General features: G+C 48.0%; 1 protein-coding gene across 1 annotated transcript; it reads left to right on the top strand.

The window, feature by feature from the left end:
- Window positions 1–53,147: 53,147 nt before the first annotated feature.
- On the top strand, window positions 53,148–237,806 carry LOC144773699 (uncharacterized). Its single transcript, XM_078658845.1, has 5 exons — window positions 53,148–53,221; window positions 79,356–81,753; window positions 213,898–213,971; window positions 232,665–233,334; window positions 235,670–237,806. Exons 2-5 carry the CDS (start codon window positions 80,412–80,414, stop codon window positions 237,496–237,498), a joined length of 3,915 nt encoding a protein of 1,304 aa, XP_078514971.1. The 5' UTR covers window positions 53,148–53,221; window positions 79,356–80,411; the 3' UTR covers window positions 237,499–237,806.
- Window positions 237,807–242,666: the final 4,860 nt, after the last annotated feature.

The raw sequence follows: 242,666 nt of genomic DNA, 5'->3' as shown, positions 1-242,666 counted from the left end.
AAAAAACGAGAGTCCTTAAACAGGATAACTTGTGTAACAACTTTCAATACTGTCAGTAACAAGATCTGTAAAGCTATCAAAAAACATTGGCCTGTTCTAGCTCCCCTTGAACTTGAGACTGGTATCCCTTTATTCTCCTTTAAAAGGGGTAATAACTTGAAGGATCATTTAGTAAGAGCTGCATGTTGTGAAAAAAATAAAAATACAACTATAGAGACCCATCTAAATTTACCACCAATTATAGGGCACTATAAGTGTAACAATTGTACTGCATGCCTGTTTACAAGTAATACGAAATGTTTTGAGTATGAAAACTGCAAGTATAATTTAAAATCTTTTACAAATTGCAACTCCAAAAATGTTGTGTATTGTATCAAATGCCCCTGCAACAAATTGTATATTGGTCAGACGACGCAACAAATCAGGATGAGAATTTCTCAGCATCGGAGCAGAATACGGTGTAAGGTACTGACTGCGCCCCTTGTTGAACATTATGTGGAACTTGGACACTCAGAAAATGATGTACTATGGCAAGTGGTTGATCAAGTTGTACCAAATGTGAGAGGAGGAAATCAGCAGACAATCCTGAACCGTCTTGAGTGTAAATGGATTTTTTTATGTAAAAGCATTGAAAACGGACTCAACACTCTGGACCAATGGAATAGCTCTGGCTAAAGAAACAACTAACAGTTTAATCTTTATTTATCTTTTCCAAAATGTATAATTCTGATGATGGCTGCATATGCTCACTGTGGATGTATATTAATATATTTGGTTTTGGAAAGTAAGGAGTATACTAATGTAGACAAGACACCAATTGTCCTTGCTGCTAGACTAAATGGATTCAGCGGGACAGAAGAACTGTGAAAATAATTGGCCCACTCCGCTAAATGTAGAAATAATTCATCCGTCAGTTGAACAGACTGTAACAACAGCCTTTGCGTGAATGACTCAACCAGTTTATTCACATGTATCAGAAAAATACTAGTGCGCGCGCGTGCACCCAATTGGTCCACGCATGCGCAACTCAGATATTGAGAGAGCAAGAGAGTAGTGTACGTAGGATACGAGCACGCATGCGCGGAGTTAGATCGAATTAACGCATGCGCCTTAAAAGCATCGAGGAAACTAGAGAGTAGTGCTTGAAAGAACGCCAGACCGTAGAAGCTATCTGCGGTGTCAGAGGGGACAGAACGTAGCGGTGTTTAAGTAAGTGCTAGAATCCTTAATAAGATAGAGACGTCTAGCTCCACTACTTTCTCTTAAAATATAAATGTCAGAAGATATGAATCTAACCGCCCTGCAATGTTTCTGACCAGCTCCCGTACTGCCGAAGCCCCTGAACAATCCGATGCGAGTAAATTGACTTCGCACATCTAAAAACGTTTTCCTGCCACGGAAACCACACCTGGCCCAGGAAACACACGGGCTCCGCAACGCTAAAAACGTATAGAGGTAAAAATGCCCTATGTTTGGATACTAAGTCATCACTTGAAAATATAAGTTAAAAATTGGTCTTCTGTCTTTTCTAGATAACGTTGTGAAAACGAAGACCCTAAACAATAACATTAAACTGTGCAAAGTTTGGCGCTTACTGCAAAAAATCACGTGTAAGTGTTGAATTTAAACTATTGTACCCGAGCCATTCACTATCCCCTCCACAAACTGTGAATGTAATGACCACTTTTTAATTTTAGATAAGCAGTTTTACAACAACGGCCTGATTTATTTCTCCTGCCGCCTAGGAATTAAAGTGTCCCCTTTGGAAGTAAGTTCAATAACACAGCAAAGTAAAGCGCGTAATCTAGCCAATAAAAAACAGGGTCTAGTATAACTGATTTCTATACTGTCTGGAAGTCCAAGACTTAAATAAATCCATAAAAGACACTGAAGCGCGTAAATGGGTTTGGGATTATTAATGCCAGCACGGCCCCCCCCCCCCTTCCCAACCTTCTTTTGTGTGCAGCTAGGAAATAGGTTTTTCCAAGCAAGTGAGGGCAATTCAATAGCGCCACACTTTTGGAATTACTATCTGGAGAATTTCAAAGTAATTTTTTTGGTCTTGTGTATAATACCTTAGGACTAAATTTAATTTATTATCAGTTTCAGGGAAGCTCACGTCCTGATGATGATCTAAACCAACCTAGATCGAAACGCCGTCGACAAACTCAAGGAAAACCCCCCCTTTTTTATTGTATAGAATTTGTGTGGGAATACCCTTGTGGTGACATCTTTGTATATTTTGTATATAAATGTGTATAAATGTTTTTTAATTCACTAAAGTCACTTTGAGCACTTTTTGTCACATATGTGAGCACCTGATAAGAAATTCATTATTGCTTTACAAGTCCTTTATTTATTTTTTGTTTAAATTCTAATAAAATTGACCTATATGGTATTCAACCGAGACCCTCTCCAGACTTACTTTTATGAATTAATTTCATAATCTACAATATTTTCTCAGGACCTCGTTGAGGCCACCAAAACCATTGTTATTTTTACAAATACCTTTGCGGGAGCTCACAACCCTTTTCCTTTTCGCCTGTTTTGTGGTGCCTTGGGACAGACCGGGCAATCGCGGCTCCATAGGAGGAGCCTGATGTAACGGTGAAAAGGTCTGGCCGCTGGCGGGGCACAGTGGGGCTTGAGAGTTCGTTTCCCCTGCCGCCTCGATGCCAACCACCACTGGCAAAAGAACAGCAAGATTCTCTAGTCTATCTATACTTGCTCCTATTGCCGACAACCGAGGCTGCACTGGGGCTTCTGGGGGGTGGAGAGGTGGAACCCGTTCAGAAGTTGGGGACAAGGCCTGAGCCACAACACCAAGGGAGGAGCGTCTAGCTGGTAAGTAGACCTCAGAGAGGCGACGTTCGGTCATCACGATCTCCTTCTCAATGACCGCTGCTACTCTGGTTATGAAACGGTCCATAGTTCCTATTGTGGAACTCCCAGCCGCTCCTCCCTCTCCCCCACACCTGAGCAATTTCCCGGAACGGGTAGACATAGTAGGGTATACTCCCTCTGCCACAGTCACGCAACCTACCAGGTCCACAGGCAAGATGGTAGGGACGTGGCCCAGCCTCTGTCAGTCCCTGACTGCCACAGACTGCCCGCCCTTTGCTCGGGCTTCGCTCGGCGTCCCGCTCGCGTCCCGCCGAGCGTCCGGCGTGGTGTTAAATACGGGGCTTTGCAGGCGCGGTGGGCGTGTCTCGCTGGGGGCGCGGCCGTGCACGCCTGTGCAGCGCAGGGACTCCTGGACTTCCGAGTCCCTGCTAGCGCGCTCCCTCTGCTGCCTCTGGTAATTCCTCCTCCTCCTCTTGGCCCCAGGCGGCCAGTCAGCTCCTCCTGCCCCACGCCTCTCACCGCGAAGCGGCACCCGCGAAGCGGGTGCGGCGAGCAGTAGCGGGAAGCGGCGGTACCCTCAAGGGGTAAGGGCAGGCTGGTGCAGCAACTCCGATGGGTTCGATGGCTCCCAGGTAAGATGTAGCGTTTTGGTTTAGTCTATTCAGAATACCCACACAATGTGTGTTTCTAGTGTTTTGGATCAGGGCACAACTCTGTTCTGCAACAAATGTGCCCTCCTGCATCTAAAGGCGATCCGTACCTGAGAAGCACAGCTGTACATCGTAGTCTTGAGAAGAAGTCAAGACACTTGTGTAAGTTCCTCTCCCGTTTCAGGGCACATCGCAGACTCACTCTTACTCCCTGTCTGCTCCCTTGAGAAGTCTATCTTGCAATTGAAGTCCTCCAAAAACTCCAAATCAAAGTCCAACCAGAAGCATAAAAAGCCAAGCATGATTAAACACCCTCCTGCTACTCCGTATCCAAGGAGGCGGTGCCAGGGCATCACCCTGTCTGTTGATCTTCTCGTGGAGTAGATTCCCTACTGATTCCGGTGAACCCAGATTGCATTAGTAGATCAAAGTCTTCAGAGAGGCCATGCTGCAGGTTCTGTGCACACTTCCAGCTCCGTCTGTTGCTCCTTCGGACCCCAACAACCACATGGACCTGCAGTTTGGTTTCCACACTTGACTCTGTGTGACCCTATGTGGTCTGTTCTAGGTACTATACTGACTCTGATATCCATGTCCTCTTCTGAAGTGTGACCAGCGCGATCCGTGCCCATGCCCGCATAGCAATGCCACCCACATTGGTAGAGGATCTGGTGCAGCTTCCTATGTCTGACCCCAAACAGACTTCAGCCTGATCTCGACCGATGGCATATTACACAATTTACTAAAGTGCAACCGGTCCTTTTACTGCCTGACTCTACCAGTTCCTTTACCAGCTGAGTCGTCATTGTCTTATCAGCTGTGACTCTAAACACGATGTGGGTGGCGAAGAGGATACTATTATCCCCTCTTCTTATGACAAGGACAATTTTTTACATGGATTTCCCATCAACCATCTGCATAGGAAGTGACATTATCTCCTGATTAAGCATGGGCGTATTTTGCGGATCCACGATCCGCGGATTTGCGGATTTGCGGATCGTGGATCCGCAAAACCGGCGGATTTTGCGGATTTGCGGATTTGCGGATCCGCGGATTTGGGCAGATGAATGAGTCACTGATTTTGAGCTTCAACTAGTTCCAGCGACCGTGTGTGTGTTATGCAATCGCCCCCAGGGGCGCAGGGGTCCCTTGGGTGAGCTGTTTATGGCTTGCCCTCTGCCACAAGTTCAAGACATTCAGGCTGTGGGCCCGATGTTTCAGCAGATCTTGTTGAGTGCAGCTCGGAGACGTCTTGGCCAACTAGCCTCTTGCATCTCCTGGTCGACTGTACCAGGAGGCACATGCAGGCTCTGCAATGGATTCTGAAATTCCAGTGGACCCATTAGCAAGGAAATCTGTTGTATGTTATTCAGCGTTCAGAAAAGACCGCTCACGATCAGTAATGGCTGCTTGATTAAAATTTGCCCAACGCCACGGCCCTCTCCATCTCCCAAATTTGATAATGATGATTGTAGCACTCCATTTTCAGATGGAAGCCCAGATGCATCTCAGTCTTTTCGAGTTGAGGGCCATTTGTCTGGCTTTGAAGACATTTCTGCTGTCCATCAGAGGGTGGCAGATACCGGTTCTTATGGACAACATCACCATTGGGTGGAATTGCACCAGGAGGGGCGAGTGGGGTTCCTGGGTCCTGTGCTAGGAGGCTGTACGTCTTTGTAGCTGGTTGAAGTGTCAGAGCTACTCCCTGATCGTGAACCACCTGGCAGGATCCTTCAACGCCAAAGTGGACGAGCTAAGCAGGTGGCACCTTACAGATCACAAATGGCGGCTACATCCCAAGGTGGCGCAGGGCATCTTTTAGCAGTGAGAAAATTCCTGTTAGATATTTTCCCCACCATTTAGAATGCAGAGTGTCAAAAGATTTACACGTTGGCGTACCTGTGATAGCACTCACTAGGAGATTCATTCTGTCTGAGCTGAAATATGAGACTCCTCTAAGTCTTCCTGCCCCCGCCTCTCCTTCCCCGAGCTCCCAAAAAGATCAGGAATGCCTGGATACCCTGTCATGATAGTGGCTCTGGATTGGGCAAGGCATGTATGTTACCAGGTAGTTCTTGTCGCCTCATTGACTACACGTGAAGGATCATTTAATCGGCAAAATATTTCTTTGCCCTGAAGAAGCCCATGTTTGGGCGAAACGCGTTGGTTGGTTTCGTCATCTGCGTGCTTTGCATAGCTGAAAATAAAAGATGAAAAACAGCATCTGAATATGTTGTGTCATTGAATGCTTACACTTTGTTCTGTTCTTTATATGTTGCCTCTCATTCAAACTAGCTTGTGTTATATTTGTTGTGGTCTACTAGCAGCAGGCCTCTTGAGGTGGGCAATATACTGGATCAAAATCTGTGACCAGCCCTGGGCGTGCCGTCGCCTAGGACCCAGCTGCCTGGTGCTCCTTAAATTCATGTATGGTACCAGGAACCTCTGGGCATCTGCCCTCAGACCATGCTTCCTCGTCATGAGGATTTCCTGTTGCAGCAACATGGTGTGATCCTTCACCTGAATCTGTGCAAGCTACACCTCCATGTATGTGGATTGAGCAGCACCCGTTAACTGTGTTTGGTTTGCAGCTTTATGTGGTGGGTGTCATCCTCACCTCCAGTTGCCGTCCACAAACTCCATTTATTCCAGCCGCTTGGACAAATGTGTTGCCTGGTGTGGTATCCACAAGACAGACCCCTTACAAGTAATGCTGTCAAATATTATACTGCTTTTTTTGTCCTTGGCCCAGTAAGGTCTTGTAGTGGCCATTAATACAGGCTATTTGTCAGCTCTTTCAGCCTTTCTACATTTACCGGTTTAAGGTTGACTTCTTTAGATCATACATACATGAGTGATGAAATAATGGAATACTGCCTAAAAAATATTTCCATTGTCAAACAAAATGATAGTGCATGAAAAGTTGTGTCCGGCGTGGGCCATTAAAGGAAACACAATCCATCATCCTATCCGCCAGGCAGCCCTTTAGTGCCCTGAATTTAAAGTAGTTGGAATGGAACGTTCAGCACGCCTTATCCTAAACATGTGAAATGCTGTGACTAACATTGTACCAAATTGTGTATTATTCTGTAATCCTAACACATTGTTGCACAGGTGAACTAAAATTGTTAGTTGTTTTTATACAGCAGGAAATCATTATTGTTTGTGTGCTCAAAAATGCATTTAATATCTAACAATTATTAACAATGTAACTTTATTAGCATTTTGTTTCATAACCAGACAATATGGAATAACTTGTTCAGCACAAGCGAATTGTATAAGTCATACTTACAATCGTGATAGGACTTTGGTGAGCATGATAATAAATATGGCGGGTACATAGCACAGTGAAATGCACACATGAGCAATGGTGGCTAATCCTATATAGATACACGTGGTGTCTCAGCTAGCCCCCCTCTGGGGTCACTCGTAACCCCCACACACCCTGGGTCACTGCTCCCCCTCCTTTCATCCCAGCTCGCACTCCACAGGTGTAACAACTCACGTCTAGTAAGTCAGCAAATAGGGCAACTCGCCTTATTGACTCCTTAACGTTACTCGCCTCCCCAACCTCATCGTTGGCACTTCTCATATGTGCCAACTCCAAGCACGCCTGGTATTGACCACATATACCTTTTGGGTGGCTATGATCACGCGCAGTTGTTGGAATATTGCAAGTCAAAAGCGCTGCACACCAAGACGGAGCCACGCCATATGTGCAAAGAACAGAGCCACGTCATATGCGCAGTGCAAAGGTCAAAGCCACGCCATATGCGCAAAGGACAAAGCCACGCCATATGCACAAAGGACAAAGTTACGCCGTACGCGCAAAGGACAGAGGCACACCATATGCGCAAAGGACAGAGGCACACCATATACGCAAAGGACAGAGCCACGCCATATGCGCACATATGTGCAAAGGACAGAGCCACGCCATATGCGCAAAGGACAGAGCCACACCATATGCGCAAAGAACAGAGCCACACCATATGCACAAAGGACGGAGCCACGCCATATGCGCAAAGGACAGACCCACACCATATGTGCAAAGGACAGAGCCACGCCATATGCGCAAAGGATGGAGCCACGCCATATGCGCAAAGGAAAGAGCCACACCATGTGCACAAAGGACAGAGCCACGCCATATGCAAAAAGGACAGAGCCACGCCATATGCGCAAAGGACGGAGCCACCCCATATGCGCAAAGGACAGAGCCACGCCATATGCGCAAAGGACAGAGCCACGCCATATGCGCAAAGGACAGAGCCACGCCATATACGCAGCACAAAGGACAGAGCCGCGCCATATGTGCAAAGGAAACATCCACGCCATATGTGCAAAGGAAACATCCACGCCATATGTGCAAAGGACACATCCACTCCATATGCGCAGCGCAAAGGACAGAGCCACGCCATATGTGCAAAGGACACATCCACCCCATATGTGCAAAGGACACATCCATGCCATATGCGCAGCGCAAAGGACAGAGCCACGCCATATGTGCAAAGGACACATCCATGCCATATGCACAGCGCAAAGGACAGAGCCACGTCATATGCGCAAAGGTCAGAGGCACACCATATGCGCAAAGGACAGAGCCACGACATATGCGCAGCGCAAAGGACGGAGCCACGCCATATGCACAAAGGACAGAGCCACGCCATGTGAGCAAAGGACAGAGCCACGCCATATGCACAAAGGACAGAGCCAAGCCATATGCGCAAAGGACAGAGCCACGCCATATGTGCAAAGGTCAGAGGCACGCCATATGCGCAAAGGACACATCCACGCCATATGAGCAAAGGACAGAGGCACGCCATATGTGCAGCGCAAAGGACAGAGCCTCGCCATATGTGCAAAGGTCAGAGGCACGCCATATGCGCAAAGGACAGAGCCACGACATATGCGCAGCGCAAAGGATGGAGTCATGCCATATGCGCAAAGGACAGAGCCATGCCATATGCACAAAGGACAGAGCCACGCCATAAGCACAAAGGAGAGAGCCACGCCATATGCGCAAAGGACAGAGCCACGCCATATGCGCAAAGGACAGAGGCACGCCATGTGCGCAAAGGACAGAGGCACGCCATATACGCGCAAAGGACACATCCACGCCATATGCGCAAAGGACAGAGCCACGACATATGCGCAGCGCAAAGGACGGAGCCACGCCATATGCGTAAAGGTCAGAGCCGCGCCATATGCGCAAAGGACAGAGGCATGCCATATGCGCAAAGGACAGAGCCGCGCCATATGCGCAAAGGACAGAGGCACGCCATATGCGCAAAGGACAGAGGCACGCCATATGCGCAAAGGACAGAGCCGCGCCATATGCGCAAAGGACGGAGGCACGCCATATGCGTAAAGGACAGAGGCACGCCATATGCGCAAAGGACAGAGGCACGCCATATGAGAGGTGTGGCGCCGCGGCCAGGGCGACTGACGCTGGAATCTGGGGACCACGGTTCGATCCCCGGCTCCGGCGGCAGGTTAGCCCAGCACCATGTGACTCTGGGCAATAGCTCGCTTAATCTTCCCGACGGCCCCCCAGCGCCTAGAGACCCTTACGGGTGATTGTGCGCTTTACAAATGTGGACTTTACTTTACTTTACTTATATGCGCAAAGGACAGAGGCACGCCATATGCGCAAAGGACGGAGGCACGCCATATGCGTAAAGGACAGAGGCACGCCATATGCGCAAAGGACAGAGGCACGCCATATGCGCAAAGGACAGAGGCACGCCATATGCGCAAAGGACAGAGCCGCGCCATATGCGCAAAGGACAGAGGCACGCCATATGCGCAAAGGACAGAGCCGCGCCATATGCGCAAAGGACGGAGGCACGCCATATGCGGAAAGGACAGAGCCGCGCCATATGCGCAAAGGACGGAGGCACGCCATATGCGGAAAGGACAGAGCCGCGCCATATGCGCAAAGGACAGAGGCACGCCATATGCGCAAAGGACAGAGCCGCGCCATATGCGCAAAGGACAGAGGCACACCATATGCGCAAAGCCACCATCCTCAACACCGCCTCGTGGACAGCGGGAATCCCCACGCAGACCGTATCGGAATAGCCGAGCTGGGGTGTAATATACCCGGTTATTATATTTAAAATGCAAATGCCGGTGGCGTCCGTTTGAGGAGGCAGTGTGCACCCCAGAGCTGTAGTACGCCCCCTGCTGGTCACTCATGGTTAACCCTTGGTTCTCCTGCCAGTCGCTGCTAACCTTGGGAACAACTATTTGTCGAGTCTTGTGTGAGAAGTAGTGTGACCAGGCGTCCCGGATTTGCCGGGACAGTCCCGGTTTTTCGGCAGCTGTCCCGAGGGATTTCAGGAATTTAAGCTCGTGCGGGAGTTTTTTTATGTTTTGCAAAGCAGGGGTAGTTCGCAGCTGGTTTAGCAAAGCAATTTAATTAACAGGCAGGCTGCTGGCTTTAAAGATGAGATTTTATGTCTGTTCTTTCTGCGTTTTCTGTCATTTTCTGCTAAGGAGCGCTGTCATTCTAGGCACTGTCTTGACGTAATGTTGTAGTCCTTGTTCTATTTTTGGGATATGTCCCTGTTTTCTGCTTTAAACTTCCGGTCCCCCTGGAGAGAAGGCGCCTCCATGGCGAGTGCCTGCAGCGTGTATGCAGCGCTAGGATCACTGCGGGTGGGGTCAGGCCAGGGATTCCTCCCATAAGGACCGCAGCACGAGGCTGGCCTGGTGGACATGGCACGGGGCCAGTGTAGTCTGTGCAGTGCTTTGGGGGTTCCTGTGCCCGGGGGCGGCGCACCCACTGTCAAAGAATCCGGCACAAGTTGTATTCCAGGCCCCAGAGACGCGGTGGCTGCTGCCTTATCTCGCCCCGGTGGACACCACGCACACTGTGTGCGGGGGCTGCGGGGGCAGAGGAGAGGCCCCGCCTGGGCAGTGTCCAAAGATTTTGAGGCCACGCAGGGGGCCCCCGGGCAGCCACCACAGTGCCCCAGGATGGCTCCTAGCCCGCTGGGCTCGTGTTTCTGACCCCCTGGTGTGACACGTCATTTCCGGTCAGCAGTGGGCAGGGGCCAGGTACACCCGCCGCCCCCGCCCACCTGGCACCTCTGTGCCACCGGAGCGCGCGCCACGGGTCGGGGCAGAGTCCACCGTCCGGGGCTTCAGATACAGTAAGTGGCCCCTGGTGCAGAGGGCTGAACCCGCCCGCTGTAGCTTCAGCACCCCCTGGGTCGAGGCACCCCTGGGTCCGGGGGAGGGTGCTCTGGGCAGGGCCAGGGGTGCTCCTTCCTCTGGGACTCCATAGGGGGGGAGGGGCAGCTTGTGTCTCCGGGTGGACGGGGGCCGAGGGAGGCCACGTGTAGGTTCCCTGTGTTTGAAATGGAAACACCGAAGTGCAGGTCCTCTGTCCCAGCGTCCTGCTCGTTTCTCAGAAGTGCCGGCACTCTCCACTTCAAAGTATTAGCTTTCTCCTGAGAAGTGCCTTGACTCTGCCTATCAAAATTACAAAAAAGTGCCGGTGGTCCGTACTGGACAGTACCGGCCCATTTAGAGCACTGTAGCTCCTGTCCCGGTTTTTAGAGAGGCTCGACTGATAACGGTGGGAGGTGTTTTTTTTTATGTTTTACAAAGTGGAGATAGTTATCATTTGTTTCAAGAAAGCAGTTTAATTCACAGGCAAGCTACTGGGTTTAACATTTTTATTTTAAGTGTGTTCTTACTGCCTGTTCTGTAATTCTCTGCTGAGGAGGCTCTCATGCTTCAAGTAAAATTGTAGTCCTTCTATCTTTGTTAAATGTCCCAGTTTTTGGCTTTAAAGTTCTGGTCACCCTAGCCTGGGGGGGTCTCTCGCCTCTTCAACACCCCTCCCCCCATGAAGCAGTGAGGCGCGGTTCAGGCGGAGCAGCACCCCCTCTGAACCGCGCCTAAGTGCTTTATGGGGGAGGGGGTTGAAGAGGCGAGAGACCCCCCCCCCAGGGTAGGGTGCGGCACAGAAATACACCTTAATGTACAGATCCGCCTGCGTTGCACAAGATGTCCCAGGTATCGCGTGCAGGGCCGGACTGGGAAATAAAACCGGCACTAGCTAAGTGCTAGGCCAGCCCCCCTGGGGTGAAGTTGGGGGTGTGACCGAGTTCTTTGCCGGGTCCGGTTTTCGGCCGATTTTGTTACAGGGCCGATTTTGCAGCAAACAGCCCTGTAACAAAAACGGCCCCCAGGGGCCCAAAACCGCCCCCACCCTTGCGGCGCACCGGGGGATTTCCCGGTGCCCGCAACGGCCAGTCCGGCCCTGATCGCGTGGACTTTGAAGGCAGGTCGATACCTGGGACACCGTGTGCAATGCAGGCTCTGTACATTAAGGTGTATTTCTGTGCCCCACCCTAGCCTGGGGGGTCTCTCGCCTCTTCAACCCCCCTCCCCCATGAAGCAGTTAGTAGCGGGGAGGGTTCAGAGGGGGTGCTGCTCCACCCGCGCGGACTTTGAAGGCAGGTTCTATACCTGGGACACCGTGTGCAATGCAGGATCTATACATTAAGGTGTATTTCTGTGCCCCACCCTAGCCTGGGGGGTCTCTCGCCTCTTCAACCCCCCTCCCCCATGAAGCAGTTAGGAGCGGGGAGGGGTTCAGAGGGGGTGCTGCTCCACCCACGTGGACCTTGAAGGCAGGTCGATACCTGGGACACCGTGTGCAATGCAGGTTCTGTACATTAAGGTGTATTTCTGTGCCGCACCCTAGCCTGAGGGGTCTCTCGCCTCTTCAACCCCCCCTCCCCCATGAAGCAGTTAGGAGCGGGGAGGGGTTCAGGGGGGGTGCTGCTCCTTACGCGTGGACTTTGAAGGCAGGTTCTATACCTGGGACACCGTGTGCAATGCAGGAACTGTACATTACGGTGTATTTCTGTGTCCCACCCAGTGGGGCAGTCCCAGGACTGGCAAGAACGGCGTCAGTATGAGAAACCCATGGGCGCTAACAGTGGCTTAGGAAGGGGTGACATGTGCATATTACTAGGGATAGAGTGAACACCGCCATAAGGTTACAACACGAGCATTACATGGAATAAGGAAGTACAGGGAAGCGGGGAGTGGACTGAGGCCATGGTGGAGACATGGGGCGCTGTGTGTTTGTTTTATTTATTTGATGCGTTTTTATATAGCGCTGACTTTACCCGAAGCTGTCAGAGCGCATCACAATAGGAACAGTAGCGTTACATGAGGAGAAAATTACAAGTGAGCATGTTACAAAAGCAAACGTTACGTTACATGAGACAAAAGGGACAATTGTGCATGTATCTTTTTTTATTTCAAAATATTTTATTAGAAGAGTTTTGTAAGTACAGTACAGATATGTTGAAGGCAATATTGTACGCCGGTGAGGTTACAATTGGCGTCACGCTATCGGGCTTGTCCCCGTACTCATCAGATAGACAACATTGTCGTGGGCTAGGCGTGTTAGGGCTTGGCCATGTTATACATTGCCCTCATAGGGAGGAAGAGAAGAGAGAGAGAAGAAGAGATAGACAGAGTAGCGGACAGGGTGGCAGGCGCTTCTCGCTGGGTGCCATCCTACTGGAGTTCGCCGTGTGTGAGGGAGCTACAGGAGTGCTCCGATCTATGGAATTTGCCTATGGTGGTTTGTGTGAGCTCAGATATTTGTCTAGGGTGCCTTCCTCCTGCAGTTCGCCGTGTGTGAGGGAGCTACAGGAGTGCTCCGATCTATGGAATTTGCCTATGGTGGTTTGTGTGAGCTCAGATAGTTGTCTAGGGTGAGCCACATCTCGCCCTTAGTGGTTGAGTTGGGTGAGTGTTTTGATGTTATGTTATCTGCCCCTCTTAGGAAGGTGATCCAGTTGAACCAGCTTTTGAAGGAAGCTTTCCCTGTGTTCTTCCAGTTTGCCAGGATAGTTTTAACTACTGCTGTGAGTAGGAGGTCTATTAGCTCGCTATCGTTCTTAGATTGGATCTCAGGAGTCTTGAAGGCCGCGACTGTACCTAGAAAGTCTGTATGCAGTGTGAACCCCATTCTCTATTTATGAAGTCTCTTACTTTGTTCCAGAATGTTTTAACTTTAGGGCAGTGAAAGATTAGGTGGGCTAGGTCACCTTTTAGTTTGTGGCAGTTCCAGCATAGATCGTTGTCTCGAAGCCCTATGGCCGCTAGTCTGGCCGGGGTGCAGTACGCTTTGTGGAGGAGCCAGTATTTCGTCTGTGCCAGGATTGGGGTGACTTTGTTTCTGCTTGCTGAGTTCCACAGGCACATTTTTTCCTTGTCGCTGAAACTCCTATTATGTTGTCCTTCCCAGTATTCTAGTGTTTTGGCATTTAGTTTTGATGAAACTGGGCTTAGCAATTTATATAGGTGTGACGTTTGGTGGCCAACTTTGTTTAGATTGGCCGAGTATTGCAGGATTGATGGGGCTTCTTTGTTAAGATCTGCCTTGGTGAGTGCTGCCTTTATCTTTAGAAAGCTGTAGAATTCTATGTCTGGTAGCTTGTGGAGGTGTTTTAGGGTGTCGAATGTGAGTGGAGTGCTAAGTTTTTCTAGTTGGATAGGGTTGGAGATGCCTCGTTTGTACCAGGAGATCATGTTTAATATCTTGTCTTTGTATTTTATTTTTGTGTTGTACCAAATGGATTCTCATCTTGTGTTTTTTATGCTGATCTCCATCCTTTTGTCGACTTTAAGAAGGGCGTTCTTGGTGTTTTTGAGTATGATATTGTTAGCTTCGGGGTGTGAGTAGGGCTAAGGCGTCGAGACCTCTTAGGATTGCTTTTTCTAGTGTTAGCCATGTCGGTGTGTATTCTTGTCGTGGCGAGAGCCAGTGTAGTCCTTGTTTGGCTAGGCATGCCGTCTGGAATGTTTTGAAGTTGGTCAGGTTGAGACCTCCTAGACTTTTGCTCAGCTTTAGTTTCTGTAAACTTATTCTGGGTTTCTTGTCCTTCCATAGGAATTTATTTATCATGGTATCTAGTTTTTAGGGCTCGACCTCTGCCAATGCGCTTGTGCATTGCAGATGTCGAGACATATTGGGGCTTAACGAGAGCTTAACCAAACGGGCGATTTGATGCCGTGCCCATGAAAAAAGCGCGTGCACTCATCAAAGCCACCAGCCTCCCTCCCACAAGTATCCCCCAGTGTGCGCTCTGGCATTTCTCCTCCCCTAATTATTCACTGCCCACGGCCGGCCGGCACATCAAAGGCTGCTGCTCCCCGTGCGTCTCGTCACCCTTACTCTCCCCTATTCTTCCCTTCTTGCCTCTCCCCGCCCCCTCCCCACCACAGCAATGCCGAGGGCTTGTTTCACGTGTTGGCTTTGGTTGCACATCCTATTTTACATTTGTACAGTGTTAACTTCGCTGTCTATAGATTTAGCATTGCTTTGTGTAGTTGTTTGGCTCCATACACATGGAGATTTTCCATTGTCGTGGATTTTGCTTGGCCTACGGATGTGCTTACATAAGTCTTGTATAGCTCAGTCTTGTTATCGGGCTGTGTTTATAGATTTTGTTTGGCTTAATATGCATGTGTAGTTCCTTCTGACTGTACAAGTTTTACGTATTTCTCCTTGTCCTAGGTGGATTTTGACCTCTTCCCAATGCCTGCACAAATAGTATAGCTTTAATGTGTGATTCGACTTTGTGCGTTAGAAGTGTGAGTTAAGCCTAGACGGCGATTGCAAAATCTCTTGTTATGAGAAAAAAAATCTTAAAGGGGTTAGAGCCCTGGCATTACTTACCTTTACTTAATACTAGTTGTTTCCCATGTTACTCGTGTTTCCTTTCTTCCTGTTGGTCAGTGCCTCCTCCCTCCAACTTCCTGCTTGGCTTCACGTCTTTGTTCTTGCTGTGGCGTCTGGCTCAAGTAATGTTTTCGGCATCCAGTGTCCTTCCACTGGCCTTGCACTTGTAATATCCATGGTTTATTTTACTGTCCAGCGTCCACATTCTATTTTGTTGCTTGCCTGTCCCTACCACGACCTCACGTCTGTCGCTGCATGCTTCTTCCCCTTCGTTGCTGGCCTGTCTCTCACTACCTAGATCCTGTCACTTCATGCCCCTTCCCCACCCCATTGCTAATTGCCTCCCTCAATCATAGCTTGTTTTATATAGCGCAGAGTCCACTGGAAGGACTTGGAGTGATTTAGATGAGCACCAGTTACATTGCAGAAGGACACATCATTTTTCAGGCAAGGGGCGGCTATTTGATTTGCCCAGAATTACAGGATGTGGATCTGGTTTCGAGACTCTAATCTGGTTCTCCAGTTTCAAAGTTAGCACCTCTGGCCGTAACACCAGTCTGTCCATGCTCCGCGTTCCAGCCAGCTACACTTACGCTGGTAACTTTACTGGGCATCAAGTATAGGAAAAATAACAATTTAAACTTCTTTGTACCTGCATAGCTTAAAGTAAAAAAAAAGCGATATGACACGATCTGACCACATTTTTTATTTTTTATTTTACATTAAGCTATGTAGCACAGCAGCTTGTACTGCTGTGCAAAAAAATCAGGCTCCATTTGCTGAATTCTAGACTCCCTCCTCCATTGCCCAGAGGCGCTGACAACCCTCCGCCATCGCCTGCTCTTTACACTCGCCATGACTCATGAGCACGCTGTGCCCCTAATTCGAGGGGAGGAGGCTGACACCCTGTCCCCAGCAGGCCGCCTCCTCGCTAGACTGCGCTGTTTACTGTAGCTGCTGCTTGTTTTCACTTTTTAGAAACGCTGCAAACAAACAGGACGTGTTTATCCGATATTTTACTTCCTGAGGCGTAAAGTCTTCTGCGCAGAAACGCTACTAATATTCTCACCAAACAATAGTGAGTAAAGATACTCCACTGCCCACAACAGAAGAACTGAAATGAGGGATGTGCGGCCCCTCTTATCTCTCCGCTCTCCTTACTCTCACCACTCTCACCTCCCTCTCACCTCAATCTCCCCTCTCCTCACTATCCTCACTATCCCCACTCTCCCCTCTCACCACTCTCCTCTCACCACTATCCCCTCTCAGCACTCTCCCCTCTCTTCCCCTCACTCCCCCTCCCTCTACCCTCTCCCCTCCCTCTCCCCTCTCCTCACTCTCCCCTCTTCTCACTCTCCAATCCCTCTGTCCCCTCCCTCCCTTTCCCCTCTCTCCCCACTCTCCTCTCTCCTCACTACCCTCTCTCCTCACTCCCCTCTCTCCTCTCGATCTCCCCTCTCCTCACTCAACCCTCTCCTCACTCAACCCTCTCCTCACTCTCCCCTCTCCTTACTCTCCTCTCTCCCATCTCTTATTCTCTCTCACCTCTCTTCTCCTATCTACTCTCTACCCTCTTACCTCTCTCCTCTCATTCGCTCCCCTTAGCACCACCACAGCATCACTCAGGGGCACCACAACATCACTATGCGCCACTACAGCATCACTGAACGCCACAGCATTACTCATCGCCACCACAGCATCACTCAGCAACACCCCAGCATCACTCAGCACCACTCACCATCATCACATCATCACTCAGCATCACCCCAGTATTACTCAGCACCACCACAGCACCACTCATCATCACCACATCATCACTTAGCGCTACCCCAGCATCACTCAGCAACACCACATTATCACTCAGCACCACCACATTATCACTCAGCGCCACCCCAGCATCACTCAGTGCCACTCCAGCATCACTCAGCACCACCACAGCATCACTCAGCGCAACCACAGCATCACTCAGCGCAACCACAGCATCACTCTGCGCAACCACAGCATCACTCAGCGTAACCACAGCATCACTCAGCACCACCACAGCATCACTCAGCACCACCACAGCACCACTCAGCACCACCCCAGCATCACTCAGCACCACCCCAGCATCACTCAGCACCACCCCAGCATCACTCAGCACCACCCCAGTATCACTCAGCATCACTCAGCACCACTCAGCACCACCACTCAGCACCACCACATCATCACTCAGCGCAACCACAGCATCACTCAGCGCAACCACAGCATCACTCAGCGCAACCACAGCATCACTCAGCGCAACCACAGCATCACTGGTTCAAATATGTTCTTTCAATGTTTCAAGCTGTTTTCAAGCTTTCACGCTTTATTGCACATCACAAAAAGATGTTAATATTTCACTTCTGTTCTTGGATTTTCGTCACAATAAAAAAAACACTGAATGTAATCTTCACAAAAGGTATTTACAAAAGTTTAAGCTATTGTAGCTACGTTTTTGGGACGAACCTGGTTAATAAGGCTTGGGGCTATACGAAGGGCCTCCCAAAACTGACATAGTGATTAGGAGTATGAATATTGTACAGTTGAAGCTCGTAATGCGACACTCTGATCTAGATAATGAATATTTAATTTTTATTGCTTTAAACTGTTCTTAATCAACATGATTTCTTTTGTAACATTGTCAAAAGCTGTAAATTGTATTGAACAAAGGAGAACTATGCTGCAAGTTTTTATCCATTATGACCTGAAGAACAATATTTTACCGTTAAATCTTGCATTGCTTTTATGATATTTTTATCTGAAATAAAGCTTGACTGACTAAGTGACTATAACAATATACACAAACAAGATCAATAAACACTCTGTTCAGTTAAGGTAAATACAAGGTACAAAACAAGTCGTTCTAAGAGAAAGCATTATACCTATAACATCATCAGTTGTCGTTCATACTCTCTTGGATATTTAAGAAAATAATTACTGGATGTGCTTCAATTATTTGACACGCTGCAAAAAGAATAAAACACTATTGAAAACATTATTCCATGAGAACTTGTTCCGTTATTAAAAAATGTTCTTTAACAATGTCTATACCTTGCTCAGATTGCAATCTTTATCATGGAAAAATAAAAAGTTCCAAACAAATAATAGGTGTTCAGAAAGGTCTCTGGTTTGTAGTCTAATATCCAGTCAATACGTCTTTTAATCTTGAATAGTGCTTCTTCAAGAGTAATTAAGTCTGACGTCTTGATATCCTTAAAAGATCATTTGTTGTTTAAACAAAAATTGATGTGCACAAGAATTCAAAGAAAATAACTCACCGGTGATTGTCCGAACACATTCTAGTGTTTGTTTTACTTATCTCTCTTTTTTATTTTTATAGCCAGAAGTCGAGGAGGAGTTTTTGAAGGGGTTCCGGGACGGTGCTAGGAGGAAGAGACTACTGCAGAGTTTCAGGAAGAGCGAGAGGTCACCAAGAATCCAAGGAGCGCTGCAAGAAGAATCCGGAAACGGAGGCAGCCGGGGGATTAAAGGAAGCCGGAGATCGCCGCTAAGTCAGGAGCTCAGGCAAGTACCGATGATGACGAGACCAAGCGTAGCTTAAGTGCGCGGGCGGTTTAAATACCTTTGTACCTCTCACGCAGCTTGAGGCTGACTCGTGCTTCACATGTTAACGTTGGCACGTGAAATGTTAATGCCATAATTATAACAACATGAAAGATGCAAGCGCACTCCTGGTGTCAGACGATAATGTTTACTCCATTTGAACAGTGTTCGAAATTCTTGGCGTGCTCTCAATGCGGTCTGTCCCAAGACCACGTGGGTGAATACTTAACAAGGAATTGAAGCGGGTGAGCCTCAAACTTGAGTGCACTGCAATTGCCGGAATGGCGTATTTCAAAAATCCACAAATGTAATCAAAGTTCAATCCTTTTATTAAAACTGTATCCAACTCGTTCCTCAGTTGTACTGGTCACATGGTAAACGATTGAAAAGTATAAATGCTTCTACACGGCAGCTGTGTTTAACCTCTTGCTGTCATATGCCCATACTTTTAAACAAATCTTTCAGTGAATCTTCTTATTCCCAATGCATTTCGAGCTTTTACTGTAGCTCTTCTTCAGGGGATCACTATAAATTTAAAAAAACATAGCCGTTACAATTTAGCATGGACCAACCATATATATCGCATAACAGAGCTGTTTTCAACGAGTTTTTGTCTGATTAACATTTTCCCGCTATGCGCCATGCAACAAATTTTTTTCATTGTATGACCACCTGGATGCTGCATTCATACCACAATCTCTTAAACTCGGTGCACATTGGTACCATAAACTACGATGTTCTGATTGACAGTAGTAAAATCTAACAAGGGAGGGCGGGGCATACGAGTTTAAACACTCTTGAACGATCTTTTAGAACTTTAACATGACGGGTATACATTTTGTGCATAAAGGGGCGGGTGAACTGTGGGTCAACAGACGGCATTATGGAGGTTGGGGTTTTAAGCGAGGTCTACCTATTCACGTCAATGCACATTGGTTATCATAGGGGGGAGGAGCCCTGGGTAACACCTATTAAGACTCAAGATGTTAGGTGGTCATACAATGAAAAAAATTTGTTTGAATAGCAGGAGGTTGTCATGATCGAAGGTAGGCACAAGAGAATTACGTGTGTTAACTTGATTTACAGTGGACATTAGTTCGTAATTATGTAACATCGAGGGTAATGTAGCGATCTAAATGTAGGAAAAAGCACGATGATGTCCGTTTTGTTTCATGTGTAAATTCAGTCCGGCTATGAGTGACACACAACTATCAAATGTTTTACACTTCTTGCAAGTAAATCATGCAATGACCAGTATTTGAGTGTCTCTTTGAGATTTCAGTGACTGCGACCAGACATAGCACGCAACAGTGAACATACGCCCAAAACAAGCCAGACCTGTTGTTGTCGCCAGGGCTTATTAGCAGAATCAGATCAATGAATAACAACAATGATTTTGTTAATAATTGGACTTGAAATATTCAATTCTGAAAGTATTGCACTACTCCACTGTAAGGCCAACTCTCCCTGGCTGTTAGCTACTGGTGGCGTTGTTGCTCTAGTAGGCAGGCTCAGCTCTCTCTGTCTCTCTCAGCATCAGGGCCATCGACACGGCAAAGGCTGGCTGGTCATCCACTGCTACTTGGGACCATGCACACTGTGCCCCCATGCCAGCACCCACCAAACGTGAAAGGACGGCGGGTGAGCTGTTGTTGACTGACTTCACTAGTAATCATTAATTAGAGGTGGGCAAGCCAACAAATGAGCAGGTTGAGCCAAGCCAAAGGTTGGCTCTGACTCTGTGAACCTGTGCATGAGCCGAGCCTTGAAACAGCTGACATGTAAACCATGCAATAAACATCATGTTAGAAGATGATACAGTGTCTTTAACATACAAAAAAGTTTAGTTCTTTAACATGAAGAAGCATATCTTGATTTGTACGTCAGATTATATGTTAGCACTGAGAAAAATAAATTAAAAAGTACGTTTTAAAAATGAACTGAAAAATATTCCTGCCTTAGCCCTGATGTCAATGCCATCAGCATTATATTTTTTGGGAAACATCTTTTTATTGAGCTTGCAGCAAGCAGTATTCTAACTAGTACACCACAAGTCGTCAGTAGTACAGATAAAGAAAAAACGAAGAGTATTCCTGCCGTTGATGGTCCCACTCCCCAGTCCTTCTCCACTCACTGTACACCAGGGGTGACGCATCCGGGAATGGTGACTGTGTTCACAACTGCAATGGGGGCGGCACACGGACTATCTCTGTAGACATTCCACTTGCCCCATACCCTCTCCCATTTTAGAGGTCAGGCCCTGGCTTTTATTCACCACTTTCTCGGATTCCATGCAACATCTATGTCCCTTCTCCAGTCCTTTAGAAGCGGCGCAGTCGTTTGCCCCCCCCCGCCCCCCCACAGGCGTGCGATGTTGCGTTTGGCAATTGCCATGCCCAGAGTCATCCAGGTCTGCTCCGTACGATTAAGGTCATTTGCATACCACACATTGAGAAGACTCCATTTGGAGAAGACCTGCATGTCACTGTTACATGCGCCATTAATGCACGCTACCACTGACACCCAGTGGACCTGTATCTGTGGACAATCCCAAATTATATGGAAGAACGTCCCTTCCTGGCCACACTGCCTTCAACCGCCAGGATCAATCACTCTGCCCTTTTTTACCATCGTGTTGCAAGAGAGCTAAGATAAACAGAGTATTTTAAGCTGTACCAGCCGGGACCCTGCCCTAATGGCCACCTCTCTGGGGTTTGCCACGGTCTCTGGCCAGTCTTCATCTGTGAGGCCTCCCAAGTCATAATCCCAGTGGTCGCGCAGGCAAAGTAGCGTGCACAGTGACTTATTAATGAACTTCCTGTATGCAAGGGATATTGCTTTATGGGTCATGTGGTCATCGAGTAATATATCCTCAGGGGTGACGATTCAGGGAGATCAGCCCCTCAAGAAATCACTGCTTGGAGAGCATGGTGTATCTGGAGGTACCGGAACGTCTCCGAGGGTGCCAGCTCACAGTCTCTGTGCAGATCAGAGAAAGGGACCACCCCACCCAAGGCCCAAAGGTCCCCCACTTTGGAGAGACCTATGAGATCCCATTTCTCGAAGACAGATCACATCCCCAGAGGGCTGAGAGCTGCATGTCAGTTTGCAAGAGTCTTCAGCAGTGGCCGTGCCTGTGGGGGAATAGAGACCGGAGTACTAGGCAGCAAAGGCGTCATCTATATCCTGTGTGTCTCTCAAGTGTTCCCCATCTTCTGAACAAATATCTGATACCCTCCAGTTTGGCTTTTCATGTCTGTCAAGCCATGCAATCAAATTCTCTGCTTTGTCCCCCTCTTCATAAATATGATGTTGCGTCGCTCGATGCCTGGCCTTGGCCGACTCCGATGCTAAATCTCTATATTCTTGTTGCTTGAGGCCCAATGTATGCTTGGTCTCTCCAGCCTCATCGTCTACCAGTTTGGCCTCAAGGTCTAGGATCTCTCACTTCGAGCATTTCAATGACAGCCTTCTTACCTCTTTTGTGGCCCACACTTAGGGAGAATACTTCTCTCGTGTATATGGCTTTGTAAGCCAGAGTCTACTGAGGCCTCATTTTCTACACAGTAGCGTTCCTTGGCCTTTACCAGGCCCTCTCTAAACTTCTGTATCTTAAGGTACCAAGGATTGAGTGTTATGGCCCTATGGGCGAGAAATCAAAAAGACCCTATCATATATACATTAGATGGAAACAGTTTTTTATGCAGACTAATGAGTGCTTCATAGAGGGTCCAGAAGCTATAGTATATGACTAATGCATTATAGTGCAGTGCTGCGGACACCAGCACTAACGTTTGTTAGTTTGACCCCTGATGCATAGTACATGGCAGGGCCTGTGATGTCCCTGTGCATGTGCCTGTGATGCACTGCCTGGACCTTGGGGCCATAGTTACAATGATTGCTGAAGTAATGACTTACACACTAAGTATGGTATATTTTGAATTTCTTCTTGAATACTGCCGAACTGAGTGAATCTCTTATATCACATAGATATAGGCATGCTGTTGTGTCTTTTCAGTATTTATAGTAAGACCCTTCTGATTCCTGAAGGACCCTGTAGGAAATTACATAGTCGTTTGGGTGTTTCTGGGTGTGGTTAATAAAGTTTATAATGCAGTGGGTGCAGTTAACGTGCTACAGAGCTTTGTGTGTGGTGTGGTCATTTATTTGCTACCGAGTTGAGGAGGATGCCAGAACTAGTGACGAGTCTGAGATACGTAACTCGAAAACCAGAGAGTGTTCTCCCTGAGGGTTTGCCGAGGTCCAGCAAACTGCTCATGCATGCCACGTGTGCCTCGCTTGAGGTGACAATCCACAGTTGGCGTATGTGGGATGAAAGCGCCACTCAAGCCAGTGCAGGGCTTTCGGAGAAGGCTCTACAGAAAAGCTCAGTGACATTTGGTCAATAACCTGCTGGTGAGGCTGTAAAAATACATAATGGCAACGCCAAAGGCAGCAACAACCAGGTACAGAGAAACGCTAAAGGCAGCGACAACTGGGTACAGAGAAGCCCTGAAGCCGCAACAGGCAGGTGCAAAAGCGCGCCAAAAGCAAAGGCATCCAGGCAGAGAGATCACCATTGTATTTACCTGTGAGAATGAAGAGTGAGTCATCTGACCTCGAGTTCAGCCCCGGTAACAGACCAGTGTGTTCAAAGTGGAAAGTACAATCCACGACGATCTAAGTGAATACATGGCGTCTGTGCTTACGGAGCTGTTGGCACCTGAAGCGACGACCACCACAGATGCCGGTTACGCTCAACACAACTCAAAAGGTCTTTGAGATCTTGATGTTCTCCAATGGCCGCAGAGAAGAGAAACAAGTATGGCGCTGCTGTTTTCATTTGATACCGACAAAAAGCAGAATATTGGAGCCAGATGGACTGCCTGGATTGAAACATTTGATTACTTCATCGATGCGGTAGAACAAGCAGATGACAAAAAGATCATAAAATACTTAAAGAACCTTGCAGATGACCGAGTGAAAGAAGTGACAAAGAAAATACCACAAGCTGATGAAATATCTTACCGGCAGAACAAGGAGGACTTTGAAGTCCAGTTCAATCTGATGCCGAATGCTGAATATGAAAAATACATCTTTAACCAAGCAAGACAGCAAGCTGGAGAAATGATGGATGAGTTTGCTGAAAGGCTCCAGACACTCATTAAGCATTTCACGTTCAACAAATTCAATGATAAAGAAGCCATATGTCTCAGAGTCCTTAATGGTTGCATTTCCGATTCATTTAGACTGTGTATGCTGAGAGAGACACTCATGGCATATTTACAAGACATTTTGCTGCATTAAACAGTACATATAGAAGTTCCAAAATGGCTTTTAAAGATTGTTTATGTGCATGGAGGGATAGATTGTTTATGTGCAGGAAGGAATACCTTCTTGCACATAAAAAAGCTTCCCCTCAATGGTGCAAGGGTGCCTGTGTTGGCGCTAGGCTGCTAGGTTTAGTACCAGTGCAGGGGGAAACACAGGGCTGCACCATATTGTTGTAAATATGGGGCAGCCCTGCGTTTCTGAAGTGGTGGAGTGCAGCGTTAAGCCAGGAAGGCTAACGCCGCACTCAGTCACTTGTTGTAAATATGCACCTCAGTCTGGAGAGGGTGCTTACGGCTGCGACAACAGAAGAACGTATATTTAGAAGAAGGGGACCCCTACTTGGAAACAATAAGTCTTGCTAGCTGTAGGGTAAAATTATTTTGGGTAGAGGTCTGCTAAATACAAGAACTCTTAATTTAACACAACATCACAGGCCTTTTTCTAAACAGGGTTGCTTAACAAGCCATAGACATATTCACTCAATGCACTTTATTTCATTTTCATATATATATATTTGAACAGAAGAACGTGCCAATCAACAAGCTGCAGGGATGCACGGATGACAGAAAGTTTCAGAAACCCTCTAGCTATGCCCACTAGGTCAAACCTCGGCATCAATTGATGCAAGTAGAAACTAAACATAATCGATCAGCATCAAATTCTCTGAGAGATGCTCTGTGTATAATGTAGAGCCGAGTCTTGTGGCTCAGTGGCCTAATGAGTCCACTGCAGGAGCCTGTGTTCGACCTCATGGTCACAGGTTCAAATCCTGGCAGGTCCACTCAGTTTTTCACCCATCTCAGGTCAATAAAATGAGTATCATTGAGTTGGGCAACAATAAACATCTGTTATTCAGCGTCATGATACCTATGGGTGACTGTGCGCTTTACAAATACATGTTATGTTATCAGCCGAAACCTGGCATTACAGTGGACGTGTGTGGGACTTGCCAGAATCATGTTCCATTCTTTAGTAATGCATGGGCGAGCCAGATCCAACTCTCAGTGAGATCAATGTCGTGGCAGCTTGCAGTCGGAGTGCATCCGCCAACCACCCAGTGAGATGTGACCCTTTTCCTTTGACATGGCGATATTGAAGCGTGACGCGAGTTTGTGCTTCTTGTATAATGTCCCCCCAATGGCGCTGCAGTGTACCGATGCAAGCGGCGTGACTAACAAAGTGCCCATTGTGGTACAAGTCCTCTAGTGTATGAAGGCTTGCCGCATGCCATGCTGAAAGCTCAGCCAACAGTTTCTTCTTGTTACCTCTAAGCATACCTAACAATGGAGTTGTGGGGCATAAGGTGTAATATGTTTAGTTAGGAATAAGCAGTGGCGGAAGCAACGATAGGCCACTTGTAGTAACATATAGCGTGGTCGGGATGGCCCAGGGCAGGGATGAAACAGATGGAGGAGGGAGTCCAAGCTACAGGGAGGACCATCTTCTGCCGTATCCGGGAGGTGTAGTCCCGCCATCCAATGAGCCACCCACTACAGCTTGGATGCTAAATAATAATGCTCCAGGTTAGGCGCCACTCTTCGGTGCCCCATCTCATGCCTTCAAAGACAAAAGTATACACATGGGCTGCCTCTTTGCCATTGAAAATTCAAGGATTTTTTTTAGCAAACCTGCACACAAGAAAACGAAAGTATAAGCGCTGATTCATGTTCTTTAAGGTACTTAGGTCAAGTGCGTGTTTCAGCACTGTTGCTGATATGGGACTGAACTCCATCACCTGTAACATAATGCATACGCAGAAATAGTAAATTCCTGTCATTGTTTCATGGACCAGGAAAGCTTAAGACCATTACAAACTTCTTCTTAATGAGGACATTTGTCCTGTTCCTCAACTAAATCGTTGGATTGCTTTTCATCGGCAGGAAACTGTTGAGAAAGAACTGGAAACGCTGTTGAAGCATGATATCATTGAGCGCTCTACTAGTCCGATGCCATTGGTTCCACCCATAGTGGTAGTGCCCAAAAAAGACAGTGGGGTGCCATGCGCATCTGTGTCGACATGCGCCAAGCTAACAAGCTAATTGAGAGAGAAAGTCATCCAGGTCCACACATTGCAGACATACTTACACAGCTGAATGGCTTCAAAGTCTTTTCATGCCTTGATCTGAACAAGGGGTATCATCAATGGGAACTAGTGGAAAATTGCAGGTACATTACTACCTTTTTGAAACATGTTGATTTGTTCAAATACAAGAGGCTAACTTTTGGGGGTGTCTTCAGCTGCAGAACTTTTTCAGGATGTAATTCGCCACATAATACCGCCAGTCACACATGCTATCAATTACAGTGATGATATACTGGTGTTTGGGTGACGCTAGAAAGGAAAATGACAAAGCTCTTACACAAGTATGCCGTTTACTTGCTGATGCAGGTCTCACTTTGAACGCAGACGATTGTGAGTTGCTCAAAGTCTTTGGACATATTTTCTCTGAAAGGGGAATGACACCAGATCCGGCTAAAGTACGAGATTTATTGCCCACTAATCCCCCACAGAATGTGACAATGTTGCGATATTTCCTTGGCAGGGCCAGTTACTGTTCCAGGTACATTTGTGACTTTGCCACAGTCAGTGCCCCCCTGATAGACTTAACAAAACTGAATGCTTTGTTCAAGTGGTCACATGAATGTGATCAAAGCTTTAAGAACATCAAACTTACAATCCATAATGCTACTGAGATGGCCTATTTTGATCCAAAACGACATACTGAGATTGTGGTAGATGCCATCCCAGTGGGGTTGGGTGCGATACTTGCCCTGCACAATGGACACAACAAAGCTCTGAGACAAATTGTGGCTTATGCAAGCAGGAGTCTGTCGCAGATCGAACTTGCATGTTCCCAACCTGAGAAAGAAAGCCTTGTGGTAGTGTGGGTTTGTGCACACTTTCATCTGTTTTTATACCGAACACATTTCACCCTTGTCACTGAACACAAGGCGTTGCTCGCCATTTTCGGAAATCCAAAAGCCAAGAGGCCCCCTCACATAGATAGGTGGGGGTTGCGACTGCTTGAGTATGATTACACTATTGCGCATAGGCCAGGGAAAGATCAAAATCTCACTAATTTCACAAGCGCCATTACTGTGTCAAAGTATAACCTTGAATGCAGCTGAGGCCTATGATAACTTCATAGTCAAGTCAAGTACGCCTTCCGCTTTATCTGTGGAAGAAATCCTTGCAGCTACGAACAAAGATAGAGATATGCTTATCCTCAAAAACATGACACAACACTCCTGTAGTCATATATAAGTTGATCTATTACGGATGACTTTGAATATCGAAAGTTCAAAAATGTGAGAGAAGAGCTTTCTGTTACTCAAGAAGGCATTATCTTGCGAGGTAAGAGAGTTGTCATTCCTGAGAATCTGAGACAAGTCATCGAACTCATCCATAAGGGTCACTGGGCATTGTCCTCACCTGAAAGCCTTGCACTAGTTACCTGTGAGGAAAAGAATTTGCCTTAAGGCCTTGGTCCTGGCCTTTAAAGCACTGCAGGACACTGGAGCACATTACCTCAGAAGGAGAGTCATACACTACGCCCCCGCAGAACATTGAGGTCATCTTCACTGCATCTGGCTGCTGTCCCCAAGATATGCTGCATCCGTACAGGATGTCGCTCTTTTCAAGTGCAGGTTGCACACGCCTGGAATCTCCTGCCAGTGACACTCAGACAGTTGACGGATTTACTTACCTTCCGTCATTTACCTTACGTCTCCCCCACCCTTTAAGGACAGCAGCAGGCTAGTGTTGAGGTTCTCTAGCGGCTGGACACTCTTTCTGAGTAGCTGTGCGCTTTATAAATACTTCTCATTCATTCATTCATTGTTATCACGAAGAGAGCTCTCTGAGACTTAGTGTGGTTTTCTTGCCTGGATGAAAGAGTTGAGAGAGAATTTGAGGCTTCTCATTTGTGTAACGTTTTACCTCCCAAAACAACACAACACCCACTAACCATGTCTGACCTTCCGAAGCAAGTGTGGGAGAGGCTTGCCAATGATTTCTTTGGACCTCTCAACAATAGACATCATCTCCTGGAAATCATTGATGAGTACTCATGATTTCCCCTTGTGGAAGATCTGTCCTCCAACACACATGAGAAAGTCATTGGGACATTAAATGACAGTTTTGCAACATGGGGTGTACCTTCCCTTCTGAAGTCTGACAATGGTCCACCTTTCATTAGTCGAGTTTAAAGACTTTCTCACGAACATGAGTGTTAAACATCAGGAAAGTACACCTCTCTGGCCACAGTCAAACAGAGTTGCTGAACAATTCATGGGCACCCTAATGAGAGTAGTTTAGCGAGCAGCGCTAGATGGTAGGGACTTCAGATTAGCTTTTTGCTCATCCCTTCGCGCTTAAAGATTCACACCTACACAGGTGAAAGCCCTGCCACCTTGATGTTTGGTAGAGCCACGGGCACGAAATTGCAGCAATGGACCAATTATAGGTTGACTGATGCTGACGAGGTCCGTGCCACGTATTCTTTGCACAAGTTCAGGATGAGGACCTATGCTGATAAGTGGGAATATGCTCTGGAAATGGTTTTAAAAGAAGGAGACCGAGTCCTGGTCAAACAAAAACAGAAACCCAAGACTGATGCTCCATTTGATGCTGATCCCTTGAGGGTAGTGACGAGCAAAGGACATATAGTGACTGCTCAATGTTCTGGAAAGGGTATCAGGCGAGTCTAGTCACACTTCAAGTGCCTGCCTCGATGTTCGTTGGCTCCAGATATTAGAAGTGAGAGCCCACAGAGCCCCACTAATACACCTGCCCCTGCGTCACCTGTACCCGATGCAGGCACCTCTCCTCGGCCTCATAAACATCACATGACTAGAACTGGCAGGCTGGTTCAAGCCCCTCGATAACTCATTGAGGAACTATAATGTATATATGTAATATTTGTATTTTTTTAACAAAGGAGAGATGTAGTGTCTTGGGAGCATGTGCTGTAGGTGCCTTCTGATCCCTGAAGGACCCGGTAGGAAATAACAGTCAATTGGGTGTGTCTGCTGTGGTTAATTTTAGTTTATGACACAGTGCGTGGTTAGTGGCACTCTGTAGAATAAAGACGTGCACTACAGAGCCCCATGTGTGGCATGGTCATTTACATGCTACTGGGCTGAGGGGGGACACTACACATGCCATGTCATGCTGTATGCATTATTGATATTAGCTGAGCTGTCCATGTCCTACAGATGTCTGACATATTGCCATCCTAATATTGCTCCTTAAAATTAAATACCTAAATAGTTCAAAAAATGAAAAAAGTTTACTCTTTTCGTTCAGCCTATGTGTTTTTGCATATTATATCCGGACCAAGTCTGTAATGTTTCTCCTTCGCCCCCCACACTGTACTCAGAGACCTTGTAGATGTGTGACTTCTTTATTTGCATTAGTCACAAAGCAATATCGAGCACAAGGGCGCCGAGCGTCTGAACACTAACGCTCCGGTCGCCAACTCCCGTTATCCCTCTTCGCGCCTTCACCAACTCGTCTCTGCGCCTGCGCGCGCCTCGCGCTCCCGTCTATAGCGTGACGCGTCATCGCGTTCACGCTCATAGACTAGAGCGCATACTACATATCTCCCCTTTTCAACAATGCACAAAATAACTTTATTCCAACTCTCACTGTGTGTCCATGGTCCCCATTGGTCTCTGGGGGGCACTGTGTCTAGGTGCCTATGACTAGTGTCCACTCATTTCAAAGTCTCTATATCTAGAGGGCACAGTGACCGCCCTGCCACTACGGGTGTGTCTTACCGGCATGCTCTCTTCCACTTCTCTTTCTCCTCCTGATCTCTCTCCGTCTCTCTGATCTCCACTCTGCGTTACACCGGTCGGTGCACCTTCTCCGGCTGTAAACCCTGTGTTTGGATTTTCCGCCTCACTGTCCTCTCCTATTCCATCAGGCAGGACTTCATCGCTTTGCTCTGGTCGAGGCCTGGTTTCACGGGAGTCCACTTGTGTCTCTATCTCCTCCATCTTGGGCCACACAACTATCTTGTTTACTCTGGCCATGCGGTCTTGGGATCACACCCTGCCGTCGCTGAGGAGAGCGGCCCTGCCTCGCACCTCCTTGACCTGTAACGGCAGGCTATACTTGCTTTCACCTTTCTTTTGTAGGGTAGGAAGTTTAACCCTGACCCACTCTCCTTCTTCCAGCTCTGCCTCTTTCACATTGCGACGTCTGTCATAGTGTGCAGCATAGATCTTTTGGGCCTTGTCCAAGTTGTGCTGTACCACCGCCGGGGACCATTTGCTAGTGATGGTCTTCTCCCTCCACACTACATTGTCCCGGGTGAACGGATGCCGTCCTCTCAGCACTTGAAATGGACTGTACCCCACAGCCGTGGGGGTGATCCTGTAGGCCCACAGCATACTCATCACTTCGGTCTCCCAGTCCTTTCCCTGTGTGATGGCCGCCTGTATGGAGCCCATTAGCACGCGGTTGAACCGCTCCACTTGACCATTGCATGCTGGATGATATACTGCCGTGTGTTTAGACTCAATCCCATTCCTCTTCATGAACCTGATCCATTTGTCCGAGACAAACTGCGGGCCATTGTCACTGAGGATGCTTTTGGGAATACCTTCTCTTAAGAACACCGTCGTTAGAAATTTCAGAATCGTGTCCGTATCCATGGATTCTTGAATGTCAACTTCAGGCCATTTAGAATACTTGTCTATTACCACACATAAATACTTGTTCACACCTTTGCTGTCCAGTACAGGTCCTAATATGTCGATGGCCACGTTCTCCCAGGGGCCCTGTGGCGTGTCAAACTTCCCCAAGGCGGGTCGGAGTGGTCTCAGTACTTTGTCCGCTCCTTGGCATTGGCTGCATTCTCTTACTTGCCTTTCTATGTGGACATCCATGCCTGGCCACCAATACATTTGCTTGACACGTGCTTTGGTCTTCACGATACCCAGGTGCCCCTCGTGAAGTAGAGTTAATAATCTGGGTATTATTGAATCTGGAGGCACGACCCTCTCACCTCTGTAGATGAACACTCCCGAGTCACTCAGGGACAGCTCCTCTCTCATTTCATAAAACCTCCGTACTCCATCGGTGAGCTTCCTTTTGTCAGGCCAGCCCGACGTCAGATGTCTCTTTAACTCCACCTTTTCCACATCCTGATCATAGGCTGCCGCCCATTCCTGGATACTTATCGACTTCTCATGGTCCTCCATGCTGGCCACCATCTCTTCCTTATCCAGGGCATCCACCGGCGCCGCTTCCATCGCCGCCGCCCTGCTGAGATAATCCGCGACCCTGTTCTGCGTTCCTGGTAGGTACTCCACATCATAGGTGTAATCGAGTAACTTCAGCGTCATCTTTGCTATTCTCGGGGTCGCTGTCTCATGACCCGAGGACGTCAAGACTTTGATCAAGGGTTTATGATCAGTTTGAAGCTTGAATCTTGTGCCCCAAACAAACTGCCGGAACTTGCCTAAGGCCCAGGTGACTGCCAGCATCTCTTTTTCAATGACGCTGTACCTTTGCTCCGTCGGGGACAACGCTCTTGAAGCAAAGCTGATTGTTTCAGTAGCTCCATCCTCTCTCACTTGCGCCAACACCGCTCCTAAGCCCTTATCACTGGCATCTGTAGTCACCACGGTCTTGCCCATGGGGACATACCCTTGCAGTGGAACAGCATGGCTGATGCAGTCTTTTATCGTATCAAATTCCAATTGTGCTTCTGAGTCCCACTCAAACTTTGTCTTGTCTCTGATGAGTTGCCTCATTCTATATGTCCTGGTGGCGAAGTGCCTCACAAACTTACTATAATACTCGGCCATTCCAAGGAATGACCGCACTTCCTCCTTGGTGCTGGGAGCCTTGGCATCTCTTATGGCCTTCACATTCTGTTCCTTGGGTGAAATTCCAAGCGTGCCAATCTCATGACCCAAATATGTCACTGTGTGGGTCCCAATCTTGCATTTGCTCCATTCCGCTGTAAGCCCCCTGTTTTGCAGTACTCCCAAGACTCTATGCAGCTTGCTGTCGTGATCTCCTTTAGAAGAGCCCATCACCAGGATGTCATCCTGAAAGTACTGTACCCCCGAAATGTCCTTGAACAGCCGATGCATCAGCTTCTGGAATACAGCCGCTGCGGATGCCAGGCCAAAGGGCATCCTCCGGAACTGGTAGCACCCGTAGGGTGTAATGAAGGCTGTGTACTTCCTACTCGACGGATGCAGCTCAATCTGATAGTATGCAGATGTGAGATCTATGGTGGAGAAGTGGGTTACACCTTTCGTCTTGGCGAGCATCTCCTCGATCCTGGGCAGGGGAAATCTCTCTACTATGAGATTTTTGTTGAGCTCGCGGAGGTCAACGCAGAGACGAACCTGTCCATTGGGTTTCTTGACCACCACCAAGGGGGATAGCCACTCCGCACTGTCCACCGGTTCTATGATGCCTTGCTCTTCCAGCCTCCGAAGTTCTTGTTGTACCGCTCCGCTAGTGGATATGGGTATGTTCCTGACTTTGTGCACCACTGGTACTGCCCCCTCCTTGAGGACCATTCTGTGGACGAACTTGTCCAGCTTTCCGACTGAGCCATCAAAAACTTTGGGGTATGCTGATTTCCAGTCTTCATCTCTCGTGAGGGGCCACTCGTCCGTCAGGAGAATCTGCTCTTTTCCACCTGGGTTGAGTATGATTCCTAGATCTCCTGCGTCTCTCCACCCCAGCACTGAAGGACCTCTCTCCGCCACATACAGGGTGCAAGTGGCTGACCTCCCTCTGAATTCGAATTTGAAGTCCCGGCACCCCACCAGTGGAATGGCATTCTCGGTATACGAGATTGGTCTGATGTCCGGCGGCCATAGGTCTGGCCCCACTACTGGCACGAAGTCTTCTTCCCAAATGGATCTTTGCACGATAGTCCAAGGGGATCCTGAATCGACGGCCACATGTACTTTCACTCCCCCTATCAGCATGTCCGTGCGGGGCTTATCTCTTCGTTTTCCCGCCACTTCCAGCACCTGGTCCTCAATGCATAGCACCAAATCGCCATCTTCCAGGTCGTCCTCCTCGCTGACGTCTGCTGTGGCCGCATCGACGCACTTGACCGTGGACTTCTTCCCCTTCTTGCGGCATACCTTTTCAAAATGGCCGACCAGGCCACAAAACGAGCATCTGGCGCGGAACGCGGGACAGCGTTTATCCTGTGCCGAATGTGCCGTGCTGCCGCATCTGTAACATGCAAACTTGTTGTCTGAACCGGGGCGGACCGTCTGTTTCCCTGTCCATCTCGAATCCTTCCTCTGGTCTCCATACATCCCTCTGGGTTTGCTGGGTTGGGGCGCCTCGTCTATCTTGTTGATCATCTGTCTCGGTGCGCCCTCTCGTTTGGCTGCATCAGCGCCGCGTTTTGACATTTCAGCCTTTTTGACCATAGCAACAACTTCTTTAAGTGATGTCTCGCTCTGCGCCCAAAGTTTGTCCTGGACAGCTCTGCAGGTGGTATGCATGACTATCTGGTCTTTGATATACTCCTCTTGAAGAGCACCGTACTGGCACGTGATGGCCAGGCGCCGGAGTGCTGCCACATAATCATCGATCAATTCACCAGTCTCCTGCCTCCTCTGTTGGAAATGATACCTGTCTATGGAGACACACACTGCTGGACGGTAATGGCTGTCCAAGTCATCTAGTGCATTTTTAAAGACATCTGTTTCAGTCGCTCCCCTTTCCTTGGGCACCAGGTTCTTGAACACTCTCACCCCTTCCGGGCCCAGGTTGTGGAGTAACAGTCTCTTCTTCCTTTCCGGTGTGAATGCCCCCTCATTTTCATCTTCAAGTGCCTCAATGTAGTTTTGAAAGTATTCCTTCCAATCTTCCCATTTTAACTGTGGTTCTCCCGGTCTAGGCAGGAATGGGACAGGGGCCATCAGGGCCGACGCTTGATTCGCCATCCTGGCCTCACCTCTAGGGTCTACCACTTGGGCACCGTGTTGAATGGGTACACCGGATGCTCCTGCACTCCCTGCCGTGTCACCTTGCCCTCTGGGGCTACCTGGGGCGTTGTCCCTTATAGCCTGCGTGGGGTTGTCCGTTTGTGCCCCCTCCTCTGTCTTGGGGGTGATGCCTTTGGCTGCCAGGGTGCTAGCTGTACTCTCCGTTCCCTGTCCCAGCACTGACCTGGTTGTTGGAGCTGTATTGCAGTTTATATTTGTGCTGTTCCGCTACTGCCACGCCCTCTGCTCGTCCTAGTTGCTATTTGTCCTTCTGGTTGGTGTGGGGCTGTTGTGGAGTGCCTGCTCCTGACCACTGTGCTCCCTGGTGTTCGTGGTCCCAGCCTCGTCGCCACTGTAATGTTTCTCCTTCGCCCCCCACACTGTACTCAGAGACCTTGTAGATGTGTGACTTCTTTATTTGCATTAGTCACAAAGCAATATCGAGCACAAGGGCGCCGAGCGTCTGAACACTAACGCTCCGGTCGCCAACTCCCGTTATCCCTCTTCGCGCCTTCACCAACTCGTCTCTGCGCCTGCGCGCGCCTCGCGCTCCCGTCTATAGCGTGACGCGTCATCGCGTTCACGCTCATAGACTAGAGCGCATACTACAAAGTCGAATAAATTATGTCACATTTTCGAGTGTTGGGGGTTCGATCCCCCCTCCCCCTGTCTCTTTCAGTTACTCTCAGCCCTGAGGCTCGTGATTTCCTCTTCCGGTCAGCGGGGGCAGAGACAGCACCAGCAGTGAATGCCGTCACTTCCGGCCTCTTCCTCGGCTCCAGCAGCTGCAGGGGCGGAAGGATCCTCGGCCTGTGCGGTGACCTTCACCCTCTGACCCCGGACGTCACCCCCGGCCTCGGATTGTCATCTTCACCGTCCCAGGCCGAGGGGCAGAGGGCTCTGAGCAGGGGTCTGCGCAGGTAGAGTCTACAGACCCCCCCCCCGCTGAGGACAACCTGGACTCTGCACCCCCCCGGGCTGAGGACCCTTCACCCCCCCTTCAAGCCAATCCCCCCCCCCCCGGCTGAGGACCCTTCACCTCTCCCCCTCCCACCTCCACTATCTATCCCAGGGTGGGGTTCTGTTTTCACATATATAGCGCTTGATAGCCCTGACAAGGTGCAAAAGCACATTTTCAAAGAGTATAGCACCCTTCTCTGTGGGAGTGATATGGATGAAAAAGCAATTATGGATGGAGAGTGTTTGACACAGAACACTAACGCCTTGGATTCCAGTGTATGGATGGGTACAACGTGTGTGAATGACGTACTGCCTATGTTATAACTGTTTAGGTATTGTGCCTGGATGGCAGAGACTGACTTGTCTATGTCGGAGCAAGTATTTAACTGAGCATGAGTGTACTGGCAAAGTATGAGAAAAGGTGTGCTATACCTGCAAGTGGATGCCTACAGGTTTTGGCTTGGTCTCTGTTGGAGGTGAGCATAGGAGGTGCGCAGTCATGAAAGGATGCTATTCTTGGGGAGGGTACAACCTTTCATCATCTGCAGCATGGGTGCTCACAAACATGGACAAAAATACTGTTGTAGCTTCTGCTTTAGGGTGTTGGGCTCCGCCCTTCTCATTTTCAGATCTGTAATTTTCCCCCCATCAATTCTTACTCTCAAGTGCCTGCTGCCTCACTGTACCCCCGAGCATGATATGACAGGCAAACAATAATAGGACGGCCACTGCACATCTGTGGGAATCTCCCCCGGGGCTTGCTTTTTTTCCAGACCTTGATTTCCATTGGAGAGGTGCTGCTGGAGTAACCCCATGGTGCTGATGAAATTCAGTCTTAATGGGTGTTGGTTACAATTGGGCATCATGTCACTCGGGCAATGAGAAACATTTGTTTTTTATCAAAGTAACTGCCCACTTTAATTCTGTTGTGACGCAGCATTTACGGACATCGAAATGGTGCTATATGAGTCTTAGGAAAAGATAAGATAACTCTGGCCATTAATGCACTTGCTGGAGAGATCTGTGTGCATTTGTAGTCGCAGCTTTGACTTCTAATGTAGCCTTGGGGGTTAATGTGTCTCCTGCAAAGCACAGATTTTTAGGTCAAAGCCCACCAGACTGCACAGCACAGCTGTCTGGTTTGCCAACTTGGGGACATTCAGAAATCTTTCCTAGTGATACATTCCGCCCCTGGCTTACCATTTGCTTTGTAACTCACATTTTCTTGCTTTCTATTTGCTATCTTTATTTGTTTGTTCTTTCCTTTGCCCAACCCTTATTTAGGGTATCCTTCCCAGTGCTCTTTTTCTGTAAACATGCATTTAAATCTTGTTCTATCGCATTTGCTGTGCATTCAATGGCAAAGGTCAAATGTCAGGCTTTGTCTTCCAGGACGCTTGGTGTTTACTTTTCTTTCTCTGTTTTCAAAGTGAGTGGATTTCGGTGACAATCATGCTGGCTACAAGGGGTAATTCTAGTAATGCTGAAGTGCGGGGAAACAAATATTTCAATACCATCAATACTTGAGATGATATCGCCACACATTGTTTATGCTCTATGCACTTTTATCAGTAAAACTGTATTATTGAAGATGTGTTGTTTGTAATAACAGTGCGCTACCACATCATGCATTCTCGCCTCTACCCCATTCCACTCTACTCTGCAGCACTCCACATTAGGCCACACCATGCCACTCCGCACTGTCACTGCACTCTACATCACTACTGTTGGACTTGGGCCCTTAGGGCAGGTTCACCCCTAGACTTTTTGCTTGAAATGGTGACCTGGAGATGGTGATTTTTGGATTCTGCGCACTTTCACTGTGTCCCAGTGGAAAGTGCGTGCGCACTCTGAGTGCATGTGCTGAGCTAGGCCTGCCCGCCCATAGGAATGCATGGGGAATGTATGTGTCCCTGGTAGTTCCTGATGCGTGGGGTGTACAGGCTTGAGTCTGGTATGTGTGAACTCGTGTGAGTGAATGCTGCGCAACGGTGTATGCAGCATGTATGTGTCTAGTAGCGAAGCGCCATTTCTAGACATGGCTGTACGTGTGCTGTGAGGGTGCTGGCGTGTGATTGGCTGGAGCTGGCTGGCATGCCAGGCTCCAGGAAGTCTGGATGGGTCTGCCCGGTGGTGAGTGGGAGATTAGCATGAGTGATGTGTGGGAGGAGTGTACCTGTGTCCTGGATGGGCTGGGTTTTCCCCACACAATGCTGGCTCCGCCCCCCTGTGGTGTGTCTAATGACCCAAGCCCTGCCAGTGAATAGAGAGGGTGGTTGAGGTAAACAGAGTACTCAAGAACCAGCTGCGACTGGTTCCGCCCCCACTCTGCACCTTCAGACAAAGGAATGCACTGTATAAAAATGGGGCTGTGTCCCCACTGAAGTTGTTCTCTTCCAGGATCCTGAGGGGGCTGTTGCTGCTGCTGCTGGGCCAGAGGACCGCCACTTGGGGTGTCTCCCTGCCTGGAGACCCAGTGTGCTGGCTCTGGGCCCAGCTTTGCCCCCTTGCCTGCCCAAGGACCTCTGCTGGGCTTGTTGGCCCCTAGCGCCTGGGAGCGCTTTGGATTGCCTTTTTGGGCGCTGGAGAGCGCTTTATTGAGACCCAGCGCTTAATAGCGCTTTATTTGCCACTTTAGCGCTAGAAGCGCTTTATTTATCAGCTGAGCGCTGGGAGCGCTGTCACTGCCCCTCCGCGGCTGCCCACGCCGCTTTTGCTGATTTTGGAGTCCCCTGGCAGGTGCCCACCCTGCCCGGGACATTGCCGCTGTTTCGAATTTATAATTTACCTCGAGGGAGGCCACCCCTCGGTAAATTCATCCCCCGCCTAGAAGTGCCTGAAACGGGCCGCCGCGCTGCCCGCGACGACCCGGAAGTGCAAGGGCCCGTCGGCCAATCACAGCGCGGCCCCGGGGGAAGCGACCGGAAGTCCCGCCCCGCAGCCGCGACCTGGAAGTCAGGCAGGCCGGGGGCAGGAGAGAGGCAGGCGGAAGCTGCTGCCTGCCGGGGCTCCCGAGGACGAGGGAGAGCCCTGGAGAGAGGGAGAAGTGTGAGAAGGGAGCCCCCGAGGAGCGGGAGCTCCTGTGAAGAGCCGCCGGCCAGAGGAGACGGCGCGAGACCGGTGAGTGCCCGCCCCTCCCCTCCAGAGCGAGTCACTTGTGCCGAGAGGCCTGTGGGGCCTCAAGTGATCCCCGAGTCCACTGAGGACTCCAACGACCGGCTGAACCTTTGCTTGATGAGCCCAGAGAGGCTCGAGAGCGCGCCCTTGTGTTTAGAGCCTGCGAGGCTCAGGGGCATAGCCTGGTGTTTTGAGCCCAGAGAGGCTCTGAGGGTGCCATTCGTTTTGTGAGCCCAGGGAGGCTCAAAAGCGCCACAATTGTTTTAAGAGCCCAGCGAGGCTCAAAGGGGCATTTTGATTCCAGAGCCTGTGAGGCTCCCACGATTGGCCCATCCTCCCCTGCACAGTTGCCCAGCACTTTGTGGGCAACTGCTACGTTTAGGCCCTGACATTGGGACACAGGGACAGTCACAGGTGGTGACTTACGTGAGTTTGGCGCAGTTGTACTTTCTATGCACCTCTGAATGTATTGTTTATGCGTCATGTGCCTTTACACCTCTGAATGAATGTTGTTATGCATTGCATCATGTGTTTTCCTCTTACACCCCTACAGGTATTGTAATACATAGGTGGTTGTTTTCTCCCTAGTACAGGTGGTGCTAGTGAGGTCCTGTTACCAGTGATTACTGGTTGTGTGCTATTTTGTGCTATATTCTATGTACTAAGTGCTATTTCTGAAAGTGCTACTTCTGATTCCTGACAGTGGTCCAGGTGGCCCTGTCTTGTACATATCCCTTGTAAATTCTGCCCGTGCCTCTGGCACATTGTAAAGTGTGTGTTTTATCTAATGTGTTTTGGTGTAATACAAAGGCTATTTTTATATAACCTTGTGTGGAGTTTCCTTTGTGGTGGGCCTTTGGTTGTTGTTGCTGGGGTGCGTGCGCAAATACTTAACCTACATCGCCTCCAAGTTTAGCCTTGCTGCTCGCGCCACGTTACCTAGAGGGTGAGTAGGGGTTATCTTGGCGTGTAACTCCCTTGCCCTGACTTGGGTGTGGTGGTCTCTGGCTGACTTTGGCGAAAGCCCTGGCCAGCCGGGGATCCCATTTCCAACATTGGCGGCAAGCGGCGGGATAAGGATTTGTGTTTGCCTTGTACCTTAGTAGCGGCTGGCTGCACCACAAAACTCTGCATTTTAGATGACCACATTTTAGGGGATTGTTTTTTTTGGAAGTTTCATATTTTCTTCTCCTGAAGGCATCATTGTGCAATTGTGTCCAGTACATTTGTTCCCCTGCCCCGCGCCCAGAGTCTGGTACCTGTGTCACTTGTGGTCAGGTTGAGAAGTCAGGGGTGGTAGAAACTGCCTTACTAGTCCGAGGGGGGGGTTGTGTGTGGATGAATGGTGTTTGGCACTAGGCAAATGAGTGGAGTTCTCTGGGATAGAGAGCTTGCTGATACCTTGTGAATTGTGTACTCCTGTGTTAGCTCAGACCCCTAGGTTCCCTGTGTGATCTCTTCTCTAGAACGTCTGCCAGAATGGAGCCTGCTTTTGATGTCTGTGATCTGTTTAGATACAGTATGGGAGAGTTGGTAAGGTTCTGTGAAGAGAGAGACATAGGGGTGGATGAGTTAGACACTCAGTCCGAACTTAGGAGCAGCCTGATCCTATGGCAAAAGTGTCAGTGGGACCTTGAGCGCAGTGAGGAAAGGGCCCGGGCTTCACACCAGGAGGGTGGTGGGTCTGTGGGGAGCCCTGAAGATTCAGAAGAGGAGGAAGAAAATGATAGCACAGGGACGCCAGCAGATAGTGAGGACCCCATAGATAGGGAGTCCCTTGCTGGGTCCAGCATAGGAGGCAGCGCCTCATCCCTTTCCCTGTCCCCAGAGGAGCTGGAAGATAGGAGGAGAGAAAGGGAGCACCAGCTGGCTTTAGAAAAGCTCAGGTTGGAGCATGCCCAGGCTATGGCACAGCTGGGCATTAGAAAGCAACAGCTGGAGACCGAGAGGGTCTTAGCGCAGGAAAGGATAGAGGAGGCTGAGAGGGCCGCCACCAGAGGCAAAGTAGCTCTGGAGGGTAGACTATCCCCTGCGCGCAGTGTTGAGTGTCTGGATCCCCCAGGGAGGGTTGGGTCCAGTGGTGGCAGCTATTTAAATCACAGTGTAGAAATTCCCAGTTCCCAGAGTATGGTTCCTGTTTCCCCAGAGGAGGAGAATAGGTTGAGGTTTAGGAACCTTAGGAAACCGTCTCACCAGTCTTGGGTAGACTTTGAGGATGACTGTTGTGGAGCACTATGGGCTTGGGTAGAGGTTCACACTGACTCTGATTTTGAAGTCTTGTTTGATCTTATTGTCAAAGAGCAGGTGCTCAGTGGTTGTTCGCCAGAGTTGCGCCAACACCTGTTGCAAGTTGGATTTACTGATACAGAGTTACTGGCAAGGGAAGCCGACCGCTGGGAAAGGGCCAGAGGTTCTCTAGAGTCATTGGTGAGTGACTCCAAAAGTAGTGGGTCAGGGATCTTCCAGCCCAGCGTGGTGGAAGAGGCTCAGTGTAGCCCAGCTAGGTCCCTGGTTAGTGAGAAGGGTGTAGGGGCTGACTGCCTGGCTCAGTGGAGCAGGAGTCAGTGGGTGGCTGAGAGCCCCCAGAGGCCCGAAGCCCTGTCTCAGAACCTGGGTGGTTTCTTGAGGGAACACCAGGTTGGGGACCTAGGCTGTCCTGTTAGTCCACTTGAGGAGGATCTCCTAGTGAGTAGAGGACCTGGAGTGTCTGTAACCAGAGCTCCGGTGGTTCTAGAGTCTGGCAGTACCGCTCCGGTAGGGAGGGTACAGGAGTCCAGAGTGAGGAGTGATTGGGGGAGTTCCCCAGTGGCTGGACCAGTGGGTCAGGGACTACCCAGTTGGGCTAGGTTCCCGTGTAGTGACCATGGTGACACCACTTCTGGTCTGGGGGATCGTCACGCACTGTCAGGTGGACAGAGGGCGGGAGATCTGCGCCAGACAGACAGTCACGCAACAGATGTGACATTTGTTAGCCTCAGGGGGATTGCGAGTGAATCCCCAGAAGTCCTGGAGTGCCAGGCAATTGTTCCACCGAAGGTTCTAGACCAGAGGTTGGGAGGCCAGGTTCAGGATCAGCCTGACCTGAAGGGTAGGACGACTGTAACCAGTGTCCTGACCGGTTCTTCTTCCAGAGGAACTTCTCCAGGTGGGAGAGGGCAGACCTCTGGAAGGGGGTGCAGAGGGTGGGAGAGCCCACCTCTGACCCCGGTGCAACCTGAGTGGATAAGTCCTGGGTTGGAATGGCGTTCTAGGGGTACCCCTCGCAGAGGGAGGAGGAACCCTAGGAGAAGAGGTAGGGGGAGGAGAGCCTTCCCCGAGACTCCTGGTCCGCCTGAGGTTGTAGGCCCTCGGCTGGAGTACCAGTGGCAGTCTAGTCCTGTCTTGCAGACAGGAAGAGTGGAAAATGGCTCCTATGTGCCAGGGGTTACTACCCCCCGCTCTGCGAATTGGCATGGACCCGTGGCACCTGGGTGGCCCAGGGCCTGGTCCTGGCCGCGGACAACTTGGGAGTACCAGTGGGGTAGCCCAGTTGGTCCAGACAGTGTGTTGAGAAGGAATCCCATGGGTTCACCGTGGCGTAGAACAGGAGGGTGTCCCTGCAGTTGTGGGCCCGCGTCCGTGTTCTATCGCCCCAAGCAGGGAAGTCCATCAAGGTGGTGATTGTTCTCCCCTGCGTTTTGGCTGGAAGGGGGTTGTGTTGGACTTGGGCCCTTAGGGCAGGTTCACCCCTAGACTTTTTGCTTGAAATGGTGACCTGGAGATGGTGATTTTTGGATTCTGCGCACTTTCACTGTGTCCCAGTGGAAAGTGCGTGCGCACTCTGAGTGCATGTGCTGAGCTAGGCCTGCCCGCCCATAGGAATGCATGGGGAATGTATGTGTCCCTGGTAGTTCCTGATGCGTGGGGTGTACAGGCTTGAGTCTGGTATGTGTGAACTCGTGTGAGTGAATGCTGCGCAACGGTGTATGCAGCATGTATGTGTCTAGTAGCGAAGCGCCATTTCTAGACATGGCTGTACGTGTGCTGTGAGGGTGCTGGCGTGTGATTGGCTGGAGCTGGCTGGCATGCCAGGCTCCAGGAAGTCTGGATGGGTCTGCCCGGTGGTGAGTGGGAGATTAGCATGAGTGATGTGTGGGAGGAGTGTACCTGTGTCCTGGATGGGCTGGGTTTTCCCCACACAATGCTGGCTCCGCCCCCCTGTGGTGTGTCTAATGACCCAAGCCCTGCCAGTGAATAGAGAGGGTGGTTGAGGTAAACAGAGTACTCAAGAACCAGCTGCGACTGGTTCCGCCCCCACTCTGCACCTTCAGACAAAGGAATGCACTGTATAAAAATGGGGCTGTGTCCCCACTGAAGTTGTTCTCTTCCAGGATCCTGAGGGGGCTGTTGCTGCTGCTGCTGGGCCAGAGGACCGCCACTTGGGGTGTCTCCCTGCCTGGAGACCCAGTGTGCTGGCTCTGGGCCCAGCTTTGCCCCCTTGCCTGCCCAAGGACCTCTGCTGGGCTTGTTGGCCCCTAGCGCCTGGGAGCGCTTTGGATTGCCTTTTTGGGCGCTGGAGAGCGCTTTATTGAGACCCAGCGCTTAATAGCGCTTTATTTGCCACTTTAGCGCTAGAAGCGCTTTATTTATCAGCTGAGCGCTGGGAGCGCTGTCACTGCCCCTCCGCGGCTGCCCACGCCGCTTTTGCTGATTTTGGAGTCCCCTGGCAGGTGCCCACCCTGCCCGGGACATTGCCGCTGTTTCGAATTTATAATTTACCTCGAGGGAGGCCACCCCTCGGTAAATTCATCCCCCGCCTAGAAGTGCCTGAAACGGGCCGCCGCGCTGCCCGCGACGACCCGGAAGTGCAAGGGCCCGTCGGCCAATCACAGCGCGGCCCCGGGGGAAGCGACCGGAAGTCCCGCCCCGCAGCCGCGACCTGGAAGTCAGGCAGGCCGGGGGCAGGAGAGAGGCAGGCGGAAGCTGCTGCCTGCCGGGGCTCCCGAGGACGAGGGAGAGCCCTGGAGAGAGGGAGAAGTGTGAGAAGGGAGCCCCCGAGGAGCGGGAGCTCCTGTGAAGAGCCGCCGGCCAGAGGAGACGGCGCGAGACCGGTGAGTGCCCGCCCCTCCCCTCCAGAGCGAGTCACTTGTGCCGAGAGGCCTGTGGGGCCTCAAGTGATCCCCGAGTCCACTGAGGACTCCAACGACCGGCTGAACCTTTGCTTGATGAGCCCAGAGAGGCTCGAGAGCGCGCCCTTGTGTTTAGAGCCTGCGAGGCTCAGGGGCATAGCCTGGTGTTTTGAGCCCAGAGAGGCTCTGAGGGTGCCATTCGTTTTGTGAGCCCAGGGAGGCTCAAAAGCGCCACAATTGTTTTAAGAGCCCAGCGAGGCTCAAAGGGGCATTTTGATTCCAGAGCCTGTGAGGCTCCCACGATTGGCCCATCCTCCCCTGCACAGTTGCCCAGCACTTTGTGGGCAACTGCTACGTTTAGGCCCTGACATTGGGACACAGGGACAGTCACAGGTGGTGACTTACGTGAGTTTGGCGCAGTTGTACTTTCTATGCACCTCTGAATGTATTGTTTATGCGTCATGTGCCTTTACACCTCTGAATGAATGTTGTTATGCATTGCATCATGTGTTTTCCTCTTACACCCCTACAGGTATTGTAATACATAGGTGGTTGTTTTCTCCCTAGTACAGGTGGTGCTAGTGAGGTCCTGTTACCAGTGATTACTGGTTGTGTGCTATTTTGTGCTATATTCTATGTACTAAGTGCTATTTCTGAAAGTGCTACTTCTGATTCCTGACAGTGGTCCAGGTGGCCCTGTCTTGTACATATCCCTTGTAAATTCTGCCCGTGCCTCTGGCACATTGTAAAGTGTGTGTTTTATCTAATGTGTTTTGGTGTAATACAAAGGCTATTTTTATATAACCTTGTGTGGAGTTTCCTTTGTGGTGGGCCTTTGGTTGTTGTTGCTGGGGTGCGTGCGCAAATACTTAACCTACATCGCCTCCAAGTTTAGCCTTGCTGCTCGCGCCACGTTACCTAGAGGGTGAGTAGGGGTTATCTTGGCGTGTAACTCCCTTGCCCTGACTTGGGTGTGGTGGTCTCTGGCTGACTTTGGCGAAAGCCCTGGCCAGCCGGGGATCCCATTTCCAACAACTACACTCTACGCCTTGCTACTCTACATCAATCTACGCCAATGCACTCTACCGCACTACTTTGCACCATTGCACTCTATCCCACTGCACTCTACCCTGCACGACTCCACTCTACCGGGCACCGCTCTACTCTGAAAAGAATCTACTCTCTGCCACACCTCTGTACTCTATGCCAATGCACTCTACCACACCATACTTTGCACCACTGCACTCTATGCCGCTGCACTCTACCCTGCACAACTCCACTCTACCGGGCACCATGCCACTCTACTCTGAAAAGAATCTACTCTCTGCCACACCTCTGTACTCCATACCAATGCAATCTACGCTGCGCCACTCCACTCTGTGCCACTCTACTATTCTCTTTGCTACTTTATCCTAGGCCACTGTACTCAATGCCAAAGCACTCTACGCCAATGCACTTTACACCACTTTACTGAAAACTAATGCACTCTACACCACTGCGCTCTGTCAATCTACTCTGCACTCTACGCCACTCTGTTCTACTCTGCATCACTGTACTCTATGCCACTGCTCTCGACATCACACTACTCTATGTCAAAGCACTCTACTCCAATCTACTATACACCACTGCATTCTACGACAGTCTATTCTGCAGCATTGCACTCTGACACTGACCTCTATTCAACTCTACTCTGTGCCACTGCATCCATGCCACAGCACTCTATTCTACAGCACTGTACCACACGCTACTCCATGCCACTACTCTCTATGACAGTCTACTTTGTATCACTCCACTCATCACCACTATACTCATCTCTACTCCACTGCACTCTGCATTGTTCCATGCCATTCTACTCTGTCACTCTACTGCACTCTACGCCAATGCACTGTACGCCGCTACATTCTATGCCACTCTACTCTGCATTGCTGCACTGTACGCCAAGCAACTCTGACACTAATCTACTTTAAACACTAATCTACTTTAAACCACTGCACTCTACGGCACCCTACCCCATGCCAGTGCACTGTATGCCACTCTACTCTGAAACTATCAACTCTATGCCAATGCACCCTACACCATTTCACTCAAAGCCAATACACTGTAGGCCACTGCACTCTACATCACTGTACTCTGCCACTCTATTCTACTATACACCACTGTAATATATGCCACTCTACTCTGTAACCCTGTACTCTCCACCACTGAACTCTAAACCACTCTATGCCACTGGACTCTATACCACTGTAGTCTACTGTGCACCACTTCACTCTACACCTCTTTACTCCACACCACTCTATTCTATGTCTACTTTACTGTGCACCACTGCACTCCACACCACTCTAGGCTAGACCACTCAACTCTACTCTGCACCACCCCACTGCATCAGTGCGCCCTATGCCACTCTACTCTACACCACTCCACTCTACACATCTTCGCTCTACTCGGAAACATTCTACTATACGCCACTGCATTCTATGCTGTGCCATGCTACACTACTCTACTCTGTAGCAATCTACTCTATGCCAAAGCACTCTACACCACTGTACTCAAAACCAATGGGCTCTACGCCACAGCACTCTATGCCAATCTACACTGTACTTTACTCCACTTCACTCTAGGCCACTCTGCTCCACTCTACAACTCTCCATTTTGATGCTCGAATCCATTAAACTCTACTCCACTCTGACAGTGTACTCCACTCTGACACTCCACTCCACGCCATTCTACAACACCATTCTACGATGCTGTACCCAACTCTCTCTACTCCACTCTATTCTATGACACACTACTTTATACCACTCCACACCACTCTGATACTCTGCCACTCCACTCTAAGACACCCTACTCCACTCTAATATTTTACTCTACTACTCCCATCTATGCCACTCCACTATACGGCAATCTATTCCACTCAACCCACTCTATTCTACAACACTGTACTCAACACAACACCCTCTACACCACTCCACTCTGTTCTACACCACTCCACACCACTTTACCACTCCACAACACTCTGCGCCTTTCTACTCTATGACACTCTCTTCCCTCCAAAACACTATATGCCTCTCCACTCTACGCCACTTCATGACGCTCCACGCTCCTCAACTCTTCTCTACACCACTCCACGACTCTCTACTCCACTCCATAACACTCCACTGTACTTCACACCACTCTCCTTTACGACACTCCACTCTCCTTTACCCCACTAATTTTTAGCCATGCTGAGGAGCAACCAACAAGGTTTACAACATGGCTTAAACATATTGGCAAAGCCAAAAGTTCTTGCATAGGTGAGAACTATTAGCTTCGCCAATGCTTGTTATTTTATGTATAAAGTTCGGTGGGTTACTGCTTCTGACACAGAAAGCCTTTTATTACTTGCACATCATAAATTGCAATCCTTCTAATATAGAACAGTGAGCTATAAACCGGCATCAAGGAACTGCATGCAAACTGCAAGGCAGGGGTTTAGAACTTTAATGTTTTTTCTTCTTATCAATCTGTTGTTGTTATGTGGTTGCTAACAAGATGTTTATTTAGGTAGAAATAAAGTCTTATTAGGACAGACAACCACAAGCACTGTTACTTTTTAAATCCTGACTTTGTGTTTCTCCCGGCCATGCACTGTTAACATATAATCCCTACCTGTAAAGACGATGTGTAACTCCTACAACTTGAAAGCATCAATGTCTTATGTAACATCCTGGACATTGAGTTATACCCTTGTATGATTTATTGTCTTTGATAGTCTGTGCGTGTGATTAAATTGATTTGACATGCTACATTGGGATAAGTAGCGCTATAAAAAACAATTAAAAAAAATAGTTAATCCTATTTCAATTGCTATTTATACAGACCAATACATCCGGCATTCTTACAGTGCAAGCACATCTCTTATATACAGGGATTGAACAAAGTCAAATGCTTAAGTAATTCTGAAGAGATAAACCCCGCCTGCTACCGAGCCACCCCGAAACGCACCCACGGACCCTTCACCTGCAAAGCCTGCCGATTCACCTGCCTCCGAACCTGCACCGCACCCGCCAAGCCGAGCACCAGCAACAACCACCTCAAGTGCATCTTGCTCAACACCCGCTCCGTCCACAGACACGCCGTCGAACTCTGGAACCTCCTCGACACAACTTCACCAGACGTCGCCTTCCTCACGGAAACCTGGATGAACGCCTCCTCAGCCCCCGACATCGCCATCGCCATCCCGGATGGGTACAAGATCACCAGGAGGGACCGCGTCAACCAGACCGGAGGAGGCATCGCCATCGTACACAAGAACACCATCCGCATCACAACCAACTCTGACGACACACTCACCGCCGCCGAACACCTCCACTTCCAGATACACACCGACCCCAAGACGACCCTCAGAGGCACCCTCATCTACAGACCCCCGGGACCACGCACACAATTCAGCGAAGACATCGCAGACTTCATCAGCCCGCATGCCCTCCCCTCCACTGACTACATCCTCCTAGGGGACTTCAACTTCCACCTGGAGAACAACAATGACACCAACACCACCACCCTGCTGGACAACCTCGGACTCAAGCAACTGGTGAACACCCCCACCCACTATGCTGGCCACACCCTTGACCCCGTCTTCTCCTCCAGCAAGCACATCTCCTTCAGCCACTCCACCGGACTTCATTGGACGGACCACAGCTGCGTACACTTCAGCTTCAGAAGAACCACGACCCACCACCACACGCAACAGGTTCCTCGCAGGAGCTGGAACAAGATCACCGCCGACCAGCTCACCACCTCCCTCAGCCAGAACCCTCCCGCCAGCACAACGGACCCCAACGAAGCAGCCAGCAACCTCACACAGTGGATCACCAACTGTGCAGACAACCTCGAACCACTGAAGACCCCTCCCAGCAGACCCGGCAGTAGGAAAGCCTCCTGGTTCACCGACAAACTCAAGAACTCCAAGTAGAACTGCTGTACCCTCGAGAAAGCCTGGAGCAACAACCAGACCACAGACAACATGACTGCCCTCAAGCACGCCACCCGCAAACACCAGCAGCTGATCAGCACCACCAAGAAGACCGCATTCAAGGAACGACTGGACAACAACGCCCACAACAGCAAGGAACTCTTCAGCATCGTCAAAGAGCTCTCCAACCCCAGCGCAGGAAACAACAACATCACTCCCTCGCAAGACCTCTGCGATTCACTCGCCTCGTTCTTTCACAGCAAGATCGCCGACATACACAACAGCTTCGGCGCACAGACCACGCACCCAACCACCGAGCCAACGCCCCCCACCACCACCCTCCGCGCCTGGACCAGTGTCAGCACCGAAGACACCACCCACGTGATGAACACCATCCACTCCGGATCACCAACCGACCCCTGCCCCCACCACGTCTTCAACAAAGCCGACTCCATCATCGCACCACAATTCCGGGACATCATCAACACCTCTTTCAACACCGCCACCTTCCCGGAGAGCTGGAAGCAGGCCGAGCTCAGCGCCCTCCTGAAGAAACCAACAGCGGACCCCACCGACCTCAAGAACTACCGTCCCATCTCGCTCCTCCCTTTTCCTGCCAAGGTCATCGAGAAGACCGTCAACAGACAGCTTGCCGCCTTCCTCGAGACGAACGGATCCCTCGACCACTCGCAGTCCGGCTTCCGAGCCAACCACAGCACCGAGACCGCCCTCATCGCAGCCACAGACGACATCAGATCCCTGCTCGACAATGGGGAAACAGCGGCCCTCATCCTCCTGGACCTCTCCGCAGCGGTCGACATGGTCTGTCACCGCACCCTAGTGGAGCGCCTCAACAACATCGGAATCCAAGAGCAGGCACTGGAGTGGATCATCTCGTTCCTCACCGGAAGAACCCAGAGGGTCCGCCTCCCCCCCCGTTCAGATCCGAGGCCACCGAAGTCATCTGCGGCATACCAAAAGGATCATCACTCAGCCCCACCCTCTTCCATGTCTACATGAGCCCCCTCGCAGCCATCACACGCCAACACAACCTCAACATCATCTCCTACGCCGACGACACCCAGCTGATCCTCTCCCTCACAAACGACCCCGCCACCGCCAGAACCAGCCTACACGAAGGGATGAAAGACGTCGCCGAGTGGATGAAGAACAGCCGCCTGAAACTGAACTCAGACAAGACGGAAGTCCTCATCCTGGGATCATCGCCCTCCGCCTGGGACGACTCCTGGTGGCCCCCTGCCCTGGGCACCGCTCTCAAGCCAACGGACCACGCACGCAACCTGGGCTTCATCCTGGACTCCTCCCTCTCAATGACCAGACAAGTCAACGCCGTCTCGTCGTCGTGCTTCAACACCCTGCGTATGCTCCGAAAGATCTTCCAGTGGATCCCCACCGAAACCAGGAAGACGGTCACCCAGGCACTCGCCACCAGCCGATTGGACTATGGGAACACCCTCTACGCCGGAACCACAGCCAAACTTCAGAAAAAACTCCAACGCATCCAGAACGCCTCCGCACGACTCATCCTGGACATCCCCCGACACAGCCACATCTCCGGACACCTGAGAGACCTGCACTGGCTCCCCGTGAGCAAAAGGATCACGTTCAGACTCCTCACCCACACACACAAGGCTCTCCACGACCTGGGCCGCAGGTACCTCAACAACCGCCTGACCTTCTACACTCCCACCCGCCAGCTACGATCCACCAGCCTCGCCCTCGCCGCCGTCCCACGCATCCGCAGAGCCACCGCCGGAGGAAGATCCTTCTCCTACCTGGCAGCCAAGACATGGAACTCCCTCCCCATCCACCTCCAGCTGACGCAGGACCATCTATCCTTCAGGAAGCAACTCAAGACTTGGCTCTACGAGCAGTAGCAGACCCCCACCCCCCACCCCACCCCCGCGCCTTGAGACCCCTCCGGGTGAGTAGCGTGCTATACAAATGCTATGATTGATTGATTGATTGTGTCTTTGTTTCTCCTTGTTGCATTGGTGTCAAGGTATTAGGCTCAAGATAGCTCTCAGCCAAGATTATACTCCAACAAGAGGAGGACTACTGTCCATTTACATTCAGCCTTTGTTTTGGGCCCAGCTAGAATCCAAAATAAGAAAGCCCCTTTGCTGCCTGCTCGTTGCCTCCAAATAGAAAGCAGACATTGTGTGGGTGCTGCTACTAGTGTCCGTGTTGACAAATTACAACGGGACAAATTCAGCAAGTTTTACTGGGGCCAGACGAATCCCCGGTCTGATTCACAAATAGCTGCCGGATGGATCCCCTTGATGCTAGCACTGCTTATTCTTGAGAGAAACTTGGTTCCTATATATGGAGGCCAGCACAATTCACAAACAAGTGGCTATATAAGTGAAAAGTCCATGGATCGCTCACTACTATATAGTAACAATAAATATTATATAGTTTTCAAAACACAAACCATCTCAACTGCTTGGTTATCCTATTTAGTGCTTATTCTCAAGAGAAATCAAGTTCTTTAATCTGGAGCCTGGAACCAATCATGACCAATTGGTTACATATTATCAAGAAACATCAACCATGTCGTCTAGCATTAAAAAAACACATCTCATTTATCACTCTTATTTAGCTGAGTGGTGTTTGGCCCACATTATTTTCATATTGGCTGATAGTAGTGTTTCAATGTCTTCTCTAGGATATGGTTTTTCTTCTGACTCTATTATCTGGAATTGAATTTGGCTTGAATTATTACCATATATGGCGATGTTGACCACAGGGGCTTTTTATTAGGTCTCGGCGAGACCGCGCAAGCGCTGTCTCTTCAAGACATGTTGTTTACTGTTGGTGGGCTTGGAGGCTGCCCATTACTTACCATTGGATGTCTTCTTAGCCACTCTCAATCGCTTGTTTCCTGCTGGTGGCCACCTCCCTCTTCTTGGATGTGACCCTCCCCTAGAGCACGGCCCAGTTACGTGTGTCCTTGCACTGCTCGCACGTTTGCCAGGTACTTTTTTATTTTTGTTGAGCCACTCTACTGAATGCTTCTTTTGTAACTGGATCTGTTGTCTGCTCCCTCCTGTTGTCTGTGTTTACTTATGCCCCCTACTTCCCATTGCCGTGCCAGCACACAGCACAATAAATGAACTGGGAGGTCAGATACCTTTGTTCCGTCCCCTGACTTCTGTTGCAACTTTTATAAAGAGTGAACTCGAACCGAAGGTATCGGAGCGCTTTACATAACTATACACCTGGTTGACCATCTAGCCATGAGGCCACTGTCGCTCCCCATCTCAACTGTTTCTTTGGATCATTCCAAACGTCACTTTAATTGATTTTTTCTTAAGGTATGTTTCCCAGTCCCTGCATACCTTCAGACCCGCAGTACAATTTGACTGGCAGTACCTTTAACCATTTCAAATTAAAGCTTCCTTTGGGTTAATTCTAGAAATCATGTCACTTGAAAACACACAGTCTTATATTACTCGTCACTCACCATACACACAAAGGGAAACCTATAGTATACCCAAGGTCAAAATACAAGAAATAGAAAATAAGTCTATTTATTATTATAGTTAAAACAAAATACAGAGACAATGCAAAGTGGATAATTCATAAAAACAAACAAATGAGCTTAAAAAGTGCTTTGCAATACATAGATGAAATCGCACAGGTTATTTTGAATACTAGCTGTGGCAACACTAACTACATCTATAGACAGTTCGTTAAATGAATATAAATAAGAGAGATACATACAGTAAACTAACAATACAACCTATCCTAGAGAGTACACGCACAAGACAGTACAATTTGTCATTAGAAGACACACATCCGTGTTGGAAACAATACAAGTTGGACCCAATACTATGTGCCTTGTTTGGAATCTGTAGTTACAGCCACTACACAAATTATGTAATGAGGCATCAACTCATTTCGATGGAAGTTTCAATTAGACCATCTTTTTCAAGACCAATAATGTGACTCTTATTAAGCATAAATGTTGCCAGGAAAGAATAAAAGCACCTAGGGCCAGATGTAGGTCGCCAATTACCGGTCGGTAACGGCCGATTTCGTCCGTTACCGACCGGTAATTGGTTTTTGAGATGTAGGGGGCCCGAATTTGACTGAATCTGTAAATTTACCGATTCGGTAAATTTACAGATTTGGTAAAATACCGACTCTGTATATTTACCGATTCGGTAATTCCAGATGCAGGTGGCACTTAAAATAGTGCCACGGACCCTTAAGAATTCGTTATTTACCATGAAATACTATCTCATGGTAAATAAAGAATTCCAGTGTACATGCACATCTGTGCATGTACACCTGTGCCATGTGGCACACATACATGCCCTAAGGGCATGTATGTGTGCCACATTGCACACAAGCCAGAATCAGGGGTGCAACAGGGTGTCAAAGTGAAACCCTGTCCCCCTTGTAAATTCAGTAATTTTACCGAATCGGTATTTACCGATTCGGTAATTGACATTGATTCCTATGGGCCTCAAGGCCCATAAGAATCAATGGCAATTAACAAATCGGTAAATACCGATTTGGTAATTACCGAATCTTACCGATTCGGTAATTGATTCGGTAAATATACCTACATCCCGATTGCCAGTTCTTAAATACCGAATCGGTATGATTCGGTATTTAAGAATCGGGGATTAGCTACATCTGGCCACTAGTCTTTCAAGGGAATTTTATTCGAGGTAATAGGTTGCTGCCAATATGAAAGGTCCCTTCCACTGTATCTTCTTCCTAGGTTTGAAAGGTCAGGACGTATCTTGTCCACTAAATTGGATGGAGAAGATGATTCAATATTATCGAATTCCTTGATTTGTGGCTAGTCTTTAAACAAGTCTTTAGACATCTCACTGAATTGTTTCTTCTGTGTTCCTTAGGCTTCAGTCCTACAGACTCCCTCCAGAGACCAGCTGTGCACTCCACCTCCAGTGCCTTCGGATTAAACAAAAAAGTAAGTGTTATCTTATCCCCAAAAAACCCTCAAAGTCTATTTCTCTCCACTTCCTATGTATCGCTGTTCTTCCCAATGGTGTTTTCCAGCTTTTCTTCTACTTTTATGCACACTTGTATTACTTTCCCTTTATTTTTCCAGTCTATTTTATCCTTGCTCCTGCTTCGTTTCTTTTTCCTTTGCAATCTTGTCTCCTTGTCCCCACCTTTATCGCAAGAATAAGGCCCTTCAGTGAAAGGGAAAAAAAGGTTATCCACTCTGGAATGCTAATGGGTCAGGAGATGATTAAACTGCGAGCAGTATGACAACTCCTCAAGATACATTAATCTGACTTAGTCCTCCTTCATGAGACACATCTACACGGAAACACTTATCGTTCCTTAGACAAATGTGAATACAAAATGGTGGCACACACTGGTTATACCACGGGCTCCAGAGGGGTTGGTATCCTACTGTGAAAGTCATTGACCTTTATAATACGTGACACTTGGCGAGACGTACATGGGAGAAAGGTGGCCCTTTCAGGGCATCGGGAGGGAAAAACACTCCATATTGTTTCAATATATATACCCCCAATACTTCATGATGTGTCTTTCTCTGAACAAAACACACTCTTCCTACAGTTCCCAGATGGTGATTTCCTGCTGGGCGTTGAGTTCAACACTGCTCTGTGAAACAGCAATGACCGCTGGCCCTCTCATCAACTTTCGTCTCCCCATTGCCAAGTTTAATGGCCGCACTCGGCCTTATTGATACATGGTGTTCATACAACCCCACATCAAAACAGCACACATTCCACTTGGAAGCTCATGGCAGTCTTTCACGCATCGACTACGTACTCACATTTTCCCATCAGCTCCCTCACTCTAGAGAGACATCGCTGATCAGTCTCCGGTTTGGGTGATCTACGGCCTGCTTGCCCGCAGTATTGGCCAACAAATTGTACTTAGTCCTTGGTTCTCAATATACCCCGCATTCGTGCGGGCCTCCGATGAAACCACTGTGAACTACTTTGTCGAAAATTAGGGCTCACTGACTTCATCGCTGACTGTTTGGGAGGGATGCAAAACAGTCATACAGCCATTCATTAATCGCGAAACACAAAAAAGAAAAAGGGGTCTGCCTAGAAAGACTTGAACGGGAGATCCAGAAGCTGGTGTCCCGAGTCCTTGACACTACTCGGGGAGACTTACACCATACTTTAAACAAAGAGACTATTATTGAAACATCGCAATGGAAGCCGCTAAAGCCAACCATCGCGCAACACAATATCATCTCTACGAGGTAGGTGACAGAGCAGGGAAGCTCATGGCCTGGCTTGATGACAGGGACGAGGTGAACCGGTGGGTGCTTGAAATACGGGGTGAAGGGGGAGATTGAATTAGAAATAGGCAAGGAATAGCCAACTCCTTTGTTGCCTACCATAATTGCCTGTACTCCTTGACTTTTACTGCTATGACTGAGGACTCCTGCAAACTACTGCTGGATATCCCACTACCAACCCTTTCGCAGTCAGATAAGGCACTAGTTCAGGAGTAGTAAGCGGACAATGACTTGACCCCGGTAAAGTTGCGGGCCCCAACGGTCTGCCTATTGATCTCTACAAGCTAATGCCTATGACAGGAATGGATCAAACCAAGGTTAACTGGAGCCCTTGCATGAAGACTCCTATTGACCTCGGTTTCATCTGTTCCTGGCACAAAGCCCCAACAACACAAGTGGCGCAGCTGGGTTGTAGGAATTTTGTGGATTCTTGCGGTTTACAGAAGGTTTCATCACAGAACTGTAAGGAAAATGCATGGTTTCAGGCAAAGTTTGAGGTTTGCAGGGCATTGTGGGTAAGAAAATCTCACGTGATTAAGACAAGTCATACCCTGGAAACCCCTGGTTGTCTACATTTCAAAAGTGTCTGTGGTTGATAGGTTTCCATGGGTGGCAGCCGAGCATGGTCACACATCCCGCTGCTACCCCTATTACTGATCTCTCCAATTAGCACTTTAGGGCCTTTTGTGTCGAGGTCTCTTGGCCCACCCACACAAGTGAGGTGCCATTTTTATTGAGAGACTTGGGGGAATGCTGTTTGGTGGGACATTTGTGGCTCCCCACAGATTCCAGAAGTTTTCCTCACAGAAATGTGAGGAAAATGTGTGGTTTTTAGTCAATGCTTGAGGTTTGCAGGGCATTGTTGTTGGGAAAATGGTGCGGGATGCTTGTGAAGCACACCGCCATGGACTTCCCCAGATATTTAGTTTTCAGAAGTGTCTGGGTCTGGTGGGTTTATCCTGGTAGCGACTACCCAAGCCCAAAAGGTGCAGCCGTTCACCATTGCAAGTGGGATGATGAAGTTAGTCACACTCCTGGCCAATATGTAAAAACATCTTGCTTGCCACTGGGAAGGGATGCTTTAGTCCGTAGGGGAGCAGAAAAACTGTTGAGGTTTTAGGAGTGAGAGTAGGCCCTGATGTTAAAATTGTAAAGACCTACCCCATTATTTTATTAAAAATATATATTGCTGATATAGAGCGGGCTTTCCACTCTCTAGGTAGCAGATAGGGTTAACCTCATCTACACCCGAGCGGGGGAGGGGGGGGCTGTTGTCCCCTTCGGTTAGGGTGTGGGCATAACCATTCCAAGGTTGGCAACCCCAACCCTCTATTTGTGTTTTTTAATTTCCGTGGCAACTAGTGGGTTGTTTGCCTCCCCAAGGGGGCAAATCGAGGTGGAGGTTTACCCCATCTTCCCCTCAGGAGGGCAGAAAGACTGTATCTCCATTTATTTGGGATGGAATCATGGCCATGTCTATGGTGGGCAGCCTGCACCCCTCTTTTTTATGGTTTACATTTCTTTATTATTATTAAGTTTGCAGCACACAAATAGGACCACGTATGTTTAGCTATCAAACAGTGCTGTGGAACATACAGCTTTACAGAGCAAGTTAAAGGCGCAAACGCAGCAGTAGGCGCCTATCCAGCTGGTGTCGCATACATGAAATATCTCTAAACAAAGAAAAACAACACCCTTGGGCGCCCCCCACCCATCCAACTCCCACCCCCTCCCTGTGTTCTATGTCCACTACCTAAGGTAGATTAAACCACAAACGACCTCCCCCTCTAGACCGTCCTTTGTGAATCGGTGAGGCACAGCAGCCGGAGGTATCGGGGCATGTGTCCTCTCTGAATTCAGTGCCTAAGAGCGACAGAAAGGGTTGCCACAGCTCGTCATATTTGGATCCCTCCTCCGCCATGGTGAGTGTCAGCTTCTCCATACCAAGTACATGCCACAGACGGTACAGCCAGCCTGTAAATGTTGGGGTGTTGGGAGTGCACCAGTGTATGAGTATGTTTTGTGTCGCGGACCTGTGGTATATAAATAAATAATACCGGATCTATTTTTGAATGAATGAATGAATAACAGATAGCTCAATAAATAAGAGTCAAGATTCGAGGTAGTGGGAGTTTTTTGCAGGTTTAATACAGCATAAGGACAGGAACAGGACAACCTGCATAGGAATAGGATGACAGGGCCCAGCAGCTGCTGGGGCTGGGATGAGCGCGCTGGCTTTTAATAACAATACACGAGCATATATACATAGCGCAAACACATAGCATTACATTGCAGTAGGCGTAGCAGTGGGTGGAGCAGAAGGCGTGACGCGTAGCAGTCGCGAAAGATAAGAGTAAAAAGAGGGTGTAACTCAGACATGTGATGCAAACGTAACAGAATATGTCATGAATGGGCGGAAACCATGGAGGGGGCTACCTAAGGAGCCGGGACCTCTAACCTGGTGGTGCGCGCAAACTGGCAATGACGTGTTACGAGGAGAAGCTGGGGGCTATGAACTCTGTGCTAGGAGCAGAGACTAAAGTCTGGAGGGTCGGAGCGACATGTACCTAAACCCTATCTAGTATCTGATGTTTAGGGAACATGTTGATATAAACTAGAAGTCATGAGGGGAAAAGCTAATTGACTCTAAGACTGGACCATGCATTATTCTACATGTAGTGCGTGATGAAGAATATTAAATGACCATTAAATACAGTATTTCTCTTAACATGGAGCCGGAAAGGCTAGACAATGACGGAAACTATTGATGCAGTTCAGTAGCTTAGGAATGCAGAGAAGGAGGACTAAACTGATAACTGGAATCATAACATAGTCTTGGCAGACTCAGAGGCAGAGCCAAGCTGCACCGGGCACTGTGAGGCAGGAAGTAAGTGAAAGGTCGAGGATACAGGTGGGGGCTGGATCGCTCCTCAGCGAGGCTCAGGAGACAGGGGCTGAATCTGATGTCCGGGCCCTGTTGAGGCCTAGAAACGGGGACTTTATAATGAAATAACGTGCACACTGAGAAGCGTGGCAACATTACTTTACATAAGCCTGATATTCGTAGTATTCACGAGGGTAGGGTGTTAAAATATCGATAACAAAAATATAGCTGACATAAATATCGTTGCAAAAATATCGTTTACAAAAATATCGACACCCTATACTTAAACAGGTAAGTACATAAATATCGACTCCAAAATATCGTTGTAATTAATATAGATGTAAAAAATATCGACTTTTTAAAATAATTAAAATTACATTAAATAATAAATAAAGATAAGTACTATTAACAAAATACATTAAATTACTTTTATTTTTTAACTATTTCAAAGAAATTTACTACACTTTTTAATTATAAAATTAATAAATGTGGACATATAAATTAATTTTACACATTACTTTATATAACAACAATAATACATATATATAATTAAAATACCCCTTTACCCAAAAACCCAAAACTGACCCTGAACCCTAAAAATACCCCTTTACCCAAAAACATTTTCACTAAAAAAATCCTGTACACACACCTAAAATTAATTAAAAAATTAACATAATTAATGACATAATTATTATTCAATTAACTAATTAAAATTAATTAACTATTATTTATTACACTATTTATATTTATTTAAAACACTAATTAATCTATTATTTCATTATATTTAAAAACCCCTTTACCCAAAAACTGAAAACTGACCCTGAACCCAAAAAATACCCCTTTACCCAAAAACTAAAAACTGACCCTGAACCCTAAAAATACCCCTTTACCCAAAAACTGAAAACTGACCCTGAACCCTAAAAATACCCCTTTACCCAAAAACTGAAAACTGACCCTGAACCCTAAAAATACCCCTTTACCCAAAAACTGAAAACTGACCCTGAACCCTAAAAATACCCCTTTACCCAAAAACTGAAAACTGACCCTGAACCCTAAAAATACCCCTTTACCCAAAAACTGAAAACTGACCCTGAACCCTAAAAATACCCCTTTACCCAAAAACTAAAAACTGACCCTGAACCCTAAAAATACCCCTTTACCCAAAAACTAAAAACTGACCCTGAACCCTAAAAATACCCCTTTACCCAAAAACTGAAAACTGACCCTGAACCCTAAAAATACCCCTTTACCCAAAAACATTTTCACTAAAAAAATCCTGTACACACACCTAAAAATAATAAAAAAATTAACATAATTAATTACATAATTATTATTCAATTAACTAATTGAAATTAATTAACTATTATTTATTACACTATTTATATTCATTTAAAACATTAATTAATGTATTATTTCATTATATTTAAATTACTTCCCACCCTACTCCCCTATAAACCCACAACCCGCTACGGAACTATTAATACTAAATTCAACTGAAAATACATTATTAAATAATAATATACTACTAAAAATAGTACTTTGACTAAAAATAATCATTAAAAACACTACATTACTTATAATTATTTAAAAAACGATATTATTGTAAACTATGTTTTTGTAAACGATATTTATTACAACTATATTAATGTTAACGATATTACTTACCTGTCTGTCGATATTTTGGTCAGACGATATTTTTGTCATCGATATTTCTTCCTGTAGATATTTTTGCGGCGATATTTATGTTAGGCGATATTTTTGCGGCGATATTCCTGCTCTGTACCATTCACGAGGACTGGAAACTGGCATACTAGAGGTGGACACAACTGTAATTGCGTCATTAATCGGACATGGGGAATAACATATGCATATTGGTCATGCACACATAACATATGATGGATGACACGTAGGGACACAGAACATGGCAAAATTTACTTTTCCACATTCCCTCCTTGTCACTACGTTTCCATCAGGAAACATCAATATTCATGATACCATCTATCATTTCATACAGTACCATTTGTTCATCTCGAATTGTCTTGGAACGGGATTTAGAACGGGGCTTGGGACTAGGAATACAAGAGGTAGCACACATGCCGCAAATCGCAGGGCCACATTGTATATAGAGACAGCAGCTGAATATGATTGCTACTGCGATACCTAGAAGGGACAGGACTTTCCATCCCCAGGCGGAAATTATATTCCAGAACCAACCGGACCATGTCCAGGTGCCTGGATCTTGGTGTAACAGATGGGCAATTTTATGAAGTCTGGTTATAGCTGAATAAACAGACGGCGCGTTATTTGGAATGAAAATGCAGCAACTAGATCCGATAAGTCTACAGGCCCCGCCCCTATCGGCCAGTATGACGTCAAGGACGAGACGATTCTGGAGCACAACGATTCTCATAAAGGATTGCTCTTCGGTTAAGTTACCTAGAGCGGAGGCAGTCTCATCTACTACAGCTTCAAGGGTTCTGGTTAACCTACGGATTAGCTTACTATTTACGACTGTACCTAAATAAGGGAACACACCTTTATCAATATCAATGAATTGCTCTGCAGCAGTTTCAGTATAATCGACAATCGGGAGGTTTCTCTTGTGTCTAGTATGTACTAGGAAGGAATTCCTATGGTAGTCAGGTGGGGCTAGGAAAACAGGTGGCAGTAGGAAGGCAATGTAACAGGTTCCCTCCCAATCGAGGGGCAGACGAACATATGCGGTCTGACCACAAACAAAATAAGAATGACGTGAAGCTTTAAAAATAGATTTCCCACTGTCACTATACTGGATAATAGTAGTACAATCACTATGTCCTACGTGTACAGAACCATAATTACGGACACATAATTCGCCTTTGACTGGTAGTACTGAAATAGCAGGTGAGTCTGGAGTAGTATCAGACTGAACATTCAGGACCATGAAATTCGACGAATAGTTACCTAAATTATACACTTCATTTTCTAGATCTAAACCTGTTCTGTGGGGGAAACCTTGCTTGTCTGGGAAACATGTGCTGTTAAGAAAAGACATATCTGTTAAGGATGACGTTAACGTGGACCATGCTCCACACGAACCATTATGTGAAAAAGGATAAGGAAAGAGTGGCAGAACTCCCTTCGACGTCTGGAAAGGGGGGAGTCGACCACACACCCAACAATTAGTGGCATTGCTGGTCTGGTGTGAATAATGTAACATGCGGATAAATGAGTTATTACGCATAGCGAGGCGGTATGAATATTCGTGAGGAGGCAGATCACTAAACGTGTGTTCTACTGTAACATTAGAATGCTTATTTACCTGAGGAACTGGGAAACACAGGAAAAATGCGTAACTAGTGCAGGATATCAAAAGGCTGAGAAATAATATGAAACTTAGAAAAACGATACATCGGTTTGAGTTTTGACTAACTCTCTCACTATGGGGGTCTATTTTATACATGTCAGAAACAGTCTAACCGTTTCACCTAGGGGAGGACTTATACAATCAAACTGACTGACTTATTTTACTAGACCGGAGTTTTTGCTTATACTCCTGCTGCGGAGTTTTCTCTACCAAGGGAGGGGTTGTATCAATGTCATTTGCGGGACAGTCCTTGAGAGCAATATTTTGGCAATCCTTCGAATCCTGGGAAATGTTCTTAAAGACGGGTTTCAGTCCTTTAAAAAGTTTAACATGAGAAAGGTGCACCCAGCCGCGGCGTCCTTCCAACTTCACGGCTGTACGGGTGGTGAGGAGGACCTGTCGGGGCTCTTTCCAACGTGGCTCCAGCGGACTTGATCTGTCAAAGTTCCGGACGAGCACCATCGAACCTGGAACGATCTCATGCGGGGCCACCTCGGTATTGTCTGGAAATGCGGCGGCAACCTGTGTACGACATGAGTTGAGGGCAGACATCAAGGAAGCTAGGTAATCTGTCAGCATATTACATGAAACATCAGTAATACTTCGGGGTCTAGGAGTACCCCACATGTTAGGGGGGCGGCCGAAAACGACCTCATACGGGGACAGACCTGATCTGGAATGTGCGACCATGTGCATATAAAACAAAGCAACTGGCAGAGCTACTAGCCAGTCCACACCCTTATCTTTACATATTTTAGCAATTCGGATTTTCAGAGTCTGATTATGTCTCTCGACTAGACCGGCTGCTTCAGGATGGCGTACACAATGAAACTTCCACTGGTACCCTAACAACAGGGAAACGTGCTTCATCAACTCAGATGAGAATGGCTGACCGTTATCAGAATATACGACTCTAGGGAGTCCATATCGAGGGAAAAACTCACGAACCAACTGCTTGGCAGTGGTCGCGGCTGTGTAATCTGGGACTGGATATGCTTCTGTCCACCTGGACAAAGCGCATACAACTACAAGGACATACTTGAAACCTCGACATCGCTCCATCTGAATATAATCCATTTGGAGGACCTCAAAGGGGTGGTCAGGGGGCTGGAAACCACCTTGTTCCACCGGGACACTTTTACCTGGATTAAACTGACAACATATCATACAGGTACGGACTTTCTGCTTGGCGGCAGCTCGTAAATGCTTGTTGAACCAAATGTTCTGGATACTGTCTAACATTGCTTTTTCTCCTAAATGTGCTGGACTATGTGCGGTATTAATAATGACTTGAACCATAGAGTCGGGGAGAAACCATGTGGCTCTACCCTTTGTTAACCATCCTTGATCTGTCTGGACCCCTCCTTGTTCGGACCATTTCTTGATTTCTTCAGGAGTAGCATGTAACTGGATATCTATGACATCTTGTGTAGGGTCCTTAACTGTCATACATGTAATCGGATCTGGAGTATGTGTCTGTGTCGGATTAACTTGAATGTCTGGAGTCTGTGCTGTAAGCTTGGCTGTGCGATCTGCTAGATCATTACCTTGGGAAATAATGTCAGTGACTTTCGTATGTGCTTTGCATTTCATGATAGCAATGGATGACGGTAAATGTATGGCATCTAACAGAGCTTGGATAAGGATACCATGCTGAATCTTGGTTCCATGAGAAGTCATGAAACCTCTCTCTTGCCAGAGCACTCCAAAGTCGTGAACGACTCCAAATGCGTAACGTGAATCTGTGTAAACATTAACTTTCAGGTTTTTGGCGTGTATACAGGCTTGTGTCAGAGCAACTAGCTCTGCTGCTTGAGCGGACAGAGTGTCAATGCGGTGTGTCTCAATAACTTCAGTGTCAGTAGTCACTGCATACGCGGCGACTAGATCTCCTGTACTAGTCCTCATACATGAACCATCCACATAAAGTGTCAGGTCAGGGTCTGGTAACGGAATATCTGTCAGATCTTGTCTTGGCTTTGTCGTAATGTTGACTACTTCCACGCAATCATGTGTGGCTGGATTTGAATTAACTGATGGTAACAGTGTAGCAGGATTCAGGATGTTGCAGCGTCTAATATCTATGTGTGGCTGAAACAGTGTCAATTCATAACCTGTTAAACGTGCAATTGTCAAGTGCTGTGTTTGTGTTCGATTTAAAAGAACTTCCACGGAGTGTGGAACGTGTACTGTCAAGGTATGTCCTAAAACTATGGAATCACTTTGTCTGATAGCTAGTGCTGTGGCTGCAACTGACTTGAGGCACACAGGCAACGCCTGGGCGACTGGATCTAGTGTGCTAGAAAAATAAGCACAGGGCTTGTATTGTCCTGCTTGGTCTTGTGTGAGAACAGATAATGCTGTACCTTCACGTTCTGTGACGAAAAGTGTAAAAGGCTTACTGTAGTTCGGTGTGGCTAGAACTGGAGCTTGACATAAAGCTTTCTTTAACTCGTTGAAACTAAGTGTATGTTCAGATGTCCAAGGGAGAACAGTCGATACGGCTGCCTCCTGTGTCGTTAACTGTATCAGTGGCTTGGCTAGAAATGCATACTGAGGAATCCATTGTCTGCAGTAAGAAGTGAGGCCGATAAAGGCACGTACCTCCTTCTGGGTCCTGGGCTGAGGAAGACTCGCTATTAGCTGGATACGGTCTGGTGTCAACTGCCTACCCCTCTTGGACAGTAAGTGTCCTAAGTAGACCACTTGCTGGACACAGAATTGAAGCTTAGAAGGGGACACCTTGTGCCCCATCTCGGCTAGGAAATACAAGACTGTAAGGGATGCTCGCTCGCAAGCACGTTCAGAACGGGCTGTGATCAGTAGATCATCGACATACTGGAGCAGGGCAGTGTCAGTTGGCATGTGAATGTTGTCTAGTTGTCTCTTAAGTGCTTGACTATAAATACTAGGACTTTCTGTGAAACCTTGAGGAGCTCGTGTAAACATATAGCTCCTTCCATTTAAACAAAATCCGAAAAGAAACTGGCTGTCTGGATGGATGGGAACACTAAAAAATGCGTTCTTGAGGTCTATTACTGTGAAGAACGTGGCTTCGGAATCAATGGCTGTCAATAGGGAAGAGATATCTGGGACAACTGGGTACTGCGGAATAATACATTTGTTAAGTTCTCGTAAATCAATCACTAATCGATATACTGGGGGTGCATTTGGATCAGTACGTTTCATAACTGGAATGATCGGAGAATTGCATACATTGGAGTCAGTTTCTACAACTACTCCTTGAGCCATGAGCTCGTCTATAATTTTGGACAAGGCTGCTACAGCCTCGGGTGGCAATCTATACTGTCTGATTCGTGGTAACACTACACCTGGTTTCAGGGTCACACGATGGGGTGTGATTTGCATATAACCTACATCAGTTGGACCTTGCGCCCATAAATGCTGCGGAACTTTAGACAGTCTTGAATCAAAATCTCGTAATACATAGTGACCCTTAAAGTCACGTAGGAACAGACGTATTCCCTCTGGGGAACAACATATAACGGCACCTAACTCTTTCAGTGTTTTAATGCCTAATAGATTTTCTGGGCATGACTTAGTAAGTAACAGATCAGTAGTGCGGGACAATGGACCTACTTCTAGAGTGACTGGCTTTGAAATCTCATTAACGATAGGCTTTCCTGAAAATCCAAGGGAAACATTTCTTGAGCCTGAGAGCGGAGCCCCTGGAACTTCGGCATGACTAATTGTGGTCCTACTTGCCCCTGTATCAATCAAAAACTTTCTGTCTTTCCCTAATACTTGACTGTGAACATAGGGACCTTCTTGATCTACAGGTATCTCGATGAGAGGCAAGCCTACCTCCCTCTCTAGGCTGTTTCATGAATATGGCTGGTACTCTGGATACTCAGACTGTGCATACTGGTACATCTGCGATGTAACATGCTGTGTTGCAGCAATAGGCTGCGGTACTGTAACTGTCTGTGGTGCATTCTGTGGCTGAGGAATCTGTGAAACTTGTTCCTGTCTAGGCGGACGTGGTCTTTCTTTAGTCTTACCAGTAGCTATGTTATGTTTCAGAACTGCACACTCGTTTATGAAATGACCTGGCTGTTTACAATAATTGCAGTTCCCTTTAACGGGAGCTGCAGGATGACTGGCTTGATTCGGACCCCTCTTCTGACTGTCTTGAGGAACAGATTGTGCAACTAGTACTTTCATTTTCGTGTCTTTCATACGTTTTCTCTCGTGTTCTTGCTCTTCCCTGATTCTATTCTGGTGGTACTGGAGCATCTGGAGCATCTGGGACGGAGTATTTGCTTGCCAGGTGCTTTCGACTTTCAAAACTCGGTTTTTAACTTGTGGGCTTGAATTCTCGACTAATTTAGTAACGAAAAGGTGAGGGTATGACTCACTACTTGTCTTGAGACCACTGTTGATACTAAAACATTTTTCAAACCTAGAATAAAAATCACTAATATCTTCATCTTGTTTCTGTTTACAGGCTGAGATTGCATCCCAGTCTTCTTTTCTAGTTGTTAATAATCTGGGTAAAACTTGAATCAATAATTCTGGTAATTCTTTACATTTCTCTCCTAGACCAGTACCTGGTACACGTATCTTATCTTCTGCTTCTAGGACTGCCCAATCTATCTTTTTCTCTCCCACCTCCCATTCTTTTTCCTTTAGCTTTTCATACACCCCTGCGGGTAGCAGAACCTTTAACATTTTAATGATATCTGGGTAAGTGTATTCTCCCATACGGAGCATGTCTTTTAATTCTCTATGGAACCCTGCTGGATCTTTGTCATGACAGGGAATTAATTTCTTCATCTCGAGAAGTTCCATCTTTGTGATCGGAGTGTAAACAAACACTTGTTGCATTTCGCCTCCCGTTCCTCTGACTGGGTGGACTTCTCGTAACGGATTCTGTCTGTCTATGTAGAATGATTTACTTTCTGGGGGTGAGACATGAACAAAATGCGGGTTCAAGAATGTTCTATATTTATGGCGCTGTTCTAGAATGACACTAATTAAATCGGTACCTAGACCTCTCCATCTATACTGGAGTAACTCGTTCAGGATATCATGTAACGGGCCTGGATCAGAATGTTGACCCTCATACAGAGTAATGAGGTGCTGAATCATATACATACCCACCAGTCGCTGCTCGGCTGGGGGCATTTTCAGGAACATTTGTGCCACTATTTCGTCTGGAAAAGTGGTAGAATCAGTAATCCATCTGACTGCTGACCGAACTATTTCTTGTTCATGCATGGTACTTAACTCACTATAACCGATTCGTGATTTCAGAATGTGATCGGTAGCTTGAAATACTTGTTCTAGGGAACCTTGTTCTGGTGCTGAATGATGGAAAGTAGACTTCGGTTCTAGACGTAAATGGCGATCTGGAAATCTAGGTTTTCCTACATACGCTATTCTGGCAGTATTCTCGTCGTCTTCCTCTTCAGGATCAGAGGTACTTTCTTTCTCGCTTACTTGTGCGGCTTTACGCTGTTCGTGTATCTTTATTATTTCTCTACGAATTTTCTTGTACATACTTTCCATGGCACCAATGGTATTGTGCTTTCCTTCGGCTATATTATCACTCCACTTTGTTAGAGTTTTCATTTCTTCCGGGTCTTTAGACGGGTAATCTTGTTCTCTTATTAGACAGTTAATTAAGAACTTTAATATCATGCGCTGAATCTCGGCTTTCCTTTGAGACATGGCATCACTAATACTTTGTGGGTCATCCCCTGTACGGATGAAACGATATATCCTGTCTAGATCTTCTTTCATATTCGGCAGGGTGACTAGATACTCGGTCACTCTCCTTACGCGTACGGAATATAAAACCATATTAAACTCGCCTGGAACTGGGTCATAGACACATTCGCCAAGGGTTTGCCTGATTTCTGCAACAGACTTATTACTCTTGGGAGTACGCTGTGATGCTTGAGCATGTAATTCGAGTGCTGATAAACGCTTGTATGGCGGCGGAGTTTGAGGAAGACCTCCTCCTGCGGCCCCTAAACTGGAATCATCAACTGATGCTTTTCGTCCTGGCAGGGTGGGTAATTGTAACGTGGGCTGGACTTGTATGGCGGGCTGACCCGGGGGGGCTGTTAAGGGCACCCCGGTGTCTGGAGGAGCAGGAATTACCTGATTTACAGGGACTGGCGGAGCGCGAACAGGATTTGCATATTCGGGGACTGTGTCGTCCAGATAGGACGAAATAAAAATATCAGCTGCGGTCGGTTTGTGACGTAGCTTGGTCGGAACTAATGGTGGCGGAAAATTACTGGATGCCTCCGGGGTCGCTTTTGGCAAACCCTCAGCAAGAAGAGGATACATACCCTTGATGAGGGCATTTCTCTGTCTGTCTGATTGCTCAGTTCTAACTCGTTCACCTATCTCGATTAATTCTCTTTCTTGGGCTCGTTCTTGGGATTCTCTACTTAGTTCTGACTTTCTGATTTCTCTTTCGGTTCTTTTATGAGCTTCTTTGCGCCATAACTCGATGGCATCTTTCTGTGATTGTCTGGCTTTCTTTTTCCATAATGCTTCTTCTACTCGCATGATGCATTCGGCATCCCATGTACCCGATACGGGCCATCTATACTTTTCTTCTAACTGTTTGGTATATTCTACCCATAAATCTAGATACAATATGGCACTTATGCCATGTTTCTGATACATAAAGTGACCTGGACTGTCCCTGGGCGGGACGGGAACTGCTGCTTCCAGCAGACCCTTTCTAGTCTTTAACTGACGTAACTTGGAAAATATGGGCATGACTGAACTGTAATCTAGACACAATACAATACACAATAAACACGATACTTATTTCCCATTCATACCACGACATTAGAATACATGAAAAACATTTAAAATAACAGTTCGGACAGAATACTACCTGGAAATACTGAGAACAGAACACGTGAATTTTCTCGAGAACAGAAACTGACTAGAACAGAAACTAGATGCACTGCTGAAACAGTACGAAACTTACCGGTCTCATAAAGAGACACGTCAGGACCCGCATCCACCGAAGTGAACACTTCGTTTGTGGGACTGTGTACCACCAACCCACAGACCAGAGTCAATCAAATTGACCCTGTCTAGATACCACCCCAGTAACGGTACTCACCGGGCAGCAAGAACGGAAGGCCTCGGACTGGACTGGACTGCTACGACGACGAACTTCGGACTTCGGACTTCAGTTACGGGTGGACCTCCGGATACCTCGGACCTTGGACTCTTGGCTTGGGCACTGGTCGGGACTCGCCGCGTTCCTCCACCGTCTCGTCTGGATGCTGGACCGCCTCCTCCGTCTCCTCCGTGGGCCTGAGGGATACTTGAGCAGAAATATCTGCCACTGCGCAGAAGAGTTCCGTCACGACTGCAGAGGGTCAGGGGGTCGGCGTGGCTTCACCGACGCGTGGGGAAAGGGCAAGTCCCTATTCGGGCGCCATTATGTGGTATATAAATAAATAATACCGGATCTATTTTTGAATGAATGAATGAATAACAGATAGCTCAATAAATAAGAGTCAAGATTCGAGGTAGTGGGAGTTTTTTGCAGGTTTAATACAGCATAAGGACAGGAACAGGACAACCTGCATAGGAATAGGATGACAGGGCCCAGCAGCTGCTGGGGCTGGGATGAGCGCGCTGGCTTTTAATAACAATACACGAGCATATATACATAGCGCAAACACATAGCATTACATTGCAGTAGGCGTAGCAGTGGGTGGAGCAGAAGGCGTGACGCGTAGCAGTCGCGAAAGATAAGAGTAAAAAGAGGGTGTAACTCAGACATGTGATGCAAACGTAACAGAATATGTCATGAATGGGCGGAAACCATGGAGGGGGCTACCTAAGGAGCCGGGACCTCTAACCTGGTGGTGCGCGCAAACTGGCAATGACGTGTTACGAGGAGAAGCTGGGGGCTATGAACTCTGTGCTAGGAGCAGAGACTAAAGTCTGGAGGGTCGGAGCGACATGTACCTAAACCCTATCTAGTATCTGATGTTTAGGGAACATGTTGATATAAACTAGAAGTCATGAGGGGAAAAGCTAATTGACTCTAAGACTGGACCATGCATTATTCTACATGTAGTGCGTGATGAAGAATATTAAATGACCATTAAATACAGTATTTCTCTTAACATGGAGCCGGAAAGGCTAGACAATGACGGAAACTATTGATGCAGTTCAGTAGCTTAGGAATGCAGAGAAGGAGGACTAAACTGATAACTGGAATCATAACATAGTCTTGGCAGACTCAGAGGCAGAGCCAAGCTGCACCGGGCACTGTGAGGCAGGAAGTAAGTGAAAGGTCGAGGATACAGGTGGGGGCTGGATCGCTCCTCAGCGAGGCTCAGGAGACAGGGGCTGAATCTGATGTCCGGGCCCTGTTGAGGCCTAGAAACGGGGACTTTATAATGAAATAACGTGCACACTGAGAAGCGTGGCAACATTACTTTACATAAGCCTGATATTCGTAGTATTCACGAGGACTGGAAACTGGCATACTAGAGGTGGACACAACTGTAATTGCGTCATTAATCGGACATGGGGAATAACATATGCATATTGGTCATGCACACATAACATATGATGGATGACACGTAGGGACACAGAACATGGCAAAATTTACTTTTCCACAGACCCCAGCGCAATTTCTATCTGTCTGCCTCTGCGAGATCGTAGCGGGTAAGTCGGGGGTTAGGGAGGCCCAGCAAGATGTATGCTGAAAAGCGTGGGATCTCAGTCTCGAAGTGTTTGTCCACCTCGCCTAGTACCTGGGTCCAGTAGGGCTGAACCTGCTCACACTCCCATAACAGATGCACTAAAGTACCTACTTGGCCACAGCCACGCCAACATGTCGCCTCTCGAGTGTGGTCCATTGCATGTAAGCGCTCCGGAGTATAATACCAGTATGTTACGTCCTTCGTGAGAGTCTCAGTAAGCCCCATGTGGTATGCAGAGTGCCGGGTTCTATAGTATATTTTCCCCCACTCCTTATGGCTAAGTGTCCTGCCTAGTACCCTATCCCATCGCGCTCTGCTGGAATTGTATGTGTGGGTATGACTTACTTGCAGCATCTTGTAAAGATTAGAGATGAGTTTTTTGTCTGACGTGCGTGTAATGAGCCATCTTTCATAAGGGGAAAGGTGCCTATCTGCTTCGGAGCGGACCTGGGGTTGAAGCGCCCAGTGCCTAACTTGCAGATATCTAAGCCTCTCGGTCTCTGGAAGCCCATATTCCTGCTTAAATTGGGAGAACGGGACGACCCCTTCAGCGTCGTACATATGATACAGAAAGCGACACCCAGCAGGCCTCCACTTTGCAAAGGCGACCGTGTCCATACCGGGAGTAAAATCATGGTTGTCCATCAATGGGGTGAGTGGAGACGGGAAGGTTGTGAGTTTGTGTTTGATATTAGTAGCGTCCCACACTTCAAGAGGAACCCGTGTAATGTACGAGGCATATAAGTTAGAGGGTCTATGGGGCTTGCGCAAGAAGGGAATTTCTTGCAAGGGTCGCGCCGCCACAGCCTGATCCTGAAACAGCCAGTGATTCTCTGATTCCCAGCGGCTCCATTCAACCAGGTGCCGCAGCTGAGCTGCTTGGAAGTAGACCCGGAGATCAGGAACACCAAGTCCTCAACCCTCAGGAGCAAGCGTCGCCAGAGCTCGCCTCATTCTTGGTTTCCGACCACTCCAGATGAACTGTGCAAGATCCGATTGTGTCTGCTGTATCCAGCCTGCTTGTGGTCGGAGAGGAATTGTGCTTAGGCAAATCTTGCCAGCTTAGGCAAGATGTCACACATGGCACCACTGGAGCGCGGGGCGATCGGGTGACCTAGGGCCCTGTAATCGTGTGAACCTACACTAATTCTAACTGGGTAAGTGGACATGGAACACCGGATCCCCCCCATAAAGTCCCCAAGAAAACCCAAAATGAAGAACAACCGAAAACAGTGAATAACAGTACCTTGTCCATCCTCCATCTGAGATCGAAAAGTGGACAAGGAACCCCAAGTCCCCCCCACCCAACCCCCTAGTAGTATCAAAAGGAGGAACAATTGAAAGGAGTAAATAGGAATACATTGTCCATCATTCGGCGATGATCGGTAATAATACAGTTTGGGGTAATCTACCAACAAGGAGAAAGCTCCCCTCCCACCCACGACCTGGACATTAACAAATCGGCCAGTCAGCTAGGTATATCTTCAGAAGTCAGCCAGGCTGGGAGGTAGATAGTTCTGTGGAGACAGCTTCCAAAGCCGACTTTTGGCCCCTGGTAATTTCTGCAGCAGGGGGCTTCTTGGGATGACGTCTACGGCCCTGCTGGTGTCAACGTGGTCTGGAGTCATCAGTGACCTCTTTAAGGCCCTCATCCCCACTCTCCTCCTTGGGGATTTCCATCCCCAACAGCCTGCACACCACTGACAACGAACGTAGCTGGTACAGCTTGTTATCCATGAGGAACACCAGCCGGAACGGATGACCCCAGCTGTACGTAATATTGTGCTGATGGAGGTGCATGGTAACAGGTTTGAAGGTCCTCCGTTTTTGCAGGGTGAGGGTGGATAAGTTCTTCCCTTTTGCGCCATGCGCTCTACATACTGCACCAGCAGCTGGTCACGAAACTTCAGGGGATGCATCTGATGCGCTTTTTGGAGGATGGCTTCTTTGGTGCGATAGTCCTGAACACAGACTAATATATCTGACGGTGGAGCCGATGGTGCCCGTGGAGGGCCCATGCGATGCCCCTGGTCCAAGCGCAGTTCCGTCTCCAGGGGTCTATCCAAGATGTGATTGAAGAGCTCTTTCGTGTAGGTGAAAAGGTCTTTCGAGTCGTCGTCTATCTTCACCCCCCTGATCCGAATATTATGGCGCCGAGAACAGTTTTCCAGGTCCACAAGGTGGGTTTGGAGATCGACTTGCTGATTGTGTATCCTGATGACCTCTTGCTGAAGTGCCGCCATCTCCGTGTCTCTCCCGTCGCTCTTGCCATTCAATTCAGCGACCCGCTGTCCAATGCCATCCACATCCCGACAGACCTCCCTGATCCCCGTTGCGAACTCCTGCTTGAGAGTGTGGATATCCTACCTCAATGCGACAAACATAGTCTCAAGAAACGCTTTGGTGATGGGTTCCGCGCCATCGACACGTTCTGATGTCGGGCCAGAGGCACCTGTCGCCATATTGGAAGTCAACTGTCCAGCTTGTGCCTTCGCAAACAAGTCTATAAGGGTCTTGTCTCTGCGGACCCTGGGGGAGGACATAGCTCGCTTTAATTAGATCCAGAAAGGCTGTGGGAGAACCTCTGTGGTGTAGCGCCCAGTCCCTATTTGCACTTAGCGTCGACCAGTGTCCCAATTAGAAGGCAACAGAGCCCAGGTGTCTGAGGGATCCCGCAGACTGTAAAAGAGCGGACAACCCTCGCCCTAACCAGCTGCTCCCAGGGGCCACCTCACTTCTGGAGTCGTCGTCAAGACCTCACAGCCAGTGACGACCCAACGTCCTCCGCCATTATCCTCTGTGTTGCCCCTTTTCACCTCTAAGGTAAAGCCAAGTACACCCAGTCGGTGTACTTGGCTATTCCAAACTGGTACTTCAACCACTTCTGCTGGCCAACCATTACAACAGGCCTCAATTAGCTCCGCCGCAATCTAGTCCCCTCTTGTGACTCCCAAGCTTGAAGTCCGTCTAGGCCAGGCCTGGAATCAAGGCAATGTTTGGGGCCAGGGGGGCCTCCCCCTGCCCCCTCAGTGCTGCGGCATGGCAGTCCTCAGCTCTCCTGCCTGGGCTCTAACTATGCAGGAAGTGCCGATGTGGCTGCACCAAGGCTCGGCTGCAGGAGGGCGCTAGCGACACTGCAGGGCCATCTGCAGTAGGTGCTCGGACCCGGCGTCGGCCAAGTCACAGCCTCAAAATGGCGGGCCTGGATCCCTCTTTCCTGGACTCTCCTCCACCACCCCGCTGGCGTGTTTATACTACCACTCCAAGTGGGGTCTCCTCCAGTGTGGCCCCTGTCCGGCAGAACCGCTCCCGGGTCACCAACCAGCCTTAAGGCCGCATCCCACGAGGCCCACTTAGCCGGCCTACCAGTCCGTCCCACGGCTCTTAGGGACTAGGCCTTGGCTACGCTGGCAGCAAGCTGGCGGCCTCACCTCTATCTGTTGCCTCAACTCCCGGGTCGGCTCCATAATCTGCTCCTCCCTTAGCTTCCTCCGGGCACCCGAGCTCCGCAAGGCCCGGCCTCCTCCGGGCCCTCGAGGTCTGTCAGGCCCGGTCTAGGCAGGAGAGGCCCGTACCCAGTCACAGCTGCTCCGCCACTCGCCTTCCGCCTCTACAGCTCTCTCATGGGCTCCCCCGGGCCCCTATTGCAGTACCCCAGCCGGGGAGCGCCAAAGTCCGCTGATGGGCCCGTGCGGGCCCAAGGCACGGTACGCCTCTCTTTCAAAATGGTGGGCGGGCCGCGCACCACGGCACCTCACCCGCGTCCTGCAGTCACAGTCTCACCGATTCATCGGCACCAGCCCCGGCCGGCGTGCCGGTATCTCGTCTGAGGTTGCCGCGCTCCTCGGGCAGCTCGGAGATCCGGGCTCCGCCTCACCAGACTCTCTTCATCCCGCCTTCCGCTGTCAAGTGTTTCAGCGTGGCCCGTTCCAGCTCTGCGCGCTGTCCGCTCTCGTCAGGGTTGATGCCCAAGAATAAGCGTCTACAGGCGCCGTTTCCACTCCAGGGTGGCCCCCACTGGCACTGCAACCTCTCCAGCCCCCTAAATTTGAGCCGACCGTAGCTGTATCAGCCCTCGGGCCAGGTCGGCGGTGTGAGCTCGGGAGCAGTACGTCTGCTCACTCCGCCATCTTGGCCAACCCCCCTTTTTTTAAACAAAATAATTCCCTAGCGTCTAGCGGACTCTCTGCCCCCTGAAGGTGCAGATCAGTGTAATAACCCCCATCTGACCCTCCATGGGTACAGAAAGGCTGTTTACCCTTTTATTAGGGGTGGGGGCCTGCCCATACCCATTCTGGTTAGCCACCACCTCTCTACTTGTATTTAAAAAAGTATTCCCTGGTGGGCTTTGTGCCACCCACCCCCCCCGGTGGGTAGATCGGGGGCAATCGCCCCATCTGCCCCTCGGTGGGGCAGAAAGACTGTTTACCTTTTTATTAGGGGTGGATCCATTTTGGACATCACACAACCGTCTATTTTTTTTAAATAAAAGAAATCCCTGGGGCCTAGACAGCTTTCTGCCCACCCCCTTCCAGGGGTTGAGGGGCAGATCATGGGTCATTGCCCCATCTGACCCGCAGGGTGGGCAAAAAGACTGTTCAACAGAATGGAAGACTTTCCTACAGAAGGGGAAATAAATGCAATTAGATAATAAAATCCTTTCCAGAAAATAAACAAAGTCTGTGTTGACTTCCTAGGTCCCTAAGATGTTCCATAATGTTACTCTGTCAAAGGCTGAGGTAAGGTTTATAAAGGTCCTATGAATAGATCTTGGTTTGGCTACTGTACACTTGTTGATAATAGGATACAGGTTTAAGCACCCATTGTTTGTGCACAAACCAGGTCTAACCCCATAATGTAGATCTGAGAGAATATTGTTTTTATCAGCCAGGTTTTTAACCTGTTTAGAGTCACCCACCCTATGACCTTTACTACAGAGTCAATTAAAGATATTGAAATGTAGCAGTGGGGTAATCCTAATCACCCTTTTTGAAAACCAGTACAATTACAGATGTTGACCAGGACAACAGAATACCTTCGGCTGCTTCATTTAGTGTCTGTGTAATTAGTAGACCACAGACTAAAGGATTGTTTTACAAATAAATTGTGGGGTTCATCTGGTCCCGGGGATTTGTTCTTAGATTGCCATAAGATTGCAACTTTTACTTCTCATACTAAAAAGGCTAATTTAGAAACACACTCATACAAGCCCTTCTTATCTCTGGAGCGGTGTAAGAGATGCAAATATGAATCTCTTCAAAGAGTTTAACCCAGCTGTCGGGCGTAATATGAGCGCAAACAGTGCCATGATCTAGATATAAAAATATTTGGCAGGTCACAATCTCCCAAACTAAATAACTGTTGGTAAGACATCTGTCTTGAAGAAGATGTTCCTAAGTTTTATCGTTCAGAAATTATTGCACTTTTTTACCTCAGATGTATAAATAGACCTACGTCTTATCCCCTCTAAGTGTAATGCTGCTATTTTTACTGTTGCTTTAGATGTTTCTGTCCTATAGTTACTGTGTTCCTAAATCATTACATGTTGCCGTTGTCTGCCCTTTTGCAGTTTATCTGAGTGAATGTCTGGGAGGGTTTCATCTTGCAATCTCACATGCATTTTATAATATATGTTCTGTTTGTGGTTGGAGATGGATGGAGTTGGTGCTGCTGGATCGCATTCATGAAAGATATACAAGTTGCCTGCAGGTTGCTATGAGGGGTGGGTGGTGAACTCTGCTCCGCCAGTGGAGTTTGCAGAGTTTTGCCAACTCTGCACTCCTCTGGGAGCACACAATTCTGCAACAAACAGCCTACCCCTAGGTACGATGCATTTACATGGCGCTCCCGACAGAGACCCTGGTGCTATTTACATATATTTCCTCAATGTCCCCGAAAGAGAATTCCGTAAGGGAACATATTAAACCCAGAGATCCAATGGGGGAGATTCAACTTCCAACATAATATCCTGAATGAATGAAAAGCGCATGAATACCCGAAGGCGTCTTGGCGCTGAGTGAATCGGAAGGGAGCATGCGAGAGCCAAATCCTAAGGGGTCATTGGCTAAACAACCAAGTTTTAAGGTTCTTTCTGAACACTAAAAAGGTAGGTGCATCTTTAAGCTCCGGAGGCAGAAGATTCCACAATTAGACTATGGTTCTGAAGTAACTTCGGCCTCCCCCGGTGACCCGTCTAAACCATTAACAAGTTTGCTGTACTTGATCAAAGAGTTCTGCTGGGGGTATACCTTATCAAATTTGTCCTCAAATAGGTAGGAGCATTTCCCTTGATGGATATGTACGCTCAGCATAGAGCCTTAAAGGAAATTAATCCTCATTCAGGGAGCAAATTGTGTATGCATGCGTGAGTAGCCATCTGCAGTGTCACAAAAGTCCTTTTCCTTCATAGAGCTGTGAATCCAGCTCAGCGCAGGGAAGGGGGCAATGCACGTAGTGTTCTAAATACTCTGTGAACCCAACTAGAAGGTAGTAGGTGATACCCCAAAATCCTCGGTATATGAAGATGAAACTGGAAGATGCCGAAATGAAACTGTTCATTGAGTAAGCCTTGTTTGAATATTAAACACATCACAAAAACCCACACCAGGAAACTTATGACCTGATGGGTCAGCATGTTGTGTCACAAATGCAGCAGAAAACACCTGAAGACCAACAGAATCAGCATGGACAGAGCACTATGGCACTAGGATGTGCACCCTACCTGCCCATGTTGGCACCATCCATACACCGCCCTTCCATCCTGGGGTGAATCTGACTGCACAAAAGTCTGCATGTAATACACAAACGTAGCTGGGCTGCATCGGTGTGTCAGGCTGCGATGCCACACTCAACTCACGGATCAGATTCATGTGAGCACCTTTGTCCCTTGCATTTCTATGGCTCAGAGTCCACTCTCTCTGGGTCTCAGTCACACACTGCCCACCATCTAGATGCGGGCAGAGAGACGCACCTGGACACCCAGATGTGCTATCTCGCTGGAACTGCTCCATGCTCAGGTCTCCACGGATGATTATCGCGCCAACCTTCAGCTCTTTGAAAACTAGTGCGCAGTGGTACTTTCCAGTGACAAGAAGGCTGCACTTTCAGCAGATCACATCATGTCCCAACCAGGGAACGCAGAGTGTCACGGTAAGATCCTTCCTTTGCAGGGAGGGATGTGCAGGAGGCGCTGGGAGACGGAACAGCCGGAGCGGAGATAACAGCAGGGAAAGAAGGGTGTGATAGGGGGAGGGGGAGAAGAGACATCTGAGTTTTTGCGGTGAATTGGGCGACCGAGAGAGGAGGAGGGTGGAAGAGGGAATTAGAAATATAGGTAGTGGGGGGTGAAAGGTAAGAGACCGAGAGACAGTTGTAGGGTGGAGCGGAACTCCGCGGAATTCTTCTGAGTTTTTAATGCAACTCTGCGGAATTCTGCATAGTGCAAACCCCCAAACCCTGCCCAACCGTAGATGCTATACAATTGTAGTAGGCAGGCTTCTGGCCTTGTATGAAGCTCCTTGTCTGTGGTGTTGTGGCTGGTTGATAAGTGTCTTTCCTGAGCTTCTGTTCTTGTACATCGCATTAAACAGAGATGTAGATTGAGTTGGGAAAAGGCGTTAGCTCCCAAAAGGTTTTATTCAGTGATGGTTTTAGTTACACTGATTACACCAGTAAGAAGCACTAGTCTCTTTTTATGTATTCTGGGTTGTTTGATGATCTACAAGCTCCCAATTTCTGGTGCACTCACAGAGCATGTATTTATATTTTTGCAATATGTTTTATTGGTCTTTAAATACAGACAACAAACATAGTGTGATGTGGGCGATATACCAACCTGACAAGGTATCAATTATAGTGTAATACATATTTGCAAAGTATAACAGTTCTAAATCAGTTATACTTAATATCTACAAGGGCACTCTACTGGAAGGCTGTAATTTATTTAATCAAATGCTGTCTCGTTTTAGAGAGGCAAGATTTATGAGGCATAAAGCACATCATTTTACATCCTGTTCCCAGGTCCACATTACATTTAGGGTCATTCTTATGCGCTGCATGTGAATCTTTTCAGCAACATGCCAGTAAGCCACAGCTTTAAGCCACTTGCAGAGCCATAAACCTGATGGGTCAAGTCAGTGTATGGCTGTTCTTCTCCTGCCTGATAGTAGGGTCAAAGCAATACATGTATTTTGTTGTTTAAAACACCCTCATTCAATATGTTTACTCTTTTCTCCTTAGTAGAGCCCTAGTAGTGGACAGGACTATCTTATTTGTGTAAAAATCTTCTCTGTTGTATAACTTATGTATGTCCTTAGGAGCTAACTATTTTATGTGTCAGTTTAAATGTGATACTCCCAGAGCTTATTTTAGCATGTGCATGATCCCTGAGCCAGGTGGCTTCAGTTAGCCCCACACATCTTCCTCTCACTTGGATGGCTTTGGCTGAACTGGTTGCCCGTTGTCTGAGCTGTGCATGGCCTATAAAACACTAAAATCTCAGGGTTATCTCAAATGATTGTCAGCAGTTTGTTCAAGACTGGAGAGTTGTGACTGAACTTTCAACATGCCAACCTTGCTGCCATTTATAATGCAAACACAAAAGAACTATCCCTCTATAAATACCAAACCGTTAGTGTGCCATCTTCAAGTTAATAAATTCAGCATTTTCAAACACACAGCCGCTCTATGTGCATCCACACTGTGTCCACCAGGTCATGTTAACTTCACTCAAATGTGTCAGTCCCTCTGAAGAGCTGCGGGAGGATAAAGGCATTGCCTGGCTACTCTCTGCAGTGAACCTACAGATACTATCATCATTGAAATGCCACACAATCCTCTTTTCAATCTGTGTTTTGGTTTTCATTGTGGGAAGGATTCTATTATTTCTATTTTCCAAATAGCCATGTTGTGTTTTGTTTTCTTTGTAATGTTATTCCCTAAGATATAAACGTGATTAAGTGGAAATGTATTCAATAATTGTCTTGCTGTGCCCTAGGACTTAAGCTGTAACTCACGGACCCGGTCCAGCAAAGTCATAACTATTATGTGGTTGCTTTTGTTGCCATTTATAGGAACATGGACTCTTGTTCATACTGGACTGTTACTTTTGGAGCAGGATCAAGGCTTATTTGCATACTAATATTTTTGTGTTTAGTGGCACAGTGATTAAATATATAGGCCTTGATTTTAGACGCTGGCAGAAAAGGTTACTCCTTTCTGCCAATCAGGAGGTCCGTTCACCTAATTTATAGGTATATGGACCTTCAGTATGTAGACAGCGGAGACTACTGAGTCTCCTCTGCCTATATACCCCTCTGACGGGCCTACAAAGAAAGGGCTGATGGAAGTTTGACAGTGTGCTTGCCAGATTTAGAGTACAAACCGCCACCTAAAACATGGTGGTATGTAAAAGTTCAAACTTTTTAATGGTCCCCTGCCATGGAAGAACACTTCCGTAATGAGGGGCTCATTACTCTTTTGTTATTTTCAAAAACAAAATCCTGCTTTGGGATTTTGTTCTTGAAAATAAAATTAAAATTGCAAGTGGGCGATGCCGTCATACTGATGGTGCTGCAAGGGACCCTTTCAATGAATTTACAGGATCTGCCATGAAGGTGGGTCCTTAAATACCTGAGATGTCCACTGGGCTGCCAGGGATCTGCAAATTTGGTGGGCATAGTAACGTCACCATGGCAGGAGAAAGGTTCTCTGCATGGTGATGGTACTAACACCGTCCAAAAATATCTACATCAGGCCTATAATGTACAACGTATTAGAAAACAAGTAGGTATGTCTTCTGCATAGTGATCTTTATGTTGCATATACATTCTGAGATTACAAATATTTTTGCATCCACAGAGAGCCGATTCAAGAATACATAAGATGAAGAGTAATGAAGAAAGTACGTTACTACTCGAAAGCTGTCTAATATTCAAGAAGACCTCAAAATAACTGCAAATAGTAATTATAGATATAACAGCACTGTAAAAATCTTGTATCTCAACAGACAATTCCTGCAAAAAACATGAAGTGTAATCCGGTGGCTTAAGGAGGCTGAGGAACTCATCCAGTATTAAAATACACCGGATTTCGCCATTCGTCCGAGATAACTATTAGATCCTAACAGGATAACATCCATAGTGTGGTGTTAGACCATTATAAGCTCAGATTTGTTGATGAACCCTACAAACTGTAGAAAAAGACCATAGGTGAACAAAATGAGTTGTGAAGCAGACTTCTGAAAGTTCAACGAAAGAAGGCTTTGGTTAGATACATTGGAGCACACTGTCCTAGAATGTAAAGACTTGGTAACAAGGCTTGTTCTTTGTATGTTTCATAAATATTGCCTGAAATTGAAGATGCAGACTATAGTAAATAAGCTGTGAGTTGTATTCTTTGGTTCCAGACTTTAAACATTTTAATTTGCATTCAAGACCCAAGCCCTGATAGATATATTATCAGTCTGGCAAGCATTACAGTGACCATTCAACATTATTATTATAAGGAGAAAAGGATACATTGCAAATACTACACATTTGCAGTGAATGTTAAAATACTGTCAGTTTGTCAGCAACCACAGTAGTCCGTTGGGAAACACATTAATAGGATCTATGGCAAACCATAACTGACCATTTGCCACTAAACCTTAGAGAAAAAATATACATACACAACAAACTTAAGAGCTTTTGTTTCTCCTCACTACTAAAGCAGCATCAGCAAGCATGCACTGAGGAAAACCTATAAAGACATAGTGAATGCGCCAAGAGTATTTATCAACCATCACAACTACGAGTTCACTCACAAACAAAAATATAAGAAAAACATACAGGTGGGTGTTTGTGAGAAGAGTTTTAATCTCTCATCATCCCTACATTGTCAGCAGCAGCAATTCTGTAAAAAACCTATTTATTTAAAATGAGTTTAAATGAGCAATCTGCTCTACAGGTCAAATATCAAACACATACAAGAAAAAAAGGAAATACATGCAGTTATTGCGGAAAGAACTTTACTCTCTCAGGACATCTAAATATCCACCTTCGAACACACACAGGAGAAAAGCCATACAGGTGTAATGAATGTGGAAAAAGATTTAACAGTTCATCAACATTAAAGATCCATATGCAATCACACACAGGAGAAAAGCCATACACCTGCAGTGAGTGTGGAAAGAGCTTTGCTTTCTCAGGAAAACTAAAGCTCCATCAGCGAACACACACAGGAGAAAAGCCTTACTGCTGTAATGAATGTGGGAAATACTTTGCTCATTTATTATCACTAAAGAACCATTTACGATCACATACAGGGGAAAAACCATACACCTGCAGTGAATGTGGAAAGAGCTTTAGTAAGTCCGCAAACCTAAAGAGCCACCGGCTAACACACACAGGGGAAAAACCATTTGTTTGCAGTGAATGTGGAAGGTGCTTTACTCAGATACCTAATCTAAAGAAACATCAGCGAACACACACTGGGGAAAAACCATTCACATGCAGTGAATGTGGACGGAGTTTTACTCAAAGAGCGACCTTAATGCTCCATCAGAGAACACACACCAAGGAAAAACCATACACATGCGTTGAATGTGGAAAGAAGTTTACTTTCTCATCCAGCTTGAAAGGCCACCTACAAACACACACAGGGGAAAAACCATATTCTTGTAGTGAATGTAGCAATAGCTTCATTAATTTATCAAAACTAAAGATCCATCAGCGAAAACACACAGGAGAAAAACCATACTCTTGCAGTGAATGTGGAAAGAACTTTCGTCTGTCAGGAAACCTAAAAAGCCACCAGCGAATACACACAGGAAAAACCAAATCATACACCTGTTGTGAATGTGGAAAGTGCTTTGCTGAGGTACATAGCCTAAAAAAACATCAGCGAACACACACAGGAGAAAAACCATTCACATGCATTGAATGTGGAAAGAGCTTTGCTCAAAGATCATACCTAATGCTCCATCATAGAACACACACACAGGAAAAACCATACACATGCAGTGAATGTGGAAAGAGGTTTCCTTTCGCAACAAGCTTGAAATGCCACCTACGAACACACACAGGAGAAAAACCATATCCTTGTAGTGAATGTAACAATAGCTTCACTGAGTTATCAAAATTAAAACTCCATCAGCGAAGACACACAGGAGAAAAACCATACTCTTGCAGTGAATGTGGGAAGAACTTTCGTCAGTTAGGAACCCTAAAGATCCACCAGCGAACACACAGCGGAAAGAAAAAAATCATACACCTGCAGTGAATTTGAAAAGCGTTTTGACTAAATCAGCACATTTAAAGAGCCATTAGCAAACACAGGGAAAACCCATACACATGCATTGAATGTAGAAAGAGCTTTATGTGTTCATTTGCCTTAATAGTCCAGCAGCATATGCACACAGGGAAAAAAACATACATATGTACGGAATTCGTGAACATACCCTACATGCCATCAGGGAGCTCACATGGAAAACAACGTAAAATATTCAGCATGTATTTCACTTATTCATAACTTCTCTTAAGACACCACCTGTAAATTGTGAAGAGATTTCATGATTTATTATACCTAATGGTCAATTAGTGAACACACAAAATGGGAAATAACATTCTCTCGTAATGGATGTGGGAAGAGCTTCCATTGTTTTGCATCACCTGTGTATAAGTAAATTCACACAGAGGAAAACCTATACACATGGATCGAATATGGGGTTAGTGTCAGTCTGTCCCAAATGTATAAGTTGCTGTCATCAAATACAAACACATCCAAGCAAAATATAGGAAGAGTTTGTCACATTTCAGCATGCAAAAATAGAAGGTTTGTGAAGAAACCGTTTCTGGACCCCACTAATGTCAACTATACTTTCTATTACTGCCCTTCTTAGCCTTGGTAAAAATGTTAGAACACCTTGATTCCACCCTCCCGCTGTTGAAGATGCCTTATATGTGCTAGTAGAAGAGAGATCTCTTTGTTCCTGTAGCTCAGTATCTCTGTAACCTTTAACATTGTTGACCATGAGGAACTTTTTCCATTACATGCATGCACCTACAGAAGGTAAACTTTAAATTCCAGGTAAATTTCAATTTGTAATCTTTGTTATTTTGTTTTAATTGACATCCACATGACATTGATTCATCTGTACATCCTTATGATGTCACTATTTCTTTTTTACTAAAAAAGCTGTATTTTTTTAAACATGTTTGATTTAACTTACTGTTAATAATATTTGTCATACCTGTAAACAAAAATCCAGTTTAGAAATATTTTGTTCTGATTTGTGAGCAGATTCCACTTTAGTATAGATATTGTTATGGTTCCTTTTTGCCTTATTGGACAATTTTGCTAAAAGGATTTCATTTTTCTACATGTATCCTTTTTTAAACAGGAATTTTCACTTTCATAACATTCAATCTGTAGTGCACACTCAGGCACAAGAATGATTTTTGAGACATTTAAGCATTGTTTTTATTTCTGATATACTCTGGGAGAAGCACTGTGTACTTCATAGGTTCAACAAACTAGACTGGGGATGGGGAAAGATCTGCAGGGGATGGGGTAAGAGAATGAAGCTTAGTTTTAGGGAGTCAGAGCATGCACGTGACCCAGACGAACACAGTGCTTTGAGCTGGTACTCACCGGCAGGGGGGGATAAGCTCTTCCAACTAAGATAAGACAACTGATGCCGTTCTCTTGCTCTGCAGGACCGGAGGTTTGTGCCTTGCTTAAGCTGAAAGCTTTTCTGGCTCTTCCTTTGCAATGTGTATGGTTTCCTGCTCCAAAAATGCCTCCTTTTTTAAATTCAAACTTCTGTCAAGGAGGCAGCACCCTTGTAAGGAAATGGAATGACTTTCACTAGGCCGGCTTCTTTTATGTTTCAATAGTATGTCGCATTTGCCTACAGTACATATGTCTTTATTAAATGTCAGGAACAATTACTTCTTTTTTATTTTGACAGTGATTTATTGATCTTGCACCGATCTATGTGTGCAGAAGTTTGATTTTAAGTTTGTCTCAAGAAATGAAATCTATAGATAAAAAATTCCAACAAAAGAAAACAAATACCTTTGCATCCATCACTTAAATGTAAAGTATTTGAGACAAAAGACCCTTCACTAAATACAAATCGAGAGGAAATCCAGGCAGTTTGGAGCTATGTAGATGTCATTAGTCCTATATATTAAAAATATTCAAAGGGATATTGCTACCCTCTCCTTGATAATCTCTGATCGTCTCGGACAATGAAATTAGGATAAAAAAATAATCAGATCAAAATGAATCAATTATCTCTTATAGGCTCAAAACTTTCACTAAAGTACTACATCATTACCACCTTGTCATGACAAAGAAATTCCTTATGGAATGGTGGATGGTAATACGATCGATATTCATCAAGACTTTGAAAAAGAAATGGTAACCATTAGTAAACAATTTAAAACTCTTTTATCTCAACTCTAGAATTTAGGATGTAAATATGGCCTTTTTGACCCTTCAATCATGCAAATCTTTTAGCTGGATTAATAAAAGGACGTAATTGAGATTCTTGATCAACATCATCCTATCAATATTAGGCAACAAGATGTAGTTGATTTGTAGTTTATTTCATTCATCCTGCTGGGTCCTCTTTCACACATCTACCATTGTAGCTGGTTTGTAGTGTCACATCACTTCTCCATCCTATGCTTGCCCCACTGGGCTTCGCTACTATTAAATATTTGTTTGTTCTGTATTGTATGTTATTTGTTTTAGTATGTCCTAAGATACTTTTATTTCTTTTTTTAATCAATACTTCTCATCTCATTAATCTTTTTCTGCTCTGATTCTTTCTCCCCTTTTCAGTTATTTTTTTATGAGTTCAGATTGTCCATCCTTAAAGTATTTCATTAGATGTAAAACGCTTCCGACATCTGATAAAGCATAGAAAGTTCAATGAATATCTTTTTTGGCACAATGCTGATATATGTATGATTCAGAAAATTGATGTGATTGATAGGATCTGATCCTCCATGGTTAAAGGTCAGTTTGGAGTTTTTTTTTCTCCTGACAAAAAGAAAAATGGTGTGACCATTCTTTTTTCTAAGAACTTCCTCTTTGACTTTGGCAATTGTAAATTACAGATTGATAAAATAGTTTTGTATTTAGTCAAGATTTATGGTCCTACGACAGATGAGCCAATTGTTTTGAAAGCTGTTATTTCTGAAATTATTAAGCTTGACAGTGTTCCTTTAATTATTAGATACGACTCATATTTTTAGATCAGGCCTTCTATTGAATAGACTTTCTATGTCAAAGTTAAAACCTTCATGAAAGTTTCCTGTTTTAATTTTGTTTTCAAAAACACAACATGATTAGATGTTTGGAGACTTCATTTTCCCACTAGTAAAGAATTTACCTTTTTCTGAAATCCCCACTCTCCATGTTTCTGGATTGATCAGCTACTGGCATCTTGAGGGAATAACCTGTCCCAAGATGCATGCAATTGATATTTCACACTACACTACGATATATTTTTTAATTAAAATATGCCAACTCTGGCTCCATAAATCCTACTGAATAATGAATGCTGATATTCTTCTCAAAGGTGAACACAAAAACAAATTAATATATTATTTTACACAGTTTTTTACTGTTGATGCAGGCAATAAAATGTCAAATGTAACCTTGTGGGATGTGTTCAAGACTTAGAGGTTTAACTATCTCTTTTACGGTTAATGAAACAAACTATTCACTCATAAATAACTAATTCATAAAATGAGATTACTAATTAAGAAAGGTTCTTTTCTCCTCAAATAATGTGGTTTATAAAAATAGAACTACATAAATTAAGATACAAATATAACTCATTGGATTGCAAAGTTGCTGGCCTGCAAATATCAAACAATAAGGCAAAGATTTATTTCCAAGCCAGTAGATCTACGAAACTCCTTGTTAATTATGTAATAAACATGATAAACTACTAACATTCTGTTTTCTCAGATTTCAGACAATTGTTGACATCTTTGAAGGGTATTTTATCCTTACTCACGACAAAATAGATTCTTAAACTCTCCTAATTTCTCTCTCGAAAAGTAATCTGCAATTGCTTCACTTAATTCTTGAAAATCATCTGTCCCAAATGACATTCCTGCTGAAGTATATGAAACTTTCACCACAAAATTTAACATCCTATTTTCTTTAACTTGTTGCGGATCTTGCACAATATGCAGCTGTAGCTGGTTCTTTTTCTGAAGTCTTGATTGTAGTTTTTCCTAAGGCAGATAAAGATTCCACAATTGTTTCCAGATACAGATCATTATCATTAGTCAATTAGGATTGTAAAACCCATGCTAAATGTATTGCTACTAGACTGCTTGGTCTGCTAATTCACACTGACCACGCCACTTTTATGAGACAAAGGTTATCTGTGCATATCATCAGACTTACTTACCATGACCTTTCATCTATAGTACAAACCATCAGGCTGACTTGCAATAGGTGCAGAAAAAGTGCTTGATAAAGTTCATTGGCAATTTTTAATCTCAGGTTATATTGCTGTCATTTTTGGTCAGCCTTTTATAAACCCGATTAGAGCTTGTTCTATTTCTCCTACAGCTAAACTCTTAGTTACTGCCCAAATTTCTAACTCCTTCAACCTATTTAAAGGAACTAGACATGGTTCCACCTTTTTCCCCTTCTTTTCCAATTTGTCTATTGAACCTCTACTTAACCTTATATGGAACTCTCCTCATAGTAAAGCTATTTTATTTGGCAATTATTTATTTCTGGTCCAGAGACATCAATCCTGATAATACTAGACAGAATTAAAAATTACTCAGTTTCAGATTATATTCTTAGTGCAAATAGAATAGCATTGTTTCCTCAAACTGCATGATGCACATTAAATATTATTAAACAATAGAATAGTGTCTGGTGTCCAAATAAACTCTTAATTCCTCTGAATCCTTTTCACAAATACTTACAGTATACTTAATAAATAAAGTGTCATTCAAAAAGTTAAAATAAGAAATTGATCTTTCTTAATCTTAGTGAGGGTAAATTCAGTTATTAAAAATGGTGGTTGTACTGCAGATATTGTATGTGCTATCTATGTTGCCTCTTTATGTCCTGTTATCCTTTTATAAATGGTTGCATTTATTTTTTATGTTCACCACTCTGCCTTTATTGTATGACAGGGTTCCTCTTTGGTTCAACATACTACTGTAATTAAGTTTGTAGATTTGTATAGCACAGCTTATCACCGTGAGGGTATACAGACACTGTCCACGAGCACAGGGAGATTAAGTGATTTGCCCAGAATCACAGGATTTGCACCCCGATGCCGAAACTCGAACCCAGACCTCCAGCTCCCCTGTCTGCAGCTCTGGCAGCTGAGCCATATCCTCTACTATTATGTGGGTGAAATTTGAAGATTTAACTAATCACTTTCCCTAATTTCGATTTTGACTATCTCCATTACAAAAAAACGTTTAACAATCTCCAGTTAATAAAGCTACAAAACTAGCTCTCTTGTCGCATGATGAATCATTTTATACTAGAGTTAAACATTCTAAACAGACCTCTTTATGGTTAAATCCTGCTATTAAACTTCATCATAATATATATATAAATTATTGAACAAATTGTATAGGTTCCAGAATTGTTTACTTATCCGAAAGAAGTCAACGTAATAAGATCCTTTTTATCATTCACCGATTTACTACAAAAGTTTTTTTTTCTACTCTTTCCTCTGAACTCTCTAATCATGGAATTCTATGCAACTCCTTTCGTCATTTTTTATAATGTTATTCCAGTTGTTATGGTACTTTAAATAGAATTGTCTTTAAATATTTCTCATCACTACGGTCTTGTTATGTCAAATATGTGCAAGAAAATATCTTTTTTTTTAAAAATGTTTTATTGACAAGCAAGTCAAGGAGAGCAGCATTTTTCGTATACATACAAAAAGAAAAATTCCAGTTATTACAGGTACAGATCTGCATGCTGAAATAAAAGACAAATGAACAGAGAAATAGTAATTCTTAGCCATACTAAGTCAATAGCGCCAGCTTGAACACAAAGGTTCCGTTAACTATATCAGTATAAAATTTACAAAAACTTGTCCCAGATCTTTCCGAACTTAACAGTTGCTTTTAAGCCTCTGCTTCTGGCCAGTGCACCCTCCATAGTGTAAATTTCATGTAAAAGATTCCACCACTTGATCGTGTGAGGGGGGTTCTGCGAAATCCAAGCCCTGGCTATCACCAATCTGGCACAGGCCAGAGCTATGCTTAACCAATTCCTATTGGTGATGCCCGTAGAGTATATAGATAGTAATACCAAAGGTGCAGTGATTGAAGTATTAATCAGCTGTTTTTGGAGTAAAATATTTTCGATTTCTGACCAGTATTTGGTTAATGATGGGCATGCATAAATCATATGTAAGAAAATATCATCCCAGTTTCCTTATATTAATCAAATCTCTTTATTACACTGTTTATGGACTCCTGTTAGACTGTTCGAAACTAAACTACTGAATTGTTGCATTTGCTGGCATTGTCATGTTACTAATGGTTTTTTGAAGCTTTTATTATTTTTTGACTGCCCAGTGTTATATATGCTTTTTAGTTCGACATATGGGCTATTATTTGGAAAATCTCAACATCTCTATTAAATGGTCCTAATTTATGATAGGTAAATAGTTTACCTTACCTTCCTGTATATCTGTCACTAATCAGGCGTTATTTAATATATTTGGCAATTAAAACTATTATGTCTAATTGTAAAGATGCTAATTTATTGTCTACACATACCTGGTGGGCATGGATTAGATTTACACAACAAGGTGATAGAATTTCTTCTCCTCATCCTACTCTTACATTACATAAACATCAAATTTTGTGGAGACATCTGAACTACTATGTTTTTCAAAATGTATAATATTTCATAGGTATTAAAGTATTGATCTAAATTATACTTTCTATTACTAATACTGTAACTTCATAACTATCCTATTGTCTTTTGATATATTATATACACTTGTATACTGATATGATTTATCAATGCTTCATATGACTTTATAATTACCAGTAATTTGTTATTGTTTCTTCTTTCTGTACTTTTAAAAATGTTTATTGTACTCAATAAAATATTTTGAACTCCCAACTTATTTTTAGAAAAGTAGAACCTTTATGAAAAGCTGTAAATAATGTGCACCATTTCTTTCCCCAAGCATAAGCCTTTTTTCTAAAAAAAATACTAAACTACATGTAAAATCAATCATCAGACACTCCACAAACATCTATGTTAACTTGATACTATCTAAACTCCATTCACAATGATTGTGAATTTGGGGTACCCCAGGACTCAGCCCACACGTTACTTCACATCTATATGGCCTCCTTGCAGCGGTGGCTCAAACCTGGGACTTGAATGTGGTGTCCTACGCTGATGATACCCAGTTAGTTCTTTCAATGACCTAAACAACTCTGCTACAGACAATTCTCAAGGCTGCCTTTTGGAAGTGGCAGACTGGGTGTTTAGGAACAGCCTCTGCCTAAACTCAAATAAATCTGAGATCCCAGTCTTCAGTACCTCCTCTCCACTGTATACTGAGAGGATTTGGCCGACTGAACTGGGTGTCTCTCCTACCCTCACATCATGGCCGAAAAACTTGTGTGTCAAATTGACACCTTATTATTTTTTAAACCGCAAGTCAATGCCAAAACCAGTACATGCTTTGCAGTACTGAAATCTCTCAGGGCTTTTTGTAAATTTCTACCAGCAAACACTCGCTAATGTATCACTCTTGCCCTCTTAACATCGTAGCTTGATTATGCCACTGTCCTGCTCCTTGAGGCTCCTCAAAGGCTTTCTAAATTGACTACAACGGGTCCAAAACGCCACGGCTCGCCTGGTCCCTAATTTCCCAAAATTCAACTTGATTCGACAGGGATGGAAAACACTTTACTGGCTTCCTATTAGGCAAATAATTAATTCAGGGAACATTTAATCACTTTTAGAGCTGTGAATCTGACAGGCCCGAGCTACATTCAGAACAAAGTGAAAAGATATCAGCCGCACATAATTATGCGATCTGCTCCCCAAAATCTGCTTGTCGTCCCAATAATATCCAAATCCAGTGCAGGAGGCAGGGCTTCGTCTTATCTCACCCAGCTGTGGAATTTGCTTCCTGATTATCTAAGGAATATACAGGCAGAGTTCATGTTCAATGACCAGCTAAAAACTCGCTTTTGTAATGAACTGTGAATAGTCCCCCGGTTTCTGTCTTAGACATTTCAACTAGTCCTTCTGGTTACTCTACCTGCAACAAGTGCCGGGACGCTTCTGCTGGAGCAGCTGTCGCGCTCTATAAAACAATGTCATTCATTACACAACCAAAGCAGACCTGCTTGATTAATGATTTGATGGTCTGTTCTGTATATCGTGCATACTGTCTACCACACTGGAGAACTTTACTTTATATGGAAGGTGAATCTGTGAAGGACCAGTATAATGTACAAATAGTTTCTTTTTCTTTCACTTTATTTGTTAGGTTAAAAAAGCTACTTTATTCAGGGTAAATTTTTATGGTAATTAGGACTTTTTGTGAAATACTTGTTTAGAAACTAATGTTAAACGAAAGGCAGGTTTCGCTCAGCAGCTTTGCATATTATGGTTTATGTCATGCTGTATTTTCATGTGCAGTAGTGTTAATTGCAAAGTTATTTAACCATAACCAAAGCATAAGGGGTTAAATCTGTGCAGTGTAAAAGAATGATCATAAACAGGCTTTGTGTGTAGGGCCACTTTGATTAATTTTGTACAATGATTTTAGAATGGAATAATTGATGCATCAGGCCTCTCAAAATAGGAAAGATTTTACCAGACCTACAGGTTTAGTGACTTCAATGATCTACTCAAGCTAACTGTAATACATTTGTCCCATAATCTTGTCTAAATTTGTGTGATCCTTGGCAAATATTTTATTTCAGTGAATCCTCTTTTTCTTCCTTATCACATACAAGAACATCCACTTATGACCCCACTACTCACCTAGCCCTATACACCCTCACGCACCACACATAGAGTTACCATCAGTGCTCACGCGTAGTCGCTGGTTAGTAGCACACCGCATTCCGTAGAGGAATGCGAAGACCCCTATGATGAAGCATGACACCAAGGGTCCTTTTGGTGTGTGAGGGGTATTTAAAGAACACGATGTGCTCCCCACCATTGTAGGGACCACACTCCAATACCCCTGTGGATTATTTTTGTTTATGCTTATAGTTGTTGCCCCGATCCCTTCCATCACATGGAGAAGGAGAGGTTTCGGTAAATTAGGGAGCTCCCACCCCAGTACTTCAGAGAGGCAGGCCAGTACCCCCCTCCAGAATCGTGCGAGCGCCATGCAGTGCAAAATAGTGTGTAGCAAGGTCCCCTCCTTGTGCCCGCAACGAAGACACACCGGGGAAACCACCAGGTCCGCCCTCCAGAGCCTAACCCTGGTAAAATAGGACCTATGAAGGTATTTAAACAGAATAAGCCGCAGGGTCACCGCAATAGCTACCCCACGCGGGAAAGCGAAAGCTTCTGTCCAGTCCTCGTCCACCATCTGACTAACATCTCCCTCCCAGGCCTCCCGCAGATTCTGCAAAGAGGGGGAACAGTGCATAACCAGGGATTGATAGATTTTAGAGATCTTATGGTCTAGGAGGTCCCCCATTAATACCTTAGCCTCTACTGGGCTAAACTCCGACAATGAGTCCAGACCCTCCAAACTGGGGGAGATAGCATGCCTAAATTGCAAATATTTGAAGAATTGGGTCTGTGGCATCTGGAAATCCTTCTGGATGTCCTGAAAGGATTTTAAAATTGTGCCCCGCATGACGTCCCCCAGAGTGGAAATCCCAATGTTGTCCCAATCACGAAACTCAGAAAGATTCAGCAACTGCGGCAAGCGGCCGTTGTACCAAAGTTGGGTCTCCCGAATCAGTTTATTCCACCAGTCCATCCTCCGCAATGCCTGCCTCCAAAGCTGAAAAACAATCCGTGTGGCAGATGGTAGGGGACACCTCAACGGGGCAGAATAAAGGAGTGTTTGTAGGGACTGGTCACCCATGCAGCGCGGCTCCACGGCATAGGCTGGGTCCGCTCTGTCTCCATACCACCACTTATTTAAGACAAGTAGATGCAATGCAACATAATAAGACCAGATATCGGAGGTTGCCAGTCCCCCACAATACGTAGATAAGAAGCACGTCCGGACCGCTACCCTCACGGCTCCCCCATCCCAAAGGAGCTGACCCAGGGCAGAGTTCACCTGCCAGAACCACCACGGGGGAATCGGGTAGGGATGATTTTGTAGTTGATACATTAACCGCGGGAGCAACACCATCTTAAAAATGGCCGATCGGCCGTAGATGGACAGGGGCATTCGGGACCAGTTCTTAATATCGTCATGCACACGCTCCCATACAGGTGCGAGATTTTGCTCCCAGGCCGTGGTGGGAGAATCAGACAGATACAACCTCAAATATTTCATGCCCCCATTAACCACCTGTGCCGGCGATGCCCAACTACCGAGCTCGCCCCAACCTCCCAATACCCACAAGGTAGACTTCCGAGGGTTCATATATAGACCCGACGTTTCCCCAAAGGTCTGCATGATGCGCATCAATTGGGGGCTTGTGCGTTCCAGATTGGTAAGGAAAAACAATACATCATCCGCATAAAGGGCGATGCGATCAGAGTGTCCATGCGCCCACTCAAAACCGGACACCTGAGCATCCATCAGCACCCAGGCAGCCAAGGGTTCCATTGCTAGAGCTAAAAGGTATGGGGAAAGCGGACACCCGGCCTGGTGCCCAGCCCAATAGAAAAACCTGAAATAACGAAGCCCGCAACTTGCGCAGATGCCGTCAAGTCAGTGTGCAAAAGGGTTAGGTAGGACAAAAAACATGGTCCCAAATTCAGCCACCGCAGTAGCGCTCATAAATAGACCCAACTTAGGAAACCGAATGCCCTGTCCATATCCGCCAGCAGAAGCGCTGCCCGTTCTCCCAATCCCTGGACCGTCGCAACGCCACATGTGCCCGCCTGATATTATGGCGGGTTGCACGCTGGGGCATGAACCCAGCCTGGTCTGGATGCACAAGTAGGGTGATATGGGGGCGTAGACCGTTCGCCAATGCCTTAGCTAATATCTTAGCCTCCACGTTCAGGAGGCGTGGTGTTCTGGCGGTCTACCGGGCTTGTGGAAGGCCACTATCTTCGCATGCCTCCAGTCACTGGGCAGACGCCTCCGGTCCCTGGCCTCCTCCACCACCCTGCACGGAAAGCCATTAGGGCCAGATGCCTTACCCGAGTTTAGCTCCCCTAGGGCTGCCGCTAATTCTTCATTGGTAAGCGGGTCCTCCAGTTCTTCCCTAACTACATCTGGAAATGCCTTCGGCTGGAGATCATCCAGTAAGCGATCAATGACTTCTGCCGGGAGGCATTCCATGGGGGTATATAGCTGAGCATAATACTCTGCAAAACTATGTACAATAGCAGACGCACCAGACAGAGGTAGCCCATCTGACCCACACGATACCTGGGAAGGCCTGGGGACAGCGAACCCTGACACAATCGATGGAACATTTTGCTAGAGAAATCTTATTTTTCATCTCACTTCAGATTTACAAAAAGTGCTTTCCTAGTTACTGAAATAGATTCTGATGACTGCCCAGTGCTTGATTGTGTGAATGCTTGTGCACCTCCTGAGGCGGAAGCCGGGAGGGTGTGTCAGCTAGTGTTGCTCTGTTTTTATCTGTTTTAAAATTGCAAAATCGGCGTTTTATTTACTCCTCTGCAACGCTAAGTAAAATAGCTTGATTTAAAAAGCTTTAATCTCCCACTTCATTCCCCCTGTTTCCCGCTGCCCCGGGCCACTCCCAGCCGAGCATTGACGCTGTGGAGCCGGTCCCGGGCATAGAAAAGCAGCGGCCATCTTGTGTGTGGGTGGGATTCACAGCGCTCTAGTTGCGCATGAAAGGGGTCCCGGACTGCCCAGCGCTTGATTGTGTGATTGCTTGTGCACCTCCTGAGGCGGAAGCCGGGAGGCTGTGTCAGCTAGTGTTGCTCTGTTTTTATCTGTTTTAAAATTTTAAAATCGGCGTTTTATTTACTCCTCTGCAACGCTAAGTAAAATAGCTTGATTTAAAAAGCTTTAATCTCCCACTTAATTCCCCCTGTTTCCCGCTGCCCCGGGCCACTCCCAGCTGAGCATTGATGCTGTGGAGCCGGTCCCGGGCATAGAAAAGCGGCGGCCATCTTGTGTGTGGGTGGGATTCACAGCGCTCTAGTTGCGCATAAAAGGGGATGTCCATGCCTCCGCGCAGCGGACGCGCAATGCGGGCGCGCCTGACCCGCGCCGGAGTCGTGCCAGAGTCCTGCCCGTCTGCGCCCGTCCGCGACCAGGCCGCGACGAGCAAGATCTATGTTCCACTTTGCCCCTCTACTACCATCTCCTATAGTAGGGAAGCTTTACTTCATCTCGACTTAAAAACTTGTTCGTACGCGCATACCTCCTCTACTGACCCCTCCTCACTACCCTATAAATCCTGTAGTGTACAAAACAGAGACAACAACTCTCTTCCACCATGCCTTTTCCTACAGTCTGCCCCCGACACTCTCCAGCCCCCAAGAAAATTATTATTAAAGCTGGATTGATTAACTGTCGCTCACTCCCTAGATGTAGCTCAATCGTTAGAGGACAACCAGTGGGACCTTATTTTCCTTACTGAAACCTGGCTAGGGGAAGAATGCAATCCTGCCCTCTGCCTTGCCATTCCGCCAGAGTACAAGATCGTGTGTGCCAACAGACAGAATACCCACCCCGGTGGAGGTGTGGCCATTATTTATAGATCTATCTGGTCCATCTCTTCCTTCTCCTATGCCCAAATAGAGTGTATCGAGGCATTACCTTTCTGTATCAAATTAGCTGCTAACTGTACATACTCAGGTTTATTAGTTTACCGCCCCCCCCAAATCTAAAATTACCCATCTTCCGGCCCTTCTTGATTATGCCTTACAAGCCTCCTCCCGCTATGCCAATTTCTCCCTCATTGGGGATTTCAACCTTCACGTTGATAATGGTGAAGACCCCACCATCGCTAATTTTCTATCCACTCTATCAGATGGTGGGCTAAACCAAATAATTTCCAGCCCTACGCATAAGGCAGGACACACTTTAGACCTTATTTGCACCAATTTAACAGATATCTCCACAAGTGGTCCCATCCCTGTAACCTGGTCCGACCACTATGTGATCCCTTTCACCATCTCCTTCTCCCATCAGGATGGATCGAGCCCCCCGTCCAATCCATTGGGCCGCAACTGGAGGATGATCTCCCCTGAGAATGTAGACACTCACCTCACCTCACCCGCCCACCCGGCAGCCACAGATCTAGACAGCAGATTGACTAACTTCAACCTTTGGATCACCTCTGCTATTGAACTCCTAGCCCCTATCAGACCTATTAAATCCTCAAGAGCCACTCCCTCCGCACCGTGGTACTCGGATGAACTTCACAAATGTAAATCGGCCTGTAAACAGCTTGAGAGAATTTGGAGACAATCTTACTCTCCTAACAGCAAACTCACATATAAAGCCGCCCTTAAGGAGTACAGAAAGAAAATCATAGTTCACAAAAGAACCCATCTAGAGGAGAAAATATCCCGGGCACAAGGGTCCTCTAGAGAGATCTTCAATACTGTTAGAACCTTCACTGACCCACTTGCCCGCAAGAGTCAAACCCCGGTGTCCCAGTTCCTTTGCGACCGTCTATCTAATTATTTTGAAGACAAGATCGCCACTATTCAGAATTCCTTTCCCTGCAAGATTAACTCTGACAATCTCGACCCTGGTATAGTCAGCTCTAACCCACACATGTTTTTTCTAATTTTATGGTGATTACCCCGGAACACTCGCTGGCAGAATTACGTAAATGCAAATCTGGTTCCCCCCTGGACCCCTGGCCGGCAAAACAGTATAAATCCCTTGCCCCCCTTCTCAATCCCATCTTAAATGATATCTGTAACGATTCCCTCCAGACAGGAATCTACCCCGACTCTTGGAAACACGCCAGATTGGTTCCCATACTCAAAAAGCGAATGCAGACCCTACCGAACCTGCTAACTACCGACCCATCTCCCTGCTCCCGGCACCAGCTAAAGTGCTTGAGAAACTCGCACAACGGCAACTGGCTAGCTTCTTGGAAACCAACGGTGCCTTCCACAACTCACAGCACGGATTTAGGCCCGGATATAGCACCAAGTCCGCCCTCATTGAGATGGCCGACGCCATCCGATGGAAGGTGGACGAGGGATCTAGAGCGGTGTTGGTGTTGCTCGACTTGTCGGCAGCATTCGACACCGTCTCCCACCCCGTCCTCCTTGACCGTCTGCGGGCAAAAGGCATACAAGGCAAGGCCTTGGAATGGCTTGCCTCCTTTTTGTCCAATCGGACACAGGCAGTATTCACACCCCCATTCACCTCGGATAGTCGCCCTCTCAGGTGGGGAGTCCCTCAGGGCTCCTCTCTGAGCCCCCTTCTATTCAATGTTTATTTTTCCCCCTTGGCCGAGATCATTGCTCAATCCGGTATCAAGGCCACCTCTTACGCTCATGATATACAGCTATTGTTTTCATACGATTCCCCATCCCAATTCACCTTTGACCCATTGAAAAGCTGCCTTCGCAACATCGCAAACTGGATGGATAACAACTCCCTCCGGCTTAACGCCAGCAAAACAGAGGTTATATTTTTCCATCAGCCCTCGCCCCTGGACTCTAACTTGTGGTGGCCTCTAGAATTGAGCACACCCCCCTCACCCAAAGACTCAGTTAAAAATCTCGGGGTAATTTGGGATACCAACCTCTCTTTTCAAAAACAAATTCAGACGGTATCCGCGGCCTGTTTTTCTAAGATGCGGCTGATGAAAAAGTTCATCAATTTCCTCCCCAGCCAGACTAGGAAAACCATTGTGCAGGCCATGATCACCTCCCATCTGGATTACGCTAATGGACTGTACCTTGGTCTCTCCTTGGGCCTCCAACGGCGTCTCCAGACAGTCCAGAATGCTGCAGTTCGACAGGTCTGTGGCCTCCCCCTTCGTGAACATATTACTCCCCACCGGCATAAGCTGCATTGGCTCCCCGTTCACAAAAGGGCGGAATTCAAGGCACTCACCCTAGCTCACCGGGCTGTCAAGGGAAAGGGTTCTGCTTACTTATCCTCCTGCCTCCGTCCATACAGTAATACCAGACTTCTCCGATCAAGCTCTAAACATCTTCTTTCTACCCCCAGATTTAAAAAAGTTCGTTCTGGGGAAAAACATTCCAAGTCTGCGCCTCTTCCCACTGGAACAAGCTACCTATGTCCATCCGGACCATCCAGGTGGAACTCCCCTTCCGGAGGGCCTTAAAAACCTTTCTCTTCTGCTAGTACCATCTGAGTCAGACACAGCATCAGTTCTCACAGAAGCGCCGGGACACCCCGTTGGGGTATCTGTGCGCTATATAAAATTCCTTAAATAAATAAATAAAAATGTATTTGTACAGTTCATTTACAAGTTATATAAATGTTGTGTGCCCAGCACGGTTGTCAGACAGGTTACTTTACAAAATCTTCAAACTTTGCTGTCCGACAAAAAAAAGTAAACACCAATCTCCAGGGCAAAATGAGCAGCAATTTGTTTGAAGATATAAGCTGACATTTGAAAAGGCTGCGACTCTGACAAGATAAAAGTAAGATTTAAAGATATATTTATTGTTCATTCTCTTTCAAAATGAATTGAACACCTATTCTTTACCAGCTTCAGTACTCTTGCCAAACTGGGCCGGTACACCCTAAAAATAGCTTGCCCTGATTAAATCCAACTCGCCATGGCGAGTGGGCGGGTAGATTTCTCAAAGCCTCGTCATTAAGCATTGCTTCCTCAGTGCATTAAAACTATTATAGCCACAAAATTAGCCTTTTTTGACACATACTTTAGATAACCATACCACATTATGTAGTCCTCTGTTCCACTCCATAACCCAGTAGCCCAATAATGTTTACACTTTGCACAGTGGTTTAGGGGTATTTTGATAAAAATCTATATTTCACAACGAAAAATTAAATATTTTTCCATATTTTATGGTTTCCTCTAGGTTTTAATAACACTGCATTTCTTGCAGTAAAAGCACTCAAACATGATCTCTGTAGAGAGCAATCCTACTATTAATATAATTACAATGTTAACACCTGCAGCATACAATGAAAGTGAATATGTACTTAAGGTTATACTATGGAATCTATTTTAAATTTGTAGATGTTATTTACATTGTAGGGATTCTTACAAGAACAAAATCAGTTTACTTCAAGAAATGATTCCTGAACCTCCCCTTGGAGCTTAGCTCCAGGTACACACAAAACCATTTTAAAGTGTACACTCGACGAGCAAGGCCAGACTGGCTATACCGGGCATTGGGCTTTTCCTCGGGAGGCTGAAAGGAAGGGGATCGGTTTTGTTGCTGGGGCTGTTTTTGTAGCAGTGCAGCAGTTGTGAAGACACCTGCTGCCGTGTTTCCAGTAGTTTTCAAGCAACAATAAAAGTGCCAAAATAACTTGTGATGAATGTTCTTGCTGGAGAGAGATCAGAGTTTTGTATTGGGGCAGTTTTGACTCATCTAATGTTGTACAGAGGGTTAATATGCTTGCAGCTAAGGACCTGTACCATGCATATCACAGAACAGTATTTTATGTGCGTAGCTTAGTGGGTTACTGCTTTTGTCACAGAGACCTTTTTGTTACTGTACAGTTAATAAATTACAATCCTAATCTGTAGTGAGAAATCCTTGAACCTCCCCTTGGAGTATAGGACCAGATACACAAAGCCATTTTCAATTGTAAACCCGACGAGCAAGGCCAGACTGGCCATACTGGGCATTTGGCTTTTCCCGGGAGGCTTAAAGGGTGTGGGGCAGTTCTGTTACTGGCGGCCGTTTGTGTAGCAGTGCAGCAGTCGTGAAAGCACCTGCTGCTAAGTGTGTCCAGTAGTTTTTGGGTAATAATAAAAGTGTCACAATAACTCTGGTGATTAATGTTCCTGCTGGAGAGAAATCCAATTTTTGTATAGTGGCAGTTTTGACTCAAAAGGTAATGCAGAGGGTTAATATGCCTGCTGCATAGGACATGTACCATGCATATCACAGAACAGTATTTTATATGCATAGCTTAGTGGGTTACTGCTTTTGCCGCAGAGACCCTTTTGTTACTGTGCAGTTAATAAATTACATCATAATCCAGTACAGTGAGCTATGAAGTGTCATCAAAGAGCCGCACGCAAACTGCATGGTTCAGGTTAGAAAGTTATGTTTTTTTCCTGAGGCTTTCATTATCCTAATGTTGGTAAAAAGGGTTTGTTTGGGTAGATATCAATACTTACTAGTAAAGCAAACCCTAACCACTGATTTACGGTATAAATCCTGAGTTTGTGCTTCTCCAGACCAAGTACTCTTTAAAAAAACAAATGCCTACCAGTATGAATGAAGTGATCCTAGACCTTGTAGTCCTGTGTGTTTTACGTAACATTTCCAATACACTCATATTCAGATGTACAATACATTGTCTCTGTATTTTTACGAGGTAAAGTGCTCCAACACCCTACACTGGTATAAGAGGCGCTATAAAGCAAATGAAAGAGTGGCTATAGAGAGATAAAGGGCACTGTTGGATGGGTATTGTATGGGAATATTTCAAGATTATTGAATTCTGGTGCAGTGTAAGGTCATCATTTACTATGCTAATACAATTGAATATATAGTGAAAAATGTGTTGCAGAATTTGCAATTGTTGTCAACATTTTCTTGGGGGGGGGGAGAACCCCCCAAAACCCTCCTTGTAGTGGTCAGACTTGCTCACTGCATCCCTTTGCACTATATGGAGGCTGGTCTGACCAAATTTGCCAGTGCTGCTTTGAGATCCTTTGAGATCCTAGCCCAGATCCTAGCCCAGCCCTGCCGGTGAGTCATAGAATCACAGGATTTGCAACAGTAATATGGGTTTCTGTGATAAACCAAACCCCTTCTTTGGGATTTGGAAAAGCCTTTCTGAGTTTGCAGAATTCTGAATCACAAATAGAAAGGGGCTTCTGTCTCAGTCCTGAGAGGTTTCAGTGGTTTGCTGCTAAATTTTGTTGTAAATCATAGAAAAGTTACTGATTCCTGAAAGAAGAAAGAAGCTTTGCCCATTAGAAAGCTTCTCTTTTGGGAATAATTTTGAATGAGATATGATGACTTGGGGAGCCGGGAGGGAGATTTGAGGAGCAGGTAATGGCCCCAAACATGAAACTTTGATTCTCTTTATTTTTTTTCTAATTAAATTAGTATGGGTGCCAATAAAATTAGATCTAGCAGTAACCCTGCTAAAAGTGACTTATCTCTGCTCAAGGACCTCAAAGCTTCAGGGCAACCTCCAGCCATCCTCCGTACCTCTAATCAGCAGTGTGAGAGCCTAGCGGCCTTCTTTATCAAGAAGGTCAAGGATATCTATAAAATTGAGACTAGGGCTAGTCCCTCTCCACGGGCATGTGAAGCACCGGTTCTCTCTGCTTTTCCGGCACTCACTGAGGAGGCAATGCATACGATCTGTAATAAATTGAAATCAGGATCCCCAGCAGACCCTCTTAAACCTGATCTCTTCCTGAAATTTTTGCCTCAACTTCTCTCTCCCTTCTGTAAATGTATCAATCTATCTGTATCCTCTGTGGTGGTTCCCACTTCCTGGAAACATGGCAAGGTGGTTCCTCTGTTAAAGTAGCCCAGGTTGGATGCTTCCAAACCAGAGAGCTTCCACCCTATCTCCCTCCTCCCGCTGATTTCCAAGATCACCGAAACACATATTAATGCCATTCTTATAAACATCATAGAAAACAATAATCTGCTGGACCCATCCCAGAATGGCTTTCGGCCTCTGCACAGCACTGAGTCCGCCTTTCTGGCGGTAGCAGAACTTCTGAGGGGCATGTTAGATGTCGGTCGCACCTCAGCTCTAATCTTATTGGATCTGAGTGCTGCATTCAACACTGTATCCCATCGGATCCTGCTGCAGCGTCTGGAGGACATCGGTGTCGGTGGCTCTGCTCTGGGCTGGCTGACCTCCTTCCTTGCTGAATGTACATTCCAGGTGTCTGTCCCTCCCTTCTGCTCCCAGGTACATGCCGTCCATCAAGGGGTTCCGCAGGGTTCGGCCTTAAGCCCAACCCTTTTTAACATCTATATGCAACCTCTGGCAGCAGTGGCCAGGAGCATAGGATAAGCTGTGGTATCATACGCTGATGACCCACAGCTGGTGGTGGCATTATCTGGCGACTCAGGAAAGGGTGCACTTAAGTTCCTGGAAGATCTAACTGCTATTGCAGACTGGATGATGGCCAATTGTCTTCAGCTCAATGCTAATAAATCAGAGATCTTGGTGGTGGGCAAAGACATCCATCTATGGAGTGACCTCTGGTGGCCGTCCTCTTTGGGCCCTCGTCCGGTTCCTAAACAGGCAATAAAAACTCTAGGTGTCTTGATAGACTCTGCTCTTTCCTTTCGAACCCAGAATAAGGTAATAGCCGGAGTATGTTTTGGCTCCCACGTGGGCTTAAACCTTTGCTGGGTTTTTCTCACCTGCCATCCGTCAGGTAATTATTCAGGCCACAGTACTCTCTAGATTGGACTATGCGAGCTCCCTTTATATCGGGCCAATAGGGCAGAGATATTGGTTTACAAAGTGCACAAAATGCAGCAGCCCGGGCTCTCCTTGGCCTGCTGAGAATCTGTTCCATCGCTAGTTCCATCCGCAAACTACATTGGCTGCCTTTGGAGAAACGTATTCAATTTAAGACCCTATGTATTTCCCACAGAATTATGTTTCTCCAACCTCCCGCTATTCTGGCTAGCCTCATGGCGCCCTATAGACCTACCCGTCGGCTGCGCTCCATGGACCAGCATCTAGCGCTTGTTCCTCGGTTTAAGAGAGCGCGGGCCGGAGTATGCTCCTTCCGAGTTTGTGCTCCTAAGCTTTGGGACTCCCTCCCTGTACATATTAGAAATATTCAAGATCACTCGCTCTTTCTTAAAGCCATCAAAACCCACTACTTCTCCGCATAATTGCCTTCTGTGTATTCTTGGATTGTTTAGGGCAGCAATATTTCCAGCGCTCGGATGCTCTGTTGCTGAGGCAGCTGCGCGCTTTATAAAACCCTTAACATAACATTTAAGGAAAGCAGGCTGCTATTCAAAAATAAAAAATACTCATTTGGGAATCCAAACACCGGGATGATGGTCTGCTGTTCCTTGCAAGTCGCCATCCGTACATTTATGCTAAATAGCAACCTGCCTAAATAATATTCATTAGGCATGTTGTTCTGCGACGGGAGATATTTTAACTCAATCTATTAGTACATAAGCTGCAAAGAGACAATGCACAATTTGCAACCACTATTTGCAATTGGTTTAGTTGTACATCGGGTCCCTAATCTCAAAGTGTCTTAGAATTTCTAAGCAAAATCTAAAAGTACCACCATTGTCTACACCTCAGTGTGCGAGCAGTATTTCCCTATTACACTTAATGGTTTCAATCATTCAACTCAAATATAATTTTGCATAAAAGGAGGCAAATTCATAAAAATAATTTCAGCAAAAAACAAATGAATGGTACACCATACACCTGCAATCAGTCCTCATGATAAGGAATTAAAGACTAAATATACCCCAAGTACTTTAGTGGGCGAAAAGTTTAGTCTATTCAGAATACCCACACAATGTGTGTTTCTGGTGTTTTGGATCAGGACACAACTCTGTTCTGCAGCAAATGTGCCCTCCTGCATCTAAAGGCGATCCGTAACTGAGATGCACAGCTGTACATCGTAGTCTTGAGAAGAAGTCAAGACACTTCTGTAAGATCCTCTCCCATATCAGGGCACGTCGCAGGCTCACTCTTACTCCCTGGCTGCTCCCTTGAGAAGTCTATCTTGCAATTGAAGTCCTCCAGAAATTCCAAATCAAAGTCCAACCAGAAGCATAAAAAGCCAAGCACGATTAAACACCATCCTGCTACTCCGTATCCAAGGTGGCGGTGCCAGGGCATCACCCTGTCAGTTGATCTTCTCGTGGAGTAGATTCCCCACTGATTCCGGTGAACCCAGATTGCCTTAGTAGATCAAAGTCTTCAGAGAGGCCATGCTGCCGGTTCTGTGCACACTTCCAGCTCCGTCTGTTGCTCCTTCGGACCCCAACAACCACATGGACCTGCAGTTTGGTTTCCACACTTGACTCTGTGTGACCCTATAAGGTCTGTTCAAGGTACCATACTGACTCCGATATCCATGACCTCTTCTGAAGTATGATCAGCGCGATCCGTTCCGTGCTCATGTCCGCATAGCAATGCCACCCACATTGGTAGAGGATCTGGTTCAGCTTCCAATATCTGAACCCCAGACAGACTTCAGCCTGATCTCGACCGATGGCATGTTACGCAATTTACTAAAGTGTAACCGGTCCTTTTACTGCCTGACTCTACCAGTTCTTCTACCAGCAGAGGCTTCATTGTCTTATCAGCTGTGACTCTAAACACGATGAGGGTGGGGAAGAGGATACTATTATCCCCTCTTCTTATGACAAGGACAATTTTTTACATGGATTTACCATCAACCATCTGCATAGGAAGTGACATTATCTCCTGATCTCCTTCCCCCTCACAAGACGTACTTAATGGCAGACACAGTGCGGATGCACAGTGAACGTGCCGCTGCAGCTCTCAAGGCATGTCAAGGTCAAGGCCATGTGGGCTCACCAGAAGCCGTGGTTCTTCTCCGTTCCACCTCTACTCAACCAAATCATCAGTGCCATCAACCTCGGCCACTGCTCGCCTGCGCTGCACAAGAACACCAAGGGAGCATTCTCCTGTATCCTGCAATTCACATGCACTCTCCCACACCCACCTACACCTTTCCCGTTCTAGCAGCATCCAACCCCCACAGGCTCGCAACAACCAGTCACAGACCACACAACAATCCACACTCTCATGCATGCTCCTTAACACCCATTCACTCACTAACATAATATAATGTGTATTTGTAAAGCGCACGTTCACCCAATGGTATCTTGATGCAGAATAACAGATGTTTATTGTTGTCCAACTCAATGGTACTCATCTCATAGACCTCAGAAAGGCTGAGTGGACCTGCCGGGTTTGAACCTGTGACCATGAGGTTGAACAAAAGCCTCTATAGTGGCCGCATTAGGCCACTAAGCCACCAGACCCAGCTACGATTAGACTAGGTAGAAAACCGAGATAGGGGACCTGCTACATGGCCACTCACCAAACCGACTGTTCTTCACAGAGACCTGACTGATCCCCGCATCAGCCCAGGTCATCAGCACAGCTGTTCCTCCCATCTATAAGATCGCGTGAAGGACAAACTGCACAAGCTCGGATGGGAATAACCATAATAATCCCACATCCCACAATAATATGAAAGACCTGTCATTCAAACTCCGCGCCATAGCCAACTTCATTCTTCATGGTACTCTCATCTACAGACCACCAGGACTTGCACCAATTTCACAATACCATTGCAGATTTTGTCACACTCTTCATACTCGATGCGAGCTCCTTTATCCTCCTTGTTGACCTGCACTTCCACCTGGGAGACCCAGCCAATGCAAACTCAGAAGCACTAATCTTAGACCCTGGATACCTGGGACGTTTACTGCCTTTGACAACATACATCACCTGGATAGATCACGCTCTTATCAAGTCCAGCATTCCCATCCCTCACCAACACAAACATGCCACCGCCAAAGCAGCCTGCTGAAACTGGAACAACACGGAGGAAGATTAGACCACTGCACTTGATGCACCTCATTGGAAACAGCAGCAGCTTTCCAGAATCCATCAACAATTCCAACAACTGGATCACCACCTGCACCTACACTCAAGCCAGTTGGGACACAGAGGAATTTGGAATGCTGAAGCGCCACTGCACACAACGGGTGCGCAGATGAAGAATGAGGAAAGGCTAAATGGACACGAACCCTTTCAAATCTGCTCTGAGATGCGACCACTGGTAGATACGGACCACCAAGAGCACTGCTCTTGCCGACTGTATCTACGCTAGAACCAATGGAAGCAACAAGATCTTAACCATTGTGAAAGATATCACCTCATCAGCTGCCCCCTACAACATCACCCCCTCATAGGACCTCTGCAACAAACTTTCAGTTCTTCGGCAGCAAGATAGATCTCCACATACAGCAACTCTGGCCCTCAACCTTCCTCGACAGACCTCACAACATGGTTCCCCTTCTCATCTAAAGAACATACACTAACCACATGGCCCACCGTCAACACGGACGAAACTACCTCATCCGCGCGGTCCACAGTTGACCTCTGCCCCACCTCGCCTTCACCAGAAGGCACGGCACAGTCCTCCTCCTGCTGATGAAACCATCTGTGGACCTATCAACACTAGCTAACTACAGATTGATCTTCTAGACAAGACATTAGAGAAACTCATCAAAATCACAAATCACCTCAGAGACCAGCAGTTGTTCTACATAACAGTCTGAATTGACAACAAACCACAGCACACAAACAGCCCTCATCACTACACGTATGACATCCAGGTGATCCTGGAAAGATGGCCCCCCTCATCCTCCTGTACCTCTCTATAGCATTCAACACTGTCACCCACTCCATCAGCATACAATGCCTGCATGACATCATTATACAACAACCCGCTCTCCACTGGATCTTCTCCTTTCTGACCGGTAGGGCCCGGCCCCATGGCTTCCTCTTCTTAGGATGCGAGCAAACTGATCTGTGGATTACTGCAGGAATCATCTCTTCATTGCCTATATAATACCACTTGCAAACATCGTCAGGCACCCACAATATCCGCCTCCTACTCCCACGACTCTCAACTAATATTTTCCATCTCGAATAAGACTGCTAACACCCAGAACAATATTATTGCCTATGTCACCGAAGTCGCTGACTGGATGAAGACCAACTGCGACACTCCGCAAAGTGCCATCAGTATTGTCATTGACAGGATGTTGAACATGACCGCCCTAGTCAACACCGTCTCAGCCTCATGTTTCCACACACTGAAGACGCTCAGGAAAATCTTCAAATGGCTCTGGACTACAAGAACACCCTCTACGCCAGGATCCACGAGCAACTCACCAGAAGACTGCAGACCAGTCAGAACTTGCAGCCAGAAACACTTTCAACCTCCTCCTCACACTGTACCTCAATGAGCTCCATTGACTTCGCATACACAAACGAACGCAGTTCACACATTTCACTCACCCCTTCAACGCACTACCCAACACAAGCACAGCACACCTTGATATCAACATCTCCTTTCACAAACCATCCCGACAACTCCTCTCAGCTAGAGGACTCTTTGCACTCATTCCATGCCTAAGTAAAACCAAATCTGTTGATTGAGCTTTCTCCATCCCTCCTAAGGCTCGGAACAGCCTGCTATTCTACACCACAGCCTCCTGTTCGATTATTGAGGTCCGCAAGAGGCTAAAGATTTGGCTCTTCTAATAATTTTCCCATCTGTCCTAGGCGAGGCTGGATGCACACCTGCTTAGTGCCTGGATACCCTCCTGGGTGAAAAAATGTTTTCACAAATCAAGATAACGATACTTGCACGTACAAGAGGCCAGTGGATTTTACACCTCTCCTGAAACAGGGCTTGTTACTTGGACCACCAATGGAGGAGAGTGCATCAAGTGGAGAAGTGTGGCTCAATGGTTAGAGTGGCAGACCCTGATGCAGAGGTCTAGCCCTGGACCAGGGTTCAATTCCCGCCTCGGCGGGTCTTGGGCACAACTTCCTCGGACCTGATAATTCTCGCCTCGGTGCCTATTCTAATCATGGGTCCCACTTTGCAACTCTGGGGCAATAGCTTGCTTAATCTCCACCACGGCCCCAACAACGCTAGGATGCCTGGCGTCACCTTGGGGGTGCCCAGGAGTGGGCACTTCACAGGGAAAGGCCAGGAAGGGTTCCTCAGCGGTATTCGTACAAGCGCTGAGATGCCTCATGGGTGATTCATGTGCTATACAAGTACCACTACATTTACATTTACATTTTACATCATTTGCAGTAGTGGTCTGGGAGGCAGCTGAAGCCATAGACCTTCATTTCCTTTCGGTTATGACCAAGACTAATGTCCTTACAGAAATGTTGCCGCTTGGGCCTAACACTTGAGAGCCCTGACTTCCATTGATGAGCACTTGGTCAAAGTCCTCTTCATGCCATCCAGTAAACAGGCAGGTGGTCAGGCATCGCAGATAGGTGCCTGGTGAGCCTGATTGTCTCTGTAAACACTACCACAGAGCCTGGTGTGTCAGGGTTCAATAGGTGAGGTGAACTCCAATTCATTCCCCAAGACTCCTGTGGGCAGGGAGTCCAGGAGGATTGAGGCATTTGGAAAACAAAATATTTCCTCTGCTAGCGTGGCAGTGAAATCTGTCAATGTTGTCTGTTCGTTGGGCCGCTACAAGCATGCCTTATGGGAAGCAAGCCGGGCTGAAGACGGCTGGAATGCCAGAAACCGGTCCTCGGAAGCTTGTTTCCGGTCCAGGGAAGACATGGCTTGGCAGTTCGGGCTGGACTGTTCCCATGAGGCACAGGGTCAGACTGATTTGCATATAGCCATGTCTGAACTGGGGTGGCAGAGTGGGCTAAAGAACGGTGATGGATTAAACCAAGATCCTTTGACTGGGTGTGAGTGTTTGATTGATTCAGATGCTCCATCCATCACGACTCCCTTTTGTACCGCTTTTGGCCGCCATAAGTGTGGCACGGTATGCTCAAACGTGAGCCCCTTGCTCACTTTGCCACTGGATTCAAGCAAGCCGGGCTGAAGACGGCTGGAATGCCAGAAACCGGTCCTCGGAAGCTTGTTTCCGGTCCAGGGAAGACATGGCTTGGCAGTTCGGGCTGGACTGTTCCCATGAGGCACAGGGTCAGACTGATTTGCATATAGCCATGTCTGAACTGGGGTGGCAGAGTGGGCTAAAGAACGGTGATGGATTAAACCCAGATCTTTTGACTGGGTGTGAGGGCTTGATTGATTCAGATGCTCCGTCCATCATGACCCCCTTTTGTACCGCTTATGGGAAGACCAGCAAGTTTTTGCCAGTGGTCCCTGAAGACCTTATCTCCATGTCTCAAACAATTTATGATGACCAGGATGTGGCCAAGTATGTGAGGCATGCTCACTGAGATTCAACTGATTGTCTGGGAAGGACGGTTGTCACCAGTGCTGTGACCCCCACCACGGGACGGAGACGTACAAGCCTCTCTCATGGATATGCCTTCTGATGGCTCACAACTTGCTGAAAAAGCTGCTTCTCCATGGAGCATTTAAAGACAGTAGAGCCGCGGTGCATTCCGTAGGGCTATTGACCGCTGCTAAGCAGTTCCATCAGTTCAGAAAATTTAGTGGATACTTGTTTTTTTTAAATATTTTGTTTATTTTAATTTTCTGAAAAGCATACATAACAGTCGTCATTTCCAGGACAATCTCAGTCAGGACATTACAATACACAGTCTGTAAACAAATATGTATATATATTTTTAAATATTTTTATTTGCATTTTATCATATAACAACAGCACAATCATGTCATCATCGATCCTCACATCCCCCCCTCCACCCCACACCCACCAAGCAGCACCATCAGAATCAGTATACTCTCCTCCATTTCAGGCAACCTCACCATCGCCCCTCTCAGGCCCCAGTCTGTGTTACCGACAGGTTCTTTCTTCCGGAGCACCTGTGTCCATGAAAACACCATCTCCCTGTGTCCCAAATCAGAGTCCCCCATCAAGTCCGTGGTAGCGTCGCCATTTGCCCCAGACTCTGCCAAATTTCTTAGGGCATCCTCGTGCCTTATATGTGACCCTTTCAGCTGCCATATATAGATCTAAGCCTCTCCGCCAAGTCTGTAAACAAATTTAGTGGATACTTCAGAGGGCTGGCCAGTAGACCGTGACAGTGGCCCCAGCCACTACAGGAATCACCCCAGTACTTTTTCAAGTCTGGGGACTTGGGTCTGGCTGAGAACACGCAAGCCAGCATAGGCACCAGTCCTCCCAGTCCCCCCGTGTGGCAACAGCCACTAAGCGGCTTTATCTTGCGCCTATGAACCCATCCCCATCCCATGGTGGGCAGCATTCAACACTTTTCCCCAGGATGGCGATCATCACATCGGGCAGATGAGTCATACACTTGTTCAGCATGGCTATGCCCTCTACTTTCTTATTGCTATGCCTAATCTTCCCCCACAATGGACTGAATTTCAGAGGAGCACCTCTCTTTTCTGTTACAGGAGGCGCGAGAGTTGCTCTAAAGATGCTATAGGGAGGGTTCCAGACACGGAAAGGGGAGAGGCTCTTACTCTTGCTATTTCTTGTACCAAAAAAGGACTGAGGCCTCTGGCCTAAATTGGACCTTTGGCTCCTCAAGGTCTTCTTGCTGAGGGACAGATTCTAATGGCTCGTATTAGCTCAGATCTTGGGTGCCCTGGACTTGCTGGAGTAGATGGTATCTTTGGACCTACAGGACGTGCATTTTCATATATCTGTCCTACAGTTCAAAAGCAGGAACATCTTCAGTTTACACTGCTCTCCTTTGGCTGTTGAAGGTGGGCTCGCCACAAGGAGTGACAGACCATCTCCGGTTCACTGTAAACCTCTTGACATCATTGGGGTTTACAATCACTGAGCTAAAATTGAACCTGACTCTTTTGCAGAGACTGCAGTTCATTGCAGCTATCTTATATACAGTGCAGCTTAAGGCTTGCCCTCTGCCATGAGTTCAAGACTTTCAGGCTGTGGTCTCGATGTTTCAGCAGATCTTGTTGAGTGCAGCTCGGAGACGTCTTGGCCGATTAGCCTCTTGCATCTCCTGGTCGACTGTACCAGGAGGCACATGCAGGCTCTGCAATGGAATCTGAAATTCCAGTGGGCCCATTAGCAAGGAAATCTGTTGGATGGCATTCAGTGTTCAGAAAAGACCGCTCCCGATCATTAGGTACTGCTTGATTAAAATTTGGCCAACGCCACGGCCCTCTCCATCTCCCAAATTTGATAATGATGATTGTAGCACTCCATTTTCAGATGGAAGCCCAGATGCATCTCAGTCTTTTTGAGTTGAGCGCCATTTGTCTGGCTTTGAAGACATTTTTGCTGTCCATCAGAGGGTGACAGATACCGGTTTTTATGGACAACATCACCATTGTGTGGAATTGCACCAGGACCGGTGAGTGGGTTCCTGGGTCCTATGCTAGGAGGCTGTAAGTCTTTGTAGCTGGTTGGAGTGTCAGAGCTACTCCCTGATCGTGAACCACCTGGCAGGATCCTTCAATGCCAAAGTGGACAAGCTAAGCAGGTGGCACCTAACAGATCACAAATGGCGGCCGAGGTGGTGCAGGCACCTTCTAGCAGTGAGAAAATTCCTGTTAGATATTTTCTCCACCATTTAGAAGGCACAGTGTCAAAAGATTTACACGTTGGCGTACCTGTGATAGCACTCACTAGGAGATTCATTCTGTCTGAGCTGAAATATGAGACTCCTCTATGTCTTCCCGCCCCCGCCTCTCCTTCCCCAAGCTCCCAAAAAGATCAGGAATGCCTGGGTACCCTGTCATGATAGTGGCTCTGGATTGGGCAAGGCATGTATGTTACCAGGTAGTTCTTGCCGCTTCATTGACTACACGTGAAGGATCATTTCATCGCCAAAATATTTATTTGCCCTGAAGAAGCCCATGTTTGGGTGAAACGTGTTGGCTGGTTTCTTCATCTGCGTACTTTGCATAGCTGAAAATAAAAGATGAAAAAAAGCATCTGAATATGTTGTGTCATTGAATGCTTTCACTTTGTTCTGTTCTTTATATTTTGCCTCTCATTCAAACTAGCTTGTGTTATATTTGTTGTGGTCTACTAGCAGCAGGCCTCTTGAGGTGGGCAATATACTGTATCAACATCTGTGACTAGCCCTGGTAGTGCAGTCGCCTAGGACCCAGCTGCCTGGTGCAACTTAAATTCATGTATGGTACCAGGAACCTCTGACCATGCTTCCTCATCATGAGGATTTCCTGTTGCAGCAACATGGTGTGATCCTTCACCTGAACCTGTGCAAGCTTCACCTCTATGTATGTGGATTAAGCAGCACCCGTTAGCTGTGTTTGGTTTGCAGCTTGATGTGGTGGGTGTCATCCTCACCTCCAGTTGCCGTCCACAAACTCCATTTACACCAGCCGCTTGGACAAATGTGTTGCCTGGTGTATTATCCACAAGACCCCTCACAAGTAATGCTGTCAAATATTATACTGTTTTTTTGTGTCTTTGGCCCAGGCAGGTTTTGTAGTGGCCATTAACACAGGCTACTTGTCAGCTGTTTCAGCCTTTCTACGTTTACTGGTTAAAGTTTACTTCTCTAGATCATACATACATGAGTAATGAAATAATGGAAAATTCGCTAACAAAAAAATTCCATTGTCAAAAAACTCGATAGTCCATGAAAAGATGTTTCCGGCGTCGGCCATTAAAGACAAAACAAGCCTTCATTCTATCCGTCAGTCATCTCTGTAGTGCCTTGAATTTAAAGTAGTTGGAATGGAAAGTTCAGCATGCCTTATCCTAACCATGTGAAATGTTGTGACTAACATTGTACTAAATTGTTTATTATTGTGTAACCCTAACACATTGTTGCACAGGTGAATTAAAATTGTTAGTTTTTTTTATACATCAGGAAATCATTATTGTTTGTGTGCTCAAAACTGCATTTAATATCTTAATTATTAACAATGGAACTTTATTTGCATTTTGTTACATAACCAGACAATATGGAATAACATGTTCAGCACAAGCGAATTGTATAAGTCATACGTACAATCGTGATAGCACTTTGGTAGGCATGATAATAAATATGGCGGGGTACATAGCACAGGCGAATGCACTCATGAGCAATGGTGGGCTAATCCTATATAGATACATGTGGTGTCTCGGCTAGCACCCCTCTGGGGTCACTCGTAACCCGCGCACACCCTGGGTCACAGTTCCCCCTCTTTTCATGCCAGCTTGCACGCCACAGGTGTAACAATTCACATGTAGTAGGTCAGCAAATAGGGCAACCCGCCTTATTGACTCCTTAACATTACTCGCCTCCCCATCCTCATCGTTGGCATTTCTCAGATGTGCCAAGCATGCCTGGCATGTACTCCGTATATCTTTTGGGTGGCTATGATCACGCGCAGTTGTTGGAATATTGCAAGTCAAAAGCGCTGCGCACCCGGACACAGCCACGCCATAAGCGCAAAGGACAGAGCCACGCCATATGCGCAAAGGACAGAGGCACTTCATATGTGCAAAGGACAGAGCCACGCCACATGTGCAAAGGACAGAGGCACTTCATATGTGCAAAGGTCAGAGCCACGCCATATGCACAAAGGACGGAGCCACGCCATATGTGCAAAGGACGGAACCGCGCCATATGCGCAAAGGACGGAGCGGTACAAAAGGGGGTGGTGATGGACAGAGTATATGAACCAATCAAACACTCACACCCAGTCAACAGATCTGGGTTTAATCCATCACCGTCCTTTAGCCCACTCTGCCACCCCAGTTCAGACATGGCCATATGCAAATCAGTCTGACCCTGTGCCTCATGGGAACAGTCCAGCCCGAACTGCCAAGCCATGCTTTCCCTGGACCGGAAACAAGCTTCCTAGGACCGGTTTCTGGCATTTCTTGGCAGTTCGGGCTGGACTGTTCCCATGATGCACATGGTTAGACTGCTTTGCATATGGCCATGTCTGAACTGGGGTGGCAGAGTGGGCTAAAGAATGGTGATGGATTAAAACCAGATGTGTTAACTGGGTGTGAGTGTTTGACTGGTTCAGATGCTCCGTCCATCACCACCCCATTTTGTACCGTGCCAAGGACGGAGGCATGCCGTATGCGTAAAGGACGGAGGCACGCCATCTGCGCAAAGGATGGAGGCACGCCATATGCGCAAAGGACGGAGCCACGCAATATGCGCAAAAGACAGAGCCACGCCATATGCGCAAAGGACAGAGCCACGCCATGTACGCAAAGGACAGAGGCACGCCATATGCGCAAAGGACAGAGCCACGCCATATGCCCAAAGGACCGAGGCATGTCGTATGCGCAAAGGACAGAGGCACGCCATATGCGCAAAGGACAGAGCCACGCCATATGCGCAAAGGACAGAGTCACGCCATATGCGCAAAGGACGGAGCCACGCCATATGCGCAAAGGACGGAGCCACGCCATATGTGCAAAGGACGGAGTCACGCCATATGCCCAAAGGACGGAGCCACGCCATATGCGCAAAGGACGGAGCCACGCCATATGTGCAAAGGACGGAGCCACGCCATATGCACAAAGGACAGAGCCACGCCATATGTGCAAAGGACAGAGCCACGCCATATGTGCAAAGGATGGAGCCACGCCATATGCGCAAAGTACGGAGCCACGCCATATGCGCAAAGGACAGAGGCACGCCATATGCGCAAAGGACAGAGGCACGCTATATGCGCAAAGGACAGAGGCACGCCATATGCGCAAAGGACAGAGGCACGCCATATGCACAACAGACAGAGGCACGCCATATGCGCAAAGGACAGAGCCACGCCATATGCGCAAAGGACGGAGCCATGCAATATGCGCAAAGGACAGAGCCACGCCATATGCGCAAAGGGCAGAGGCACGCCATATGCGCAAAGGGCAGAGGCACGCCATATGCGCAAAAGACAGAGCCACGCCATATCTGCAAAGGGCAGAGGCACGCTATATACGCAAAGGATAGAGCCGCGCCATATGCGCAAAGCCATCATCCTCAACACCGCATGGTGGACAGCGGGAATCCCCACGCAGGCCGGATCGGAATAGCAGAGCCGGCTTGTAATATACCCGGTTAATATATTTAAAATGCAAATGCCGGTGGCGTCCGTTTGAGAAGACAGTGTGCACCCCAGAGCTGTAGTACACTCCCTGCTGGTCACTCGTGATTAACCCGTGGTTCTCCTGCCAGTCGCTGCTAACCTTGGTAACACCTATTTGTCGGGTCTCGTGTGAGAAGTAGGGTGACCAGGCGTCCCGGATTTGCCGGGACAGTCCCGGTTTCCCGGCAGCTGTCCCAGTAGATTTTAGGAGTTTAACTCATGTCCCGGTTTTTTAGGTTTCGCCTATTATCATTCGCTTGCGAATGTAATAGGTGAAAATTCAAGGGCTCGATCGACTGGTCAAACCACTGCGGTTTCTTCACAGTGCATGTGAGAGTCACGTGACCACAAAAGCGGGTCACGTGACCACACAAGCACGCGCATCTCCCTATTCCGCCTGCCACACTTCTCCTCCCCTCGCTCGCATTCCCGCCCCCCCCCCCAACAGGCTCTCCTGCCCCCATCCGGCTTCCCTCCGGCCTCTCTCCAAGCGCATTGCGCTTTCGCACACAGGCATTCCGCCTGCCACATTTCTCCTCCCTCGCATTCCCGCCCCCCACCAGGCTCTCCCGCTCCATCCGGCTTCCCTCGGCCATTTGCCAGCATTGCGAAACACTGTGAAGTAATTACTGTTTAACATGGGCTAAAGGTCGGATTTGAAAACCGGAGGAAATGAGAGATTGCGCCAGCCAGTACATGAGGTAACAGAGCCAGCGTTGTGCATAATGTTAACTAGAGGTGATGTGAAGTGGTGCTGTGGAGCACTCCATCCCAAGCAGTCAGAAGGAGCTGCGGGCTGTATTAGTGTGCCTAGGTTATGGGTCCTTGTTTAACAAAGTGAAAACCACTTTGCGAGTCATTTGAAGGAACGGAAAAGCAGTCACGATGCTGAAACCTAAAGCAGAGCGCCAGGGGGCAGGAGGGTGCTGCGGGCGGGATACACCATTGTTGTGTGTGCCTCTGCTGTTAATTTGAATACTGTGCCGTGCTCAATTCTAAAGCATGGAGCCCGGGGGTGGGAGGCGGCTACGGGCAGCTGGCCCTATTGTGTGCGCCTGTGTTGTTAAAGTAAATAGAAAAACAATGTTTAGATGCAGAAGATGATAAAGGCGTGAGTGCGCCCTAGAAAGTTAAAGCGTGATGTAAAAGCAAAATAAAAAAAATAGTTTTACTTACACTGCGAGCTATTTAAACGCTACCATATGTTCTGTAAATGTAACAAAGCGCGGCTGGAGGTTGCTGTGGGCGGCAGCCGCCAGTGTTTACTGTATGTCCATGTTATTGTAAAAGCAGCCGCCGTGCTGAAACCTACAGCGTGGCGCCCGGTGGTGAGAGGGGGCTGTGGGCAGCAGGCGCCATTGTTGAGTGTGCGCTGTGTTGTTAATTAACTAAAACAAGCACTGGCGTTGCCAATAGGTTTCGCATTTGGAAAGTTGGAGCTATTGGTTTTGTAAATGACATTTTATATTTATATATTGTTATTGACAATGCCAATAACGATATATAAATATAAAATGTCATTTACAAAAGCAATAGCTCCAACTTTCCAAATGCGAAACCTATTGGCAACGCCAGTGCTTGTTTAGAGCGTCGGCTGAAAAGGGTGGGAGGTATTTTATGTTTTTCAAAGCAGGGATAGTTCGCAGCTGGTATAGCAAAGCAATTTAATTAACAGGCAAGCTGCTGGCTTTAAAGACGACATTTTATGTATGTTCTTACTGCCTTTTCTGTAATTTTCTGCTAAGGAGCGCCGTCATTCTAGGCACTGTCTCGAAGTAATATTGTAGTCCTGCTTCCATTTTTGGGAAATCTCCCGTTTTGTTTGCTTTAAACTTCTGGTCCCCCTGGTGAGAAGGCGCTACCCTGGCGAGTGCCTGCAGCGTGCATGCAGCGCTAGGATCCCTGCGGGTCGCGTCAGGGGGTCACCCCAGAAGGACCGCATCCCGAGGGGGCCTGCTAGAAATGAAACTGAACTGATACAGTCTGTCCAGTGCTTAGTGAGTTGTCCGGTTCCCGGGCGCGGCGCAGCCACTGTCAAAGAACCCGCCACAAGTTGTATTCATAGCCCCAGAGACGCGGTCGCCGCCGCCTTCTCTCGCCCCGGTGGAGACCACGCACAGCGTGTGCGGGAGCTGCGGGGCAGAGGAGAGGCCCCGCCGGGGCATTTCACAATTTCTTCCACAGATCTTGTGGCTGCCGGTGGCCCTCGCGGGGGCCCCTAAGGAGGACGGCCAGGGCCACCTTAGTGACACAGGATGGCTCCTGGCCCGCTGGGCTCGTGTTTCTGACCCTCTGCTGCCCGGGGCGTCCCGCGTCATTTCCGGCAGCAGTGGGCAGGGGCCAGGTATACCCGCCGCCCCCTCCCACCTGGCCACCTCTGTGCCACTGGAGCGCGCGCCGAGCGGGTCGGAGTCCACCGTCCGGGGCTTCAGATACAGTAAGTGGCCCCTGGTGCAGAAGGCTGACCCCGCCCCCATACACCCGCCAGGGAGTCTAATACCCCTCCCGTTGTGGCATCGGGCACCCCCTGGGCCGGACTGGACACCCAAGTGGACCCGGTAAAGAGCTCGTAGCCCCCCCCCCTCGGAGGGTAGGGCAGCGTGTGTCTCTGGGTGGAAGGTAGGTCGAGGGATTGGCCACGTGCAGGTTCCCTCCCCCACACACACTCTCCCTCCCCCCCCCACAGCAGCCCCCTGTGAACCCCGGTGCGCAGAGCTTGTGGCCATTGCGCGCCCGGGATGCGCTCCAGAGGGGCCCGCAGGGGCCTGGTGAATGCGGGCTCCTTCTTGGCACTGCCAGTGTCCCAGCACTAGGCATCAAACGCTGCTCTCTCGCGGACGCAGGCCCGGTTCCAGCGGGGGCCCCTGGCCCACCCAGACATGAACCTTGGCCCGCGCACTGACGCCAGGAAGGCCACCAGAAAATGGCCACTGCAATTTAAAACGTTCCTCTGCACTTTATTTTTCTAGGAGTTGCGTGATTGGGCCTGGGCTCGCACCCCCAATCACGCAACTCCTTCTAGACTGGTGGGTTGTGTCCCCGCCCACTCGTGCAGGTACAGGGGTGTGGCGAAGGGCAGAAAGCCTCTTTGGCACCGGGTACTCTGTGCGCACCGTCCCACTGCGCGGATATATCCATCGTTTCAAGGCTAGAGGAAAGGAGTTTCTTGATGCTCATTCTCCTCTCCTGACCCTTCAGCTGTTGATCAGATCCGGCCGTGGCACAGAGTTTGATCGGAGCAGGTAAGAGAAGGTGTGGGTATTGTTCCGTTTTTAAAATCTGCAAAGTCCCAGCTAGACACATACTTCGTGTCTGCTACGTATAGTGAATTTATTTCCTTGTATCCTTATCATGACGGATGCAAGACACAACTACTAAAATGTCCAGATAACTCTGGTGATTAATGACCTTTCTGGAGAGCAATATTTTGTCTGTTCGTAATTTTTAAATGCAGATAAACTGTATTTTACGTGGATAGCTCAGTGGGTTACTTGCAGTACAGAACTAACATTCCTAAAATAGGACCGTGACCTATGAACTGACATCAAAGAGCTGCAAACAAACCTGAATGGTATAATTAGAACTTATTTTTTTTTGTCTTGCAATATAATTAGAATTTCCACCGTCTTTCATTACTCTAATGTTGCTATAGCGTGTTTTGGCAGATATACATTTTAAACAGTGAAGCCAACTCCGCAACCACTGGGGTATGCTCCAGACCTAACCCTCTTAAAACATGCTGCTCACCAGTATGGATGACATCTGATTCCTATACCTTGTAATCCTCTTTGGCTCATGTGACATTCCAATCCAATCTAAAAATTCTTTATTTCGGTCTTTTTAGACCATAAAAGATACATGCAAAATACAATAAAACAGCACGTTAAAAATGATTACATTTGTATAATACAATAATTAAAAACAATTGCCAAATTGATACGGACATAATAAAGATAAAAAATAGATCATGGTTAGGAAAAGCATTTCAAATCCTGATTAAGAGCACAATCCATACTTTTAGGAAACAGATTCATATTGTCAACATTTGTGCCTTTAACAGTTTTTTCCTAATCAACCACATAGCCATAATACATTTCGCTACTGCAAAAACTATGTGGGGCAGGGTACTGGTTCTCAATACTCTGTACACATGCATATGGCTCCTGAATCCCAGGTTCCTGCATAGAGGGACCAGCCAGTACTTCCTTGGTCTGTGATATGCAGGACAAAAGAAGAGAAAATGGTCTTCGTCTTCGTCATGAGAATTACAACCTGGGCAAGTTTTATCGTCGCTCTGGAGCCATTTGCAGGTAAAGGATTTAATAGGCAGAGTGCCATGCCTCCACTGTATAAACAATTTCCTGGCAAAAATGGGGAAAATTATGTCCATAAAACATTCAAAATCATATGTGTTTTTGGATTGTAAAAAACGTTCGGTTAAGGTGCCGTTGTTAGTTGCGGTCAGGATAAGTTCTAGGCTTTTTTCCTTGTGAATTTGGACTAGGCGTTTACGAGAAAGCCTCTGGCATCCTTGTTCTGGAGCCTCCCAAAGCTCAGGCAAATCTAAGCGATAGAATTCCTTCTTGACAAATGCCAGCCAGGGAATTCTGTCCCGCTTGTTCAGGTCCATTACATGGGCAAGTTCACTCCTATATTGTGTAAGCTCTCTGGTGGACCAGAGCCTATGCCAGAATCTTAATGGCTTGGACTCTAGCTCGGCAGCGATGGACGGTAAACCCACGTCCAGTCTTAAGGGAAGCAAAGGAGTGCCACGTGGGGGGGCCAGCAGACGTCTAAGAAAGGTGTTTTCCACTAGCGCGAGATCTTTCCCCGCTTTATGCCCCCACAGCTCGCTGCCATAAGATGCTGCCGCTTTTGCTTGTGTCTTATACATTTCCAGCGCAGGACTTATGGGTTTGAAGGTGGAAGTATTTACGACCTTCAAAATTGCACCAGATAGTTGCGACAACTTTAGCCTAGATCTGGCTATTTGGGGGTCCCAGGATAAATTCTCATGCAGTGTTACCCCCAGATATTGGAAAGTTGTAACCCTTTCCAAAGTGGCTGAGCCCAGAATGGGATTGGGTCTGGTTTTTGGGGATGGATTAAAGATCATGAACTTGGTCTTCTCTGTGTTGATCTCTAGACCGTGTTGACTACAGAAAAGACCAAACCCATCTAAGATCCGTTGGATCCCCATTGGGGATTTGGAAAGCAGGAGCGTGTCGTCAGCAAACATAATAGCTGGCACCCTCCTGCCTGCCAAAAACGGGGCGTCATTGTCCTCAACATTATCAAGGTGGGATATAACGCTGTTAACAAAGAGGCAAAACAGGGTCGGCGCCAAGACGCAGCCCTGCCGTACCCCTCTGAGAACAGGAAACCTTGAAGACAATGCGCCGTCCCTCCCACACCTGACCTGCGCATAGTTGCCATCATGGAGTCTAATTATGGCATGGAGCAGCTGGGATGGAAAACCCAACTCCTTTAGGACCTCCCATAGTTTTTTCCGTGGGACCAGGTCGAAGGCTGACCTCAGATCCACGAACACCATGTAAAGTCTCCCGCCCTCAATCCTCACCGTTTTCCAATACAGGAGGATGAGGCGGAAGATCTGGTCCATGGTGGACGTGTTTTTTCTGAAGCCAGCCTGGAGGGGGCTCAGGATTTCATTTACCTCCATCCATTCGAGGAGATGGTCCAGAAGGAGCCGAGAGAAGAGTTTTTGGGGGACATCTATGAGGCTGATCGGCCTGTAGTTGGCCGGGAGGAGAGGAGAGCCCTTTTTGAAAATTGGCACTATCTCTGCTCCCAGCCAAGTACAGGGGATCTCCATACCTCCCAGGATGGCATTGAAGATAATAAGGAGGTACGGGACCCAGATTTCAGGTTGATGTCTAAAAAGGTCACCAGGCAATCTGTCCAATCCCGGGGCCTTCCCCATTGCCAGTTTCTCTACTGCACTGACCACCTCTCCGAGTGAAAATTCCAAACCAGCTGCAGGGATGGATATATCATCACAGGCCACTACATGGGCGGGCTGATCAGTATCCTTATACAATTTGCCATAATGGGCTTCCCAGGCAGATGGTGCAATATTAGGCTCCACTGCGGGTTTAGCTTCTCCCGTGCCATTATTTACCAGGGACCAGAATTTTTTCGAGTCCCTGGTTTCCAATGCAGAGGAGAGATCCCGCCAGTGGTTCCAATCCCACTCCGACTTTGCCAGAGCCAAGGCTTCCTTGTACCTACGTCTAAGATTGGCGACCTTGCCCTTGTCTGTTCCTGCTTTAATTGTGGCAATTAGCTCTGTCTTCACCTTTTTACAGGAAGAATTGTACCATGTTGGAGTTCGGGTCTGTTTTCGCCGAGGTACTACCACTGGATGAAAAACCTCAGCTAGAGATCCCACAAGGTTTGCATGTATATGGCCAAGTTTATCGCCAAAATCAGATGATCTAGGTTGATTAATTAGTTCATCTATTTCTGCAAACCTTGGGAGCGCTATATCAAAGATTTTTCTTATAGTTTCCTCTGAGCTAATTATTTTCGCCCATTTTACCCTTCTCCTATTAGAACTAAGAACCCGGTTTCCTGGGTCGTCCCTGGGATTGGTAGATGGAGACTCAGGAGCGGGAGCAGGATGTTTCATATCTAACATGAGTGCATTGTGACCGCTATCTATTCTCGGGGAAACTCTGAAGTCCTGGACCTTTGACCATAAGCTAATATCAACAAGGATATAATCCAGCCTGGATTCATGATCCCTCCTATTAAAGGTACACACAGAGGGGCTGTCTGATGCAGTACGACCATTACAGGCCCTCAGTGCGTAATTCAAAGTGAGGGACATGATTTGCAACGCAAGGGGTGACCAGGATTTGGGATGGGGAGATGAGCAGGGTGGAACACCCCAGAAGTCATCTTCGGAGGTGAGGGCACCCTCCTTTAGACCTTCAAGAGGCTCGAAATGACAATTAAAATCTCCCCCCATCACAATTTTGTATTCGCTTGGCAGTGAGCCCAGAAAAGACGAAAGGTCTTCCAAAGTAGGCGATTCCTTAGCTGCACTGACTGGACGGGAGTATACATTTATGATCGCCAATTTAACTGCATTGGGCCAACTAAGAAGTACACATTGGATGTCCCGCGAGAACGTAGGAACGTTTTCCGCAACACATCCAACGTGACTAGCCACCCAAATCGCCAGACCACCCGAAGGTCTCCCCCTTCCGCTCCAACTTGCCTTAATTTCAAAAACTGCGAAACCCACTCTAGTCACATGGTCCCTTGACCACGTCTCCTGGAAGAGGCAGATGTCGCTGGAGCCTACAAGAAGATCCCATTCTGCCCCATGAGTTTTGTTTGCGATGCCTGCCACATTCCAAGAGAGGATCTTTAGGGTTTCAGTCACAGGTTTGGAAGGGGGCCCCATAGTTGTTCCAGATGCAGTGCCCATAGCAAGGTATGCGGGCAACCGTTCTTGTGATTCCATGTTGCGGTCAGCAGTAGATGTTGTAATTGGGACACCTGGGGCCTGGGGAATTAGTATGGTGCCCATTTGGCTCAATGGGAGTGTGCCTTCAAGGCCCCTGGGGCTAGGGGATTTCAGACTACCATCTTGGAGTGAGCCCAAGTCTCTGATAGCGATGTCAGCTGCCCCGATTCCAATCCCCTGATCAGCAGATTCAGTTGCGATGACCTGGAAGGACTGAGCGGGAGAACCCCTTCGGAGTCAATCCACCTCATCAAGGCAATTGAATCTGTTGGAATGTACATAATTTACAGTGGCAGGATGAGCGTTATACCTGGGCCTATATCTGGTCCCATCCACAGCAAAACCCACCCGAGTCCAGCCATCGTCCCTCCTCATAGGTGGCTTACATAAGTTAGGATAGAAATATGAGAGAGGGACCAGCTCAATGGATGAGTTACCCGCATTTCCCAGCCAGTTACATACATAGGTGACAACCTGGGGGCTCTTGAAGCTAACAATTATACAGTCCCCATCGCTTTTCTTGGCAGTATAGCCCACCCACGAGACCCTTCTAACCATAAGAACATCGCCTTTTAGGTTGGATGGTAGGGGCCTTTGGATGTTTAGCCAGCTAATTACCTTATTACGTAATGAATCGTAAGACTCAATTACGCCGCTGGCCAGCTCTGGGACCCCCATTAATATCACAGTGTAACTCGCCGCCTCGGGGGGCAGGTTAACTGCCTTGTGCCTAAATTTGGGGTTATCCTGCTGGTTAGAAGTGAGGACTGGTGCATTTGGTAGTTTACCCTGAGTAGATGAGCTGGCCGGGGCTGTTTGCATAGGTCTCCTGGGGGGAGGAATGGGGGGCACTGACCTGGGAAGTGGTATAGGAGCGGTTTGAGGGACAGGAACTGTACTCATGTTACTATGATCCCCCTTAGTGGTAGAAGGAGGTATTGGAGCAAGAACCGTACTAATCTGGGGGCGGTATTGAGGTCCACCAGCACCCCCATATAATCCCTCTGGGCTTACTTCTGTCCCCAGCTGTCCACTATTGCCCACACTTGATTTCTCAATCGCTAGAAGTCTCGATTCTATTGAATCCAGCTTAAGAAAAAGGGGATCCAAAAGAATTTTGAAGGCAGCGGTGAGTGAGGCAGTGAGAAGATCTGTGGAGTTAGGGATAGCCGCACCAAAAATAAATGGCTGAGTGAGCACAGCTACAGATGTAGTGGATGAAATACTTGACAATACCCTGCCATTTTCCGAGCTATGAGAGTCTGGTACACCCAAGTTTTCCTCCAAAGTTGGTGTCAGGGAATCAATTTTAGCCCTTTTGGCGCCTTTACCCGATCTGGATATTTTCCTTTTCACTATAGGGTCCTCTTTGCGACCCGTATGCGCCAAGATATTTTCAGCCCCACCCTGCTTTCCTATCAGTGTAGGCTCCACAACGGGGGAGAGCTCTATATCACTAATAATGAGCGATGTGTCTCTATCCCTTGGCAATGCTACCGGTGTCCGTAGTTGTTGTAGAACAGACTCAATTGTTTGATCTATACTGTCCAATAAGGATATGTGGGTAGCATCAAGCAAGAGCGGTGTACTAGTATTTGTTGATGGACCTGGCGATAACAAGCAAGAATCTCCTGCGCCCTCTTCATTCAGGCCATCAAGCACTGACATACCCTTACCCTTACTGGTTACAGAATTAGTTTTCAGGAGAAATTTGTCCAAGGTACCTGACACTGCAGATGCAGCCTTACTTCTAGTTTCCCTGCTGGCCATTGTGTAGCGACCTGCAATGGTACAACCGGCACAACAGTGCGCCTGGCCGGGGAGATGGGGCGTTAGGGAGGTGGCCCGGCCCGGTCTCTACCGTTCTCTAACGGCCTCAAACGGCCCGCCCTTTGCCCGGGCTTAGCCCGGCGCCAGCCCGCGCGCGTCCCGCGATGCGCGTCTAAGGGCGTAGTTCTATAGCCAATGGTCTGTGGGGGCGTGGCCAGCCGGAAAGAGTCACCAGGTGCGGCGTGTCAGCAGCCGCTTGGATTCCTGGGACTCGCAGTCCCGCTGGTGCGCCGATGGTAGGATTTCCGCCCTTTCAAGACCCCCACAGCCTCCTAACAGATGAGGGCCAAGTCCAGGACAGACCAGCTTCCTCGCAACTTCGAGCGGCACCCGCGGAGGGGGGGCCGCGAGTCGCGGTTTTAGCCTCCCAGGGCAGGGGGCGCGGCCAGCCGGGAAGAGTCACCAGGTGCGGCGTGTCAGCAGCCGCTTGGATTCCTGGGACTCGCAGTCCTGCTGGTGCGCCGATGGTAGGATTTCCGCCCTTTCAGGACCCCCGCAGCCTCCTAACAGATGAGGGCCAAGTCCAGGACAGAACAGCTTCCTCGCAACTTCGAGCGGCACCCGTGACATTCCCTATAGGCTGGTTTACATACGTGTATGATTCATTGTCTCTGCATAATGTAAAGTACTGTGGCATCCTACACTATGAGTAGCACTATACAACAAATGAAAACGAATATGACAGAGTGCTATGGAGTGGGGAGGGGCACGGGTGCAGGGTGGCAGTGAGGGAGTCTGAGGAGGAGGTCATTGGAGGAGGGGCTATGGAGGGATGAGGGGCACTGGTGGAGGGTGGTAGTAAAGGTATCTACAGAGACAGAGGTTAGTGGTGGGGCGCCAATAAGTAACTCTCCACATGCTCTGTATACACACAGAAGCAATCCTTGTATCATAGTGAATGTTTGCAAGTAGATATGATGTAATCTAGGGCTTGTAGACTACCTCCAGATGAGACAAATTGGGCCGGTAGTGACCCACCCGAATGCACCCATGGCCCACCCAACAAAATTCCTGGAGCCGGGCCTGCTCCGAAGGCGCTAGGGAGGGTGTGTGCACTCAACTGCAGCAGCTGCCCGGGCGCAGCCACCTCAAACTAGGTGCCTTCATAGTGCATTCTGCCGCGGTTCGGTGGCTCCATGCGTGGGGTGTGGGCGTCGCGCGCCGTACCTAGCACTGAATCTACCCATAAGCACGCTTTCACCCGGAGCATTGAAATAATTAAATCATTTTATCCTGTATACCCAACACCAAGGGTTGCTTATTTCCCCCCATGCAACTAACAACCAGTGGCAAATACAACAGGCCTGGCGTGCTGTAGGTTTAAGGCACTAGGGGCCGGCACAAGGCTAACATGGGTAAGGTTGTGGGCATAGGGCGGGTCTGGGGGGGTCTCTCACCTCTTCAACCCCCCTCCCCCATGAAGCAGTTAGGAGCCGGGAGGGGTTCAGAGGGGGTGCTGCTCCGCCCGCATGGACTTTGAAGCAGGTTCGATACCTGGGACATCTTGTGCAATGTAGGCGGATCTGTACATTAACGTTTATTTCTGTGTCCCCACCAGGACTGGCACGGACGGCGTCAGTGTGAGAAACCCATGGGTGCGAACAGTGGCTTAGGAAGGGGCAACATGGGTATGGCAGCAGGCAGGGGCATAGGAGCCACTCAATTGCTGGGGGGACAGGGTCAACCTTGTGGACTTTCCAGTGACTCTATACAAATCACCCATTGTAAGAGACCTGATGCCCGTTAAACGTATACAATCGCATAGTTATGAAGAGAAATATTGAGAAAATCAGGCACGTAGTCACAGTTTGTACGTATGCTTTATTGTTATTTACATTCACTATAACAACCAAATGAGAAAAAATATGTATATGAATCTTGCATCTTCATGCGCCAAGCAAACAAAGGTGGGACGAAAAAAGGGAAAACAGGTAGAGATTTGTGATTAGGTGACTGGCTCTCTCTGCTGAGATGGTAGGTTATCTAAATAATGTACATGTTGATGTCCACTCGCAGTCTTTCCTAAACTGAACCTTGATCTGTTCAGACCAGGTGGCACCCTGCACACCATGTTCCTGGACTTTGCTTTTACCTATCAGTGCATTCTGGGAGCTGTAGTCTTAGTTCATTTTAAGTCGACGAACACACCTGATAACAATGTCATGTAAAATCAAAGTTCAGCAATCGAAAAGTGAAGTCACAGAAGAGAGGGAGAGGCGCAATGAGAAAGAGAGGAAGGAGGGGGAGGGATGAGTAGAACACACTGACAGATGAATGCAGTGTAACAGCGCCTCGTGTTTCCACTGAATCTTCTTTGCGCACCTCTCCCTGAGCTGTCCCCCCATTGGTGCTGGTTGGAGAAGTAGCGTCACTTCACATTAGAGGGGAAACGAAATGTAGGAGTGATCACTATGTAAATATGTTGCTACAATCACACCCAAATATGCTTCAGGTGAGAGTGGTGCTGTAGGTTTTCATTGTATTTTGATTTTCAGCAAGCTACATGGCAATACCGCCTGACCGCCACCATCTGTGGCTGCTGACTGATTGTTCGCTCTTACATTTCCTGCTGAGGGGAGGACAATCGCGCTCTTTTTTTCAGCATACGAGTTGAAAGGTAATGCTGGGCAGGGCTCGAGTCGGGGAACCACATGTGTGGACGGCGTCCCCCCACTTATTTTACCGGGAGCTTGATAACTGGAGCGAATGGAGCCACACATTCACTCTTTGACCTCTCTGGGCGAGATCGGAGCTCATTCAGAACGCTGCTCACGCGCTGGCTTCTCTGATGCAATCGCGTCTAAGGGGTGAGCGAGGGGAGGCAATGAGTCTGATGATGCAAGCCACCTTTCGTGACGTCACTTCCTGTCGTGACGTCAGCGTCCCCCCACTTCTTTTTTAGGACTTGTGCCCTGATGCTAGGTGAAGCATGACTGTAACCAAAGTCTGGGAACCAAGCTTTCCTACAGGAGGACAGCTTTCTTCATAAAAATTACATCCTGACCCTAAGGGTTTTATACACCTGTCAGCTTATACAACCTTTGCCACGAGAAGAGACCTCAAGGGAATTTGAAAGATTCCTTCATTGTAGCTCCAGGCTCAGAAAGAATGCTGTGTAATTGTTAACTTGCAGGACACGTATCTTTAGGCATGAGATTACTCACATAGCGGTAACCTCTTAAAAATAATTCAAAAGTATTGCGTTTCCAGCTTTTTTTTGGTGAACGTTTTATATAGCGCTAGCTTAACCCGTAGGTATCAGAGCGCTTTACATACATCCTGTAATAAGAACAGATGGAAATTGCAGTACATAGTAGGCATGCAGTAAGGAAGCAACCCAAGGATCACAAAATACAGCATGAACAATTAGGTGGTTAAACAGTCCGGTCACCAACTATCCTTGTATGCCAAGAGTGAGGAGTAGAAACTTGGATAAGGGAGACTGGGTTAGTTGACGTTGGTCAGGAAAGTATTTGTTTAGGAGATGGAGTTTCAGGTCCCTTTTGAAACAGGAGAAGGAGGGGTTGCATCTGAGGACTCCACGGAGAGCGTTCCATATCCTGGGAGCGTTGCCAGAAAACGATCGGTACTGTGTGGTTTTCTTTTTCAGTTTCGGAGGATTAAGAAGGAGTGAGTTAAAGCTTCTCAGAGTTCTGGATTAACCTGCCCTTTCTTTTAAACCCGGTTTTCTCTCAAGTGCTCCCAGCTTCTTTTAAACCTGGTTTTATCTCAAGTGCTCCCAGTTTCTTTTAAACCTGGTTTTATCTCAAGTGCTCCCGGCTTCTTTTAAACACGGTTTTATCTCAAGTGCTCCCAGCTTCTTTTAAACCTAGTTTTATCTCAAGTGCTCCCAGCTTCTTTTAAAACCGGTTTTATCTCAAGTGCTTCTCGTCACAGGAAGCACTTGAGGGAGAAACCGGGTTTAAAAGAAGCCGGAATGTTTCCAGCTTTTAGTGCAGTACTCTCTAGGAGATCGCACTCAAGCAAACAACCACACACACACACATCCCTGGAGATGTTATGAAAAGGACGCCTATGTTGTATGGAAAGCGCCTCGGGGACTCGCCGCACGTAGAAGGCGCTATAACAGATGGTGCTTTGTGGTCGTACAGCATGGATTTAATTATTTTTTAAGAGAAATCTATTTAGCCCTGTCAGGACGCTCCCCTCAAACGAGGGGGTGGGTGTATAGACACGGTCACTGATGCTCTTTAGATGGGGTGAGGCACAGGGTCAGACTGATTTGCATATAGCCATGTCTGAACTGGGGTGGCAGAGTGGGCTAAAGAACGGTGATGGATCAAACCCAGATCTTTTGACTGGGTGTGAGTGTTTGATTGGTTCAGATGCTCCGTCCATCACCACCCCCTTTTGTACCGCTTTGGCCGCCATAAGTGTGGCAGGGTATGCTCAGACGTGAGTCCCTTGCTCACTTTGCCACTGGATTCAAGCAAGCCGGGCTGAAGATGGCTGTAATGCCAGAAACCGGTCCTCGGAAGCTTGTTTCCGGTCCAGGGAAGGCATGGCTTTGCAGTTCGGGCTGGACTGTTCCCATGAGGCACAGGGTCAGACTGATTTGCATATAGCCATGTCTGAACTGGGGTGGCAGAGTGGGCTAAAGAACGGTGATGGATCAAACCCAGATCTTTTGACTGGGTGTGAGTGTTTGATTGGTTCAGATGCTCCGTCCATCACCACCCCCCTTTTGTACCGCTTTGGCCGCCATAAGTGTGGCAGGGTATGCTCAGACATGAGTCCCTTGCTCACTTTGCCACTGGATTCAAGCAAGCCGGGCTGAAGACGGCTGTAATGCCAGAAACCGGTCCTCGGAAGCTTGTTTCCGGTCCAGGGAAGGCTTGGTTTGGCAGTTCGGGCTGGTCTGTTTCCATGAGGCACTGGGTCAGACTGATTTGCATATAGCCATGTCTGAACTGGGGTGGCAGAGTGGGCTAAAGAACGGTGATGGATCAAACCCAGATCTTTTTACTGGGTGTGAGTGTTTGATTGGTTCAGATGCTCCGTCCATCACCACCCCCCTTTTGTACCGCTTTGGCCGCCATAAGTGTGGCAGGGTATGCTCAGACGTGAGTCCCTTGCTCACCTTGCCACTGGATTCAAGCAAGCCGGGCTGAAGACGGCTGTAATGCCAGAAACCGGTCGTCGGAAGCTTGTTTCCGGTCCAGGGAAGGCATGGCTTGGCAGTTCGGGCTGGACTGTTCCCATGAGGCACAGGGTCAGACTGATTTGCATATAGCCATGTCTGAACTGGGGTGGCAGAGTGGGCTAAAGAACGGTGATGGATCAAACCCAGATCTTTTGACTGAGTGTGAGTGTTGGATTGGTTCAGATGCTCCGTCCATCACCACCCCCCTTTTGTACCGCTTTAGATGGGGTGAAGGCAGAGGCCGGGCTTGTGTTAATCACTTTGGGCCTGATTCACAGAACTAACTTAAGACAAAATCCTAAACTTACTACTTTTGGTATTCACAGAAGGCATTTAGTAGTAGTAAAGTTAGGATTTTGTCTTAAGTTTGACTTAAGTCTGTCTTAAGTCTGTCTTAGGTCTGTCTCTGGTCTGTCTTAGGTCTGTCTTAGGTCTGTCTTAGGTCTGTCTTAGGTCTGTCTTAGGTCTGTCTTAGGTCTGTCTTTAAGTTTGTCGTAAGTCAAACTTAAGACAAAATCCTAACTTTATTATTTACATATACATATACACTTTATAGTTCACATCCACTCCATATGCGCAAAGGACGGAACCACGCCATATGCGCAAAGGACGGAGGCACTCCATATGCGCAAAGGACGGAGCCACGCCATATGCACAAAGGACGGAGCCACGCCATATGTGCAAAGGACAGAGCCACGCCATATGTGCAAAGGACAGAAGCACGCCATATGCGCAAAGGACAGAGCCACGCCATACGCGCAAAGGACACATCCACTCCAGATGCGCAAAGGACAGAGGCAAGCCATATGCACAAAGGACAGAGCCACGCCATATGTGCAAAGGACAGAGACACGCCATATACACAATGTTAGACCTGTCAGCCCTTTGGGTGGTCCCTCCTATTTATTTATTTATGTTTGTCCCCTTTTTGCCCCTCAATCTCTTTATTTTTGATGTCCACTGGATTTTTCAGGTGTTGACTTTGGGGTTAGGAGCTCTTTGCCCTCATAGTTTGTTTTTTTCCTGAGGTTCAGGTGCCTTCCTGACTGAATTTACAAGACACACAAAATGGTGGTCAGTAACTTCCATAACGGTCACTTCAGGAGCAGGGGCCCATAGGGTGACACAGGGAGACTCTAGAACCTTCTGGCCTATTCTGGACCCTTAAGGCTAGGGGTATAAAAGGCCAGAACCTGGGCGGCCATTTCGTGTGGACACAGAACCAGTCGAAGTGCAGGCTGTGGGGATAGAGGGTTAGGAAGCTCAGAGGGTTGACTTCTTGTTGGAGGGTTGCTGCCTTACTGCTGCCACTGCCCCCTTCCCTACAGATCTGGCCCTGCTGTATGACCTCCTTCTTGTACCCGATTGGGGTCTCCCGACGTGTTAGGAGGAATTGACCTCTAGTCTTAGAATGGACCTCTGAGGAGAAGGAAGGGGTAGAGTGGTCGAGCTGAATTGGGACTTCAGACCCACTATCTCTGGCAAGGGAGTCAACTACATGCCCTTGGAGCGTTGAGAAAACAAGGCCTGGACCGAGAGAATTATTCAGCCTAAACCTTACCCGGGCCTTTCTGGACACTGCCCACGTAGTCTGGGCTCCATCGGTGGCCTTCGTGTGGTGGAGAAAGTGGTTTCCGCCCCCCTCCTTGTCACGCTCCTGGGTTGAGGGCATAGCCGCTGTGTGAGGGGGAGATAGCCTGGCCGTGGACCCGGAGCCGGCGATAAACCAGATCCCTGTTCGCACTGTGGGGCGAACGATAGATGGTAGAGCTGGATTGAGGAAACGCTGTTCCCCTTACGCAGGCTCTCTGAGCACCGTCCAAGATTGTCAGGGGGCGGAGTGGCCTTAGAGACCCAATCGCTTGAGGGCGGAACTGACAGAGAGCATTGCCGTCGGTGTGAGAAGGAGGGCGGCCCTGCGCCTCAGACGCGGTTCCTTTGCGCAGGCCCAGTGTGCGGCTTGTGAAGGGGGCGTTCGTGTGAGGAGACGCAGAGACGGGAACCCGACGGCTCAACACGAAACACCCAAAGCTGGCGGTGAGGTTTGCTAGTGGACTCCTGGTGAAGCTGAGTGAAGTGAGAAGCGGTGCTCTGCTAAAAAAGGAAGCAGGTTCTGTGGTAAAGGCGGGGGAGTCCGAGAATAGAAACCTACATTCCCAGCCTTAGAGACTTGATCGGAGTACCTAACAACTGAGCGTTTTGGCAGACCAGACTGCGAAGAGCCTTTGTGTAACGAAACCTGTAATTCGATGCCAGATATAGGTTAAATCAACTAGCGCTCAACTAAATGAGGAGAGGGGGGGGTTCTTCAATCTGACTGATGCTTTGATGTACTGGTTCGAGTTAAAATGAAATGTCTTCTAAGTGAACCTCACATAATACAACCAGTGAACGCCTAAAAAGAGAATCCAAGTGTAGATGATAACCCTTTGGTTCTTGGAAACATTGTACAGGAAAGCCTTCTCTTATAAGTGCAATCCGTTGTTGTAAGAGGTGTAGAATCTGAGAATTAAGACAGTGCATCGTAATGTAAAAATCATTGTTGGAAGTTTGAAATGCTAAAGGGTTGCTGAACTAAGTACTAGTGAATGTGTAAAACATAAGAGACAAAGCACAGTGGTGTTACAGGGTACGATTAAGAGAAAGGTCAAAATGCTTAGTGTATTAAACTGTTGAACTACTGAAGGAGGAAACTTAACAAAAGAATTTTATAAAACAGCCCGTATTTTTCTAAACTGGTGTGGTGTCCTTATTTTTGAGTGGATGGACGTTATGTTACTAAAGGGTGTGACGCAAACTTAACACATGTACCTCTGGGATAAGCCTACCTACTTTGTGCCAAGCTACCCTATGTAGACTGGTAACCCCAGGTCCAACATAATTGGTGTCCAGCGGTGGGATGAGAACTGTGCTTGCGTCTACTCTATAGTAACCTAGTGTACTCCACAGGCCTACACCTGGAGTTTTCTCCTTGCGGACTCCCTAATTATACTTTTGTTTTCCAAATGTACTCCTGGTGGTGGGTGGAGGAAGCTTCTAGATACCCTCTGGAATAATTCCTTCCAAGTGGCTGTCCCGAAACTCTCTTGGCAAAAATGGAATTCGCATTGGAGGAGTTAGAAACCTATACTGTGGCTCAACTCCGAGAATTTTGTCAGAATATGGGAGTGTTTTTCAAGCATGGTGCTAAGAAGGGGGAACTTCAAACCAGCTTGAGGGCGTGGGTGGCAGCTCCCCCAGATGGGAAGGAGGAGGAGGAAACAGACAGGGAAACTGTCATCGGGGATAGATGTGCTGTTCCAACCTGAGAGGGAGAACTTACTGACAGGTCCCAGAACACTCTCAAGAGAGGGCAGCAGTGTCTCAGCGAGGAGCTTAACTGAAGCCGAACTAGCGGACAGGAGGGAAAAAAGACAACTAAAGTGGGAGTTAGCCAGGTTGGAAAAGGAGAAGGAGGAGCAGAGGATGGCTCACGAGTTGAAACTCAGAGAGTTAGATCTCAAGGCCCTGCAATTAGGGACTTCCAACTCTCCAAATGATGGCAGCGAACCAAAGGATTTGACCAGGGAACCCAGACCTTACCTACCTAAGGACGTAGTCGCCAGCTACAGTACAGGGGATGATATCGCCAAGTGGCTGGCCGCCTATTAGGTCTCTTTAAGAGCCCATGGGATACTGGAGAAACACTGGGGGGTGGCTTGTATAAGTACATACCTCCTGCAGGGAGGGATACCCTCTTGGCTCTAGAGCAGGGAGAGCAGACCCACTACCCCACCATAAAAGTGGCGCTAATCAGAAAGTTTGGACTGACTCCAGAAAAATACCGTCAAAAGTTTAGGGGTAGTCATAAACTAGGCACACAGAATTGGGTGGATTTCCTGGACTACGCAAAGAAGGCATTAGAGGGCTGGGTGCAAGGCAGCGAGGTGGGGGACTATGAGGGGTTGTATGACCTTATACTCAAGGAGCACCTACTCGAGAAATGTTTTCCCGAGCTGCGTCAACACCTGGTGGATAGCAAGCTGACCAACCCCCGGAAGCTTGCTGGGGAGGCGGACATCTGGGCAAGTACCCGGGTGTCTTCAAAGGGGACTGGAGGGGACTCTCAAAGGACCGGACAGGGCACCCCCCAGAAGAAAGAGGGGGGAGATAAAAAGCGGGAGTTCTCAAAAGGCCCCCAAAATAGTTTCCAGGGAAAGGGAACAGGATTCACCCCTAAGGCTAACCCGCCCGGGAAACCCTCATCCTGGCCAAAGTCAGCAGCCAAGGGTTGTCCACTGCTTTGAGTGTGGTGGTGTTGGACATTATAAGGGAGATGTCAAGTGCCCAAAGAGACCATCCCCTCCCACTGGAGGAAAAGCCCCGGGAGTAGCTAGTGTAGTGCTTGGGGAGAAGTTGCCCTTAGATAAGGGGGGTGAGTGGGCGGGTGTCACCTTAGTGTCCCTGGGAGATCGGGAGATGGTTCCTAAGATCCAGGTGCCCTCAAATACTACCAAGTATGGGCAGTGGGTCACCATTAATGGCCAGAGAGGGGAGGCTCTGAGAGACACAGGAGCCAGTATGACTATGGTAAGGAGTCAACTGGTGTCTCCAGAGCAGGTGAATCCACATGTACTCCACCCCGCCGCGATGGCTGACGGCAGATTGGGCCACTACCCTGTGGCCGAGGTTCCATTTGAGTGGGAAGGGGTTGCAGGTTCACTTCGAGTTGCCGTAAGCCCTGCCGTGCCAGTCGATTGTCTGTTGGGGAATGACATGGAGCACAATGCTTGGAAGGTGGTGGAACACCGGACTCATTCTGAGATGCTGGGTACCCCTGACTGGGCCTGTGCTAGCACAAGGTCCGCGACTACCCGGAGGGGAAGTTCGCCTGGGCTGGAGCCTGGAACAATGGCCCAGCCCGGTGCCAAAAAGGGAAAGAACCGAGGACAGGAGAAGCCTGCCTCGGCTTCCATGCCCCATGAGACAGATCGGCCACCTGCAGTGGTGGACCAGGAGTCCATGGAGGGGGAAGTAGTCTCCCTGGAGGACTTACCTATCCCTTCTGAGTGGCATGTGGAAGGAGGGCCTACCAGAGAGGAGTTTTGTAAGGGCCAGAAGGAGTGCCCTACCCTTGAGGGACTGAGGCGACAGGCCGAAGCCCAGGCAGCAGGGAACGTTGCAGGGAACTACCATATTTACTGGGAGGACGGACTCCTCTACAGTGAACCAAAGGTACCTTTGCCCGGTTCATCACGGGCCTTGGTAGTCCCTCAACGCTACCGAGCCTTTCTTTTGGAACTGGCTCATGAAATTCCCTTGGCAGGACACTTAGGACAGGACAAGACCTTTGCTTGGCTTGTCCCCCACTTTTACTGGCCTCAGATGAAAGTGGCATCCGACACATACTGCCGGACATGTGTATCCTGCCAAGCCAGTGGGAAGACAGGGGTGAAGCTGAAAGCTCCCCTGGAACCACTTCCTGTCGTTAGCACCCCCTTTGAAAGGGTGGGCATCGACATTGTGGGGCCATTGGATCCACCAACTACAGCTGATCACAGGTTTATCCTGGTTCTTGTGGATCACGCCACGCGGTACCCAGAGGCAATTCCTCTGAGGACTGTTACTGCACCTGTAGTGGCTAGGGCCCTGATCGGGATCTTTACCCGAGTGGGTTTCCCCAAGGAGGTTGTGTCCGACAGGGGGACCAACTTCATGTCAGCATACATGCGGGCTATGTGGAAGGAGTGTGGAGTTACCTACCTGTTTACCACTCCTTATCACCCCCAGACCAATGGTCTGGTGGAAAGGTTCAACAAGACCTTGAAAGGCATGATAAGAAGTCTGCCTGAGAGCCTGCGGAGGAAATGGGACGTCCTCCTCCCCTGTTTGTTGTTTTCCTACAGGGAAGTGCCACAGAAGGGAGTGGGCTTCAGCCCCTTCGAGCTTCTGTATGGGCACCCTGTGCGTGGACCTCTCAGCCTGGTGAAGGACGGATGGGAAAAGTCTCCCAGGAAGCTTCCCCAGGATGTGGTGAGCTACATGCTGGCCTTCCGGAGCCAAATGGCAAAGTTGTGGAAGCAAGCTTCTGACAACTTGGAAGCCAGCCAAGCAGTGATGAAAGAGTGGTATGACCACAACGCTCACCCTGTGGAGTTGGAGCCTGGCCAGAAAGTGTGGGTGATGGAACCTGGAGAGCTAAGTGCCCTCCAGGATCGCTGGACAGGCCCATTTGAGGTGTTCGAGAAGAAGGGTAAGTCCACCTACCTGGTGGATCTTAAGACCCCTCGACAGCCCCTACGGGTGCTGCATGCCAACCGTCTCAAACCCCACCATGAGAGGCCCGAGGTCATCTTGATGATGGTGACTGATGGAGCAGAGGAAGCGGAAAGCGAGCCTCTCCCTGATCTCTTTTCGTCTCAGGAAAAGGATGGGTCGGTGGAGGGAGTGATTCTCTCCCCATCCCTAACTCCTGAGCAGCGAGAGGACTGCCGCCAGGTCTTGGAGCAGTACTCTTCACTGTTCTCCCTTGTCCCGGGAAGGACCCACCTGTGTACCCATGATGTGGACACAGGAGACAGCCCACCAGTGAAGTCTAAGACCTACCGGCTGTCAGACAAGGTGAAGGCCAGCATCCACAGTGAAGTTACCAGGATGCTGGAGCTAGGAGTCATTGAACCTTCTAGTAGCCCCTGGTCCAGTCCGGTGGTTCTGGTACCAAAAGCTGCCCCACCGGGCACCACTACAGAACTGAGGTTCTGTGTGGATTACCGGGGACTGAACTCAGTGACCAAGACTGATGCACATCCAATAACTAGGGCGGATGAACTTATTGACCGGCTGGGAGCTGCCCAATACCTGAGTACCTTTGACCTTACTTCAGGGTACTGGCAGATCTCCCTTACAGATGGAGCAAAGGAAAGGTCAGCCTTCTCCACCCCTGAGGGCCACTACCAGTTCTGTGTGATGCCCTTTGGGCTAAAGAACGCCCCTGCCACTTTTCAGCGGCTGGTGAACCAGGTCCTCTCTGGAATGGAGGCTTTCTCTGCTGCTTATCTGGATGACATTGCCATCTTCAGTAGCAGTTGGGAGGACCATTTGTGTCACTTACAAGCTGTTCTCCAGGCCCTGAAACAGGCTGGCTTGACAATCAAGGCCAGTAAATGTCAGATCGGGCAGGGGTCGGTTGTGTACCTAGGCCACTTGGTGGGCAGGGGAGCAGTGCAGCCCCTCCAGGCAAAGATTGAGGCCATCATGGCCTGGGAGCCCCCCAAGACTCAAACTGAGGTCAGAGCTTTCCTGGGCCTCACAGGTTACTACCGTCGCTTTGTGAAGGAGTATGGCACTATTGTAGCGCCCCTCACTGAGCTCACATCCAAGAAACAACCTCGACGGGTAGTCTGGACGGAGGCTTGTCAGCAAGCCTTTGAGAAGCTGAAACAAGCAATGTGTGCAGCACCGGTCCTGAGGGCCCCAGATTTCTCCAAGGAGTTCATTGTCCAGACAGACGCATCAGAGCATGGCATTGGGGCAGTGTTATCGCAACTCAATGAAGAGGGTCTGGATCAGCCTGTTGTCTTCCTGTCTAGGAGACTGCTTCCCCGGGAACAGAAGTGGAGTGCAATTGAGCGGGAAGCCTTTGCAGTGGTATGGGCTCTGAAGAAGTTGCGGCCATACCTGTTTGGCTCGCACTTCCTGGTTCAGACTGACCATCGACCCGTTCGTTGGCTGATGCAAATGAAGGGGGAAAATCCCAAGCTGTTGAGATGGTCCATCTCCCTACAGGGAATGGACTTCCGGGTGGAACATCGGCCTGGAGTGGACCACGCGAATGCAGACAGTCTCTCTAGGTATTTCTGCCTTAGTGATGAGGACTCCCAAGGGGTTGGGTAGCTCTCCCCACTTTCAGCTGGAGGGGACGCATGTTAGACCTGTCAGCCCTTTGGGTGGTCCCTCCTATTTATTTATTTATTTGTGTCCCCTTTTTGCCCAACAATCTCTTTATTTTTGATGTCCACTGGATTTTTCAGGTGTTGACTTTGGGGTTAGGAGCTCTTTGCCCTCATAGTTTTTTTTTCTCCCTGAGGTTCAGGTGCCTTCCTGACTGATTTTACAAGACACACAAAATGGTGGTCAGTAACTGCCATAACTGTCACTTCAGGAGCAGGGGCCCATAGGGTAACACAGGGAGACTCTAGAACCTTCTGGCCTATTCTGGACCCTTAAGGCTAGGGGTATAAAAGGCCAGAACCTGGGCGGCCTTTTGTGTGGACACAGAACCAGTCGGAGTGCAGGCTGTGGGGATAGAGGGTTAGGAAACTCAGAGGGTTGACTTCTTGTTAGAGGGTTGCTGCCTTACTGCTGCCACTGCCCCCTTCCCTACAGATCTGGCCCTGCTGTATGACCTCCTTCTTGTACCTGATTGGGGTCTCCCGACGTGTTAGGACTAGGAGGAATTGACCTCTAGTCTTAGAATGGACCTCTGAGGAGAAGGAATGGGTAGAGTGGTCGAGCTGAATTGGGACTTCCGACCCACTATCTCTGGCAAGGGAGTCAACTACAGGCCCTTGGAGCTTTGAGAAAACAAGGCCTGGATTGAGAGAATTATTCTGCCTAAACCTTACCCGGCCCTTTCTGGACACTGCCCATGTAGTCTGGGCTCCATCGGTGGCCTTCGTGTGGTGGAGAAAGTGGTTTCCGCCCCCCTCCTTGTCACGCTCCTGGGTTGAGGGCATAGCCGCTGTGTGAGGGGGAGATAGCCTGGCCGTGGACCCGGAGCCGGCGATAAACCAGATCCCTGTTCGCACTGTGGGGCGAACGATAGATGGTAGAGCTGGATTGAGGAAACGCTGTTCCCCTTGCGCAGGCTCACTGAGCACCGTCCAAGATTGTCAGGGGGCGGAGTGGCCTTAGAGACCCAATCGCTTGAGGGCGGAACTGACAGAGAGCATTGCCGTCGACGTGAGAAGGAGGGCGGCCCTGCGCCTCAGACGCTGTTCCTTTGCGCAGGCCCAGTGTGCGGCTTGTGAAGGAGGCGTTCGTGTGAGGAGACGCAGAGACGCGAACCCGACGGCTCAACACGAAACACCCAAAGCTGGCGGTGATGTTTGCTAGTGGACTCCTGGTGAAGCTGAGTGAAGTGAGAAGCGGTGCTCTGCTAAAAAAGGAAGCAGGTTCTGTGGTAAAGGCGGGGGAGTCAGAGAATAGAAACCTACATTCCCAGCCTTAGAGACTTGATCGGAGTACCTAACAACTGAGCGTTTTGGCAGACCAGACTGTGAAGAGCCTTTGTGTAACGAAACCTGTAATTCGATGCCAGATATAGGTTAAATCAACTAGGGCTCAACTAAATGAGGAGAGGGGGGGGGTTCTTCAATCTGACTGATGCTTTGATGTACTGGTTCGAGTTAAAATGAAATGTCTTCTAAGTGAACCTCACATAATACAACCAGTGAACGCCTAAAAAGAGAATCCAAGTGTAGATGATAACCCTTTGGTTCTTGGAAACATTGTACAGGAAAGCCTTCTCTTATAAGTGCAATCCGTTGTTGTAAGAGGTGTAGAATCTGAGAATTAAGACAGTGCATCGTAATGTAAAAATCATTGTTGGAAGTTTGAAATGCTAAAGGGTTGCTGAACTAAGTACTAGTGAATGTGTAAAACATAAGAGACAAAGCACAGTGGTGTTACAGGGTACGATTAAGAGAAAGGTCAAAATGCTTAGTGTATTAAACTGTTGAACTACTGAAGGAGGAAACTTAACAAAAGAATTTTATAAAACAGCCCGTATTTTTCTAAACTGGTGTGGTGTCCTTATTTTTGAGTGGATGGACGTTATGTTACTAAAGGGTGTGACGCAAACTTAACACATTGTGAGCTTGGCGCTGGGAGGGGGTTCCGTAGTAAAGGGCAAGAGGCGGGTCTTTGTGATAGAGGGTTTTATTGCTGATAACAAAAAGTCAGAACAAGTCTTTCGTAACACTGGAGTACGCCTGGGGGATCGGCTCCTGGACCGTCTTCTCCTCCGAGCTTCTAGGCGTGACGTCCTCCTGTCGTCCGACAGGCTCCGTCGGGCTGAGGGCTCTCCCGGTTCCGTCGTGGCCCTTGACGCCTCCCGGGCTCCGTGAATAAAACAAAGAAAGGAAACACAAGAAAGCCTCTTGAGAGTATGTTCGGCGCTGTAGCGGCCGTTGCACAGGGGAAGGGAGTGAGGGATACCACCACGCACACGTGCTCCCCTTGTTGCCCTCTCGCTATGTCAGCGGGTGTCAGTGTGGGGACGGCCTCGTGGGGGGGGGTGTTCGGGCTTGTGCGCAAAATACGGGATAAACCAGGGTGCTATCATCAAACAGTCGGAGCACTCCCCCGGTGACCCATCAACCCCCGGAGCCGGTTACGCACCTGCGTGAGCCACGCACCTCCCCTGGGTGAGTGGCTGGGCGATGCGTGGAGTCGTTGGCCTCCTGGCGTTCCTCCTCCTGGTCCTGCCGATCTTCCTCCTGCCGCGTCTCCAACCGCCTCCGTCTCTCCTTCTCTCACGTCGGGTCCGCCCTGGGTGAACAAGCACACCGGGTTGTTGTGGTCGGCCTCTTTTGACGCAGGCCGGTCGCTCCAGGACTCCGCCCACTCGTCTTCCTCTTGCAGATTAAAGGGCCAGCACTGCTCTGCGTCCTGACCAGCGGTACAGTCGTCCCCAATATCGTGATAGGCAGTCTGTTGAGGGACAGAAGAGCAGTTACTAGGGACAGAATGAGGGGGTACAAGGCCTGGTGGGAGGGCGGGGTCCTGGATAGGCACCCTGACCCGGGACACCCCGTTACACACATGTACCTCTGGGATAAGCCTACCTACTTTGTGCCAAGCTACCCTATGTAGACTGGTAACCCCAGGTCCAACATAATTGGTGTCCAGCGGTGGGATGAGAACTGTGCTTGCGTCCACTCTATAGTAACCTAGTGTACTCCACAGGCCTACACCTGGAGTTTTCTCCTTGCGGACTCCCTAATTATACTTTTGTTTTCCAAATGTACTCCTGGTGGTGGAGGAAGCTTCTAGATACCCTCTGGAATAATTCCTTCCAAGTGGCTGTCCCGAAACTCTCTTGGCAAAAATGGAATTCGCATTGGAGGAGTTAGAAACTTATACTGTGGCTCAACTCCGAGAATTTTGTCAGAATATGGGAGTGTTTTTCAAGCATGGTGCTAAGAAGGGGGAACTTCAAACCAGCTTGAGGGCGTGGGTGGCAGCTCCCCCAGATGGGAAGGAGGAGGAGGAAACAGACAGGGAAACTGTCATCGGGGATAGATGTGCTGTTCCAACCTGAGAGGGAGAACTTACTGACAGGTCCCAGAACACTCTCAAGAGAGGGCAGCAGTGTCTCAGCGAGGAGCTTAACTGAAGCCGAACTAGCGGACAGGAGGGAAACAAGCATTTGAAATGCAATAGGTCTCGCAGCATTAGAGTTAGTGCATTTAGAATTGTTTATGTGTTTTTTTTTGTAAATCTTTTGCATTTTTTTTTTTTTGCCAATGCTAAACAATTACAAATCAAAAAAGCAATAAACAATTGTAAAAGCTGTAACTAAAAATCCTGTGAGACCTATTGCACTGTGTGAGGGTGAGGTGTTGAGGGTGAGTGAGGGTGGGGGTGAGTGAGGAGTTTAGTGTGAGTGAGGTGTTGATGGTGAGTGAGGTGTTGAGGGTGAGTGAGAGTGAGAGTGAGTGAGGGTGAGGGTGAGGGAGTGTTATTGTGAGTTAGGGTGAGGGGTTGAGGGTGGGTGAGGGTGAGGGTGAGGTGTTGAGGGTGAGTGAGGATGAGTGAGGGTGAGTGAGGGGTTGAGGGTGAGTGAGGGTGAGTGAGGGTGAGTGAGGGTGACTGAGTGTGAGTGAGGGTGACTGAGTGTGAGTGAGTGTGAGTGAGGGTGAGTGAGGGTGAGGGTGAGTGAGAGTGAGTGAGGGTGAGGTGTTGAGGGTGAGGTGTTGAGGTTGAGGTTTTGAGGGTGAGGTGTTGAGGCTGATGTTTGTGGGTGAGTGAGGGTGAGATGTTGATGATGAGTGAAGGTGAGGTGTTGGGTGAGGCGTTGAGGGTGAGTGAAGTTGAGGGTGGTTGAGTGAGGATGAGTGAGAGTGAGGGTGAGTGAGGAGTTGAGGGTGAGTGAGTGAGGGTGAGGTGTTGAGGGTGAGTGAGGGTGAGTGAGTGTGTGGTGTTGAGGGTGATTGAGGATGAGTGAGAGTGAGGGTGAGTGAGGATTTGAGGGTGAGGCGTTGAGGGCGAGGCGTTGCGGGTGAGTGAGGGTGAGAGTGATTGAGTGTGAGTGAGTGTCAGTGAGGGTGAGGTGTTGAGTGTGAGTGAGGATGAGTGTGAGTGATGGTGAGTCAGGTGTTGAGGGTGAGTGAGGTGTTGAGGGTGAGTGAGGAGTTGAGGTTGAGTGATGTTCAGGCTGACTGAGGGTGAGGGTGGGTGAGGTGTTGAGGGTGAGGTGTTGAGTGTGAGTGAGGCGTTGAGGGTGAGTGAGGGTGAGTGAGGGTGTGCATTTGAAGGGTAGGCGTTGAAGGTGAGTGAGGGTGAGTGAGTGAGGGTGAGGTGTTGAGGGTGAGTGAGTGATGTTGAGGCGTTGAGGGTAGGTGAGTGAGGTTGAGTGTTTGAGTGTGAGGCATTGAGCGTGAGTGAGTGAGGGTGAGGTGTTGAGGGTGAGGTGTTGAGGGTGAGCTGTTGAGGGTGAGTGTTGTTGATAGTTGTAGATTGAGGATAATTGAGAGTGAGTGTGAGTGAGGTGTTGAGGGTGAGGTGTTGAAGGTGAGGGGTTGAGGGCGAGGGGTTGAGGGCGAGGGGTTGAGGGCGAGGCGTTGAGGGTGAGTGAGGGTGAGGGTTATTGAGGGTGATGTGTCGAGGGTGAGTGAGGGTGAGTGAGGGTGAGGGTGAGTGAGGGTGAGTAAGTGTGAGGATGAGTGTGAGTGAGGGTGAGTGTTTGAGTCTAAGTGAGGATGAGATGTTGAGGGTGGGTGAGGGGGGTGAGGGAGAGTGTGTGGGTGAGTGTTGATAGTGTTAAGGGGGTTGTGTATGAGGGGTGTTAGTATGAGGGATTTGAGGGTGAGGGGGTGAGGGTGAGTGTAATGGGAGGGGAGGCATAGTGAGTGATGTTGAGGGGTTAAGGGAGTGTAAGGGAGAGTGAGGGTGAGACTGAGCGGGTGTGAGCGGGTGAGTGAGGGAGTGTGTGAGAGTGTGAGTGAGGGAGTGTGTGAGGTGTTGTGTGAGAGCGTGAGTGATGGGATGTGTGAGGGGTGTCTGAGAGGGTGTGTGAGAGTGTGAGGGTGTGTTAGGGTGAATGAGGGTGAATGAGGGGGTGTGAGGGGGGTGAGGGTGGGGTGTTGAGGGAGTGAGCTTGCATTGCCGTTGCCTGTGCTATACCTGCTCCGTGTGTGATGGAAGCTTGCACTGCTGCTGTCGGTGCTGTACCTGTTGCATGTGTAAGGGAAGCTTGCACTGCTGCCGCCTGTGCTGTACCTGATCTATGTGTGAGGGAAGCTTGCACTGCTGCTGCCTGTGGTGTACCTGATCTGTGTGTGAGGGAAGCTTGCACTGCTGCTGTCGGTGCTGTACCTGTTCCATGTGTAAGGGAAGATTGCACTGCTGTTGGCTGTGCTGTACCTGCTCCGTGTGTGAGGGAAGCTTGCACTGCTGCCGCCTGTGCTGTACCTGATCTATGTGTGAGGGAAGCTTGCACTGCTGCCGCCTGTGCTGTACCTGTTCCATGTGTAAGGGAAGCTTGCACTGCTGTTGCCTGTGCTGTACCTGCTCCGTGTTTGAGTGAAGCTTGCATTGCCGTTGCCTGTGCTATACCTGCTCCGTGTGTGATGGAAGCTTGCACTGCTGCTGTCGGTGCTGTACCTGTTGCATGTGTAAGGGAAGCTTGCACTGCTGCCGCCTGTGCTGTACCTGATCTATGTGTGAGGGAAGCTTGCACTGCTGCTGCCTGTGGTGTACCTGATCTGTGTGTGAGGGAAGCTTGCACTGCTGCTGTCGGTGCTGTACCTGTTCCATGTGTAAGGGAAGATTGCACTGCTGTTGGCTGTGCTGTACCTGCTCCGTGTGTGAGGGAAGCTTGCACTGCTGCCGCCTGTGCTGTACCTGATCTATGTGTGAGGGAAGCTTGCACTGCTGCCGCCTGTGCTGTACCTGTTCCATGTGTAAGGGAAGCTTGCACTGCTGTTGCCTGTGCTGTACCTGCTCCGTGTTTGAGTGAAGCTTGCATTGCCGTTGCCTGTGCTATACCTGCTCCGTGTGTGATGGAAGCTTGCACTGCTGCTGTCGGTGCTGTACCTGTTGCATGTGTAAGGGAAGCTTGCACTGCTGCCGCCTGTGCTGTACCTGATCTATGTGTGAGGGAAGCTTGCACTGCTGCTGCCTGTGGTGTACCTGATCTGTGTGTGAGGGAAGCTTGCACTGCTGCTGTCGGTGCTGTACCTGTTCCATGTGTAAGGGAAGATTGCACTGCTGTTGGCTGTGCTGTACCTGCTCCGTGTGTGAGGGAAGCTTGCACTGCTGCCGCCTGTGCTGTACCTGATCTAGGTGTGAGGGAAGCTTGCACTGCTGCTGTCGGTGCTGTACCTGTTCCATGTGTAAGGGAAGCTTGCACTGCTGTTGGCTGTGCTGTACCTGCTCCGTGTTTGAGTGAAGCTTGCATTGCCGTTGCCTGTGCTGTACCTGCTCCGTGTGTGATGGAAGCTTGCACTGCTGCCGCCTGTGCTGTACCTGATGTATGTGTGAGGGAAGCTTGCACTGCTGCTGTCGGTGCTGTACCTGTTCCATGTGTAAGGGAAGCTTGCACTGCTGTTGCCTGTGCTGTACCTGCTCCGTGTTTGAGTGAAGCTTGCATTGCCGTTGCCTTTGCTATACCTGCTCCGTGTGTGATGGAAGCTTGCACTGCTGCTGTCGGTGCTGTACCTGTTGCATGTGTAAGGGAAGCTTGCACTGCTGCCGCCTGTGCTGTACCTGATCTATGTGTGAGGGAAGCTTGCACTGCTGCTGCCTGTGCTGTACCTGCTCTGTGTGTGAGGGAAGCTTGCACTGCTGCCGCCTGTGCTGTACCTGATCTATGTGTGAGGGAAGATTGCACTGCTGCTGTCGGTGCTGTACCTGTTCCATGTGTAAGGGAAGCTTGCACTGCTGTTGCCTGTGGTGTACCTGCTCCGTGTTTGAGTGAAGCTTGCATTGCCGTTGCCTGTGCTGTACCAGCTCCGTGTGTGATGGAAGATTGTGAGATCTGGCATAACGGAAGGATTGGTAGTGCGTGCACCGCTGCTTGGGGTATCTGCGAGATTTGTGTAAGTAAATGGAGAGGGGGGTGAGAGTTGGAAGAGAGAGTGAAACAGGCAGAAACGTGGAGAGTTAGAAGAAAGAGCGAAGGAATCTAAGCTGCGAGATGTGGCATAACAGAAGGATTGGTAGTGCGTGCACCGCTGCTGAGTGGCGTTGCGTGGCTGAGTGGCGTTGCGTGGCTGAGTGGCGTTGCGTGGCTGAGTGGCGTTGCGCGTGTGAGTGGCGTTGCGCGTGTGAGTGGCGTTGCGCGTGTGAGTGGCGTTGCGCGTGTGAGTGGCGTTGCGCGTGTGAGTGGCGTTGCGCGTGTGAGTGGCGTTGCGCGTGTGAGTGGCGTTGCGCGGCTGAGTGGCGTTGCGCGGCTGAGTGGCGTTGCGCGGGTGAGTGGCGTTGCGCGTGTGAGTGGCGTTGCGTGGCTGAGTGGCGTTGCGTGGCTGAGTGGCGTTGCGTGGCTGAGTGGCGGTGCGTGTCTGAGTGACGTTGCGTGGCTGAGTGGCGTTGCGTGGCTGAGTGGCGTTGCGTGGCGTTGCGTGGCTGAGTGGCGTTGCGTGGCTGAGTGGCGTTGCGTGGCTGAGTGGCGTTGCGTGGATGAGTGGCGTTGCGTGGCAGAGTGGCGTTGCGTGGCTGAGTGGCGTTGCGTGGGTGAGTGGCGTTGCGTGTGTGCGTGGCGTTGCGTGTGTGCGTGGCGTTGCGTGTGTGAGTGGCGTTGCGTGTGTGAGTGGCGTTTGTGAGTGGCGTTGCGTGGTTGAGTGGCGTTGCGTGGCTGAGTGGCGTTGCGTGGCTGAGTGGCGTTGCGTGGCTGAGTGGCGTTGCGTGGCTGAGTGGCGTTGCGTGGATGAGTGGCGTTGCGTGGCTGAGTGGCGTTGCGTGGCTGAGTGGCGTTGCGTGGCTGAGTGGCGTTGCGTGGCTGAGTTGCGTTGCGCGTGTGAGTGGCGTTGCGCATGTGAGTGGCGTTGCGCGTGTGAGTGGCGTTGCGCGTGTGAGTGGCGTTGCACGTGTGAGTGGCGTTGCGTGGCTGAGTGGCGTTGCGTGGGTGAGTGGCGTTGCGTGGCTGAGTGGCGTTGCGTGGCTGAGTGGCGTTGCGTGGCTGAGTGGCGTTGCGTGGCTGAGTGGCGTTGCGTGGCTGAGTGGCGTTGCGTGGCTGAGTGGCGTTGCGTGGCTGAGTGGCATTGCGTGGCTGAGTGGCGTTGCGTGGCTGAGTGGCGTTGCGTGGCTGAGTGGCGTTGCGCGTGTGAGTGGCGTTGCGCGTGTGAGTGGCGTTGCGCGTGTGAGTGGCGTTGCGCGAGTGAGTGGCGTTGCGCGTGTGAGTGGCGTTGCGCGTGTGAGTGGCGTTGCGCGGCTGAGTGGCGTTGCGCGGCTGAGTGGCGTTCCGCGGCTGAGTGGCGTTGCGCGGGTGAGTGGCGTTGCGCATGTGAGTGGCGTTGCGTGGCTGAGTGGCGTTGCGTGGCTGAGTGGCGTTGCGTGGCTGAGTGGCGTTGCGTGGCTGAGTGGCGGTGCGTGTCTGAGTGACGTTGCGTGGCTGAGTGGCGTTGCGTGGCTGAGTGGCGTTGCGTGGCGTTGCGTGGCTGAGTGGCGTTGCGTGGCTGAGTGGCGTTGCGTGGCTGAGTGGCGTTGCGTGGCTGAGTGGCGTTGTGTGGCTGAGTGGCGTTGCGTGGGTGAGTGGCGTTGCGTGTGTGCGTGGCGTTGCGTGTGTGCGTGCCGTTGCGTGTGTGAGTGGCGTTGCGTGTGTGAGTGGCGTGTGTGAGTGGCGTTGCGTGGTTGAGTGGCGTTGCGTGGCTGAGTGGCGTTGCGTGGCTGAGTGGCGTTGCGTGGCTGAGTGGCGTTGCGTGGCTGAGTGGCGTTGCGCGTGTGAGTGGCGTTGCGTGGCTGAGTGGCGTTGCGTGGCTGAGTGGCGTTGCGTGGCTGAGTGGCGGTGCGTGTCTGAGTGACGTTGCGTGGCTGAGTTGCGTGGCTGAGTGGCGTTGCGTGGCGTTGCGTGGCTGAGTGGCGTTGCGTGGCTGAGTGGCGTTGCGTGGCTGAGTGGCGTTGCGTGGCTGAGTGGCGTTGCGTGGCTGAGTGGATGAGTGAAGTTGTTTGCGTCAGAGAGTGTGTGAGTGTGTGAGTGTGAGGGTGAGTAAGTGTGTGTGAGGCTGAAGGTGTGTGATGGTGTATGAGGGAGATGTTGTGTTAGCGTTTCTGAGCGGGTGTGAAAGAGTGTGATAGTTTTGTTGTGTGAGGGTGATGTTAAGAGTGTGTGTATATGTTAATATTAATTAAGTAATGTGTTGTTATTAACCAAAGGTGTCACATGTCCCCTTTGTATTACTTCTGTCTTATGTGTATATTAGTATGTAATTTTCGTGTGTATGTTTTGTACTAACTGTGTTAATATTTTGTAACGTGTTTGTGGAGTCTGTTTTTTATTTTTTTTTTAAAATGGCCGACGTATAGCGTCACGTCGACGTCTTCTATGTTTAGCGGTCTAGTTTATTTTTGAGTTGTGTGTGTTTTTTGTTTACGTTTTTTTCTAGCCAATCGGAGCGCGACGTTTTTGACGTAGCGTTCCGATTTGCATACGTCAACGGTGGAATTCCCCATAGATCGAGAATGTTGGTGCGCAGAAGGCGTGTTCTTGTTCCTGTGGTGTTGCTGCGTCGTTTGACAGGTAAGAATGTAATCCTAAGTTTCTTTTAATGTAATGTAATGTAGTATATATACTATGTTAAAGTTAAATACTTGCGAAATGTATTTATTTCGCTCGTAATATTTGTAAATGTTTGTAATGTAACATAAAGTTTTGTTTTTTATTGGCGATATGTAATGCATATGTTTTGTTAAACTGTAATGTAATGTATTAATTTTATTTTTTTTGTAATTTGACGTACAAAAGGTGTTTGTTTCATTCTGAAGTGCTAAATGTGTTTTAATATATTGATGTAAGTTGTGTTTGCATTATCTTTTTGTGTGATGCTGAAGTAGTCGGATAATTTGTTATTGACGTACTTGAAGTATGAAATGAAACTTTTTGTGTCTATGCTGACTGTAGTATTATTAGCAATGTATGAACGACATGTACAGTGAAGTAATGTATTTTTCGTTAGCTTTTTGTGACTGAATATTTCTATGTTCGTAATATGTTTCTTATATTCGAACTAATTCCGTCTGGATAAATGCTATTGTGTTATGCGTATCTCTTTTTGTGTAACTGTCGACTATTGTATTCAATGCGTCCCATTTTCCGGATGAATCGTTCTTGTTTATTTCCCTCAGAAAAATTTGACTGTTTCCGATTTTTTTTTTTTCGTCATATTTTCTTTATATTAGATGGAATTCCGTGTGAAGAAGTGCTATTGTTGTTTGCGTCCGTTTTTTTGTGTAACTGTTGACTACTGTTTTTAATCCGTCCCATTCTCCGGATGAATAGTACATCAATTTGAATGTATTAATACGTGTGTGTATATACGTATTAATAATGTTTTATTAGGATGTATGAGTGTTTTATTTGTATTGCGCCTTGTGTATTATCGAGTTTTGAGTTACAATATCCTTTAGTACTGTTCTAAAAGATATATGTTTGAAAAATGGGTTTTGAATTTTTCTTGATCTTTATGCGTATGTTGGCTCGTGTTTAAGTTGATTCTTCGGGATGCATTGAGTAATCTTTGCTAGTGTCTTCCTGGTATGTAGTTTCAGTAGTTTCGTTTCGCCTGAGGTGGCACTGTGATGTTTATTTTTCCTCTGACTTAGCTTTTGCTTGTGTCATTTGTACCCGTATGTGACTTGTTTCGCCGCTATTCATTTATTTTGTTTGTTGCTTGTTGTAGTTAAAAGTATTATGTATGCACTGTGTATGTTCTCTTTTTTGTGTTTTTTTTTATATTTTCTACATTTCAGGGAATGAGCTGCTACGATCGACAGGTAATGACAATTTTATTTGCATATTATGAAAAAGTGCCTTTGTGAGTTCTTATACTTTTGTTTATGCATTTCCTTTTATTGATGTTAATGTAATTATTGTTTTCGGTCTGTGTGTGCGTGGCGTTGCGTGTGTGAGTGGCGTTGCGTGTGTGAGTGGCGTGTGTGAGTGGCGTTGCGTGGCTGAGTGGCGTTGCGTGGCTGCGTGGCGTTGCGTGGCTGAGTGGCGTTGCGTGGCTGAGTGGCGTTGCGTGGCTGAGTGGCGTTGCGTGGCTGAGTGGCGTTGCGTGGCTGAGTGGCGTTGCGTGGCTGAGTGGCGTTGCGTGGCTGAGTGGCGTTGCGCGTGTGAGTGGCGTTGCGCGTGTGAGTGGCGTTGCGCGTGTGAGTGGCGTTGCGCGTGTGAGTGGCGTTGCACGTGTGAGTGGCGTTGCGCGTGTGAGTGGCGTTGCGCGTGTGAGTGGCGTTGCGCGGCTGAGTGGCGTTGCGCGGCTGAGTGGCGTTGCGCGGGTGAGTGGCGTTGCGCGTGTGAGTGGCTGAGTGGCGTTGCGTGGCTGAGTGGCGTTGCGTGGCTGAGTGGCGGTGCGTGTCTGAGTGACGTTGCGTGGCTGAGTGACGTTGCGTGGCTGAGTGGCGTTGCGTGGCTGAGTGGCGTTGCGTGGCGTTGCGTGGCTGAGTGGCGTTGCGTGGCTGAGTGGCGTTGCGTGGCTGAGTGGCGTTGCGTGGCTGAGTGGCGTTGCGTGGCTGAGTGGCGTTGCGTGGCTGAGTGGCATTGCGTGGCTGAGTGGCGTTGCGTGTGTGCGTGGCATTGCGTGTGTGCGTGGCGTTGCGTGTGTGAGTGGCGTTGCGTGTGTGAGTGGCGTGTGTGAGTGGCGTTGCGTGGTTGAGTGGCGTTGCGTGGCTGAGTGGCGTTGCGTGGCTGAGTGGCGTTGCGTGGCTGAGTGGCGTTGCGTGGATGAGTGGCGTTGCGTGGCTGAGTGGCGTTGCGTGGCTGAGTGGCGTTGCGTGGCTGAGTGGCGTTGCGTGGCTGAGTGGCGTTGCGTGGCTGAGTGGCGTTGCGTGGGTGAGTGGCGTTGCGTGTGTGCGTGGCGTTGCGTGTGTGCGTGGCGTTGCGTGTGTGAGTGGCGTTGCGTGTGTGAGTGGCGTGTGTGAGTGGCGTTGCGTGGTTGAGTGGCGTTGCGTGGCTGAGTGGCGTTGCGTGGCTGAGTGGCGTTGCATGGGGCTAAGATACCTGAAGCCACTCGACACGGCAGGCAGGGGAGGGGGCGTAGCGGGGGTGTGGGAAGAGTGCGGCTAAGGGATGTTAGCGCTGAATCCAACTTGCGTAATATGTTTTCTATATTTGATGTAAATCCGTGCGATGAACTGCTATTGTTATATGCCTACGGCTTTGTGTGTAACCCGTGACAATTGTGTTTAATCCGTCTCATTTACCGGATGAATAGTGCTTGTTTATTACCCAAGTTAAAAATAGGCTGTTTTACTTTTGTGTTTGTACATCCTCGTCCTCGCATCCTGACCGAGATTTCTTCGTTCTTTTGTTGGTGTTCTGTTGTCCTAATAATTGTTAGTTTGGTGACCTGAAGCTTGAAAAACATAATTGCGCGTATTTTTACTTTGGTTGTTATTTTCTAGGATGTCTTTCGGTTGCGTATCTTGAGGGTGTATTTGTAGGGTGAATTAGGACTCAGGATTTCAATCTAGGAGTTAGAGTGTGGATTAGGACAGTTTATTTCTATTCTTCTTTTTGTTGTTGTATGTGTGTGTGTGTGTGTGTGTGTGAGGGTGAGTGAGGGTGTGTGAAGCTGAGGGTGTGTGACGGTGTGTGAGGGGAGCTTGCACTGCTGCTGTCGGTGCTGTACCTGTTCCATGTGTAAGGGAAGCTTGCACTGCTGCCGCCTGTGCTGTACCTGATCTATGTGTGAGGGAAGCTTGCACTGCTGCTGCCTGTGGTGTACCTGATCTGTGTGTGAGGGAAGCTTGCACTGCTGCTGTCGGTGCTGTACCTGTTCCATGTGTAAGGGAAGATTGCACTGCTGGTGGCTGTGCTGTACCTGCTTCGTGTGTGAGGGAAGCTTGCACTGCTGCCGCCTGTGCTGTACCTGATCTATGTGTGAGGGAAGCTTGCACTGCTGCTGTCGGTGCTGTACCTGTTCCATGTGTAAGGGAAGCTTGCACTGCTGTTGGCTGTGCTGTACCTGCTCCGTGTTTGAGTGAAGCTTGCATTGCCGTTGGCTGTGCTGTACCTGCTCCGTGTGTGAGGGAAGCTTGCACTGCTGCCGCCTGTGCTGTACCTGATCTATGTGTGAGGGAAGCTTGCACTGCTGCCGCCTGTGCTGTACCTGTTCCATGTGTAAGGGAAGCTTGCACTGCTGTTGCCTGTGCTGTACCTGCTCCGTGTTTGAGTGAAGCTTGCATTGCCGTTGCCTGTGCTATACCTGCTCCGTGTGTGATGGAAGCTTGCACTGCTGCTGTCGGTGCTGTACCTGTTGCATGTGTAAGGGAAGCTTGCACTGCTGCCGCCTGTGCTGTACCTGATCTATGTGTGAGGGAAGCTTGCACTGCTGCTGCCTGTGGTGTACCTGATCTGTGTGTGAGGGAAGCTTGCACTGCTGCTGTCGGTGCTGTACCTGTTCCATGTGTAAGGGAAGATTGCACTGCTGTTGGCTGTGCTGTACCTGCTCCGTGTGTGAGGGAAGCTTGCACTGCTGCCGCCTGTGCTGTACCTGATCTATGTGTGAGGGAAGCTTGCACTGCTGCCGCCTGTGCTGTACCTGTTCCATGTGTAAGGGAAGCTTGCACTGCTGTTGCCTGTGCTGTACCTGCTCCGTGTTTGAGTGAAGCTTGCATTGCCGTTGCCTGTGCTATACCTGCTCCGTGTGTGATGGAAGCTTGCACTGCTGCTGTCGGTGCTGTACCTGTTGCATGTGTAAGGGAAGCTTGCACTGCTGCCGCCTGTGCTGTACCTGATCTATGTGTGAGGGAAGCTTGCACTGCTGCTGCCTGTGGTGTACCTGATCTGTGTGTGAGGGAAGCTTGCACTGCTGCTGTCGGTGCTGTACCTGTTCCATGTGTAAGGGAAGATTGCACTGCTGTTGGCTGTGCTGTACCTGCTCCGTGTGTGAGGGAAGCTTGCACTGCTGCCGCCTGTGCTGTACCTGATCTATGTGTGAGGGAAGCTTGCACTGCTGCCGCCTGTGCTGTACCTGTTCCATGTGTAAGGGAAGCTTGCACTGCTGTTGCCTGTGCTGTACCTGCTCCGTGTTTGAGTGAAGCTTGCATTGCCGTTGCCTGTGCTATACCTGCTCCGTGTGTGATGGAAGCTTGCACTGCTGCTGTCGGTGCTGTACCTGTTGCATGTGTAAGGGAAGCTTGCACTGCTGCCGCCTGTGCTGTACCTGATCTATGTGTGAGGGAAGCTTGCACTGCTGCTGCCTGTGGTGTACCTGATCTGTGTGTGAGGGAAGCTTGCACTGCTGCTGTCGGTGCTGTACCTGTTCCATGTGTAAGGGAAGATTGCACTGCTGTTGGCTGTGCTGTACCTGCTCCGTGTGTGAGGGAAGCTTGCACTGCTGCCGCCTGTGCTGTACCTGATCTATGTGTGAGGGAAGCTTGCACTGCTGCTGTCGGTGCTGTACCTGTTCCATGTGTAAGGGAAGCTTGCACTGCTGTTGGCTGTGCTGTACCTGCTCCGTGTTTGAGTGAAGCTTGCATTGCCGTTGCCTGTGCTGTACCTGCTCCGTGTGTGATGGAAGCTTGCACTGCTGCCGCCTGTGCTGTACCTGATGTATGTGTGAGGGAAGCTTGCACTGCTGCTGTCGGTGCTGTACCTGTTCCATGTGTAAGGGAAGCTTGCACTGCTGTTGCCTGTGCTGTACCTGCTCCGTGTTTGAGTGAAGCTTGCATTGCCGTTGCCTTTGCTATACCTGCTCCGTGTGTGATGGAAGCTTGCACTGCTGCTGTCGGTGCTGTACCTGTTGCATGTGTAAGGGAAGCTTGCACTGCTGCCGCCTGTGCTGTACCTGATCTATGTGTGAGGGAAGCTTGCACTGCTGCTGCCTGTGCTGTACCTGCTCTGTGTGTGAGGGAAGCTTGCACTGCTGCCGCCTGTGCTGTACCTGATCTATGTGTGAGGGAAGATTGCACTGCTGTTGCCTGTGGTGTACCTGCTCCGTGTTTGAGTGAAGCTTGCATTGCCGTTGCCTGTGCTGTACCAGCTCCGTGTGTGATGGAAGATTGTGAGATCTGGCATAACGGAAGGATTGGTAGTGCGTGCACCGCTGCTTGGGGTATCTGCGAGATTTGTGTAAGTAAATGGAGAGGGGGGTGAGAGTTGGAAGAGAGAGTGAAACAGGCAGAAACGTGGAGAGTTAGAAGAAAGAGCGAAGGAATCTAAGCTGCGAGATGTGGCATAACAGAAGGATTGGTAGTGCGTGCACCGCTGCTTGGGGTATCTGCGAGATTTGTGTAAGTAAATGGAGAGGGGGGTGAGAGTTGGAAGAGAGAGTGAAAAAGGGAGAAACGTGGAGAGTTAAAAGAAAGAGGGAATGAATCTAAGCTGCGAGATGTGGCATAACAGAAGGATTGGTAGTGCGTGCACCGCTGCTTGGGGTATCTGCGAGATTTGTGTAAGTAAATGGAGAGGGGGGTGAGAGTTGGAAGAGAGAGTGAAACAGGCAGAAACGTGGAGAGTTAAAAGAAAGAGGGAATGAATCTAAGCTGCGAGATGTGGCATAACAGAAGGATTGGTAGTGCGTGCACCGCTGCTTGGGGTATCTGCGAGATTTGTGTAAGTAAATGGAGAGGGGGGTGTGAGTTGGAAGAGAGAGTGAAACAGGCAGAAACGTGGAGAGTTAGAAGAAAGAGCGAAGGAATCTAAGCTGCGAGATGTGGCATAACAGAAGGATTGGTAGTGCGTGCACCGCTGCTTGGGGTATCTGCGAGATTTGTGTAAGTAAATGGAGAGGGGGGTGAGAGTTAAAAGAGAGAGTGAAACAGGCAGAAACGTGGAGAGTTAGAAGAAAGAGCGAAGGAATCTAAGCTGCGAGATGTGGCATAACAGAAGGATTGGTAGTGCATGCAGTCATAGATGTGCCTCGTGCTTGCTAAAAAATAGAATAAACTGTCTTTCCATATATGTAAAAACTCTTAATGGTGTTTGTTCCATTCTAGCCGCTGGTTACAAAGGGACTTGTGCTAGGACGTAGGCATTGCCGTTTACTATCGCTACAAACAGTGCAGGGCTTTGGTGAAACACGGCGACATGCAAACTCTTTTGGAAGTGCTTTCACAACTTGGTTTGATTGGGAATTCCATTTTTTGCAAAAGAAGCAGTTCACGAATTTAAACCCTGCCCCCTTGCCCTTCATGTCCGAATTTCCTTCTTGTCCGGCTTTATGGAACATAATATTGATTTTACTGGAACGTGTGTGGGTGAAAGGCATACAAATTGTGTTCTTGTTTCTGTTTACTGTAGACTCTTGTTTTGTACAGTTTAACTTAGGTGTCCGGAGCGGCGAGAGGGAACAGACGGAGGGAAGGCCAGATAAGGGGAGGGGGGAGGAGAGTAGGAGGAGGAGAGTAGGGGAGGCACGGCCTAGCGGCCGTGCAATCAAGAAGTGAGGGGGCGGGAGAGTAGGCAAGGCAGGCGGCTGGGGGGAGGGGGGAGGAGAAATGCGACGCGACATGGCAGGGATTTTACTGGAACGTGTGTGGGTGAAAGGCATACAAATTGTGTTCTTGTTTCTGTTTACTGTAGACTCTTGTTTTGTACAGTTTAACTTAGGTGTCCGGAGCGGCGAGAGGGAACAGACGGAGGGAAGGCCAGATAAGGGGAGGGGGGAGGAGAGTAGGAGGAGGAGAGTAGGGGAGGCACGGCCTAGCGGCCGTGCAATCAAGAAGTGAGGGGGCGGGAGAGTAGGCAAGGCAGGCGGCTGGGGGGAGGGGGGAGGAGAAATGCGACGCGACATGGCAGGGATTTTACTGGAACGTGTGTGGGTGAAAGGCATACAAATTGTGTTCTTGTTTCTGTTTACTGTAGACTCTTGTTTTGTACAGTTTAACTTAGGTGTCCGGAGCGGCGAGAGGGAACAGACGGAGGGAAGGCCAGATAAGGGGAGGGGGGAGGAGAGTAGGAGGAGGAGAGTAGGGGAGGCACGGCCTAGCGGCCGTGCAATCAAGAAGTGAGGGGGCGGGAGAGTAGGCAAGGCAGGCGGCTGGGGGAGGGGGGAGGAGAAATGCGACGCGACATGGCAGGCAGAGAAAATGGGGAGGGGGCGGATCCGGAGGTGCGTCGTGACACTCGTGAGGGGGAGTGGAGAAGGAGGGGGGAGTAGAGTAGGGGAGGCACGGCCTAACGGCCGTGCAATCAAAAAGTGAGGAGGCGGAGCTGGGGGAGGCTGTGACAGAGAGAGCAGGCAATGCAGGCGGCTGGGGGCTTGTGCACGCGCTTTGAAGCTCATTGCGCATGCGCATTGAGCTTCAATTTCTCGTGCACTGCAAGGAATCGCCACGATTCCTTGCAAGTTGGATAAAGAGTGGATAAGCCCCCATAGTCTCGCAAGCTCGATGCGCATGCGCATCGACAGGCGAGACCTAAAAAGACAACTAAAGTGGGAGTTAGCCAGGTTGGAAAAGGAGAAGGAGGAGCAGAGGATGGCTCACGAGTTGAAACTCAGAGAGTTCGATCTCAAGGCCCTGCAATTAGGGACTTCCAACTCTCCAAATGATGGCAGCGAACCAAAGGATTTGACCAGGGAACCCAGACCTTACCTACCTAAGGACGTAGTCGCCAGCTACAGTACAGGGGATGATATCGCCAAGTGGCTGGCCGCCTATGAGGTCTCTTTAAGAGCCCATGGGATACTGGAGAAACACTGGGGGGTGGCTTGTATAAGTACATACCTCCTGCAGGGAGGGATACCCTCTTGGCTCTAGAGCAGGGAGAGCAGACCCACTACCCCACCATAAAAGTGGCGCTAATCAGAAAGTTTGGACTGACTCCAGAAAAATACCGTCAAAAGTTTAGGGGTAGTCATAAACTAGGCACACAGAATTGGGTGGATTTCCTGGACTACGCAAAGAAGGCATTAGAGGGCTGGGTGCAAGGCAGCGAGGTGGGGGACTATGAGGGGTTGTATGACCTTATACTCAAGGAGCACCTACTCGAGAAATGTTTTCCCGAGCTGCGTCAACACCTGGTGGATAGCAAGCTGACCAACCCCCGGAAGCTTGCTGGGGAGGCGGACATCTGGGCAAGTACCCGGGTGTCTTCAAAGGGGACTGGAGGGGACTCTCAAAGGACCGGACAGGGCACCCCCCAGAAGAAAGAGGGGGGAGATAAAAAGCGGGAGTTCTCAAAAGGCCCCCAAAATAGTTTCCAGGGAAAGGGAACAGGATTCACCCCTAAGGCTAACCCGCCCAGAAACCCTCATCCTGGCCAAAGTCAGCAGCCAAGGGTTGTCCACTGCTTTGAGTGTGGTGGTGTTGGACATTATAAGGGAGATGTCAAGTGCCCAAAGAGACCACCCCCTCCCACTGGAGGAAAAGCCCCGGGAGTAGCTAGTGTAGTGCTTGGGGAGGAGTTGCCCTTAGATAAGGGGGGTGAGTGGGCGGGTGTCACCTTAGTGTCCCTGGGAGATCGGGAGATGGTTCCTAAGATCCAGGTGCCCTCAAATACTACCAAGTATGGGCAGTGGGTCACCATTAATGGCCAGAGAGGGGAGGCTCTGAGAGACACAGGAGCCAGTATGACTATGGTAAGGAGTCAACTGGTGTCTCCAGAGCAGGTGAATCCACATGTACTCCACCCCGCCGCGATGGCTGACGGCAGATTGGGCCACTACCCTGTGGCCGAGGTTCCATTTGAGTGGGAAGGGGTTGCAGGTTCACTTCGAGTTGCCGTAAGCCCTGCCGTGCCAGTCGATTGTCTGTTGGGGAATGACATGGAGCACAATGCTTGGAAGGTGGTGGAACACCGGACTCATTCTGAGATGCTGGGTACCCCTGACTGGGCCTGTGCTAGCACAAGGTCCGCGACTACCCGGAGGGGAAGTTCGCCTGGGCTGGAGCCTGGAACAATGGCCCAGCCCGGTGCCAAAAAGGGAAAGAACCGAGGACAGGAGAAGCCTGCCTCGGCTTCCACGCCCCATGAGACAGATCGGCCACCTGCAGTGGTGGACCAGGAGTCCATGGAGGGGGAAGTAGTCTCCCTGGAGGACTTACCTATCCCTTCTGAGTGGCATGTGGAAGGAGGGCCTACCAGAGAGGAGTTTTGTAAGGGCCAGAAGGAGTGCCCTCCCCTTGAGGGACTGAGGCGACAGGCCGAAGCCCAGGCAGCAGGGAACGTTGCAGGGAACTACCATATTTACTGGGAGGACGGACTCCTCTACAGTGAACCAAAGGTACCTTTGCCCGGTTCATCACGGGCCTTGGTAGTCCCTCAACGCTACCGAGCCTTTCTTTTGGAACTGGCTCATGAAATTCCCTTGGCAGGACACTTAGGACAGGACAAGACCTTTGCTTGGCTTGTCCCCCACTTTTACTGGCCTCAGATGAAAGTGGCATCCGACACATACTGCCGGACATGTGTATCCTGCCAAGCCAGTGGGAAGACAGGGGTGAAGCTGAAAGCTCCCCTGGAACCACTTCCTGTCGTTAGCACCCCCTTTGAAAGGGTGGGCATCGACATTGTGGGGCCATTGGATCCACCAACTACAGCTGATCACAGGTTTATCCTGGTTCTGGTGGATCACGCCACGCGGTACCCAGAGGCAATTCCTCTGAGGACTGTTACTGCACCTGTAGTGGCTAGGGCCCTGATCGGGATCTTTACCCGAGTGGGTTTCCCCAAGGAGGTTGTGTCCGACAGGGGGACCAACTTCATGTCAGCATACATGCGGGCTATGTGGAAGGAGTGTGGAGTTACCTACCTGTTTACCACTCCTTATCACCCCCAGACCAATGGTCTGGTGGAAAGGTTCAACAAGACCTTGAAAGGCATGATAAGAAGTCTGCCTGAGAGCCTGAAGAGGAAATGGGACGTCCTCCTCCCCTGTTTGTTGTTTTCCTACAGGGAAGTGCCACAGAAGGGAGTGGGCTTCAGCCCCTTCGAGCTTCTGTATGGGCACCCTGTGCGTGGACCTCTCAGCCTGGTGAAGGACGGATGGGAAAAGTCTCCCAGGAAGCTTCCCCAGGATGTGGTGAGCTACATGCTGGCCTTCCGGAGCCAAATGGCAAAGTTGTGGAAGCAAGCTTCTGACAACTTGGAAGCCAGCCAAGCAGTGATGAAAGAGTGGTATGACCACAACGCTCACCCTGTGGAGTTGGAGCCTGGCCATAAAGTGTGGGTGATGGAACCTGGAGAGCTAAGTGCCCTCCAGGATCGCTGGACAGGCCCATTTGAGGTGTTCGAGAAGAAGGGTAAGTCCACCTACCTGGTGGATCTTAAGACCCCTCGACAGCCCCTACGGGTGCTGCATGCCAACCGTCTCAAACCCCACCATGAGAGGCCCGAGGTCATCTTGATGATGGTGACTGATGGAGCAGAGGAAGCGGAAAGCGAGCCTCTCCCTGATCTCTTTTCGTCTCAGGAAAAGGATGGGTCGGTGGAGGGAGTGATTCTCTCCCCATCCCTAACTCCTGAGCAGCGAGAGGACTGCCGCCAGGTCTTGGAGCAGTACTCTTCACTGTTCTCCCTTGTCCCGGGAAGGACCCACCTGTGTACCCATGATGTGGACACAGGAGACAGCCCACCAGTGAAGTCTAAGACCTACCGGCTGTCAGACAAGGTGAAGGCCAGCATCCACAGTGAAGTTACCAGGATGCTGGAGCTAGGAGTCATTGAACCTTCTAGTAGCCCCTGGTGCAGTCCGGTGGTTCTGGTACCAAAAGCTGCCCCACCGGGCACCACTACAGAACTGAGGTTCTGTGTGGATTACCGGGGACTGAACACAGTGACCAAGACTGATGCACATCCAATAACTAGGGCGGATGAACTTATTGACCGGCTGGGAGCTGCCCAATACCTGAGTACCTTTGACCTTACTTCAGGGTACTGGCAGATCTCCCTTACAGATGGAGCAAAGGAAAGGTCAGCCTTCTCCACCCCTGAGGGCCACTACCAGTTCTGTGTGATGCCCTTTGGGCTAAAGAACGCCCCTGCCACCTTTCAGCGGCTGGTGAACCAGGTCCTCTCTGGAATGGAGGCTTTCTCTGCTGCTTATCTGGATGACATTGCCATCTTCAGTAGCAGTTGGGAGGACCATTTGTGTCACTTACAAGCTGTTCTCCAGGCCCTGAAACAGGCTGGCTTGACAATCAAGGCCAGTAAATGTCAGATCGGGCAGGGGTCGGTTGTGTACCTAGGCCACTTGGTGGGCAGGGGAGCAGTGCAGCCCCTCCAGGCAAAGATTGAGGCCATCATGGCCTGGGAGCCCCCCAAGACTCAAACTGAGGTCAGAGCTTTCCTGGGCCTCACAGGTTACTACCGTCGCTTTGTGAAGGAGTATGGCACTTTTGTAGCGCCCCTCACTGAGCTCACATCCAAGAAACAACCTCGACGGGTAGTCTGGACGGTGGCTTGTCAGCAAGCCTTTGAGAAGCTGAAACAAGCAATGTGTGCAGCACCGGTCCTGAGGGCCCCAGATTTCTCCAAGGAGTTCATTGTCCAGACAGACGCATCAGAGCATGGCATTGGGGCAGTGTTATCGCAACTCAATGAAGAGGGTCTGGATCAGCCTGTTGTCTTCCTGTCTAGGAGACTGCTTCCCCGGGAACAGAAGTGGAGTGCAATTGAGCGGGAAGCCTTTGCAGTGGTATGGGCTCTGAAGAAGTTGCGGCCATACCTGTTTGGCTCGCACTTCCTGGTTCAGACTGACCATCGACCCCTTCGTTGGCTGATGCAAATGAAGGGGGAAAATCCCAAGCTGTTGAGATGGTCCATCTCCCTACAGGGAATGGACTTCCGGGTGGAACATCGGCCTGGAGTGGACCACGCGAATGCAGACAGTCTCTCTAGGTATTTCTGCCTTAGTGATGAGGACTCCCAAGGGATTGGGTAGCTCTCCCCACTTTCAGCTGGAGGGGACGCATGTTAGACCTGTCAGCCCTTTGGGTGGTCCCTCCTATTTATTTATTTATTTGTGTCCCCTTTTTGCCCCTTATTTTTGATGTCCACTGGATTTTTCAGGTGTTGACTTTGGGGTTAGGAGCTCTTTGCCCTCATAGTTTTTTTTTTCCTGAGGTTCAGGTGCCTTCCTGACTGAATTTACAAGACACACAAAATGGTGGTCAGTAACTGCCATAACTGTCACTTCAGGAGCAGGGGCCCATAGGGTAACACAGGGAGACTCTAGAACCTTCTGGCCTATTCTGGACCCTTAAGGCTAGGGGTATAAAAGGCCAGAACCTGGGCGGCCTTTTGTGTGGACACAGAACCAGTCGGAGTGCAGGCTGTGGGGATAGAGGGTTAGGAAACTCAGAGGGTTGACTTCTTGTTAGAGGGTTGCTGCCTTACTGCTGCCACTGCCCCCTTCCCTACAGATCTGGCCCTGCTGTATGACCTCCTTCTTGTACCTGATTGGGGTCTCCCGACGTGTTAGGACTAGGAGGAATTGACCTCTAGTCTTAGAATGGACCTCTGAGGAGAAGGAATGGGTAGAGTGGTCGAGCTGAATTGGGACTTCCGACCCACTATCTCTGGCAAGGGAGTCAACTACAGGCCCTTGGAGCTTTGAGAAAACAAGGCCTGGATTGAGAGAATTATTCAGCCTAAACCTTACCCGGCCCTTTCTGGACACTGCCCATGTAGTCTGGGCTCCATCGGTGGCCTTCGTGTGGTGGAGAAAGTGGTTTCCGCCCCCCTCCTTGTCACGCTCCTGGGTTGAGGGCATAGCCGCTGTGTGAGGGGGAGATAGCCTGGCCGTGGACCCGGAGCCGGCGATAAACCAGATCCCTGTTCGCACTGTGGGGCGAACGATAGATGGTAGAGCTGGATTGAGGAAACGCTGTTCCCCTTGCGCAGGCTCACTGAGCACCGTCCAAGATTGTCAGGGGGCGGAGTGGCCTTAGAGACCCAATCGCTTGAGGGCGGAACTGACAGAGAGCATTGCCGTCGACGTGAGAAGGAGGGCGGCCCTGCGCCTCAGACGCTGTTCCTTTGCGCAGGCCCAGTGTGCGGCTTGTGAAGGGGGCGTTCGTGTGAGGAGACGCAGAGACGCGATCCCGACGGCTCAACACGGAACACCCAAAGCTGGCGGTGAGGTTTGCTAGTGGACTCCTGGTGAAGCTGAGTGAAGTGAGAAGTGGTGCTCTGCTAAAACAAGTAAGCAGGTTCTGTGGTAAAGGTGGGGAGTCCGAGAATAGAAACCTACATTCCCAGCCTTAGAGACTTGATTGGAGTACCTAACAACTGAGCGTTTTGGCAGACCAGACTGTGAAGAGCCTTTGTGTAACAAAACCTGTAATTCGATGCCAGATATAGGTTAAATCAACTAGCGCTCAACTAAATGAGGAGAGGGGGGGGTTCTTCAATCTGACTGATGCTTTGATGTACTGGTTCGAGTTAAAATGAAATGTCTTCTAAGTGAACCTCACATAATACAACCAGTGAATGCCTAAAAAGAGAATCCAAGTGTAGATGATAACCCTTTGGTTCTTGGAAACATTGTACAGGAAAGCCTTCTCTTATAAGTGCAAACCGTTGTTGTAAGAGGTGCAGAATCTGAGAATTAAGACAGTGCATCGTAATGTAAAAATCATTGTTGGAAGTTTGAAATGCTAAAGGGTTGCTGAACTAAGTACTAGTGAATGTGTAAAACATAAGAGACAAAGCACAGTGGTGTTACAGGGTACGATTAAGAGAAAGGTCAAAATGCTTAGTGTATTAAACTGTTGAACTACTGAAGGAGGAAACTTAACAAAAGAATTTTATAAAACAGCCCGTATTTTTCTAAACTGGTGTGGTGTCCTTATTTTTGAGTGGATGGACGTTATGTTACTAAAGGGTGTGACGCAAACTTAACACATGTACCTCTGGGATAAGCCTACCTACTTTGTGCCAAGCTACCCTATGTAGACTGGTAACCCCAGGTCCAACACACAAAGGACAGAGCCACGCCATACGCGCAAAGGACACATCCACTCCAGATGCGCAAAAGACAGAGGCACGCCATATGCGCAAAGGACGGAACCACGCCAAATGCGCAAAGGACGGAGGCACGCCATATGCGCAAAGGACGGAGCCACGCCGTATGTGCAAAGGACAGAGCCACACCATATGCGCAAAGGACAGAGGCGCGCCATATGCGCAAAGGACGGAGGCACTCCATATGCGCAAAGGATGGAGTCACGCCATATGCGCAAAGGACAGAGGCATGCCATATGCGCAAAGGACAGAGCCACGCCATATGCACAAAGGACAGAGGCATGCCATATGCACAAAGGACGGAGCCACGCCATATGCGCAAAGGACAGAGCCACGCCATATGCGTAAAGGACAGAGGCATGCCATATGCGCAAAGGACAGAGGCATGCCATATGGGCCAAGGACGGAGCCACGCCATATGCACAAAGGACGGAGCCACGCCATATGCGCAAAGGACAGACCCACGCCATATACACAAAGGACGGAGCCACGCCATGTGCGCAAAGGACAAAGCCACGCCATATGCACAAAGGACAGAGCCACGCCATGTGCGCAAAGGACAGAGCCACGCCATATGTGCAAAGGACAGAGGCACGCCATATGTGTAAAGGACGGAGGCACTCCATATTCGCAAAGGACGGAGCCACGCCATATGCGCAAAGGACAGAGCCACTCCATATGCACAAAGGACAGAGCCACGCCATATGCACAAAGGACGGAGCCACGCCATATGCACAAAGGACAGAGCCACGCCATATGTGCAAAGGACAGAGGCAGGCCATATTCGCAAAGGACGAAGCCACGCCATATGCGCAAAGGACAGAGCCACGCCATATGCGCAAAGGACAGAGGCACGCCATATGCGCAAAGGACAGAACCACGCCATATGCACAAAGGACAGAGGCCGCCATATGCGCAAAGGACAGAGGCACGTCATATGCGCAAAGGACAGAGGCACTCCATATGCGCAAAGGACAGAGGCACGCCATATGCGCAAAGGACAGAGGCACGCCATATGCGCAAAGGACAGAGCCACGCCATATGCACAAAGGACAGAGGCATGCCATATGCACAAAGGACGGAGGCACACCATATGCGCAAAGGACAGAGGCAAGCCATATGCCTAAAGGACAGAGGCACGCCAAATGCGCAAAGGACAGAGGCATGCTATATGCGTAAAGGACGGAGGCATGCTATATGCGTAAAGGACGGAGGCACACCATATGTGCAAAGGACAGAGGCACGCCATATGCGCAAAGGACAGAGCCACGCCATATGCGCAAAGGACAGAGGAACACCATATGCGTAAAGGACAGAGGCACGCCAAATGCGCAAAGGACAGAGGCATGCTATATGCGTAAAGGACAGAGGCATGCTATATGCGTAAAGGAGGGAGGCATGCTATATGCGTAAAGGACGGAGGCACACCATATGCGCAAAGGACAGAGCCACGCCAAATGCGCAAAGGACGGAGCCACGCCAAATGCGCAAAGGACAGAGCCATGCCATATGCGCAAAGGACACATCCACTCCATATGCGCAAAGGACGGAGCCACGCCAAATGCGCAAAGGACGGAGCCACGCCAAATGCGCAAAGGACGGAGCCACGCCAAATGCGCAAAGGACAGAGCCACGCCATGTGCGCAAAGGACTGAGGCACGCCCATGGGCGTCCGCAGGGGGGGCAAGGAGGGGCGCTTGCCCCCCCCCCCTAGAGTGCCTCTCCTTGCCCCCCCCTGCCAAGCCCATCTGTACAAATGCATCCAGGAGTGAGGCCTGACGCCGGGGCTTTTCAGCATTGCAGGGAACAGAGCTGTTCCCCTGCAAAAGGCCTCAGCTCCCTGATGGGGCGCCTCGCACTCCTCTGAGCACAAGAACAGCCCCACCCCGCCCATTATCATTATGCATGGGGCTGATTGCCCCATAGAGAATGACAATGGGTCAGTCTGGGCTTGGCACAGCATGTGGTGGCCTCCTCCAGCCTCGGTCCAGGGCAGGGCATTCTGACACATGAAAGTGCAAAAACGCCCATGCTGCTGCTAGGTGAGAATCCAGTTAGCCAAAGGAAGGCGGTGAAAGAAGTTGAAAGAAAAGGATTATAGTTTTTTTTATTTTATTAAACTAACAACCATTGACAAAGCCAATAGTCTGGCTTGTTGTAGGTGTAACGTTACTTGTTCTAAGTGTAACATTACTTGTATTATATATCTGGATGCAATGACAGAAGCAACAAAAATACCAGTCAGGCGGCATTATATTAAGCACAGAATTTTAGCTTATGTGTTTTAAGGCACGCATTTTGTTACATCAAACACCCTTTTGAAGAGACCCCCTAGTTTTCTCATCCCACATAAAGCTCTGGAAACAACACCATGTCACAGTCGCCCCACGTCAAGGCTCTGCGCATCATGCATGACTCATACCTTCCACTTTTTCAGATTGCCTATGTGCAGGGGCGTAGTGAACCCTGCTCCACCCCACCCCTTACTTTAGGAACTACCGCGAGGGTGGAGTTATTGATGGGTCTCATAATTAATGTGAAAAGGTGAGTGAGTAAGTAAGTGAAGGGAGGAGTGGATGGATGGATGGCTGGATAGATGAGTGAAATGATGGATGGATGGATGAGTGAAAGGGTGGATGACAGGCGAGTAAATTGGTGGATGGATGAGTGAAATGATGGATGGATTGATGAATTGATAAGTGAAAGGGTGGATTAATGAATTGATAAGTGAAAGGGTGAATGGATGGACGGATGAGTGAAAGGGTGGATGTAAGGCTGGATGAGTGAGTGAAAGGGCGGGTAGATGGATAGATGAGTGAAGGAGTGAAAGGGTGGATGGATGAGAGAAATGATAGATGAATGATAGGTTAAATGGATGGTTTCATGAGTGGATGAGTAGGTGGATGGAAGGATGGATGGCTAAGTGAAAGGGGAATTGAAAGAGGAAGGGGATGTGTAAATGGATGACTGAACAGGTGAATGGCTGGATGGATGAGTTAATGGATGGATGTGTGGAAGAGTGGATGGATGAGTGTACAGATGGATGGAAGGAAACGTGATGTATAGGTTTGTAAATGGATGAATATAGACATTTATCGGCACACATATGGAAGGACAGAATGCATCGTGACAGACTGAATGATGGATGAAAGTATGATTACACATTGTAAGCCCCATTATCTTAAGCAACATTTCCTATATATTGACTTTCTCATTTATATGAGTGATTGTCTCGATATAATATGTGTGTGTTGTAACGCACTCCAACACTCTGCCCCACATATTTGGGATGAGTAGCACTATACAAGAAATTAAATACACATGAGAGAGGGTCTTTGTGAAGATGAGGGGCGCCATTGGAGGGTGGTATCAAGGCCGGACTGGCCGGACCGGGCATCTGGCGTTTTCTCTGGGAGCTGGAAAGGTGGGGCCGGTTTTGTTACCATAAAAAGACCTGCACATTTGCTTAAAGCTGCGCGTATACTGACCAACCATGAAGTGCACAATTGTCTCAACCTAATATAAACTTATTTTCACTTGTACTTTAGTGGTTGTCTATTTACTTACTTATATACTATTGCGCAACCTTCTCTGATGTGTCTTTAAACCTTACCTTTTGTCCTGAATTTTGACCTCCCGTCTTGAATTTTTGTCCTGAATTTTGACCCTTTGTCCTGAATTTTTACACTCACTCTGCTAAATTTGCACCCATGCCAGTTGGTCACTCTAGGCATCACAGCGACCCCTCCAGGTGCTGGTGGTTGAGGGGGCGGTGATCCTTGGCGTTCAGATGGAGGGGGCTACCAATGACAGAGGCGACAAGTGCAGGCGCCCTGCAACCCACTCATCACCACCACATGAAGGAAGAAAAGAACCCGATCAGCTCGTCAACCCAACATCCTGAAAAAAACTTTCAGACACCATGGAAAGCAGCAGCATTTGCTGTCTGCGAGTATGTCAAATTAGATTTGTACAATAAACCTATTTGTAAAGGAAACTGCATTAAATGTCTGCCCCATCACGGTCACCACTCAGTGTCTTCAATCCCTTGTTCACCCCTCTTTCAAACCTCACGTCAACGCCTCTCCCTCAAATTTCGGGAGGGGGGGGGCTAATTCATCCAGCCAAAGCCATGTGCAGAGTGGAGATGCAGGGGCTCTAAGTAGGGATGAAAACACAACAAAGCCTCATTACCAAGTAAATGGTCTTTTAAAGACCTGTGTGAAGTACTTGGGTGCGGCTGTGTGTGTGTGTGGTGTGCGGGGAAGCTGTCTCAGCCGGGCACACACATTCTTATAACATTCCCACCCCTCAGAATGACAAATCACCACTTCTAGCTGCCTGGTCATGGCGTGGGAGTGGGAAGATGTGCAGAGCAAGGGGAAAGGGATGGTGACGCTTCTTTTGTATAGGAATTTCTGCTGGCATCATAACCCAGGGTTTGCTGTCTGTGCACTTGTATAGGTGTGTATCCATACAAGTGCACAGACAGCAAACCATGGGCTATGACGCCAGCAGGAATGACTTTACAAAGGAAAGCGTCACCTGCACTGCCATCCCTTTCTCCCTGCTGTCTGTGCACTTGTATGGATTACACATCCATGGTGCTGCTCACCAGATAAATGGTGAACAGGGCCATGGATCTGTCTCTGCATCCAAGGGCACCGACGAAGAAGCAGAGGAGGCCCTGGCAAGGAGAATCCAGGAGACATTTGACCGACACCTATCTAGAAAGTGAGACCTTCGGGACAGGCTGGATGCCAGGACGACAGTGCCGCTGATCAGCCCGACTCCACCGAATAGTATCAGAAGAGCAGGCAGCAGTTTTTCAGTAAGTTCCAGTAACTTTAATGCATTCTGCAGCATCACCAGCATTACCTACTGGCTGCATATCTAGGTTACAGTGTTTTAGACTTACATGCATGGAAACCTCAAGGAGGACAGTCCCCTCCGAATATGCGAATGTAGTGTAAGCTTGTAGGGGTAGATTTACAAGCCCCTTGGGCCACTTTTGCGACACTTTTCCCATGTTAATAGTGACGCAAAAGTGCCGCAGGGGCTTGTAAATCTGCCCCATAGCGTTCAGCTTTTGGCATGCCAGTGGGGTCATTTTAGGGTTTAGGGTGGGTATGGGTTTTGGGGTGGCAGGGATCATTTTAGGGTTCAAGGTGGGTATGAGTTTTGGGGTGCCAGGGGTAATTTGAGGGTTCAGGGCGAGTATGGGGTTTGTGGTGCTAGGGGAAATGTTAGGGTTCAGGGTGGATATGGGTTTTGGGATGCCAGGGGTAGTGTTAGGGTTCAGGGCGGGTATGAGTTTTGGGGGGGCATGGGTAATTTTAGGGTTCAGGGTGGGTATGGGTTTTGGGTTGCAAGGGGGGACATTTTAGGGTTTAGGGCGGGTATGGGTTTTGGGGTACCAGGGGGACAATTTTAGGGGTCAGGGCGGGTATGGGTTATGGGTTTTGGGGTGCCAGGGGCTAATTTCAGGGATTAGGGATTGTATGAGTTTTAAGGGGGCAGGGTGCAATATTAGGGTTCATATGTGTGCTCTAATTGTTGTCCAGTTTCAAATGCAGAATTCACCACTTTTTTTTCTCCGCTTGGCCTGAGCATTACCCGATCCTGATTGTCTGCCATTTTAGCCCCGCCCCTATTGATTAACATTGGCCACGCCCCTTCATTTGCCATGTTAGCGCCTCCCCCCTGGAAAAATTTCTGCGGATGCCCATGGCCACGCCATATGCGCAAAGCACAGAGCCACAACACCGCTTCGTGGACAGCGGGAATCCCCACGCATGCCGGATCGGAATAGCCGAGCTGGCTTGTAATACACCCGGTTAATATATTTAAAATGCAAATGTCGGTGGCGTCCGTTTGAGGAGGCAGTGTGCACCCCAGAGCTGTGGTACGCCCCCTGCTGGTCACTCGTGATTAACCCGTGGTTCTGCTTCCAGTCGCTGCTGACCTCGGTAACACCTGTTTGTCGGGTCTCGTGTGAATATATGATGATACAACGAATTCCGTTGCAACGCATGCCTTTACCACGCATGCGTTACAACGGAATTCGTTTAGCACGCATAAACCTTTCACCGACTATTTGCGTGGTGACGTCATACGTCGTTAAAAGAAAACGGCATATTTTTACCGATTTCTCTTAATCGACTCTGATGCCGACGTGACTTATGGTGAGTTGTTTTATTTGGGGGGGAGACCCCCCCAAGCCCCCCCTTTTTTTTTTTTTACTTTTACCACATATGCCTTTACTACAAACATCGTAGTAAAGGCATGCGTGGTAAAGGCATTAGTTGTAACCACGCATGCGTTGTACTGCATGCGTGGTTAAAGATTTCGTGGAAACGGCTTCGTTGTAAAAGCCGTTTCCCGTCTCGTGTGAGAAGTAGTGTGACCGGGCGTCCCGGGTTTGCCGGGACAGTCCCGGTGTTTCTGCAGCGGTCCCAGTTTTTTTAGAGGGTCGGCTGAAAAGGGTGGGAGGTATTTTTGCAAAGCAGGGCTAATTAGCAGCTGTTATAGCGAAGCTAATTAACAGGTAAGCTGCTGGCTTTAAAGATGACATTTTATGTATGTTCTTACTGCCTTTTCTGTGATTTTCTGCTAAGGAGCGCTGTCATTCTAGGCACTGCCTTGAAGTAATATTGTAGTTCTTCTTTTTTTGGGAAATGTCCCATTTTTTTGCTTTAAACTTCTGGTCCCCCTGGTGAGAAGGCGCCACCGTGGCGAGTGCCTGCAGCGTGTACGCAGCGCTAGGATCCCTGCGGGCGGCGTCGGGGGGTCACCCCAGAAGGACCGCAGCACGAGGCGGCCCTGGTGGACATGGCACGGGGCCAGTGTAGTCTGTGCGGGGCTTTGTGAGTTCCTGTGCCCGGCGCAGCCACTGTCAAAGGACCCGCCACAAGTTGTATTTCAAGCCCCAGAGACGCGGTCGCCGCTGCCTTCTCTCGCCCCGGTGTAAACCACGCACCGTGTGCGGGGGCTGCGGGGCAGAGGAGAGGCCCCGCCCGGGCATTTCCCAATTTCTTCCACAGGTGTTGCAGCCCCCGTGGCCCTCGCAGGGGCCCCGAAGGAGGACGGTCAGGGCCCCCGTAGAGCCCCAGGATGGCTCCTGGCCCGCTGGGCTCGTGTTTCTGACCCCCTGGTGTCCCGCGTCATTTCCGGGCAGCAGTGGGCAGGGGCCAGGTATACCCGCCGCCCCCGCCCACCTGGCCACCTCTGTGCCACGAGAGCGCGCCGGGCAGAGTCCACCGTTGCCCGCGGCTTCAGACACAGTAAGTGGCCCCTGGTGCAGAGGGCTGAACCCCCTCTCCCTGCCCCATACACCCGCCTGGGGAGTCTAATACACCCCCCCGCCCCGCTGTGGCATCGGGCACCCCTGGGTCGAGGCAACTGCGGGCTGGACTGGACACCCAAAGTGGCCCGGCCGCCCCCTCTGGGTGGAAGGTAGGTCGAGGGATTGGCCACGTGCAGGTGCCCCCCACTGCAGCAGCCCCCTGTGAACCCCAACATCGGGGCCGATTCCGGGTGTTGTAGCCGTAGTGTTCTGCGCGTCATTGCGCAGAGCTTGCGGCCCGGGCATTGCGCGCCCGGGACGCGCTCCAGAGGTGCCCACAGGGGCCCGCGCCCACTCGCTGCTGCCCTGGTGAATGCGGGCTCCTTCGTGGCACTGCCAGTGCCCCAGTACTAGGCATCAAACGCTGCTCTCTCGCGGACGCAGGCCCGGTTCCAGCGGGGGCCCCTGCCCCACCCAGACATGAACCTTGGCCCTCGCACTGACGCCAGGAAGGCCAACAGGAAATGGCCACTGCAATTTAAAACATTCCTCGGCACTTTATTTTTCTAGGAGTTGCGTGATTGGGTCTGGGCCCGCACCCCCAATCACGCAACTCCTTCTAGAAGGTGGGTTGTGTCCCCGCCCACTCCTGCAGGTACAGGGGCAGGGCGAAGGGCAGAAAGCCTCTTTGGCACCGGGTACTCTGTGCGCCCCGTCCCACTGCGCGGATATATCCTTCCCTTCAAGGCTGGAGGAAAGGAGTTTGTTGAAGCTCATTCACCTCTCCCGACCCTTCAGCTGTTGATCAGATCCGGCCGCGGCACAGAGTTTGATCGGAGCAGGGAAGAGAAGGTGTGGACATTGTTCCATTTTGTAAATCTGCAAAGTCCCAGCTAGACACATACTTCGTGTCTGCTGTGTATAGTGAATTTATTTCCTTGTATCCTTATCATGACGGATGCAGACACAACTACTAAACTGTCCAGATAACTCTGGTAATTAATGATCCTGCTGGAGAGCAATATTTTGTCTGTTCGTAATTTTTAAATGCAGATAAACTGTATTTCACGTGGATAGCTCAGTGGGTTACTTGCAGTACAGAACTAACATTCTTAAAATAGGACCGTGACCTATGAACTGACATCAAAGAGCTGCAAACAAAACTGAATTGTATATTTAGAACTTTTTATGGGTGTTGCAATAGAGTTAGAATTTCCACCGTCTTTCATTGCTCTAATGTTGCTATAGCTTGTTTTAGCAGATATACATTTTAATCAGTAAAGCCAACCCCGCAAACACTGGGGTATGCTCCAGACCTAACCCTCTTAAAACATACTGCCCACCAGTATGGATGACATGTGATTCCTACACCTTGTAATCCTCATTGGCTTATGTGACATTCCCTATAGGCTGGTTTACATACGTGTATGATTCATTGTCTCTGCATAATGTAAAGTACTGTAACACCCTACACTATTAATAGCGCTATACAACAAATGAAATCGAATATGAGAGAGGCTATGGAGCGGTGAGGGGCACGGGTGCAGGGTGGCAGTGAGGGAATCCGAGGAGGAGGTCATAGGGGAGGGTAGGAGATACAGAGAGATGAGGGGCGCTGTTGGAGGGTGGTAGTGAGGACATCCGTGAAGGAGGTTATTAGGGGGAGGGGCTTTGGAGCGATGAGGTGCACTGGTGGAGGGTGGCAATGAGTAAGTCTGAGGAGGAGGTCATGGGGGGAGGGTGGGAGATACAGAGAGATGAGGGGCACTGGTGGAGGGTGGCAGTGAGTACGTCTGAGGAGGAGGTCACATGGAGAGTTTGTGAGGGGGACTGGTGGAGGGTGGCAGTGAGGGAATCCGAGGAGGAGGTCATGGGAGAGGGTGGGAGATGCAGAGAGATGAGGGGCGCTGGTGGAGGGTGGCAGTGAGTACGTCTGAGGTGGAGGTCACATGGAGAGTTTGTGAGGGGGACTGTTGGAGGGTGGCAGTGAGGGCATTCGTGAAGGAGGTTATGAGGGGGAGGGGCTTTGGAGCGATGAAGGGCACTGGTGGTGGAGAGTGGCAATGAGGCAATCCAAGGAGGAGGGGCGCTGTTGGAGGGTGGTAGTGAGGGAGTCTGAGGTGGAGGTCATTGGGGGAGGGGGCTACGGAGAGATGGAGTACACTGTTGGAGGATGGTAGTAAAGGTATCTACAGAGGAAGAGGTCAGTGGTGGGGCGCCAATAAATAACTCTCCACATGTTCTGTATACACACGGAAGCAATCCTTGTATCATAGTGAATGTTTGCAAGTAGATATGATGTAATCTAGGGCTTGTAGACTACCTCCAGATGAGACAAATTGGGCCGGTAGTGGCCCACCCGAATGCACCCTTGGCCCACCCAACTAAAAATTCCTGGAGCCGGGTCTGCTCCGAAGGCGCTAGGGAGCGTGTGTGCACTCAACTGCAGCAGCTGCCCGGGCGCAGCCACCTCAAACTAGGTGCCTTCATAGTGCATTCTGCCGCGGTTCGGTGGCTCCAAGCGGGGGTGTGGGGGTCGCGCGCGGTACCTAACACTGAATCTACCCATAAGCGCGCTTTCACCCGGAGCATTGAAATAATTCAATCATTTTATCCTGTATACCCAACACCAGGGGTTGCTTATTTCCCCCCATTCAACTAACAACCAGTGGCAAATACAACAGGCCTGGCGTGCTGTAGGTTTAAGGCACTTGGGGCTGGCACTAGGCTAACATGGGTAAGGTTGTGGGCATAGGGCGGGACTGGGGGGGTCTCTCGCCTCTTCAACCCCCCTCCCCCATGAAGCAGTTAGGAGCGGGGAGAAGTTCAGAGGGGGTGCTGCTCCGCCCGCGTGGACTTTGAAGCAGGTTCGATACCTGGGACATCTTGTGCGGATCTGTACATTAACGTTTATTTCTGTGTCCCCACCAGGACTGGCACGGACGGCGTCAGTGTGAGAAACCCATGGGCGCTAACAGTAGCTTAGGAAGGGGCAACATGGGTATGGCAGGCAGGGGCATGGGAGCCACTCAATTTCTGGGGGGACAGGGTCAACCTTGTGGACTTTCCAGTGACTCTATACAAATCGCCCATTGTAAGAGACCCGACGCCCGTTAAATGTATACAATCGCATAGTTATGAAGAGAAATATTGAGAAAAGCAGGGACGTAGTCACAGTTTGTACGTATGCTTTATTGTTATTTACATTCACTATGACGACCAAATGGGAAAAAATATGTATATGAATCTTACATCTTCATGCACCAAGCAAACAAAGGTGGGACGAAAAAAGGAAAAACAGGTAGAGATTTGTGATTAGGTGACTGGCTCTCCCTGCTGAGAGGGTAGGTTATCTAAATAATGTACATGCTGATGTCCACTCGCAGTCTTTCCTAAACTGAACCTTGATCTGTTCAGACCAGATAGCGCCCTGCATACCACGTTCCTGGACTTTGCTTTTACATATCAGTGCATTCTGGGAGCTGTAGTCTCGGTTCATTTTAAGTCGACCAACACCCCTGATAACTATCTCATGTAAAATCAAAGTTCAGCAATCGAAAAGTGAAGTCACAGAAGAGAGGGAGAGGCGCAATGAGAAAGAGAGGAAGGAGGGGGTAGGAATGAGTAGAACAGACCGACAGATGAATGCAGCGTAACAGCGCCTCGTGTTTCCACTGGGTCTTCTTTGCGCACCTCTCCCTGAGCTGTCCCAGTAGCTGACAGTTGGTGCTGGTTGGAGAAGTAGCGTCACTTCACATTAGAGGGGAAACGGAATGTAGGAGTCACACTATGTAAATATGTTGCTACAATCACACCCAAATATGCTTCAGGTGAGAGTGGTGCTGTAGGTTTTCATTGTATTTTGATTTTCAGCAAGCTGCATGCCAATACCGCCTGACCGCCACCGTCTGTGGCTGCTGCGTTGTGTGTGCACGTGTCTGTCCTGTGTGCGTGTATGTGCGCATCTACTTGAGTCTTTGTGTTTGTATCGCTCTGTCTGATTGTTCGCTCTTACATTCCCTGCTGAGGGGAGGACAATGGCGCTCTTTTTTCAGCATACGAGTTGAAAGGTAATGCTAGGCAGGGCTTGAGTCGGGGTACCACGCGGGTGGACGGCGTCCCCCCACTTATGTTACCGGGAGCTCGATAGCTGTGTGTGTGTGTGTATCCACTTGAGGCGGAAGCCAGGAGGTTGTGCATGTTGTTAGCCCGATTATTTTAAAAACGAACGAATTTTAAATACCTTATTTCCAAGGGTTCAGGCTTGATTGCAAAGCCTTTACTCCCCTTCCTTTACCTTCCTGCTGCCCGGGCCACTCGCAGCTGAGCGTTGACGCTGTCAAGGTGGTCCCGGCCAGGATTTTCACGGCAGACATATTGGGTGTGCTGGAGTGCTGTGACGCGTTCTAGTCGCATATATAAGGGGGCGGGCATGCCTCCGCGCAGTGGACGCGACCAGCGGACACACCGGACCTGCGCCGGAGTCGTGCCAGAGTCCTGTCCGTCTGCGCCCGTCCGCGCTCGGGCGGGGTCAGGGGCCAGGTCTTCTGGTCTGCGACAGGTATTTTCATCTAAAGATCTGCTAGATCTGGACACGGGCAGGCAGTTTTTAGACCCTACTATTGTGACTAGACTATATGACCTGAATATTCTTCGACCTTGCAGGGGTCGTTCGGGACCAGCCCCTTCCTTTTTAAGAGTAACCCGCTTAAACACTAGGTCTCTTCAAAAGCACCATCTTGAGGTTTTTACTCTTCTCCAGGATGAGGCTATTGGCATTTTAACTCTTACGGAGACATGGTTGGGCGAAAATTCCCTGCCAGATATTATAGCTGCCCTTCCAAATAATTATGATGCGGTATGGCACAACCGCGCGGATAATGCCCGGGGTGGGGGGGGGGGTAGCAATTCTGTTTAAGAAAAACTTAAAAGCTGTCAAAATAGTTGCTGAGACCATAGAACTAGCTGACATACTTGGAGTGAAGATCACTTTGAATAATTCATGTCTAGTGATCCTTACCGTTTACCGTCCTCCAAATTCTACTTCAGCTTTTAATGATTTGTTCGCCCCGATCATGTCAGATTTATGCACTAGATACCAAAAAATTGTGGTGACTGGGGATTTTAATATGCATTGGGATAAAGAGCAGAAAGACCTGCCAACTAGACATCTGGAGAATACTATGTCTTCACTGGGTATCAGACAGATAGTGGATGCCCCCACTCATGTTAAAGGGCACATCTTAGACCTCATCTGGACATCAGACCCAAGGGTAAACCTTGTGGACATTGTTCCCTGTATATGGTCGGACCATTATCTGGTGAATTGTGTGATCCCGATAGCAAGCCATTCGTCCCAAAAACCACCTAAATTGAAAAAAGTCCGGCAAGGGACAAAAGTGGATTTACAATCCTTGACCTGCAGTCTTCCTGACCGTGTCCAAACATTAGTCTCAAATGGAGACCTAGAACAGGACTATAAGGATATAATGCGGAATTTGAGTCAGGCAATCGACGCGATCACACCTGAGAGACTACAAAAAGTAAAAGGAGTAATAAAAGGTGCTCCATGGTTCACCCCGCTCCTGAGGGACCACAAAAAGAAACTCCGGTGTATAGAAAGGACCTGGAGGAGAACCAAAGACGGGACAGATAGGGAACAATACAAAATCTCACTTAAGTCATATAAAAAATTGATCATGACAGCAAAAGCAGAGTTCTATGAAACTCGTATAAATCGAGCCGACAATATTCAGAAGGAAACGTTTAAAATCTTAACTGAGTTGAGCAAAAAACCAGAAACGACGGAAACAACAATAACTGCAGACAGTTTTCAAAACTTCTTTCTTGAGAAGGTGGAGATCATCCTTTCTGAGATTAATAACAGTGCCCTGAAGGGCCCCTGTCCGTCACAGGAAGCTCAACTTTCCCCCGAAGTATATATTTCTAAGCTCCCCGAGTTGGACTCTCTAAGTGTTGAGCAGATCATGAACAATACAAAGTCAGGCTCCCCAGCGGACCCGTGTCCCCCTAGGATCTTTCGTTTGGCACGCCCTATCCTGGAAGATCATATTATCTCTCTTCTTAACAGCTCAATGGAGACCGGTCATCTACCATCTAGTCTTAATAAGGCACGTGTTAAGCCTCTGTTAAAAAAGTCTGGAGCCGACCCGGCCATTTTAAAAAACTATAGGCCGATATCCCAACTGCCCTTCCTGTCCAAGATTCTAGAGCAACATGTGCTGAGGTCCCTTTCCTCCTTCCTGGAATCCCACCATCTTCTCCAGGAGCGTCAGGCAGGGTTTCGCGCACATCACAGCACCGAGTTGGTGATGCTCTCGGTGCTGGATGAGCTGAGAGGTATGGCTGACAGTAAGAAACCGAGCGCCCTGATACTTTTAGACCTATCGGCGGCGTTCGATACTTTCAGCCATTCCCTGCTATTGGACAGATTAGCCGCTTTTGGGATAAGGGGTCAGGTCCATCAATGGCTCCATTCTTTTTTGACCGGCAGGACCCAGAGGATCCAACTGGGGGATGCCATTTCTGAGGTGGGCATTCTGGAGTGCGGAGTCCCTCAGGGTTCCGCACTATCTCCACTGCTTTTCAACCTTTACCTCCAGCCGTTGATTGACTCTCTAGCTAACATGGGCTGTCGTGAATTTAACTACGCCGACGACACCCAGCTGCTGCTGAGTATTGACAATACGCTCCTGGCACAAACTAGCGCACGGAACATTCTCAGACATACAGTCAGCTGGATGACGGCAAACTCGCTGAAAATAAATCCGGAAAAAACTGAGGTATTGGTGGTCTCCACCTCAGCCTCGCCTTGGAGTGATCTCTATTGGTCCCAGGAATTAGGACCCCCACCGATACCGAGTGACAAAGTAAAAAGTCTCGGAATCAAGATTGACAATGAGTTGTCAATGGCCAGTCAGATCTCCTCGGTTGTGAGGATGTGTACTGGCTTAATTAGACAGTTACGAAAGTTGGCCCCTCTCCTCTCTTTCTCCGCACTCCGTATGGTGGTTTCTGCCACCGTTGTTTCGAGGCTGGATTATGGGACGCCCTTTATTTAGGCCTGCCTAAAATCTTGATTAATAGATTGCAGGTGGTCCTGAATGACGCGGCGCGTTTGATCTTCAAGTTACCTAGAAGATCCCATGCCTCTCCTTTACTACTCAAGCTACATTGGCTCCCCATTGAACAGAGGGTGGAGTTTAAGAGCCTGTGCACAGCCCACAAGGCCATCTATGGGCAAGCCCCTGCTTATATTAAAGAGCGCATGGAGGTGTACATCCCCAAGCGAGTTCTGAGGTCTGCCGGACCCCAGCTTCTGGTCTTCCCGCGTTATAAGTTAAAAACCAAAGGAGGGAGGTCTTTCTCAGTTCTGGTCCCGCAGATCTGGAACAATCTACCAGAATCACTTCGGAAAGAAGCGAATCTCCTGCGTTTCAGGAAGCTGCTAAACACCTTTTTATTTAGGGAGGTATGTGATTCAGCTAAATAGTCTCATAACATGCCCTGCCTCTCCCTCGTCCTCATGCACTGTTGTTTGTTGTTTGTTGTTTGTTTAGAGCGCCTAGAGACCGGTTGGTGAGTTGGCGCTATAGAAAACTAAGTTAACAATAACAATAACAACTGGAGCGAATGGAGCCACACATTCACTCTTTGGCCTCTCTGGGGCGAGATCGGAGCTCATTCAGAACGCTGCTCTCGCACTGGCTTCTCTGATGCAATCGCATCTAAGGGGCGAGCGAGGGGAGGCAATGAGTCTGATGATGCAAGCCACCTTTCGTGACGTCACTTCCTGTCGTGAGGTCAGCGTCCCCCCACTTCTTTTTTTAGGACTTGTGCCCTGATGCTAGGTGAAGCATGACTGTAACCAAAGTCTGGGAACCAAGCTTTCCTACGGGAGGACAGCTTTCTTCATAAAAATTACATCCTGACCCTAAGGGTTTTATACACCTGTCAGCTTATACAACCTTTGCCACGAGAAGAGACCTCAAGGGAATTTGAAAGATTCCTTCATTGTAGCTCCAGGCTCAGAAAGAATGCGTCGTAAATGTTAACTTGCAGGACACGTATCTTTAGCCATGAGATTACTCACATAGCGGTAACCTCTTAAAAATAATTCAAAATATTGTGTTTCCAGCTTTTTTGTTGTTGTTGAAAGTTTTGTATAGCGCTAGCTTAACCCGTAGGTATCGAAGCACTTTACATACATCCTGTAACAAGAACAGACGGAAATTGCATTACATAGTAGGCATGCAGTGAGGAAGCAACCCAAGGATCACAAAATACAGCATGAATAATTAGGTGGTTAACACAGTCCGGTCACCAACTATCCTTGAACGTCAAGAGAGAGGAGTAAAAACTAGGATAAAGAAGACTAGGTTAGTTGACGTTGGTCAGGAAAGTATTTGTTAAGGAGAAGGAGTTTCAGGTCCCTTTTGAAACAGGAGAAGGAGGGGTTGCATCTGAGGGCTCGAGGGAGAGTGTTCCACATCCTGGGAGCGTTGCCAGAAAATGATAAGTATTGTGTGGTTTTCTTTTTCAGTTTTGGAGGAATAAGAAGGAGTGAGTTGGAGCTTCTCAGAGTTCTGGATTGACCTGCCCTTTCTTTTAAACCCGGTTTTATCTCAAGTGCTTCTCGTCACAGGAAGCACTTGAGGGAGAAACCGGGTTTAAAAGAAGCTGGAATGTTTCCAGCTTTTAGTGCAGTACTCTCTAGGAGATCACACTCAAGCAAACAACCACACACACACACACATCGCTGGAGATGTTATGAAAAGGACGCCTATGTTTTAATGAACGAGCCTCGGGGACTCGCCGCACGTAGAAGGCGCTATTACAGATGGTGCTTTGTGGTTGTACAGCATGGATTTAATTCTTTTTTAAGAGAAATCTATTTAGCCTTGTCTGGACGCTCCCCTCAAACGAGGGGGTGGGTGTATAGACATGGTCACTGATGCTCTTTAGATGGGGTGAAGGCAGAAGCCGGACTTGTGTTAATCACTTTGGGCCCGATTCACAGAACTAACTTAAGACAAAATCCTAAACTTACTACTTTTGGTATTCACAGAAGGCATTTAGTAGTAGTAAAGTTAGGATTTTGTCTTAAGTTTGACTTAAGTCTGTCTTAAGTCTGTCTTAAGTCCATCTTAGGTTTGTCTTAGGTCTGTCTTAGGTCCGTCTTAGGTCCGTCTTAGGTCTGTCTTAGGTCTGTCTTAGGTCTGTCTTAGATCTGTCTTAGATCTGTCTTAGGTCTGTCAAGGCCAAACTGTTCTGCAGTTATTTGTGTGCCGCCTCGCACAGATTCTCAACATCTTCACACTCAGACTGCATTCCTGGGGGTTACATTTAAATCAACTCAACATGGGTGTCCCTGAATGAGTTTGTCTCAAATAGGATAATTTCTGTGGTTATAGTGGTTTTCAATGTGTGTTTACTTGTAAAATGTATTTGTATTTCAAAATACTATAAACTAATTAATACATAATTCGGCAGCAGGCAAGAAACTGCATACCAAGTGTTTGAGATGTAAAGAGTGCAGCTGCCAGGACACCCTTCTCTCTGTACAAGGGGTGCACCTGCCTCTGAGATATCATGAAAGGACTTCTGAGTAGCAAGTGACACACAACTCTGCAGCCAGTGCCTCTGCCCACTGGCAGGACATGAAACAGAGACTCAGTGGAATATATGAGCTGCTCTTTACGTACAGGTGTGTGTATTTGCACATCTGCTCTTGAGCCTTTGTGTTGGTATGTAAGTGTGTGTGCATGCCAGTGTGCGGCCTGCTCTATATGCATGTGGGACAGGTGTCGTGCAGTCGGGACATGTTTGCACAAGAGGAACGTGCACCCCTTCACGCACCCCGCCCCCCAAAGCGTCATCTATTGCTGTCCGCAGCTGAGGCCACAGACACTTTGGTTTGCAGCACATCAACTCAGGTCTGCACCGTATCGAGGAACCCCTGCACCCATTTCACTCCCAGTCTTAAAGGGATGGTCAAGGAGTCCGTCACGGTACGGAGGCCCGTGCATCTTTAGTGGTAACACGAAGAGGCCGTCTGTGATCCCTCGTCACACATAGCTGGGCTGTTCTTCGCAGCTCAGGAAGTCCTTAGCATGTTTTAAAATACTTGACTTTTAATTTACATTCATTCCTCATTCACTCATCGTCACTCAGTCATTCGCCTTTCACTTCTACTGCACACTTTAAATAAGCCACACTCACTCCCCGTCATCGGCCCTTTTCTTAACCGGACCTTCTGTTTTTTAGGTCGAGCGTTGGAGACCTCTTACATATACTTTAGTATATACTTATATGTACTTTGTGGGCTCTGGAGATCAGCCCTAGGACTTGTCTGCTTCCACTTGGGGACTTTTTTTTCTGTTCAACTGCCTCTATTTAACTTTCTTGATGGAAAACGACCAGTAGAGGTCAGTAAAATACAAGAATCACCTTAGCATTCTCTAGCTTCCAGTCCATAGAAATTGTCTTCCACGAGCACCCGTATACAATACTATTTTGTTTAAATCTTGTATTTTCAGGGATATGACCACCGAAGGCCCTGATTTTATATTAAAAGCAAAGCTTTGGATTATACCATTTTCCACTGAAAGTCAATATTTCTCTCCATGTGTTCCCATGCCTGGCGTGTCACACAGTTTGGTGGTTACTTTCCCTCCATGTTAAACAACAGTAGATGTTTCAGCACTGAGGCTAATGAGCGCAGTCGTCCTGTCAACGTCAACCCCCACCCCCCCCCCATGCACAGGACCAAACAGGGTTGGAGCTTACCACAGTGGTTACAGAACCAACGAGTAGCGCACCAGCGTTCACCCCCCCACCCCATCCAGCCCCGCTATGCTAGATGTAGTCGTCAATAAGCCAGCCCCTGTCCGCATCAGCTCCTGTCACACCCGCCCAGTCTCTGGTCACGCCGAACGCCGACCTGGGCACCCAGATGGTTCCACCGGTGGCACCACCCCTCCCGCCTCCTATACGGTTGCACCCTTGCTGTCCGGTCGTTGCTCCCTAGCATGGCAGGTCCCTCTGGCTGACAAGGAGGGGATTTGGCGGCGGGAGTTCATGGGCATCTTCACCCTCCTTATGCATGGACTTGATGGATTAGATACAAGGAAGATGGGGGGAAGGAGGCTGAGAAAAAGGTTGAGTACCAAGTCTGACTGGAGAAGACGACTGAACTGGCTTGAGGCTTTCTCCATATTTTCGGCGGTGATAATGGAAAAACACCCCGAATCAGGCCAAGATTTATTCCAATACTCCAGGACCATCCATAACGAAGCACTCAAGTGTGGGGGGCATTGGTTGGTATAACTATGATAGGGAGTTTAGGAAGAAGATGGCCTTGTGCCCCCCGACGGGTTGGGACCAGAAGGAAGTGCAATTGTGGATGGAACATATGGGTAAGCACACCCCACATTACAAGGAACAGCAAACCAAATACCAGGGCGGGAACTCAGCAGGAAGAAGTTCTTTTCAGTCCGGGAGGCGTAACTTTAGAAACTCCTTTCGAGGCGCACTGGGGGGGCAAGTCAGAGTGGAGGTTTCAAACGCGAGCACTCTGGGACAAGTAGGCTGTACAACGCCGATGCTTGCTCCTGGGGGCAGTCACGTAAATTTCCACACACGTTCAACAAGTGTCGGCCCCCGACCCAGCAGCAGCATGTTTCGGCAAGCACGAGCTGCAGCCCACTGTTAGGAACAAACAAGACAGTTGAGAAGGAACAGATAACCGCCGCTCCTTGCCTCCTACACCACAACACAGCTCGCCTCTGATTCTACCTGCCCCTCCTACAAGTACCGGCCTCCTTGCTCGGCTGGACTATGTCACAGCTCTGGAGTGTGCAGTCAATGGCCCGTCTGTGGTGGCCCTCGATCGCCTCATCCCTTTACTTAGCCGTCAAACCAACAGGCAGTACAGACAGCTGCTAGCAACAGGTTTTACTGAAGGTTTTAAGATTCCCATTGTCGGTACCCTGGCAAGTAGGGAGGCAGACAACCTTAAATCTGCCAAAGAGCATCCAGCGGTGGTGCAAGCCAAAGTTGGGAAAGAACGGACACTGGGTAGAGTGGCAGGACCCTTTCCCCGCCCCCCCCCCCCCGCTTGACAACTTTGTTGTTTCCTTGCGGTCCCAAAAAAGGATACTGGGGCATTCAGGCTGATACACCATCCTTACCTTGAAGGTGAGTCAGTGAATCATGGGCTGGAGGAGGGTACCTGCTCGGTTTCATCCTGCACGCTTAATGTAGCTGTGGATCTGGCTCAAGAGGGTGGGGAAAGGGGCATGGCTGGCGGAAGCAGGTATCAAATCGGCCTTACGCTTGCTGAAAGTTTATCCGGATAGCCGACATCTACTAGGATTCAAACTGGACGGCCTGTTTTAATATGACAGATGCATGCCCATGGGTTGTGCAGTCTCTTGTGCGTATCTTGAGGCTTTCAGCTGCTCTTTACAATGGGCGCTCCAGGTCACCTATGATGGGAAACGTGTCAGCCGCTATCTGTCAAGCAAACCACTCACCTGTTCTTCTTGTTCTTGCTGACGACGAATGAACCCCAGTCACCAGAGAGCTTCCCGAACACCCGAAGTAAGTAAGAACTCTGACAGTCAGGAAGACCCCAAGGGGAAAAGGGGGAAAAGGGAATGAGAGAGATAAGATAAGCTGAACCTCCTGGAGTGTGTGGTACCTCAGTGTTCACGGATAAGGACTCCTGGTTCTTGTATTGGTTCGGGTAGGGTTGTTCGGAACTCTGGGAACCTTCCTGGATCTTTTTTCTATAACAATAGAGCCCTTGAACCATATCTGGACGTGATCCAGACTCCAAGGGATAGGGCTCTATATAAATGTAAAATGTAAATGTAAATGAATTTATATAGCGCAAATCACCGAGCGGTTTCTAAGCGCTTGCTTAGGGAACCCGTCCTGGTATTCCCCTGTGAGATAACCCCGGCAGGGTATCCGCAAGGTGAAAGCCAGGCATCCCGCCGCGAGGGGCCGTTGTGGAGATTAAGCAAGCTATTGCCCAGAGTCGCAGAGTGTGAACCCGTGAATCGAGTAGGCACCGGAGCAAGAATTGTCGAGTCCATGGACATTTTAGGACTCAAGACCCCGCCGAGCCGGGAATTGAACCCTGGTCCTGGGCTGACTTCTGCTTCCAGGTCTGCCTCCTCTAACCAGTGAGCCACACTTCTCCACTCAATTTAGATTTGGCACAATCGCAGTAGCCGAATTCAGTGTGAAGTGGCGCCCCCTCAACTAGACCGCCAAAGAATGTCCATCTTGTGGGAACCCTAAAGAGAGTATTGCACATTTTATGTTTGCCTGCCCTGCTTATGCTAGTGCTAGGTCTTGTTGGCTTGCACCAATTTGTAAGCAACTAGGCACTACTAACCATTGAGTTGCCCTACGTATACTCAGAACAGACCCGAGAACTTTAAACGTTTGCGGTGTAGCTAAGTTTTTGGGACGAGCCTGGTTAATAAGGCATGGGGCTATACAAAGGGCCTCCCAAAACTGACATAGTGATTAGGAGTACGAATATTGTACAGTTGAAGCTCGTAATGCTACACTCTGATCTAGATAATTAATATTTTATATTTTAAATTTAATTGCCTTTTATTGTTTTAAACTGTTCTTAATCAACATGATTTCTTTTGTAACATTGTCAAAAGCTGTACATTTTATTGAACATAGGAGAACTATTCTGCAAGTTTTTATCCATTATGACCTGATGAACAATATTTTACCTTGAAATCTTCTTGTATAGCTTTTATGATATTTTTATCGAAATAAAGCTTGACTGACTAACTGACTATAACAATATACACAAACAAGATCAATAAACACTCTGTTCAGTTAAGGTAAATACAAGGTACAAAACAAGTAGTTCTAAGAGAAAGCATTATACCTATAACATCATCAGTTGTCCTTCATTCTCTCTTGGATGTTTAAGAAAATAATTACTGGATGTGTTTCAATTATTTGACACTCTGCAAAAAGAATAAAACACTATTGAAAACATTATTCCATGATAACTTTTTCCGTTATTCAAAAATGTTCTTTAGCAATGTCTAAACCTTGCTCAGATTGCCATCTTTATCAGTTCCAAACAAACAATAAGTGTTCAGAAAGGTCTCTGGTTTGTAGTCTAATATCCAGTCAATACGTCTTTTAATCTTGAATAGTGCTTCTTCAAGAATAATTAAGTCTGACGTCTTGATATCCTTAAAAGATCAATCGCTGTTTAAACAAAAATTGCTGTGCACAAGAATTCAAAGAAAATAAATTACCGGTGATTGTCTGAAAACGTTATAGTGTTTGTTTTACTTATCTTTCTTTTTTATTTTTATAGCCAGAAGTCGAGGAGGAGTTTTTGAAGGGGTTCCGGGACGCCGCTGGGAGGAAGAGACTACTGCCGAGTTTCAGGTAGAGCGGGTGGTCGGCGAGACTCCAAGGAACGTCGCAAGACGAATCCGGAAACGGAGGCAGCCGGAGGATTAAAGAAAGCCGAAGATCGCCGCTAAGTCAGGAGCTCAGGCAAGTACCGATGATGACGAGACCAAGCGTCGCTTAAGCGCGCGGGCGGTTTAAATACCTTTTATACCACTCGTGCAGCTCTAGGCTGACTCGTGCTTCACGTGTTAACGTTGGCACGTGAAACGTAAATGCCATAATTATGAGAGATGCCGAGTTTTAGGATTGGCGGTTATCACGGGCATTGCCACCTTTTGCAGCATTTGTAATTCCCACGTGTTTAAGCTGAGCCCAGTCGATGTTGAATGCAATACACTAACTTTCCTAAATATACAATAAAAGCTAAAAACTGTCCACCATTGTACATACCATGGTGTGCTCACATTAGATAGCTTATCTGTTTTAAACAACTAGGGATTAAACCAACAAACCAACAGTGGTCACAAGGTAAAATGCTACAAGCACAAGATGCAACAAGCACATTAGGAAGGTCTGGCATGATAGAGTGGGCACGTATTCTTGACACTATCTTGATGATTTCCTATTCATTGGAGAGGAAGGGACGCAGAGTGTGGAAAAGCTCTTTCGGATTTTGGGAGGTTAGCTAACCATTTGGGGGTCCCGCTGACCCCAGGTAACACTGAGGGTCCTGCACAGGTCCTGACTTTCCTAGGAATCGAACTTGACACTAATGTTGGTGAATCTAGATTGCCAGCAGACAAGGTACAAGCGTTAGCCCAGAATATTCAGGCAGCCTTGAGCAAGGAGAAGGTTTCCTTGGGGTCTATCCTGAGTCTCCTAAGGAAATTGAACTTTGCAGCTGGAGTGATCCCAACTGGAAGGGTCTTTTCGAAGAGGTTAGCCAGGGCCACGGCCAAAGTCCAGAAGAAACACAACCTAGTTAGGTTGAGTAAAGGTATGAAGGAAGATCTCAGCATGTGGGCAGATATCCTGGCTAATTTCAATGGTTCAGTCATCTGCAGAGCCCCCTGAGCTGGCAGCCCAGAGCTATCGATGTTCACGGACGCAGTGGGTAGGGAAGCCTTTGGGGCAATCTCGGGGAGTGAATGGTGCTCTGAGAGGTGGGCGAACGCATGGCACAATCGAACAATCTCGGCCAACGTGATGGTTCTGGAACTGTTTCCAATAGTTGTTGCCTTCTTCCTTCGGCCAGAGGTGCTAGCAGCCAGGCGAGTGCTTTTCTGGTCAGATAACATGGCAGTGGTTCAGGCGATAAACATGCAAACAGCCAACTGTCCTTTGGTGCTATGTCTGTTGAGAGAACTAGTGCAGGCGTGCTTGTTCAACAACGTGGTATGTGGCAGCTGACGCCCTCTCTCATTTTCAGTGGTCCCAATTCCGGGAAACATGGCCGAGAGCGAGAGAGGAGATTACCCCTTTCCCAGCACACCTCTGGTTCCTCCACCAGTGGAACATCAACTGAGGGAATTCGATGAATGCGCCTTAGCACCAGGGATTAGGAAGCGCTACAAAGCGTGTGTTGCGATGTTCTGTAAGATATTGGGGCCCTGGGAGGAGGATATGTCCGCCTTGGAGCGAATGGTCCAAACCTTTATAGTGTGGGCTAAGGACCAGGGCAAGAGCCACGCGGGACTCAGGCCACCTGGTTGCGGTAGGTCATTATGCTAAAATGAAGGGCCAGAGTGATCCCACTAAGTCTTTCTTCATCAGGTTGGCGCTAAAGGGTTGGGCGAGAGGAAAACCCAGGGCCCCCGACACCAGGTCCCCCATTGAATATGGTACATTACAGGACATGATTAATGTGGTGGGCAAGGCAACCTTTTCTCCTTACGAGGAGTCCCTCTTTTCCGCAGCTTTCAGCTTAGCATTCTTTGGGGCTCTGCGAATAAGTGAATTAGTGGCAAGTTCCAAGAACGATCAATCGTGTAATGCCGTAGGTGAGCAAGATGTAGTGCTCACTGGGAAATCACTTAAAGTAATAGTGAAAAGATCCAAAACAGACCAGGGGGGGGCAGGGAAAAGAGATCTGGTTACAGCAACTGGGGGACATGAGGTACTGCCTGGTGTGCTTCGTCGCAGCTTACCTGGCAAGGTGACCCCCGGGGGGAGGCTACTTCTTGATCCACGAGGACCGTACGCCCTTAACTAATTTTCAAGTACAACAAGTTTTGAAATCTTGCTTAACATTGTCAGGTAATACTGGGCCTGGGGCGCATTTTTGCAGCCATTCATTTAGGATAGGGGCAGCCACTTCAGCATTTAAGGCCGGGATCCGAGGTAGATCGTGATAGTGGCCCAGCTTAACATGTAATGGGTGATAAAACTGTGGGTCACCATAATTGGGGCCATACACCCCCACCAGCAATACAGCAAAGTGTTCCTTACGGCAGTGGGCTACCACAAACCGACCCAATCAGAGTCTTCACTACAAGTCATGCAATCCATTCAACCTTCGCTTGTGACACATAACCAGTCAAACATACCTAATACCCCCACCCATACTATGCCTCCCAACAGTTGGCATAGCAGTACAAAACCCACCCCAGTCCCTCCCATCATCCCCAACAGCAAACCTCAAGAAGAACATTGTGGTTCACACATGGGGACAGAGTGCCTACCTACTACCACCACAACGGTGAGTCAAAGGAGGGCCGCATCTGGGTTGTGTAACCTGTCATTTGTGCAGCATTCATACATAATCATCCAACTATATAGTACATCCACTGGGTAGAATCTGGGTGGATGCCTAGTGCCAGCATCCATGGATTCCTCACATAGCCATATATAGAAGAATGGTAATTTACCAATGCCCACCGCAGCCACCAGCCATACCGACCCACCCAGGCACCTCATTTGCCAATGTATACCAATGTAATATTACCACATCAATTCATAAATGCACATAGCAGTAAGGGCAGAAACTGTGACATCAAGTGAAACATTGCCATTAAATACTTAGGCAGCTCGGAAAACAAGTTACAACATTGGTATCAGTCTAGTCCCTTTAAGTCTTGCAAAACCACTGATTCACTATCTTCTGACCTCGACGATGGCGTCTTCCACTCGCCGCCTCCAGCTGTTTGAGAAATTGTTACAGAGATTTAGGGTCATTGTCTATCTGAGTTTTGCCATTCATAGTCCCTCGCATTCTGGCTGGGTAGAGCACGGCATAATCAAGTTTCAGCACTTGCAGCTTCTGTTTGGCAAGAAGAAAGTGCCTCAGCGCTTCCTGGACATGCGATCTAAAGTCTGGGAAAATGTAAGGTTCTGTGTCCTCTTACCAAAGCGTTTGCACTTACAGGGAGTTGCGGAGTGCTGCATCTCGATCCCTGCAATTGAGCAGTCTTGCAATGATCAGACGGGGCTTAGCTCCAGTCACAAGATGCAGAGCAGGGGGGCGATGGGCGCCCTCCACCACAAAGTTTCCATGTTTCCGGTGTTGGTGGAGTCTGTCAGACCGACACTGTGCAAATTAATTCACCTAGATCTCGCCTCCAGGCCCTCTGCCCTGGCTTGTAGTGTCAACAGCACCTTCTGTAGTTGTTTCTGCGCTCCCCCAGTCAAGACATGTACGTCTTAAGCCGACGATTCTCATCTCTCCACCGTATGCAAATGTTTTGTGTGTTTGTCAACACATTCCAACATATTTTCCATACGATACGAGAGGGCATTTATCTTCCATCAATCTTAGGCTATGTTACATGCTGTCAAGATCTGTCGAAGCTTGCCCCCAAGCTCTGGTATTTCATTGTCTGGCCCAAATCAGGCACAGCTGCAACCTCATTGCCCAGTTGACAAGGTTTGCAAATGTCAAACTGTCAATTGTGCTGCATCTTTTCAGCTTTGTCCATCATGTCCAATATTGCCTTCACCACAGTATGTGTCCAAGTGTAGTTTGTGGGAGCTCTCAAACATCAGGCGGCACAGTGGAATAGGTCCCAGCATCCACCTCACAGACTCTTATAAGGGGGATGGGAGTACGATCAGTTGCCCAGTATGGAAAACAGGCACAGCCTTGACAAACAGTGGTGACCATAGCTAATATGAAGCTCCCTTGGTGCTTATGTGTGACAGGTCACTGGTTTCAGTCCAGCTATGAGTGACACACAGCTATCAAATGTTTTACACTTCTTGCAAGTAAATCATGCAATGACCAGTATTTAAGTGTCTATGTGAGATTTCAGTGACTGAGACCAGACATAGCACGCAACAGTGAACATATGCCCAAAACAATCCAGACCTATTGTTGTCGCCAGGGCTTATTAGCAGAATCAGATCACTGAATAACAACAATGATTGTTAATAACTGGACTTGAAATATTCAATTCTGAAAGTATACGCAAGATCTTCCGATGGATCCCCACCGAGACGCGGCAGACGGTCACCCAAGCCCTCGTCACCAGCCGACTGGACTACGGCAACGCCCTCTACGCCGGAACCACCGCCAAGCTCCAGAAGAGACTCCAGCGGATCCAGAACGCCTGGGCCAGACTCATCCTCGACATCCCCCGACGTAGCCACATCTCCGGACACCTGAGAGATCTGCACTGGCTCCCGGTCAACAAGAGAATCACCTTCCGTCTCCTCACCCACGCACACAAAGCCCTACACGACCAAGGCCCGAGCTACCTCAACAACCGGATCAACTTCTACACTCCCAAGCGCCTCCTCAGATCAACCAACCACGCCCTCGCCGCCGTCCCCCGCATCCGAAGAGCGACAACAGGAGGAAGGTCCTTCTCCTACCTGGCCGCCAAGACCTGGAACTCACTCCCGACCAACCTGCGCCTGACCCAGGACCACCTCTCCTTCAGGAAGAAGCTCAAGACCTGGCTGTTCGAGCAGTAGCGGCACCCCCCCCCCTCCCAGCGCCTTGAGACCCTACGGGTGAGTAGTGCGCTCTATAAATGACCGGATTGATTGATTGATTGCACTACTCCACTGCAAGGCCAACTCTCCCTGGCTGCTAGCTGCTGGTGGCGTTGTTGCTCTAGTAGGCAGGCTCTGCTCTCTCTGTCTCTCTCAACATGGCAAAGGCTGGCTGGTCGTCCACTGCTACTTGGGACCATGCACACTGTGCCCCCATGCCAGCACCCACCAAACGTGAAAGGACGACGGGTAAGTTGTTGTTGACTAACTTAGAGGTGGGCAAGCCAATAAATGAGCAGGTTGAGCCAATCCAAAGGTTGGCTCGGACTCTGTGAACCTGTGCATGAGCCGAGCCTTGAAATAGCTGACATGTAAATCATGCAATAAACATCATACATATACAGTGTCTTTAACATACAAAAAAGTTTAGTTCTTTAACATGAGGAAGCATATCTAGATTTGTACGTCAGATTATATGTTAGCACTGAGAAATATAAATTAAAAAGTACGTTTTTAAACATGAACTGACAAAGATTCCTGCCTATGCCCTGATCTCAATGCCATCAGCATTAAGGGCCCGATTCACAGAACTAACTTAAGACAAAATCCTAAACGTACCACCATTTTGGTATTCACAGAAGGCACTTACTCATTTCGGTATTCACAGAAGTTAGGAGTCCTAACTTTAGGACTCCTAAACTGAGAAAAATCCTAATTTTAAGACTTTCGGTATTCACAGATGGCATTTAGGAGTCCTAAAGTTAGGAGCCCTAGCTTTACTACTACTAAATTGAGAAAAAAACTAATTTTAAGACTTTCGGTATTCACAAAAGGCATTTAGGAGTCCTAAATCGGGCCCTAAGTGCCTTCTGTGAGTACCAAAATGAGTAAGTGCCTTCTGTGAATACCAAAATGGTAGTAAGTTTAGGATTTTGTCTTAAGTTCGTTCTGTGAATTGGCCCTATATTTTTTGGGGAACATCTTTTTATTGAGCTTGCAGCAAGCAGTATTCTAACTAGTACATCACAAGTCGTCAGTAGTACAGTTAAAGAAAAAACTAAGAGTAATCCCATTTCCCAGTCCTCCCTCCACTCACTGTACACCAGGGGTGACGTATCCGGGAATGGTGACTGTGTTCACAACTGCAATGACAGAGGCACACGGACTATCCCTGTAGACATTCCACTTGCCCCATACCCTCTCTCATTTTCAAGGACAGGCCCTGGCTTTTGTTCACCACTTTCTCGGATTCCATGCAACATCTATGTCCCAGTCTTTTAGAAGCGGCGCAGTTGTTTGCCCCCCCCCTCCCTCCACAGGCGTGCTATGTTGCATTTTGCAATTGCCATGCCCAGAGTCATCCAGGTCTGCTCCATACGATTGAGGTCATTTGCGCACCACACATTGAGAAGGCTCCATTTGGAGAAGACCCGCATGTCACTGTTACATACGCCATTAATGCACGCTACCACTGACACCCAGTGGACCTGTATCTGTGGACAATCCCAAATTACATGGAAGAACGTCCCTTCCTGACCACACTGCCTTCAACCGCCAGGATCAATCACTCTGCCATTTTTTACCATCGTGTTGCAAGAGAGCTAAGATCTACAGAGTATTTTAGGCTGTACCAGCCGGGACCCTGCCCTAATGGCCACCTCTCTTGGGTTTGCCAAGGTCTCCGGACAGTCTTCATCTGTGAGGCCTCCCAAGTCATAATCCCAGTGGTCGCGCAGGCAAAGTAGCGTGTACAGTGACTTATTAATGAACTTCCTGTATGTAAGGGATATTGCTTTATGGGTCATGTGGTCATCGGGTAATCTATCCTCAGGGGTGACGATTCAGGGAGATCAGCCCCTCAAGAAATCACTGCTTGGAGAGCACGGTGTATCTGGAGGTACCAGAACGTCTCCTAGGGTGCCAGCTCACAGTCTGTGTGCAGATCAGAGAAAGGGACCACCCCACCCAAGGCCCAAGGGTCCCCTACTTTGGAGAGACCTATGAGATCCCATTTCTCAAAGACCGATCACATCCCCAGAGGGTTGGGAGCTGCATGTCAGCTAACTGTTTGCAAGAGTCTTCAGCAGTGGCTGTACCTGTGGGGGAATAGAGACCGGAGTAGTAGGCAGCAAAGGCGTCATCTATATCTTGTGTGTCTCTCAAGTGTTCCCCATCTTCTGAACGAATATCTGATACCCTCCAGTTTGCCTTTTCATGTCTGTCAAGCCATCTAATCAAATGTTCTGCTTTGTCCCCCTCTTCATAAATGTGATGTTGAATTGCTCGATGCCTGGCCTTAGCCGACTCTGATGCTAAATCTCTATATTCTTGTTGCTTGAGGCCCAATGTATGCTTGGTCTCTCCGGCCTCATCGTCTACCAGTTTGGCCTCAAGGTCCAGGATCTCTCACTTTGAGCATTTCAATGACAGCCTTCTTATCTCTTTTGTGGCTCACACTTAGGGGAATACTTCTCTCGTGTATATGGCTTTGTAAGCCAGAGTCTACTGAGGCCTCATTTTCTACACAGTAGCGTTTCTTGGCCTTTACCAGGCCCTCGCTATAATTCTGTATCTTAAGGTACCAAGGATTGAGTGTTATGGCCCCATGGGCGAGAAATCAAAAAGACCCTATCATATATACATTAGATGGAAACAGTTTTTTCATGCAGACTAATGAGTGCTTCATAGAGGGTCCAGGGGCTATAGTATATGACTAATGCATTTTAGTGCAGTGTTGCGGACACCACACTAACTTGTGTTAGTTTGACCCCTGATGCATAGTACATGGCAGGGCCTGTGATGTCCATGTGCATGTGTCTGTGATGCACTGCCTGGACCTTGGGGCCATAGTTACAATGATTGCTGAAGTAATGACTTACACACAAAGTATGGTATATTTTGAATTTCTTCTTGAATACTGCTGAAATGAGTGAATCTCTTATATCACATAGATATAGGCATGCTGTTGTGTCTTTTCAGTCTGTATAGTAAGACCCTTCTGATCCCTGAAGGACCCAGTAGGAAGTGACATGGTTGTTTGGGTGTTTCTGGGTGTGGTTAATAAAGTTTATAATGCAGTGGGTGCAGTTAACGGTTGCACTCTGAAGAATAAAAAAGTGCACTGCAGAGCTTTGTGTGTGGTGTGGTCGTTTATTTGCTACCGAGTTGAGGAGGATGCCAGAACTAGTGACGAGTCTGGGGATACGTAACTCAAAAACCAGAGAGTGTTCTCCCTGAGGGTTTGCTGAGGTCCAGCAAACTGCTCATGCATGCCACGTGTGCCTCGCTTGAGGTGACAATCCACAGTTGGCGTATGTGGGATGAAAGCGCCACTCAAGCCAGTGCAGGGCTTTCGGCGAAGGCTCTACAGAAAAGCTCAGTGACACTCGGCCAATAACCTGCTGGTGAGGCTGTAAAAATACATATTGGCAACGCCAAAGGCAGCAACAACCAGGTACAGAGAAACGCTAAAGGCAGCGACAACTGGGTACAGAGAAGCCCTGAAGCCGCAACAGGCAGGTGCAAAAGCACGCCAAAAGCAAAGATCACCATTGTATTTACCTGCGAGAATGAAGAGCGAGTCATCTGACCTCGAGTTCAGCCCCGGTAACAGACCAGTGTGTTCAAAGTGGAAAGTAGGAGCCACGACGATCTAAGTGAATACATGGCGTTTGTGCTTACGGAGCTGTTGGCACCTGAAGCGACGACCACCACAGATGCCGGTTACGCTCAACACAACTCAAAAGGTCTTTGAGATCTTGATGTTCTCCAATGGCCGCAGAGAAGAGCGACAAGTATGGCGCTGCTGTTTACATTTGATACCGACAAAAAGCTGAATATGGGAGCCAGATGGACTGCCTGGATTGAAACATTTGATTACTTCATCGATGCGGTAGAACAAGCAGATGACAAAAAGATCATAAAATACTTAAAGAACCTTGCAGATGACAGAGTGAAAGAAGTGATAAAGAAAATACCACAAGCTGATGAAATATCTTACCGGCAGAACAAGGAGGACTTTGAAGTCCAGTTCAATCTGATGCCGAATGTTGAATATGAAAAATACATCTTTAACCAAGCAACACAGCAAGCTGGAGAAATGATGGATGAGTTTGCTGAAAGGCTCCAGACACTCATTAAGCATTTCAAGTTCAACAAATTCAATGATGAAGAAGCCATATGTCTCAGAGTCATTAATGGTTGCATTTCTGATTCATTTAGACTGTGTATGCTGAGAGAGACACTCTGGCATATTTACAAGACATTTTGCAACTTCTATGTGTGCTGCATTAAACAGTACATATAGAAGTTCCAAAATGGCTTTTAAAGATTGTTTATGTGTAGGAAGGGATAGATTGTTTATGTGCAGGAAGGAATACCTTCTTGCACATAAAAAAGCTTCCCCTCAATGGTGCAACGGTGCCTGTGTTGGCGCTAGGCTGCTAGGTTTAGTACCAGTGCATGGGGAAACACAGGGCTGCACCATATTGTTGTAAATACAGTGCAGCCCTGCGTTTCTGAAGTGGTGGAGTGCAGCGTTAAGCCATGAAGGCTAACGCCGTCACTTGTTGTAAATATGCACCTCAGTCTGGAGAGGGTGCTTATGGCTGCAAAAACAGAAGAACGTATATTTAGAAGAAGGGGACCCCTACTTGGAAACAATAAGTCTTGCTAGCTGTAGGGTAAAATTATTTTGGTTAAAGAGGTCTACTAAATACAAGAACTCTTAATTTAACACAACATCACAGGCCTTTTTCTAAACAAGGTTGCTTAACAAGCCATAGACATATTCACTCAATGCACTTTCTGTTTTGATATAAAAATATACATTTTATTTCATTTTTATATATATATATTTGAACTGAAGAACGTGCCAATCAACAAGCTGCAAGGATGACAGAAAGTTTCAGAAACCCTCTAGCTATGCCCACTAGGTCAAACCTCAACATCAATTGATGCAAGTAGAAACTAAACATAATCGATCAGCATCAAATGCTCTGAGAGATGCTCTGTGTATAATCTAGAGCCGAGTCTTGTGAATCGGTGGACTAATGAGTTCACTGCAGGAGCCTGTGTTCGACCTCATGGTCACAGGTTCACATCCTGGCAGGTCCACTCAGTTTTTCACCCATCTCAGGTCGATAAAATGAGTATCATTGAGTTGGGCAACAATAAACATGTTATTCAGCGTCATGATACCTATGGGTGAATGTGCGCTTTACACGTTATGTTATCAGCTGAAACCTTGCATTACAGTGGACGTGTGTGGGACTTGCCAGAATCATGTTCCATTCTTTAGTGGTGCATGGGCGAGCCAGATCCAACTCTAACGTCGCAGTGAGATCAATATCGTGCCAGCTTGCAGTCGGAGTGCATCCGCAAACCACCCAGTGAGATGTGACCCTTTTCCTTTGACATCGCGATATTGAAGTGTGACGTGAGTTTGTGGTTATTGTATAATGTCCCCCCAATGGCGTTGCAGTGTACCGATGCAAGCGGCGTGACTAACAAAGTGCCCATCGTGGTACAAGTCCTCTAGTGTATGAAGGCTTGCCGCATGCCATGCTGAAAGCTCAGCCAACAGTTTCTTCCTGTTACCTCTAAGCATACCTAACAATGGAGTTGTGGGGCATAAGGTGTAATATGTTTAGTTAGGAATAAGCAGTGGCGGAAGCAACGATAGGCCACTTGTAGTAACATAGGGCGTGGTCGGGATGGCCCAGGGCAGGGATGAAACAGATAGAGGAGGGAGTCCAAGCTACAGGGAGGACGATCTTCTGCCGTATCCGGGAGGTTTAGTCCCTCCATCCAATGAGCCACCCACTACAGCTGGGATGCTAAATAATAATGCTCCAGGTTAGGCACCACTCTTCGGTGCCCCGTCTCATGCCTTCGAAGACAAAGTATACACAGGGGCTGCCTCTTTGCCATTGAAATTTCAAGGATTGTTTTTAGCAAATCTGCACACAAGAAGACGAAAGTACAAGCGCCGATTCATGTTCTTTAAGGTACTTGGGTCAAATGCGTGAACTCCATCACCTGTAACATAATGCATACGCAGAAATAGTAAATTCCTGTCATTGTTTCATGAACTAGGAAAGCTTAAGACCATTACAAACTTCTTATTAATGCGGACATTTGTCCTGTTCCTCAACTAAATCGTTTGATTGCTTTTCATAGTGGTAGTGCCCAAAAAAGACAGTGGGGTGCCATGTTATGTTATGTTAATAACATTTTTAAAGCACTCTGCTACCCAGAGGTGTCCTGCCGCTGTACACTACCATCTGAAACAAAGCTATGACCAACACAGTGGGCAGGAGCGGTTTATCCAAAAAGCCAGGTTTTCAATCCCTTACGAAATAGGAGCAGTTCTGTTGAGATCCTTAAGGAGAGAGGACATGCTCATCTGTATCGACAGGCACCAAGCTAAGAAGCTAATTGAGAGAGAAAGTCATCCAGGTCCCCACATCGCAGACATATTTACACAGCTGAATGGCTTCAAAGTCTTTTCCTGCCTTGATCTGAACAAGGGGTATCCTCAATGGGAACTAGAGGAAAATTGCAGGTACATTACTACCTTTTTGAAACATGTTGATTTGTTCAGCTACAAGAGGCTAACTTTTGGGGGTGTCGTCAGCTGTAGAACTTTTTCAGGATGTCGTTCGCCACATAATACAGCCTGTCACACATGCTATCAATTAGAGTGATGATATACTGGTATTTGGGTGACGCTAGAAAGGAACATGACAAAGCTCTTACACAAATATGCCGTTTACTTGCTGATGCAGGTCTCAATTTGAACGCAATCGATTGTGAGTTTCACAAAACAAAGCTCAGTCTTTGGATATATCTTCTCTGAAAGGGGAATGGCACCAGATGTTGCTAAAGTACAAGATTTATTGCCCACTAGTCCCCCACAGAATGTGACTATGTTGCGATATTTCCTTGGCATGGCCAGTTACTGTTCCAGGCACATTTGTGACTTTGCTACAGTCAGTGCCCCCCTGAGAGACTTAACAAAACTGAATGCTTTGTTCAAGTGGTCACATGAATGTGATCAAAGCTTTAAGAACATCAAACATGCAATCCATAATGCTACTGAGATGGCTTATTTTGATCCAAAACGACATACTGAGATTGTGGTAGATGCCATCCCAATGGGGTTGGGTGCGATACTTACCCAGCACAATGGACACAACAAAGCTCAGAGACAAATTGTGGCTTATGCAAGCAGGAGTCTGCCGCAGATCGAACGTGCTTGTACCTAACCTGAGAAAGAAAGCCTTGTGGTAGTGTGGGCTTGTGCACACTTTCATCTGTTTTTATACGAAAAACATTTCACCCTTGTCACTGAACACAAGGCGTTGCTCGCCATTTTCGGAAAACCAAAAGCCAAGAGGCCCCCCCTCACATAGATAGATGTGGGTTGCGACTGCTTGAGTATGATTACACTATTGTGCATAGGACAGGGAAAGATCAAAAATCTACTAATTTCACATCAGTGACAAAGTACAACCTTGAATGCAGCTGAGGCCTATGTTAACTTCATAGTCAAGTCAAGTACACCTTCCGCTTTATCTGCGTAAGAAATCTTTGCAGCTACGAACAAAGATAGAGATATGCTTGTCCTCAAAAACATTACACAACACTCCTGTAGTCCTATATAAGTTGACCTATTACGGATGACTTTGCATACTGAAAGTTCAAAAATGTGAGAGAAGAGCTTTCTGTTACTCAAGAAGGTATTATCTTGCGAAGTAAGAGAGTTGTCAGTCCTGAGAACCTGAGACAAGTCATTGAACTCATCCATAAGGGTCACTGGGCATTGTCCTCACCTGAAAGCCTTGCACTAGTTACCTGTGAGGAAAAGAATTTGCCTTAAGGCTTTGGTCCTGGCCTTTAAGGCACTGCAGGGCACTGGAGCACATTACCTCAGAAGGAGAGTCATATACCACGCCCCCGCAGAACATTGAGGTCATCTTCACTGCATCCTGCTGCTGTCCCCAAGATATGCCGCACCTGTACAGGAAGTCGCTCTTTCCAAGTGCAGGTTGCACATGCCTGGAATCTCCTGCCGGTGACACTCAGACAGTTGACGGATTTACTTACCTTTAGGAAGATGCTTAAAATCTGGCTCTTCTGTCATTTACCTTACGTCTCCCCCACCCTTTAAGAACAGCAGCAGGCTAGTGTTGAGGTTCTCTAGCGGCCGGACACTCTTTCTGAGTAGCTATGCGCTTTATAAATACTTCTCATTCATTAATTCATTGTCATCACGAAGAGAGCTCTCTGAGACTAAGGGGGTCATTAGGATGGCGGGCGGACTTTGCCCGCCCGCCATCCTCGTGGTAATAGGGACCGCCCGCCATAAGGGCAGGGGTCCCGTGGGGAGTATTAGGATGCGCCTGCCACAGTGGCGGGCACATCCTGTATTTTTAGCATTGTGGCGGGCGGTGCTCTCTGCACCGCCCGCCACAATGCTAAAAATGCATTTCGGCATTTGCATTTACAAAGCGGCAGGCAGAGCGCGGTGCCTTCCGCTTTGTAAATGCAGATGTAGGGGGTACCACAGGTACCCCCCGTGTGCACCCCCCCACCTATACTTCACTCTGGGGGCCCACAGGGGGCCCCCAGAGTGAAGACAGCATGCCTTTCCGTGGCGGCATCACCGCCGTGGAAAGGCACCTAAATACACACATCATAATATGGCTGGTGGTGTCTGATAGACACCGCCACCATATTATTCCTTTTCCGCCCCGGCCGCAAGGCGACCGGGGCGGAAAAGCGGCGGACGGTCTCTCTGTCCGCCGAGGTCCACCCCGCCATACTAATATGGCGGGGGGTAAAACTAGTGTGGATGTCGGTGTCGGTGTGGTACTAGTGTGGATGTCGGGCGGATTGCCTCCGCCAGGCCGGCAGTGGCTACCGCCAGCCTGGCGGACGCAATCCGCCCGACATCGTAATGACCCCCTTAGTGTGAGAGAGAATTGGAGGCTTCTCATTTGTGTAACATTTTACCTCCCAAAACAACACAACACCCTCTAACCATGTCTGACCTTCCGAAGCAAGTGTGGGAGAGGCTCGCCAATGATTTATTTGGACCTCTCAACAATAGACATCATCTCATGTTAATCATTGATGAGTACTCATGATTTCCCCTTGTGGATGATCTGTACTCCAACACACATGAGAAAGTCATTGGGACATTAAATGATAGTTTTGCAACATGGGGTGTACCTTCCCTTCTGAAGTCTGACAATGGTCCACCTTTCATTAGTCGAGTTTAAAGACTTTCTCACTAACATGAGTGTTAAACATCAGGGAAGTACACCTCTCTGGCCACAGTCAAACAGAGTTGCTGAACAATTCATGGGCACCCTAAAGAGAGTAGTTTAGCAAGCAGCACTAGATGGTAGGGACTTCAGATTAGCTTTGTGCTCATCCCTTCGCGCTTAAAGATTCACACCTACACAGGTGAAAGCCCTACCACCTTGATGTTTGGTAGAGCCACGGGCACGAAATTGCAGCAATGGACCAATCATAGGTCGACTGATGCTGACGAGGTCCGTGCCACGTATTCTTTGCACAAGTCCAGGATGAGGACTTATGCTGATAAGTGCGAATATGCTCTGGAAATGGTTTTCAAAGAAGGAGACCGAGTCCTAGTCAAACAAAAAGAGAAACCCAAGACTGATGCTCCATTTGATGCTGATCCCTTGCGGTAGTGACGAGCAAAGGACATATAGTGACTGCTCAATGTCTTGGAAAGTCTATCACGCGAGTCTAGTCACACTTCAAGTGTCTGCCTCGATGTTCGTTGGCTCCAGATATTAGAAGTGAGAGACTGAAGAGCCCCACTAATACACCTGCCCCTGCGTCACCTGTACCCTATGCAGGCACCTTTCCTCTGCCTCATTGACATCAAATGACTAGATCTGGCAGGCTGGTTCAAGCCCCTCGATGACTCATTGAGGAAATATAATGTATATATGTAATAGTTTTATTTATTTAACAAATGGGTGATGTAGTGTCTTGAGAGTATGTGCTGTAGGTTCCTTCTGATCCCTGAAGGACCCGGTGGAAATTACAGTCAATTGGGTGTGTCTGCTGTGGTTTATAATAGTTTATGACACAGTGCGTGCAGTTAGTGGCACTCTGTAGAATAAAGACGTGCCCTGCAGAGCCCCATATGTGGCAAGGTCATTTACATGCTACTGGGCTGAGGGGGACGCTAAACGTGCCATGTCATGCTGTATGCATTATTGATAGCAGCTGAGCTGTCCATGTCCTACAGATGTCTGACATATTGCAATCCTAATATTGCTCCTTAAAATCAAATACCTAAATATTTAAAAAATAAAGAAAGTTTACTCTTTTCGTTCAGCCTATGTGTTATTGCATATTATATCTGGACCAAGTCCAATAAATTATGTCACATTTTCGAGTGTTGGGGGTGTTATCCTCTCCGGTCTCTTCTCCTCCTTCAGCTGGTTTCAGCCTCGAGGCTGCTCAGGGTCACTGCAGCCTGAGCTACTGCTGAGTCCGTTGTCTCTTTCAGTTACTCTCGGGCCGGAAGTAAGGTGATTTCCTTTTCCGGTCAGCGGGGGCAGAGACAGCACCAGCAGTGAATGCCGTCACTTCCGGCCTCTTCCTCGGCTCCAGCAGCTGTAGGGGTGGAAGGATCCTCGGTCTGTGCGGTGACCTTCACCCTCTGACCCCGGACGTCACCCCCGGCCTCGGATTGTCATCTTCACCGTCCCAGGCCGAGGGGGAGAGGGCTCTGAGCGGTGGTCTGCGCAGGTAGAGTCTACAGACCCCCCCCCCCCAGCTGAGGACAACCTGAACTCTGCACCCCCCTTCAAGCCATGAGCCCCTATGCAGCCTCTCCCCTCCCACCTCTCCTGTGCAGCCTCTCCCCTCCCACCTCTCCTGTGCAGCCTCTCCCCCTCTCCTGTGCAGTCTCTCCCCTCCCTCCTCTCCTGTGCAGCCTCTCCCCTCCCTCCTCTCCCGTGCAGCCTCTCCGCTCCCACCTCTCCTATGCAGCCTCTCACCCTCCCCCCTCTCCTGGGCAGCCTCTCCTGGGCAGCCTCTCCCCCCTCCCACCTCTCCTGGGCAGCCTCTCCCCTCCCCCTCTCCTGGGCAGCCTCTCCCCCCTCCCACCTCTCCTGTGCAGCCTCTTCCACTCCCACCTCTCCTGTGCAGCCTCTCACCCTCCCCCCTCTCCTGGGCAGCCTCTCCCCCCTCCCACCTCTCCTGTGCAGCCTCTCACCCTCCCCCCTCTCCTGGGCAGCCTCTCCCCTCCCCCTCTCCTGGGCAGCCTCTCCCCCCTCCCACCTCTCCTGTGCAGCCTCTCCCCCTCCCACCTCTCCTGTGCAGCCTCTTCCACTCCCACCTCTCCTGTGCAGCCTCTCACCCTCCCCCCTCTCCTGGGCAGCCTCTCCCCCCTCCCACCTCTCCTGTGCAGCCTCTCCCCCTCCCACCTCTCCTGGGCAGCCTCTCCCCACTCCCACCTCTCCTGTGCAGCCTCTGCCCCCTCCCACCTCTCCTGTGCAGCCTCTCCCCCCTCCCACCTCTCCTGTGCAGCCTCTCCCCCTCCCACCTCTCCTGTGCAGCCTCTTCCACTCCCACCTCTCCTGTGCAGCCTCTCACCCTCCCCCCTCTCCTGTGCAGCCTCTCCCCCCTCCCACCTCTCCTGTGCAGCCTCTCCCCCTCCCACCTCTCCTGTGCAGCCTCTCCCCCTCCCACCTCTCCTGTGCAGCCTCTTCCACTCCCACCTCTCCTGTGCAGCCTCTCCCCCCTCCCACCTCTCATGTGCAGCCTCTCACCCTCCCACCTCTCCTGTGCAGCCTCTCCCCCTCCCACCTCTCCTGTGCAGCCTCTCCCCTCCCTCCTCTCCTGTGCAGCCTCTCACCCTCCCCCCTCTCCTGGGCAGCCTCTCCCCTCCCCCTCTCCTGGGCAGCCTCTCCCACTCCCACTCCCCCTCTCCTGGGCAGCCTCTCCCCCCTCCCACCTCTCCTGTGCAGCCTCTCCCCCCTCCCACCTCTCCTGTGCAGCCTCTCCCCCCTCCCACCTCTCCTGTGCAGCCTCTCCCCCTCCCACCTCTCCTGTGCAGCCTCTCCCCTCCCACCTCTCCTGTGCAGCCCCCTCCCACCTCTCCTGTGCAGCCTCTCCCCCTCCCTCCTCTCCCCCTCCCCCCTCTCCTGTGCGGCCTCTCCTCCCATCTCCCTGTGCGGCCTCTCCTCCCATCTCCTGTGCGGCCTCTCCTCCTCTCTCCTTCCATCCTCTCTGTGTCCCTTATCTCCTCTCCTCCTCTTTGTCCCACATCTCGGCCCAGAGAGACCCTCCCTCTCAGCATGGACTCAACGAGGAGGTGCCTGGGAGCAGAGAGTGAGGCCCCCGGGCCTCTCAGGATGGAGGGAAGGGCATGCTGTAGGTTAAAGAGCTGCCTGAGCCTCCCTTCTGCTCCAGGTGTTGCTTTCTCTTCTACACTGACCCGCACTTTGCACAGAGAGACTCTGCTGTTGTGTGAAGCAAGAGGTGCAGGGCAGGGCCTGGCCTTATCTATCCCAGGGTGGGCTTCTGTTTTCACATATATAGCGCTTGATAGCCCTGACAAGGTGCAAAAGCACATTTCCAAAGAGTATAGCACCCTGTTCTGTGGGAGTGACATGGATGAAAAAGCAATTATGGATGGAGAGTGTTTTGACACAGAACACTAACGCCTTGGATTTCATTGTGTGGATGGGTACAACGTGTGTGAATGACCTCTTGCCTATGTTATAACTGTTTTGGTATTGTGCCTGTATGGCAGAGACTGACCTGTCTATGTCAGAGCAAGTATTTAACTGAGCAAGAGTGTAAGGGCAAAGTATGAGAAAATATGTGCTATACCTGCAAGTGGATCCCTACTGGTTTTGGCTTGGTCTCTGTTGGAGCTGAGCATAGGAGGTGCCCAGTCACGAAAGGATGCTATCCATGGGGAGGGTACAACCTTTCATCATCTGCAACATGGGTGCTCACCAACATGGACAAAAATACTGTCGTAGCTTCTGCTTTAGGGTGTTGGGATCTGCCCTTCTCATTTTCAGATCTCTAATTTTTTCCCCCATCAATTCTTACTCTCAAGTGCCTGCTGCCTCACTGTCCCCCCGAGCATGATATGACAGGCAAACAATAATAGGACGTCCACTGCACATCTGTGTGAATCTCCCCCAGGGGCTTGCTTTTTTTTCAGACCTTGATTTCCACAAGAGAGGTGCTGCAGGAGTAACCCCATGGTGCTGATGAAATTCAGTCTTAATGGGTGTTGGTGTGATACAATTGGGCATCATGTCACTCGGGCAATGAGAAACATTTGTTTTTTTATCAAAGAAACTGCCCACTTTGACTCTGTTGTGTCGCAGCATTTACGGACATCGAAAAGGTGCTACATGAGTCTTAGGAAAGGATATGATAACTCTGGCCATTAATGCACTTGCTGGAGAGATCTGTGTGTTTTTCTAGTCGCAGCTTTGACTTCTAATGTAGCCTTGAGGGTTAATGTGTCTCCTGCAAAGCACAGATTTTTAGGTCAAAGCCCACCAGACTGCACAGCACAGCTGTCTGGTTTGCCAACATGGGAACATTCAAAAACCTTTCCTAGGGATACATTCCGCCCGTTGCTTACCATTTGCTTTGTAACTCACATTTTCTTGTTTTCTATTTGCTATCTTTATTTGTTTGTTCTTTCCGTTGCCCAACCCTTATTTAGGGTATCCTTCCCAGTTTTTTTTTTCTGTAAACAGGCATTTAAATCTTATTCTATCGCATTTGCTGTGCATTCAGTGGCAAAGGTCAAATGTCAGGCTTTGTCTTCCAGGACGCTTGGTGTTTACTTTTCTTTCTCTGTTTTCAAAGTGAGTTTATTTCGGTGACAATCATGCTGGCTACAAGGGGTAATTCTGGTAATGCTGAAGTGCGGGGAAACAAATATTTCAATACCATCAATACTTGAGATGATGACATCAGTTTTTATCAGTAAAACTGTGTGTCTGTGCAAATGTAATGGCAATGGAAGATGTTGTTTGTAATATCAGTGCGCTACCAGATCATGCATTCTCCCCTCTACCCCATTCCACTCTACTCTGCAGCACTCCACATTAGGCCACACCATACCACTCCGCACTGTCACTGCACTCTACATCACTTCACTCTACGCCTTGCTACTCTACATCAATCTATGCCAATGCACTCTACCACACTATACTTTGTACCACTGCACTCTATCCCACTGCACTCTACCCTGCACGACTCCACTCTACCGGGCACCATTCCACTCTACTCTGAAAAGAATCTACTCTCTGCCACACCTGTGTACTCTATACCAATGCACTCTACGCTGCACCACTCCACTCTGTGCCACTCTACTATTCTCTTTGCTACTTTATCCTAGGCCACTGCACTCTATGCCGCTGCACTCTACCCCGCACAACTCCACTCTACCAGGCACCACTCTACTCTGAAAAGAATCTACTCTCTGCCACACCTCTGTACTCCATACCAATGCACTCTACGCTGCACCACTACACTCTGTGCCACTCTACTATTCTCTTTGCTACTTTATCCTAGGCCACTGCACTCTATGCCAATGCACTCTACTCCAATGCACTCTACACCACTGCGCTCTGTCAATCTACTCTGCACTCTATGCCACTCTGTTCTACTCTGCATCACTGTACTCTATGCTTCTGCTCTCTACATCACACTACTCTACGTCAATGCACTCTTCTCCAATCTACTATACACCACTGCACTCTACGACAGTCTATTCTGCAGCATTGCACTCTGACACTGAACTCTATTCAACTCTACTCTGTGTCACTGCATCCATGCCACGGCACTCTATTCTACAGCACTCTACCACACGCTCCTCCATGCCACTACACTCTGCCAGTCTACTCTGTATCACTCCACTCATCTCCACTGTACTCAACCCTACTCCACTCTGCATTGTTCCATGCCACTCTACTCCGCAACACTACACTCTTCGCCACTGAACTTCACGCCACTCTACTCATCACCACTGCACTCTGTCACTCTACTGCACTCTGTCACTCTACTGCACTCTACGCCAATGCACTGTATGCCGCTACATTCTATGCCACTCTACTCTGCATTGATGCACTCTACGCCAAGCCACTTGATCACTCTAATCTACTTTAAACCACTGCACTCTACCGCACTCTACTCCATGCCACGGCACTCTGACACTCTACTCTGAAACTATCAACTCTATGCCACTGTGCACTGCGCCACTGTATTCCACTCTACACCACTGCACTCTATGCCAACGCACCCTACACCACTTCACTCAAAACCAATACACTCTATGCCAACGCACCCTACACCACTTCACTCAAAACCAATACACTGTAGGCCACTGAACTCTACATCACTGAACTCTGCCACTCTATTTTACTGTTCGCCACTGTAATATTTCCCACTCTACTCTGTCACCCTGTACTCTCTACCACTGAACTCTACACCACTCTATGCCACTCACTCTATGCCACTGTAGTCTACTGTGCACCACTTCACTCTACACCTCTTTACTCTACACCACTCTACTCTATGCTAATGCACTCCACTCTACTGTGCACCACTGCACTCTACACCACTCCAGTCTAGACCACTCCACTCTACTCTGCACCACTGCACTGCATCAGTGCACTCTATGCCACTCCACTCTACACATCTTATCTGTACTCGGAAACATTCTACTATACGCCACTGCATGCTATGCTGTGCCATGCTACACCACTCAACTTTGTAGCACTCTACTCAATGCCAAAGCACTCTACACTACTGTACTCAAAACCAATGGGCTCTACGCCACAGCACTATATGCCAATCTACACCGTACATTACTCCACTTCACTCTAGGCCACTCTGCTCCACTCTGCTCCACTCTACAACACTCCATTTTGATGCTCGAATCCATTAAACTCTACTCCACTCTGACAGTGTACTCCACTCTGACACTCCACTCCATTCTACAACACCACTCTACGATGCTCTACCCAACTCTCTCTACTCCATTCCACTCTACTCCACGACACACTACTCTATACCACTCCACACCACTCTGATACTCTGCCACTCCACTCTAAGACGCCCTACTCCACTCTACTATTTTACTCTACTACTCCCCTCTATGCCACTCCACTATACAGCAATCTATTCCACTCAACCCACTCTATTCTACAACACTGTACTCTACACAACACCCTCTGCACCACTCCACTCTGTTCTACACCACTCCACAACACTTTACCACTCCACAACACGTTACCACTCCACAACACTCTGCGCCTTTCTACTCTATGACACTCTCTTCCCTCCAAAACACTATATGCCTCTCCGCTCTACGCCACTTCATGACGCTCCACGCTCCTCAACTCTTCTCTACACCACTCCACGACTCTCTACTCCACTCCATAACACTCTACTGTACTCCACACTACTCTCCTTTACGACACTCCACTCTCCTTTACCCCACAAATGTTTAGCCATGCTGAGGAGCAGCCAACAAGGTTTACAACATGGCTTAAACATATTGGCACAGCCAAAAGCTCTTGCATAGGTGAGAACTATTGGCTTCGCAAATGCTTGTTATTTTATGTATAAAGTTCAGTGGGTTACTGCTTCTGACACATAAACCTTTTATTACTTGCACATCATAAATTGCAATCCTTTTAATATAGAATAGTGAACTATAAACTGGCATCAAGGAACTACATGCAAACTGCAAGGCAGGGGTTTAGAACTTTAACTTTTTTCTTCTTCTCAATCTGTTGTTGTTATGTGGTTGCTAACAAGATGTTTATTTGGGTAGAAGTAAAGTCTTATTAGGACAGACAACCACAAACACTGTTACTTTTTAAATCCTGACTTTGTGTTTCTCCCGGCCATGCACTGTTAACATATACTCCCTACCTGTAAAGACGATGTGTAACTCCTACAAATAGAAACCCCCAATGACTTATGTAACATCCTGGACATTGAGTTACACCCTTGTATGATTTATTGTCTATGATAGTCTGTGCGTGTGATGAAATTGATTTGACACGCTACATTGGGATAAGTAGCGCTATAAAAGACTTAATAAAAAAAAATAGTAAATCCTATTTCAATTGCTTTTTATACAGACCAATACATGCGGCATTCTTACAGTGCAAGCACATCTCATATATACAGGGATTGAACAAAGTCAAGTGCTAAAGTAATTCTGAAGTGATAAACTGTGCGTCTTTGTTTCTCCTTGTTGCATTGGTGTCTAGGTATTAGGCTCAAGATAGCTCTCAGCCAGGATTATACTCAAACAAGAGGAGGACTACTGTCCATTTACATTCAGCATTTGTTTTGGGCACAGCTGGAATCCAAAATAAGAAAGCCCCCTTGCTGTCTACTCGTTGCCTCTCCAAATAGAAAGCAGACATTGTGCGGGTGCTGCCACTATTATTCCTGTGTTGACAAATTACAACATGACAAATTCAGCATGTTTCACTGGGGCCAGACGAATCCCCGGTCTGATTCAATAATAGCTGCCGGATGGATCCCGCTTCATTCATTCTAGCACTGCTTATTCTTGAGGGAAACTAGGTTCCTATATATGGAGGCCAGGTACTTTTTAGGTCTCGCGACCTATCAATGCGCGCAAGCGCATTGAGCGGAGGGAGAATTCAAGTGCTCAAAAAACTCGTGAAACCAAGGGCTTCTTGGTGCGGTTTTCTTTGAGTTCACGTGAATCACGTGACCAAACAAGCACGCGCATCAGCCTCCCTCCCTCCCTCCTAATTGCATTTTTTCACGGCCGCACAGCACATCAAAGGGCTTCTCCCAGCGTCTGCTGTGCGGCGTCTCCTCCCCTAATTATTCATGGCTGGCCGGCCGGCCGTACTTTCAGTTTCCCCGCCGCTCATCTTCTCGCTTGTTTTTTTATTTTCATTCCCGTTCGCCAATGCTTGTTTCCTCCTTATACCCCCACCCAACTGTTTGCTCTCTTTTCTCAAACCCCTGCTTCCAAATCATTTCTGCCCCACTCCCCAATTCTCTGGCTGTAGTTTGATATTTTTTTTATTTATTTACATATTTCTTACAAGAAATGAGCTGCTGCCAAGTTTTATTTTTATGTCCTTGTGTGCATGTTTTTTATTATTAAAATAAATTTCCATGACGTTTAGCATGTTGAAATGATACATTTAGAAGGCCACCATGTGTCATGAGGCTTGCGCTCACATGCGTCACAATCCAAACAAGCAAACACTTCACAGCACATGCACGCCTATCAGCAGCCATGCTGAAAAGGAATTCCTAAAGTAGAAATGGCCGGCCGTACTTTCAGTTTCCCGGCAGCTCATCTTCTCGCTTGTTTTTAGTTTCCTCCTTATACCCCCACCCAACTGTTTGCTCTCTTTTCTCAAACCCCTACTTCCAAATCATTACTGCCCCACTCCCCAATTCTCTGGCTGTAGGATCGAGGGGATACTTTGAATGCTCTCTAATATTTTTTGTTGTCCGGGTTCCGCTGCTTGTTTTATTTTCATATTCCTCCCAATGTGAAGCGGCTCATTTACCGATGTTTCTTATGTACAATACTTATGCAAGTACAGTACCCGCATTCGAAGACACGCAGTTGTAAATATAATCTCACCGAATAATAAATGTTCTATAATTATGACCACGTGTAAAAGCACCACAGTGCAAGTCAGAAACAAAATACCTTTCTTTCCACCCGAAACGTGAAAGACGGTGGGATGTCGCATCGCCGAGGTGAAGTATCAGAAGGTAACTGCGTCATTGGTGTGGGGGGATGGAGCAGGGTGGGGTGGGGGTGTTGCGCTCACGAGCAGGCGCCATGATTCCTCGCAATGTGAAGCGGCTCATTTACCGATGTTTTTTATGTACAATACTTATGAGTTTATTTTAAAGCAGAGCTCGCTCCCATTAACCGCCTTCCTTCTGATACCAAGTACACCATTTTTAGGTCTCGCGCCTGCGATGCATATGGCAAAGCCATATGCATCGCGCAGGCGCGATACTATAGTTGCCGGGTCTGCTTCCCAGGAGACAGGAGACTGGCACGCGCACGCTCAGGAAAGCGATCGGAGCCGGACGCGCGCGCGCGTTCCCAATCTCCTGTCTCTCTGGTTATGTCTAATCTGTTCGGGAACGTTTGGCATTCCACAGCAGCGTCTCCCCTATCCCCGCCGCCGCATCCAGGCACGCTCCCTTGCTGGCTACTGGGGTGCGTGAGCCTGTGCGGGGAACCGCGCCGGACACCACAGAACAAGCTTTACTCTTAATATGCGCGAACAGACTTCTGTCCTGGGGCAGGCGGGCACTGCACACCAGAGACACACAAGCCGTGTGCCGTACAGGTAAATAACATCACGACGCAGACAGCCCTCCTCGAGCCGCAGCATTAACACACAAAGTCCCGCGCGCCTGCGGCTTACCAGTGGGGCTAGTGGCGCGCTCCGGTGCGGCTGCATGCGCCGCAGCTCCATTGGCGCCACTTTTATGTTTGACGGTCAGAATGTGGGTGGCTGTCACTGACGTGAGCAGGGAGTGTATGAATTACAGTAATGAGCCCGTCCATGACAAGCAGGCCCTTGCGAATGACGCCCTCGAGCCTCTTGAGTCTTCGGTGGTAACGAGGCCTTCGACCTCACGAACGACCTCCGCGCGCTCCCCCGCCCCCCTCCACTACCCCGCCAGCACGATATTCTGTCCCGCGGGGACAGCTATTCTGTCTCTGCTGATCAGAAAATATTGGACAACTTTTCATGAAACCGTGAATTCGGAGCGAGCGTCGATCCTCTCAAGATCACTGTGAACCTTAAGGAAGAATTTGCAAATAGTTCATGGCATATACGTGTACAAATGTGTTATCGGGCTTCACTGCTACAGTAGGACGTCATTTATACAAAAAGAAATGGGTGTATATTATATTATATTTTAAAGTGACACCTCTGGTGCCTGGAAAAGTCTAAACTTATTTTCTAATACATTTGAATAAAATACAAGTAAACTATCAATTCGTTAATTGACCTGCATGGCCGGCTTTAGAGCTGGTGTCGCCCGGTGCAACAATGTTGTCGGCGCCCCCCAATGACCACATCTCACACAGATTTCATCACCATCACCCTTTAACAGTGCCCAAGTCTCCATAACCCCTCTCTCTCAGATGCATATATAGCGTCACTCATATACCAGTGTAAGGTGGCAGAGCACTGTGCATCACACATACATTACAGAGACAACCAATCATACATTTGTAAATCAGTATATAGGAAATGTTACATAAGACAGAGGACTGCAAAGTGTAGGAGTCACATGTCATCAATACTGGTAGGCAGAATAGTTTAATAGTGCTTGGTCTAGAGAAGCACAAACTCAGAATTTAACAAGCATTTGCAATGCAATAGGTCTCGCATTTACGAGAGATTAAGCTATTAGCATTGTAAATGACAATGCCTTTTATTTATGTTTTAAAAACCAACACATAAATAACAGCCATTGCCATTTACAATGCCAATAGCTCAAACTCTCACAACTGCGAGACCTATTGCATTGCAAATGCTTGTTAAAGTATTATTTTCAGATACATCGTGACTGGACTTTCAGGAAAATATATGTATCTGCCTAGCACCGTCTTACCGGTTGATGCATATTGTTTCATCAGTTATGAATGGCCATTCAATGGAAAATGCAGGATCGAGGGGATACTGTGAATGCTCTCTAATATTTTTTGTCGTCCGGGTTCCGCTGCTTGTTTTATTTTCTCAGTATGCAGCACACATCGTTCTGGCATTCGTTTCTTTCCAGGTTGTGCATCTGAACTGGCTGTCCAAGAACATATTAGTCAGGTGATCACCCCACTTATAGCGCTTAATGGACATTTTGAATAGCCACACGGTGTTCCATCACTTTTACAAGAGCACCGGATTTCACCAGGTCAAATTCACTTTTTCAGATACAGGCAGGTCTTAAGTCACATTTTGCATGGGAATCATTCTTTCTGTTAAAGTGCAAAAGGTTCAGCGCAACATACACTCCAAATACCACTCAGTGCCACATAGTTACACGCCACATAATTACACTGCACTCAATGCAACATACACTCCAAATACCACTCAGTGCCACATAATTATATGCTACATAATTACACTGCACTCAATGCAACATACACTCCAAACAATACCACTCAGTGCCACATAATTACACGCCACACAATTACACTCTACTGAATACAACATACACTCCACACAATACCACTCAGTGCCAAATAATTATATGCTACAAAATGACACTGCGCTCAACGCCACATACACTCCAAATACCACTCAGTGCCACATAATTACACGCCACATAAATACACGCCACATAATTACACTGCGCTCAACGCAACATACACTCCAAATACCACTCAGTGCCACATAATTATATGCTACATATTTACACTGTGCTCAACGCAACATACATTCCAAATACCACTCCGGGCCACATAATTACACTGCACTCAATGCAACATACACTCCAAATACCACTCAGTGCCACATAATTACACCCCACATAATGACACTGCGCTCAAGCAACATACACTCCAAATACCACTCAGTGCCACATAATTACACAGCACATATTTACACTGCACTCCATGCATTATACACTCCAAATACCACTCTGTGCCACATACTTACACGCCTCATAATTACACTGCACTCAATGCAACATACACTCCAAATACCACTCAGTGCCAAATAGTTACACTGCATTCAATTCAACATACACTCCAAATACCACTCAGTGCCACATAGTTACACGCCACATAAATACACGCCACATAATTACACTGCGCTCAACGCAACATACACTCCAAATACCACTCAGTGCCACATAATTATATGCTACATATTTACACTGTGCTCAACGCAACATACATTCCAAATACCACTCCGGGCCACATAATTACACTGCACTCAATGCAACATACACTCCAAATACCACTCAGTGCCACATAATTACACCCCACATAATGACACTGCGCTCAACGCAACATACACTCCAAATACCACTCAGTGCCACATAATTACACAGCACATATTTACACTGCACTCCATGCATTATACACTCCAAATACCACTCTGTGCCACATACTTACACGCCTCATAATTACACTGCACTCAATGCAACATACACTCCAAATACCACTCAGTGCCAAATAGTTACACTGCATTCAATTCAACATACACTCCAAATACCACTCAGTGCCACATAGTTACACGCCACATAATTACACTGCACTCAATGCAACATACACTCCAAAAACAACTCAGTGCCACATAATTACACGGCACATAATTACACTCTACTGAATGCAACACACACTCCACACAATACCACATAATTATATGCTACATAATTACATACACTCAATGCAACATACACTCCAAACAATACCACTCACAGCCTCATAATTATATGCTACATAATTACACTGCGCTCAACGCAACATACACTCCAAATACCACTCAGTTCCACATAATTACACTGCACTCAATGCAACATACACTCCAAATACCACTCAGTGCCACATAAGTATATGCTACATATTTACATATGCTACATATTTACACTGCGCTCAACGCAACATACACTCCAAATACCACTCAGTGCCACATAATTACACTGCACTCAATGCAACATACACTCCAAATACCACTCAGTGCCAATTAGTTACATGCCACATAATTACACTCTATCGCATCACCACAGCATCACTCAGCACCACCAAGGGGCACCACCACATCACTCAGCGCCACCACAGCATCTGTGCAACCATTCAACAACAACTGGTTCAAATATGTTCTCTCAATGTTTCAAGCTTTATTACAAATGTCACATAAAGATGTTAATATTTCACTTCTGTTCTTGGATTTTCGTCACAATAAAATACACTGAACATAATCTTCACAAAAGTTATTTACAAAAGTTTAATCTATTGCCATTATAAATTACAATAACTTTTATTAATTAAAAAAATTAAAATCAATGGTTATTCGTAATATCAATACATCCAAGTCACGTAAATACAACACATATTGCATTACAAATGCTATAGGTGTCACATTTGCGAAAGTTAAAAGTATTGTCTTTGTAAATGACAAAGCTATTAATTTCGCTATTTTCAAAACCATCACATAAATAAAAAAATTGTCATTTACAATACCAATAGCTCAAACTTTCCTAATGCGAGACCTATTGGCAACGCCAGTGCTTGTTTATTTTTGTTTTGTTGAGCCACTCTACTGAATGCTTCTTTTGTAACTGGATCTGTCGTCTGCTCCCTCCTGATGTCTGTGTTTACTTATTCCCCTTCCTTCCCATTGCCATGCCCGCACACAGCACAATAAATGAACTGGGGGGCCAGATACCTTTGTTCCGTCCCCTGACTTTTGTTGCAACTTTTATAAAGAGTGAACTCGAACCGAAGGTATCGGAGCGCTTTACACAACTATACATTCATTTTGTGTAGGTATTGGAAGATTAAGTGATTTGCCCAAATTGCACCATGTACGCTGGCACCACAACTCAAACCTGGTTCACAAGCTAGCCATGAGGCCACTGTCTCTCCCCATCTCAACTGTTTCTTTGAATCATTCCAAACGTCTCTTTAATTGATTTTTTTCTTAAGGTATGTTTCCCAGTCCCTGCATACCTTCAGACCCGCTGGACAATTTGACTGGCAGTACCTTTAACCATTTCAAAGAAAAGCTTCCTTTGAGTTAATTCTAGAAATCCATGTCACTTGAAAACACACAATCTTATATTACTCGTCACTCACCATACACACAAGGGGAAACCTATAGTATACCCAAGGTCAAAACACAAGAAATAGAAAATAAGTCTATTTATTATTATAGTTTAAAAAAATACAGAGAAAATGCAAAGTGGATAATTCATAAAAACAAATAAATGAGCTTAAAAAGTGCTTTGCAATACATAGATGAAATTGCACACGTTATTTTGAATACTAGCTGTGGCAACACTAACAACATCTAAACGGGGAAAAGACGGAGGTTATGATTTTCGGAGGAAATCAGGATCTGTGGTCTGAGGATTGGTGGCCGGCCTCCTTGGGAGACTGCCCTCATCCTACCCTCTCTGCCAGGAACCTCGGAGTACTGATCGACCCGGCCCTGTCTTTCGAACCCCAGGTCAACAGGACGGTGTCGACTTGCTTTGCCATCATAAGAACTCTGAGGAAGATTGCCCCGTATTTGTCTCCTGCAGCTCGGAGACAAGTAACAGTTGCCTTGGTCTCATCCAGTTCAATAAAAAATGCTATCAAGGGAGTTTGTTCTGAATTGATTTACAGGAAAATGATCGCATAATAATTTGAATCTCTGATCAATTGAAATCAATTAAAGCCTGTATTTGTTTGTCACATTCTTTTGGACACAGTAATCAAAGTACTTGAGAAAAAAGGAAAAGCTACACGGGTATTGTGTTTGTAAAACAATATTTCATTTTATATATTTGCTTAAAAAGGGTACTGTCACAGTAAATGAGAGAATTAATCAAAAGACAAATAAACTCAGAAATAAATGAATTGTTCTTCTCGCCTATTTGTGTTGCCGTCCACTCTTTATCAATGTATAACAATGAATTTTGTGCTATCTCAAACAACGATTCAAACTTTCAAATTATTGCAACTTTAAAGATGTGGACAAAAAAGTCGAAGTTTCGGCCTTCTAGTTGTTACATCCTTAAGGCCATCCTCAGGACAAATTCAATCTTTTAGAGAGTTGAGACCCCCTATTTTTGAAGAGAGTTCTGGCAGATAATGATGATGAACTCTGTATTTAGGATTTCAAACGACCTGTTTTTTTATATGTTTGAAATAGAAAAAAGGTTGGAGCGACCGTATTTCATCCGCGTCTCCACACCGTATTTGTTTTAAATCCAAAGGTTTCGGAACTGTATAAATCGTGGTGTATTCTCGCGAGAAAGCAACTCGCGAGAATACGCCACGATTGATACAGTTCCGAAACGTTTGGATTTAAAACAAATACGGTGTGGAGACGCGGATGAAATACGGTCGCTCCAACCTTTTTTCTATTTCAAACATATCAAAAAACAGGTCGTTTGAAATCCTAAATACAGAGTTCATCATCATTATCTGCCAGAATTCTCTTCAAAAATAGGGGGTCTCAACTCTCTAAAAGATTGAATTTTTCCTGAGGATGGCCTTAAGGATGTAACAACTAGAAGGCCGAAATGTCGACTTTTTTGTCCACATCTTTAAAGTTGCAATAATTTGAAAATTTGAATTGTTGTTTGAGATAGCACAAGATTCATTGTTATACATTGATAAAGAGTGGACGGCAACACAAATAGGCGAGAAGAACAATTCATTTATTTCTGAGTTTATTTGTCTTTTGATTAATTCTCTCATTTACTATAACAGTACCCTTTTTAAGCAAATATATAAAATGAAATATTGTTTTACAAACATAATACCCGTGTAGCTTTTCCTTTTTTCTCAAGTACTTTGATTACTGTGTCCAAAAGAATGTGACAAACAAATACAGGCTTTAATTGATTTCAATTGATCAGAGATTCAAATTATTATGCGATCATTTTCCTGTAAATCAATTCAGAACAAACTCCCTTGCTAGCATTTTTTATTGAACTGAATATTAGCCCAAACTCGCAAGGGTATATTGGGTCACCCACCCCTACCAGAACTATATTGGTCTCATCCAGGCTCGATTATTGTAACGCCCTTTACAGCGGCATTAACAAGAGATCCATCCATGGTCTGCAGATGGTGCAGAATGCTGCCGCCAGGATGGTCCTGAACCTTCCCAGACTGGCCTTGGTAACTCAAGCTAGAATGGATCTCCATTGGCCCCCGATACACTCCAGGATTTCCTTCAAACTCTTCTGCCTGGCTCATAGAGCTGTATATGGCTCAGGCTCAGAGGGTGTTAGGTCCCTTCTGTGTGTTTACACTCCCAGAAGAACTCTCCGCTCAGCCTCCAAGAATCTGCTTTCAGTACCTAGATTTGTGAGGGCAAGGTGGGAAGGTAGAGCCTTTTCCACCTTGGTGCCCAAACTCTGGAACTCCCTTCCTTCGGAACTTTCTAGCCAGTCTTCTCTGGTGCTCTTTCGTAAACTTCTGAAGACCTGGCTCTTCTCCCAGGCGTATTAGATGATCTGCACTTTGGCACTTTGAGACTATTTGTATGTCTGTTCTCTGCGCCTTGATGCCCTTCCTGGGCTAAGTTGCGCATTACAAATCCCCTTTTCATTTAATCTATAGACAGTTCATTAAATGAATATAAATAAGAGAGATACATACAGTAAACTAAGAATACAACCTATCCTAGAGAGTACACGCACAAGACAGTACAATTTGTCATTAGAAGACACACATCCGTGTTGGAAACAATAAAAGTTGGACCCAATACTATGTGCCTTGTTTGGAATCTGTAGTTACAGCCACTACACAAATTATGTAATGAGGCGTCAACGCATTTCGATGGAAGTTTCAATTAGACCATCTTTTTCAAGACCAATAATGTGACTCTCATTAAGCATGAATGTTGCCAGGAAAGAATAAAAGCACCTAGTCTTTCAAGGGAATTTTATTCGAGTAATAGGTCGCTGCCAATATGAAAGGTCCCTCCCACTGTATCTTCTTCCTAGGTTTGAAAGGTCAGGACGTATCTTGTCCACTAAATTGGATGGAGAAGAGGATTCAGTATTATCGAATTCCTTGATTTGTGGCTAGTCTTTAAACAAGTCTTTAGACATCTCACTGAATTGTTTCTTCTGTGTTCCTTAGGCTTCAGTCCTACAGACTCCCTCCAGAGACCAGCTGTGGACTCCACCTCCAGTCCCCTCGGATTAAACAAAAAAGTAAGTGTTATCTTATCCCCAAAAAACCCTCAGAGAGTCTATTTCTTTCCACTTCCTATGTATCGCTGTTCTTCCCAATGGTGTTTTCCAGCTTTTCGTCTACTTTTATGCACACTTGTATTACTTTCCCTTTATTTCTCCAGTCTATTTTATCCTTGCTCCTGCTTTGTTTCTTTTTCCTTTGCAATCTTGACTCCTTGTCCCCACCTTTATCGCAAGAATAAGGCCCTTCGGTAAAAGGGGAAAAAAAAGGTTATCCACTCATGGAATGCTAATGGGTTAGGAGATGATTAAACTGCGAGCAGTATCACAATTCCTCAAGAGACATTAATCTGACTTAGCCCTCCTTCATGAGACACATCTACAGGGAAACACTTATCGTTCCTTAGACAAATGTGAATACAAAATGGTGGCACACACTGGTTAAACCACAGACTCCAGAGGGGTTGGTATCCTACTGTGAAAGTCATTGACCTTTATCATACGTAACACTTGGCGAGACGTACATGGGAGAAAGGTGGCCCTTTCAGAGCATCGGGAGGGAAAAACACTCCATATTGTTTCAATATATATACTCCCCAATACTTCATGATGTGTCTTTCTCTGAACAAAACACACTCTTCCTACAGTTCCCAGATGGTGATTTCCTGCTGGGTGGTGAGTTCAACACTGCTCTGTGCGACAGCAATGACCGGCTCTCTCATCAACTTTGGTCTCCCCATTGCCAAGTTTTATGGCCGCACACAGCCTTATTGATACATGGTGTTCATACAACCCCACATCAGAACAGTACACATTCCACTTGGAAGCTCATGGCAGTCTTTCACGCATCGACTACATACTCCCCTTTTCCCATCAGCTCCCTCGCTCTAGAGAGACATCGCTGGTCAGTCTCCGGTTTGGGTGGTCTATGGCCTGCTTGCCCGCAGTGATGGCCTACAAATTGTACTAAGTCCTTGGTTCTCAAAGTACCCCGCATTCGTCCGGGCCTCCGATGAAACCACTGTGAACTACTTTGTCGAAAATAAGGGCTCACTGACTTCATCGCTGACTGTACGTGAGGGATGCAAAACAGTCATACAGCCAATCATTAATCGCGAAACACAAAAAAGAAAAAAGGGTCTGCCTAGAAAGACTTGAACGGGAGATCCAGGAGCTGGGGTCCCGAGTCCTTGACACTACTCGGGGAGACTTACACCATACTTTAAACAAAGAGACTATTATTGAAACATCGCACTGGAAGCCGCTAAAGCCAACCATCGCGCAACACAATATCATCTCTACGAGGTAGGTGACAGAGCAGGGAAGCTCATGGCCTGGCTTGATGACAGGGATGAGGTGAACCGGTGGGTGCTTGAAATACGGGGTGAAGGGGGAGATTGAATTAGAAATAGGCAAGGAATAGCCAACTCCTTTGTTGCCTACCATAATTGCCTGTACTCCGTGACTTTTACTGCTATGACTGAGGACTCCTGGCAACTACTGCTGGATATCCCACCACCAACCCTTTCGCAGTCAGATAAGGCACTGCTTGAGGAGGAGTAATCGCACAATGACTTGACCCTGGTAAAGAAGTGGACCCCAACGGTCTGCCTATTGACCTCTACAAGCTCATAGCTTCGAAAGTTGCTCCCACCTCTCCTCATGTACCTAGAAAGCCATGAGGCCGGCATTTTGCCAAGAGACCAGAGGTTGGCTGGTATAGTGGTCATAACTAAGGAGGGCAAGTCACCAGACAATTATGGCTCTTGCCAACCAATTTTTATTGTTGAATGTAGAGGTCAAGATTTTAGCAAACTTATTGGCTTCTTGACTGGTACAAGAAATTCAGACACTGGTTCATCCTAATCAATCCGGCTTCATACGAGGGAGAAACAGATCACTTAACTTACAACACCTGCACGGCATCCTGGGTCGCACAGCTATGATCCAGGAGGATGGCCTAGTGCTTTCGCTTGATGCACAAATGTTTTTTGATATGGCCACTTGGCCTTTCCTTTTTGAGGTGCTGACTTGACTGGGCTTTGGTCCTCACTTCATGTCACGGGTGAGAATCCTTTATACTGAACATCTGGCTCAGGTCCAGGTCCATGAAGGCACGTCCTTGATGTTTCAACTCACATGAGGCACGAAACGGGGATGTCCCCTCTCATCCTTGCTCTTTGCCCTGGTGTTGGAGCCACTAGCCATATGGATAAGGTCCGATCCTATTGTTAGAGGGCTGAGATGGACTGCAGAACGGGAGGATAGGATCTCCCTCTACGTTGATGACATTTTACTACATATCGCAGACCCGACATTTACTCTTGACAGAATAATGCACATATTTGCACTGTTCTACCGGTATCCGGTTATACCATTAACTAGAGTAAGTCCCTGATTTATCTCCCTCATAGCCGTGCTTACCCGATGATTGTGAGGCTCATATTGTTGTAAATTTGTTTCACTACTTGAGGGTATATATTACCAGGGACCCAGGCACTTTCCACACTCACAACCTGGAGCCACTGCTTGCCTGCTGGCCCAAAGTCAGTCATTGTAGAACATTGCATCTGTCACTTTTGGAGAAAGCCGCTTTATTTAAAATAATGGCACTGCCCTGTTTTCTATATGCACTTCAGAACACACCCTATTCAGTCTCGAAATACTATTTTCAGGCGATCTAAAGCAAAATCCGTATATTACTCTGGGTTGGCGGTCCCGCATTAATAGCTGCTAAGTACACTCGTCAGGAGTTGGTATGATGACTGGATTGCTCTTCCCGACATGCAAAAATATTATTGGGCGACACAGTTTGTCACCATTAACTACTGGGTCCATCTCCCTGAGAAAGAACCACCCTACCGGATGAATAGGAAAGTCCTGCAACCTGGAGGCTATCTTGGAGCTCTCTATGGGGGAACATGTAGCACATCCTTTCCTAACCCAACTCCTGTCACGCTTACCTTCTAGCACACAACACTCAGTGCTTTGGGGTGGCGAGGCAAGATCACAAATGCCACTCCCTTATGGACACTGTACAGCTGGACACTCTCGCTACACAACATGGCTTTGATAAGTGGGACCAAATTAACCTGCTCATGGTGAGAGATGTGTGGACACTGGGTGGGGTAATTTCATTCTCTGACCTCCAAAGTGAATACCAATTAGCACCTATGAAACCTACTGATCTCTCCAAATATGCCGCGCCATGCAGAAGGTGCTGCCAGGGGGAGCAGAACCCCGAGTCATCCCTGCTAGAGGGTAGATTGCTAAATGGACACATGCCTAAAAAAGCGACTTGCCTTGCCTATCATAAGATAATAAAGACCCGATCCCTTGGCTAGTGTACGTGAACATTGGGAACAAGGTCTTGGGGTTTTGAAGGGAGATGAATTGCCCAAGGCCCTGGCGTCCCCCAGGGAGGTGGCCATACGATCACGGTTTTGTTTAGTGCAACTAAAAATTATAGACAGATGGTACTATGCATGTACAACTTTGGTAAAAATGGGGACGGCCATGTCTGCCTTGTGCCCTAAGCAGTGTGGCCAGGTAGGGACGTACGTCCACACTATATGGAGCTGCCAGGTGCTTCAGAGTTATTGGAAATTAGTGGTCGCCTGCCTAAATATTTGGGGGAGCAACATAGAAATGCCTGAAAGTGATGTCTACTAAATGTTTGGGAGGCATTGACCAGACTTGGATCTCTCTGGAGTTGATGTAGTTAAACACAATATTGTGTGAATGTGGAGGGTGGAGAAAGCATCACAACCGAATGATTGGAAGCGAGACATGAATTGGTGCATGTTGGCGGAGAGAGAATTCTCTGAAAGCAGGGGCTGCCCTAACAAATGGACCAAATTATGGGGAAATGAAATGATTATCGGGTGGAATATGCACTCCATCTGAAAGTTCCTGTAGAGATGTGCTATGTCTTGAACGTCTGAATTTTGATGCCGCTTAGTGAATTGGGGTGGAATGGGAAGAGGGACTGAGGGTTCCCCAAACAGATTGGACATGGTTACTGCATGCATATCTCTTGCTGCCACATGATGTTATGATTACTTTCACTGTATTATTGTTGGTTTTACTTGCAATAAAAGATTATTTTTTTTAATTTGCTCAATCCCACGAGGGCCCTGAGCTTCTACATCGATCGCACAATGGGAAATTGGGTGAACGATCAGCACTTTCTGGGCTTCTTTGCGGCGAAAATGGGGAAATCAATACAGAAAAGCAACATCTCCAGACAGATTGTTTGGAGCATCTAGATGTTGTATAGGCTGGCCAAGAAGCAGCCTTGAACAAAGGCTGCTACCACCATACTGGTGCCCGGTGTTCCAGTCTTCGACATCTGCCAGGCTGCAACATGACCATCAGTTCATATGCTTACAAAGCACTACAGCCTGCATATCCAGCAGGATGGGTATGTTGCCCATTCTATTGTGCAGGATTTCCTGGTCGGATACAATCCACCGACCCACCACCTGGGGAGGTACTGGTTTGGTAGCTATGAACAATACGAGGAATCTGTGGTTGGATGTATCTGGCAGAAGACAGCTTTTCTTGCATCAGTAACACTCTTTCTGGTTGATGCTGTAACTGCAGATTCCTTGTTTATGTCCAATCTCTTTAAAAAATTCAGTTAGTTCAGCCAATCCTTTCACCCTGTAGATGACTTTCACCACTTCCATATTCAAAAATAGATCGAGCTTGTAAAAACTTTGTATCAACCTTTTACGGTAATCGGTCCCAATCTGTAAGGAAGTCATGATCTTATTGACATCCACTAGATCCGTCTGATTCCGGGGATACATAGGGGTTGTAGGTTCTCCAAGAACCCAAAGTACACAGAGCCAACAGCTGAGCTGCACCGTACAAGTATAGACCAATTCATCTAGTGAAATACGTAGAGTGAAAAATGGGTATCCAGGAAACCTATGTTTTCGAAATGGACCCAAGATATGGAATTTAGGAGCAGTGGTTATTTGTACATCTCTGAATTTGTGGGTACACTTGCTGGCATATGATTTAGAGGGTATTTTTCAAAATGTCTTCTTGCTTATCACTGGGTTACATTTGAAAGGCACAAATGCAGTGAAATTGAATTGGTAATAACAACTGTTGGGCTTTTCTATGCTCCCGAAAGGCTTCCAATAAAAATGATGCCTCATTTGTGTGGGTAGGCTTGGTGCCTGCAACAGGGAATGGGCCAAAACACAACATGAATGCAATACATTTTCCCCTCAAAACTCACAATTCTTTTGTGCAAAGTGGGTAGCTCTAGTATTTGAATCTAGGGAAACCTTGCGAACCTGTACATTCTGTAATTCTAGACACCTAGGGATATCCAGGGTGGGCGGACTTGTGTGGCTTTCACCAGGTTTTATTAGCCAGAATCCCTTGCAAACCTCAAACTTTGACTTAAATAATACATTTTCCTCACATTTCTGTGATGGGAAGTTCTGGAAACTGTGGTTAGCCACAAACTTTCTTCTACCTGGCATTCCCCCAAGTCGCCTGATAAAAATGATACCTCACTTGTTTGGGTAGGCCTATTGCCCACGACAGGAAACTGCCCAAAACACAACATGGACACTTCACATTTTTCCAATCAAAACTGATCCTATTTTTGCATAGTTGGTAGCACTGGATTTTGGGCCCCATGCTCAGCTTGTACCTAGGGAGACCTAGCAAACATGCACATTTAAAAAACTAGACAACTAGGGAAATCCAGTATCAATCAATCAATCAATCAATCAATCAATCACGGCATTTATAGAGCGCGCTACTCACCCGGGAGGGTCTCAAGGCGCTGGGGACGGGGGAACGCTACTGCTCGAATAGCCAGGTTTTGAGCTGCCTTCTGAAGGAGAGATGGTCCTGGGTTCGCCGAAGGTGGGTGGGGAGGGTGTTCCAGGTCTTGGCTGCCAGGTAGGAGAAGGATCTTCCTCCGGCGGTGGCTTTGCGGATGCGTGGTACGGTGGCGAGGGCATGGCTGGTCGATCGTAGCTGGCGGGTGGGTGTGTAGAAGGTCATGCGGTCATTGAAGTACTTGGGGCCCAGGTCGTGGAGAGCCTTGTGTGCGTGGGTGAGGAGTCTGAACATGATCCTCTTGCTGACGGGGAGCCAGTGCAGGTCTCTCAGGTGTCCGGAGATGTGGCTGTGTCGTGGGATGTCCAGGATGAGTCGTGCGGAGGCGTTCTGGATGCGCTGAAGTCTTTTTTTAAGTTTGGCTGTGGTTCCGGCGTAGAGGGTGTTCCCGTAGTCCAGGCGGCTGGTGACGAGTGCCTGGGTGACGGTTTTCCTGGTTTCAGTGGGGATCCATCTGAAGATCTTGCGGAGCATGCGCATGAAGATGAGACGGCGTTGACTTGTCTGGTCATCGACAGGGAGGAGTCCAGGATGAAGCCCAGGTTGCGTGCGTGGTCTGTTGGCTTGGGAGCAGTGCCCAGGGCCGGGGGCCACCAGGAGTCGTCCCAGGCGGAGGGGGATGATCCCAGGATGAGGACTTCCGTCTTGTCTGAGTTCAGTTTGAGGCGGCTGTTCCTCATCCAGTCGGCGACGTCTTTCATTCCTTCATGTAGGTTGGTTCTGGCGGTGGTGGGGTTGTTGGTGAGGGAGAGGATCAGCTGGGTGTCGTCGGCATAGGAGATGATGTTGAGGTTGTGTTGGCGTGCGATGGCTGCGAGGGGGCTCATGTAGATGTTGAAGAGGGTTGGACTGAGGGAAGATCCTTGTGGTACGCCGCAGATGACTTCGGTGGCCTCGGATCTGAACGGGGGGATGCGGACTCTCTGGGTTCTTCCGGCGAGAAACGAGATGATCCACTCCAGTGCTTTCTCTCGGATCCCGATGTTGCTGAGGCGCTTCACTAGGGTGCGGTGGCAGACAGTGTCGAACGCCGCAGAGAGGTCCAAGAGGATGAGGGCCGCTGTTTCCCCGTTGTCGATCAGGATTCTGATGTCGTCGCTGGCTGCGATTAGGGCGGTCTCGGTGCTGTGGTTGGCCCGGAATCTGGACTGCGAGGGGTCGAGGGATCCGTTCGTCTCGAGGAAGGCGGCCAGCTGTCTGTTGACGGTCTTCTCGATGACTTTTGCCGGAAAGGGGAGAAGCGAGATGGGACGGTAGTTCTTGAGGTCGGCGGGGTCCGCCGTTGGTTTCTTCAGGAGGGCGGTCAGCTCGGCGTGCTTCCAGCTCTCCGGGAAGGTGGCGGTGTGGAAGGAGGAGTTGATGATGTCCCGGAGATGGGGTGCGATGATGGCGTCGGCTTTGTTGAAGACGTGGTGTGGGCAGGGGTCGGTTGGTGATCCGGAGTGGATGGAGTTCATCGTGCGGGTGGTGTCTTCGGTGCTGATCGGGGTCCAGTTGCAGAGGGTGGTGGTGGCGGGCGTTGGTTCGGTGATAGGGTGCGTGGTCTGTGCGTCGAAGCTGTTGTGTATGTCGGCGATCTTGCGGTGGAAGAACGCGGCGAGTGAGTTGCAGAGGTCTTGCGAGGGAGTGATGTCATTGTTTCCGGCGCTGGGGTTGGAGAACTCTTTGATGATGCTGTAAAGTTCTTTGCTGTCGTGGGCGTTGTTGTCCAGTCGTTCTTTGAGTGCCGACTTCTTGGTGGCGCGGATCAGCTGATGGTGTTTGCGGGTGGCGTGCTTGAGGGCGGTCCTGTTTTCTGTGGTCTGGTCGAGCCGCCAGGCTTTCTCCAGGGTGCGGCAGTTCTTCTTGGATTCCTTGAGTTCGCCGGTGAACCAGGGGGTTTTCTTGCTGCCGGGTCTGGTGGGGGGGTTCTTTAGTGGTGCGATGTCGTCGGCGCAGGTGGTCAGCCACTTGGTGAGGTTGCTGGCTGCTTCGTTGGGGTCCGTTGTGTTGGTGGGGGTGTTCTGGCTGAGGGAGGCGGTGAGCTGCTCGGTGGTGATCTTGCTCCAGCTCCGGCGGGGAACCTGTTGCGGGTGGTGGTGGGTCGCAGTTTTTCTGAAGCTGAAGTGGACGCAGCTGTGGTCGGTCCAGTGGAGTCCGGTGGCGTGGCTGAAGGAGATGTGCTTGCTGGATGAGAAGACGGGGTCAAGCGTGTGGCCGGCGTAGTGGGTGGGAGTGTTCACCAGTTGCTTGAGTCCGAGGTTGGCGAGGTTGTCCAGCAGGGCGGTGGTGTTTCTGTCGTTGTTGTTCTCCGGGTGGAAGTTGAGGTCCCCTAGGAGGATGTAGTCAGCGGAGCGAAGGGCGTGTGCGGGATGACGAAGTCTGCGATGTCTTCGCTGAATTGCGTGCGCGGTCCCGGGTGTCTGTAGATGAGGGTGCCTCGGAGGGTGGTCTTGGGGTCAGTGTGTATCTGGAAGTGCAGGTGTTCGGCGGCGGTGAAGGTATCGTCAGGGTTGGTCGAGATGCGGATGGTATTCTTGTGTACGATGGCGATGCATCCTCCCGTCTGGTTAACGCGGTCCTTCCGGGTGATCTTGTATCCGTCCGGGATGGCTATGGCGATGTCGGGTACTGAGGAGGTGTTCATCCAGGTTTCGGTGAGGAATGCGACGTCCGGTGCTGTTGCGTCGAGCAGGTCCCAGAGTTGCACGGCGTGCCTTTGGACGGAGCGGGTGTTCAGCAGGATGCACTTCAGGTGGTTACTGCTGGTGCTCGACTTGGCTGGGGTGGAGCAGGTCCGGAGGCAGGTGAATCGGCAGGCTTGGCAGGTGAAGGGTCCGTGGGTGCGTCTTGGGGCGGCACGGCAGCAGGCAGGGTTCCGGCCGGCATTGAGTGCGTTGAGGGTGGCGGCGTCATAGGTCCATCGGTTGGTCTTGCATCGCTGGGGACCAGGGGTCCTGGCACTGGGCGCGGTCCAGGCATGGACGGGCGCAGACGGGCTTGCCTTTGGCGCGCCTTCGGCGCACAATCGGCGCGCCCACTGCGCGTGACCGCTGCGCGTACGCGCGGTCGCCATTTATGGCGAAGTGGGAGGGAGGGAGAAGCAGCTGGGAGGCAGGAGCGGGGAGGGCACAAAGCGAAAAGGGGCCGTGGCCGCTTGGACGGCGGCGGGAAGCGGGGAGCGGGCTGGCACAGGGGGACTGAAACAAGCGACAAATCCAACAACAATGTGCTGGGGACAGCAGAGATAAAAAGGCAAAAACAATTATGGAACGGAAAAAAGGTTAAACACAATCACGAAGGCAAAAGGAAAAAGGCAGACAGAGGCAAAAACAATTAGGGAAGGAAAAAAAGGTTAAAACACAGTAAGAGCGGTCATGCACACGCAAAATACGGCGGGGGCGGGGAGCAGAGGGCAGGTACAGCGAGGCTGCGGGCAGCAGCGAGGAGAGGGGTACACACACAGCTGGTGGCAATGCGGCGCGGGGGTGTCCTGAGAACAGGTCACACTCACCTGCGCCGCGCGGTCGCCATTTATGGCCAAGTGGGAGGGAGGGAGGAGCAGCTGGGAGGCGGGAGCGGGGAGGGCACAAAGTGAAAAGGGGGCATGGCCGCTTGGACGGCGGCGGGAAGCGGGCAGCGGGGCTGGCACAGGGGGACTGAAACAAGCGACAAATCCAACAACAGTGTGCTGGGGACAGCAGAGATAAAAAGGCAAAAACAATTATGGAACGAAAAAAAGGTTAAACACAATCAGGAAGGCAAAAGGAAAAAGGCAGACAAGGCAAAAACAATTAGGGAAGGAAAAAAAGGTTAAAACACAGTAAGAGCGGTCATGCACACGCAAAATACGGCGGGGGAGGCGGGGAGCAGAGGGCAGGTACAGCGAGGCTGCGGGCAGCAGCGAGGAGAGGGGCACACACACAGCTGGTGGCCGTGCGGCGCGGGGGTGTCCTAAGAACAGGTCACCTATGTTACTTGCGTGGATCCCATGAGGTGTTTTTACCCACAATGCCCTGCAAACCTCAAACTTTTGCAGAAATCACACATTTTCCTTACATTTCTGTACTGGAAACCTCTGGAATCTGCATGAATCGACAACACCCCTACCACCCATCATTACCTCACTTGTGCAGCTAAAAACGCTGCCCCACTTGTGGGGCTGGACCTAATGCCCGCGACAGGAATGGATCAAACCAAGGTTAATGGGAGCCCTTGCATGGAGACTCCTATTGACCTCAGTTTGATCCATTCCTGTTCCTGGCACTAGACCCAACCACACAAGTGGTGCAGCGTTTTTATAAGCACAAGTGGAGCAAAGCTGGGTTGTAGGGATTCTGTCGATTCTTGCGGGTGTACAGAAGTTTTCATCACAGAAAAGTAAGGATAATGCGTGATTTCAGGCAAAGTTTGAGGTTTGCAGGGCATTGTGGGTAAGAAAACCTCATGGGCTTTAGACAAGGCACACCACGTTGGAAACCCCTGGTTGTCTACATTTCAAAAATGTCTGTGGTTGATAGGTTTCCACGGGTGGCAGCCGACCATGGTTACAAATCCCACAGCTACCCCTATTACTGATCTCTCCACTTAGCACTATATGGCCTTTTGTGTCGAGGTCTCTTGGCCCACCCACACAAGTGAGGAACCATTTTTATTGGGAGACGTGGTGGAATGCTGTGTGGTGGTGGACATTTGTGGCTCCCCACAGAAGACAGAAGTTTCTGTCTTAGAAATGTGAGAAAATACGTGATTTTTAGTCCATGCTTGAGGTTTACAGGGCATTGTGGGGAAGAAAATAGTGTGGGGTGCTTGCATAGCACACCACCCTGGTCTCCTCCAGATATCTTGTTTTCAGAACTGTGTGGGTCTGGTAGATTTTTGCAGGTAGCGACTACCCAAGCCCAAAAGGTGCAGCCGTTCACCATTGCAAGTGGGATGATACTGGGAGTTAGCTCCACTCTCCTCGCCCATATGTGAAAACAGCACCCAAAAGAATCAAATGTTCTCTCGCTTCCCATTGAGCTGGGATGCTTTAGTCCGCAGGGGAGCAGAAAGACTGTTGACGTTTTAGGGGTGATGGTGGGGCCTGATGTTAAGATGGGAAAGACCCACCGCGTTATTTTATAAAAAATATATATTGCTGACATACAGCAGGCTTTCTGCCCTCCAGCGAGGCAGATTGGATTAATTACCCCATCTGTGCCCGGCGGGGGCAGAAAGACTGTTGTCCCCTTCAATTGGAGTGGTGACATAACCATGCCCATGGTGGGAAGCCCCAACCCATGTTTTTGTTTTTAAATTTCCCCAGCCTAGTGGCCTTTCTGCCCCCATAGGGGGCATACCAGGGGTACTGAAAAACTGGGTCCCAATGTATTTGGGGGTGAGGGCTTGGCCCTGCCCATGGTGGGCAGCCTGCACCACTCTTTAATTTTTTTTATTTTTAAACAAGATAATTCCCTGGTGTTTCATGTGCTTTCTGCCCCCTGAAAGGTCAGATCTGGGCAATTGCCCCCATCTGACCCTCCAGAGGGACCGAACGACTGTTTACCCTTTTATTAGGGGAGGAGGCCTGCCCATACCCATTGTGGGCATCCCCCAGTTCTCTATTCTCATTTAAAAAAGAAATCCCTGGTGTGCTTTGCTCCCTCCATCCCTCACGCCCCCCCGCCCCCCCCCTCCAACCAGATAGGGAGTGGAAATACAGTTTGCCCTTTTATTAAGGGTGGGGGCATGCCCATTCTGGGCTTTCAACACTGCTCTATTTACAAAATCCCTGGTGCCTAGTCAGTTTTCTGACTCCCCCACCACCCTTCGAGGGATGGGGGGCAGATCGTGGGCCTTTACGCCATCTGCCCCTAAGGGTGATCAAAAAGACTGTTTACCAACGCTAGAATGGAACACTTTCCTGCACAATGGAAAAAAATACAATTCAATAATAAAATCCTTTCCAGATGATAAACGATATCCGTGTCGACTTCCGACTCTCTAAGATGTTCCATAATTTTACTCTGTCAAAGGCTGAGGTAAGGTTCATAAGGATCATATGAATAGATCCTGATTTAGCTACTGTACCCTTGATAATAAGGTACAGGTTTAAACACTCATTGTTTGTGCACCAACCCGGGTGTAGGAGATGCTTTCGGCACAATATGAGAGCAAGCAGTACCATGATCTAGATGCGAAATTATTGGGCAGGTCACAAACTCCCAAAATAAATAACTGTTGGTTAGACAGCTGGCTTGAAGAAGCTGTTCCTAAGTTTGATCTTTCAGAAAATGATTGCACTTTTGTACCTCAGATTTAGAAATAGACAAATGAGTAGGTAGCTAGCAGCATCTTATCCCCACTCAGTGTAATGAGGCTATTTTTATTTATTTATTTACGAAGTTTTGTATAGCGCTAGCCTGACCGGAGGGTATCGGAGCGCTTCACAACAGTTACCAAGGTGAGGGGAAACGAGAACAGAACATAATGCAATACGGGAACAAAAGAGGCAGAACATATTGCAATGGGGAGGGACAATCCGGATGAGAGTCATGGTAAAGAGGATGTAGCAGAGTTCCATTCAAGGATTTGTAGGCCTACAAACAAGAGCAGGGCATATTACAATTAGGCGAACAAAAGAGAGCAGAACATATTGCGGTAAAGTAGGACAATCCAGATTGGAGGCACAGTGAATAAGATGTTGAAGAGTTCAGTATCAGGGGTTTGTAGGCCCCCAGTCGAAAGAGGATCAGTGCCATTTTCAGCGCTCCGCCTGGTCCTATCTAATCGCAAGGGATCGATCGAGGAAAAGGATTTTGAGCTGACTTTTGAATTTAGCAAAGGAGGACAAAGTTCTGATGTGGGGAGGTATAGAGTTCCATATTTTGGGTGCGTTTCCGGCGAAGGATCTGGTCACGGTTTTTTGTTTTCGTGGTTTAAGCGGGATAAGAAGTAAGGTATTAGAGCTCCTAAGGTTCCTGTTCTGTCCTGCTTTTTTGAGTTTGGATGCCAGATATTCGGGTTTGCCTGTGTGGAGGGCTTTGTGGGTGAGGCAGGCCATTCTGAAGTTTGCTCGCATTTCTATTGGTAGCCAGTTAAGTTCCTTGAATGCGGGAGAGATATGGTCAACTTCCAAATTTCTTAATTCCAGTGACCATTCTGGCGGCCGCATTGAGAGTTGTTTTCAGCGGAGCGAGCTGTGTTTTTGCTATTCCCGAGAGAACTGCGTTTCCATAGTCGAGTCTAGTAGACAGCACCAGTGCTTGAGTGGCTTGTTTGAGGTCTTTGTTTGGAATGAAAGGTTGTATTTTATTGAGTAGCTTCAGGTTAAGGAAGGAACTCTTGGCCGAAATCTTAATGTGTTTGGTCATGTCCAGTTTTGAGTCTAGAGTGATGCCTAATGATTTAACAGAGTCAGCCAGGGTGAGGTTTCCGTTGAGCGCATCAATCTCTTTTAGCCACTCAGCCATTTGTGGGTTCTCATCTTTGTTCGAGATGAGGAGTAGTTGGGTTTGTCCGGGTTAAGTTTTAAATGGTTGATTGACAGCCGACGTTGCACTTCCCTTAATGTTTCATTGAGTCTTTGGATGTCTTTAGCAGAGTATATGTCCAAGTAGATTTGAGTATCGTCAGCATAAAGGTGGAAGGGGATGTTAGCTTTTCTGAGTAGGGTGGCGAGGGGTTACATGTAAATGTTGAAGAGGAGAGGGGAGGGGAGAGCACTGATCCTTGGGGGACTCCCCTCAAGACTGGCTGAAGGTCGGATTCAAAGCTTCTGATTCTGATTCTTTGGGAGCGGTTGTGTAGGAATGAGGAGAACCATTTGAGGACCACTTTGTCTAGACCAGCCCTTTCTTCGAAAGCTTTGAAGAGAAGTTTGTGGTCAACTGTGTCAAATGCTGCCGATAGGTCTAGGAGAATGAGGAGGCAGCATTGGTCTGAGTCCAGAGATTTGTGTATATCATCAATTATGTTGAGGATTGCAGTTTCAGTGCTGCATCCTTTCCTGAATCCCGACTGATGAGAGTCAAGGAGGTTGGTGATGTCCAGGTATTGTGTTAGTTGTTGGAGTACACATCTTTCTATGATTTAGAGAGAAGAGGAAGGTTGGAGACAGGTCTAAAGTTGTTTAGGTCATTTATGTCCAGACCTATTTTTTTCAGCAACGGGGTGACTTGACCCACTTTCAGACAATCAGGAACGACTCCGGTTTTTAGGGAGTTGTTTATAAGCCTACACCAGAGTGGGGCTAGGGAGAATTTCAGTTTTTTGGTGAGTAGAGCAGGGAGTGGGTCTAGGGCAGAGTTCTTCAATCTGTGGGGCGCGCCCCCCCAGGGGGGCGCGACACCATCTCAGGGGGGGCGCGCACTCCACACTAGCATCTTCACTTTCAGAGTCTTTTTACTGTCCCTAGGCGTGCAAGTCTTCACCCCTTTCAAATGTTTATTTGCGAGCTCGGGTAACTTAGAGCTGGAGGAGGGGGGAGGGAGAACAAATAGATAAGGCACGACTTGCGCTTTAGAGTGAACAGTTAACCTTTCCAGGAGGGGGTTAATTGGTAGTGCTGGGCTGCTTCAGCTACAGTGGGAGGAAGGTTCTCTGCTAAAAACGAAAGCAAATGAACAGACAGTCCGGTTCCTTTGCGTTTGATTTCATAGCAGAGGAGACTCCTTGCCACGACTGCAGCTAAAAGGAAGTTTTTTCCTCGCTTTCAGGTTTAGCAAAGGAGACATCCTGCCTCCCAAAGCAGCTGAAGCATTTCAGATCTACCAGTTTAACCCTGTCCTGGGAGGAAGGTGTTGGCAGAAAGGAGACAAAGTTTCTTTTAAATTTACACAGGCAGGCGCTGCAACGCCCACAGGACTTCAAGTTACCAAAAGAAAAATGCCAGCCAGCCATGTGTTTTTTAAACAGGCTGCAAATTGATTGTCTTGACACCAAATATACTTATAAATAAACGAGTATGTATACATTTGTAATGTGACTTTTCTGTCTTTGTTCCATTTTATTATCAGTCATGGACCATTCAGGCAGCCCTAGAACACAATTAAAAGTGCTACTATTTATATGTGCTGTTCAAAGTATGCATAGACAAGTGCTGACAATGCAGCTTTAGGTGACTATTTTGATGGCCCAGTTGGTACAAAAATAAACAATGAGCTGGCAACCCTAACCATAAAACTGGAAGTTTGTTGCAAGATCAGCACATTTATTTCCTCCACCCTGATCCCTGGTTAATGCCATAAAAGCAATAGTTTAACATATCTGAAACCCTACGCTGCGGTCAATAACTGGCTGTGTTAGTTCAAGTGTCTGGGAATGCACCCTGCATTCAGACAACTCACTCATTCTCGCCCTTCACTTTCATGCTCACAAGGCACTCACAGTGATCACAATGCACTCACATTGATCACCATGCACTCACACCATTCACCCTCTCACCCTGCACTCACAGCGATCACAATGCACTCACACTGATCACCATGTAGTATACTTGTAAAGCGCACAGCTGCCCCAGCAACGGGGCGTCCCGGCGCTGTATAACTCTGGGGAACCCGTCCTGGCTTTCCCTGTGGGATGGTCCCTTGCTGGGAGTCCCCAAGGTGGAGCCAGGCATCCCCGGAATTGGTGGGGCCGTTGTGGAGATTAGGCAAGCTAATGCCCAGAGTTGCCGAGTGGAACCCCTGATTAGAGTAAGCACCGAAGCGAGAATTATCGAGTCCGCTGACCAAGGTCCACGACCCTGCCGGGAATTGAACCCTGGTCCCAGGCTGACTTCTGCTCTCAGGCCTGCCGCCTCTAACCAGTGAGCCACACTACTCCACTCACACCATTCACCCTGCAATCACAGCGATCACAATGCAAGGTTTTGTCGTGGATCCCTGGGCCGTTGAGGCGTGTGCGCAGGGTGTGATGGCAGATGGACTCTAATGCGGTTTCACCATTGTCCAGCAGGGTCCTGATGTCGTCGGTGGAAGCGATGAGGGCGTTTTTGGTGCTGTGATTGCTGCGGAATCCAGATTGGGAGGAGTCCAGGATGTTGTTCTCCTCCAGGAAGTGGGTCTGTTGTCTGTTGGCAGTCTTCTCAATGACTTTCGCCGGGAACGGGAGCAGGGAGATGGGTCGAAAGTTCTTGAGGTCCGTTGGGCCCGACTTGGGCTTCTCAAGTAGGGCGGTGATCTTGGCATGTTTCCAGCTTTCCGGAAAGGTGGCAGTCTCGAAGGAGCTGTTGATGATCTTTCGGAGTTGGGGCTTCAATGATGGACCTTGCTTTGTTGAAGATGTGGTGGGGCAGGGGTCGGAAGGTGAGCCGGAGTGGATGGTGTTCTTGATTTTGATGGTGTCTTCGTCGTTGATGTTGTTCCAGGAGAGCAGGAGGTTGGTGTGTTTGGTGGGCATGGGTCGGGGGTGTCGGTGCGCCTGTTTGAGGTTTTCCTGATCGGGGCGAGGGTGTTGGCGCAATCGTCGATCCACTGTCTGAAGTTGTGGGCTGCTGCGTTGGTGTCCGAGGATTCGGATGGAGGGTCTCGGACGAAGGTGGTAACTAGTTAGTCTTCGGTGACTTTGTTCCAGCTGCGGTGTGAGTCGTTGTGGTTGTTTGTGCGTGGTGTATTTCTCAAGGGAGAAATGGATGCAGTGGTGGTCGGTCCAGTAGAGTACGGTGGTGTGGCAGAAGGTGACGTGGTTGCTGGCAGAGGAGATGGGGTCGCGCGTGTGTCTGGTGGACTGGGTGGGTGTCGAGACGAGCTGTTTGAGTCCGAGGTTGTCGATCAGGGTTGTGGAGTTGCTTTCGTTGGCGTTCTCAAGGTGGAAGTTAAGTTCACCCAGGAGGATGTAGTCTGTGACAGCGAGGACGTGTGTGTTGATGAGGTCAGCGATGGAGTCGCTGAATTGTGGTTGGGGTCCCGGGGGGTCTGTAGACCAGGGTTCTTCTGAGGGTGGTGTTGTGATTGGTGTGGATCTGGAAATGTAGGTGTTGGTTGAAATGCTGATGGTGTTCCTGTGGACGATGGCAATTCCTCCTCCTGGTTTGTTGGTGCGGTCCCTGCGGGTGATCTTGTAGCCATTCAAGATGGCTATGGCTATATCGGGCGCCGATGAGGCGTTCATTCAGGTCTCTGTCAGGAAGGCGATGTTAGGGGACGATGAATTGAGGAGGTCCCAAAGTTCGACAGCGTGCTTGTGGACTGAGCGGGTGTGGCCTGCTTTGGTGGGAAGTGCAGGTGTGCGCTGGCTGGTGTAGCTGCAGTTGCGGCAGTTGAAGGGTCTGTGAGTGAGTTTCGGGGTGGCCTGGAAGCAGGTGGAGGATCGGCCGGTGTTGAGAGCTTAGAGAGTGTTAGCGTCGTAGCAGTGTCTGGCGCCATGGTCCTCGCGGGGACCCGGGAGTCTGCCGCTAGGCATGATCCAGGCACGGACGGGCATAGACATGCTTGCCTTAGGCGCACCAGCAGCGCGCCCATGGCCGCATATCGGTCGCCATATGAAGGGGAGGTGGTGGAAGCGGAGGCATGGAGGCGGGAGCGGCTGGGTCGAGGGGTGGTGCTGCAGGGGCAGTAACGGCGGGAAATCGGGCATAAAAATGCACACTATGAGGGGACAAGGCAGCAGAGCAGCAGAAATGAGGGAAGCAAAACGAACACAGCAGGCAGAAATACACAAAGAAAATACAGTAATCAGAAAAACAATCACCAACAGATGGGGAGCAGTGGGGGTTACCAGGAGGCAGAGGCAGCCGGGCAGGCCCTGGCGCTCAGGGCCAGGTAGCTGGGATCGAACCCTGCACGGGGATGGGCTCAGACATGGCGGTGGTGTGGCGGAGATGCTTCTTGTCTGTGGTGTTATGGCTGGTTGCTGAGCGTCTTTCATGTGCTGCTGTTCTTGTACATACCATTAAACAGAGTTGTAGATTGAGATGGGAAAAGTCGTAACTCCCAATACCTTATCTTGGTGTCCGTTTTAGTTGCACTTAGTGCACCAGTAACAAGGTGCTTGGATCCGTTAAAGCACTAGTTGTTTTTTTATGTATTCTGAGTTGTTTTATCTACAAGCTCCCAATTTCTGGTGCACTGACCGACCAAGTACTGATTGTTTTGCAATTTGTTTAATTAGTCTTTAAATACAGGAAGCAAATAAAGTGTGATGTGGACGATATACCAGCATGACAAGGTATCAATTATAGCGTAATACATATTTGCAAAGTATAATAGTTCTAAATTAGTTATACTTAATATCTACAAGGGCACTTTACAGGAAGACTGCCAATTATTTAATCTAATGCGGTAATGTTTTAGAGAAGCAAAAATGTATGAGACATAAAGCATTTTACACAGCATTTTACATCATGTTTCCAGGTCCACGTTACATGTACGGCCATTCTTATGCGCTACATGTGAACCTTTTCAGCGGAATTGCAGTAAGCCATAGCTTTAGGCCACTTGCTGAGCCATGAACCTGATCGGTCAAGTCAGTGTATAGCTGTACTTCTCCTGCCTGATAGCTGGGTCAATGCAATAATTGTATTTTGTAGTTTAAAACACCCTCATTCAATATGTTTACTGTTATCTCCGTAGGAGAATTCTAGTAGTGACAGGACTATCTTATTTGTATAAAAATCTGCTGTGTGATTTCCACACCTCGTACAGTTGTATATTTTACGTAGATCCTTAGGCGCCACCTATATTATGTGTCAGTTTAAATGTGACACTCCCAGAGCTTATTTTGACATGTGCATGAGCCCTGTGCCAGTGGGCTTCAGGTAGCCCCACATATCTATCTCTCACTTGCATGCCATTGGTAGAAATGGTTGCTCCTTGTCTGAGCTCAGCATGGGCTGTATAATACTGAAATCTCACGATCATCTCAAATGATTGTCGGCAGTTTGTTCAAGACTGGAGTGTTGTGACCGAGTTAATTCAAGACTGGAGTATTGTGACCAGGTTTATTCAAGACTGGAGTGTTGTGACCAAGTTTATTCAAGACTGGAGTATTGTGACCCAGTTTGTTCAAGACTGGAGTATTGTTACCGAGTTCATTCAAGACTGGAGTATTGTTACCGAGTTTATTCAAGACTGGAGTGTTGTGACCAAGTTTATTCAAGACTGGAGTATTGTGACCCAGTTTGCTCAAGACTGGAGTATTGTTACCGAGTTTATTCAAGACTGGAGTGTTGTGACCAAGTTTATTCAAGACTGGAGTATTGTGACCCAGTTTGTTCAAGACTGGAGTATTGTTACCGAGTTCATTCAAGACTGGCGTATTGTGACCGAGTTTGTTCAAGACTGGAGTATTGTGACCGAATTTGTTCAAGACTGGAGTATTGTGACCAAGTTTATTCAAGACTGGAGTATAGTGACCAAGTTTATTCAAGACTGGAGTATTGTGACCCAGTTTGTTCAAGACAGGAGTATTGTTACCAAGTTCATTCAAGACTGGAGTATTGTTACCGAGTTTGTTCAAGACTGGAGTATTGTGACCAAGTTTGTTCAAGGCTGGTGTATTGTGACCAAGTTTGTTCAAGGCTGGTGTATTGTGACCAAGTTTGTTCAAGGTTGGTGTATTGTGACTGAGTTTGTTCAAGACTGGAGTATTGTTACCGAGTTTGTTCAAGACTGAAGTATTGTGACCGAACTTTGAGCATGCCGACCTAGCTGACATTTCTAATGCAAACACAAAGAACTACCCCTTCCTGAATACCAAATTATTCGTGTTCCAACTTGAAGTTAATAAATTCACAATTTTCAAACACACAGCCAGTCTATTTGCATCCAAACTGTCCACCAGGTCATGCTAACTTCCCTCAAATGTGGGGTCCCTAGAACAGAGCAGTGGGAGGATAAAGGCACTGCCTGGCCACTCTCTTCAGTGAACCTACAGACACTATTATCATTGAAATGCTGCCTAATTCTCTCTACAGTCTCTGTTTTGGTTTTGGGAACGATTCGATTATTTCTATTTTTTAAATAACCATGTAGTGGTTTCTTTTTTCATTGTAATGTTATTCTTTCCTAAGATATGATTAAGTGGAAATGTATTCAATATTTGTTTTACTGTGCCCTAGGGCTTAAGCTGTAAGTTACCAACCTGGCCCGAGAGGGTCAAAACTATTATGTAGTTGTTTTTGTTCCTATTCAGAGGAACATGGGCTTTAGTTCATACCGGACTGTTACTTTTGGAGCAGGATCAAGGCAGATTTAAATACTAATATTTTTGTGTTTAGTGACATAGTGTGCTAAAAGCATTGCACTAAATTGCTGCCTAGAATAATTCCCAGTGGCCCATACTAATACAAACGTTCATTTTTTTACCTTTCATTAAGTACATAGGGCCTGATTTAAGATGTTGGCGGCAAGGGTACTCCTTGCTGCCAATGTGGAAGGCTGTCCACCTAATTTATAGACAGGTGAATCTTCAGTATCTGGACAGCGGACTTCGGAGTTTCCTTTGCCTGCATACCCCTCTGCCTTGGGAGAACACTTCCATAATGAGGGGGTCATTGGTCTTTTTTATTTTATTTTTAAAAACCAAATCCTGCTTTGGGCTTTTGTTTTTTAAATTAAAATTGAAAGTGTGTGATGCTGTTGTGCTGATGGTGCCAGAAGGGACACTTACAATGAATTTACAGGAACTCCCATGATGGTGGTGCCTGTAAATGCTTGAGATGTCTCCTGGGCCGCCTGACATCTCAATATTTGGAGGTTGGATTACCCTCACCATGGCAGGAGACGCCATGGTGCAGGTACTAACACCATCCACCGACATCTAAATCCGGCCTAAAGTGTACAACACATTAGAAAATAAGTGCTTATGAATTCTCCCACATAGTGTTCTATGTATTGCTTATACATTCAGGGATTACAAATATTTTTGCATCCACAGAGAGCGGATCCATGAATACATAAGATGAAGAATAATGAAGAAAATACTTTAATACTCGAAACATGTCCAATATTCAAGAAGAGCACGAAATAACGGCAAACAGTATAGATAGAAAGCACAGTAAGAATCTCGTACATGAAGAGACAAATCCTGCATGAAACATCAAGTGCAATCTGGTGGCTTCAAGAGGCTGAGGACACTCATGCTGCTGGACTCAAAAGAATATGGTAAAATAACAGCACAACAATGCACTGGTACAATACATCCGGTATGAAAAGAATCCAGATACCGTTCTTCATCTGAGATAAGTATTAGATAGGTACGACAGTGCTCCACTTTCTAACATGGTAACATACATACTGTGGTGTTGAAAAATTCTAAACTCATATTTCTGATAACCCTACAATCTATAGAAAAAGACTATAGGTGTACAAAATGAGTCGTGAAGCAGCCATCTGAAGGATCAACGAAAGAATGCTTTCGCTATATACATTTTAGCACAGTATCCTAGAATGTAAAGACTTGGTAACGAGGTTTGTTCTTTGTTTATATGTTTCATCAATATTTCCTGAAATTGAAGATGCAGACTATAGTAAATAAGCTGTGAGTTTTATTTTTTGCTCCCAGACTTTAAAAAATTTAACTTAGGTTGAAGACACAAGTTCTTATAGATATGTTATTAGTCTGGCAAGCATTCCAGTGACCATTCAATATTATTATTATATAGGGTCAAATATACATTGCAAATATTACAGATTTTCATTGAATGTTAAAATATAGTTAGTCAGAAAGCACAGTATTCAGTCGGGGGCACATTAATAGGATTTATGGCACAACATAACTGACCCTTTGCCACTAAACCTTATAGAAAAAACATACAAACACTACAAAGTTAAGAAGAGCTTTGGTTTCTCCTCAGTAGTAAAGTTGCATCAGCAAGCATGCACTGATGAAAACTGATATAGACAAAGTGATTGTTCAACCATCACAACTAAGAGTTCACTTATAAACAAAAACACAAGAAAAACATACAAGTGTCGTATTTGTGAGAAGAGTTTTAATCTCTCATCATCCTTATATTGTCATCAGCAGCAACTCAGTAAAACATTTTTTTTTATGCAAGATGAGTTTAAATGAGCAATCTGCTCTAGAGGTCAAATATCAAACACATACAAGAAAAAAAGTAAATACATGCAATGTATGTGGAAAGAACTTTAATCTCTCAGGCCATCTTAATATCCATCTTCGAACGCACACAGGAGAAAAGCCATACAGGTGTATTGAATGTGGAAAAAGCTATACCTGTTCATCAACATTAAAGAGCCATATGCGATCACACACAGGAGAAAAACCATACACCTGTAGTGAGTGTGGAAAGAGCTTTGCTTTCTCAGGACAACTAAAGAGCCATCAGCGAACACACACAGGAGAAAAGCCTTACTGCTGTAATGAATGTGGAAAAAACTTTGCTCATTTATTATCACTAAAGAACCATTTTCGAACACATACAGGGGAAAAACCTTACAACTGCAGTGAATGTGGAAAGAGCTTTAGTAAGTCCACAAATCTAAAGACCCACCGGCTGACACACACAGGGGAAAAACCATATGTTTGCAGTGAATGTGGAAAGGGCTTTACTCAGATACCTAATCTAAAGAAACATCAGCGAACACACACAGGAGAAAAACCATTCCCATGCAGTGAATGTGGAAGGAGCTTTACTCAAAGAGCAACCTTAATGCTCCATCAGCGAACACACACCAAGGAAAAACCATACATATGCAGTGAATGTGGAAAGAGGTTTCCTTTTTCATCCTGCTTGAAAGGCCACCTACGAACACACACAGGGGAAAAACCATATCCTTGTAGTGAATGTAACAATAGTTTCACTGAGTTATCAAAATTGAAAATCCATCAGCGAAAACACACAGGAGAAAAACCATACTCTTGCAGTGAATGTGGAAAGAAATTTCGTCTGTCAGGAAACCTAAAGGTCCACCAGCAAATACACACAGGAAAAATAAAATCATATACCTGCAGTGAATGTGGAATGTGCTTTGCTGAGATACCTGCACTAAAGAAACATCAGCGAACACACACGGGGGAAAAACCATTCACATGCAGTGAATGTGGAAAGAGCTTTGCTCGAAGATCAGCCCTAATGCTCCATCATAGAACACACACACAGGAAAAACCATACACGTGCGGTGAATGTGGAAAGAGATTTCCTTTCTCATCAAGCTTGAAAGGCCACCTACGAACACACACAGGGGAAAAACCATATCCTTGTAGCGAATGTAACAATAGCTTTACTGAGTTATCAAAATTAAAAATCCATCAGCGAACACACACAGGAGAAAAACCATACTCTTGCAGGGAATGTGGGAAGAACTTTGCTCAAAGAGCATACCTAATGCTCCATCAGCGAACACACACCAAGGAAAAACCATACATATGCAGTGAATGTGGAAAGAGGTTTCCTTTTTCATCCTGCTTGAAACGCCACCTACGAACACACACAGGGGAAAACCCATATCCTTGTAGTGAATGTAACAATAGTTTCACTGAGTTATCAAAATTGAAAATCCATCAGCGAAAACACACAGGAGAAAAACCATACTCTTGCAGTGATTGTGGAAAGAACTTTCGTCTGTCAGGAAACCTAAAGGTCCACCAGCAAATACACACAGGAAAAATAAAATCATATACCTGCAGTGAATCTAGAATGTGCTTTCCTGAGGTACCTGCACTAAAGAAACATCAGCGAACACACACGGGGAAAAACCATTCACATGCAGTAAATGTGGAAAGAGCTTTGCTCGAAGAGCAGCCCTAATGCTCCATCATAGAACACACACACAGGAAAAACCATACACGTGAGATGAATGTGGAAAGAGGTTTCCTTTCGCAACAAGCTTGAAATGCCACCTACGAACACACACAGGGGAAAAACCATATCCTTGTAGCGAATGTAACAATAGCTTTACTGAGTTATCAAACTTAAAAATCCATCAGCGAACACACACAGGAGAAAAACCATACTCTTGCAGTGAATGTGGGAAGAACTTTCGTCAGTTAGGAACCCTACGGGGCCACCAGCGAACACACACAGGAAAAAAAAAATCCTATACCTGCAGTGAATGTGGTAAGAGATTTGACAAAATCAGCATATCTAAAGAGCCATCAGCAAACACGGAAAATCCATACACATGCCGTGAAGGTAGAAAGAACATTATTTGCTCATTTGCCTTAATAGTTCAGCAGCATTTGCACACAGGGAAAAAAACATACATATGTAGTGAATTTGTCAACATACCTTAAATGCCATCGGGGAGCTCACATGGAAAAACCACGTAAAATATATAGCATGTGTTTCAGTCATTCATAAATTCTCTTAACACACCATGTGTAAATCCATACATGTAGTCGATTTGGGAAGAGATTCTATGATTTATTATAGCTAATGGTCAATTAGTGAAGACACAAAAGGGGAAATAACATTCTCCTGTAATGGATCTGGGTAGAGCTTCCATTGATTTGCATCTACCTGTGTATAAGCAAACTTGCACAGAGGAAAACCTATACACATGGATCAAATATGGGGTGAGTTTCAGTCTGTCATCAATTAATAAGTTGCTGTCAGCAAATACAAACGCATCAAGGAAAGACATTTCAGTGCAGTAAATATGGGAAGAGTTTGTCACTTTTCAGCACGCAAAAGTAGAAGTTTTATGAAGGAACAGCGTCTGGACTGCACTAATATTAGTTAAGTTTTCCATTATTGCCCTTCCTGGCCTTGGAAAAACATCAGAACATCTTGATCCCACCCTCCCGCTGCTGAAGATGCCTTATTTGTGCTAGGAGAGAGATCTATTTGCTCCTATTGCTCAGTATCTTTGTAACATTGTTGAGCATGGAGCATCTTTTCAATTCCATCCACCTGCAAACGGTGGCTGCCTTAATGAATTATGTAAACTGTAAATTCCAGATAAACTTCAATTTATTTTAATAGACATCCATGTAACATTAATTCATCTTGTCATACTCATTGTGTCTCACTTTCTTTTCTAATCAAAAATATTGTCTGTGTATTCTTGTAATTTTTTTAACATGTTTGATTTCACTTGCTGTCAATAATATTTGTCCTATCTGTAAACAACAATCCAGAATAAACATTTGTTTCTGCTTTGTAAACAGATTACACTTTAGTATAGATATTGTTATCTTTCCTTTTTGCCTTATTAGGCAATTCTGCTAAAAGGATTTCATTTGTATTCATTTATTTGGTTTTTAAACAACAATTTTGACTTTCATAACACTCAATCTGTAGTGCACACTAGTGCACAAGAATGCTTTTGGAGACATAAAACCATTGTTTTTATTTCTGATAGTCTGGGAGAAGCAGTGTGTGCTTCATAGATGCAACATACTGCACTGTACGAAACCTGTCGGGAATTGGGGGAAAGGGAATGAAGTTTATTTTTAGGGAGTCAGAGCGTACACATGACCAGGATGGACAAAGCACTGTGAGCTGGTACTCACCGGCTGGATGACAAGCTCTTCCATTTAGGAGATGACGGCTTATGCCAGTCTTTTGCTCCGCTCGACTGGAGGTTCGTGCCTTACTTAAGATGAGAGCATTTCTGGCTCTTCCTTGGCAATGTGTATGGTGCTTTATCTGCACCAAAAATGCCTCAGCTTTTAATTTCAAACTTCTGTCAAGGAATCTGCACCCTTGCAAGGAAATGGAATGGCTTTGACTAGGCCGGTTTCAGTTGTTTCAATGGAAGCACAATGGTCTATCAAAATAAGGATGTTTTTTCATATTTCCTTGCTACTTTTACCCTCAGTACATATGACTTTATTACATTTCAGGTACAATTATCTTTTATTGATTATGATGGCGATTCATTGAGGTTACACCTTAATACATTGTTTGTCTCAAGAATCTAAATCTCTAGATAATAACTCCAATAAAAGAAAACAAATGCGGGTCAAGTCCTCGCTATATAAAATTCTGCTAAAAAAAATCTATCACTTAAATATAAGACAGTCGACACAGAAGAACCCTCCCTAAATACAATTCTAGAAGAAATCCAGGCAGTTTGCACCTTTGTAGATGTCATTAGTCTAGATATTAAACATATTCAAAGGAACATTGCTGCCTTCTCCTTGATAGTCTCTGACAATGAAAGTAAGATAAAAAAATAATCTGATTAGAATTAATCAATTATCTCTTCTTGTTTTAAACAACTTCTTGACTTGGAAAATTGTAGCAGACCATATAACCTCCAGATTTGTAACCTTCCAGAGTCTGTTGAGTGCTTGTAGTGCTTATGTGAAAATACTCCTATCCAAACTCAGCACTTGCACTGACTTGCCTGTGGAAAAAATGCGTATTGCTGTTTATGCCGAGTGCACTGAGATTCCAGTCCTGCTTTTTGTACGAACCGGACGCACCGCAGCAGAGGCGGGGGACGCTGAAGGAATCGCTCTGCTCCGCTCTGAAAACGCTTGGAGCACCCAAACCGCCCCAGCTGCTCACACGCCATTTCCCCGCTACTGGGGTCTCGCATCGGTTCCTCAACGGTTACGAGTTGTGCCCCCATGCTGTAAGGGGTACTCCAACGTGGAGGGAGCTGCGAGCCTCACTCCACCGGCACAGGCACTAGCGGGCAGCGTGACCCCCCCCCCGCGCCGCACCGGACTGCTTTGCACCCGCCGATGGCCGGCGGAGTGTGAGAGTGCGCGAGAGCGGGGGAGGAGACCAGTGGCATCAGGCACAGGGGTAAGCAGCGCAAAAGCAGAAGCGCAAAGCCTAGATAAAGCCTAGTTAAAGCTAACAGCAGCAGGAACCGTGCATTTCGCCTGGTCCCGGGGATAGCACTGTTGCGAGTCCCGGGGGAGTCGCTGGGGGGTACAGAGTCATATTGGCAACTTGCCTGCACGAGGGGCGTGACAGCCAAGCCCAGGCTGCTGTGGATGGTTTGGCTGGGAAGGCCTCTGTGCAGAGGACACAAGGAGTAAACATTGGGGCTAAAATCGTCCGAGCAAACAGTAGTGATAGCAGAGGGGGTAGCACAACAGTATAACAGCGCCAGGAGCTTGGCTCAGCGTTTAGCAACCCCACCAGTTCAGCGCTACGGTCTGCAACCACTGCACTCCCCGCCCTACCAACCGTTGAATGATATGAGGTCAGGCCGAGTACGGGAGACTGGCTGCCCTAAGACCAGAGGGCGGAGAAGAAAGGGCAAGGCATGCTCCTCCAATCTCCAGAACAGCGAGGATCTGGCTTTAATTCTGACAGACGGCGACCCAATTGCAGGGGGTCACCAAGAGAGATTTTTTAAAGCACTTCTAGTTCAACCAAAAATCTTCACAAAATTCAATTTTATAAAAGACATTGGGCCGCCTCGTACTCTAGCAACGCCACTGTGAAAGGTCTTCAGTCCCCCCTGCTACCAGACCAAGCACCGGTATTGGCACCATATCTAGGGCAGATAGTCCAGTCAACTCTTCAAACCCAGCGTAAACAGCAATTTACAGCACAAGTTCACAGTCAAGCCACGATAAAAAACGCGGAGATTTCCACAATTTCCTCAACAACATCTTCAACCACAGGCTTAACCACACCAACAAAAATGGAATGCACTAATAAAAGTCTACAAAAGAAGATAACGCAGAGAAACCCCCAGAACAATATAACAGCGGAATCCCCTACAACCAGTCCTTTAGCCAGCCCTATGGTGCAGCATAAGGCACAGAACACGCAGCTCACAGGAGATCTGATATCCTCTGGACTAACTCAATTTCACCCTGCTGCATCAACAGGGCCACCAGGACCTCAGGAAACTCAGAAATCTCCACAAGCAGAAGCAAAGAAATCAATAACAGCAACTAGCTCAATAAGGACAATAACTCCAATCACACCAACAGGAACCCTTTTGTATGCACAGGTACTAAAGTCCCCAAAAGGGGGAGGCCACTCATTGTCAAAGGAAAAAGAACAACAGACCAACTGGAGAAAGCAGTTCGGTTCAGTTTCACTCAGCCCAGAAAATAAGCTGTCTGAACAGCACTTTCTTCAGGTCCCTGAAGTTTTAGCCACCGGTTCCCTGGATCCAAATATATCTAACGGTGAAATGACTGATACTCCTAGGTGTGACCTCAGCTCCATCAGCCAAGCGAGCCATAAGTTGACACCCCCGTCAGCCAATTTAAAATCTCCAAAGCAGGAGGAAGGTAGGGCTGCTTTACCCTACTTAGGAACACAGGAATGGGAGGACATGCTGGCAGCATACTCTCCAGACCAACAGCTGGGTCCTCTCACGGAGAAAATGAATCCCCAGCACCAGCTCTCACCTGACACTCAGTCCTTGTGGCGAAAGAGGGAAGTGGGCTCAAAGGAACGGGGGCTTCTAGCGGGGACAGAGGAAGGGTCATCGAAGCAAGCTGAGACAGCTCCAGGGCTGGAAAGAGACATAGCCATTGACAGTACTGGCCTGGATCCCCTTCTACAAACCACCAGTTCTAACTTAAACAGCCATGTTGGGCTAGTCAACCAGCACAAAATCACGGCCCTAATAAATGATACCAACCAGGAGCACACCCGTCAGGAAACCGGGCAAACTCACATTGGCTCCCAAGCTGGAAACGTTGAATCGGCAAAGAGAATGACCTGCACAACTCAGACAGTGGTATCCCCTACAGAGGGGAACCAAGCGGGGATAGCCCTGGACCAACCATCTCAGGCTTTTCTTCCTTGGCAAGAACAGAACCGATCAGGAATCTCAGCTTTAACAATAAATATGGAAAAAGATTCCAATGCCTTTCGTGCATTTGTGCAACAAGACCAGAATGTGCCTCAGCAGTTAACCCAACAAAATTCCGCTGCTAAATGGTCTGGGCCACTCGAAAGCACGGCCTACACCCCAAACTACCCAATACTGACCCCGAGATACACTCTGCTCAAACCAAACCAGAGTATGTCACAAAAGGGCACCA

The sequence above is a fragment of the Lissotriton helveticus genome, chromosome 8 (genome assembly GCF_964261635.1).
Source record: "Lissotriton helveticus chromosome 8, aLisHel1.1, whole genome shotgun sequence".
Lineage (NCBI taxonomy): Eukaryota > Metazoa > Chordata > Amphibia > Caudata > Salamandridae > Lissotriton > Lissotriton helveticus.
The sequence above is the reverse complement of the archived record's forward strand: the minus strand, read 5'-3'. Positions and strand labels throughout refer to the sequence as shown.

What these genes read in the sequence shown, in the direction of transcription:
- LOC144773699 (XM_078658845.1), top strand. Translation starts at nt 80,412, where the DNA reads ATGAGTTTAAATGAGCAATCTGCTCTACAGGTCAAATATCAAACACAT. An exon ending in AAAAATCATACACCTGCAGT is followed by an intron (nt 81,754 to 213,897) that starts GAATTTGAAAAG and finishes TGTGTTCCTTAG; the next exon opens with GCTTCAGTCCTACAGACTCC. An exon ending in TGTGACCAAGTTTGTTCAAG is followed by an intron (nt 233,335 to 235,669) that starts GTTGGTGTATTG and finishes GAGTTCACTTAT; the next exon opens with AAACAAAAACACAAGAAAAA.